We start from the raw sequence: 243793 nt of genomic DNA, 5'->3' as shown, positions 1-243793 counted from the left end.
TTGGGGGTGAAACAGAACAACATGTGATTATTGTAATTCGTATTATTTATATATGACATATTGCAAAGCCCTTAACGGGCTCTTATAGGTGTGGTAGAGCACGATGTCAGGCCTGTAATGTGATGAATCCGTCAAAATCTTTTGTTTCTAGGAATAATTCACATAAACATGGCATTAGATTTTATGCCAACTGTGGAACGAAAGATGTGGTGTACCTGGCCACCTGTGTTTGCGGTTTGCAGTACGTAGGTAAAACGATTAGACCAGTTCGGAAACGCATTTCTGAGCATTTGAATGGAGTAACTAAGGGTGACAAGAGTTCGGCTATAGCCAAACATTTGATAGAACAACATGGAGGTAGGAGATGTGTATCGTTTCAGGTTATTGATAGAGTCATTCTGGGGACCAGAAAAGGAGATATAGAGAAAGGTCTTCTGAAGAAAGAAGCCTATTGGATTTTTTCTCTTGATACGGTGACACCTAGAGGTCTTAATAGAGAATGGGAACTTAATTGTTTTATAGATTAGACATTTCATATCCCTTATTCCCCCTCTTCTTCCTCTCTTTTTTATTATATGCTTCTTTTTCGTTCACATTAGTTTTATGTTTCGTCCCCCTTTTCTGTCTATTTTTGCTATTCCTTTTTGTTTATTTCCTGTTCATTTCTTGTTTATTTCTTTTTTTGTTCTCTTTTTTCTTCTTTTTTGTTCATTTTTGTTTATTTTGTTTACCTTGTTTATATTTATTTATATTTTTATTTATTTTTATTTTCATTTTGTTCCCCTTTTTCTTCTTGTTTTTTCTCTTCGCTTATTCATTCATATCGACATTGCATTGATATTATTCTCTTTGAGTGCTCTAGACTGTTCTGTTCTATATTTATAAATAACCCTATTTTTGATATTTGATTATACATATTTATACATAATAATACTTATTTGATAATTTATTTATATGATATATTTCTATATATATGGGTAAATTTCACTATATATATATAATCTGAGATTTATGCAATTTGTGACTATCATGCTTTTAACTAGATTGATACTCATCATCTGGTGTTTTTACTTATTGAATTAATGAATATGCATAAGTATGTCATCAGCAGGGGGCGCTGTTGGCTTCTGATGAAGTGACCTAGCAGTCACGAAACGCGTAGAGCCTTGCACTCCCCTGCCTTGCACTTTTGGATTTTGTGATTTTAACGAGTTTCAATAAAGGATTATATTTTATACAGTCACTTTCATATGTCTATCCAAAGGAGTTCACCAACGTGTGCGCACTTACTCTTGAATCTGATATATATCCACGTGGCCAGAGTGGAGTGTTTGGGAACCTGGATAGCATGCTCACCTGACCTCAATTGGGACTCCGTTCGTGTACTATTCAGAGCTGCAAAGCCCTTAACACTTTCACTGCTGGCCAGTTCGTTCACTTTTATTGTCAGAACATTTTAGTGATCTTTCACCTTTCCTGGAGGGGACTTAAGGTTTACCCAGAAAATCGATATTCAATATCATTTTTAAGAACAACCTAAACTTTCAAAATATGCTAGTGGGTTTACCCTAAAAAACAATATATTTTTGGAAAGAACAGATTCAAAATAAGTATAGTAAATATGCCTTTCTATGTTTAAACTACTCAGCCACAATGCTTTTCTAAAATTACCATTTTTTTAATAACATTTCTGACATTCCATTAGGTATCAAGACAAATCACCCTAAATATGATGTCTAATATGCATAGGTTTACCTAAGTATGTGGCCTCAAGGGGCCCCAAAAGGAAGACACCCTATATAATCATCTATATGATCATTCCAGCTACTGCAGAAGCAACACATTTACTGCATTTTACGTGGGGCATACTACAATAAAGTGTGGTAACCCCAGAAAGTCATATATTTTTGGAAAGTACAAATTCTCTCGAATCCAAAATGGGTAAATACGTCTTTCTACTCCAAAGTACCAAACCACAAAGCCTTCATAAAGCTGGCAATTTTGATGATATTTCAGAAATTCTCCTCAAAGCTTCTACATTGCAGTATCCTATCTGCAGTATACATTGTGACTACTTACATGCTTACATTAACACTCATTCAAAAATACATCTCCAGTTTTATGTGTGATCAAAGCTGCAAAAAAGTACAGTGAAACCCAAGAAAACCATATGTTTTTGGAAAGTGCACATTCTGAAAAATCTAACAAGGGTAAAGAAGGCTTTCTACACCAAACTACCAAACTGCAAATCCTTCCTAAACTTAGTGGCTTTTATGACATTTCTGAAAATTGCCTAAAAATGTTGCAGTTTGTCGCATTAATCTCGCACAATGTTTAATGTTTCACCATAAATATGGTCTACTGAACAGTTTGATGTACAATATGCTTAGATTTATCAAAGTATTTGGTATTTGTGGACCCCAAATCAAAATAGTGTATATAAATTTTCTTGCCTTCCAACTTTGCCTTTTTTTGACTGCACATTATGTGCCACAAGACCCCCTAACTGTATAAAGACCCCCAGAAAACCATATATTTTACTCTCCATTGATTGGGAAAAATAAACCATTATTGATGGCCCATTTTATCTTAGCTAATTATAATGAAAAAAGTTATTCAAACATATTCAAAGCATAGGATGTTTTGAAAAGAACAGAAATGTTACAGTTCGCTTAAAATGTGCCATTAATCCTTTCTAAGTGGCTAATTAAATGAGATAGAAAAGTACCTTAAGAGCCAAATAATGACGAGATGCCGACAGTTCGGCTTGACAAATTGTGTCTTTAACTGATCACCTTGTCTCCCAGAGCATGAGAAAGTGCTTTTAATCATCAGAACAATTCGGATGACTTTTTACAGTCTGAAGTCTTGAAGTAAACACAGACAAGGTGATTTTTAGTTGGTACAAAGATACAATAGTACAAGTAGGAGAAATGTGGAAATATGAGGATGCTGCTTTTAAAAGCTTAAAAGTGGTCACAATTTCATATTAGTTAGGGTAGGGCAGAGAGAGTATTTTACCTGGGACCCCATTATCAAAAGGCCCTTGGAAGCACAGAAAGAAGATGGAAAAAAGTACAGATATTCTGTAACAGTTTGCAATACTTTTAGTGCAGTACAGTCACAGATGTATTGTACTTTCTGGGGGAAGAGTTAGAAGGAAAAAATGTACATTCCCCAGAATTTTCAAGATAACTGCATCCAGGCTGAAAAAGCAGTACTATTTTTCAGTTTTGATTGCATGGATAATAATTTGCATGGACTAACTTCAGTGAAAGTTTGTGGGACCCTTGGTCGAAAGTGATTTGAAAGTCCGAACTGGATGAATATTATCCCAGGCACATCAAGCATCACTAAAAATGACTGCAGAGAAATTTGATCACACTGCAGTATCTCAGATTTGAAAACTACGACTAGTACCAGTGAATTGTTGCCGAAATTTCTCGAATTAATTCTTTTGAGGCAAAATGGGGAAATGCTCAGTGAATTCATGTCTGGCTAATTTATTAGCCCATCACTACTTTCAGTTGCTGATAAAATTCATGGTGATAAATGAGACATAATTCTGATGCAATGCTCATGTTACGTAGGACAATTAGAAGCTGTTTCACTTTATTATCAAATACAGTGGCTTGTCCAATATTTCATTGCCAAATCAAAGATGTTAATATGAAACTGGCTGTTCATTTGCTATTATAACAGCTTTTGCTGTTCTAGCAAGGCTTCCTAATAGCATCTTGTACACTCTACAAGCAAAGGGGCAAATTCACTAACCTCCGGAAATTCGCGGGCTTCGCTCACATTGGCACACTTCGCCAGGTGAAAATTCGCCAGGACAACGCTAATTCATTAAATGCGAAGTTACGTCCAGGGCGCCAAATGATGGCAAAGTTTTGCTATTGTTAATTCGGCAAGCAAAGCGAAGTTGCACTAGCGTTGGCTAATTTGCATACGGCGGGAAGTTAAATTTCAATGGACGTAGATGTTGCTGCAAATACATTACATTACACAAGTCCAGGGAATCTTAATAAAAGAAAATAGGGCTGTTATATTGCCCTACACATGTGCCCAGTGTATAGTTTATGTGCCATATGTTAGGAAATGTAGGGGGGAAGCTGGATACCCTAAAAAAAATTTATGATCTTTTGTAGCCTATCACCCTGAAAAACTGAAAAGTCGCCAGCGTTTTTTGGGATTAAGGGTAAGGCCACACTTTGCGTTTTGGGGAGATTTGGTTGCCTGGAGACTAATTGCCTTGAATTTGCAGTGACCAATCTCCCCAAACTCCTTCCCTCACGCTGCGCAGGCTAAAAATGAAGAAACACCGGCGCTAATCACACACGGCAATTCGTTTTCCGAAGTCACCCAAAGTTTTCTTGCGAGGCAACTTCGCACGACTGTGGAAAATGAACCGCCACATGTGATTAGCGCCGGCTTTTTCATTTTAGCCGGCACAGAGTGAGGGAAGGCGTTTGGGGAGATTGGTCGCCGCAAAGACGAGGTGATTACTTGCCAGGTGACCAAATCTCCCCAAAACGCCCAGTGTGGCCTAAACCTTAGAAAAATTTTCAACTATTTTTTGAGGAAGTCCCATCTACTCTATTGCACTTCACCTGGTCTGAGGTGGCGAAGGCAAATCTAGTGCAAGAGGTAACATTCATTAAAATCCACATCTTAGTGAATTTGTGAAGTAATGCTCTTTCGTCAGATCGAAACTTCGCCTGGTGTAAGAGTATGAAGTAGGGCTAGAGTCTATCTCCTTCGCTAGTGAAGTTATGCCAGCAACCGTTAGTAAACTGACGAAGTACCGAAATGACGTCACGCCGGCGAATTTTCGCCAGCTGAAGTCACTTCGCCCTTTAGTAAATTTGCCTCAAAGAGTGAATGAAGTGGTAAGGTGACTGCTCTAGTGATGGGCGAATTTATTCGCCAGGCGCCAATTCGCGGTGAATTTGCGCGTTTCGCCGCCAGCGAATAAATTTGCGAAAAAAAAATTCCGAAAAAAAACGGCCGCTGGCGCAGTTTCGCAAATTCGCAAATTCGCCCATCACTAGACTGCTCCAATAATCAACATGAACAAAATATACTCAGACTAAGCTAACAAAAATATATGTGCTGCCTACCCCTGTGGTATCATAGAAAAGTGCAGTTTAACATTTTAGAGAGTCTACTGGCATGTGAACTTACTATAGTAAATGCATTAAAAACATTGGTGCAATTAAGTGTCAATTACAGGACATTAGTAATCATGTCTGGGTTGGTATGAACTGGTTAACTCCTGCAATCTAATCTGGCCCTACTTTCTGTTGGGTACAGTGTGCGCTACCTGGCCTCATGCTGATTTTTATAAAACAAATTATAAACCAAAAAACTACTTCATACTGGGTTTTTATAAGAACATCAGGCAATATCATACAACTTCACTTAACAATGAATGACATATAGAAAGAAATGCCTCTCTATTTTGCCCCCAGTTTGGCTATAGTTAAAACACCACAGGGGTATATAAAGAGGTTCATACACGGGCTGATAAAAGCAGCTGAAAATCCCAGCATTGGCTCGCTGATTGATATTCTGAGAGAATACAAGTGGTGTTATTGTTATATTTTGTAGTGGTTTTGAATCCTTGCCTTTTCCTTTCCCCTTTTTTAAAACAATATTGCTTTACACAGTGCTACACACAGCTTTAAGCAAAAAGTGTACCCTTCATTTTAAAATATATGTATCCCTTTCAAATGTCAGTGACAGATTTGCCTGGCAAACAGAAGCAGGTTCATTCTGAGGCTAGATTTCCATTGCTGTTATTATTTTTTATTTCTTTCATATTATTTTGGCCCTTGATATTCCATCTGTCATTCACTGCCAGCTTGCTAGTCCCTAATCGATAACTAAATAATAGTTTACATTTCTTACCGGAGAATTGCAGAAATTATCAACTCAAAGTCAATTACCAAATAAATACGGATGGCCGAATTTGACACATTTCGTTTCGCCAAAAATTCGACGCCGGCGAAATGTCGCAGACGCCCATTAAAGTCTATGGGCGTCAAAATATTTTTTTTTGACGCACGTCTTTTTTTTTTGACGCACACCGCCATACAAGTCTATGGGCGTTATTTTTTCGGCGAAAAAATTCGCCCATCCCTACAAATAAAAAACGAAAGGCCTATTGCATTGTCTGTAGCATACTTAGCATACTAGATGACCATAAGGAGCCATACTTCTGTGAACTTTCTATGACAGAATTTGCCGCGAATTCGCCCATCGCTAAAAATGAGCAGTGGGACAGTGTATCAGATTCATTTTGTTGAGAAAAACTAATCTTCTAATTAATGTCTAGATTAGTGTATGGACCGAACAAAAGATCCGGTTTTTCTTGTAGAACTGAATTGTTTGATTTAAAGTTGAAGCCAAAATAAATATATAAATGTCAATCCTGTGACTGATATATATGGTTTCTGTAATTTTCCCTTTCTAAGAAATATGCTTGGGCCACCTGCAAAAGAAAAGGTTGAATTTCGAATTTAAAAAACTTCGAAATTCGAATCAAAAAGACCGACCGAAATTAAATCGAAGGTTTTTTTTGGCCAAATAGGTCCGTCTTCGACCAAATAGGTCCGTATTCTTACGAATCGAAGTAATAGCGCATTTGATCGAATTCGAATCAAAGTTTTTCCCAAAAGAAACATTGATTTCAAAGTCCACCAATTTTCTCCAGCGTTAGTCACTTCGCCCTTTAGTAAATTTGCCTCAAAGAGTGAAAGAAGTGATAAGGTGACAACATGAACAAAATGTACCCAGACTGAGCTAACAAAAATATATGTGCTGCCTACCCCTGTGGTGTCATAGAAAAGTGCAGTTTAACATTTTAGAGCGTCTACCAGCATGTGAACTTACTATAGTAAATGCATTGGTGCAATTAAGTGTCAATTACAGGGCATTAGTAATCATGTCATCATAGAAGGTTGGGAATCATACACTAGGCAGATAATTAACTGCGATTAAGATTTAATTTTTGTCCACACGACATGTTTCGGGCGTCAAAGGCCCTTTCTCAAGTAATCATGTAATCAAGTAAAACATAATTGCTTCCAACAGTTGTATGAATGCAGTAAACAATAGGGACGAATTTACCTTTAATCCCAGTGGATTACACCAGTTTTGAGGATGTGTAAAATAAGAGGGTGCATTTAAAGATAGTTTTCAACTATATTTTACACTGCTCAATATCTCAAATCTTGGTATTTGGGGCATTTTTATAAAAGTGTAAAATGTTCTACACCAAGAAATGGTGCCAGGCTTGTCTGCTCAACTATTATTTCCAACTGCCCCCCCCCAGCCCACACACACACATACATTTTGCACTGGTTGGTGGAAGCACTAGGTTTTGGTACTTCCCAGTGAGAAATTCCTAGATGTTCCTAGAACAGACAATCATAAAAAATGGATAATGTTTTTCCTGCTTTATGTTTTTGTGTGCACTATTTAATATGCACATGAAGGCATGAGACTGCTCTGAATGGATCATAGAAATAAGATCAAATGCGTGAAATCAATTGCAGACCTGCTGAGCGGTCACAAAGAGTGCTTTCACATTTGGTGCGATGTGTAAAACAAAAAAACCCACAACAGTCCATAAATCGCCAATATGAATGAATGCATGTTTTGGATGTTCAATTGATCAATATTCACTCTTTATCCTGCATTGCAATAAATAAATTATAATGTATATTTTGACAACACTATAAAAGAAATATAATATGTATTCTATACCTTTAGCTTTCTAGCATCATTCATATATAATCCATGTCAACAATTCCCCTATGGGAGAAAGCCAGAGGGACAGATTTACTAAAGGGAGAAAGAGGTAACGTTCAGTAAAATCCATATCTTAGTGAATTTGAAGAGTATCATCCATTCGCCAGAGCGAAAATTCGCCTGGCGATAGAGTGCAAATCACCACTAGCATCTATTGCCTTCGCTAGTGAAGTGACGCCTGAGCCTGTTAGTAAATCTGCAAAGTCCCTGAAAACTGTAACACTCTGCAAATTCACTAAGATGTGGATTTTACTGAATGTTAACTCTTTCGCCAGACTTGCCTTCGCCAGCTCAGACCAGGCGAAGTGCATTGGAGTGCATAGCTATTCCTCAGTCTTCTGTTACTTAAATTAGTGGAAAAAGTTTTTAAGTCCAAAGTTTCAGAGTGATAGCCTGCAAAAGTCCTTAAATTTTTTTTTGGGTAACCGTGTTTCATGTGTAGGGCATTATAACAACTCTATTTTCTTTATTAAAGGGATACTGTCATGGGAAAAACATTTTTTTTCAAAATGAATCTGTTAATAGTGCTGCTCCAGCAGAATTCTGCACTGAAATCCATTTCTCAAAAGAGCAAACAGATTTTTTTATATTCAATTTTGAAATCTAACATGGGGCTAGACATTTTGTCAATTTCCCAGCTGCCCAAGTCATGTGACTTGTGCCTGCACTTTAGGAGAGAAATGCATTCTGGCAGGCTGCTGTTTTCCCTTCTCAATGTAACTGAATGTGTCTCAGTGGGACATGGGTTTTTACTATTGAGTGTTGTTCTTAGATCTACCAGGCAGCTGTTATCTTGTGTTAGGGAGCTGCTATCTGGTTACCTTCCCATTGTTCTTTTGTTTGGCTGCTGTGGGGGAAAAGGGAGGGGGTGATATCACTCCAACTTGCAGTACAGCAGTAAAGAGTGATTGAAGTTTATCAGAGCACAAGTCACATGACTTGGGGCAGCTGGGAAATTGACAAAATGTCTAGCCCTATGTCAGATTTCAAAATTGAATATAAAAAAATCTGTTTGCTCTTTTGAGAAATGGATTTCAGTGGAGAATTCTGCTGGAGCAGCACTATTAACTGATTCATTTTGAAAAAAAAATTTTTTCCCATGACAGTATCCCTTTAAGGTTCCGTAGACTTGTATAATGTAATGTATTTGCTGCAACATGTATGCATCCATTAAACTTTTAATTTCCTCGTATACAAATTAGCCTGAGCGAAGACCACTATTGAAGTTGCGCTAGGCAGAATTGAACACTAGCACATCTTCGCTTTGATTTGTTCACATTGCCAAAGTAACAATAGCGAAAATCTGCCAGCGTTTAGCGCCCTGGACGCAACCTTGCATTTTAGTAAACTAGCGTTGTCTGAGCAAATTTTGGCCTGGCGAAGAGTTGCAATGGCTGCGAAGCTGTCGTTGGCAAATTTTCGCTGCTTAGTAAATTTACCCCAGAATATCTGTGCATTAAGACACTGGGGTATATTTATCAAAGAGTGAAATTAGAGATCACCACAGTCCTCTAGAGTGAAATACCGCCACTCTTCATTCATTTCTATGGGATTTGTAAATGAGTTTTAATCAAAGGGTGAAAGTGAAAGTTCACCATTTGATAAACACACCTTTAAAAATCCCATAGAAATGAATGGAGAGAGGAAGTATTTCACTCTAGAGGAATGTGGCGACCTCTAACTTCACTCTTTGATAAATATACCCCACTGTCTTTGGACAAACAAAAACATGTCTAATTGCTTGGAGATGATAGGAATAGAGGAAATGCATGTAGAAACAATTATCATGCTGTAAAGGCGGCCATCACTGTCACACATTTGCACATAATGTCTAATAACCAAGATGAAAATGGGAGGATAGAAACTTTAGCAGCCTATAGGTTTAAGACAATTTGGAAAGGGCATGTTAATAAAACACTTTTCATTATAAATGATCATTCTGACAAATGGATAAAGCCCCCCACACACATCGACACACACACACGCACAGAGAAAACAAATGGACAGAGAATATCCTAAACAGCTGCTAAAAATGGTCTTGACACAGAACAACTGGTGCCGGTTAAAATAATCTTGATTAAGAAGTCAGGAGTCAAGTCATTTTTGGCTAAAATATAAGGTCTACAGTTTAGATTCCACACGCCCCCTTTCCCTGCAACTTAATGCAATCAAGCAGCCAATCTTACTTTGCTTCCATCCGAACCCCATCGCTAAGCTATTAACAGACAAGACTGTGAACACCGCAGTGCTGCAGCAGAGGCAGCAGCAAAGCACCTCTGATCTGACAGAATGCACACCAGTTGTAGACATCTATTCCCAATGATGTAGGATTAAGGGCTGTGCATATTAAAATATACTACAGAAGCACGTGCAGTGACTATGGTTCAAGACACAGACGGCTCCGGTAACTTCAGCAAGAAGGTGAAAATGAATTGAAAGCCTCAGTATCCTGGCATGTAAACTGCACTAAATTATGCATGGCAAGGTGAACCGGATACCTGATAGAGGGATCTAAATAATGCACATTTATACACAAGAGTTCTAACAGAGGAGAATGCAGAACACTGTACCAAAGCTTCCTTTTGAGGTTAAAGAATGTCTCACTATCATTTTATCAAATGCTGTAAGTACCAAGTCTTTTCCTTTTTTTCAGTGAATGTTTTCGATTCTCAGCATCCCTTGTATTGTAATGGGAACTTGTTTAGCTTGAATGCTGGATTTTCAGGAGCAAGAGCTTTTTTTGTCTGTAACTGCAGTGTATGGAATATTTGTGCAATGCTAAAATGTGCTGCGCCTATCTACTCTAGTAAGGAACATGTGTGCATGGATGCTTGTCACTGAAATACATATCTGATTGTCGCCTCCAGCATTGCTTAACATACGTGCACGTTGGCAGCACACAAAACAGTGTAATCAATATAAATATATGTCTATACAGATATATATTCAGAAACAATAAAGCAAATGACTGAACAAATTATCTTTTAGGAATGTGATTAATATGTGACTCAGTTTGTCCTTATTTACTGATTTCAAGGTCATTCATAATAATCTCCCACTGCAAATGATCATTCAGGTAGATATTTGCTGAAAACAAAACCGAAGACTGGGGTGAATGATGTGAATAATGTGCAGAGCCCCTGCGGCTCACAGAATGGTGATACCTTTAGCTCTCCAATGCATCTTTTTTAATTTCATTTTAAAGTTTTCTTCTGATTGCATTAACATCTTGTAATTTTTGCATATGAACACAGTTTCAGTTATTTGTAAAAAGAGGGGAGAAAGGGGTATTGAAAATACATGACTAAAGGGTAGCAGACCACATTAATATGGGATAGATGTGATGGTAAAGCACATATTATGGCATGTATATAGTAGTAAGTGGCTGACTACATTATATTCAAGTGGGTAATCCAAGGCAAAAACCCATAATACCCCCAAGCACCGATACATCTGGGGAGGGTTGATTGTGGTCAGCACTTGGCCCCTTCTCCTCCTGGCACCCCACTACAGCAGTGGGGTCCACCCTCCCATGATTATACAACTAATAGCATTAATACTTGTATTCTGTATGTCTTGAACATCAGATCACATCACATAATATGATTTCACTAAAATACCTTAATTGTACTGCATGCAAAACATCTGTAGATCAGTTTGTACTTAAAATGAAAACGTAGGGCAATTTTGGTGGCTTATTGACTGTAAAACTTGAAGCAATACTAATAATTGTCACCTTATGCCAAGCTTTGGATCCTAAAATACCTATAGCTTGTATATTTAATTATAGCCTCCTATGAAGTGTGTGCTTACTACCCAGTATTGTGGTAGCAGGTGGATCACCTACTGTTGCTCAAATTGTGTTCTGTGCTTGGATCCTATTGTCCACTGCATTCTTCCATCTGCTCATAATAACATGTGCAGCAAAGAAGCTTTTACCTTCCAGACACCCATACAGAAAACACGCACTGCCTGCACAACCTATGGGTATTTTTGGCCAGCAATTCAGCCTTGCTTTAGAAAATTCAGGAAAAACAATGTATGCCTGTTAATTGAAGATCATTTTTGATCCGTTAATAGGGTTTTTTTACCTTAAAATAAACTTTTAGTAGGATGGCACAGTGATGTTCAAAAGATGCAATGGGTCTTAAATTTCTAATTATGTGCCTTTCATTTTAACGGTTGATTTTTACTATCATAAGGTTTGTTAAGGAATGAGTTAAACCAAAGGTGAATTTACTAATACATACTTTAATTCTAATCCAGTGGATTGGAACCTACAGTATTTCGTATTACGTGGTTGAGGCTCATAGGGTACAGGTTACATTTTCACCTACATGGTGCACACTATGGGACATATTTATTAACATTGGAGACAAACAGACCATGCAGGATAGTCAATCTGACATGCTATTTGGTGCAACCTAAACACAACCAGAAAAGCATGGCAGTAATTTACCTGCAATTTTAAGAGGTGCAACCACACACACTTTTTTTTATAAAAGCCTGCCTTAATATAACATTCTAATAATGTTTTCAGCATTTTTTTTGTAGTAGTTTGCTTTGCCTAAGGCCAATATCAAACAAGAAGCTTTTTTTTGTGTGTGATTTTCTCCCATGGGTTCTCTTGTATAGGAAATGCTCAGAAATGCAGACTTAAGCAGTTTTTCTTATTCCAGTAAAGTCATTGGGGTTGCAGGACATGATCAGGGCTGCCTTTTAGCCAACTGAAGTACATCAGCTAGAAGGTGCTCAGTTCAAGTGAAGAGAAGCTGTGGAAGGCAATCAACGGGAATTTCAATCCTGATTAAATGGATGGCTCAAAGGGATGCCATTTGACATTTCAATTTTTATATTTGCGGTTCTTAAGTATAAACATACATTTATCTGACAGCTTCATAGATACATGTGGTATTTTTCACCCTAGCCTATTTCATATGGCTAAAAGGTACCCAAACTCCTTCTGCAGCCCCACACTCAAAAACACTTTCAGCCTGAAAAGTTCCTTTGCTGCAGCTTTCAGCATTTCCCATTTGAGTTAACAGGGAATGATGGAGGTGTGCTATTGGCTGTCTATGTTTTACATACTTTACATACTGCTAAAATGAACACAAAACCCAATATACATCATAGTATAATTTTTTTTTACATAAGGAGTGGGTGAATGGATATTATTTTTTCTTATTTAAAATAGTAGTCATTGAATGACTTGGTGGGAAGTTAATTACAAAGTATTTTATGGAGTGGTGCTATATGTTTCTTGTTGTCCATGAAAATATATCAATTGCAAAGAGGGCATGCTGCCATGGCCACAAATAAGGCTGCAAGGTATATGACAGCAACACATGGCAAATCCATCCTTTTAAGCTTATATTAAACTATTGGTATGTTTTTTCCAGCCATGTGCATGTTATCATTTCTAGCTCTTTATTGTAAAAAAAAATCTTTCCTGAGTCCCTAGGTCAATCGCTACTTATTTTATTTATTAATGATAACGACAAATTGTTTGTAGGGATCTCGATATCATGAGTGTAAAGAAGGCCTTACAATGCTGAGGGTAAATTGTGCTTAAATAAAAAATTCATTAGCAAAGTTGTTCTTGAATATTTTATTACTTGTCGAGCAGAGAAAATAAAAGGAAATTCATACCTACACCTTTTTTATTATACCAGAAATCTTTTCTACCCTTCTAGTGAGTAAACTGAAAGTTTATCATCCTAATTAAAAGCTAAAGTTCGTTTTGGTTGATTGTTTCTTTTATTTTCAACAGGGATTCAACTCAAAATGTAGGGTAAGGCTGAGTTATTGAACTATCATTTAATAACAATATTTTCAAACATTTATTATTTATTCTAATAATTATTTACTAAACCTCAAATTTATCTGGTCAGTGTATTAGATCACTGACGAAGGGGGCAGGAGGCCTCTGAAACAATTGATTTTGTACTCCGCACAATAAATATTTGGAGATACTTCTGGTTCTTTATAATGCTCATGCTGAGTCACATGACTATAAGAAGTTTGCACCGACAAGGAATCCTGGAAAGTGTTTCATCTAACCGTGAATGTATTGAATCCTGCTATTTGGTCAGCATACAATATGACTGATTTCCAAACTTAACTTGAACAGTCTATTACAAGTTTTAAAATTAGTGAAAAAACTTGATGCTACAGGCCATGACAATTGTGCAAGTTAGTGCCAGTATGCTATTAGTTACATAGTTAAGTTGGGTTGTAAAAATACAAAAGTCCGTCAAGTTCAACCCCTCCAAATGAACCCAGCGCATATACATACATACACTCATATCAAACCCTCCACACACTAAAAGCTAAATTTTATGTTCATCCCTTGAGTTTTTGCCTTTTTTCTGCAACACAGTACTTTAGTAGCCACAGAATGACACTGCCTAGAAGTAGGCAACCTGTTATCTACAAAAATCCCTAAATCCTTCTCAATTAAGGAAACCCGCACCAATAAGAAATCGACTTTTCAGATCAATTGAAACAAACACTGATCTGGTGCTCCAAGGCGCATTATTAATCACAGTACCTTAATAAAAAAACTAGGTTGTCTATGATATAAATTGATTATGAACAGGGATCCAGCACTTGACTGGAAAAATTGTAGAGAGAAGGCATATCTTTTCACAGGATACCTTTGAAAACTGTCTTATGCTGTGAAAACCCTGCTGTGAATGAAACACAGATGCACATCTGCAAAATATTGCATTGTGTCTTCTTGTTTTATATATATATATATATATATATATATATATATATATATATATATATATATATATATATATATATATATATATATATATATATATATATATATATATATATATATATATATATATATATATACATACATACATACATACAGTCTTCACCTATAGCCACACTCTATTTTTTCAAGTGAATCAAATAATATTTATTTGTATAAGTCTGTGTTCCAACGTTTCGGCCTTTTTCAAGGATATATACACACACACACACATACTGGAAATGTATCAACACTAGGATTCTTCCAAAAGTAGTTGGGCGTTATGGACTTACACAAGTGTCATACATTCATCTTCTTGGAAGCAGATCTTGATGTTCCAACATTTTTCCAGTCTCAAAAATACTTCAGTATAAAAAAATCTAGTATTGACAGTTTTGTCTGTTTAAAATTCATAGTTTATAAACTGTAAGAAGCAGTATTTGAGGACACGTATATCCAGGACCGCCATCAGAAATCGCAGGGCCCCATACGACAAAATTTCCTGGGCCCCCTGGGCTGAACCCACCGCAAGCCCCACCTACAGGTCCACCCTCCCCACAGGTCCGCCCCCCACCACACAGTAAAAAAACAAAAAAAATATTGGTGGCTAGGGTTCCCACTTGTTAATAAAAAATAAAAAGATATTGGTGGTCAGGGCCCCCCATAAAAAAACATTTGTGGCCAGAGCCCCATTTAAAAATATTTGTGGCTAGGACCCCACATGAGAAAAATATAATTGGTGGCCAGGGGGCCCTCCCACGTTATTAGAAAATTAAATGTCCATGCCTTCCCGAAGTCAGCAGCTCTCAGAAAGATGGGGGGTCCGGCTAATCAAGTAAACGTGGCGTGGCCGGGCCCCCCTTACCCTCGGGCCCCCTATAACTATAACTATAACTGTCCCCCCCTGATGGCTGCCCTGCATATATCAATGTGTTATTGATTCTTTCTGAGATGCTGTACGTAGTCATTTAGCCATGAGCTTTAGAGACACAGACTTCAAGACTGTAACAAAAAAAAATCAGAAAAAGCAAGTTGTACAAGGAATCATCACTAATCAAGCACCATTCTAAAGATTCATTAACACAGAATACACCCAACCAAGTTTTATAATGTGCTCTAAACATCTGTTTTTAGTATTTGTTAGATTCCACATTCCACTGCAAATAATTCTTGCAAAAAAATGTTTTCTGTTTAGTTGGGGAGTTCTTAAATTAAATTCCTATGTAAAACTTGCATTGTAATATTCCAGCTTATTAAACATTTAATTATAATTCAAAAGGAATGTAGTCTGACTTTACTCAAATACATGGCTTTATTTGAAGTTCTGGTGTGTGACAATTTTATAGGGGTTATGGCTAACAATCTAATTGTGTAGCTAGCGCATGAGTATGAGCATAAGGTGCCCCATTCTGGTGTATAAACAAGATTTTGGCATGATGCAAAGCTTAATTGAAAGGAATACCATACCCCCAAAATGAATACTTAAGCAACAGATAGTTTATATCATATTATGTTGCCTGTTAAAGAATCTTACCTAACTGGAATACAGATATTAGTAAATATTGCCCTTTTATATCTTTTACCTTGAGTCCTCATTTTGTGATGGTCTGAGGTGTGCTGCCTCAGAGATCACCTGATCAATATTAATCCAGCTCTAACTTCTTAAAATGGCAATTTTCTATCTTGGATTTCCCAGGAACACATACTACTAAAAAAGTATATTATTATGAAAATGATTTAGATGAAACAGGGTTTTACATATCAACTTTTATGCAATATATTTTTATAGAGACCTCCGGTACATTATTTGAGGGTATAGTTTTCCTTTAATGAAAGTGTCTTCAAAATGGCAGCTGAAATAATTTGTATAATGTAAGAGAAGTTTATTTTGCTTGACTAACTTTATAAAATAGGATTTGGAATGGAATTATTTCTTAGGGTGAAAGGTCCCCTTTAACTTTTTACATTTCTACCAGTATTTTAGGGCACTCATTTTTTTCCCTTAAACAATGAACTATGGATCATTCTATTGTCACTGACAGGCTGTCATCATACTTGCTGATGAAGTGGCTACAGTGCTGTTGTCAGGGAAATGGTTAAATTAATACTTTTTCATTTGCAATTAACCTTAAAAACATTTCACTTTGTCTCCATTTTGGAAACATTACCAGTTTTATTATGCTTCTTTCCAGCCTGCAACAGAAAATCCCTGGCCCCTCACTGAGAGACAGTTTTGCTGTTAGCCATACTTTTATGGCTTATCTTCGAGTTATACCCTCTAATATTCACATTGCAATCTGGCAGTCCTACCGCTTCTTGGTTGCTAAGGCTATTCAGTCCTAAGGTAATTTCAAGTCTGAGAGATTCAGAGGGAAAAAAAACAATTAATTGCAAATCATCTTTGGATTTTGCGGTTTACTTAATAACAAAAAATAATTTCAAGATGAGTTATTTACTCCAGTGTTAGTTCTTGTTATTTTATTTGTTTTGTGAAAAAAACAAAATAAAGGCACAATGCTTGAGAATACATATGCTATATATCGTGATATTATTTTGGCTAGCAATAGGGAGGAATTACAATTTACAATTATTAACCGGCATTTCACTACAAAAGTATACATGAAGGAAACCACTTGGTCTGATACTGGAATCTAAGATGCTCTATGATACTCTTAAATGTATATACAGATTGAATACTGTCCAGTGAAGTAATAAGTATGCCTTAGATTGGGTAAAACACATCAGTCATCAGTGCTCAGTGAAGTGAATTGCCCTCATCAATATAGTATCAGGCAGCAATTGTGCAGGTGTGCCAGTTGAGGCAATTCCCATGGTTCACAATGGCTTTTGATTGAAGACTCTCAGACACATTTTTGTCCCCGCTATTTTTCTAGAGAAAGGTTGTGGGTAGTGAAATATAATCTAGTGTGACATTAACCTAAGGCAGCAACTGTAAATGTGATATATTTGGAAGCATGTGAAATGGTTGTTACAGGGGAGAATTTGTGGTGGTAAGCTGAAGCAGTTATAGGATTCAGTGGACTAGACATACTACAGCTAGGAGAATGTACTTACTGATACAATAAATAGTATATTGTATTAAAATATAATAATATAATTATATATCATACTTATTAGAATAAAATATTTTTTAGAATACCCTTTGATATTTTTGCAAGTGTTTCTCCATTTTAGCAGTATTGATTATAAACTGCGCTTTTTACTAGTCGGTGGAATGTAAATGAACTTGTCACCCTACATTCTTGAATTATAATTGACCTGCAGATGATACAAATCTATTCATCTTTGCTGTTTATAAGCAACAGAGACCTTTGCTTATTTGAAAAGCATTTTCATTGCAATTATAAAGCATTAAGGCACTCATTTCAATGCCCCTTGACTGTGATTTATATTGAAATAAGAAAGCTGTTTCTGTCCTTAGCCATTTTTAAAATACATTTACTATGCAGTGCAGAAATTCAGCAAACTGATCTCAAGTTTCCCAATGGGTTTGTACTTATAGGAATGGAGATCAGCACTGAACACAATCAAATCTGAGAAATAGCAGCTTTTATTGCCCTCTGCTTTGATCTCGGTTTCTGAGAATTTAAATCCACAACGAAATATAAGAACATTTAACTCTGGTCTTGCTGTGCAAAGAAGCACCTTTGAAACACTTCATGTGACTGCCATGTAGATATTTATATCCTTATTCTGAGTGAACATTTTCACCATGTGGCCAGTTACAATTTGCTCATTGCCTGACTTTGTGCCTTACAGATTCAAACCAAGATCATATTCTCAATTGAATTTCCTTTCAAACTCCAAACTCTATTTTTCAACCTAAACAAGATTAGTTAAATAAATATGTGTCAGTCTGCATTTCAAAGTGTCAGACAATGACTTGCAAAAGTGCCATTATGGGCATTGGAGGACAATATTACTTAATTTGTTGATATCTCCTAAGCTATAACAAAATATGCAAAAGCTCCCAAAATTGTCCCATGTACATATTCCCTTAAGATTAACATGATACATTAAATTCAACATGCAACAAATTTGCAGGGTTTATAGTTATATTTAATAATTGTTTTTATATTGGTATAATTATACATCAATTGATAGTCAGTAATCTGGAAATATGCAAATATTATTTTTTTACTATTAATATTTAATGGAGGGTAAGTTTGTTGGCAGGCTCATTTTTAGTAAGGTGTCTTGCTCTTTTTCTCCTTAGTGTCTTCTTAAAATCCTATACTATAGATTTGTTTTATTAATATTAGATCATGTACCTTATGCATAAATGTATGACTCCCTCAAGTTCATCTGAAAAATGCATTGGTTGTATAAGGTTGAATGGCTTCAATCTTTTAGATTTTGCTTAATATCTTGAACAATTTCACAGCAATGTGTTCTAAAGAGGCAGAATGGTGACTGACTTTAGTCTATATTGTTGATGTTGTGCTGGAGACAGGTGCAAAGTGTCATGCAGGAATTCATGGGCCAGCTTTTAGACAAAGATGGAAGGAGCTGTAAGTCAGTGGGGTACAGGACGGATACCACTAATGTAACCAGTAAGAAAATATAAAAAGTATTACACAAATTAATAACATTTTACAAATACACGTTTGGTCTAGAGATTTACATTGAATCATTTGGGTCCCATGGAGACTGAGCTTTCTCAGCCAATAAAACAATATATTGCAACAGCACCCAGTATAGACAGCTGGAGCAGTCTACTCTTCTGTAAATCAGGAGAACCTTTGCCAACATTAGTCTTTACCAACACCCTTTTGGGGCCCCAGAACCTTTTGCATCAGGGCTGGCAGGGAACCTACTTTCTTCAGAAATAAGAGATGTACAGACAGAGATGAGGCAAAAGATGAGGCAAAACTAAAGTTACAGAACAGGTCAAAAGGTCAAGGCGGGTAGCAAGGATCATGGAAACAAAACAGATAAAGGTTGAAACCAGAACAACAGGCTTTTGCAAGAACTAAGGGATACATAGCCAGCTTTGGCAAGGATACAAGCAGCACTTGGGACTGGTGCAAATCAAGGCAACAGATCATGCTGGTCCCTCGCTGGGCATTACTGTAACCTCTCCAAACATGCTAAACTAAACCAATTGGCAGAGGACTTCATGGTTCCATGGGTTGATTCATTGCTTTGGAGTCATTTATGGTCCAAAGGCTGCCATCTGGGTCAACAGTAACTAAACCTGTTTATGGTCAGGTTATTTATGTTATTTTCTGATGTCAGTATCTCTTTAAAAACCCAAAAAACAAATGTGCTTATTCAATTAATTTACTCAAAGTATAAAAAGGATGGGTCAGAGTTACAAGACTAACACTAAAGGTAAACATGGCTCAGTTCAAAAGTTGGAAGTGGCTGACACAGGATATGGTACTTAAATGCTTAAGCTAAATTGAACAGTATATTGTGTAGAATGGTATTTTAGGTAGTAATCAACATGCCTTTATGAAAAATGTAATTGCTTTTTATGATGTAGTAGGTAGGAATTTGGATAATGGGGTTACAGTTGTGATGGATGATTCTGTGAATGCTTTTAAGAGGGACTTGCATGATTTATTGGACAAGCATAATATCATTTGCTTGTGATACTTAAATCTACAATTAATATAGATATTGGTATATATAGTTTCAGTGTGTGTATGTGTAGGTATGTGCACTGCGTTTCATTTGGAGGGGTTGAACTTGATGGACTTTGGACTTTTTTCAACCGAACTTAACTGAATAACAGTAATGTGATCTAGTTGGATTTTAACAAAGCTTTTGATACATTTCTGCATTAACATTTGCTTTTTACGCAAAGTCTTTTGTAATTGATAATGATGTTTGCACCTACTGAAAACTGTCTAAAAGATCATGTACAGGTGGTGGTTAATAGTACATTCTTTACTAAGATAAGAAGTGTTCTTAGTGGGGTGACATGGGGATCTGTACTGAATTTTTCATTAGTCACTTGGGTGGTGACATTGTAAGCAATACTATATATCTGTATTTGCTGATGGCTTAAAACAATGCAGGTCAAATATTATAGCCAGAATGTGTCATATTTGCATGAGAGTGTAGACAGCAAAGTGTCAGGTGAGGTACAATGTTGATTGTAGCAAGCAAGCAATGCCAGTCAGGAGCAAAAAGGGCCAGCATGTTATTTTGCTGTATTACAAGGGGTATTAAATAACACAGGGGAAGAAGGTTATTCGTCCCCATTACAAAGCACTAGCAATGTTCGGTCTAAAATATTGATACAGAGAGAATCTAAAGAAGAGTGATTAAGCTGATAAAAATGTTGCAATGACTTGATTATTTTGAAAGCTTGGGCAAGCTGGTTTTGTTTACACTTGAGAAGAGGAGCTTAATGGGAGGGGTAAGATAACTGAAATAAACTATTTGATGATAATTCACCAGTAGATCGTTCCACAGAACAAAAGGGCATCCATTCAGAAAAGATGAAAGAATGTTTCTTAAAGCGACACTAGAAATTAAAGGGATTGTTTTTACATCTATTATAACATTGTCTTTGTATGTGATTTACAATTTTGCTTTAAAGTAATGCCTAATCCTTTGATATTACCTATCTGCCCCCTTATGTTCTTCTTTTAGAGGGCTGCCATATTTGTGCTGCAGTAGTAGATTTTTTGTTGAAAATGGGCAGTCAGGTTGGTAAAATACTTAGGAATTTCAATTTTATTAATATTTTAGTTGTTTTTTTAGTGTCAGTATTACTTTAAGATGCTTAAAGGGTTTTTCTTTACAGCAAGAACTGCGAAGTTGTGGAATTCTCTCCTTGAATCGGTTGTCATGGCAGCTACATTAGACATCTTTAAGAAGGGGTTGGATGGCTTTTAAAAAGTCAGAAAATACATAGTTACTAAAATGTATTTTTAGTACAAAGTTGTTTGAGGGACTAGTACTACTGAATATTTTCTGTTTCTGAGGCAAAGTAGAGAAGTCTCAAATTTAGGGAAGTTTCTCCTTCCTCTGAATCAATTAGCAGTTACGCAGGGTTTAGGTAGACAAAAAGGTTGAACTTGATGGATACATTTTTTCAAACTCATCTACTTAGTAATTATGTGACTGTGTAATATTATCTCCTACTGATCTTGGATAATAAGCAGTTACTCTGTATGAAAAACATGGCAATATAAACCTTTATCCACTAAGCTTACTAATGAAACATGAATCTGTTTAGCCGTGCAATTAATTCAGTATGTCACAGATGCCACATTTCATGGTAGGATCTAAACCCTCAAAAGGAAGCTGCCACTGAGGCTACTCTAATTCTACTGGATAGAAATAAAAAAAAAGTAAACATGTTAGTTTTGAATTCAAAATATTTATGTTACCGAATACTACAGTATGTGACATATGAATGTATGTAACATGGACTTAAGCTATCGATTTGAATAGGTTTTAATGAAGAAATAACTAACACATTTCCATTTTTATGACAATTAAAATAGCTCATTATAAAATGTAAGCCTCTTATCCCCATGATCACTTCCCCTCTAACATTTCAAATACAATTATACCCTGTAATTGTTCAGTATGTAGGGCAACTGCGTTCAATAAGTAGAAAAAAATTCAGTGTACCACAATGACATACAATTAAAGAAAACAACTAATTATCTCGGTTTTCAAGGACAGTATCTTCCAAAGATATGAATTAATCTATTTTAAAATGTATCACATATTAGCAATAGTGATGGGCGAATTTGGGGCATTTCGCTGCACCGAAAAATTAGCGAATTTTGCTAAACAGCGAAAAACAGCGAAAATTTTTTTGATGCTGGCATCCGTTTTTTACGCCAGCGTCTGTTTTTTTTTAGGCTGGCATCTGTTTTATGGTGAAATTGGGCCAGGGTCCACAAAAAACACTGGCAAATTTTCGCGGCGGTTTCGCAAATTTATTCGCTGGCAGCGAATTGCGGGAATTTGCAGCAAATTTGCGCCTGGCGAATAAATTCGCCCATCATTAATTAGCAAGCATTGTTGATTAGTGCAGTGTGTATAGTCAGTAGATTCCATTCATTAAGGGAGGAATAGGCTTGCTTTGGCTTTTGCTGCTATTCCCAATCATCTGATAATTGGGAGTAGAGGGTTGGTTCTGGGGCATTCAATAATGTGTGTATGTGATCTTTTGTCCAGAATGTTTGAGACCTGTGGTTTCTGGATAATGGGGCTATTCTGCTATATACTGTATACTGTTGAACACAATTATCTTTTTACCTAACTTTAATGACAGATTCACCCATCGTTATATATTCTTTCACAGGTATTACACTGTTTAGACAAACCACACCAGTTGTTATTTTGAGTAGTGTCTTTGTATTGTCAGGGATTCGGGTTTGCATCAAACATCTATTCTATTTTAAATAATATTTGTGTATTTCCAGGGATTAAGGTTTGCACTGATGGGGAGAAGACATGTCATGGAAAGTGTGACCTAATTTTGGGGCCAATTTAGGTGTTCATTTTTTTGTGGTTTAAATGGCTGTGCGCTCTGTAACATTGTAACTCTGACAAAGGCTCACAAGTGGTGCTGAAACATTGGTTCGTATGCACTAAATATAAATAAACTTTGTCTTTATCTGCTAAGTCCTGTGTTGTGTCAATCTTACAGTCAGTTGTGCCAAGAATCCCTTTTAAGAATCCACATGATGGATGGAATCACAGTTAACACATAGTTGAGGGAGTTTAACAATTACATAGAATATAGTTTAACATATACATAGAATAGGTAGAAGTATGTTATGCATTTTGCATTCAAGCATTGTTTTTCGCAGAAGTGTGACCAAGTTATTATTCCTTGGAAGTTCATAAACAATTTGCTAATTATACCTAATGTTTTCTGAAATAATACCTGTTTAAGTGCCTGGCCATGTACTCTATTACTTCAGAAATCAGAGGGGTATTTATTGATTTCCAATGTTTTTCTATAGTAAACTGGGCAGTACTTTTCTACGCTCAAACTAAGAAGCGCTAAAGTAGGAGTGGTAAAGAATTGTACTGGGAGTTAAGAGATAAGTAAGAAAAACACATCTTGCTAGATGGTACTCAGTTCTGGGCAAAGCAACCATATATGAAACATCAACATTCTTAAGGAAGGACCAAGCCCAAGCCCATTTACTGCAAAGTGCTTTTATTCACAAGACATGTTTTGGGTGTAGAACCCTTTTTCAACTTGAAAAAGGGTTCTACACCGAAACATATTGTCTGAATAAAAGCACTTTGCAGTAAATTGCTGCTTGGGCTTGGTCCTTCCTTAAGAATCTTGTAGTTGCACTATTAACGGCTGGACGGGACATGGAAGGAAAAGCCGAACATAAAGGTATAATTGCCTATGGGCAAAGTTTTGTGATAGTTACAATTACTGATTTCTATTCTATTCTAGAGTAGTTGATTTATTTTGCCATCTTAGTGCTACAACTAATTGTTGGGCATTTAGATCTTTTCAAGCATTTAAGCATGGTGCTAGATCTTAGATTTAGAATCTGAATACTTTAGAGATATCCTTTGTGGCTGTAGTGGGGTTATTAGATACTACAGGTCTTTTCAACTACTTACAAATAAGGCAACAATAACTCCTGTTTAGGAACATCAAACTTCTGTGCTCTAAAGACATTACATGACCTTCCTTATATCATCTACTTTAATTATTTTTTAAAACTTGTTTATTACAAGAAACAACTCTTGTTTTTAAGTTAGGGGCCTATTTATTAAACCTCATATTTTTCTGGTCGAGTTTTTAAAGGGGAAATATCAAAGTTTTCGAGAAAATTTTTTTTTTTATTATATTATATATATTATACCCAAAAGCTGCTAAAAATCCAAATCCAAAAATACTCCTGCTAAAACCTAACCAGGTCATGTAAAAGCCAATGGCAGATGTTCCTGAAGATGTTTCTTGACATCATGATCAAAATGGGTTTTCATATGATAATCTTAAAAATTGAGTTGTCATGCAACAATTCGAGTTTTTGGAGTGTCTATATAATAAAAATGATAGATCTGTGATATTAGGGTCTCCAAAAGTAAAGTGATTACTCACCATATAGGCTATGATTGAGTGTTTATGACACAAAACGCGTAAGGCTGTGGACACAATAAACTCTCTTCACTTTGAACTATTTGCCTGGTGGACGTTTGCTTTCATTGAGTGCCTGCTTCTTATTGGTTTTTATGACTATATAATAAAGTCATGTTTTTGGAGTATCGAAAAAATTGCACGATACAAATTGATGCATAAATTTGTGATTTTTTTTTTCTAGAAGAATTATTAATAAGGGAGTTAGGCCAACTTTGTTGTAATAAAAAAATCAGATAAATGCCAGCTTTAGTAAATACTCCCCTTAAAAGCTGATGATCACCCAGCAAGAATAGACATGACTTTGCTTAACTCCAGTTTACTTTCTGCTTGATAGAATGATAAAGAAAAAAACAGAGAATTGCACAAATAAAATTTAAAGCAATTGTAATTTTGCCTCAGAAAGTAGGAATTTTTCTTTTTGGCTCCAAAACAACAAATAGGTGAGCATGATGCTGTCATTTAATAACTTTGTATTTCCAATTTTCCACAACAACACCCAAGATTTTCCTGAAACCCATATCTATCTGTAATATTTCTTGATGGGAAGAGTTCCTAATTTTTCCCTTATTGTAAACCCAAGTCAACTCTAATTTCAAGGGATTCCCATATGTTTACAACACAGAAGTTAATTCATTTTAGTTTGCTCCATTAAGTTACTACTCTACAGTGACAACATACTCAACTTGGGAACCCTGTGATAGTAATTGAGACTCTCTAGTTTCATGAACTGCTATAGTAAAATATGAAAGGTTTCTTCTTCACTTTATTAGCCTTACTGTAATTCATAGTTGGTCATTTGGACAAAAGACTAGTAGGGTTTGAGAGGTCAAAGCTTAGGCAATCAAAGGTTAAACTGATCCTCACGTGTCTATGATATTTTGTGTTATTGCAGAGCATAGTATTGCATTCCTCTCTTTGTCTAGAGATGTGATTTTGTGTGCTACTCAGCATATTATGCAAAAACAGTGATGTTGATGATTCAGGTTATTGTAAAAAGGATAGTCTTACACCTACCTGACATGCCTGCAGGGATTATTTTCATTTAGCAAGCATTAAGTGTCATTTTATTAATAGTAAGATGCGTAAGCTTTACACAATCTTTTAGTGGTTGAACTGGAGAATTTAACAAGTGTAACAGATATGAGCATATTGAACATTTAGAAGTGCCATTTCAATTCTAATATGAGTTTTTTTGGTGTGCTTGGTTTTATATAAACTCTGATGATGAAAAATGAGTATAGGAAAGAATTTTATGAAAACTAAAATGTATGCATCATTATAAAACAAACATATAACAAAAACATATAGTGCCAATATAAATATAGATCATAAATATATAGATGATAGCTAGACATATTATAGAAATATAGATTTAAAGATAGATAAACACTACACACAATTGTATTTTTAAAAACCTTTCTTGAACACATTGGTGAAAGATTCATTGGGGTTGTATGTAATGTATTTCTCCTGTTCTGTTCTCTTATTGTTTGAATGAAGGTTACTCAAGGCTGAGACCTTAATAACTTGCTTAAACAGTTATTTTTGTCATAGAGAGTCCAGTAATGGATTCCTGACTTTGCTGTCTTTACTTCATGTGCCCCTCACAGAGCATCCTCCCACTTACTTGAATAGTATTGGATTTACAAATGTGCTAAGTTTTTATAGATCCATGTCCTCTCGCTTATTTTACATGCCCTGTATTTTGGTTACAGGTGGTACCTCTCTTAGAAATAATAATTTGTACCAAATATAATCTGTACAGTTTGCTGAAATCATTTGTTGGCTTAAAGGACAAGGAAAAACTAAAGAAGTAGCTAGAAATGTTGTACATTATGTTTTGGGCTTCTGTACCAGCCCAAGGCAACCACAGCCCTTTAGCAGTAAAAATCTTTGTCTCCAAAGATGCCCAGTAGCTCCCCATCTTCTTTTCTGTCGATTCACTGTACAGGCTCTGTGCTGCTGTCACATACTGAGCTTAGGGACCGATTCAAAATATATAGTATACATAGAATATAAATGTACAATATAAGGCTGATTAGTAATTAATACAGATATTTACTGCATGTCAGCACAGAAACCAGTGCAACTAGCATCAGAATTTAATAATCCGTAGCATTCGTTTATATTACAGGCCAACCTCATTTTCTGCTTGATAATTTGCGACAGACCCTAAGCTCAGCTGTTCAGAGCCCACTGAGCATGTGAGTGCAGTGTTGGACTGGGCCCCGCCGGCCCAGATCCACTTCTTAATGCTGGCGCCGCTGATAATCTTGCGCATGCGTGCTTGATTAAAAAGAAGCAGAGAGTGAGTGGAAAAGGCGGGGGAAGAGGAAAGCAGAGAGGCGCTGGGCCAGGAGCAGACACTATTGCACAGAGCAGGCCAAGCCTTCCCAGCTCATTAGAAACTTTCAGAGGCGATGAGCACAATGGAGTGAGTTCCATTGTAAGCGGGTTTTCTGCAATGTTTCATTGTTTGCGCCGCGTGCATGTGCACATATCCGGCTCCACACGAACAAATGAATCGCGCCGGAGCGGCGGGGTGGAGAGGGGCCCTGGGGCAGCATCCCCGGTGGGCCCCAAGCCCCCCAGTCCAGTGGGCCCCAAGCCCCCCAGTCTGACCCTATGTGAGTGTTGCAGACACTTTCCAAGATGGTGACTCCCTGTGACAAGTGAAATCCTGGATCATTGCTGCTATTGAGAAGCTGAAACTTTCGGCTGGAGCAATAAATTCAGTATATAAAACATGGCATTTTTAGCCCTATTTATTTTTAGGGTTTAGTTCTCCTTTAAGGATACCACACATGATCTCTATTCATGCTGCATTTCATCCGGGCTAAGGTCCGTACCTGACCGCCTCAAATGCAAAATTATTTTGTTGCTTCAGGCCATTTTGTTAATACTTATGACTTTAGGCAGGTCATTGTATAACCTTTATTCTGTTATTAACAAAAAGATGTACACACATTGCTTACAGAGTAGCCAATGGCGCCTTACAGCAAAACAAGTTGATAAAAATGGTGTTTTCACTTGGACTAATCAAATGGGATGTGTCTTATCCTGTGTCATTGATGAAATTCTCTGTGAGAGGCTGGTACATAGAAAAAAAACAGATCTTAAGGAAAAAGGTGTTACAGCACTATCAAGTAATATAAAAGAAAACATATGCACCAGGAGGTAAACACTTCTCCAGCTGTAACTGTGTGGAAATATCATCTCTACAGAACTTGCCATGGGAAAAATTAAAGTAATGAATATAAAGAATTTGTAGACCAACAGATGATCACTTTCATTTAAAACAGATAAAGACAAACAATATACCACTATAGGGGATATAAAGCAGTATTGAAAAAATATATAAAGTATATATTTATTTATAATTATGATGTACATTCACTGCCTGTATATGCCTATTACTAATAAATGGGTTTTGTTAGCTTATAGATCCCAATATAATTGTTCTATAGACACAAAACTGAGCTGCTTCTTTATATATGTTTGGGATGGGGGAGATATAATATATTTTTACAATATTTTTTAAGCTAACCACAAATATCTTATCACCTTTATGAAATCTTATTATATCAAGACCTTATCATCAGTTTGCAGGCACCATGATTTTATATAGTTATTGCTTATTGCCAAGATGTAATCTTATCAAATGTAAATCTAAATTCCCTTGGCTGTGCAGAAGAACAGTTGCTGAGCAGAATCTGAATTCTGCAGCTCATGTCCATATAGGTGAACCCACTCTTACCGGATTAAATGAAAGTGGGTGCGTTGGTCAAAAGATTAATGATACATCATGATAAATGGACCCGCACTGCAAGGTTTTTTGTGAAACTCATGATATATATATATATATATATATATATATATATATATATATATATATATATATGCTCCTGCTGATCATAGAATGAATGTCTAACTCCAATAACCATAATCCAAGTGGCACTGACATAAACAACAACATGCAGTGGTTCTGATGCTTTTTATTCAGATCTCAGCAGACTTTTCAGGGAAACCCTCCATCTTCAAGAGCACTTTTTAGCAGGGTAGGGGGGTTTCCCCTGAATCATCTGCTGAGATCTGAACATAAAGCATCAAAACTACTGCACATTGCTGTTTATGTCAGTGCCACTTGGATTATGGTTTATTGGAGCTTGTCACAAAATCAATTTGACCACTGCAAAATTGGGACATTCCTCTTCCTATTCCTATTGATCACCCTATACATGTGCTGATGAGAATCATTTATAACCCTATTTTTGTTTTTGGGGATTTAACCACAGTATGATCTTACAAAATGCTCAATCAGATATCACTTGTAGGTGCCAAGGGCCATGCAATTTAGCAGGAAGTAAGCAAATAAAGGATAGATCCATGTGTGGGTAGACCGCATTAAGACTAACAAGTTTATACACCCATAACATACAAGTGAATAAAGAGTGGCGGAATTTCAATCACTGATAAATATGCCCCATCATTTGGAGGGAGAATCTGACTAGCAGCCTTTCCTCTTCTAAAACTTGAACTGCAGAACGATATTAGTGTGGCTTTGCATGAAGTAAGTGTAAAAAGCAATCGGGTAAAATAAATCAACACAATAGAAGTGCTATATTCATTCACACAGTAAATACATTTCTTTGTACAAGTCATCTTTTTGGGCATCTGAAGCACCAAAACTGTCCACCACAATTGCCTAGACCATTATATAGTAAAAAAAAAAAAAGCTACCCCAATAGGTTTTACTGTACACATCAGTTGAATTAAGTCAACCTTTTGCCTTGAACATAGAAAATGTTAATCTACTTGAATCTATTATATAATCAACAGTTTCATTTTAGTTTTTATCACTTGTTTCTGATCTCTTGTTTTAGGCTGCTTTCAGCTTTGTAATGTTTTCCGATCACATGACATGGAAATTGACCAGTGTTTGCTGGAGTCCCTTCCTTTGGGGCAGCGTCAGCGACTGGTAAGGCGGATGCGTTGTGATCAAATTAAGGCATATTATGAGCGAGAAAAGGCTCTACAAAAACAAGATGGATACAAAAGAAGAAGCAAGCAACGAAAGAATTACAAAGTGCACTTTCCATTGTCTGAGAAAATACAAGATGCAATCATTCACCATAACGACAAAGAAGGTACATCCTCTAACTTTCATTTATTCAGCCAGGCCAGTTCTTGAGCAGTTAAAATTTGTCCTTCACGGTACATTTTTGCACACACATTGCATTAGCCTTAAGATTTATTGACAGGTCTTTTTAATATACTATGACAGTATACAGTATACAAAGACATAGTATTTGAGATTATTTCAGTTTCTAGCTGGTATCCACTTGCAAGCTTTGCTCTAATGTTAACACTGGCACATATAAATTATTCGTACTTCTGGACATTGCTGAGGTACTTCCTTTTGAAGTATTATATCTATGCAGCATTTTACATGTAGATAATCGATTAAGGTGTCTGCATATGTGTATATATTGGTCAATGCAACTATCATTAATCAAACATGATGACTGCACCATGAGACTAAAATGATTGCTTCCTGATTCATATCCATACACATTCATTCAGTTATTAATTGGGCCAGGTGGAAACTGGCCTTTGCATTCATTCAGTTGCTGATCCCCCTGCTCATGCCCTCTGTGTGATCTAATAGTTGGCCTGAGAGCTGAAAAAGATCGTTAGGCTGATTGAAAGCAAAACATTGATAGCTGAATAAGCCAATCATTTTCTCATTCAATAACCAGCTCATATATGTTTACATCAGTCATCTTTACTAATCCCTCTGTTTCACCCTTCCAGCAATGTGCCCTATTGTATAATATAAGGAAATTATAAGTGACCAAGGAGTTTTATGACCATATAAAAAGGCCATGGAACTCCAAGGTGACTTATAGCATCCTCATATTTTACAACTGGGGTTATTTTATTTATTATAATGTACAAGAAATTACAGACAGAAATTGCATCAACAAACACCGTTTATAGAGTATAGTTTACTGGGCATTTGTGGCACCTATGTGCCTCCTATTGATGTATATCTACCCTCGTCCGCCCCTTCCCCCATCTCTGACATCATGGAGGGGTGCATAGCAGGGGCGCATCTATATTTAGACTGCTGGATGTGGAAGTAGGATACAGTTAGGTTGCTGGCTGTAAGGGAAGCAAGGGCAGTAGGAAGAGCTCCACCTGAATACCTCACTAGTGCCTCCCCCTGCCTGCCCCTTATGAATACAGTGTTGCCAAGTGCAGAAAGTGATGTTTTTATGGGGGGGGAGAACTTGTGTCCAGAGCTACTGACAATGGGGCTGCATGCAACGTGCAAAAACAAAAGCTTTCCCCTTCTTAAAGGGCAAATTAAATCTAAAATAGAATAATGTTAGAAATGCTGTATTTTGTATACTAAATATAAACGTGAACTTACTGCACCAGAAGCCTAATAAGATAAATGATTCATGCTTTCAAAGTTGGCACAGGGGGCTGTCATCTTGTAACTTTGTTAAACATCTTTGCAATACCAAGACTACGCACATGCTCAGTGTGGTCTGGGCTTCAGTTGGGAGTTTAAGCTTAGGGATCGAAACAATCAAAACAGCACAAGTCAAGTAAAGTAATACTGTATCTGCTATAGGAGCCAATACAGCAAGACTAAATAATAATCAGAATATACAGACTGCACTGGGTCTGTGGATACAAATCTCTACACAGTCGCTGGCTGCTCTACATGAAATCAAACAACTGCTCAAGTTCTGGGAAGTAAGGTAAGGTATGATCATTTCCCTGCAGAGCAGTTAGGGACTGTCTGAAGTTTCCTATCTGCAGCTGTCAGAGCAAGTTAAACGAAGGGGGAATTTTACTGCATACAGTCAGGTTTATTATACAAACAGTAGACATTTTTTAATTAAAGTATATAGGAGATAGATTTCTTTTTCATTAAAGAAAGTAAAAATAGGATTTTATTTTTTTGCCTTTACATCCCCTTTAATATATTACATGTGGTGCAGTCCACATGTTGTATTCATACAGTCGAAGATAGTCATAGGGTCCAAATCAAAATAAAAGCTATAAATAGGCTGAATAATTTAACATTGTCAAAGTGCAAATAAACCCAAATAGGAATAGAATTCCAACAAAGGTGATACACCAGTGGCTTCCCATTTCCTTGAACACATCAAGTAAGGGGAGGTGATCTCCATAATTGAACTGAAATGGATACATAGTTTTGACACTCTGAGCCCCTGATGGTTAAATGAATTGATTCCATATGCACCATTTTATTATTTGAAATTGTTATGTATAGTATATTTAAAGGATTACTGACAAATTGTATATATACTAGAAAAACCTTGAGGTAGAGCACAATAAGTGCTTGAAACATTTTTCGAAATCAATTATTTGTTATCAAATTTTGGAGTGTGCTATCTTCTCTCCATTCTATATAAATATTACCTACACCTGAGACAACTGCTATATCACTGATATATGGGATCTGGGGTTTTCTGGATAAGGGATATTTCTGTAATTTGGATCTCCATATTTTAAGTCTACTTAAAAATGTAAACATTTAATAAGCCCAATAGGATTATGTTGCCACCAATATGGATTCATGCAGCTTAGGTAGGACTAAGTACAAGGCACTGTTTTATTATTACAATGAACAAGAAAATATTTTTTTTAAAAATAGAAATTTATTATTTGGAGCTTTTTTAATAACCAGAAATATATGTATATTTCTTATAATATAATCCCATAACTACTTTAATTTACTGCAAAATGAATAGCATATATTAGTGTATTAAATTCAGCTCTTAACAAATCTTGCAGCTCTTGCCCTTTATGGTTCAAAAGCAACCAGTCTAAAAGCATAAAGGGCAAACTGTGGCTAAATTACAGGTCCTGTATGAAAGAGCATCTGGTAGCATTCATAAGTGTTTCTGTCAAGGATTTCATGCTTAAGCAGAGTTGGAAACATCTGAAATTGATGTGCTGTTTTTAAAGGTGGAAAGGTGTCATAGTCCGTGGCAATTTCATTATTTCCAGTAGAAATGTTCAGAATTTTTTCAATGCTTGGACAAAATCAAATCTATTTGGCAAAACAATTAAACAAAGATTTTTTCCACATTTACATTTGCCTTGTACTAGGATTTCCTTAAAATGTCTCCACTATAAAATTGCAATGAAACTGTAGATGGCTTGTGAATGTGTATATATCCGTACTTTAACACATGTGTATATAAATGGTCCTTAGGTACCAGATTCTTACGATGCCACTGTTGTGTTGATGAAGTCCATTGCCTCACTGTGTTTCTGTATTTTGGGGTCAGAATATCTTGCAATAAGGGTCTTTAATTTTTAATAAGAAACACAACCCCTGCACGATGTTGTGGTCTACATGTGTCTCTGGGATGCAGTTCAGTGGCATTTTCTGAATATGGAACCTCTCTCTGTCACAATCATTCTCCTCACCCCTTTCTCCTTACAACAGATCATGGCAAGTGTAGGACAGAGATTTGCCTGCTTGGTACCTAATTACGAAATGAAACCTTGCAATCCTGGCAAAACATGGCTGTTTCAATGCTCTCAACTTTTATCTGTATTTAGCTAGACAAGTGAGTTGTTGTTTGTGGCTTTAAATGATCATCATGTTGAGACTAGGGCAAGTAGATCTAGTTTGAATTAACTGTAATAATTGGGTTGTACTCAAAGGGACTAAAACTCTGGCTGGGGTAAGCAATAGCTCTACCACTGGTATGCAGAATATGTCCCTATTATCTTTATAAGCAAAAATGAGAACAGTCACCCCTTCTTTAGTTGATAAAACATGCTTCAGTTGTGGTTGTTTCCATAGAGCAACTGATAATGTCATCCAGATAGATCAGTATTGTTTTAAACTTCTGGCCACCTAAGTCTATGAAGATTATCATTTATCAGGTCATTATATACAGTATGTAGTAGAAGTCAAAGGCAATTGGACATTTGGGGGCAGATTTATCAAGGGTCGAATTTCGAAGTGAAAAAAACTTCGAAAATCGACCATCGAATAGGCTATTTCGACATTCGAAGTCATTCGAACACGACATGTTTCGGGTCTTATATACCCTTTTTCAAGTGTACACTTGACTTGACGAAACATGTTGTGTAGTAGTCTTTAAATAAACACAATCACAGCATTTGCTACTTTGGAGTGCTCTCCTCTTACTATATGAATTGATTGAATGAAGCTGGGATAGCGGTAACCGAGAAGAGGATTTGATGCATTCACAGTGAATAAAGGCAGTGCGGAGAACATTTCTGCATAATTCAAATACTCATGCACCACTTACCATCTCACTTACAATGTGACATGCAGCCTCCCTCTCATGGTACAGTAACTGCACACACTAGAGCTAGTCTTCCATTATATGGGCCTTCTTATGAGCATGTTACAATGGACATCTTATAGTACAGTGTGATCTGTTAACGAGGCAACATTGTGCAGACTCTCAATGGCTCTTTAATATATGATTACAAAGAGGTCAAGGACTATAGCACCACCTGCATTTATTATCAAGATACCTGCTTCCCATGTTAAATTACTGAGCATATCATACTCTTCAGTAGAACGCTCTGATGCACATGTTACATTGAATATACATATATAATGTTCCTCTTATTGCTAAATATAACGATATAAGTAAGCTAGCAGTTCCATGACCATGTTGAATGCTAAGCACTTTTATACTCATATCCCCTTTACTCTCAGCCAACTATACACTGTAATGCCAATTTTAATGTTGCATTTCCTGAATGCTGTTATAATGAACACCACCCCTCCATAACTGTGAAGTGAGTATATCCTAAGTATATAGTGGCTTTACATAACCCATATAATATGGCTTCATTAAATACCCATATTTTTATACACTTTTTTAGTTCACTATATCTTGGTTACATTTCACCACAAATCTTCTAACCATTTGTATATTGTAAAATATTTTGCCTTCCTTGCAAGCCTTATAGGATGCTTCATATAAGTGCCTTTTCCAGTATGCACCTACTAACCCACTCATGTTCTCTGCGCTGGAAATGATCCCCATCCCCAAAACTTCACTTTTCCCCTCCTAGCAGCCCATTAGCAGAACAATGGCAATGGCTATGGTAATAAGAGAACAGTACCCAGACACCTGCATTGCTAAAAATGCTCCTTAGTGGTAGGTATTGGAATAACACTCACTAATCTGGACATAACTTCCTCAGTTACATTGTGTAAGAGATACAACAGCTTATCAGAAGGCAGTTTCATTGTGAAGTGCTGGTTCCTTCTGAAAGCTCAGGATCAGGCACTATGACATGAGATGACTGCCTAGACATCAGTATTTTGACTAAAAAATACATTTATTGGTTCAAGAATACAATTTTAATTGGTAGAATTAATTATTTGCAATGTACAAAGTGTACGTTAGTAATAACAATTACACCATAAAAATCATGACAGAACCCTCCTTTGATTAATCAATTTCATTTAAAGAAGAAGGAAAGCTACCAATACAGTTTATAGCCAATAGATTAGCCACGATAGTGCAAGCTAGAATTCTATCAGGGGAATGTAATAAAAGTCGCAAAGAGCAAAACAATTCGCACCAATAAGACTAAAAATCCACATCTCGCAATGTAATATTGTTCCTTAAACTGTTATTGCATTGCGAATTTTAATTGCGCACTCATAAGAAGTGCTTGAAGGTGTCGTAATCTTTTGGAGCAAACATAACGACTTTTTCAGTAAGAAGTTTTATTACATTGACTGCGAATTGGCGCAAACTATAAAATTCGCAAACGGTCTTTCACTGTCGGAAGTGGTCGCTAAACAGTTTCCGGGCTCGCAAAAGCTATATTAAATTCGCACAAAGCAAAATTTGTTCGCACAAAGGCATAACTTTTCGCATTGCGAATAGTTTTTTCGCTAGCGATTTTTATTACATTCCCCCGTATATGTGTTCTGTAGCATGCTTTCAATACCTAAACAGCGCTAGAAGCTCTCTCTGTTTGTTTAGGATAGCAGCTTGGTGTGACATAACTTCCTCCCATAGTAACTTCCTGCTCATTCATCACTCTGTGCTCAGACAACAATAGGTAGGGGAAGAAGGAAAAGGGAAGGGGAGAGAGGAGCAAACTGAGCATGCTCAAGCACGTGCCCTAGCCTGGAGGTTTAGGGTGAAGTCACATATGGCAATTCATTGCTGTGACTTTTTAAACTAATCGCTGCAAATAATCTTCATACCAAAAGTGACCAGTGATTTATCCTGTCAGCATGCCAGGTTTTAAAAAAGTTGCGATGTATTGCCACCGGTGTCTTCGCCCTTTAAAGGAATTGTTCCGTAAAAAAAATTTCAATATAGTTAGTTCCACTCACTCCAGCTTTTGCAGATTACATTTTTGCCTAACTAACTACATTAGTAACATTTAATATTTTGCACAGGCTATCTATTTACCCAGTTTTTATTTGTACACGGAACTGTTCCTTTAAGCTGAAAACAGGAAGTCTGATACAGAAGCCCATGTGTACACAATAGAAGGAAAGAAATGCTGTGTTTGTTTTGACAGAGGAATCAGAGCAGCATTACTTTAAGGGTTTACTGGTGTATTTACACAGACCTTTCTGATAAAGCTTACTTCATTTTAACCTTTCCTTCTCCTTGAATATTTTTTATGCTGGAGGCTGTACTTTCCTTCAGTTTGCCTTAACCTAAGTTGTTTTACTGCCTTGGGGAATTATTATGCTTTTCAGAAAATACTATGTTACTATGCAGGTATGTTTGTATGTTACTATGTTAAAGGAGAACTAAAGCTTAACTAAAGATGTAGGGTGGAAATGTTGTACATTAAGTTTTGGGCTTCTGTATGAACTCAAGGTAACCACAGCTCTTTAGCAGTAAAGATCTGTGCCACTGAAGATGCCCCATTAGCCCCCCATCTTCTTTTCTGCTGATTCACTGCACATGCTCTGTGCTGATGTCACTTACTGAGCTTAGGGACCCACTCACAATATACAGTATAAGGCTGATTAGTAATTAATACAGATAATTACTATATGTCCGCTCAGAAACCAGTGCAAGTAGCATCAGAATTTAATAATCAGCCCTGTAGCATCAGCTTATATTACAGACCAACCTCATTTTCTACTGGATAATTTGCAACGACCCCTAAACTTAGCTTCTCAACAGCTGCTCAGAGCCCACTGAGCATGTGAGTGTCGCAGACACTTTCCAAGACAGTGACCCCCTGTGACAAGTTTGAAGTTCTGGATCATTGCGGCTATTGACAAGCTGGAACTTTAGGCTGGTACAATAAGTTCATTGTGTAAAATATGGCAATATTAACCATATTCAGGGTTTAGTTCTCCTTTAATGGAGCTTTTCTTCAGCTTAGTGCTAAGGTCCTTAAGCCTTTGTCTTTGGATCCATTTCCATTCAGCATTGTTATTTGTCACCAAGACATATGGATCATGACCAGCTCTTAAAATTTGGCTTATGTTTACTTTTGCTTTGTGGCAAAAACAGCTTTGATGTAAAATGCATTTCAGTTATAATGCAAATAAAAAAAAATTAATAAAAAGTATTTCACCTTTTTGTTTAACACCACAGTTTTACAGTTATTAAAGGATGGGGCTGACCCTCATATTCTAGTTACTTCTGGAGGATGTCTGCTACATCTGGTGAGTATGTTTAATACAAATATCTGTGTGTGTGTGTGTGTCAGTGTTTTTAAATCAAGGCATTGTGATCTTTGCTCAATATAAAGGAGATAAGTATGTTTGTAATTCAAAAATATGATGGATTTGCTTTATTTAATCATAGTAGACTAAGATGGAATAAACACACACTCTAGTTTAGTTTTGCTTTGTTTTTTTTGGAGGCAATTGATGCTTTAGTTTTCCTTTTTTTTTTTTTGCACTGCCGATGTAGCAAATGTAGCAAATGAACTTCATCAAGAAAACACAATAACAAAAGAAAGAAAAAGATAATGTCCCTGGCTCATGGATAAGAAACCACTGTGCTGTGTTCTGTTGATTATCTTTGTTTGCTGGCACGTTCACTCGCTTGTTCTATTTCAAGCTTCTGGGATTTATAATTGGGTTAATTTTCTAGTGATATTCAGCAAACTAAAAAAGAATTCACACCAGAAACAGTTTCCAATTTACACCATTCCTTTTTTTGCAAATTTTCACAGTGCCTGTTAAACATATTCAAAAATGTATCTGCAGAGGAGGTTTTGTTAGATATACAGAAATATTTAAACATTTTCTTTTTAGTTTTATACAAATGTAAATTGTGTATACAATACAGATACATTATGATTTTTTTTGTATTCATAGTAAGTTTTATTGTGGTTATAATAGTTAAATTACATGGGAAGAACAAAAGTATAATCAAGTAATAATGGTTTTGGTTAGGGAAACTATTTAGATGCAACATATGGGTATATTTGGTAACAAGGGTGGGCAGGGAAGAAAAAGGAGAGGGAGGCACAAAAGGGGTGGGAAAATGGTGACATTTGACAGGGGGTAGCTTTAGGGGTATTTTTCTCTGTCTACCATGTGAGGTCCATATTGCTTTAACATATATTACTGGTTGACCATAAGATATTTACTTAGGGAGTATACCAAGATGAGGGTCTTTAACCTTGCATACATTTAATCCACTAGGATTGTGTTACAAGAAACTCCTTTTGCCTGTTGTGTAGGTAGGATGCCTGTTCTCTTATTGTCTTTATATCAGTGTTCATATTCATTCAATTGTTCCTACAAAGGAAGGGTGACATCTCTCCAGTGTTTAGAAATGAAGTATTTAGCTTGGGAAATACAAGATTTTTAAGGGGTTATTTATCAAAGGTAGAGTTTTATAGGTTTGTGAGGTTTTTTATACCTCGAAAAAAACTGGAATTGATCGAGTTTTCTGCAAAAAAAACCTTGAATAATTTGAATTAATCAAGTTTTCAAGTGAAACCCACAGAAAAACATCATGAAGGCTACAAAACATCTACATGACATGACTTCTACATGGCTTCTACAGGTTTTATCTTGGAGTATTTTCGAATTTGAGCTTTGGGGTATAATAAATCTCGAAAAATTCTAGTTTATTTTTACCTGAAAATTAGAGTTTTGACTGACTCCACACAGGAATCTTCGTCACCCTGACGAAGATTCCTGTGTGGAATCGAAACGTTGGTCCACCTAAATAAACCGATTATGATTTGAATTGACTGACTTAAGTTTGACTGATTTTGGAGTGCCGTCATTGAAGGGATAATATATATATATATATATATATATATATAACATTTATATATATATATATATATATATATATATATATATATATATATATATATATATATGTATATATATATATAAATATATATATATATATATATATATATATATATATATATATATATATATAGGTATATAGACCTATTTCAATCTCCTGTCTACAGCAGGAGTTAACCTATCAATTTTTGGATTTACAAAGAGCTCACTTCTGCTCAGTTCTGAGCACAACCAAATTGACATAATTGGATTTTTGTAGACATCGGGGATATAAATCAGTAAATTTTTAAAAATGTTTTCTATCTATAAATCAATGAATGACCAGACCAAGGAAAAGGATATAGGGGCATAATATAACAGCTAGTTGTTGTTGCCATTAGGCAGCAATAGGAAATAAACATATAATCTAGTCTAGTATATTTATTATGTGGAAGCACATAAAAGGTGTAATATATATATTTATATACACTGTATATATATATATATATATATATATATATATATATATATATATATATATATATATATATATATATATATATATATATATGCGTTATTTTAAGGCATCAGTTCAGAAAGATGCCCTTTACTGGAAACTGGCTAGATGAAAATGGACAAAAATGATAATGGAAAGTATAAAGTATATGACTGCCCCAACTCCTGTCTGACATTTATTTGGACAACTGCAAAATGACTAAACCAATGCCTGTAATGGCCAGTGTATTTAACTATATTTATTTAATCAGGTATATTTACTTTATCTGGTTAACTCAGCTTTAGATTTATTTGCCCCATCCGAGAAATTCACCCTGATCTACCCACACAGAGTTTACATTCACGCCCTCACATTTAGCATCTGATTTGTGATATTGGCACATTCTCTAACATACTGAGATTATGAATGCTGATGTTAATTAAGTGCAGCCTGAAAACAAGAATCTAATTCAGAGGTTTGACAACTGCAACTGCATTTAGTTTGCTCCAAGCATAAGCTGAAGTGTTGTGAGATGTCAGACATGTCTTTATATTTGTGTGAACAGCAAATCCCACAGTATGTCAAGATTCACGCCACAAATGTAGATGCAAAATGAGATGATGTACTGCTACAGCTGGGATTGCCCTGCCGACTTTGGACCTGGAAGAAGAATAAATCACCCTGGTTAAATAAAACTTTTCTGATCCCTTCTAAGATCTGATTTCTCTCTCGATTAATAATTTTTAGAACCTACAAAAGGAAAAAAATCATAAGAATTATTGTGTGTATCTACAAAGTAAATCATGGTATTCCCCAAAAATCAGTAATTTCCAAACTTGCTCACAGACAGAATCTCTTCCTATGTTTGAAAAACAAATACAGTACTAAAAATATTTGTGTGAAAAAAAGTGAAAAAAATAAATACATTCCTATTCCTATTACAATGTTATGGGACAATCATATTTTAAAGGAGAACTAAACTTAACTAAGGAACTAGGGCAGAATATTGTACATTATATTTTGGGCTGCTGCACCAGCCTAGTACAACCACAGCCCTTCAGCACAGAATATCTATGCATCTGAAGATGCCCCAGTAGCTCCTCATCTTCTTTTCTGCTGATTCCCTGCACATGCTCTGTGCTGCTGTCACTTACTGAGTTTAGGGACTGACACACTATATAAGGTATCTATATAATATAAATGTCACATTATAAGGCTGATTAATAAATCGTTCAGATTCACATTACATGTAGCTCTAAAACCAATGCAATTCTAAATAGTTAGAATTTAATACACAGAGCACACTGAGCATGTGCATGTCACTGACATGCAAAATCCAAGATGATGAGTTCCTGTCCACAAATTTGAAGGCCTTGATCATTACTACTATAGAGATGCTGAACCTTTAGGCTGGTGCAATATGTTCAGTATATAAAATACTTCTGGACATATTTATTGTTAGGGCTTATTTCTCCCTTAACTTAATCACATGTTTTTGAAGTACCCTGCAGCAATACTGACTGTCATAGTACTGTCATAGTGTCATAATGTGCTTGTCTTTCAGTCTTCTAAAGCAAACTGGGGATTGGTATACGCCACATACAGTAATTTATATTGCATGAACACAAATTAGAGTTTCACCAACTCAGCACCAAAAATTCCTTGAATTTGAAAATTCAACATCTAAAAACTGTCGCGTTCATGAAGAAGTCACTGGGAGTTGTCCTAAGCATTCAAGTTTTTTTCCTAGTTTTAGAGGATTGGTAAAATTTTAAATTAAAAATAAAAACTCTAAAATTCACAACATTTGAATTTTGATATATAGGCCTCCCAATGTATTATAGCCACACTTTCCATCTATCAGCAAATTAACCCATTGTTGGGTTCAATGGAACCTAGCATATCTAAGCAAATAGTACAGTCGCACTCCATTTCCCCCATCACACTAAATTACAACCATTACATGTAGGTTTGTAGGCTTGGGCGAATTTGACCTGTTTCGTTTCGCCAAAAATTCACCACCAGTGAAATGTTGCCTATGCCCATTAAAGTCAATGGGCGTCAACATTTTTTTGACCCGCGTAATTTTTTTTTTGACGCACGACTCCATAAAAGTCTATTTCCGTGGCGAAACAAGGCTCATCCCTAGTTACATGACAAGCAAGGTATTTCAGTCCGGTGTCAGTGAAGGTATGTAGGTCACATTTTCTTCCCTTCAGTTTTATCCTGTGACCCTAGCATTCTTTCATTACATAGTTCTTTTGGAATAGGACCAGATTACTGCCTTTAGATTCAGCAGTATAATATAACTACTAATAGAAGTGCCGACTCACTTTTTTTCAAGGTTTTTTTTAACCATTCACACCTTACATGTACTCAAAGTTTAATTTACAGCAATCACCCATCTCAGTCCCTACAAGTTCAACAACAGATATTTATCTTTGCTCAAACCTTGTCATGGGTAGTGCTTCATCTTCATGCAACTGTCACAACACTCATTACCTATGATACCCAACTTTATGGAAAATGTTAAAATAAAATCTATCTTTATGCTCAGGATCATACAACTGCACCAAAACTCTTTCAGGGGAATGTAATAAAAGTCGCAAAGAGCAAAACAATTCGCACCAATAAGACTAAAAATCCACATCTCGCAATGTAATATTGTTCCTTAAACTGTTACTGCATTGCGAATTTTAATTGCGCATTGCGAATTTTAATTGCGCACTCATAAGAAGAGCTTGAAGGTGTCGTAATCTTTTGGAGCAAACATAACGACTTTTTTACATAACATTGACTGCGCATTGGCGCAAACTATAAAATTCGCAAACGGTCTTTCACTGTCGGAAGTGGTCGCTAAACAGTTTCCGGGCTCGCAAAAGCTTTAATAAATTCGCACAAAGCAAAATTTGTTCTCGCAAAGGCATACCTTTTCGCATTGCGAATAGTTTTTCTATTAGCGACTTTTATTACATTCCCCCATTTGGCTCTTCTTCACTTTCTTCTGTTCAAGCTGTCAGCCGAATGAATGAGCTCTACTCCTTGTTTTCTTATATAAAGAAGCCTTTACTTTTTTACTATTTCATAAAATTTTATACTCTAAAGTTGGTGCCATTTGTTGTTTACTGTTCTATAAACACATTTTCATGTGACAGACAGCTTTAAAATATCATAGCTTCAAAATATACTATGGTTACTGTTTAATACTTACTCTGCTTACCCTCCAAGGGGTTGAGAAGTTATAAGCAAACATGGTTTCACTCCACACACAGAAGCATTTTTCCTAAAGCTAAATCATTATATAGGTATCTAACCTACAGTATGCACAGGTTTCCAAAGCACACTTTATATTCGTTACATTTAGTATAATAGCTTCCTTTACTTTTAAGACCTATATGCTATCTATCTGATAAACATAAAGGTACTTTTTAGAACAAATGCAGAAATGAACAACATCATCTATATACTAGAGCATTCTGCTATTGCTAAAATACTCATTGCAATTAACTCCTGCAATATTTTATTAATAATTCAGGATCTGAATCTCAAATCACTGGTCACGGTTATAAAAGAATCCTTAGCTTTCTGCACTGCGGCGAAAGACTAGCCCTTGAAATTGGTTATGCAAATCTAATGTTTCATTCCTTTGAGAGCGTATCACTTTATTGTCTTCCAGTGTGCACGATATGATAATGCTTTTGCTGCAGAAATTTTAATTGACAGAGGAGTTCATGTAAATCACCAAGATGAGGAGCACTGGACCCCAATGCATGTTGCTTGTGCATGTGATAATCCTGATATTGTTCTTCTGCTTCTTCTAGTAAGTAAAGTGCTTCTGTTGAAACACTAATGTTTTGTTTAAACAATCATTGTATTGAATAATTAGAATGGTAAGACCTGTTTTACAATTAAAAATATAGAGAAACTATCATCTCAATCATTATCTATTTAAATTAAATGCCTAATGTATTTTTCTGCATGAGTGCACTGTCTGTAACTACTATTTAAAATATGGAAATATGTCTGTGACCATGTCTAGCAATGTAGGTTTCCTGTTTCCAATTAAGAGCTTTCCCCCAGGATATTAGGTTTGCTTTTCAGCAATAAGTAAAAGCATATGAAAAATATGAACATTTTGGTGAAACACAGTTATGAGGTTTACCCCCTTACCTTTTGTTCTTGATAAATATCTTTAAAGGACAAGGAAAGTCTAAAATAGAATGAGGCTAGAAATGCTGTATTTTGTATAATAAACATAAGCATGAACTTACTGCACCACAAAGTCTAATCAAACAAATAATTTATGCTTTCAAAGTTGGCCACAGGGGGCTGTCATCTTGTAACTTTGTTATACATCTTTGCCTGACCCTGACCCTGCACATGCTCAGTGTGGTCTGGGCTGCTTAGGGATCGTCATAAACAAAGCTGTTTGAGTTCTGCATGGCTGGTAAGTAAGGCAGGGGCTCCCCCTGCTGTTCATAAGTATGATTGTTTTCCTGCTCAGCAGCTAGGGACCGTCTGACAATTCCTATCCACAGCAGTAAATTAAGGGATAATTTCACTGCATAAGTATAATCATACACATAGCTATTCTAAAATCAGTATTGAAATATATATTCTTAGGGAAAGTTAATCTAAGCATGTAAAGTTCAACAAACTTTTTACTCCTTATGTACATCTTCAAATGAGACATTCAATAATATTAGAAACCCTGTGCTGGGGGCATTTGCATGTTGTTTATTACATGAATTAGACCACTTACTTTCATAAGGGATTTAATCAGCCAGACAGTAAAAATGTAAAAAACTGCACCCATTTAAAACCATTCTACAAACACTTGTGCCACACCCTTAGGTAGGTGCAAGCTGCACTATGTTTGAAAAATCTATTTTTTTCTGGTTAAAAAAACCCTAACATTTTTTTAAAAAAATTTAAAAACTCAAATTTTTCGAGATTTATCATACTCTGAGACTGATATAGTTTGAATCCAAAAATACTCCTAAAACTTGTTGAGGTCATGTAGACGTCAATGGCAGAGGTCCCTTGAACCGTTTGAAGATTTTAATAGACTCCATAATGTTCGAGGTTTTTTTTTGGAGGGTTTTGCTCGAAAACTCGATCAATTTGAGCTATTCCAGTTGTTAACCCCAAAATTGCTGATTCAAGTTTTTTCCCATTCCAGTTTTTACTTACATTAGAAACCATACAAGTTGTGAGTTCATTTGAGTTCATTCAAGGTTTAAAAAAACTCACATAGCTCAAAAATTCAACCTCTGACAAATAACCCCCTAAGGGTGTAATATACTAAAATCCAATTTCATCACATTTTTGAAATAAAAAAAAACTTGACTAAACTTCCATCAATGATTTTGCCTTATTTATCATTAAAATAACTCAAATAAATCAGATTCGGGAAAAAACTCGATAAAGTCTAGCAAAAACCTGAATTGTACTATTTTTTTGGGACTTTACTCCCGAATTGCTCGATTTTTTTCGGGTTATTGCCACAAACCCTTAATTTTTCGGATTATCAGGCTAAACCCAGCACAGACCATGATATCTTTAAATTGGGGTAGGAACAGCTGCCACTGACTTATAAATAACCTCGACAGGTTTAAGATGAGGAGTTTTCAGGTTCGGGCTTTTGCAGCATCAGGGTATAATAAATCTTGAAAAAGTTTTTTGTGCCACAAAAAAATTAGATTTTTTTCCCAAAAAGCCGGATTGGAAAATATTGAGTTTTAGTAAATAACCCCCTAAGTACAGGGTTCCAGAGTCCCTTTCATCACTGGTGCTGCTTAATGCACCTCCTAAATAGCATGAAAGAAAGGGTTGTGCCAGTGCTTTCCTTCATCCCTCATCCCACCTATGAGCAGTCCCTCTGTAGCACTAAAAAACCATAGATAGCACTGCATACAGATATAATGTAATACACTCTTTGCTCTCTCTCACATAAAGTTAAGTTGGGTTGAAAAAAGAGCATCAAGTTCAACCTCTCCAATAAAATTAGTATCAGTGCCAAACCTGATAGTTTGCTCATCTTTAGTCATGCACATGGGAAATGCTCATATCACTGAAGTACAATAGTGACATTTTTGTTTTGCTTGCCAATATCACATTATTATGCTTTCTTTAATCGCTCTCTGTAAAAGAAGAGATAACTTTATCAATGTCATGCCTCTGTGGAAAGTGTTTATATGAGTGGAATTGACTTCTCCTCTCTTATTCTAAACCATTTTCTGTTTAAGTTTATATCTCTTATCAGTAATTACTTGCCTTATGGCCACGATGGTTTCTGCAGCTTCATTAATAGATAATACAAAATTGGCAGTGTTAAGGCATTCAGTTGGCAACATTTATTTTTACAGCAAAGTTTTATGAAAGTAAGAAGATATTCAAACCACCAGAAATACCTGACCGTGATGGCCAGTCAAGGAGAACTGAACTTACATTTTACCAGGAAACAAAATTAATAATGATCTTTAGTTCTCTTTCATAGTTCTGCTGCTAGTGATGAGCAAAACTGGACTGTTTCACTTTGTTGAAAAATGTGCGAAATAATAAACAAATTATATAAAAATGCACTGGAGTCAAGGGGAAGGTGAAACTACATTATAAGTTTGATACTGATGTTACTTTTCTTCCAATACATTCTTTTAAGTGAGAGAATATAGTTTATTGTGTGGTTATTATAACAAAGAATTGAAAATGCATACTAATATTTTGAAATATTGAAAATGAAATCTAATGTTAAGCACAAACATAATAACTATACAATTATTCCATTATGGACCAAGGCCATTTGCAAATGGACTATTGTGCAAAATATGCATTGAATGTATGTGTATTCATAGCAAAGTGCTTTTTACATTTCAGTGATTACAATTGAAAAAAATAACTAAAATAGGATTCCCCAACATTTCAGTAAAAATCCTGTTACTGTAGCAAGAAAAGTTTGCATTTTTGTGAGCTTCTAGCAAGTAGATATTACTGTATGTACTTAGCACTGCTGTTACAATGCAGTAAGGAAATGACCAGGGCAGCGTCAAGACACATGGCCATCCAAACCCCCACTGAACAGCTGCAATTTACCATTTCCTTGTTCAACCCAAGGAAGTATACACAACACTTTAAGGTGCATGTGAAACACCACAGCTTTATTTATACAGTATCAATGATCTAAATGATCAATACTTCACATGAATGAGAGAGAATTGGCCACCTGCCATACTGGCAAGTGAAAGCTCATGCTCATGGATGCTTTTAATATGCTGAAATAAAGATTTACTTCTTTTAATCCAACGAGTGAATGGAGTGCTCCTCAAATCTTTTCTACTGAAAGTGAAAGCTCACACCAAACTCCTACCTCCTGGAACCATCACCCAAGGAGGTTGAACCAAACACAATTACACCAGGGTTACTAGACAGACTCACTCTAGAATTCCCCTGCAAACTCCAAACTGTGACTTACCTGGAAACACCCCACCAAGGGAAATCAGAACTCCAAAAAAAAACACAGGTCCCCCCTTTCCTTTGCCAAACCATTACAGGGTGGGTGGTATGGGTGCAGTTCTCCACACTGCCAAACAGTCACTGAGCCTGTTCAAGCTGCAGTTTCTGGCAACCTACAGGTATTCCTACCTCTTCTTTCTCCCTATGACCTGTGTCTGAACACTCCTGCCTCATTTGCCTTCCTAGCTCTGTCATGGCTCCCCTCCTTAAAGCCTACAGATCTGAGTAGCTCCATTCCCTTTTTTATATATGTTAGAAACTGAAAAAGGAAAGTGTAATCAGTAGAAACCTACTAATCTTGCCTTTTTTCATCTTTTTAGTCAGGGGCTAACATTTTACTGCAGGATGTTAATGGCAACATTGCTCTTGACTATGCTGTTGAAGGAACAGAATCCAGAAATATACTTTTGTCTTATTTGGAAGAAAATGGTATGTATTCTCAAATTATATGTTAAACACGTTTTCACTTATTTCAGTGAAGTTTATTGTAAATGTCATGGAAAACAAGAATAACAAAAAAGGCAAACATCTGCTGCAATCATAGTTTTGCTTATAAGTAACAGAAATTAAACCAATCCATATGACGTTATTGCTTAGTGGTGTATTTCAATAGCAGTTCAACAACATTCAAAAACATTTGTGTAGATGTTTCTGCCAACTATAAAGGTCATTTATAAAGGCCTGAGGAACAACTGCATGGTGTGCCAGATAAGAAATTTGACACAAGATGCACAGTGCAGCATCAGGGGGCATAGGCCATCCCTCATCCTCTGATGCTATTTAATTTGTATAGGGCACAGCAGCCCCTCTTAAATAGTGTGTTGCTGAACTTGGCAGTCACAGGTCTTCTGTAGAAGACCCATGGCAATTGAGGAAAGCAACATGCAGAGTATAAAAAAGGCAGATTGTGGCTGTTTATTGGACTTTGCATATTGCCTTCCTTATTGTAAATGACCCTTTATGTCTATCAAATTAAAATCTTTGATCTACATATTTATTTTTATATCCAAATTGTTGATTTTACTGAAGGACTCAAGGACTGAAGGAAGTAACCACTAACCATCTCTCAATATAGTTCATAACAATGAGCTGTAATTTGCAGTAAGATAGATAACAAGGAAGGTTATGTAGAAATGCGAATGTTCAAAAAGTATTTGCATAGTTTACCTATACATTCTAATTCTGCTATTTATAATGACATACAGTAGTATCTGTTCACTGGAAGATGTCATTTCTCGCACAGAGAACTCTGACCTATGACTATTGTTGACTCTTTAGTATGTCTCAAGATGAACAAACGTGCATCTAATATTAATATCAATGGGTGCAACTTTATAGAGAAGGAGTTTTTTGTTTAAGCTGCTAAACCATCTCTAGGCACTATCCACCTTTGGCTCTTATGAATTTGCTTATTGATTAATTTATAAATGAATTAAGGAGTTTGAATTGGTTTTTAAGTATTTATGCATTTTAAAGTGATACCGACACTAAAAATTAACTTTTCAAAATACTAATTTACATTAAGGGACAGATTTATCAACGGTTGAGCTAAATTTTAGAATTAAAAAAATTTAAATTCCGAGCTATTTATTGTGTACTTTGACTAGGAAATAGTCCAAATTCGATTTGAATTTGAAAAAAATTCTAAAATTTGAATATCAAAATTTATCATGTACTGTCTCTTTAAAAATTTGACTTTGGCCATTCGCCATCCAAAACCTGCTGAATTGCTGTTTTAGCCTATGGTGGACCTCCTAGAACCTATTTGGAGTCAATTGGTGGACTTTGAAAAATCGAAGGTTTTTTTGTTTTTTGGGGAAAAACTTTGAATCGAATTCGATCAAATGCGCCCTAAAGAGCATCAGGCAAATACTTTTTATGGCAATATTATAAATAATATTCAATGATATTGTTATGATGGATATTAAATAGATTATTTTCTGGTGTCTGTATCTCTTTAAGCAGACTGGCCAGTCACTTATGAATTGTATGTTATCTATTAATTCCTTAATTATTTCGTTCAAATGTACAAAAACAAACAGCTAGTTCAGATTGGGACTCAAAAGTACAGATGTGGCTGTGGCTCATTTATATGTTTTCTATTCGAGCAGGTCAATTGACACAGGAAATATCTTACACTTTTCATCCATCCACCTACAACAGCATGTATTTCATTATATAGTGAATAAAGTACCCCCTCTTGTAAAATATAAGGATATTATAAGTTACCGAGGAGTTTCATGTCCTTATAAAAACACGAGGCCGACACAAATTTTAGTGAGTCATGTGACAGAAATTACATCACTACTCACCGTTTATAACTGATGACATCACTACTCACCGTTTATAAGGATATAATTTACAAGATATTCATGGCTTTTGTGTATTATATATATATATATATATATATATATATATATATATATATATATATATATATATATATATATATATATATATATATATATATATATATATATATACAATAATTGCAAATAGTTTTGGCATACCATCATTACAGAAATTTTCGTTTTATGCAGGTATTGATCTTTCATCACTACGTCAGATGAGGATGCAGAAAGCAACTGTCATGTTATCAGATATTAAGCAATTGTTAGCTACAGGTGGAAGTGTCAGTGAGAAAAATGATGAAGGTGTAACTCTTGTAAGTAATATGATTTGAAGATTTTATTTAATTCTGGGACCTGAAGAGTGTCACAGAAAAGATCTCGAGCATGTTAAATAAAGATAATGTTGAAAGTTATATGTTGATAAATGCATGGCTATACACTATATTGTAGTGAGTGGATCTCCTTAATTGAGAAGGATCTGGGGATTTTTGTGGATAACAAGCTGTGTAACTCTAGGCAGTGTCACTCAGTGGCTACTAAAGTAAATAAAGTACTGCATGAAAACTTGATTGATGAAAGCATGGTTTTACTTATTCTTCATAATGATGGTAGTAAGGTTGTGGAATGCCCCGCAGAAAATTGTTGTGATGGCTGATTCTATCTATGCAAAGAATGTTTTGTATGTATGTGTGTACTGGGGGTTGACCTTGATGGACTGTTGTATTTTTTTAAACTAAATTAACTATGTAACTCTTTTTCAGGAGGTTTTTTATGTAAAAAATAATAATTCTGTCCATTTAAAAATATTCTGTTTCTTACTGCAACTCCGCCCTTTGTATACTTCAAGGGTACACAAACCCCTGTATTAATTATTTTTCCTTCTCCACACTTTTATAAATTTCCTAATTTATCCTTATTTGCTTTGTATAAAGCTACATATAGCGTGTGCTTGTGGCTACAAAGATGTTGCATGCCTGCTGCTAGAAAATGGTGCTGATCCAGATTCTGCTGATGATCATTACTGGACTCCACTTCATTTGGCTGCAAAATATGGACAGGTAAGATAATTTGGTTACTAAGTGATGACTGCACACATATTATTTACTTGAAAATGATAATATTATAAAGGGGAACTGGCTGGAAGTGATTTTTTTATCATGGCATTGTTTTCAGTTAATTAAATTGGTACTGATGCATCCTATTAATGATAGTATCCTATCCATCACTACCAAGAACTCCTACAGTGTTAAATATCCATCCAGGCCAGCATCACCTCAGCAATCTAGTATTCCATCATACTTAACGGTTCATAGAGAACACTAATGGGCCTATTTATCATGCTATGCAAAAAGTGGAGTGAAGCATTATCAGTGATGTTGCCCAGAGCAACCAATCAGCAATTACATTTCAACAGTTAGAAAACGAATGCAAATATCTGATTGGTTGCTATGAGCAATTTCACTCCACTTTTTACACAGCATTATAATAAATCCCTACTTGTTAATGCAACTAAGATCCTTTGATAATGATACTGGCATAATCCATATCGCTGATAGTCACTCAGTATAATTTTAAACAAGGATCTGACTCTAATGTGTTATGAAAAATTACTTTGACCTCCTTCTGCAACTTTCCAACTCCTATTGTGAATTGAAATATTATTCTATGTGTTACTTGTTGGACAGAACCAAAAAAAAAGCTCTTCATTATAGTATCTGCAGTCAGGATACATAGAATGCATATAATGTAATGCTATATCAGTGGGCAAGGATGAAGCTTGTCAGTCCGACCTTTTGAACGCTGACATTGGAATGGCAAAAAAAGAGAAATAGCTTGGAATAAGGTACTTGAAAATATAATATACAAATAATAAAGGTCACAGATGAATTTCATAACCATATGAAGGCATGAGACATATTCTACTGTATCTTGAAACCAGAACACATTTTGCCTGAGGTATTCAAGACAGACATAACTTTTACAATATTTCAAATAAATGCTTTGATTGTTCAAAGGGTAGTACACAGGTATAGCAGCTGTTTGTTTTCCTTTGAGAATCACTGGAGTTGATCCTCCAAGCCAAGTCATGCTGAAAGCTGCAGTTCTAGCAGCAGCGGCTGTGTAATGGCTGCTGGCTACCAGATCATGCAGTATCATTATGATGAAGATTCTTGTAAGAATGTGATTAATTACCAGTGCTGATTGTGAGCTGACTGGATTAAAAACAAGTTCTTAGAAACCAATAATAATAGGGTTTAATTTAGGGACATTATGGAAAATGTATAAGAGCATTCTTTTAAAAGTGACATCTAAACATAGATTTGCTTCATGTTTGATGCAGTCTAGAACATAGACTGCCAAACTGTGGGTCTGCCCCCCTTATGAGAACTTTGCTTAAATGGGTTGTTCACCTTCCAAATACTTCAAATGTCTTCAAATTGTTCACTAGAAATACAGACTTTTTTTCTCTTGCGTCCCATTTTTTATTTTTTTACCGTTTTTCCAAAGTTTATTGTTCCTGTCCTGTATTTATTTCTGGTGAAAAAAAAGTGAAAAAAGTGAAAACTGAAAAAAAATGTTGTAAGGTGAACAACCCCTTTACATTCCAGTTAGGATCAGAATAAAACATGAATTCTTATTTGGTAGCATAGCCTGAAGGCAAATTATGGTATGGTGGAATTTGGACAGAAAACTTGCAGTATTAACTATATTACTGGAACCCTAGGAAGATAAATTAATTAATGGTTTTATATACAGATTTTTTTTTACTCTGTTAGGCACTAAGGGGCCCCTGACAAAGTGCTGGACCACAAAGTCCCTTAAAACCACTGATGAGGAACAGCCCCACAATGACTTCCCATAAAGTTTAGGATTTTAATAGAATCCCTTAAAAGGAGCAAGTGTTAAATATTTTAAAAAATATATACATTTTCCCCATAAGCATTGGAGTTGGGGGGCCAAGAGGGCCATGGAACCCATCACAAGCAGAAGACTGATTACAATATCTCTACTACTCCCTACAGATCCAATTCATAAAAAAGCTGTCCAAAGAATGCTATTTACATTTAAAACAAGTTAAGTATATCTTATCTACTAGAATGGAAACCTCCACTCATATAGTGCTGTGTGTGCTTGTGGAGCAACTGGACAGTTTTCAGATCATTAACTTTGAACCTCTGCACTCACCGTCCAAATGCAAAACACTTTTTTCTGCAAAAGATTAAAGGAGAAAGATAAATAAAGAGGGGGTGGTGGGGAAGGTGAGCAGGAGAAAAATTGTTAAGAGGAAAGGAAGAAAAGAAAAGCACAAAATACTTAGAAAATGAAAGAATACCACAAAAGGAGAGATTAAAACCAGAAAACTAGAAGAGATCAAAATAGGTAGGGAACGTATAGAAAACAGAAAATGTAAGTATGAAACTACAAGGGGAGCATAAAGATGAAGAAAAGCATAAAATATAAAAAAAGTGACAGAAAATACCAATTGCAATTTAGAACCTCATTAATAAATGACCCCGGTGGAATAATAGAGGAAAAAGATGAAATTAAAAAAAGACAGAGCATGTAACTACAAAAGAAAAGACAAGTAAGATGCAGCCATTTAATCTGTATTGTTTCTTGTTGTGCCCTGTGGTACTGTACCTTCTTTTATAACATGACAACACTCTGCTGACTAACAAGCAAGAAGGAGAGAGGTACAGTGACAGAAGATTACATTTCCCACCTGGTGCAGTTCTCCCTACTACTAGTTAAAAAGCAGCAGTAGTTTAGCTCCAGATACGTTGCTTCTTGGGATGGGGGGCAAGGAATTCACAATGCTTTTTATTGGGGCTTTCTTTTCAAAACTGAGAAAATTAGCACCTTTGCAGCAACCAAATTGTTGTTATTACTATTCAACCTGCAGCTAATTGAATGAAAGCTAATCTCTAACTGGTTTCTATGGGATACTGCCTGGGTGCATATTTGCCCTCTATCTCTAACTGTAAATAGTGCACATAAGGTATGAGTAACCACTGTGTTTAATGTGCTTGGGACACTAGAATCTCTCACTGTATAATGTGCGTGGGGTACTATTACTGCCTACAGCATAGAAAAATGATACTCAGTTATTTTAGCAAATTTTGAAGTGCCAGAATGCAAAGGCCTGACTGTCATAAAAAGAAAGTATAAAAAAACGTCTTTTTACTGAGGACTTGGGGTGGTTAATCTACAGATTAAAATATTGACAGTGTATATAGGTCTTATATATCGGTCAAAGTACTTGAGTGTTGGGGATGTTATGGTTGATGCAGTGTTGGTTATATATATAGATATTTTTCCATTACACTTATAATTATTTAAATATATTGTTGCAGTTTGTTTTTAAACAAAATTTGGTCCTGCTAGAATATTTCTCTTAAAACCTTGTGAAGACATGCTTCAATATTGGTAGGCATTTAAAGGAACAGTAACAAAAAATGAAATAGTTTTAAAGTAATACAAATATAATTCAGTGTTGCCCTGCACTGTTAAAACTACTGTGTTTGCTTCAGAAACACTACTATTGTTTATATAAATAAGCTGCTGTGTAGCAATGGGGGCAGCCATTCAAAGGAGAACAGGTTTAGGTCACACAGCAGATAACACATATGGTAAACTCTGTAGAACATAATGGTGTTATCTGTTATCCACTATTTAATCTGTGCCATATAGCCTTTTTTCAATTTCAGCCATTGCTACACAGCAGCTTGTTTATATGAACTATAGTAGTGTTTCTGAAGCAAACAGATCAGTTTTAGCAGTTCAGGGCAACAGTACATGATATTTTCATTACTTTAAAACACTTTAATTTTTTGCTTTTACTGTTCCTTTAAAAGGTGTCTTCATAAAAGTAGGTGTAACACTAAAATGTAGGCATGGCTTAATTTTGTAGCGGCTATGCACACCGCATACTCCCCTCCCATTGCCCCCCCCCAAGGCAAAACACCTTCTATTGCCAATGTTTTTCCTATTGTTTATATAGTCTCAATTGCTACAATTGGATTATGTCACCCCAACTCCTATCCTCTACAAATCAAAGCAGGTGACTGTCTTCTCTCTTCAGCCTTTTCTTACCCCTTGGTGCCATGAGTACTCATTACTTACAGTAAGTCTTCCCACTAGAGAGAGAGGACAGCTCTGTGGGGGATGGGGTAATGGCTGCAAAATGTACTAGAGGACTTTGAGGCTTATTTAATCCCAATATGAGCAACAGGGCAAAGCAACTCTAAAATTTTGGGGGAGGGTCCCCTATGACCCCATTTGCAAACATGGTGTCTTTAAAGACATCATTGCTCTGCATTGGGCTGTCATGGTCTTTCACAGTCGATATCCAGCACACTTCAATACACTTCAAGTCATTAACTCTTCAGGGTGCACGCAACAAACGTACTGTATGTTCACCTCCACATACCTCCAATTCAAGTGTATATAAATTGCAGCACTCCAGGTTTTTCCATTAAAACCGCTTTTATTTCAATATAGCATAGCGACGTTTCGGATACAAATGATCCTTTATCAAGCTAACAAAAACATCACCATAACTTCCTTATATACCCAAAACCTCTAGTGGCCATCACCCAGAATTACACATATTTGGCAGAACAGTATCTAACCCACATTACATTGAGCAGGGTTGTATTTTACATACATTGTATCACATCAAGAGTTTAAACAATGTTATTAAAAATTGTATCATATCACTTATCTATCTTGTTTCATGTCTTGTTCATTATCTCCCCTCAGTAGATCCTGCTGATGTTCTATAGAAGGTAAAGGGTACACAGTAATTATGAGCAATTAAAAACAGAGAATAAAAACTTTTTGTTATTTTTAAATATATAATAAAAACTTATTAAAAACAACTATCAAATCTATATCACTGCACTTAATTCATATTCCTTGTTCATGCCTCTAGGGGTCATAGTATCCAATCTACGGATCCAGCCTGCTTCACATTTAAGTAGTAGTTTAACTCTATCTCCCCCTCTTCTAGGTCTAGGGATATGTTGTAAAACCTGAAAGCGTAATTGGGAGACAGAATGACCAGCTTCAACAAAGTGTTCTGCTACAGGGCTTTGTCGTACCCCTCTCCTAATATCAGATTTATGTTCACCCACTCTGTCCTTAAGTTGTCTGGTCGTCTGTCCCACATACATAAGTCCACAAGGACATTTTAAAGCATACACCACATATGTGGAAAGACAGGTATGATACCCCTTTATCTTAATAGCCGTACCTCTATGTGGATGATAAATCGTATCCCCTTTTAGACAACTATTACAGTGTTTGCATGACAAACACGGAAATGTACCGTTTTTTTGGGCCCCAATAGTATCCTGTCGCATAGTTTTTTCTGGACCTACATCAGCTTTGACCAGCCTATCCCTTATTGATTGGGCCTTTTTATACGCAATACTTGGCGGCCTATCGAAGGGGCTCAGACCTGAAAATTCCACTCCCAATATTCTCCAGTGATTACAGACAATTTTACCAATCTGTCTAGATAGACTGTTATAGCCACTAATAAAAGTTAGCCTATCATCCTTCTTTGTTTTCTTATTTTTCTTATTTTTATTCACCTGTCCGGACATCACATCCCTCTTATATTTATCAAGGGTTTTTCTAGGGTAACCTCGGGCCACAAATTTATTCTCCATTTCATCCAACCTCTCTGTTACCTTTGATTTCTCTGATACAATTCGTTTAACTCGCGAAAATTGCGATTTTGGTACCGATCGTTTGATATGGGGTGGATGAAATGAAGAATAAAGTAACAAGGTGTTTTTGTCGGTTGGTTTTACATATAGGTCTGTTGCTAGTCCCCCCTCCTGCTTATAAATCAGGACATCCAAAAAATTTATACTTAAAAAATCCGACTGTATGGTAAATTTCAAGGCTGGTAAATAGCTATTCAATTCATCATAAAAATCCATGAGGATCGAATGTGGCCCTTCCCACAGCATAAATATATCGTCTATATAGCGATACCATACTTTACAGTATCGCTGAAATATTGAATTTTTATAGACAAAAGTTTCCTCAAATAAATTGACAAATATATTAGCATATGTGGGGGCCACATTCGATCCCATCGCGGTACCGCATCGTTGTTCGTAGAAAGTGTCCTGAAATAGAAAATAATTCCTTTCGAGTATAATACTAAGCATATTAATGATAAACCTTCTTTGTGCACCATCCCAACATGGATCATTCTCAATACAATATTTTACAGCCTCCAAGCCTCCTTCGTGAGGTATATTAGTATAGAGGCTCTCTATATCTAGTGTAACCAGATATCTCTCCTCACCTATCTTTCCCAAGCTCCTCAGCTTATTCAAAAAGTCAGAAGTATCTAGGATAAAAGATGTTTGTTTTTCCACATAAGGGCGTAAAATCCTATCTAGAAATATAGCTATAGGATTAAACACCGATTGTACACCTGCCACAATCGGGCGTCCCGGTGGACGCTGTACATTTTTGTGGATTTTTGGCAAAGTGTACAACACCGGAGTCACCGGATTGGATTGCTTTAAAAATTTTGCCAATTTCGGTTCTATTACCCTATTGTCCAGTGCTTCTCCTAATAAACGTTGAATCACCTTTTGAATACAAGGGAGGGGATCAGAGTGTAATGGAATATATGTGCTGTCGTCAGCTAACATGCCTTTAATAGTATCAATATAATACATTTTATCCATTACCACTACTGCCCCTCCCTTATCTGCTGGCTTGATTATAATATTTTTGTTTTCCTGTAATTTTCTTAGGGCTAGATTCTCACTTTTAGTTAAATTCAAGGTATTGCATTTGAAACCCCCTTGTTCATATTGTAATTTCAGATTATTAATATCACTTTTCACCATATTTATATAAGTATCAATGCCTTTAGAGTTCTTATTAGGTGTAAAATCACTTTTCAAGTGTAAATCCACCATAGATAGAGTAAAGGTGTTTTCATAGGTATTCTCATTGTCCACCAATTCCTGTGTATTTTGTATACTTGGTTGGGTCCCAAAGAAGGCTTTTAGCTTAATCAGCCTAAAAAACCGTGCCAGCTCTAAGTCAATTTCAAGGAAATTTGGGTAAGCATCAGGACAAAAGGATAAACCCTTTTGTAATAATTGAAGTTCATCCATAGTTAGGCCTACGGCCGTCGCACGCGACGCAGAGGTGATGTGAGAAATTTGGAGAATTCTGCAAGGGATTCTGATACCGACTCCTTGGTGTCTTCATTTGCGTCGGCGGATTTTCTAGGTGGCTCACAGACAACCATTCCACCAGACGGAGAAGGAGGGGCGGCCGCAAACATCGGAGGCACAAGACAACATCGACCGCAGAGAACAAAGAAGGGACCGACGCGCTGGTGGTAAATATATCTACCTATACACTAACTATGGATGAACTTCAATTATTACAAAAGGGTTTATCCTTTTGTCCTGATGCTTACCCAAATTTCCTTGAAATTGACTTAGAGCTGGCACGGTTTTTTAGGCTGATTAAGCTAAAAGCCTTCTTTGGGACCCAACCAAGTATACAAAATACACAGGAATTGGTGGACAATGAGAATACCTATGAAAACACCTTTACTCTATCTATGGTGGATTTACACTTGAAAAGTGATTTTACACCTAATAAGAACTCTAAAGGCATTGATACTTATATAAATATGGTGAAAAGTGATATTAATAATCTGAAATTACAATATGAACAAGGGGGTTTCAAATGCAATACCTTGAATTTAACTAAAAGTGAGAATCTAGCCCTAAGAAAATTACAGGAAAACAAAAATATTATAATCAAGCCAGCAGATAAGGGAGGGGCAGTAGTGGTAATGGATAAAATGTATTATATTGATACTATTAAAGGCATGTTAGCTGACGACAGCACATATATTCCATTACACTCTGATCCCCTCCCTTGTATTCAAAAGGTGATTCAACGTTTATTAGGAGAAGCACTGGACAATAGGGTAATAGAACCGAAATTGGCAAAATTTTTAAAGCAATCCAATCCGGTGACTCCGGTGTTGTACACTTTGCCAAAAATCCACAAAAATGTACAGCGTCCACCGGGACGCCCGATTGTGGCAGGTGTACAATCGGTGTTTAATCCTATAGCTATATTTCTAGATAGGATTTTACGCCCTTATGTGGAAAAACAAACATCTTTTATCCTAGATACTTCTGACTTTTTGAATAAGCTGAGGAGCTTGGGAAAGATAGGTGAGGAGAGATATCTGGTTACACTAGATATAGAGAGCCTCTATACTAATATACCTCACGAAGGAGGCTTGGAGGCTGTAAAATATTGTATTGAGAATGATCCATGTTGGGATGGTGCACAAAGAAGGTTTATCATTAATATGCTTAGTATTATACTCGAAAGGAATTATTTTCTATTTCAGGACACTTTCTACGAACAACGATGCGGTACCGCGATGGGATCGAATGTGGCCCCCACATATGCTAATATATTTGTCAATTTATTTGAGGAAACTTTTGTCTATAAAAATTCAATATTTCAGCGATACTGTAAAGTATGGTATCGCTATATAGACGATATATTTATGCTGTGGGAAGGGCCACATTCGATCCTCATGGATTTTTATGATGAATTGAATAGCTATTTACCAGCCTTGAAATTTACCATACAGTCGGATTTTTTAAGTATAAATTTTTTGGATGTCCTGATTTATAAGCAGGAGGGGGGACTAGCAACAGACCTATATGTAAAACCAACCGACAAAAACACCTTGTTACTTTATTCTTCATTTCATCCACCCCATATCAAACGATCGGTACCAAAATCGCAATTTTCGCGAGTTAAACGAATTGTATCAGAGAAATCAAAGGTAACAGAGAGGTTGGATGAAATGGAGAATAAATTTGTGGCCCGAGGTTACCCTAGAAAAACCCTTGATAAATATAAGAGGGATGTGATGTCCGGACAGGTGAATAAAAATAAGAAAAATAAGAAAACAAAGAAGGATGATAGGCTAACTTTTATTAGTGGCTATAACAGTCTATCTAGACAGATTGGTAAAATTGTCTGTAATCACTGGAGAATATTGGGAGTGGAATTTTCAGGTCTGAGCCCCTTCGATAGGCCGCCAAGTATTGCGTATAAAAAGGCCCAATCAATAAGGGATAGGCTGGTCAAAGCTGATGTAGGTCCAGAAAAAACTATGCGACAGGATACTATTGGGGCCCAAAAAACGGTACATTTCCGTGTTTGTCATGCAAACACTGTAATAGTTGTCTAAAAGGGGATACGATTTATCATCCACATAGAGGTACGGCTATTAAGATAAAGGGGTATCATACCTGTCTTTCCACATATGTGGTGTATGCTTTAAAATGTCCTTGTGGACTTATGTATGTGGGACAGACGACCAGACAACTTAAGGACAGAGTGGGTGAACATAAATCTGATATTAGGAGAGGGGTACGACAAAGCCCTGTAGCAGAACACTTTGTTGAAGCTGGTCATTCTGTCTCCCAATTACGCTTTCAGGTTTTACAACATATCCCTAGACCTAGAAGAGGGGAGATAGAGTTAAACTACTACTTAAATGTGAAGCAGGCTGGATCCGTAGATTGGATACTATGACCCCTAGAGGCATGAACAAGGAATATGAATTAAGTGCAGTGATATAGATTTGATAGTTGTTTTTAATAAGTTTTTATTATATATTTAAAAATAACAAAAAGTTTTTATTCTCTGTTTTTAATTGCTCATAATTACTGTGTACCCTTTACCTTCTATAGAACATCAGCAGGATCTACTGAGGGGAGATAATGAACAAGACATGAAACAAGATAGATAAGTGATATGATACAATTTTTAATAACATTGTTTAAACTCTTGATGTGATACAATGTATGTAAAATACAACCCTGCTCAATGTAATGTGGGTTAGATACTGTTCTGCCAAATATGTGTAATTCTGGGTGATGGCCACTAGAGGTTTTGGGTATATAAGGAAGTTATGGTGATGTTTTTGTTAGCTTGATAAAGGATCATTTGTATCCGAAACGTCGCTATGCTATATTGAAATAAAAGCGGTTTTAATGGAAAAACCTGGAGTGCTGCAATTTATATACACTTGAATTGGGCTGTCATGGTGCCATCTTGGCAGTTGTCCCTGTGTTTACATGGTGCCAGCACAGCGCCTGCAAAAACATCTGAGCATCTTTTCTTCCATTTCCCCTTTTATCTTTTTAATACACAAAGTACCTGATGTTTTTCAGTGACTAAATAGTGTAGTGGGGATGATATTTTTCAGAGGAGAGGGATGGTTTGTCCTGTTTAATGTTTTGCAATTGGTTTATGGTTACAATCAATCCTATTTCAAGCAGATAATTAAATAACCTGTGATTTCCCTTATCTCACATACATGATTTACACGTATTTCTTAATTTGTTTTTCACAGACAAGCCTTGTAAAAATCCTTCTGGCTCATCAAGCAAATCCTAACATGCTAAACTGCAATGAAGATAAGCCATCAGGTTTGTTTATTGTTTGTAATTGAAAAACACATTTACATCTGCTTTCAAAAAAGAAAACCAGAAAAGAGCTGCTTCCTGCATTGTAATTTTTTATGTGTAATTTATATAATTATTGACAATCTTTGGTAGGTTATATGTAGTTATGTGCAAAACTGTCTTATTTTGCTTCACCGAATAATTATTGAAACTGTGGAAAAATGAGAGAAACACAAATGGAATACAGAGCAGATAATTTTTTTTAGCTCTGCAATAGCATATACATTGCTCTACCTTGTTAGAGAAGCTCCTTTCATCTATGTTTCAACTATTCTTCATAGAAAAGGCTCCCATTGAATATACAGCAGTGGGAGTCTAGAGAGAGCCAAACCACAGTCCAGGCAGCATGTAGCTCTGACATGAACAGGCTACTGTTATCTAACACATTCATTTAGAAGAAATACCATAAAGTCAGAGACTCAAGTTGTGGGACAGAATGGAACTCTGTGATGGTTATTCACAAAGAGAGTTGCAGATACATTTTGAATGGTGTATAAACTGCATAATGTTTTGGACCATCAGCCCACTACTTGTTAACATTTTAATGAATAATGTTTATGAACTATCGATAAATTGTGTAAATAAAGTAAATCTCACTCATTTATCAACAGGGCAACTGTAATTATGGCCAATCAATTATCTGTTATTAAATATTTCCACTCTATTTGACCTGTTATCAAAGAAGTCATTTAAACATTTAAGTTTCATTCTTCTCCAGCTGGACTAACTCATTTTTACAGACCATGTTTAAACTTGACATCACATCTAACCCACTAAACAATTTCTAGCGATATTTTAGACCCCACTCTGTAGGTGGTGTTCATCTAGGCACAATAATACAGCTCTAGACTTTAGAAAACCGAGGGAAACAGCTCACATAGCATGCATATGAAAAAAGGCAATGCCCTCTATTCGCCTCGCTTGGATGCCCACATTCTTCTGTTTAGCTGTGTTTCGTGTTTTGGCACCCGCGTCCTTTTATTCGGCGCACCGTGTCTGATGTTATTGAGCTTGGCACAAATTCAAGTATTTAAAGGCTCCTCGTCCATTTTTTCATTGCCCAATGTAGGGCTATTTTGAGATAGTTTCTGGGTGTGCTTATTGTCTGGTTTCCTGTTCCTTGACTCTTGCCTGTCCCTGGCCTCTGCTGATTCGCTGCCTGTACTGACCATAGCCTGTTACTGACTATTTTTTTGGATCCTGCTTTGTACTGTGTTCATTGATTGGTTTAAACCTGGCCTGTGTCCTTGACTAACCTTCTGGTTCCTGATTCCATGCTACAACTGTCTGATTAGTATTGCACCCTTTTGTATTGGTATTACACAACTACACTTACTATTTCTCTGTCATTCCTGACACACGTTTCAGTTCTCTTACCTGCCTAAAACCCTTGCCTTGGTTCTCTCATTATAATACCTGATGGCATTCAAGTAGTGAAGGTTTCTCCCAATGTGAAAGGTGACTGTTATAGGCAATGTGAGCACTGACTGGAACCTTGGTGCTCATTCTGAGTTTAGGATACTAGCAACTTCCTTTGTACAACACTAAGGGGAACATTTACTTAGGGTCGAATATCAAGGGTTAATTAACCCTCCATATTCAACCGTCAAAGTAAAATTTTTTACCGCATTTCCTACGATCGTAATGTACCCCCAAATATATTATTTACATTTAACCACTCTTACCATGGTACTTTCTTTAGTGAAAACTACAATTTTAGTGGCAATTTACTTGTCATTTATAAGATTTATAGGTGACATTTCGGGGCACATTCACTTAGCTCGAGTGAAGGATTAGAAGAAAAAATACTTCGAATTTCGAACGTTTTTTTTGGCTACCTTCGACTACGACTACGAATCAAACGATTCGAACTAAAAATCGCTCGACTACTCGATAGTCGAAGTACTGTCTCTTTAAAAAAAACTTTGACCAAGTACTTTGCCACCTAAAACCTACAGAACATCAATGTTAGCCTATGCGGAAGGTCCCCATATGCTTCCTAACAATTTTCTGATTGAAGGAAAATCCTTAGATCGATGGATTAAAATCCTTCGAAACGATTTTAATCCATCGTACGATCGTAGGAAATGCGGTAAATCCTTCTACTTTGATATTCAAAGTCGAAGGATTTTACTTCGATGGTCGAATATCGAGGGTTAATTAATTAACCCTCGTTATTTAACCCTAAGTAAATGTGCCCCTTTGTCTCTTCCTTTTACCCAAAAAAAATTATTTATTACAAGCCCAATATTCTTATTGATTGGGATTATCTTGTGGTGTAGTGTACTTCACTAGTCATTGTAGATAAATGTGATCATACATTTTAGTTGTTTATGTGCCCTTAGGCTCAAAAATTGTCTGGCTCAAAGTGTTCAGTATATATTGACTATGAAGATTTTCATTCATCCAGGTCATGGTATATCTAGTATAGGTAAATCTTAAACAACTGGACTTGCTGAGTAATCATTGAAGACATTTCAGATGTCACCTCTTTGAAGAGTTACAATGTGCCATTGTGATTGGATTAGTGGAAGAGTTTATATGCCAAGAACTTCCCACACCAGTCAGTTGAACTGAAGAAGCTGCTCGGATGAGTAGTGAAATGTCTTCAATGATTACTCTGCAAGTCCAGTTGTTTTAAATTTACTTATACTAGATTCAGGATATATTATTATATATGGAAAGATTTATTACAGATGTACTTGTAAGTTAAAAGCAACTGATCCCCTCCATTATTCTTCTGTAGATGTTGCTGTTACAGAAGGCATTCAAGACATGCTGCTCAAAGCTGAAGATCTTGCAGTAGAAAGAAAGAAGAATGGAACATCATTATGCACAGAATTCCAAGAAGAGCCATATGAGGAAATTGCAAATGATATTCCTCTTGCTGCTAATAAACTGTATGTTGGCTTTTATTTTGTAAGAAAATAAATTACTTATACAGAAATAATTTAAATACTTGTTCATTGTTGTGATGAGGAGAATAACTGTTATTTCACATGTGAAATATGTCATCAAAAATGTATAGGATTACAAATAAATGTAGCTATATTAGGGGTGGAAGTTTTAAAGATCTACCAGGTCCTTTTGTTTGTCTATTGCCTTGATTGCACAGATATAACTATTGCTTTGGTATCTTTTAGAATTAAATAGTGATGGGCAAATTTATTCGCCAGGCGCGAATTTGCGGCGAATTTGCGCGTTTCGCCGCCAACGAATAATTTTTTTTTTCGAAAAAACGGACGCTGGCGCCGAAAACGGGCGCCGGCGTCAAAAACGGGCGCCGGCGCAGTTTCGTGAATTTTTCGCCGTTTCGCAAATTTCGGGCGAAATTCACGATTTTTTCGGCGAAGTGAAACGCCGCAAATTCGCCCATCACTAGAATTAAACTAAATATTTATACTGTGATTTTTAGCAAATAACCAAATTTATCAAAATCCCCATGAAACAGATTCCTCAGTTTAATTATTTATGTCCTACTGAGATTGATGTTTTTCTTTATTAATTAGTGTTACTTAATGTTACCTTTTTATTACTTTTTTCTTTTTTGCAGACGTCCTTTGGCTTTACCAATTTCAAAACAAGATAGTTTGTTGGAAAAAGACACAATGTTCAAAGATTCGGGGAAAACTTTAACCAAAATCCCACAAGAAACTGCATCGGAAAAAATTACAGCCAGTAGTACTACTAAACTGGAACAGGTATGGTAACATAGGAAATTACAGCATTAAAACAGCAAATATAATACGGACACAGAAACAAAATATAATAGAAAATGTTTGGCTTGCACACCCTACTGCTAAATTTATTCTCTTAACAATATTTTTCATTGAATATATAAAAAAGTCCATATGTTTGCCGGAAGATCTACGTACGTATTAACTCCATGTATTTATTTATTTTCATAGTATATGTTTTGTTTTTCCGTTTTCTGATAAACGTGGGAGGGAAGTATTTAGTAAAATAGAGAGACAGAATATTTGCTACAGATTTTTCTAGGAAAAATAACGGTTTGATTTACATATCCATAGATTTCTAAAAATAACCATTATAAAATAGTGTCATTCTGTTTAAATCTTCAATTAACACATTAATGTTAATTAACCTTGCCTTGTCTCATTCACACTAATCTAAAAGAGAGAATATGTAGTGATATAGCACTGGCAGCACCCATTCAGTAGGTTCTTTAAAATCCACATGAAAAAATTCTGTCATGTTATAAGAAAGTGCAGGTGAGTTGTGAAAAAGCCTCTTGTAACTTTGGTTTTGGTAGAACTCACTGAAATTATTATAAACATGGTAATGAATATTCAAGAATTTTCAAGATCTGTATTCTGAAAAAATGGACAGTCCGGCTTTTTTACAGTTCCAGCAATAAATTAGAGTATAATGAAGTGTAGAACCAAGCTAACAAAGTGATGGCCATCTACAGGGTTCAATGAGCAATTGTTTAGAGTTTCCACAATAACCTTTCCCTCCCTTTTAGTACTTTTGTGCCTCCAGTTTCACCTAAAATCCAGAGAAAAGAGAAGCTTTAAAAGAATGTTGTTCAGATGCTAGATGCAGTTTATCTAGTTATCGCTCACAGGAGACAACACTGTGAATAGTGTTTTTAGTGAAAAAATAATACAGGGGATAGTTGCTCAGAATTAGGGTTAAGAGGAGGCAACACATTTATAAATCTGAGAAGGTCTTTTAAATTGCAGTTATTTCACAGAAGGGTTTCACAGAAGACCATGGAAAGATACACATACAGTATGTGTGATTACCAGCTTTCAAAATGTTTGCATTGAGCTAAACGCATTATAATATTATCAGTTATGGTTTCTAATATTCAGTTTGTCCAAATACTGTGAAATTTCTTAAAGTCATGTAATTTAATATCCAATATGATGGAGGAAGGTGGTATACCATAAGTTAGATGAATTTTGAGTCATTACTCCAGATGGCTGATTAACAGCCAGAGAATTCAGCAGGTGCCCTCCTAGAGACTCATTATACATGGGTTTTTAAGACTCTCTAAGAAGCAAGAACATTCTGTGTAATTATCATTTCCACAGAAAGACGTTTTGTTGACCTTCTCATTTCTACAAAAGGCCTTGAAAAGTAGTTAAGGTGGACAAATCATTTTGGGTCTGGGTCCAGGAAGTGGTTTCAGCAGATTACCATCTCCAAGAAACTAAGGGGCAAATTCACTAAGCGCTGAAGTGCCTAACGCTAGCGTGAATTCGCTAGCGTTGAGCATTTTTGTTACTTCGCAAATTCACTAACTACCTTTTACTCCAGACTTCCTTCGCCACCTGAGACCAGGCGAAGCGCAATAGAGTAGATAGGGATTGCTTCAAAAAAAGTAAAAAAAATTTCTAAGTCCCAAAAAACGCTGGCGTTTTTTCTTTATTATGGGTGATAGGCTGAAAAAGATCGAAAAATTTTTTGGGGCTCCCCTCCTTCCCCCTTACATTTCCTAACTCATGGAAACTTAACTATACAGTGGGCACATGTGTAGGGCAAAATAAAAATTTTATTTGATGTTTTGAAGGTTTCCCAGGCTTGTGTAGTGAATTTGCGGAGCACTGTCAAAAAAGGCCTGGCGAAGTGTGGCGAAGCGGACTCCAGCGCAACTACGATTCTTAGTGAATGTCCCACTATATGTTCAGAAAAGTGCAGAAAACTTTAGACTGGTTATCCTTTGGTTGGACAGAGAGTTGAGATGTATATAAATGTCTCAGGAAAAGTTTTTGATGCATCTTGTAGAAATTGCAGAGAGGTCTTTGGTAATGTGATTGGAAAGAAATGCTATTCAGTGTCCTTAAACCAAAAACAATATATCAAATGATGCTAGACTTCACCCCTTAAATTTAAAATCAATTTTTAAACTCCGTCAATATCTCAGCAGTAGTTTTTGACACATTTTCCACATTTATTGCAGCAGTTTTGCCTGATAGCGATAGCTGATTTGATGGTGGTGTACTTTCCTTATAATAAGGGGTCTATTTATCATTCTGCGTAAAAAAGTGGAGTTAAACATTACCAGTGATGTTGCTCATAGCAACCAATGAGATCGTTGCTTTTGTTTTCTAACTGTTGAAATCTAATTGCTGATTGGTTGCTCTGGGCAACATCTTCAGTAATCCTTCACTCCACTTTTTATACAGAATATAGAAATAGACCCCTAAATGTACTGGCTGAGTTATGGATATATTTTCTTAGGATTTGGTCCACTGGTCTACTGTATGTTATTCCTCTGTGGTCACTGTTGTTACTAGAATTATATCAAAGAAAAGGTCACTAAAGTCCTTCCAGCACAGGTCTTGGCAGAGAAAAGCAATTTAACCTCATGGATGACAATTGGGGTGTTTTATGTTCCAAGCTAAGGTCATCTTTCAAACAAGCAGTAGATGAAGAGAGAACAAGCAGTAGATGAAGGGAGAGCTGTACTTTGTATATAGTATTTAAAAGTGTTAATGGGCAATCACTGTATAATCACTGCTAACTTTGTAAAGGTTCTTTCATATCTTTTTATTTCATACACATTTTTTGTGATGATAACTCTGAAAAGAAGAACCTGTGAGTTTCTCGCTTTTTCCTAAACCTGTCTCAGTGGGGGAAAAAATGGCTTAATCCATAATAAATATGATGTCATCATGTATAGCCAGGGAAGAAAAACTCTTGAAAGTATTAAGTTTTTGCTATCCGAATGTCTACATGGCAATAAACAGCACAGCAAATGAGAGTGCCACCAAAACAAAAAAGGTTAAAGGTAAATAGATGAGAGTAAGTTTTACTATGCTGTTATGTGCAAATGTATATAAATAAGGGACATCTAAGCCATGCTTAGATTACAACTAAACTTTGTATTCATAACATTTAATTAATCATGCTTATAATTAGAAGGCTAATGTTGCATGTCTTTGCTTGCAATAAAACAAATATTCTTAATTCCTTCATGTGTTTGTTATGTTTATAGATTAAATTAATGCCTCCAGCCCCAAATGATGACCTGGCAACACTGAGTGAGCTCACAGACAGCAGTCTGTTGTATGAAATTCAAAAGAGGTTCAACAATAATCAAATATACGTAGGTATTTTAAAATATATTTGTTTTACGTTAACTCCATGGTTAAATAATACTAATTTGCATAATGGAATTTGAAGTTTTGCAACCTTCAGAGTACCACCAATCTAAGTGCATTATTACAATCTAAATATGTGCCAGTATGTAATGGATTTCTGCTTAAACATACTTGTGTCCCTACCTGATGAGGGACATGCCCCAAAACATTGTGGGAATTGTTTGACAAATAAATCACACAAGCTAGTCCCCAATTGGAACTGGCATTTGAGTGGCAGTACCTTTTATTTATCAAGTATTTCTAAGGGAGTGCTGGTTCCTAGATCAATGGGAATTGGGTGCTAATTGCAGGTGATGCCTTTATTTGCCTATGAAAATACTTCTGTTTGATAATACTTTACTATAAACATATCCTTCAAAATGTACACTTTTCACAGGCATTAAGTACAGGGCTACCTCAGTTTTTTTTCTAATCTAGGTACAAGCACAAGTGCTCTATGTAGGGGCCCTAAGAGAAGCTGTACCCATGTTAAACAACACCGACACAGTTTTCCGTTTTTAAGGTCTTCATGCTCCAACTCAAAGAGCACCATGGTGTTCAACTGCTCAATGTAGTCAAAAACATTCTGCTGAATTACACATCTATCTGTTTTGATATTAAAACATATTTAAAATATTTCAATTGTAAAAACATTTAATCCATTTTGACATTTTTTTTGAAACATACTAAACTATATTATGCACACTTCCACTGGCAACAACTGGATAACATTATGTATTTCCTGAGATGACTTTTAGGTAATAGGGTTGCATAATTTATTTGAGCTGGCTTTTTTTTTGTTCCATTAGTCTAAACATATACAAGATTATTCTGTGTTTGACTGCTTGCCATTTTTCTCTACTGTTTCTGCCTGTCTTTTCTTAACCATCTATATGTTTGTCTTGGGGAGTCATGTTTAGCACAAAAAAAACTTGAAAATTCAACAAACTGGAACGAGTGCTTATTTATTAGAAACTTAAATCTCAAAAAACCTTGAATGCAGAAAATCACGTTCTACTCATTAGAATGATGGTGTCCACCAAAATATTAGAAAAAACAAAAAAATTGCATTTATTTTACCTAGGAAAACTCCCATTGACTTCTACATGAGCATTTGAATAGGAGCCCCGGCAGGCATGAAATACATTAGGCTTGGTTTGCCATGTCCTAGAAGATATATTTTTCCTTTTTATTCACTGTGAATGTGTATTTATATGAGGCTCACAAATATATGATGAAGCTGCAAGTTTCTACCCTCCAACAAGGGTAATACAGACGGTGGTAAAAAACTTTCCCAGCTTATTTGCTTATCCCTTTCTCATTGCCTTAGTTTAATCTACCAAATCTGTCTGGCTAAACAACAGGAAGGCTGAGATTCCTAAGCATGGTAACAATCCTAAGAGCTCCATTTACAGTATATTTGAAAATGATGTGGTCATTTCTACTCAACTGCATTGACTGCTTCAGCCACACAAATAAATAAATCACAAGAGATCAAGGAAGTTTAGTATTTAAAAAGGCTTCTTTACTAAATTATTACTAATTCATCCTTCCGCTAATGCTATACATTGAAAAGCATAATGAGGATTGGTTTTATGATGGAATGGGCAGTTTTTGTCACTTGTGTCATGAATATGGACATTCCATAGATGACTGCTAGCAAGTGTGCAGATGCCGAAATTGTGACACATTCAAACACACGACAATATGAGTCCCCAAGGCTAAATGCTGCAATTCCTGCCTTGGGGTAGGTCATGTGTATTATACCTGTCCACACTGTGCAAAAGGCTGCCCCTGGTGGGGAGCGGGTGAAGTCTGTACCCAAACCTGTGGAGAAAGCTCATTGTGTTCCTGTAGAAGGCTGTCCTAACCAACAGTTCCAGAGGTGGTTCCTGATGTTCCAGATGAGAGAGGTCCTGGTGATAAAATGGAGTTTTCTCCGCTGGCTCTGGTTCCTGCCCTGAGGGAGGAGTCCACTATTTCAGAAGAGAAGGAGGAGTCTTCACCTGCTGCTTCGAGACCGAAGGAATATAATTGGTGATTTAAAGTGCAAAGATGCTTTTATGTGTTTACATAAAGATGCGCCCATGGAAAAGTAACACTTTTGGCTTCAGACTTCATTATGTTTTCATTTCCAAATATTTTACACAGTTAAAATGCATAGATGAGAAAAAAATAATTTCAGATCACAAAGTGGTACTTTTTAATATTTTAAGTCTAGCTGAGCAAAAGGTAGGAAGGGGTTTCTGGAAATCACCTTGCTCAATAATAAGAATATTTATGATGTTTTTAAGACTGGAAGAAGGAAAATGTGCACAATACTGATGTTCTGGGAAATAGTTAAAGAAAGGGTTAAATCAAGCGTTATTTTATCAAACTTGGGGTACAGAATGCAAAAGAAACGAAAGAGTACTATGAGACTTAACACTCAATTACAGACGCCCTATAAGTTTAAAGATATTTTTTGCGATGTTGAAAATTCTCTGGTGGAAAAGGCAAAGAATGTGATTTTTAAGACCAGCATGTTGTTTAAAAGTCCAGAATGATAAGAGAATGTAAAAGGTACCAGGTATTTTTTTTTTTTTACAAAAGTTGAGTCCTCCAGAGAATTAATCACTGAAAAAGAGGATGAGAGGTCGCATTCAAAAAAAGGTTTTAACGTTTTATCAAAATTGATATGCCACTAAGATTATTCATAATAGTTTTATGAAAGATGCTCTTAATGATATTATTCTTGTTTTATATCATGATGTGGCAGCTATCCTTAATGAATGTATTACAGAGAAAGAGCTCTTTGACACCATACAAAGAAATACACATTGGGATGGGATACACATTGAATTTTATGTGAGGGATATTTTAAGGGATGATCTTTTATGTCTTTTTAACAAGTGTTTTTATGCTAAAAAAACTGCCAGCTTCCTGGAAAAAAGGAGTAATTTCTCTACTACCCAAGGAAGGCAACAAGTCTGACCCTAAAAACTGGAGGAGTATAACCTTGCTGAACACTGATTATACAATTCTTGCCAAAGTGTATGCAAATAGACTGAAGTAAGTTTTAGGCCAGGTTATATATCAAGTGTATGGTATCCATGGGCGCACAATCCACCAAATAACTAATCTTAGGAGAGACAGCATATGGACTGGTAAGTAAAAGACCATAGGAAGCGTCTGGCAATTTTATTACTTGATTTTGAAAAGGCTTTTGACTGCATATCCCATGTGTATCTTTTCAATGTTTAAAGAAAATGGGTATACCTGAAGGTTTTTTTTATCATTCTTAAGAGACTTTTATGCCAACTGCACTAGCCAGGTTTTAGTAAATGTTTTTATGACTGAATGTTTTAATTTAAACTGTGGTATCAAACAAGGATGTCCCTTATCCCCACTGCTTTTTATTTGTGCCATTGAATTACTTTTATGTTCTATAAGGTGAGACAAGAAGATCCGCATAGTTCATGTACCAAGTGGTGGAGGGCTGCAGGCAAAAGTGGCAGGGTACAAGGACAATATTGCAATATTATGTTCAGATGCGTTGCCCATAAAAAGAGTGTTTCAAAGGACAGGACATTTCCAACTTACAAACTATGGTGAAGAAACTTGTAATATGGTAATGAAAAAAATAAATGGATTAATTATTTAATGGACAACGAGGCACCTTACTATGGTTTTAATGGCCATTTTATTATATTCTGCTCTTATCTATCCCCCATCAGTGCTGATTTTACAAACAAATTATAAGAACATGTTTTATTTTTATATGGGGATCCAAAATGGAAAGATTAAAAATAATTTTTATGATGAAACCCGCTATAAATGGTTTTTATATACAAAATATTTTGTTTTATGCCTTAAGAATTATCATTCTGATAACTACTGGTCCTTTATTATGAAATACTCTGCAGGATTTATTTTTAAGAAATATTCATGGTGTGTTTTATCTCTAAAAAAAACCAGTTTGATTTAGCTGTTCCTTATTTTATGAGATTTTAAGAGACGCCATAAGTGATTTTAACCTGGAAAATGTATCTCTGGAGGACCTTTTAAAAAAGCTAAAAATAAAACAATTCTTTTATGTATCAGAAATTGTGAAACCTAAATGAGATAGAGACTGAATGTGTATAGGCCAGGGTATGTCACAAAGAGCTGTTTAATAGCCAAAAGGACTTGGCTTGGGCCTGTGTGCATCAACATCTCCCTACCAGGGCTTTCCAATATTAGAGAGGTGTGGATTGCACTGCCGAAATGCCCAGAAATATAATGCATTATAGTTCAGAAAATATTTTATTATGTGATCGCATAGCCCTGGCCCTCAGCATGATGCATTAGTATTTCTTAATTGATAAAAAGAAAGGAACAAAACAAAGTGAATGGTCACACATTTTAAAATAATATTGTACTTTTATGTAAACTAACTTGGATTTTTTTGTGTGATCTGTATCTTTTAACAAACACTGTATTCTGTGATTTTCTGTGATTATATATTTCAATGATATGTTATTTCTGTTACTATGATTTTGCTTTCAATAAAGCTCTCTGAACTTGTTAACTGCTCGACTCCTGGCTGGTTTCTTGTTTGTTCCTGCCCTGACTCCTGTTCCTGAGGTCCTAATTCATGCCTAGTTCCTTTGCCCCTGTTCCTGATCAGGGGCGTAACTATAGAGGAAGCAGACCCTGCGGCTGCAGGGGGGCCCAGGAGGTATAGGGGCCCCATGAGGCCCTAATTCATATACAATTTCAATAAATATTGGAGAAACAAGTCAACCTCTAAACATTTTGGGGGCCTGAAAAATAATTTGCTTTGGGGCCCAGTAATATCTAGTTACGCCACTGTTCCTGATTACTGTTAACCTCCTGGTACTTACCTTGGCCTGTTTTCCGGACTACTCCCTCACTCCAGCCTGTCCCTGAACTCAACCTGCCTATTGGACTCTCTTTGTCAGCTGCCTGCACAGACCTTCTGCGATTTATCAGACTCTTCCAGTTTGCCACCTGCCTCTGACCATTGGCCTGGTAAAGGACTTTTGTATTTCTTTAAGCCTGCATCAAATCTATATTGTTTCCTTTAATAAATCACCATATCCATATACCATGTCATCTGCCTTTCATCAAGTTCAGGTTTTGTATTACCCACATTACATAGCACATAAGCTCCACCCTACCAGCCACTCACCTGTAGCAAAACCTGACGCGCTACTATTTTCCCCTGGAGTCCCAAGTGTGACATGAAGTGCGTCCAACACGAGTTGCTTACATAGAGCCAGCGAGGTGGGGGTAGTTGGGAGTAGTATGAAGTTACACTCCTGTCCTGCACCTATTTTTCATAAATGAGTACAGATTTATACAGTATACACAATTTCTTTGTATTATATGTATAATGAATAAAGTACTTCCTCTTGTAAAATATAAGCATATTATAGCATATTATTACTGAGGAGTTCCATGACCATATAAAAACACGAAGCCGATTTTTTTAGACAGTTTAACTCCAAGGTGACTTCAAATTTCCTTATATTTTGCAACAGGGGATACTTTATTTATTATAATACACAGAATTAAATTCTGTGACAGAATTTAGATCACTAAGATCTGATTATAACCAATGATCACTAAGCACCGTTTACAAGGATATAATTTACATGATATTGGCTCTTGTGCATTATATATATATATATATATATATATATATATATATATATATATATATATATATATATATATATATATATATATATATATATATATATATAGTTTCTAATTAACATAAAACTACATATAAATATAGCTTTGAGATGTAAAATAATTGTAAACTAAACAGAACTAAAAGTCAGGAAAGTGTTAATGAATTGACACATTCATTAATAAATGTAACCATAATTATTTATATTATAGGTGATTTGCACACTAGAAAGTATAATTCAGCATAGAGACTTAACTTTTAATGCTAAAACTATTTCCCAAGTACTATGCATCAGTACTTTACACTGCTGTTTAATTGTTGTAAACTAGAACAATTCTGACTTTTTTCATGACTTGTTCAGAACCAGTAACATTTTTATTTTAGGGAGAATTCACTTTCTATCGAGAATTATTCTTAATAATTCTTGGTTGGTGCATCTGCTAGCTATTCTACACTCCCTTGCCAGTGGCTCATTGTAATCATGAATCATTGTCAGTCCACATTTTCGTTGCTGCTAACACAGTTGATTGCCCTGCTTACAGCTACAGTTTTAAATGCGCACCTGAATTCTCTGTTCAAGGGTGACTTAGCACAAGGCATTATTTCCGAGCTGCCATAGACACCCTTACTAATGGATTATTTGACTCCTTCTGTGCCAGAACCACCATATCTGAACACTGGAACACAGTTGAACCACAACATTTTGTAATCCTTTACTCTGTGAGATATTGCATACTCCATTTTCTTCATATCATGAGTAGGTTGAATTGAGAAAATACTGTGCAAGAGATCATGCCTTAAGTAAGTATATTACTTCTGCATTTGGTGATAAACTGGCGACTGGATGAGTTATATAGTATATATATATATATATATATATATATATATATATATATATATATATATATATATATATATATATATATATATATATATATATATATATATATATATATGTATACTGTATATATCAAGAGCATGTGGTGTGACAAATCCATGAGTAAGAAGGTCAGCTGGTATGTGTATGGACATGACCATTTAGAGGCTTTTATGAGTTGATGCATGTGTCCTGTGCATCTATTTCTTGCAAGTATTCAAGTTAATTTGATTTTTTTTCTCTCTGTCCCAGGCTATGGAACATAATACTGTTGCTAAAGGCTGGAGATCCATCTTTTGGAGCCAGAAACCACAGCTAACAAAAGAGTAATTATTATGAGTGGGCTGAATTAACTTACTGTGCTAAAACCTTATTTTGTAGACAACCCTTACTTTATTCATTGTGTTCATACCAGACTACATTGGATAATCTGATTTTTGTTACTTTCCTTACAGCATGGTGATTTGTTGCCATACACTTGCCTTATGACTCTCAAAACATCTGTATTTACGCTGTCCTAATGGAAACACAGAAGGATAAAAACAGGGACATCACTCAGTTTCACACCATGCCTAAACAGCAAAAGCTTCACTCATTTATTATTCCAGGCAACAGAAAAAGGAGATCTTTCAAAGGAAACAGATACCAGCACCGAGAATGGAGAACAAGACAGTAAAAACACACATTTGCAGTAGTGGTTATGTATCCAATGCAAAAAGATCTGTTTTTTAATCACATTTTTTGTTAGATTTCTTGAAAACTTAATTATAAAAAACTCTAAAATAAATGTGTAATCTTTAAATTATACATTTACTCAAACTGATTGGCGCATGGGTATGGTCTATACATTCTAGTTATAGGAATTGTAAATTGTTCTGGGCTGAAGCCTTTATTTTGGCAAGCATAGGACAGATTATGTTATTGATACATTGGCTATGCTTATAAAATGCTGTTAGAAGCACTATTGAGCATGTACTTGAGCACATGTCATACTCCTGTATATAAGGAGGGTTGTAATATATTTTAAACAATGAAAAAGTCCAGTAAGATGAATTGCTTTGGAGTTATACATTTACAAGAGTGTTGAATAGAGGGGCACTATGGCATATAGTGGTTTAAGATAACATAATCATGGGTTATTAACTTTGAAAAGCATTTGTGTGTTGCTTTTGTCAAGGTGTAAGTTATTTGCGCTGTATACGTTATATTATAATGTTTAAAAGCAATTCTGTTCATGTGTAAAATAAAAAACTGTAACCATTTTCATCCATGGAGTGATTTTCTGTGTTCTGCAGGGCTATAAAAGGGATTGTCTGAGATGGGGGGCTGCTAGAGCCAACACTATAAATGTTTTGCAGGTAGGAGACATGGCCTTCTCTGCACTCAGCCCTCCTTGCCCTAAAGCAGGGGTAATCTCTTGTATAGTTGTAGGTGAAGACTACAAGGTAGAAATATTTATATTTAGGCATCCATAATTAAAAAATTAGATGCTAGATAAGGAAATACTTAAAACTAGCAGGTTTAGGGGCTCTTTTTTGATCATAAACATTAAGTTGATGTTAACCTGCAATAAAAACTTCCTTTTTCTAAGATTATGCAAAATAAAAACCTGATAACATATTTGTATAGTTGAAAAATATATAATGTATAAAATATAAATATTATGCACTTTACCTATATGTATTATGTTATTTACTTTTAGACCTACATCGGGAATATTCTTCTGCTTGTTAATCCATACAAGAACCTCCCAATATACTCAGCACTGGTAAGACATTTTAAATTTTCTGATATATTTAAAGGGATACTGTCATGGGAAAACGTGTTTTTTTCAAAAGCATCAGTTAATAGTGCTGCTCCAGCAGACTTCTGCACTGAAATCCATTTCTCAAAAGAGCAAACAGATTTTTTTATATTTAATTTTGAAATATGACATGGGGCTAGACATATTGTCAGTTTCCCAGCTGCTCCCAGTCATGTGACTTGTGCTCTGATAAACTTCAGTCTCTCTTTACTGCTGTACTGCAAGTTGGAGTTATATCAAACCCCCCCCCCCCAGCAGCCTTACAACAGAACAATGGGAAGGTAACCAGATAACAGTTCCCGTGACACAGGATAACAGCTCCCTGGTAGATATACAAACAGCACCCAATAGTATTAACCCAGGTGACACATTCAGTTACATTAAGTAGGAGAAACAACAGCCTGTCAGAAAGCTGTTCCATCCTAAAGTGCTGGCTCTTTCTGAAAAAAGGACATGACCAGGCAAAATGACCTGAAATGGCTGCCTACACGTCAATATTATAAATTAAAAAAAATACACTTGCTGGTTCAGGAATTACATTTTATATGGTAGAGTGAATTATTTGCAGTATAAACAGTGTAATTTAGAAGTAAAAACAACACCATAAAACTCGTGAGAAAATCGTGACAGAATCCCTTTAATTTTCAGCAGAAAAAAACATATAAATAAAAATGAAATAAATGATCAGTTATTTTCACAATGTGAAAATATGTGTGTCTAGGTTTGATTCTGGGTAAACTCTAGAGAAGCTCATTGTAGCCATGGACATTTAATTTAGTTCTAGGCATTGGTACATAGGAAGGAAATTAATGATCTGGAAAAAGCACAGAGAATTGAAAAGTACAGCAATTGAAAAGGACACAATTTTAATCTTGACAAAATGACTACTTTACAGGTATTAAGGATGTGGAATGCTCTACCTGGTGATGCTGTGATGGCAGAGACCCTTGATGCCTTTAAAGGAGAACTAAACCCTAAAAATGAATATGGCTAATAATTCCATGTTTTATATACTGAACTTATTGCACCAGCCTAAAGTTTCAGCTTGTCAATAGCAGCAGGACTTCAAACTTGTCACAGGGGGTCACCATTTTGGAAAGTCTGTGACACTCACATGCTCAGTGGGGTCTGAGCAGCTGTTGAGAAGCTAAGCTTAGGAGTTGTTGCAAATTATCAAGCAGAAAATTAGGTTGGTCTGTAATATAAGTTGATGCTTTAGTTAAGCTTTAGTTTTCCTTTAAGATGGGTCTGCAAGTCTTCTTGGACAAATATAATGTCCATAAACACCTTCCTTCTCATAGGGGTTAGGGACAGAGGGGGTAGGGCACAGTCCAGGCCTGAGGGAAGAATTAATCCTCCCCTTGGTACACTTGGTATCTGATTCCTCACCCAAGTTATGGACAGACAAGGAGGGGCACAGTCCAGGACTGTGGAGACAATTAATCCCCCAAAAAGTTTCAGTACGTCACTGTAAAATTTTATATATCTATTAATTATTTTGTGTACCGTATATACTCGAGTATAAGCCGAGTTTTTCAGCCCCCAAAATATGCTGAAAAACTATACCTCGGTTTATACTCGGGTCAAACGCAAAATCGGTCGCCGGCGTCTAAGAATAGTCACCCTCGATATTCGACTAGGAATTAAAATCCTTCGACTACGAATATCGAAGTCGAAGGATTTAGCGCAGAAAATTCGATCGAACGATCGAAGGATTATTCCTTCGATCGAACGATTAAATCCTTCGAATCGAATGATTCGAAGGATTTTAATCCAACGATCGAAGGAATATCCTTCGATCAAAAAAACTTAGGCAAGCCTATGGGGACCTTCCCCATAGGCTAACATTGACTTCGGTAGCTTTTATCTGCCGAACTAGGGGGTCGAAGTTTTTTTTAAAGAGACAGTACTTCTACTATCGAATGGTCGAATAGTCGAATGATTTTTAGTTCGAATCCTTCGATTCAAAGTCGTAGTCGAAGGTCGAAGTAGCCCATTCGATGGTCAAAGTAGCCCAAAAAATGCTTCGAAATTCGAAGTTTTTTTACTTCGAATCCTTCACTCGAATTTAGTGAATCAGCCCCTAAATGTTATTCCCTAAGCACAGCTTATAAGGCTATATTGTACAAGATATTCATGGCTCTTGTGTATTAATTATATATATATATATATATATATATATATATATATATATATATATATATATATATATATATATATATATATATATATATATATATATATATATATATATATATATATATATATTACATGTATGTCATTGCTTTTACAATCCCAGCCAATTGTATACTATTACTGTTGAACTAGCCTTTCTCCAGTCATACTTACCTACTGTTAAAATGGGTATGGGTAAAGGAAGCTGGAAATAACTCATTAAATGTTGCTTTCTTTTCAGGTTACCCAATTATACAACAATAGCTCTGGAAGCTTATGCTCCTCTCTTCCCCCACACATTTTTGCTTGTTCTGAGAGAGCTTATCATATGCTTTTCCAAGAGAGAAGACCCCAGTGTTTTATCTTAAGGTACAGACTGTCTAGCATTTACATAATTAATTTCTTTGTGGTCCAAGATTGCCACTTCAATTTCACAGAAAATCCCTTGAAGCAATTATGAAAATGATTGTTACAGCATGGAATGAGTAACAAAACATTTTCAGAATTTGGTCTCAGGCATATATGATGACATGTCACATGAATTATTTTTTTTTAATTCCAATAGACTTTTATGTTTGCTTTCTTATTGTAAGAACAAATAAGCACAACTCACATGTTTCAGAAAACTTCCGCCACTAAACAATAGCAGATTTCATTTTGTGATTATTTTATATACAGGTATGAAATCCGTTATCCGGAAACCCATTATCCAGAATGCTCAGAATTATGGAAAAGCCATCTCCCATAGACTCCATTTTCTCCAAATAATCCACATTTTTAAAAATGATTTCACTTTTCTCTGTAAGTAATAATAAAACAGTACCTTGTACTTGACCCTAAGATACAATTCATCCGTATTGAATACAAATTCAGCCTATTGGGTTTAATATTTATATATATTTACATATCTTCTAGTAGACTTAAGGAATGAAGATCCAAATTATGGAAAGATCTATTAACCGGAAAACAGTAGGTCCCGAGCATTCTGGATAATAGGTGCCATGCCTGTATTTTATTTTTACATTTACTGTTAACGGCCAAAATATTCTAACCAGTAACTATGAAATCAGAGCTGTGATAAGTGCTCTTAATATTGTGTTCTATTGGTCAATCTATATGGCAATTGCCAAATTAAAAATGAAGAGTATTAGAGCTCAAAAAGCATTTGGGGGTAATAGACATCATGTGTGGGTTTATGTTCACATCCACAATGAAAGTTCCTCACACTAGCAGCAGATTGCACCCAACTTTCAGGGTAGCAAAATGTGAACAGTCCTTTCTACCAGGGAATCCTGCATCTCTGTGGACACTGTTTGTCTAACAAAACAGACCTTTTACCCAAACAACTCACTGTTTTATGCAGTATTTTCTCAGTTCCCCAAAAAAACTCTTTTCTCTCTAGTGTGTTTTACTCATCTTTATTCTGGTAAACTCTTTGCTTTACAATTGAGGCTCACTATACTAGTGGCACAGACTATGCTGTGTGTAGGGGAACCCCATATAGGGGCAAATTCACTAAGCGCCGAAGCGCCTAACACTAGCGTCAATTCGCTAGCGTTGGGCATTTTCGTTACTTCGCAAATTCACTAACGAACGCTGGCGTAAATTCGCTAGTGTTACTTCGAACCCTTACGCCTGGTGAATTTTCGCTACGGACGTAACTACGCAAATTCACTAACGCGCGCAGTGTACTGAACGCTACCTTTTACGCTAGACTTCCTTCGCCACCTCAGACCAGGCTAAGCGCAATAGAGTAGATAGGGATTGCTTCAAAAAAAGTTCAAATTTTTTTCTAAGTCCCAAAAAACGCTGCCGTTTTTTCTATATTATGGGTGATAGGCTGAAAAAGATCGAAATTTTTTTTGGGCCTCCCCTCCTTCCTCCCCTACATTTCCTAACTCATGGCAACTTAACTATACAGTGGGCACATGTGTAGGGCAAAAAAAAAAAAATTATTTGATGTTTTGAAGGTTTCCCAGGCATTTGTAGTGATTCTACGTATTCCTCCATTGAAATTTGAATTTGGCGCCGTATGCAAATTAACCATCGCTAGCGTAACTTCGCTTCGCTTAGCGAATCAACGCTAGGGAAACTTTGCAACCTTACACTACCCGTGTGCAACTTTGGATTTTAGTGGATTTGCAGAGCGCTGGCGAAACTACGCCTGGCGAAGTGTGGCGAAGTGCGGCGAAGTGCGGCGAAGTTGCGCCTGGCGCAACTACGAATCTTAGTGAATTTGCCCCATAGCCTCTAAAGAAGTAGATTATCCAGATCCTGCAAATTTTGTCTGCTGTATGACACATATGTGCAGTATGTAATTGGAGCTATTTATTTATCTATATCTCATCTCAGTGATGAAAGACTTAGAGAGAAAAAGAAAGGACGAGTAGTGAAAAATTGTTCTCTGTGTGCTTGGGTTTTGTTTTTATTAGATGAATGAACTAGCAGGATCCAGCAAACCATATGATCTTAAATTCTAAATGTTTATTGCTTTCAGGAAATGAATGCTCTCATTATACTTTGAATGCAGAAAGGTCACATTGACAACTCCATGAGCATTCCAAATTAATTAGCTACACTTTGATCTATTGCAAAAATGTAATTGAGTCATTTAGCCACAAATCCCCACTTCAATTATCTTTTTTAGTTGATTTGCAGAGAAGCAAATATCAGGTTCAACTATACACACACACATATGTGTATATATGAACTCCTCTGATATGTGTAGTTGAAATGTATGAAATCTTTTCATTTTTTTATAGTTATTTATGTGTTTGTCAACATTGTTCTTCACCTGCAGTAAGTGTTTTTTTTTTAGTATCTTTTGAGCATCAGTGCTGTGGTACTAGTCTTCGTTGCTCTTGAAAGAATGAATTATTAGTCTGAATGGATTGTGTTTTATTACTGTTTCTGTGGCAATTTCAAGGATTTCGGACAGGGACTAAAATTAGAGTTTAGGAAACTCATCAAATCTTCAAGCTTTTATTAAGCTCAAAAAACTCAAATGTAAAAATGCACAGGAGGTGCCGTAAACTATGTAAACTATTTCTTCACAGTTTTTTTTTTAAAAGTTGGTAGACACATTGAAAATGATAAGTGGAATGCAAATTTGCAATATATTTAGCATGTTTCCCCCTAAACAGTCTTTCATCTGAATTGTTTACATTTTGCTGCTCCTATTAAAAAGCCCAACTACAGTATGTTGATTCTTTTCTAGGAAGAGTGCAGCTACAGTAACTACATTCGCCAACTATAGAAGGTAACTATAGAGGAAGCAGACTCTGCAGTCACAGGGGGACCCATTGGACAATGGGACCCAGGTCTGCTTCCTCTGTAGTTTTAGAAATCCCCACCTCCCCAGCTGCTTTCTCCTCTGACCCACACAAGCAAGCAGGGAGCGAGGGACGCAAGCTGGCAGGTGGGTGAAGGAGGGTCCATTATGGATTTTTGGTGTGCCAGGCCCCAACAAACAATTTTTGAAGGGATGGATCTGAAGCGCCATTTATTTATGCCACTGACTACGTTTTATGCTTTTATTTAATTATAAAAATGATTGTAAAAATATGTTGTCCTTAATATTGATCTAGTTTATGCTATTTCATTTTAGTGGAGAAAGTGGTTCTGGGAAGACAGAATCTTGCAAGCACATAGTTAAACATTTGGCCTTTAGGTGTGGAGCCAGCAAAAATTCACTGTATTCTAAGATTAAACACGTAAGTTGCTGATATTTATTTACAACACTGGCTAATATTTTTGGTTTTTCAAATTACATTTGACATTCAACCAATAACTTTATATTACTACAATCAGCAATGGGATACCCCGGGCACAAAACTCAAATTTAAGGTATAGGCCAGATGTATAACTACAGAGAGAGCAAGGGGAGCAAATATCCTCTCTGCAATATAAGTGGCCAATCCACAATTGCACACACAAGGATTGAGGATGAAAGGATAGAAGCCCTGGGAATAAGAGGCGTGGGAACCTATTTATGCCAGCAGTGCTCTTTTTATAACAATCTTGGTGGGCAGGGGCCCAACTGCAAAATTTGTGCTGGGTTTTTTGCAACACCACTGAACATGGTCTAACATAGGCACTAATTTTCAATTAATCTGCCAACTGCACTGGTACAATTTAGCTCCTATGTTTCTAAACAAGCTTATGCTGACCACTAATGTAAAAAGAAGATATCCTTATAGTGGTTTCAGTAATACCATAGATACTTAATTATGGAAAAAAAGCTCATAATCACTGAGGATGTAGTGACACAATAAATACACATCAGTAGTGGTACTCTTCAGGTCCTAGGTGTCTGTGATCTGGACGAATAAAGTCTGCCCAAAAATGCCTTACTACCACAGTTCCACAAAGGAATATTTGTTTTGTAAGTGAAAGAAAAAAATATCATTCTAACCCTGTGTGCCCTTATATGTGAAAAAATATGTATGTAAATATGTATGTATTTTTGTGGTGAAAAAGTGAGTAAAAATGAGCATGTATTACAAATGTGCATTGTTATAGAACTCACATGTTATTATACAATTTTACACTTTTTTTTTAAAAAAAAAGAAAAAAACTGATTCTTCCTTTGTATCTGTATAAATAAATAAAACCACTGGACTTTCTGTGTTTTTCTTGAAGATGTTTTACCAGTCATCCAACTGGCTTTCACAATTCTGCATTGAGAAAGCCAGTTGGATGACTGGTGAAACTTTTTCAAGAAAAACACAGCAAGTCCAGTTGATTGGATTTGGTTTCTACAGATACAGGTATACATGACTTGGATGAATGAGCATGTTCACAAAAAGATTCTTCCTTTGATTTTACTGGACTTCTCCAGGTCTATACCATATATATTTGGCATATCCTGTTATACTGATTCATATGATGGTTACATTCAGCGGAAGTTCAACTCAACTGAGAGTTAAAAATACATATCTATTTAATGTTTCTCCTGCTGTTTTTGTCGTCACTGCATTTTTATAAAAGGGCCCTATAATCCCTACGTGTTAGATGGGGCACTCCGTGAAGGAGTTACTGAAATACTCCTTAGGAAACATGGTTAGAGTGTTATCATTCTAAATTTAGGGCATTGGGCTGACATACTGTAAGGAGAAGGACAACCACTTTTTGGTGGAAACCAACTAACTCTCTTAATAATAATCAAGTTCCATATGGAAAAAAATATATAGATATATATATACAGTATATATGTGTGTTTAGGCAATATTTAGTTTGGCCAGCAGGTGGTCCCCTATAGGACCTTCTAAAGCAGGGAAGTCCTAGTTCAGGAAGTCTGTATCCTCTTTGGCCTGATAATATCTGAAGGCAGGGCAGCCTTTGGAAGCCAGTCCAGAAGGGAAACTGTGCCTTGCTAGGATAAGGTAGGGGATACCGTAGATGAGAATTTAAGAGCTAACCTCAGAGGTGAGAGGCAGCTTAGGGTAGTTAGAAAGGGCAGCACGTGGACATGGTTGAATAGGTGTCAATGGTAAAACCATCTCTAAAGTTTTATTGGTTGCCTGTGTTTTAGGATTTAGGGTTACCACTACTACTTTGTTTATTTTTTACAATTCAAATGCTTTATTCATAGGCCTTTAATAAGTGCACCGTAACAAAATATAAAATATACAGTAAACCATTTTCTGTAAGACATTTATGGGAAGTCTTTATTTGTCCAGATCACAGACACCAAGACTGGTAGGACCTGCAGAGTACCACTCCTGATGTGTATTTATTGTGTCGGTACATCCTCAGTGATTATGATTGTTTTTTTTCCATAATTAAATATCTATTTTATTACTGAAACAAATATAAGGATATCTGCATTTAACACCTGCCATCAGTGGTCAGCATAAGCTTGTTTAGTAACATAGGAGCAAAACTGTACCAGTGCAGTTTGCAGATTAATTGAAAATGAGTGCCTATGTTAGGCCATGTTCAGTAGTGTTGCAAAAAACCTATAGGCCCCAGCAAAAATTGTGCAGTTGGGCCCCTGCCCACCAAGATTGTTATAAAAAGAGCACTGCTGCCATAAATAGGTCCCCACGCCTCTTAATCCCAATGCTTCTATCCTTTCATCCTCAACCCCTGTGTGTATAATTGTGGACTGGCCACTTATTATATTGCAGAGAGGCAATTTGCTTCCCCTACTCTCTCTCTGTAGTTATAAATTTCGCCTATACCTGAAATTTGAGTTTTGTGCGCAGGGTATCCCATCGCTGATTGTAGTAATTTTAATACCACTTAAAGAGAAGTTGTTAAGGATTGTATATATTAAAGGGATGGGAACTCGGCCTGGACAGGGCAGAAAAGTATAGCATAAATGATAAACCAATCACTTTTGGTACATTTCTTTGTTTAAGAAATCTTTCACAAATGATTTTCTGGTTTTTATTTCTATTGTCTATGTTTTTATTTCTTTTATCTATTTTGGCATTGCAGGTAAATTGCATTTTAGAGGCTTTTGGACATGCCAGAACATCAATTAATAATTTCTCTAGTCGTTTCATTAAATTCCTTGAGCTACAATTTTGTGAAAAGAAACAAACTCTATCAGGAGGTAAGATCAAACACAGTTTTTCAATTGCTCCTCATATATGTTTGAACATTTTCAGTACAGGTATGGGATCCGTTATCCGGAAACCCGTTATCCAGAAAGCTCCAAATTGAGGAATGGCCATCTCCCATACTCAATTTTATCCAAATAATCCACAATTTTAAAAATGCTTTCCTTTTTCTCTGTAATAATAAAACAGTAGCTTGTACAGGATCCAAACTAAGATATAATTAATCCTTATTGAAAGCAAAACCAGCCTATTGGGTTTATGTAATGTTTACATAATTTTCTAGTAGACTTAAGGTATGAAGATACAAATTATGGAATAATCCGGAAAGCCCCATGTCCCGAGCATTCTGGATAACAGGTCCTATACCTGTACAAACATTTAGCAAAAAATCTTTTAAGGTAAATTTGCTCATTATTTTAATTTATTCCTGCGACAGCATTTTCAGTGTTGCATAATTTTTTTTTATCTTTTGTGCAATTATGAAGAACAGGCACATCTTAATGCTATTGATATATCAGAAACATTCAGTATCCTGGTATGCCCTTTGCATTCAAGCAATAGAAAGAGATATACAATTACCAACCACAGGATGGCAGACAAACACACATAATGTCATACACAGTCTATGATTGCAAAGTCTCTCTGCATTGCTTGTCTGTCAAGTATTTTTCAGATACAACACTAAAACAAGGGGCTTATTTACTAAAACACAAATTTATCTAATTTTTTTTTTTATGAAAACAAAGCATACCATTCCTTCCATGAATTGAACTCATTTATCAGTAAACAAAAGAGGTTCATTTCATATCGTACAACTGACGCTCCGAAAACTTGATCTTATTGAATTTTTGCTGCAAAAACACATTTCGATTTCGATTATCAGATAAAACTCCCAACTTTTTCAGAATATACAGTGCAGATCACGATATCAAGAAACAACTTCAGGGACATCTGACATTGACTTCTACATGACCGTGACAGTTTTTTTCGGATTTGGATTTTTAGCAGTTTTGGGGTAGGATAAATCTCTACAAATCGCAGTTTTTTCTCCCTAAAAACCTTGACCAAAAATTGAGGTTGAATAAATAGGCCCCTTAGTATTGTATTTTCAGATTGCTGACTTCACCAGAACATTTAAATCACATGATTCACATCTGTGCAGTTTAAAAAGACATAAAAATCAGAGGAATCAATCACCATTTAATAATCTGCTTCCTCTGTTTTCTTGTGTCTGCTATGGATATCAAATTCAAAATCATCACAACAGTGGATAATATATAAGATGACCCTATCAATGTTTGCACAGTACAAAGAGCGGTCACATATTCAGATAACCTTTTTAGCAGCTTGGTTTTCTGCTCCTCAAATTTCATGTAATAACCCTTTGTTTAAGAAGATCTGGCAAAATGCACATTACTCAACTGCTATGAAGGATCCTAATTTATGACGCTAGCAGGATAACAGCATGGTCTACATATCAACTCTCAATTCCATGAGCCATCACAATCTATAGTAAGCAACAGAGGAAATAAAAAGTCATGTTTCATATGTCTACATTATTAACAATATAACCATCAGTGGATATAGAAGATAACACCAATGACTTTCCCTTTTCACCTTTGTTCCAGCATTGACGGGGCAAGCACCTACTTAACCTGCTTTGGAGTTCTAAGACAAAAAAAATCCTCATAGATTCCATATCTGCATTACTATAGGTGCTACTAGATCTTGCTCCTCATAATACATAAAATATAACCCTCTGCAGTCACTCTAAAATCCCAGAGGGATCTCTGGTCTGGCTTTACTATCTGAGAAGGAGGATGTCATCCTACTCATATACCTCAGCAACCGCTCCTCCTCTGCCTCGCCATTTTGTCAATCCCTGCACTGGCTTCCGTTACCTTTCAGAATCAAATTCAAATTAATGACACTGACTTTCAAAGCACTTCATAACTCTGCCCCACCCTACATCTCTGAACTCATCTCTATATACTCACCCAATCGCTTACTACGCTCCTCTACTGACCTGCTACTCAACTCTTCTCTCATTAACTCCTCACATGCTCGCATTCAAGACTTTGCAAGGGCTGCACCCCTCCTCTGGAACTCTCTCCCACGGTCTGTCCGACATCTCCCAACCTTTCTGCTTTCAAGAAATCTCTTAAAACGCACTTCTTTCGAGAAGCCTACCCTCACTCTGGTTAACTACCAAACGCAACACCACATACAGTACCACATTTCTCACCCACTTAATTCGATCTTGTCCACTCCCACACCTTGTGTATTACTCCCTTCCCTTTAGAGTGTATGCCTATGCATAGGGCCTTTCTCACCTTTTTGTACCTGTATTGATTGTGATGTTTGTTACTAAATATGTTCTATGTATATAATTCATGTGATTTATTTGTATAATCACATTTACTTTACAGTGCTACGCAATATGTTGGCGCTATATAAATACATGTTAATAATAATAATAATAATAATAATAATACTGTACATTATTCTCCTCTAAGCTGGAGGGTGACCACATGAAACTGTGGTGGCTGGCACTATACCTGACCTGCAGAGGAATAGAAGCAATCTGCATCTATAAAAACAACTCTTAAGCTATTCAAACAGTTCCTTTTTTTGCAAGATGTTCTGTATAGCAGATAAAACATCCAGTGTACACCCAGAAAATCCACGTTGAAGATGTTTCTAAAAGCAGAATTTACACAGGGCGAATTAGTCACTGGTGTGGAGCTGTAATAGTTATTCAGGGAGGCATGGCTTATGGCAGGAAGATAAATGATCACATTTCATGTGTAATAATCCAATAGCTGAAGCAGTTACAGAATGCTTCTCTACTGCTCCATTCAGATATTTTGTTGTTTCTCCTGAAAAGTATTGTCTTTATTTTGTTCGGTTTTCTGAACTGATTGCATTTTTCAGTGTGCACTGCTCCTAGTACATAACATATTATAGTTTTGTGCTTTCCTGAGTGTATGTGCCAACTATAATTTCTGTAGGTACAGTAAATGAAAGCAAAACAGCCAGAACAGACTTCTGCAGTTATGTCCACCTTCACACTGATGCTATATTTCTCCCTAAAATACATTTTTGCTCAGACAGCCGCTCTTTTGCCTGTATTTAGTCTAGTGAATTATGGATTAATTATTGAAACCATTGGACCATGTATAACATTCTGTTTTTTTATAAATGTTTCATGCAACCCATCAAAAATATTTTTTAGCAGAATAGCTATATCAGCATGGGGAATAACAGTAGATGATGTTGGGTATCATGTGATGTATAGTTTTTATTGTATTCATTTTTATTCCAGCCAGAGTGTACACATATATGCTGGAGAAGTCCCGTCTCCTCAGTTACCCACCAGGACAAAGCAATTTCCTTATTTTCTATTTTATGATGGATGGATTATCTGATGAAGAAAAGTTCAACTTATACCTCAAGAGTTTGTCTGCACATAGGTAACTCAAAGCCCCTTACTATTATTTAATGTAGATATATGTAAAATACATTTATGTCCATGCATACTTTAAAAAAGGGGTTATTCTATTTTTCCATGGGCATCGAATATGGCAGTTTCCTGCAAAGGCCATACTGACTACCTTAATGTCAAACTCATACTAATCACCAATGCATTTTTCTCGAAAACAGAAAGTATCTAATCAGAATTATCCTTAATTTATTGTTATAGGACCTACCTTTGTAGATGATCAGTGTAAATAATACGCTTATGTGCTTAACATAGTCATATTTTCCACTTAGATATGTTCCATTTAGAGTGTGTGAGCACACTCCATTGTTACATTGGCTCCCAAAAAAAAGTAATATTTATTGACATATTTAAACTGTAGCTAATAATATTTTGTCTCAGATCTTAATAGTTTATATAACAGCAGCATATACAACAAGTATACTGTAGGTTCTTATATGCATTGTTGCCTGATTCTCCTCTGAACATGTTCCCAATCTCAACCTAACTGGCATTCACACTTCCCTTGCAGTAATACACAATATATCAAGTAAGTTTAAGCAGCCCTGTAATTTGGGAACGTATGCAAATATTTAGTAAACGTAAAAAGTATTCTTCTAAGTACAGAGAAACCTGAATTTTACATCCCCGACTTTGTTTCCTGTCATTTTACACAGATTTTTTTGTGGTCCCACCAATATGTAATTCATAATATATAAACCTGATTTTATATTTTTCCGTGCGTTACACCATTTTTTTCTGGTCCGTTGCAAAATGTAAAATGGGGCAACACAGCTGTTCCTCTGCCTTTTATATCACTATAATGATAAGGAGACACCACTTGACACTAACAGGAACATGCTCACTGCCCTCGGTAATACCTATATCAAGTTGGGGCTACAACTTTTTCCCACATACTAGTTGCCATCATAGTGAGAGTGAAATGTGCACGCAATTATTTTGCTGGATTGGAGGTGGCGGTAGCGCCAGGGTTACCCTGTAGATTTTAAGTTTGCCCTGGGCTGCTGTAAGTGCTTACTGGGCATGTACATGTTTAGTATAAAAAGGATGTAAAAAAAGACTCAATGTGACATGGAACTGCAGAGAAAGTACAGATGGAGCACAGTTTTTTTAATATCAACCATTCACACCATTCACCTACCGAAAAAATTATGTAATAGTCTGGCCAAAAGTCTACAATAAATTAGCTTCATCTGTGTTTCAATGTACAGAGCATTTTTCACATTAGCGGATTTACAATCATTTGCCCTAGCGAAGTGTGTTTCTCATCTTCTTGTAAATATGAAAATTGTCTATTTAGCGAAAATTCCCCAGAAAAACACAATTTGTTCTTTAGTTAATATGCCCCTATGTATATAATTCATAATTACATTATCTGCCTATTTATCAGGGAATCACACTATTTTGGTAGCACTATAATACTACTGTTCCTGTGGTTTGGTATTATTTTTTCTAAATAAAAAATAAATCTTTTGTCATTGTGTGTTTTATTGTCCAATTTTGTCCACAGCAAACTTGCACATGCTTTGTTTGTTTAAATATATTTCTAAGACACACTGTAACTAATGTATTTTCAGGTAAACATTTACTATGTCCAGTTAAGCCCTTAAAGGACATTAGAGTGCTTACTGTACTGTATCGTAGCCTTAGTAATGTTGACTGTGGGCCATTTAGGCAGATGGCCACAAATTTAGTGGAAAATTGTTAATAATTAGAACCGCACAAACTGGAACAAGAGAACTAATAGAAAACATCAGTTGCTGACTGTGGCAAATTTGCATTAATTTTTCTATTACTGTATAGTAGCAACAGGTCATCCCAACTCAAACAGAAGTTACATTTTATGATACAAAGCAAAAAAGAGGAACTATAACAAAAATGAAAATTAAAAATGAAAATTAAATATCAGCTTAATCTATGGAAAATCTAAATATAATCAATTAAAAGGTTGTACCATTCTGTAATAATCAAGCTGTTTTTTTAGTATCCCCCCTTTCAGCAATCTGTATCTAGTGATGAGCAAATCTGTCCCGTTTCGCTTTGTCGAAAAATTTGCAAAATGCACTAAAGTCAAGGGGCTTCAAAAATTTTTTACACATGACAATCTTTTACATGTGCGACAATTTTTCTTGCTCCAAATGCATTAAAGTCAATGGGAGTTTTTTCTGATGGCAAAATTTTTTGTCTCTGTGACTTTTTTGTCCAAATGCATTAAAGTCAATGGGCATTTTTCATATGGCGACTTTTTTGTCCAAATGAATTATACAATAGCCATTTTACTTATGGGGAAATTTTTGTCTCTGCAACTTTTTTTTAGTGCAAGTTTTTCCATGGCCAATGAAAGAATTTGTTCGTCACTATCTGTATCTCTTCATGCAGAAGGTCAGTCAAATTTTGATCAACAGTTAAGCCTAATACATGCTTTAGCGGGACTCCCTTTGCCTAGAATATGTACGAGAACTCTTGCTTTCAAAATAATTGACAGGAATCCCGTCTCTCTACATGCAGAATTTGTGCCAGTGTTATTATGTTACATTTTGTTCGAGATGGAGTCACTTATTTGAGTGAGCCGTAATACATTTGCTAAGCAAAGGGAACACCCCCAAAAGATGTTTGGACCTAACTCTGACTCAAAATCTAACTCTGGCTCCTACGTGTAGAGAGACAGATTGCTAGAAAGGGTCAGTGAATAACATCTTGATTATTACAGAAGTACAGATTTTTCAACTGATTAATTAATTTCTATGAGATAAAGCTTATATTAATTATATTAATTAATTTCTATGAGATAAAGCTTATATTAAACTGTCACTCTAGTTCCCCTTTAATATAATGTAAATGCAATCAATTAATCATACGGTAAGCAACTTTGCTTCATGCTTCTCCAGCCATGGTTTTTAGAATTTTACTTTAATTTTCGTTTCTGTATTAGGATGTGCATTATAGAAATTAAAACTCAGCCAAAAATGTTTGCTGGGCTATAAGACATAATACATGCATTATTTTTCTTATTAAGTTGAGTTGTGGGTGAAAAAATATTAACTAGTATTCACATTATATAGATAACGGGGTTGTTTAGTGAGTGGACAATAAATGACTTTTGTGTTTGCTAAGGGTTTTCTGTGTCTATAAAATTGTGTGCTGAAAGTGTGAATCTATATTGACCCAACTGTTTACTTAAGCATTGCTCACAAATTATATTTGACTCATGGGGCCTTAACCAATCAGAGTAAGTAAAAATGAATAACAGTGATCATATGGAAAATGTGTACAATTTTCAACACCGAGTACAAGAAACAGAGATGCTACAAAAGTATTTGATGCAAAAGTTTGTCATGTAACCTTATTCTTTATATTAAAATGTAAGTTAAATTGTGGTAAACTAAGACGATTCTAGAGAGGTGTTCCTATCATAATGAAAATGAATATACTGAAGGTGTATATTTTTAAATCTATTTTTACTATGATACTAATAAATAATTATAGCATAACGGTATTTGACAGCAGCTTTCTTTTTTTCACTGCACAGGTATCTGAACCAGAATGTACCGGAGGATACAACATCATTATTAGCAAGTACTCAGAATAGAGAGAAATTTGATAACCTGAAACAAGCCCTAATTGCTCTGGGATATAACAACCTTGTAAGTCATGTACAAATACTGAACACAGTTATCAAAGATTACTTTATTTTCTTATAACATTTTGCATGTAAAACAGAACAGTTTCCCAACTGAGCTACTGTAATTGTATAGAGTAATGTTTCTCATATAAATTAAATTATTAGGCATACATTTATTTAACGCCATTATTCTGGTTATAACACCTGTTATTACTAGTGGTGTAACTACATCATGCTGGACACTATGCAAAAACCCTTCTGATGGGCTTGGAGCATATGGAACCACTAACACCCCAAACAATCATATATTTGCTTCTATTTTCTAACTGTTGAAATCTAATTGCTGATTGGTTGTTATGGACAATTACCAGTAATGTTTTTATCCATTTTTTATACGGCATGATAAATAGGCCCCTAAATGTCCCCCGCTTGCTCTCAGGTAGAAGAGCAGCTTCCTCTATTGATATGCCATTACCTGTTATGGAGGCTACATAAAAATATATAAATAAAAGTTTTTTGCAGACAAAATAATCCTACACTTCAAAATATTAAAAAACAGAAAAGTTTTATTCACATCATAAAAAGCTTTAAAGCGTTTTTGCAAGGAAGGAATGAAACGCACAAGGCTGTTGGAGTGTGTGGTTAGAAATGTTTTTTATATTTATGATACAGTGAATAAAGCTTTTCTATTTGTATAAATACTTTGAATACTTTTTATAAATAGTTATCTTGTCTGTATGGTTAAGGCCTTTATCACTGCTGCCTTTTATTGCACTCATATTCAATTTTTTTTCAAAATGCAAGGGACTTCTGCCATTTAAAATTTGTAATTGAAATTTTTTTGCAGACATTAGTAATCCTGAATGTAATTTTGGTAGGAATTGTTCACACAGGTGAAGCCTGAAGTAGTCTGGAGACAACACATTGAAACCATATGCACAATGCACTTTATCTAGTATGGTATTTAAAGGACCAGTAACAACAAAGAATGAAAGGGTTTTGTATAATCTAAATAGAATGTACTTTTACCCTACACTGGTAAATATTGTGCTTGCTTCAGCAACATCACTTTAGGTTGCATAAATTAGGGACTGTGTTTCTATGGGGCACAAATTCAAGCTGAATAGGACAAAAATGTTCATGTTTATGCAGCAGATATGCTCTGTAGAATACAATGGGTTAGTTTTTAAACAGAAAGAATCAGATTCCTTTTTCATATAAGATAGGACATTTCTTACCAGAAATAGTTTATTTTATGTGCTGAATTGAGAGATACAAACTTTAAACGCAAACAAAAAAAGAATGTTTAAATTTATAATACTACTGGTCCTTTAAAGCCCTTCATAGAGCTTTCTCTTCCTGATAGACTAATTCTCTTTTTATGTCAGTTATGGTGTGTTGTATTAGTTTTCATATAGTTTTTTGTAACCCTAATTCCATAAGCAAGTATGAAGACCTTAGTAAGCTAGATTTATATTATAATAATTACTCTGTCCACAAATGGCGATTCTAGGGGCAGATTTATCAAAGGTCGAGGTGAATTTTCGAATGAAAAAATTTGAATTTTGAGCTATTTTTTGTGTACTTAAACTAGGAATAGTCCAAATCCGATTCGAATTTGAAAAAAATTAGAAAATTTATCATGTACTGTCTCTTTAAAAATTCCACTTCGACCATCTGCCATCTAAAGCCTGCCGAATTGCTGTTTTAGCCTATGGGGGACCTCCTAGAACCTATTTGGAGTCAATTTTTTTAAAAAAAATCAAAGTTGTTTTGGGGAATTCGCTTGAAAGCGCTATTCCTTCAATTCATATGATTCGATTTGAAAACTGACTTATTCAACCAAAAAAAAATTTAGACTCAATTTCAGTGGGTCTTAGGAATTCAACCCTTGATAAATATGCCCCTAAATGTCAAAGGCATGTTGTATGTTGGAACATACATGTACAGGTGGCCTGTAATGCCATACATGTTCATTAAAATGTAAATTTTCCAACTATGTGAAGCCGTAGAAACAGGTTTGTAAATGATGTGTTATGCAGTGTGTTTTTCCTGGTTAAACCTCACAATAAAATAATTGACAGAAACCCAACACCCAAAGCCACAGTTAAAATAACTGAGCTGAAACAATTAAAAACACAAATATAGATTATAATTCTAAGGGTAAATGGGATACAGTATTCATTATTATACTCCAAAACTCAGATCACAGGATCCCTACTTTTAAGTATGTAACTGTTCCCAAAAGCTTTAACTGCCCTGCTATATTGTCCTCTCACCAAAATGCTTTGTAATCTGCAATTGCCAGTGTGCCATGATTTACCTTCCCAGTAAATAAGAGCACCCATGGACAAGTGCACAAGTACTTCAACTCTGCACATTCCCAGCAAACACCATACTTGGGACATAGATTACTTATGAAATGTAGGGTTAACCATAGGTAACATTTTCTCTCTCGTTTATCTTTACCATAGTTTAATATAGTAACTTCCTCTTTTGCCTCCATCTGCTGACCAGGGTGGATGTGTTCTGAGGAGCCTGAGACAACAAGAAAGAGCAGTACTGAGCTCCAACCTAGGATTGATAGAGTGGAAGTAGTTCTCCCTGGGTATTACTGTTCTTATAGTGAGAGAACCACAGTTTGGAAACTGACTTAGGTTGAACTTATGCTGTGGGGTTACCTCCAGGAAATGATCCAGACAACTAACTGGTATTCCATAATGGCATATCTTAAACCTACCAAATATTTCTCCACAATGGTGCCAGTGTATTCTTTGAAACACAGTTAGATACTAGGACTTGTTTACTTTAAGCTATTGCTTCAGTGCTATACCTTAAAGTCTGTCCCTGTCCCCCAGCCTGCTGAAAAGTTTACTTGGCATGCTTGGATGAAGTGGAGCAGGAGCCATGGATTTTGCATATGTCATAAGTGAATCCTGCTCAATCTAGATCTAGAATCTAGCTAGAGTAAATGTCCAGCTTACACTGGGGATGTTGACCAGGTGAAAAAATAATGGATAGAAGCACTCAAAGCGTAGCTGGATTCAGAATAGGATGAGGTACTCTGGTACAACTAGTACTGGTAAAAAATTCAATTTTATTAAATATACGTTAAAAACATCATTGTTATTTGGAGTGGATGTTTAGAGCAGGGAGATGCATGGCTCTACGCATTTCGTGACTGCATGGTCACTTCATCAGAAGCCAAAAGTGCCCCCTACTGGCAAGATACTTATACAAAAGTTAAAACGCACACGGGATTTAATCAATCTAAATTTAAATTTAAAAACTAAACAGTCACTATGGCGTAAATAAATTGATAATCAAATATGTAATATATAGTATAATGAATCAATTAATAAATAGTATACTATAAGTCCAATAAATAATTAAGTTAGACAATTTAGATCATTCACCAATTAATACAATATTGCAGATAGCTATATCTAAATATGTTGCCAGCAAAGAATTAAACAAGTTGTTCCTGAAAAATATATGAAAAATGAAATATAAATGCAAATACAAATGAAAACTTAAACAAAAAAAGAGATCAAGCAAAAGAAAAAGCGACATGCAGTATAAAAAGTATAAAAATTAAGAATGAATGAGTGAATGTATGAATGAGAAAACATTCAAAAATTGATTGAATTGAAATGGTTTAAAGTGGGTTTACATTTGGAATAACTAATCAGTCAATGAAACAATTAAGTTCCCATTCCCTATTTAAACCCCTAGGTGTCACCATACCCATAGTAAAAATCCAAAAAGCCTCTTAGAAGGGATTTTTCTATATCACCTTTCCTAACCCCTGGGACCACTCTATCTATAATTTTAAAGGAGACACATTTCCTACTCGCATGTTCTTCAATCAGATGTTTGGCAACAGCAGTACTTTTATCACCTCGAGAGACCTCATTGATGTGTTCCGATATCCGTTTCCTAACTGGTCTGTTTTTTTTGTTTTTCCAACATATTGTTTACCACAGACACAAGTAATCAAATATATTACACATTTTGAGCCCACATTGGCATAAAATGTGATTTTGTGTCTGCAAGAATGATGCCTTGATGTAAAAACCTTGGAAGGGTTCATGAGAGCACACGCATGGCATCGAGACCCACCACATTTATAGCAGCCCTTGACATTAAGCCAATTTGAAACACCCAACGGTTTTTGTTCCAAAAACAAACTGGGAAATAAGAAAGAACAAATGCTCTGACCCCTTCTAAAAACAAAATTGGGTTTAGAAGGTAACATTGTTTTCAAAATGGGATCCTGTGTAAGTATATCCCAATGTTTACGTATAACCCTCTGTAGAACCGGAGTATCTCTGGAGAAAGTATTGATAACACAGGGAAAGTCAGAGATAGTCCCTGAACGTTGTAATGTGTCACAATTCCGACTAACTGGACAGTCATTCCTGGCAGCATATCTTTTATTACTGTGTCTGGTGTTATTATTTTTTGTTGTGGATATACCTCTTAGAAGGTCACAGCGATTTGCGCCCACCCCTCTATCGTAGGCCCTTTTAATGTCACAGGTGGCGTAACCCCTATCTTTAAAGCGGTCCCACAAAGCCATGGCTTGAGAATTAAATGAATCCCATGTGGTACAAATTCTGCGCAGCCTTAAAAATTGACCAAAAGGTACACCCAGTAAAGTATGTTCTGTTAGCATGCAATAATGTGTTACGAGTGATAGGTTTGCGGAATAAATCTGTGTCAATCACACTTCCATTTGAAGAAAAACGGATGTCTAGGTATGCGACTTCTCAAGAATTTGTTTCACTGGTGAAGGAGATACCCCACCCCGTGGCATTACAGTAGCATACAAATTCATCAACTGAAGTGGACTCCCCATCCCAAATAAAGATCAAGTCATCGATATACCTAAAATAACTAATTATGTGACTGCGAAAGGGATTAAGGTCACTAAAAATAAAATTACGCTCCCAAAGCCCCATGAAGAGGTTAGCATATGAGGGCGCGAAACGCGCCCCCATTGCAGCCCCCTTAATCTGAAGGTAAAAGGTCCCATTAAACATAAAGTAATTAGTACTAAGGAGGTAATGTAGAGCCTCAATCAGAAATTCATTTTGTACATCCGAATATAATCCATTGTGCGCCAACCAAAAACAGATGAAGAGTATTCCCTTATCATGGTCTATGGAGGAAAATAAAGCATAAACATCGAGGGTAACCCATCTATAAGACGGCTTCCAAACGACTTTCTGAATTTTATTGATACAGTCGGTGCTGTCTCTCAGATAGCTCGGCATACTAAAAACCATTGGTAACTGTAAACGATCAACATATTCAGATAGCGGTTCATTTAAAGAGCCAATGCCTGATACTATTGGCCTACCTCTTACTTCGGTCAGACTTTTATGGATCTTGGGGAGCCAATGAAAAATGGGAGTATGTGCATTTGTTAACCAGGTGTTCTCTGTGATGAATGCCTCACAGGTCTGTTCTGCACCATCTCGATTAATGCCCTCTTTACCTGCACATCACAACTTGCAACTATCAGCTGAAAATGGCTAGTAGTAGTTACTGCGTTGTGTGTTACTGTGCTAACCCTGGTGGTTGGGGTGCAATTTACCAAGCGCCTTCTATTGCAGTCATTTCTAAATCTAGATACAAGTACAGGACTGAACATTCCCTGTACGCTGAGTGACTAGAATTTGCACGCCTCCACACATGTACACAAACACTATATATAAAACAGTGCTTAAGATAGCATAACTTGTTTACTTGTGTATTATATAACCAAGAAAAAACATCCATCTAAAGCACTTAGATTCTAATTTGATATAATTACAATTGAACCATTTACTTAATGCTGAATGATACGATCTTCTGTATAACAGGAGATTGAGAACCTGTTTGTGATCCTCTCAGCCATTTTGCACATTGGAGATATACGGTTTACAGTCCTGACAGATGCTGAAACAGCTTTTGTATCTGACCTGCAACTCCTTGAGCAAGGTTAGTGGCACTTCAATTATTCCCTAGGTTCTCAAGATTGTTAATGGATTTTGGAAGATGTTTTTCAGGTTTTCCAAGTTGAATCCAATAGAGGGAGCCCTCTTACTACTAGAAAGAAACTGTTCCTACCGTACATAGTATTCTGTATGTATCTAATATGCCTCCTAAAAATATCATTACTTTGTGGCATATAGATCACTAGGACCAACATTTTCGTTGTGTTTTGAAATGTGGTCAATTTGCCAATAAAGATGTATAAACACAAAGTATTCAATCAATTCCTCTTTGTTCACTCTATCAAATCATATAAAACAGTAAGCGATAGGAATGCATATCAGCTCCTTGTAGTGTCACTTTTATACACTAAAGGGTAATTTCACTGAATACCTCTAAAAATTATACTAATAAAGTGTTAAGAAAAAAAGTAGGTTAGGAAATCTGGAAAATTCTTGTGTTTGTAGAATGGTTAGCAAGGCATTAGAGAAATTAAATAATATTTTGGAAAGACCTCATGCTTGATATTAGGATTTTGTCTGAGAAATCTCTAGTTGCATCTGACTTTGTGCAATAATTCAGTTGCAGGAATGCTGCAGGTGTCGTCCGATGAGCTGTCTGCTGCCTTAACAACGGAAGTTCAGTATTTCAGAGGTAGGTAATAGCTGATCTCATATTTTTCTGGCTGCAGAGGCACTGGATACTGGATAGATAGAATTAACTAATTAGTGTCAAAAATGATCAGGATTTACCTATTGCCTCCTGTTTTTATCAAATCATTCTTGAGTTTTGATTAATTTGCTTTTTGCCTATAATGCTACAAAATAAAAAATCTATGTCTATGCCAAAGTAATACTCCAGCGTTTTTCATTAAATAAGCACTGAGCAGACTTATTGTATGTGCCTTCAAATTATGAAAAGAGCTCACATCCCTAACACCCCAGCATTCCACTAAATAGATCCCATTATTGCATAACTCAAAATATCTGTCATTGTGATTCAACACAGATTTGTTGACTGATTGCCTCAAAAAGTGTGACAGTTTGTTTGGTCCTTTAATCATAGTGTGGCCCAAAATTATTTTGCCAAATGATGGTATTGTTATTCATGTACTTCATCATTTTTCTATTAATCTCATTATAGGCTCTTCCTCAACAAACTATGTGTAACAAAATCTCACCCTGGTGGTCTAGTGGTGGTGCGGCGGGGACGCCCGCCGCGTCATCCTGCTCCTTTCTACCGTCTTTTTAGTGCGCGCACTTCCGCAATTTATAGGCGCATGCACGCTGGCGTGATTACATCAGCGTGCAATGGCGCGAAATTCAAATAGTATTTAAAGGGACATTTTTTCCTATGTCATTGCCCGTGATAGGATTTGTTTCCTGGTGCTGTTAGCTGTTGCTATTCTGTTTGAACCTGATTATCTGTTTTGACCCCGCCTGGCTGTTTGACTACTCTGATCTCTGGAACCTGACCCTTGCCTGAAACCGACCTTGATTCTGCTTAACCCTCGTGTTTGACATTCTGGTTTGACCTCTGCCTGATATTTGACTGATTCTGCCTCATCCCATCTGATTGATTACCCGGTTTTGACCCTTGCCTGCCTGACGATTCTAGCTATCTGCCTGCCTCGACCTGGCCAGTCTGACCACGACTCTGTCTTACGTTGTTGTACCGCGACCTTCAGCCTAACTGACTTTAAAGGACAAGGAAAGGCAAAAAAATAAAATCCCATTTTTACTTTCTTTAATGAAGAAGAAACCTACTGCCAATATACTTTATTTAAAAAATGTGTACCATTTTTATAAGAAACCTGACTGTATGTGAAAATTCTCCCTTCATTTACTGCTGTGGATAGGAATTGTCAGACATTCCCTAATTGCTCTGCAGGGAAAGAATCATACTTATGAACAGCAGGGGGAGCCCCCGCCTTACATTCCAGCCATGCAGAATTCAAGCAGCTTTGTTTATGATGATCCCTAAGCAGCCCAGACCACACTGAGCATGTGCAGGGTTAGGGTCAGGCAAATATGTTTAACAAAGTTACAAGATGACAGCCCCCTGTTGCCAACTTTGAAAGCATAAATCATTTGTTTGATTAGGCTTTGTGGTGCAGTAAGTTCATGCTTATGTTTAGCATACAAAATACAGCATTTCTAGCCTTATTCTATTTTAGACTTTCCTTGTCCTTTAACAACTTTCGTGCCCCTTTGCTTGCCAGAACTCCTCGCCTTGCTCCTCTCGAAAAGTCCAGGTGGCATCTGAGTACACTGAGGGCTCCTCCAAAAGCCAAAGGCGGTCACACTACTGGTGAAGCCGAGCCGAGACCAGGGAGCTTGGCACTAGTTCTGGTTTAGGGTTCCGACCGTGACACTATGGTCCAAACATCCAACACTCATATGATTTTCAGTTGACTGAAAATAATAGGCATGATTAGTCTGGTGTTCTGTTAAAACTCAGTTTACTATAACAAAATGTGTCATTGCTTTCAACATCTACATGTTTGGCAAAAGTGTAATTTTGATCTTATAAATTAACCTTCAGCTATAGATCTGGCACCATTATCAGCCACAGGTAGACCAAATACTGCTACAGGTATGGGAACTCTTATCCACAATTATCAGGATATGGAGGTTTCCAGATATGGGATCTTTCCAGAATGTCAATCACAATCCAAGTCTACTAAAAAATCATGAATTAAACCCAATAGGATTGTCTTGCCTCCAGTAAGGGTTAATTCTGATTTAGATGGGATTAAGTAAAAGCTACAGTTTTATTAACACGGAAAGAAAATACGTTTTAACATTTTTAATTATTGAATAAAATGCAGTTTATGGGATATGGTCTTCCCATAATTCAAAGCCTTCTGGATAACAGATATCCAGATAATGATATCCAGATAAGTGATTATATTAATTACCTCAAACAGTTGCTAGCTATTGCATTTTAAGTTGTGAAGGATTTCAAAGCAAATGTTACACATATTGGACACTTTTTCCAGATAATGTTGTATCTTCAGTGATATGATTTGTTTTTGTATTTGAAACCTAGGAGACATGATAACCCGCAGACATTCTGTGCATACAGCTGAATTTTACCGAGACCTTCTAGCGAAGTCAATGTATTGTCGTTTATTTAGTTTTCTAGTGAACAACATCAACTACTACCTCCAACATCAAAGTGATCAAACCAGGTAAGATTGACATTGAAACATCCAAGCCAAACAAATATGAAATCCTGAAATATCTAAGTCATCTATAAATAAAAGATTGCCATCAGTTAATCCTCCAGTGTCAGGTCTTGTCACAGGTGAGTGACTAGAAAGTTGGAGGCTATGTGTTGTGTAACCAGGGTAATACATATTCTTTAAAAGGCTAAAGTCCATTAATTGTTCACATGTTCAGACTCTGTAAGCAAACAGGTACAAAACAAAAGTTTGGGAGCCAAACACTGGTGAATTATCGCTAGCGTTACTTTGCCATTGCAAGCAAATCAAAGCAAAGATGCGCTAGCGTTTAATTCTGCCTATCGCAACTTGGTTAGTAGTCTTTGCTCATGCTAATTTGCATATGGTGGGAAATTTAAAGTGGAATGGACGCATATATGTTGCAGCAAATACATTACATTACACAAATCCAGGGAACCTTAATAAAGAAAATAGAGTTTTTATAATGCCCTACATATGAGCACACTGTATAGTTAATGTTCCATATGTTAGAAAATGAATGGGGGAACCCAGTTACCCAAAAAAAATAAGTATTCCCCAGTTTAGACGTCCCACTCAGGACTGCTGTACATATGGGAGTAAGAGATCTAGGGAAAATATATCTCCTTTCAAACTGTTCTCCAGTTACCAGCTCACAATATATTTAACTTGATGCAAGGCAGGTAACATGTTGAAATGAAGAAAGGTGATTTAATAATGATAAACAAGGTGAAAGCAAAACAGATACAATGCAAGTGAAATGAAATACTCAAGTACTTATACCTGGCCAGTGGTCAGAGGAAGCGGCAAATAATAAAAAGTACATAAATTTGGCAGACGGTCTGGGAAGGCAGTTGACAAGGAGAAGTCTAATAAACAGGCCGAGTTTAGGGGCAGGCTGAAGATAGAGGAAAATACATTAAAAAGGCAGAGGCCAGGAAGCAGGCTAATTAAGCCTCTTAATTGTAGATTTGAACCACATGGAATTAACGTGGGAGGAGGAGATGAGTGTGGACATTGGATAGCAAATAGCAATACCTATTAACATTGTGAGGCTGGAGCCCTACATGTCTCCATGGGTTCAATGAGGTAATGCACTGCCACGTTACCACATAGCCTTGCTATAGTCCAAGATGCTGCCGCCAAAACACGCATAATCACTTTTTTTTATTAAATTTATGTTATGTTGAGGAGACATCCAGGGGCTTTTCACATGGTCAGCAAAGAGCTTAATAGGCTGGTCAACAAACATAAACATCGTGGCTACTGTATACTGTGCTGGCAACCCTCCCTTCCCTTTTAGGCTAAAGTGTGGTAGCTCATTACCGGATATAGGTAGGGCCCTCACAAGTCGCAGCATGGTTTGCCTGACTACCGCCAATGACCCATAACTTTACTATGACTTTACTCTACTGCTATCTGGCTTACTGTGACCTGAGAATAGGGATGTAGCGAACGTCGGAAAAAAAGTTCGCGAACTTGCGCAAAAATGCGAGCGGTTCGCGAACGGTTCGCGAACCCCATAGACTTCAATGGGAAGGCGAACTTTAACATCTAGAAAAGACATTTCTGGCCAGAAAAATGATTTTAAAGTTGTTTAAAGGGTGCAACGACCTGGACAGTGGCATGCCAGAGGGGGATCAAGGGCAAAAATGTATCTGAAAAATCTGCCTGTGTGTGCTTGGAAGAGATAGTGTAGGGGGAGAGCTGTTAGTGATTTCAGGGACAGATGATAGTAAGCTTGCTGGCTAGTAATCTGCTTGATACTGCTCTGTATTGGAGGGACAGAAGTCTGCAGGGATTTGAGGGACATTTTAGCTTAGGTAGCTTTGCTGGCTAGTAATCTACTGTTCTCTTTAAACAACTGCCATACGTTGACCTTGTAGACATTGTTTGCCCAGTTTTTTTGGACGCAGCCACTGAAGCACAGTTGCCAGAAAAATTATGCCATATAAATGCTGAAAATATAAATTTTTTTGGTTGCAGCCACTGAAGCACAGAGGCCAGAAAAATTATGCCATATAAATGCAGAAAATATGCATTTTTTTGGTCGCAGCCACTGAAGCACAGTTGCCAGAAAAATTATGCCATATAAATGCTGAAAATATAAATTTTTTTGGTTGCAGCCACTGAAGCACAGAGGCCAGAAAAATTATGCCATATAAATGCAGAAAATATGCATTTTTTTGGTCGCAGCCACTGAAGCACAGTTGCCAGAAAAAATATGCCATATAAATGCTGAAAATAGTCATTTTTTGCCATATACGTTGAGTCAACGTATGGCAAAAAATGACTATTTTCAGCATTTATATGGCATATTTTTTCTGGCCTCTGTGCTTCAGTGGCTGCGGCCAAAAAAACTGGGCAAACAATGCCTACAAGGTCAACGTCGTTGACCTTGTAGGCATTGTTTGCCCAGTTTTTTTGGCCGCAGCCACTGAAGCACAGAGGCCAGAAAAAATATGCCATATAAATGCTGAAAATAGTCATTTTTTTGGTCGCAGCCACTGAAGCACAGTTGCCAGAAAAATTATGCCATATAAATGCTGAAAATATGCATTTTTTGGTTGCAGCCACTGAAGCACAGAGGCCAGAAAAATTATGCCATATAAATGCTGAAAATATAAATTTTTTGGTTGCAGCCACTGAAGCACAGAGGCCAGAAAAATTATGCCATATAAATGCTGAAAATATGCATTTTTTTGGTTGCAGCCACTGAAGCACAGAGGCCAGAAAAATTATGCCATATAAATGCAGAAAATATGCATTTTTTTGGACGCAGCCACTGAAGCACAGTTGCCAGAAAAAATATGCCATATAAATGCTGAAAATAGTCATTTTTTGCCATACGTTGACCTTGTAGACATTGTTTGCCCAGTTTTTTTGGTTGCAGCCACTGAAGCACAGAGGCCAGAAAAAATTAAACCAGTAGGGTTTGCACCCTAGTTTGTAACGGTGGCGGAGGGAGGAGGAGGACGCTAAAGGACAGCTGTGTGTGGAGTCATGAGGCTTGAAGAGAAGGACAGCTGCATAGAAGTCAGAACAAGTCTTCCGGCGTGCAGTAACCCTCCGAGATCCACCCCTCATTCATTTTAATAAAGGTCAGGTAATCGACACTTTTGTGACCTAGGCGAGTTCTCTTCTCAGTTACAATCCCTCCTGCTGCACTGAAGGTCCTTTCTGAGAGCACACTTGAGGCTGGGCAAGACAAGAGGTTCATGGCAAATTGTGACAGCTCTGGCCACAGATCAAGCCTGCGCACCCAGTAGTCCAGGGGTTCATCGCTCCTCAGAGTGTCGATATCTGCAGTTAATGCCAGGTAGTCCGCTACCTGCCGGTCGAGGCGTTCTTTGAGGGTGGATCCAGAAGGGTTGTGGCGCTGCCTTGGACAGAAAAACATTTGCATGTCTGACGTTACAGACTGGCCAAAGGGCTTTGTCCTTGCAGGTGTGCTCGTGGCAGGATTACTGGCACCTCTGCCCCTGGAATGTTGATGAGTTCCTGAAGTGACATCACCCTTAAAAGCATTGTACAACATGTTTTGCAGGCTGGTTTGTAAATGCCGCATCTTTTCGGACTTGTGGTATGTTGGTAACATTTCTGACACTTTATGCTTGTACCGAGGGTCTAGTAGCGTTGCGACCCAGTACAGGTCCTTCTCCTTAAGCCTCTTGATACGGGGGTCCTTCAACAGGCATGACAGCATGAAAGACCCCATTCTCACAAGGTTGGATGCAGAGCTATCCATCTCCGCTTCCTCATTATCAAGGACTGCATCATCCACGGTCTCCTCCCCCCAGCCACGTACAAGACCAGGGGTCCCCAAAAGGTCACCACTAGCCCCCTGGGAAGCCTGCTCCTGTTGGTCCTCCTCCTCCTCCTCCACAAAGCCACCTTCCTCCTCTGACTCCACTTCTGGCACCTCTCCCTGCGTTGCAGCAGGTGCCTGGGTTCGTTCTGGTGATTCCGACCAGAAATCGTGCGCTTCCAGCTCCTCGTCACGCTGGTCTACAGCCTCATCTGTCACTCGTCGCACGGCACGCTCCAGGAATAAAGCGAAGGGTATTAGGTCGCTGATGGTGCCTTCGGTGCGACTGACCATATTTGTCACCTCTTCAAAAGGTCGCATGAGCCTGCAGGCATCGCGCATAAGCACCCAGTAACGGGGGAAAAAAATCCCCAGCTGTGCAGATCCAGTCCTACCACCCAGTTCAAAAAGGTACTCGTTGACGGCCCTTTGTTGTTGCAGCAGACGTTCCAACATAAGGAGCGTTGAATTCCAGCGAGTCTGGCTGTCAGAAATCAAACGCCTGACTGGCATGTTGAAGCGCTGCTGAATGTCAGCAAGGCGTGCCATGGCTGTGTAGGAACGTCTGAAATGGGCCGACACCTTTCTGGACTGGGTGAGAACGTCCTGGAATCCTGGGTACTTGGAGACAAAACGTTGGACTATTAAATTTAACACATGTGCCATGCAGGGCACATGTGTTAAATTGCCTAGTCTCAACGCTGCCAACAGATTGCTTCCATTGTCACACACCACTTTTCCGATCTGCAGTTGGTGTGGGGTCAGCCACCGATCGGCCTGTGACTGCAGAGATGACAGGAGTACAGATCCGGTATGGTTTTTGCTTTCCAGGCACGTCATCCCCAAGACAGCGTGACAACGGCGTACCTGGCACGTCGAATAGCCTAGGGGGAGCTGGGGGTGCACAGGTGTGGAGGAGGAGAAGGAGGACCCAGCAGCAGAGTAAGAAGAAGAAGAAGACGAGGTAGAGAGCGATGGAGGAGTAGAGGTGGTGGCAGAACCGCGTGCAATCCGTGGCGGTGACACCAACTCCACTGTTGTTGTTGAGCTACCCATTCCCTGCTTCCCAGCCATTACCAAGTTCACCCAGTGGGCAGTGTAGGTGACATACCTGCCCTGACCATGCTTGGAGGACCATGCGTCAGTAGTCATATGGACCTTTGGCCCAACACTAAGTGACAGAGATGCGGTAACTTGGCTCTGCACATGTTGGTACAGGTGTGGTATTCCCTTTTTAGAAAAAAAATTGCGGCTGGGTACCTTCCACTGCGGTGTCCCAATTGCTACAAATTTGCGGAAGGCCTCAGAGTCCACCAGCTGGTATGGTAAAAGCTGGCGGGCTAAGAGTGCAGACAAGCCAGCTGTCAGACGCCGGGCAAGGGGGTGACAGTCAGACATTGGCTTCTTACGCTCAAACATGGCCTTCACAGAAACTTGGCTGGTGCAGATGACTGGGAATGGGAACAGGTGGTCAAGGTGGAAGGCGGAGTGGAGGGTGGTTCAGACGGGTCAAGGAGAGCAGAGGTAGAGCAGTAAGATGCTGGACCAGAAGGAGTGTGGCTTTTAGTTTGCCTGTTGCCTTTGAGGTGTTGCTCCCAAAGTGCTTTGTGCTTGCCGCTCATGTGCCTTCGCATAGAAGTTGTACCTATGTGGCTGTTGGGCTTACCAAGGCTCAGTTTCTGACTGCACTCATTGCAAATTACAATGCTTTTGTCAGAGGCACACACATTAAAAAAATCCCACACTGCTGACTTTTTGGAAGTGTGCGATCTGGCGGTAACAGTAGAAGTTGGCGGAGTTGGCGGTATTGGCGGCAATGGCGGGTGCGTTGGCCGGCTGAACACAGGTGCCGATACATGTTGTTGCCCTACTGATCCCTGCGGGCTGTCCTCCCTGCTTCTTCTAAGTCTTATTCTCCTACTGCCTCTCTGACTCTCCGTCTCTCCATCTGAACTACCCTCCTCTTGCTCTCTTCTACTAGGCACCCACAAAACATCAATCTCCTCATCATCATTCTCCTCAGATGCATCAATTTCTTCTGACACATCACAGAAGGAAGCAGCAGCGGGGACCTCCTCCTCATCACTCATTATGTCCATCTCTATCGTGTTCTCTGCCAGAATTAAATCTGGTGTAAGGTCCTCATCTCCTTCATCTTCTTCTGGCAATAATGGTTGCGCATTACTCAGTTCAAGAAACTCATGGGAAAATAACTCCTCTGACCCCAGTGAAGAAGGGGCACCGGTGGTGGAGGAAGTGTTACGTGGGGTGGCCATAGCAGTGGAGGATGAGGAGGATGTTGTGGTAAAGTTAGAAACGGTAGAGGATGGGGTGTGCTGTGTAAGCCAGTCAACTACCTCTTCAGCATTTTGGGAGTTCAGGGTCATTGGCTTTTTAAAACTGGGCAATTTGCTAGGGCCACAGGATTGCATAGCAGCACGGCCCCTAGCACGGCCTCTGCGTGGCGGCCTGCCTTTGCCTGGCATTATTTTTAAAAAAACAACAACAACAACAAAAACTCAGTTGGTTTTTCTGGAAACGATAATACACACAGCTAGATGGCGGGTTGAAGAAAACAGTGTGCAAATAATGCCTACAAGGTCAACGTATACACTACTACAGCGGTGGATACGGATTACGTAAAATATATTATGGCTGCTTGAAAAAAGTCACTCCGGTGTTTTTTCTGGAGACGGTAATATTATGGATATTTAGACAGAATGTGAACAAGGTCACACAGCTAGATGGCGGGTTGAAGAAAACAGTGTGCAAATAATGCCTACAAGGTCAACGTATACACTACTACAGCGGTGGATACGGATTACGTAAAATATATGAATGCTGCTTGAAAAAAAGTAACTCAAGTGGTTTTTCTAGAGACGATAATATTATGGATATTTAGACAGAATGTGAACAAGGTCACACAGCTAGATGGCGGGTTGAAGAAAACAGTGTGCAAATAATGCCTACAAGGTCAACGTATACACTACTACAGCGGTGGATACGGATTACGTAAAATATATGAATGCTGCTTGAAAAAAAGTAACTCAAGTGGTTTTTCTAGAGACAATAATATTATGGATATTTAGACAGAATGTGAACAAGGTCACACAGCTAGATGGCGGGTTGAAGAAAACAGTGTGCAAATAATGCCTACAAGGTCAACGTATACACTACTACAGCGGTGGATACGGATTACGTAAAATATATGAATGCTGCTTGAAAAAAAGTAACTCAAGTGGTTTTTCTAGAGACGATAATATTATGGATATTTAGACAGAATGTGAACAAGGTCACATAGCTAGATGGCGGGTTGAAGAAAACAGTGTGCAAATAATGCCTACAAGGTCAACGTATACACTACTACAGCGGTGGATACGGATTACGTAAAATATATGAATGCTGCTTGAAAAAAAGTAACTCAAGTGGTTTTTCTAGAGACGGTAATATTATGGATATTTAGACAGAATGTGAACAATGTCACACAGCTAGATGGCGGGTTGAAGAAAACAGTGTGCAAATAATGCCTACAAGGTCAACGTATACACTACTACAGCGGTGGATACGGATTACGTAAAATATATGAATGCTGCTTGAAAAAAAGTAACTCAAGTGGTTTTTCTAGAGACGATAATATTATGGATATTTAGACAGAATGTGAACAAGGTCACACAGCTAGATGGCGGGTTGAAGAAAACAGTGTGCAAATAATGCCTACAAGGTCAACGTATACACTACTACAGCGGTGGATACGGATTACGTAAAATATATTATGGCTGCTTGAAAAATGTCACTCCGGTGTTTTTTCTGGAGACGGTAATATTATGGATATTTAGACAGAATGTGAACAAGGTCACACAGCTAGATGGCGGGTTGAAGAAAACAGTGTGCAAATAATGCCTACAAGGTCAACGTATACACTACTACAGCGGTGGATACGGATTACGTAAAATATATTATGGCTGCTTGAAAAAAGTCACTCCGGTGTTTTTTCTGGAGACGGTAATATTATGGATATTTAGACAGAATGTGAACAAGGTCACACAGCTAGATGGCGGGTTGAAGAAAACAGTGTGCAAATAATGCCTACAGGGCAAATAATGCCTAAAAGGTCAACTTATACACTACTACAGCGGTAGTAAAATAAAAAAAAGTAAAATAAAAAAAAATGAATATTAAAAAAAAAAATTAAAGTTGGTGCTGCTGAACTACTAGGAGCAGCAGATTAGCACACCAGTCCCACTCCCCAACACTGCTAGACTAATAGCACTGGGCTCTTATAGTAGTAGTAGTAGTAGTAGTAAAACAACAAAAAAATAAATAAAAGCAGTCCTTACAAGGACTACTGTTATTGCAGCAGTCAGCAGATGAGATCAGAAGCAGGACAGCTGCCCACTGCAGCTACATACAGAGCACTGCAGTAGAAGGTAGATTACTAGCCAGCAAAGCTACCTAAGCTTAAATGTCCCTCAAACCCCTGCAGACTTCTGTCCCTCCAATAACAGAGCAGTATCAAAACGATTACTAGCCAGCAAACTTTCAACTGTCCCTGAAATCACTAACAGGCAGCAGCTCTCTCCCTACACTATCTCTTCAGCACACACAGGCAGAGTGAAAAAACGCTGCAGGGCTTCGGTTTTTATAGGGAAGGGGAGTGGTCCAGGGGAGAGCTTCCTGGTTGGCTGCCATGTACCTGCTGGTCTGGGGTGAGAGGGCAAAAAAAAGCGCCAACAATGGCGAACCCAAAATGGCGAACGTCGCGCGACGTTCGTGAATTTCCGGCGAGCGCGAACACCCGATGTTCGCGCGAACAAGTTCGCCGGCGAACAGTTCGCGACATCTCTACCTGAGAATCTCTGTCCAGTTGACAGTTTTAATGTGGTGAATCTCACAGGGCTGCATTACTGTTTTAGATCAGGATAGCATAGTTTAACCTGAGAGATTTTACAGCTACTGCCAAACTTTTGTCTACCACCTGTACCCTTTCAAGCCCATTCGATTTCCATTGTAAAATGTAAGGTAAAGACCTTACATTTTACATTAGTTTATATAAAACTTAATTGATATTGTTTTCACGTTACCACATAGTCAAAGTTCAATAACTGGCATGTCCAGACACCCAAAACTGCTGTCTTTGAAAATGTATTGTTGATTGGAACCTTTGATTTACTTTAGAGAAGCCATATTAATCTAGCATGTTTGCCTTGCATGCCAGTAAGGTACATCTTACCTATGTTTGAAATTACCCGCTAACTTAGGGGCACATTTACTTATCTTGAGTGAAGGAATAGAATAAAAAATACTTTGAATTTTGAAGTATTTTTTTGGCTACTTCGACCATTGAATTAGCTACTTCGACCTTCGACTACGACTTCGACTTTGAATCGAACGATTCAAACTAAAAATCGTTCGTCTATTCGACCATTCAATAGTCGAAGCACTGTCTCTTTAAAAAAAACTTCGACCACCTACTTCGCCACCTAAAACCTACAGAGCATCAATGTTAGCCTATGGGGAAGGTCCCCATAGGCTTTCTAGCCAATTTCTGATCGAAGGAAAATCGTTTGATCGATGGATTAAAATATTCTTTAGATCGAATGAATAGCGCTAAATCCTTCGACTTCGATATTCGGCGGTCGAATATCGAGGGTTAATTAACCCTCGATATTCGACCCTAAGTAAATGTGCCCCCAAGTGTCTCCCCTAATCTGTGATCAATTAACAACACGGGTTGAAACCTGATAGAAATCTTGAAAGGTTTTTAAGTGCACAAACTTAAAGGGCACCATTTATATCCTTTATATGCTATATAAAATTGAATCTTAAGTTTGGTCATTAACATCCAGGGCTCTGATATGACTGCATTCTTAGCCATTATTTCTCATGCTAATGTGAATCTGCGAATATTATGGCATTCCAAATGCTCCTTCTCTTTTATGCCTGTCCCTTACATATAATTGGTCTGTATCCCCACAGCAAATAGAGGTTTCTAGACATAAACGATACCGTTTCACAGCTTCTCACATATGATATCAACCATAAATTAGTTATAAAACATTTGTTTTGGGCAACATTCAGATTGTGCCCAACCTGGTGTTCCTGACAGAAAAGCTAATCAGTAATAAACAAATATGATTTTAATACAAATCACAATTATAGGATACTGAATACAGTACTATTAGTATTGCAAATATATTATTCTGCTTTTTAACATACACAATTATTGCCTGAAAATAGTCATCACTGTTGCTTTTTTGTACCTCATTTCCTTAACAATAAAAGTTTCTAGATCATTTTCTAACAATAGACTAAAGGCTTCACTGAACTGTGCTTAGCTCTGCTGCCCCCTCCTCAAGTTCCAAATGTACAAAGTGCTTATTAGGAAAGCTTGCAGCATGTACTGTACATTCTCATTGCATTGTAAATGATGGGTACACTGAGTGATCATTACCAGCAACTCTATCTGTGAGTTCTTAAATATAATAAATAAATATGAAAACAAAAACAGCCCAGCAGGGATTTAATGCATTTCTAATCTCCATCTTTTTTTACCATGTAACAAAATAGTATGACCTTGAAGGAAATCTTCACCCTTTATGGTCTATTGCTAATAAAATCTATGAGAACCAACCTGGGGTTTATGTGAATTTGCAGTGTCTACAAAAAGGATTTGTGTGTCATTAAAGTGTTTAACAAATATAATGCCTATTAAAATGGAGACAAAATAATAATATAAAAGACCAGACATGTTTGGTACAAATGGAAAAGAAACAAGTGGGACACACAAGATAAGGAAAATGCTTCCAGTGCAACTATTGTAGTCTTCTCTCACTTGAGAACTGTAGCAGATCCCACAATGTGGCCAGTATTATCTCTCACTCTCCTTAACACCTTGGTCATACAATGTTCAAATGTAACACCTTAAAGGGAATTCTTATTGACTTGTTAGGGATTCTGAAAATATAGTTCATTGTAAAAGCACCTATATTTATGCTGTGTTTTATTTTGATGTTAGAAAGCAATGGTGCAATGCCTACTTATATTAATAAACACTAAACTATAACAATATAAGGATCCCTATACAGAATAAACTCCCCAAATATGTCAAACTGAGCATATCTAAAAAAGATCAAGATAAAAGGTGATCCTTGTAGAACGATATTATGTTGAAATCAAATACCGGTTTAAGACAGCAGATTATAGTTTCTTCTGTGCATAATTCTGCTTTTATATCTGAGAAACTATTATCATGTATTTTTTCATTTGATGAAAGGACTGCAGCCTATCATGTTGCTTATCAAGTCAACAAGAAAGTCTAAAGTGATGAGGATAATGATGATGAAAAAAATGTGTTATTTGTTTAGAACTTATTCTGATTTAACAGGTGGGCAATTTGAGTCTTCTACCTCTGTAATAACTCCTGCCCCAAGTTACTACTTGCATACATCAGTTTTTAACTAGAACATACAAATATGCAGAATGGTACTTACTTTGTCATGTATGAACAAGCAGTCCCTGAGGACGAGGGCCAATAAAACCAGGATTAGTGTAGATTTCAGCAATAGATCCATACAAGTTAAGATTTCTTAATGACCTTTTATTCTTGTTGTGTTTTTTTTTCTTGATATAAATATTGACTTTCAGTCTTTGACATCTCATACTGAACTGCTACAACAATGTTCAGATGATATTTATCAGTTTCCATATTTTTAAATGTATTTTCTAAATATCAGTAAAGGAAAAATTACCCAGTTTCACCTCAATTGTTGTGCAAAACCAAATCTGTTTACGGAAGTGGGTTTTGCAGGCCCATTAGCTTTTTCTTCTACAGCCATTTAACTGCTAAGAAAATTACTAAATACCATTGCTTTAAATTCATTTAATAAATGTATTTTAAACCATTTATTTTAAGTATTTGTTTTTTATAGGTACCTTTTATAATTTCAGTTGTTCAAAAGTCTTCTTATAACACTGTAGTAAACACGATCACTTAACACCATATTAAACAGGATTGCATGTCACACACTTAACATTTTCTAACTGCTGAAACTAGATTTATACAGTACCTTTATGTATTCATTCATTTGTATGTTTGCCCTGAAGGTACTGGAGAGTAAAACCTAATTAAAGCTAGCATCATGGCAACACACACATATTAATATAAATTGAATTACCTCTCGTGATTTTGTGATAGTTTTATATTATTTCTTATGGTGACTTAACTAAATATTTAGTGGTGTAATATACAGGCAAAGCACGTTTCATATAACAAAGAGAAGAAATTACTTTCATAAGGGAAAAAAAACTTAATGTGCACCATAATATCGCTATATAATATACATTATGTTATTGTTCACCAAGGTCACCCTTAGCTCCCAAGCCTTATCTACGTACATTATATACTGCACATTAATCCCATTATTTCATGTCTCCCAGGCATAATGTATAGTTCCATGCAGATTATCAATTCACACTACCCGCAACCACTGCTAAACTGAAATGTACTTTATCTAAATAAACATAGATTGTGGTATAAATTCACACTTTCTCTATATTGAATTTTGTCTTGAGTATTCCTTCAACTATTTTTTGTTTTGTTTAAGAACATCCATGGCATTAAGAAACTGTATAGATATGGTATCTGTTATCAGTGTTTCGGACTTGGAGTGTTCCAGAAATAGGTTTTTTCCATCATTTAGAGCACCTTGGTTAGCTATGGGTATGGCCCTAGCTTATTTAGCCTCAAGTATAACCTACTGTTCCATTTTTCATAGAAAATATAAAACCTTAAAAATTAAGAATTGCTTGTCTATATAAGACCCTATAGGAAATTTTGTCATTGTATGGAAAATTAATTTCCAGATAATTGATACCAGAAAAAAACAATAGTCCGCACTTACCTTAATAATGTTATTTTCATCATTAAACAAATAATGCAAGGTTGGACATGTTGTTGTTTACATGTTAATCTTTCATGTTGTTGTTATTTGTATTATATTACACAAAAGCCATGAATTTCTTGTAAATTATATCCTTATAAACGGTGAGTACTGATGTCATCAGTTATAAACGGTGAGTAGTGATGTCATTTCTGTCACATGACTCATTAAAACTTGTGTATTATAATAAATAAAGTACCCCTGTTGCAAAATATGAGGATATTAGAAGTAACCTAGGAGTTCCATGACCTGTATAAAAACACTCCACCTTCGGCCTCGTGTTTTTATATTGTCATGAAACTCCTCGGTAACTTATAATATCCTTATATTTTACAAGAGGGGGTACTTTATTCACTATATTATAATTTGTGTTTTTATATTAGCATTAAATTAGGACACAAACATTTATTTTCATAGTGTAGCTTAATGTTTACTATGATACAATAAATCAAGTGGCTTTTTATTTCCTTTGGTTTTCTATAGCTAATCATTTCCAAAATGTATAACCTACTCTGTGCTACTATTTCAGTGACACACCACTGACTGTTGGAATATTGGATATATTTGGCTTTGAAGATTTTCAGAAAAATTCCTTTGAACAGGTATTGTGTTTATTATTTAATGAATGCTTCTGGCTTGCTGAGCTGGGGTCCTGTTATCAAATCCAATCAGGTCACAGTAGGTTAAATGAACTCTAGTATGATGTTGAGAGTGATATTTTTACAATTTACAATTTGATTTTCATTTTGTAGTCCTACAGTTTGCAAACTCAGCAATCTGGCTGCTAGGGTCCAAATTACCCTAGGATCCATGCATTGATTTGAATAAGTGACTGGAATATAAATAGGAACGGACCTGAATAGAAAAAATAGTAATAAGAAGTAGCAATAACAATACATTTGTAACCTTACATAGCATTTTTAGAGGGCGTCGGTGACCCCCATTTGAAAGCTGGAAAGAGTCAAAAGAAAAAGGCAAATAATTCAAAAATTATGAAAAATAAATAATGAAGGCCAATTGATATGAATTATGAACAATCTCTGTTCGGTGTATGGTGGTGCTATATAAAAACATGTATCTGTTTTTAGTTAAAAGGTAACTTGCATAGGTCCAAACTGTAATACAGAAAAGGCTCTGCCATTTCAAGTACACAGATATCCAAACAACCTAGCTAAAGGCTTAATAAACAGTGATTTTCTATAGCACCTTTTAGCAGCCCCCCTGGCATTTGTCAGAATTTACAGGTTGTCAGTTCATGCCTGCTTGTATTGGACATTTGTTTTAATACATTGCTATCTGTTAAACAGTATTGTTTAATTCTGCCTGAGCTTGTCTCAGACTTTGTGAAATGTTGAGCAATTTTGGGCTTTTACTGTCCCATTTCCTTAAATCTCTACTGCCAATTTACATAATATCAAGGTGCTTCTGGGTTTAAATGCAGTGTTTCTATTTGTGCTGTCCTTTCCTAATTATTTTACTCCAATAAGGCCAATATATCAGATACATACTAATTAAAGTGTTCTGGTTTAGGGTCTAATTCCATTATTGTGTCATTGGCTTTCTAATCAAATATGCCAATATCTCAGCAAAGCGTTCAAAGTTCCCTACTCCTTAACATTTGGAAATTATTTATAAAAATTATGCACTATCTAAAAAATGGATAATCCCATACTTTTGGAAATCATATTTTTTTTCCATTATCTAAAGTATCTTTCCTGAATTTTGGATGCAGCTATTTTAAATGTTGGCTATATGCACTTTTTATCCCTAGCATAAAATGTAGTTGTATCTCTGTATCTCTGACCACCACCTACAGATCAATAAAGCATATAGTGAATGCGAAAAAAAGTTCATTATGAAATCGACATTTCGGTCTAAGCCATGACTTTTATCACAACAAGGTCTTGACCGAAACATTGATTTCCTGATAAACTTTTTCCTATTTACTATTTACTTTAAATTACTCATAATTCCAGATGGAATTTTGTTATTCTGCCATATTCTTTTTAAATGTTGTATTTTTGTTATTTGCTTTGTAAGACGTTGTTTTCACATTTTCCTTACCATCGCTTTTCTGTCATTTTACTCAATATTGTGTCTCCCTTAACATTCTACAGCTGTCAGTAGTAGCCTGGGAGAATCATAGGGCCTGGAGGAGAAAAACAACAAGAATGTGGCCACTCAGAATTGTTAACTGTTTCGCCCCTCTGCCTTAGGTTTTGTAGTCTTTGAGAATTTCTCAAATTTCATATTTTTCACTTTCCCCCTGGTCACATTCATACAAAGTAACATTCAAAGCCAATTAGAGTAGTGATACTCCCTGATTTCACTGAGCCTGATAAAGGTCCACCAAACTAGACAAGCTAGATCTTTTCCCTTTTCTGAACGTAAAGCTATACATGGATGTTCATTTGCATCCTCGTAGTGTTTTTGTCTATATCTTTAGGAATTGTTATTAATTGCTACCTATATTGTAACCTGTGGGATTCAGCAGTATGTATATTGCCCAAAAACATTTTCTTTTGATAATCAGCTCGAGTAACATACTCACAGGCATTTCTTAAAAGGGGGAATCTACAAAAAAACAACTGGTAACTTTTTTGCTCTTGTTGATATAAAATCACAATTTCTCAATTTGCAACATTCCTCTGTGCACTTTCTTAGGGTACCTTGTGACGGCTACTCTATTCTCAGCAGTCTAATTTAGTAATTTCTTAAATTGGATCCTGAGTTGCTAAAAGCAGCCATACATTGGCTGACTTGGCTGATATCTGTAAGTGGGCATCTATGCAGACGGCTGTGTGATTTTGTTTGTCTGGACAGATGGCAGAGCTAAAGAGAATTCTTTGCAGTTAGCAAGGAAATAGATTGCTAGGGACACTACTACTTTATTGGCAACTTACAAGTATCGTCTTCCATACAGAGAAAGCTAAGTAGCCTAAAGAATTAAAATGTTCAGTGAGTTCCTAGGTTTTCCGTTTTATTTTTTATCCATAATAAATGTATTTTTCTAGATCCATGCATTTTAAACTTGGTTTTCACATATGCATGCATTTTATCTCAACAGTTGTGCATTAATCTGACCAACGAAAAGATCCACCAGCATATATCTGAAGTGTTATTTTTCCATGAGCAAACAGAATGTGCACAAGAGGGGATTTCCATGGAAACCATATATTGCCTTGGCAACAATACAACAGTGCTGGATTTTTTTTTCCAGGTACTTTTTCTGCTGGGTATACAAATGTAAATATATGCAAGCTAATGTTTGTTTTTTCATTAAGACTTCCTAATTCGTGATTCAAATAAAATACCTGTATTTTTTTTTTTTTTTTTTTTATCAAGGCGTAGGTGTGCCAGCAGTCTCATTTGTAATAAACTATGATGAATGTTTTCTTTATTTACATATGATTACTGCTATGTGGATTCAGTGGCGATCCTAGAGGGGGTGGGCCCTGGTGCGTGACGCACAGCTGGGCCACGTCCCCCTCTGTACGGCCGCATATGCCGGCATTCTCAGCAGCGAACGGACTGCCGGGGGGCACTGAGGGGGTGCGGGCCCTGGCCCGCTCGCACCCCCTGCTCCCCCGGTAGTTCCGCCACTGTGTGGATTCATTAAAAATAAAAGGCTACTATAATAAATACATTATTTTTGGCAGTTAATAAATCAATTACACTTGCATATCTGTTTGAGAAAAAATGGCTCCTATTTTAAAGTAACCTGTCTCTTTTGTCCCTTTCCTTATTGTCAGGATAAAAAATTGCATGGTCAGCCTATTCAAACTCCTATTTTGAACTGACATGCAGGTTTCATTGATCTTCTGAATAGGACATGTCTTGTGCAATAAAGGCACAACTGGATAAAGGGAAGCAATGTGTCTGCCAGCATAATATTGCCAGTAATTCTCTATACATATTCATAGTGATAACTCTCTGATCAAATGAACTTATCTTGGTCTTGTAGCTCCCTGTAGCCTGCATATTAAAAATATTGCTTCTTTCTTACTCCAATCATATGCTGCTCTAATACAAGAAAGGGAAAAGAGGAAGACCATGATTAAATAATGAAAGGATTTAATAACCTTAGCTACAGCAGGACCAATGGGGGATTAGAATGACCAGTTTCATACAGTATATTCCCTATTTTTGTAGATTTGAAGTAAAGCAGCAAACATTTTAGTTCCAATTTAGAAAACCATCTGTTTGGCATTGGAAGGCTGATTTTAACACAGACTGCTGCATCAGCATAGTATTTCCAGCCCTTGTTATATGCAGAAGATTTCTTTTCAACCATTTTGCTGCTTGTTACAATCCCACTGGGTATACGACGGCAGAGTTTCCTTTTGTACATAAATAATGGATCTAAAAACTTCAATGTATCTATGTATATATATATATATATATATATATATATATGCATACACCAATGTTTTACACTATAGGGCGAAATTTTTTTTTTACACTTTTTTGACTTCCGCCAGAAACAATGGCTGCAAATCTGGAGTTCGCATGATGTAAAATGAAGCACACCTTAAAAATTCGACATTTATTTTAGACAGCTTTTTACATCATTTTTTTTTTTGACTAATTTTGTTTTACACAGCATGATAAATATGGTCCTATCTTACACTGTAAATATACCCAAGCATTTGCATTTCCTGTTGTTACTGGTCCTTGAAGGTAAAAGCTTTTTTAATAATAATAATGATAATAATAATGACGCCTTTACTGGTGTGTTTCAGAAACCAATGGGATTCATGTCGGTGCTAGATGAAGAAAGCCAGTCTATTCACACAATGGAGCACAGTCTCTCCAAGCGTCTCCAGTCACTTTTAGAAACATCAAATACAAATGCGGTGTATTTCTCTTCAAAAGATGGAAATGGCAATGTCACACCCAAGGACCATGGTCCTACTTTTGCAGTTATGCATTATGCAGGAAGGGTAAGTTTTTTTTTAATTTTTTTAAAACAAGAGGTTCTTGCATAGGTAGAATAGTGCAACATACAATGTTGCTGCAATAATACAAATAATCAAAAGTTTATTTTTTTAATAAAATGTTTATTAATAATAATAATAATAATAATAAGGTATTAGAATGACTGAAAAAGGTAACATCCAGACTGATAAACGGCCACACAACAAAAACAAAGTGAGTAAAGTAAGATGAACCCTGGAAAACTGTGTATTGTAAAATGTAGTGAATAAAGAATGACTATTTTTGTGCACAAATCAATTATTGAACAAAACAAGTAGTACAGGTCTAGGATCTGTTATCTGGAAACCCCTTATCCAGAAAGCTCCAAATTGTTTAAATCAATTCAATTAAGTACAAGATCCTCACTAAGATATAATTAATTCTTATTGGAAGCAAAACAAAAATATTGGGTTTATTCAATGTCTAAATGATTTTTTAGTAGACAATGTTTGGATTCCAATTATAGAAAGATCCCTTATCCGGAAAAATCCAGGTCCTTCTCAACAGTTTCTACATCTGTAATAGCAAAAGATCTGAGGGAATAATGTCAGTCTAAAACATTGTGCTGTTTTGTGTTTCTAAATTGGAATTGTATCTTGGACTGTTTCCATTTATTTTTTTCATTTATTGTGCCAGTAAGGTTCTAAGAAGATGATCTGATTTTTAGGGATCTGGGCTTCTGATAACGAAATATCACACATATGTTAGGACAGATGTACTAACACTGTTGCTCATATTCCAGAGTGCCAGTGGCCATAGGGAATCCTACTTAAAGACACATAATGATAACAAAAGCTAATTCCCAAATGAACCCTTTTTATATTATTATACTTTACCCCTCCACTTAGATTTTATTGTCATGTTATAATCATGTTAAAATGGTTAATCCCTCATAATTTATAAATCTGCGAAGGGGCTGTATAATCTCTTGTTCAATGAAAAGGACTTGTGCTGAACACACTTTCAACTATTGTTTTAATCATAAAAATCATGATAAAAATTATAAAAGCTATACCGGTCACACAGGGAAGCTGAAGTTACTCCGTGTTTGGTCCTTGCGAGGTTGATAATTAAATTACCAGTATACAACCAGATGTTTTGAGTGTTTTTTCTGCATTTATTCTGCATTGGTAATCTAATTAATTAATCTAACAAAGCTTGTTCAGCACAAATCCTTTCCATTGAACCCAGCTTGAAAAGGGGATATACTGTCCGTTTAGCTCTTCAGAATTCTGATGCATCTGCTTTACACCACAGAATTGCTTTAATTCTCTGCTTTCTCATCTTACCCTAGAAAACAGAGGCTTTAGAAAGCTGATGACGTGTTTAGTGGTGAGAAATGACAACACCTTTACAGAAAGTTTGTATAGTATAGAACAGTAGTCCCCAACCAGTGACTCATGAGCAATATTTTGCTCACCAATCCCTTGGATGTTGCTCCCAGTGGCTGTAAAACAGGTGCTTATTTTTCAATTCTAGGCTTGTAGGCAAGTTTTGGTTGTATAAAACCAGGTGTTCTGCCAAACAGAGCGTCCTGTAAGCTGCCAGTCCACATAGGGACTACCAAATAGCCAATCAAAGCTCTTATTTGGCATCTCAGTGGCTCCGTGGTAATAAAGTATGGAGACCCCTGTCTAGATGAATGCTTCAATGTATTGACAATGAAAGTGAAATAAAAGTTTATGATATACCTCCAAGAGGTGAATGAAGAATAAGCGTACTGACAACAAGATGACAACAAGGAATGCAACATATAGGGTTATATTTATAGTTAAAGCAGCAAAAAAAAGTAAAGACCAAAAATATAGTTAAAAAATATGGGGACCTCCTAGAACCTATAAGTCAAAGGTTTTTGTTTTTTTGAAAATCGTTCGATTAAATTGTTCAAATCGTTCGATTCGAATGATTTCTACTTTGATCTAACGATTTGAATTTGATCGAAAATGGCTAAATTCACAAAAAAAATCTTCGACTATCGAATTTCTACAATCCGATGGTCGAATTTCAAAGTTTTACCACTTCGAAATTTGACCCTTAGCGAATGTGCCCCTAAGTGTCAGAGGATGGTTTATATTTATAGTTAGTTATATTTTCAAAAAGTATAATATTTGGTATTTATTAAGCACAACAAAATTCAAATATAAAACTTTGGTACACTGTATCTAAAAGCTTTTCAAGGCATTTTTTTAATTCAAGATTTTCCAGTTTTTTAGTTTCCAGTTTTTCTAAGCATGTTATCTAACAAATTAGATTTTTTTTTGAGCTTGTAAACTTACAAATTTGAGTTTTTTCTGAGCTGAGCAACTTACTTCAAGTTATTCAAGTTTTTTCCATGATTGTATTCAGTTGAGTTACTGTATTTCTATTCAGATTTTTTTAATAAATAAGCAAAGATTCGATTTTTTTAAATTGTGAGTTTATTCAAAGTAGAAAAAAGAAGATTTTTGATAAATAAGCCCAATAAAGAAGACTATGCTGAAGTTGTTAAGGAGATCAGAGCTCTAGAAAAAAGTTAGTAACACGTGTAGAAGAGATCAAAAAAAAAATTACATAAATAAATAAAATTAAAGGGTAAAAATGTGTGGAAATAATTCAAACAAATTATTCTAAAGTTATTAACATTTTTCGGAATTTTTTTTCCGGACAATCTGGAATGTGTTTAGAATTCAACATTTATTAAAGGAGATCAATGGGCCAGTTAATCAATGCAGTAAATCTACTGCATTGAACAGTCAAATGAAATTCTTTCCTAAACAAAAAAGCAAAAGAATAAGCATTGAATTCATTTAGTTCAAATGATAAAGTGGTGTTTGGCTTGAAACATGTAGGTTGCTTCACATAACAGCTTCACCCTCAGCTTGTTCCTGGTTTAATGGAGAAAATAAAGGTGAGGTTTTTGAATATTGATGGACTATGACGTCAGTGAGCTTCTTTATATGCATGATTTTCAGTGATTACATGGACTAGACGTGTGTATAGCTGCACCAAATGCCAGTATTTCAGGTTAAAAAGGTTGCATATATTAGTTTTGAAAGGCAATCATCATAAATTAGACCCAATGTAAAACTCATGAGCATATTTTAAAAGCTGTGTAAAATGTGTCTATAGAGCACACAACTCTAATGCCTCTATATAAGAATAAATTCTGCTGTAAGAAAGAGATGTTAGCTTCAAAAAGCCACATAAGAAATACTGTTGATTGGAACAACTTTGTATGACGATTTTTAATCCACAGTTGCTGCCTCAATTTATTTTGACTTCACTGCAGTGTAAATTAAAGGCATCATTTTGGCATTAGTTTAATAAGAAAAACATCAGCACCATCAGATCTGTTTGATAGACAATTACTGATCAAGAAGCATTGAACTATTTAAAAACAGCAGAGCTTATTGCATTTTCTTTTTTACACTATAAACAATACTTTGGGGCAGATTTATCAAAGGTCGAAGTTCGAAGTTAAAAAAAGTTCGAACTTCGAATTCAAAAAGACCAAATGAATGGTGGTTGAAGTTTTTTGGGGTCATAGTGGGCCTACTTTGAATTGTAGGATTCCAAGTAGCACTACTTTGATCTATTTCGATTCAAAGTTTTTTTAACTTCGACCTTTGAACTCCCAAACTCCCCCAATTGCCTCCATACAGGTACTAGGAGGTCCCCCATAGGCTTATGCAGAACTTCAGCAGCTTTTATGTAGTGAATGGTTGAAGTCGAAGTTTTAAAGAGACAGTACATGATAAATTTCAATATTCGAATTTCAACGTTTTTTTCAACTTCAAATCGAAATTCGACTATTCGATGGTCGAAGTACCTAAAATGACTTCGAAATTCGAAGTTTTTAACTTCGAACCTTCACTTCGACCTTTGATAAATCTGCCCCTTTGTGTTTACAGTATGGGACCTGATATCCAGAATACTAGCAGCGAATCTCAATGTTTCACAGCTGGTGTATAAATTTGCAAAACTCCCGCGAAAGTTCAGTGATTTAAAAAAATTTTGGAGGCGAGTACGAAAAGTTGCTGGCGTCAAAATCGCCGCGCATCAACACTATTCGGACGCCCATTGACTTTAATGCCAATGTCAAAATTGATGCAGGAGGCAATTTTCGAGATTCGCAAATTTTTCACCATTTCGCGAATTTCATGGGAAATTCTCAAATTTTGCAGCAAAGCGAAACGGGAGAAATTCGCCCATCACTAGATCCGATTCCTATACACATGACTCTTTAATCACATGCATTCCTCTTCAAACAAGCAAATAACTTGCTGCTCTCCACTTAGTGCCCTTTAAACAGGAATATTTTCATCTATGTTTCTTGGGACTGTGAGAATTGCTTTAACTACCATCACATTAATTGTAAATTACTGACAGGCTAATTAGGCCAAGCTAATACTTAACCGTCATAAAGCAGCTTTCTAGAACTTCTATTGACAATGTAAATTACCTACCGTATATACTCGTGTATAAGCCGACCCGTGTATAAGCCGAGGTACCTAATTTACCTAAGAAAACTGGAAAAATGTATTGACTCGTGTATAAGCCTAGGGGCCCCATGTCAGATTTCAAAATGTGAATGTGTAAATGTGTAATCATGTTTTATGGCATAGAAATCTATCTAAAACTATTTAAAAGAGCCTCCCCATAATTCCATCAGCAGGAACATGACACTACAAAAATATGCTTACCCTGAGAAGGATCAGTGTGGGCCAGGTTATAAATAGCCATTGAACCTCACATACTGGCACCCAGTACATTTGAATGTTGGAGTTCCCTGTGACTCCCACCATAAGTCACAAGCTTGGCATGTTTCTATCTGACAACAGCAAGAACTTGCCAGGCAGCATTGTTCTCCGCCCTATGTACCTGGCGTAATGATGACAGAATGAAAGGGGAGTGACAAGGCAATTTATATGTACATGTACAGCTCCACAGATAGCACTCTGCTGCTGGCAAACTTGGAATCAAGCTTTAGGACCTTTTAACAATGGCCGCCAGGGGCCCTGTGAAAGAGCTGCAGGACGGTTCACTGTGTCCACTCTCCGGGCGGCGCGTCCTTCCCTGCCGGCGTAGATACCGTAGATATGCCCAGCAGTGCGACCCCCTGTGACCCGGCCCCAGCAGGACTGTCTGTGACGCCGCCCGGAGCAGGTCCAGGAGCTCCGGGCGGCGCGTCCTTCCCTGCCGGCGTTCGCTCCCAAAATGGCGGCGCCCATGGCCGCCACGTGGGTAGCGGCCGGCGCCGCTACCCACGTGGCGGCCATGGGCGCCGCCATTTTGGGAGCGAACGCCGGCAGGGAAGGACGCGCCGCCCGGAGCTCCTGGACCTGCTCCGGGCGGCGTCACAGACAGTCCTGCTGGGGCCGGGTCACAGGGGGTCGCACTGCTGGGCATATCTACGGTATGACCCGTGTATAAGCCGAGGTTGAGTTTTTCAGCACATTTTGGGTGCTGAAAAACTCGGCTTATACGCGAGTATATACGGTAATAGCTGCCACTTGTGACAATCACTAGTCGGTTTCACATTTTTGAGACAGGATATATTCTAAATCATCATTGAACTGCACTTTGAAATCTATTAAAGGGGAATGCTATTTAGTATTATGAAGGTAGCAATAGTCTCAGACAATCTACAATTAGTTCTTATTTTTTGGATCTGTATATTCAAGCTATGTATTTGAAGGTAAAAGTGAGAGGTATAGTAGATTTTCAATCCAGCATATATATTCATATTATAACATTACTTACGTATGCTGTTTCCTACTTTTTTTAAAAAAATTAAGGTAGATGGATACTGGAATTTATGCATTTAGGATGCAATTTTTAAGCAAAGAAGTGGATTCCAATCACTGCTTATTACAATGCCAGCCCCCTTTCACCAATTAATTGCAGCATTTCAAACTCTGCAATAAAAGCTTTATGATGAGAATAAAAAAAAGTTTGCATAACATCAATATGATCAAAGCTGCTTAGCAAGTTACAGTGCAGAATTACCTACATTACTGAATGCAGTGAACTGGGAAAATAAAGGGTGAGGGTTAACGCTCTCCTTTCAACCATAGATGTCAAGTCCTTGAACAGCCAACTTTCAGCCCCACCCATCTAAATTACTCTGTGTACTGAGTTGTGTAGAAATAGCAGTGCTAAGCAGTACTTTTTATTATCAGTGGTGTAAATATAAAGGAAGCAAACCCCATGGTCGTGAGGGGGGCCAGACCCAAAGATTTTTTGTGGGGGGACCCAGAGTTTTACAAGGAACCCAGGCACCTCCCTGCCCCTCAGCCACTCGAGTGCATTTGTACCTTTAGGTAGGGTGACTATAGATGAAGCTGACCCCCCAGTCCAGTCCCCTGGGCCCAACAGGTTGTTGTGCAACTATTTCTTATCATTATCATTTTCAAGTGGCTTCCTTTTGTTTTGTTTTTAAACTTTGTATTTAAACTTTGTATTTATTAAAGCTTTACAAAAACATGTGATAGAATGTGTGTCTCACATTTGTCCAATAAGACAAGAATAAAGAACATTTTGACATACATTCTCAGCTTGGTTATTTTATGCTGTTAGATACTGTAAATATTATTAGAACTATAATGGCTTTAAATAAATTGAAACACATTGAAATCAATAGGCAACCAATTTTTTTTACGTGCAACCATTTTCTACGCGTGCAATTATTTTTCTCATTCCAAATGCATTAAAGTCAGTGGGCGTTTTTTCTTGCTGTAGTTTTTTTGTCTCTGCGACTTTTCTGTTGCATGATGGCGAAATGCCCAAATTCGCTGTGAATCCATGCCTGGTGAAAAATTCTCTCATCACTAGTCACTGGTGCAGAATGATCATTGGTTATATATGCCTTATTGAATGTTTAGCAATGTTCAGCATTACAATGTACTTGAACATGCCTCAAAATGTGTACCATTGCTGCTACAACATGATGAGTGATGCAAAATATCCAGACATTTTATAAACAAGGCACTAATTGCATTGTTGTTGATGTGAGTGTTTAGTGCAGCCTTGCTAACTGTATTGGTGCATCAACTTGCCTGCAACACACATGTTGTCAAGCTCAGAGATTACTTGTACTTAAATAAGCTGCACTTTGGAACGAATGCATCACAGCAGGCTAGTAAAGGAATGAGTATAGGAGCTAGTATAGAGGTGTGCATGTATATGCACCAGCACACTTTTAAGATATGGGATTTATTGGAAGTCATTCTGCAACCATATTGGATCTAGTGCTGTGCCTGGCGATTGAAATCAGCCTTATAAACCTAAAGTAGACACTACTTAGTTTAAATATACCGAGTTTTTACATATTTTTCTTAGAGAGAAGCTCACAAGAAGATACTGTGAAAAAAAAACAAGATATGTATTTTTTTAATGGGTTTTCCTTAACAATTCCGATATATGATGTAATAATTGTTGTTCATTCTACAAAACAGGATACTATTGCATGGAAAATGGCAATCTTGTTCTATGTTCTTTGGTGACTCTTCAAATGTTCCCATTACTAATAATTAATGCTAGCAAATGTTTTTCTTTTGTCCAGGTAAATTACAATATATCTGGAGCAACTGAGAGAAACAGAGATGTGCTGTCTCAAAATCTTCTTTTCGTTATGAAAAGTAAGCTGTATCACAATTATATAATACATTTAGTATTCTCATATGGCACAGATGTTTTTTTTAGCATCCTCAAATTGGATACAGCACCATGTTTTGCCACAATGTATCTTGTGCGCTCATGGGCAGAAGTGGCACCCACCAATAAAAGGGCAGAATAGAGATTTAGTGAGGGCTTTCCCTTGGACACTCTGTACTTTTGCTGCATTTTAAAACCACACTAAATATAAGCCTCTAGGCAAGCATTAAGTATGGGGATCCTTGCTGACGAGCTCTGCACTTTGTTCTGGGTGTTAGAGGAGCCCCCAGTGCAAGTGCAGAGCGCAGGAGCTGTACTGACCACAAAAAATATACAGTCTTGTGCTAATCAACATCCTGTTATAGTAAATTATACCTTTGATATACTGTATATAAATCTGCCTGGGGGGTGTTCCTCACTATTTATTAATATTTTTTACAGCCAGTGAAAACCTAGTCATCAATCAAATGTTCCAGTCCAAACTGACCCAGACAGGGTCATTGATTCCTCCTTATCCTCCACTCAAACTTAGAGGACCAAAAGCAGCCTTACTTTTAACAAAAAAATCCACTTCTAGTGGTGAAACAAAAAAGATCCTGGAACTTGGTAAGGTAAGGACTAAAAAGAAAAAAATCTTATATATATATATATATATATATATATATATATATATATATATTATATTTATATATATTTATATACTATGTGTGAATCCACTTCAGAAGAGAAGCAGCAATACCGAGTGTAACTTTAAGCAGTCATTCACCAGTGTTTTATTCATGCCTGGGTTTTCCACAAATAGGCTCTTCTCAATGTATACAACAAAGGAAAATAAACAATGTAAAATTCATCTCACTAGCAGCCTGAATATCCCAGTCACTGAATATCCAATCACTGTGCCACAATATATAGTATACTAAAAAAACAACTTCTGAAGTTTACAATTAGTGCTACTGTAACACCCTCTTGGCCACCCCCCTGGTGCCAAGGTTGTACCTTCTTACCAATTCTGGTCCTGAGTCCCCTTTGCAAGGTGGAAGGGTATTGGGAAAGTCTTCTCCTGGCAGCGCCTCCACTTAATGGGATCCGGGAATACACCTGCGGGTGGCCCCATTAGGAAACCATTCAAGACACACATTATTGTGTAACAAATATCAACTTTATGCAAGATTAAAGGCAAAAGTAAATATGCATTTACATCCAAATAAATGACCCACTAACCTGGGGATAGCTGCAGTTCCTTCCTGGCACCTCCTTGCAAGGTAAAGTCCCCACTCCTGGTCCCTTTTTCCACCAAGAGCTCCATTGTTCCCAGGTATCACTACCTGCCCAAATACCTTTCCCGATGGACAAGGTATTTTCTCCCACGTGGCAGGCACACACAAAGCCTGTATCACAACAGGAGACATGCTGGATCCTTTCCTTCTCTCTACTCTCTCACAGGCAGACACACCCGGGGGCTCACACAGAGCTGGAACAGGTTCACACAGAGCTGGCATCCACGTTATGACATCCTCAAAGGCTCTAAGCTTGCCTAGCCGAGCGCACAACTTGCTTTATCCTCCGCAGCTGAACTATAGCTCACAGCACTGTCCAGGTTTTGCATTCAGGATCTTCAGACCCTCCTGGTCCAGCTCCCAAACTTGGGACTGCCACACTCCAGCAGTCATGGGGCTCCTGCCCCTACATCTTTGCAGAAGTCTCTGTCCACCCTCTGTCAGTGAAAGTGAAGCAGGAATGGCTGTTAGCACATGGCTCTCCTATATATTCAAAGGTGGTGCAGCAACGACACCTTGTGACACTCTCTGGTATCTGCCAGACATGCTGCACTTTGACAAGGCTCCAGCCCCTCCCGAAGCTCTAGGTAGACCCTGTAGCTGCACGGAAAGATGAGTTACACCATGCGGTTCAGACCGTCGGGTAATTGACCCTAAGGAGCCCTACACTACTACCCATATTCAAGCACTTGATGTAAATGAAAATTATCAGTGATAAACAGGTCATTAGTGAAATGTGTGGACCTTCCACTCTGCAGCCAGTCAGTATGTAATATGTAAAATGTTAATAGTTTAATATTAATGTTTAAGTAATGGTTAATACATATTTTCAGGTTGGCAACTAGGGGGGCTAGATTATATCAGATGTAAGGGAAAGGCCCCAGTGGGCGGAGAATATTAAATTATGTAAGGGAAGGTTTCAGGAAGTGAGATTAGAGATGCACCATGGGAAGAGAAATGAGCAGCAGGCTCTCCCCCTCAGGGGGAGGTTATCCTGTTACCTTCCCATTGTTCTGTTCATAGGCTGCCGGGGGGAGGGAGGGGGGTTGATATAATTTGCAATGCAGCAGTAAACTGAGTGACTGAAGTTTATCAGAGCACAAGTCACATGACTGAGGTCACCCAGGAAACTACCAACATGTCTATCCCTACGTCAGAATTCAAAATTAAATATAAAAAAAATCTATTTGCTCTTTTTAAAAATGGATTCAGAGCAGAATTCTACTGGAGCAGCACTATTAACTGAAAAAAAAAACCATGACAGAATTCCTTTATAATAACACATTACTTGAAGTATTCCTAAAATATTTCCTTTATCACAAGTCTGAGATTCTCTTAATGGTTATTTTTTTTATTTGAAATATTTTTTTCAAAACCACCCATATCACAATATAAACAGAATTGATAATTGTGACTAAGATGAAACAATATAGGCTTATATTTCATGTAGAAGTATTTTGGACAGTTTCACAGAGAAGCAGTGGGACTTTATTCAATTCTTTTTGTATACAGTTAATAAAAAAGAAAGGATCCTATTCATTTCTGCAGAAGCTAGAAAGAGGCGGACCAACCACTGTGAGCACACAACTCAGGGTAAGTACCTTTATCTTTGTAAAAAAAAAAAAATTCATAATGTGCCAGAAATGTTATTTCTCAAGTCTATGTTTATTAAATATAAAGAAACCGCTAAATAATTCATGATTTGAACATATGAGATGCTAACCACTATACTGCAGATGTAATTAATATACAAAATTGTATGCCTAATCTGTACATTTTCTTTGCAGAAATCTTTTACAGAGATCATTGCCAAGGTTCAGAGCAGCACACCACATCTTATGCATTGTATCAAACCTAACAGTTCTAAGCTTGCTGAAACATTTGATAACTTCTATGTGTCTGCACAACTACAATATATTGGAGTACTGGAAATGGTCAAAATAACTCGTCATGGTTATCCAATACGCCTTGCCTTTTCAGACTTCTTGTCCAGGTATTTTTTCATTCAGTTGTCATGTTTTCAGCTTTTATTGCATGTTATGTAGTGTGTGGGGGTATTTGACAATTAATAAGCAGATGTGCCAGTAGATGGTACAGATTCACTCTTAATATCAAAATAATGGCACTTTTCATAATCACTGACATTGACTAGACTGATGGAATGCACCCTGCAATAAAAGTGATTATTAGCCCCTAATGTTGAATTTAAAATATCTCCCACTGCATGAAGCTACTTTACTAAATCAAGTCAAATGTGCAAAGTCCAAAAACATAAACATAACCTATTACTTGCAGTGATTTGGATTGCGAAGGGAGGCAACTTGAACAGTGTTAATTGACTGGTTCCTACACACTGAATGCGATGGATAGATGGTGGTGCAGATGCCCCCTAGATACCTAGCAGGGTATCAAGTCAGCAATAGAAAGAGATCCGAGCTGCACACATGTTACATCAAAAAGGTGTTCTACTCATTTTTTTATAGCCACAGACTGTAAAAGCAGGATAATGTTTTGAGTGGCTAAACCTCCCTACAGTGATAAAATGATGGGGGGGCGGATCTCAAATAGAGTGGAGATTTTACTCATTTGGGAAGTGGCCCAGGTGCACCGCCCAGAGCCCTCAGCACTGGGAGCGGACCACCATGAAAAAATCTGGAGCAAAGTTTTTTTGTGTCCTCTGCCTTACGGATTTCGTGTTTGTAACATGAAATGCGTAAGGCAGAAGTCACAATAAAACTTTTCTACTTGATTTCATCTATCTGATGGAAGATTGCCTTTATTTGAGTGCCTGATCCAGATTTTTTCACAATAAACCTCCCTACCCCTTATGAAGGGAGGTTTATCCACCCAAAACCTTATCCTTGATGTTATGTTGCTATAATAAATGAGTAGAACCTTTTTGAAGGGAGGCAATTTCCCACAATTAAGCCTATTTCAATTAATAATTAACCTATTACTTGTGGCAATCTTAATGTTATACTAGGTAAGTTATTTTTGGGAGATCTGTGCCATCACCCTTAAAGAATGTAGCAGAGGAAGGTCGGTTTGGCCATATGACAGTAGGCTTTAATGGAAAACTCCAGGCGTACAAATGAAAGGAACAACCTTTTTGGCTCTCCAGAGAGATACTATATCATAAGCCAGTCATAGGTATTTTTTATTAAGCACAAAGATCTTATTTTGCTTTTGCTATAGATATAGGGATATATCAGAGCTTCAGGTAAAGCACAACTTAAAGGCTACTGTCATGGGAAAAACATTTTTTTCAAAATGAACCAGTTAATAGTGCTGCTCCAGCAGAATTCTGCACTGAAATCCATTTCTCAAAAGAACGAATAGATTTTTTTATATTAAATTTTGAAATCTGACATGGGGCTAGACATTTTGTCAATTTCCCAGCTGCCCCTGGTCATGTGACTTGTGCCTGAACTTTAGGAGAGAAATGCTTTCTGGCAGGCTGCTGTTTTTCCATCTCAATGTAACTGAATATGTCTCAGTGGGACATGGGTTTTTACTATTGAGTGCTGTTCTTATATCTATCTTGTGTTAGGGAGCTGTTATCTGGTTACCTTCCCATTGTTCTTTTGTTTGGCTGCTGGGGGGAAATGGGAGGGGGGGTGATATCACTCCAACTTGCAGTACAGCAGTAAAGATTGATTGAAGTTTATCAGAGCACAAGTCACATGACTTGGGGCAGCTGGGAAATTGACAATATGTCTAGCCCGATGTCAGATTTCAAAATTGAATATAAAAGAATCTGTTTGCTCATTTGAGAAATGGATTTCAGTGCAGAATTCTGTTGGAACAGCACTATTAACTGATTCATTTTGAAAAAAAATAAATTTTCCAATGACAGTATCCCTTTAAGTCAGGGTAATTTTTGACCAAACAGCAACGATTTTAGGGCCTCCAATAAATCTCTATGTCCATTTCTATAACTCGTTTGTTTTGGGGCTAAAAAAAGTCCCTTTATAAGAAAATATGAATATGTTTCTCTATCTAAAATATATTATAGTATGAACCCAAGTGGTTAAATTATAGTCTGGCTGTGCTACAAAAATATGAATCTAACAGTTCTTTATTATGTCATCAGTGTATGACCCTGCTCATGATTTAAATATTTCTCCACAAAAAGGTCAGCAAAAATATTTTACAAGACCTTTCACAGAGCCAAATGTTTAATCTCACATTGAAACTGTCAAGACATTTTACATATTTCTTGGCTTTTTAAATATTACATAAAAGATTGCTAGGATTTGGTGCCAGACGCTTAGGTCCACCTGAGGTAAGGAAACATTTACAGCAGAGTATAAATGACTGATTCTTTTTATCAAACAATTACATGGTAAATTTAGTTCTTCTCATTGGAACTGCATTTTTATTAAAGATAAACATTTTAAAGTCCATTCCTGTGAAATTGCCTCAGCAATATCCTTAATAAGGACACAGCTTTTTTAAATTTGGCCTCCACCAATCATTAAAATAACTGCAAGATTTTAAGGCTACAAATCTTACAGGTAATGGTTCATTATTTAGGGTGAAAATATGAAAGACCGCTACGAAAACAATGACCAACACCCTAAAGAAATTTAATAATACAAACACAGCAGTACAGTGGGTACTTACTGTGTTTCCTTACTGTGCTGTGGTTCTAGGTTCAATTCCAGGGAGGGCACTATCTGTAAACAGTTTGCATGCCTTATGTCTGCATGGATTTTTATCTGGTTACAGCAGTTTCATCCCAATCTTCAAAAACAGACAGGCTAGTTAATTGGTTAATGATTAAACTGACCATTGTGTATGTTTGTCAACGTGATGGACACCTTAGACTGTAAGCTCCACTGGGGCAGGTCAATAGAATAATTTCAAGGATTTGAAGGGAAAGGGTTTTCACAGACTGTACAAAAGACATCACAGAAATCCTTGTAAGCAGCAGTGAGTTGGCTGGAAGGTAAAAACAACCATTATAATCCCATGGTGAATAGAAAAGAAGAATGAGAACCACAACAAATAAAAAGATATTAAGATGAGATGTGATGAGAGGTCTTGTCTTTCTTTTCTTATTCTTTTTATTTTTTGGGATCAAAATACAGAATTTAATTACAGAATAACCCATGGTACAATAGTTTTACCTCCCACAGGAGAATTTAGAGCTTTGAATTCATATGTGAATAAGGTGACAATTAAATTGCTTAAGCTCAACCAAGATACTGTCCTCCAGAACATTGCACTGGTTTCTCCTGCAGGCAAGGGGTTTACCTCTGTAGTGCTGAAGAGGCAGAATACTGGGTTCTTAAATCTTGCGATAAAAAGAGGGAAGAAAAAAAGGGAAACCTAGCATTTTTTCTCAGTGACCATAAAGGCTAGAATAAGATTACCCTAAATAAACAGCTGGTAAGCCTTTCAGGAATTCAGCAGATGCTTAGACCTATATATGGACATATACCTAAGAATGAACTGGCCCTTAAAATTCATTTAACACTACGCATCATTAGTACACCATTGTGCTCCCTACATAGTAATAATTTCACTGTATCCTGATATAATGTAACAATTGCTACATGTATCAGACTGGCAGCTAGTCAGCGTTATGTTAGATAAGGCACCAGGCTAGGCTTTGACTTCTCAGTTGGATTTTCTTTTATATCACTTGCACCTGAATAATAATGCTTTTCGTGTTACTGCAAGAATTATAATCCTTTTCTTAGGTATGCCTCCATATCACACATGGATATTAGTGGCTAGAAAAATGGTCAATAGTTTTCTATTTAGCAATTATTTTATAATTACCTCAGACAAAACAATAAAACTTGCTTCTAGGTAGAAGCTACAAATCTCCTTGTCTAACATAGGCCTTAACATGACCATAAAAGCTATCAACAGGGCCCTTCCAGACTGAGTCAGTAGCTTAACAGTCCCTTTATGGTGCCTTCCAATTGGCAAGCTCAAGAAAATCAGGCAAACAGATCATAAAGTTTTTAAAGTCCAGTCAGTAAATGAACCATCATAGGCCACACTTATAATCCAGTCATTAGCCTGCGGGACAGTGCTCTAGTGATCAGATCAACAATTGATCATAATTTGGCCTACCATACATGTGAATATTTTTTGAAACCTCAAATAGTCCAGATTTATTCAAGGGAACAAAACACAAGAAGTCACAAGAAAAAAACTCAGCAAGTAATAGATGTCAATGGGAATTGCCTCTGCAACTTTATTTACCCAGTTTATTAAAACATTCAAGATTTTCAGCCTCATTGAAGATCAATGGAACAAAGTGATTCTCACAAACTTCCTGAAATTCAGCTTATAAACTGAAGGCTTCATACTTGGTTGCAAAGATTTCAGGGAATGGAATATTAATCATATTCTATAATTTTATCCAGAAGATGTTTACTACTGAATAAAAATAAAGAGGTCAAGAATTTAAGGGAACCTGTGGGGTATATTTATCAAAGAGTGAAGTTAGGGATCACTACAGTCCTCTAGAGTGAAATTCCGCCAGTCTCCATTAATTTCTATGGGATTTTTAAAAGACTATTTATCAATGGGTGAAAGTGAAAGTTCATCCTTTGATAAATATCCCTTAACAATAGGATATACAGTGCAATTGTATAAAAGCTTAGTGATAAACCAAAATTGTATTTCTGGTTAGTGGTTTTCTATACACTTACTAAATTAATTTCAGGTATAAGAACTTGGTTGAAATTGTAGCATGGGAGAAACAGAAGACATCAGCTGAAGAAAAATGCCGCCATGTTCTTCTACAATGCAAGCAACAAGGGTGGCAGGTCAGTATATGCAATTGTAGGAAAAATAGCATGAACTTGTGTACAATTGTGCTCATATACTGAATCTTGACATCTATTGCTAATATAATCATATATGTTATGGTATGTTTATGGGAAAATGTCCTGCTGTCCATACTTCATAGGGTAACATGTTAGTAAAAAAAAATATGTCTTTCTGGCCTACTCCAAATTTTGATACTTTTACTTTGGATGTTGATTTATATTCATTTTACCAACACTTGGGGGCAGATTTACATAGGGTCGAATATCGAGGGTTAATTAACCCTCGATATTCGACTGCCGAATGTAAATCCTTTGACTTCGAATATTGAAGTCGAAGGATTTAGCGCTATTCCTACGTTCGAAAGATCAAAGGAATAATCGTTCGATCAAGCGATTAAATCCTTCAAATCGAATGATTCAAAGGATTTTAATCCATCGATCAAAGGATTTTCCTTCAATCAGAAAATTGTTAGGAAGCCTATGGGGACCTTCCCCATAGGCTAACATTGGCCTCGGTAGGTTTTAGGTGGCGAACTAGGGGGTTGAAGTATTTTTTAAAGAGACAGTACTTCGACTATCGAATGGTCGAATAGTCGAACGATTTTTAGTTTGAATTGTTCGATTGAAGTCGAAGTCGTTGTCGAAGGTCGAAGTAGCCTATTCGATGGTCGAAGTAGCCAGTAGTATTTTTTTCTTCTATTCCTTCACTCGAGCTAAGTAAATGGGCCCCTTGGTTTAAAAGCACATTTTTCAAAGCTGTCAGATCCAACGTTTCGGATCCTTGATAAAGGTCCCCAGGTGGCACCGAAACGTTGGACAATGCTGTGTTACAAATAAAAACACTGTAATAACCTTTACTAGAGTGTGCTGATCCCTGCATCGATTGTATATTTAAAATCTAACCCCTTGTCTACTGTACAAGCTAAATTAAGTGAAGAACTAATTCAGTACTCACAACTAGGTGTGATTGCATTGGACTTTTTATTATTAATATTACTTAATTATTTGGTTCTGGAAAGCACCTCTTTTGTCTGCCAGGGCATACCAGTGTTGCCTTTAACAATTTTGAAGTGATTAGTCTACTCTCATACTTAATTCCAACATACCATCAGAGATTGTTGCTTATGTCGATAAATTTGTCACATAGGGGGTGGTCATTATAGACTCCTTAACACAGTTCAAATAATATCTTGTCTTTTGTTTTCCCAGTATTTCTTTAATTTTAAAGTATAGTCATAAAGAGATTTGGGTACTACAGTTCCCATTAATCGGGAAACTGGATTTGCTGGATTTGAAACTGGATTTGAAACTGGATAGTTGTACTGTATCTACAGTACACATGCTTTCATCTGTGTTCCCTATAATGGTTGCCCCTTAAAGTCTCTTCAATACTGTATTCTCTTCTTATATACTATAACTGAATGTTAACCAGTAGAGCATCATGCACACCCCTTTATATATCTCATCCATACCATAGCCCAAAGGCAGGTGGTCAGAAGTCTCTAGTGACAATTTTATTCTGCCTACCTCAAACAGAATTATATCATGACATTAAAGCTACAAATTTATGAATTACATATCTTTTGTGCTTCTTTTTCAGATGGGTACTCGGAAAGTATTTCTGAAATACTGGCAAGCTGACCAACTCACTGACATGTGTCTTCAGTTAGAAAAAAAGATTAAACTTTGCCAGAAAGGTATATTTTTTATTGGGAAGACTAGTGTCAATGAAGCTAAAAAAAAAGTTCAGCTACTGTTTTCGTTCTTATTACCCTTTAAGGAAGGCTTAAAAGGACTTATAGTGTCCCCAAAAAGAAAAAGACTGCCATTGTACACAGTTAAAAGTTCTTGAGAAAGCAGCCTGTTATTAAAGGAATTGTTCAGTGTAACATGATAGGCTGTGCAAAATAAAATAATATTTCTAATATAGTTAGTTAGCCAAAAATGTAATCTATAAAGGCTGGAGTGACTGGATGTTTATCTTATTAAGAAAGTATTAACTTATGCAAAGCCAAGAACAGATAGAGTAACTTGAAAAGAGCCCACAAATTAGGTGGGGTATGAGAATACCTATAGCTTTACTGCAGAACTAAGCCAGGAAATTGCAATTCAGACGATACAGTATGTGTATCGGGTAAAAATAAAATACATTTACACCATAGGCTAAACTAAAAGGAGTTCACCTTGAGCTGGAATGCAAAAGTCCCTCCTATACAGGGTCATATGGCTGACAAGTCTTTAGCGACATCAGTCGTGTGTCAGTTTAGGAGATAAACATGTTGCAATAAAGAAATGCAACACAAGATGGCTCTGCACTAAATCATGTAAAATCAAACATTTGTGAATGGAAGGCTGTAAGTTTCTATATAAATGTAAAAAAAAAAACACATATGCCAAGTGGGGAGGCACATTGGCCAGTGCAGAAGGTAGGTGTGCACAGCCGGAAGACAAAAAGGCAGACATTTGGTGCCAGATAGTCAAGTGACTGTTAAGACCATATTTCTAAAATGTGATAGACTATTTGTTTTAATAAATGGAACATATTCTGTGTCAGTGTATACTAGGGTGTAGCATGGTTAAGAAATTGTCCCATAATGGAGGATTCCTTTGTCTTCAAAGGGACAACGTTTCACCCTTGCTTGTGTTTCAGTTGTACTGGCTATTTGCAACTCCTGATAGCTGTCAAATAGTTACTTTGTGGTTGGAAAAATGCCTTGTGCCAGTAGCCATCCCTGAGTTGGGTAATGCATCTATATTATAACACCACTATAATAATTGTATCCTACTGGAAGAATTATAATATATATAAGTACAAGACTATAATAAAAATATAAATAAAGGAATAAGTAAATAAAACACAGTATTGAATGCTTTTGCAAAGTTTTCAAACATGTTAGAAAATTGTACTTCTGTACAGTTACTTTCTGAAATATAATCATTAATGGAATAACAGAAGGTTCATAGCTGAATTATTGAAATGCCAAGTGATGGCAATTGCGTCACTCGTACATTAATCATGAGTTTGCTGATTTGGAAAATCTGATCAGTTTTCCCCTCTCCATAATTTGCTCTTTGTGTCAATATACTTATGATATGTACAAATGCTCCGCTCTGACGGAAAAAAAGGAAACCTCATATCATCTCTTACACCACTATATACTGTAGTTAGCGTTATCTGAACTAAAGCTAGAGTCATGCATAAATACAGCTAATATTTACTCAGTCGTTTTGCCTTTTTAAAAGGTTATATCCTACAGCCTGCATCTATTACTCTAAGGGGTTTATTTATTAAAGGTCAAGTTGAAAACCCAAAAAAGTAGAGTTTTCAAGGGTATTTTTCAGTAAAAAAAACTGAATGTTTTTATTTATTATACCCCGAAGCTGAAAATAGCTTGAATCCAAAAAAAACTCCAGCTAAAACCTGTTGTGGTCATGTAGAAGTCAGTGGCAGAGGTCCCTTGAATTATTTGAAGATTTCTGTGGCTTTCGTGATGTTCGAGTTTTTTTCGGTGGGTTTCGCTCAAAAACTCAATTAATTCGAGCAATTATAGGTTTCTGTAACCAAAAATGTGATCAATTTGAGTATATGGGGTATATTTATCAAAGAGTGAAGTTAATAGTGAAGTTCCGCCACTAGAGTGAAATTCCGCCACTCTCCATTCATTTCTATGGGATTTTTATAGCCGTATTTATCAAAGGGTGAACTTTCACTTTTACCCATTGATAAATATGCCTTTCAAAATCCCATAGAAATGAATTGAGAGCTGAGGAATTTCACTCTAGTGGCAGAACTTCACTCTTTGATAAATTTACCCCTATGAGTTTTTCACCCTGAATTTACTGATTCAAGTTTTTTCATCAGAAAACATTTGAGTTGGGAGTTTATTCGAGATATAAAAAAAAACTCACAAAATTCGACCTTTGATAAATAGCCCCCTAAATGTCAATAAACTTCTGCTTACATTTTTAATATGCAGTACCATTCCTGTATGTCTTTCTTGCCTTAGTTAGACAATAATAACTTGCTAAAGACATGTCTACTTGACAATGCTACCAAACTGCCATTCTGCCATGGTCATGTGCTTTCAGAAAGAATGAGCACTTCACAATGGAACTACTTTCAGATAAGCTATTGTTTCTCCAGCGCAATCTAACTGAAGGAGTTGTTACTTGGGTTAGTTTGGGATTTTTACTATTGCATGTTGTCCTCATATCTGGGGGAGGGGAGCATTTTTAGCAACGCAGGTGCTAGGGAGCTATTATCTGGTTACCTTCCCATTGTTCTGTTGATGGGCTGCTGGTAGTAAAGGGAGGGGATAATTTCACTCCAACTTGCAGTGGAGCAGTAAAGAGTGACTGAAGTTTATTAGAGTACAAGTCACATGACTGAGGGCACTTGGTTAACTGACAACATGTGTAGTCCCATGTCAGATTTCAAAAATAAATATAAAAAATATTTTCCTCTTTTGAAAAACAGATTTCAATGCAGGATTCTGCTGGAGGACTGCTATTAATTAATGCATTTTGTAAAAAACATGTTTTCCCAAAACGGAATCCCTTTCAAGACTCTGTTTGTCAGAAGTCTCCACTAGCTGCTACTGACACCACTACAGCACTGCCACTTGACACATACACACACATAAATATAAAGTTACCAAAAAGAAAAATCCAGCACTGAGCTATTCACAGTTACATAGCAGATATGATTTCACAGACTGCAGCCACATCTAGAGAGAACCAACCTACCTCTGCTTTACATGCAACAAAGAAACCAAAGGAGAAAACCATGTGCTGTGTTGATAGTATTTCAAAGCTTTTGACTTATGGGCTCATATTGCTTTGCTGTTGTAAGTAAAGAAACCACCAGTGTCTCGGATACAAACAAATGTAGAAATAGAGAATACCCCTTTGTAAGGTACAAACACAGAATAGCATATCCCTTCTGTGCCAAATGTTTCCTTTTTATACACCCTTTTAATGTCCTTATAGTGAAGGAATTTTCAAGATCTAGTATTTGTTGGGTTACTTAGGTATCAGTCTTGGTAGTAGGTGAACCTGTTAAGATGATAACAATTCATGGTTTATCCTTCTAACCACAACCTGGGTGACTGGTTTTCTTCTCATATTTTAATGAAAACGTATGGGACTTTTAAAGCTCTCTGGGAGTATACATGTCTAGAGTTTGCATTTATGGCTCCAGTTTTATGGACCCAGAATATATCTGTTATACCATAACATTAAAGTCAATGTAATTTCCCTACATTTAGATACTGTACATGCAAAGAATTTCACGCCATTGAATAATGTTTAAATATTGCATTATAGTACAATGTATGTTTTTGTTCCGTAAACTAGATGTAGATTATTTTTTCACTATAGATCTACCATGTAATTAATTTTAATTAAACCCAATAACAGAGTTCAATTTTGTTCCCTGATTTATATATTTATTTCACTATTTTATTTTTTACTGTTTATTTTTTGTCTTTTTATTAAAACCTCTTCTTAATTAATAGTTATAAGAAGATTTCTAGCTCAGCAGCAGTTGCAGAAGAAAATGGACACTAAACAGAATGAGGATACCTTCATTAAAGACTTCATGCAAACCATAGAAAACATGGGCCAACAGTCTTACCATGCTTTGGTAATCCAGAATGCATCTGACATTGCTCGAGAGAAAGACAGACTTCGGACTGAAGTGAACACTGCCTATGGTGCTGCAGAATCAATTTGTAATAAAGAAGAGATATTAAAGAGGTACAGTGTATTCTTTTTTCTTCATTCTTGCCAACATTGCCATTAACAGAATACATCTCTTTTGATGTTGATGTTATTCCTGATGTGTTCTCAATTTGTTGCTAAATACACAATATATCAATGTATTCTATGAATTATGCTTAAAACATAAATCATTCAACTAGCCTGCAAATAATCATCTTAGTTAAAAAATTAGGGTTCATGGGTACTTCCCCAGAAGGTGAGGAATTTAGGAGTTTGTTGCCAACATTGTGCCTACATCTACATATCAGGCAGGCGTCATCAGTAAAAATCTAAAGTTAAGCGCACTAGTAAATCAATATAAATAGGGGCATCACTAGTGGTCACAAAGTCATCTTACAAAATACCTGCGTAATAGAGGATGCTCCATACAAGTCATGGCAGGCTGTAAGGCGCACAACTACAGTAGGAACCAGAAGGGAGCCTTATAAAGCATAGCCATTGGCACATTGAGACTGGGTGCTTTTACATTGGAAAATAATGTTACAATATAACCGTTATTAGTAGGTGCTCAGTACAAGTCAGGTCCCTTTTCATTCAGTTTTTCCACACTTTGCACTAATATGGGTTCTGGATAATGACGTGCACTGACGTCACTCACAGCACCTTTTCCGCTGGGGTGTGTTTATTAGACACTTCTGTTGAGTTTGTTTTCACTTTAATAAAGGCTAGATGCTAGCCACAATGTTGGTCTCTATTAATAAATCACCTTGCGGTTTTCATCAGAACTGCTAGTGTGGACCTTTCTGTCTTCTATATCCACACATATACATAAGGTACAAGAGCCATGAATATTCTGTAAATGATTTCCTTATAAACAGTGATTAGTTATGTCATAAGATACAATTGGGTCATAGTGATGTCATTTCTTTTACATTAATCTTGGAAATGTGTATTATAATAAATAATCTACCCTCTGTTGTAAAATATAAGGATATTAAAGGTTACTACAGTCCATAAAATATAAATAGGCATCTTCTACTAAATTGGTGAAATTGGCATACTTTATCCATTAAACGTGTTCCATTTTTTTGCTTTCTATCAAGAAAAAAAAAGAGAAATATATGTGCAGGGTAGTTTGATGGGACAGTTTCTTTAATTTCACATTCCAAAACTAACTAAGTGCTGTTATATAAGGGATAACTGTGTATGGGTCCTGTTATCCAGAATGCTCAGGACCTGGAATTTTCTGTAATTTGGATCACAATACCTTAAGTCTTCTAAAACAAAATTAACATCAAATAAACCCAATAGAATTATTTTGCCTCCAATAAGGATTCATTATATTTTAGTTGGGCTGAAGTACAAGCTACTGTTTTATTATTATAGAGAAAAAGGAAATCAGTTTTTAAAATACTAATTATTTGATTAAAGTGTAGTCTATGGAAAATGGCCTTTCCTCATTCAGAGCTTTCTGAATAACTGTTTTTTGGTTTATGGATTATGGATCCCATACCTGTACTAAAAATTGGTAGTAACTTGAAAGATTTGTAGATATGAAATGTTTATTCTTGTTTACAAGCAATAACAAAGGTGCACATCAATCTAATTATCCTAGGCATAGAAAGACATACATATCTAATATAGTCACATTACATAGTTACATAGTTAAATCGGGTTGAAAAAAGACAAAGTCCATCAAGTTCAACCCCTCCAAATGAAAACCCAGCATCCATACACACACCCCTCCCTACTTTCACATAAATTCTATATACCCATACCTATACTAACTATAGAGTTTAGTATCACAATAGCCTTTGATATTATGTCTGTCCAAAAAATCATCCAAGCCATTCTTAAAGGCATTAACTGAATCAGCCATCACAACATCACCCGGCAGTGCATTCCACAACCTCACTGTCCTGACTGTGAAGAACCCCCTACGTTGCTTCAAATGAAAGTTCTTTTCTTCTAGTCTAAAGGGGTGGCCTCTGGTACGGTGATCCTCTTTATGGGTAAAAAGGTCCCCTGCCATTTGTCTATAATGTCCTCTAATGTACTTGTAAAGTGTAATCATGTCCCCTCACAAGCGCCTTTTTTCCAGAGAAAATAACCCCAACCTTGACAGTCTACCCTCATAATTTAAGTCTTCCATCCCTCTAACCAATTTAGTTGCACGTCTCTGCACTCTCTCCAGCTCATTTATATCCCTCTTAAGGACTGGAGTCCAAAACTGCACTGCATACTCCAGATGAGGCCTTACCAGGGACCTATAAAGAGGCATAATTATGTTTTCATTCCTTGAGTTAATGCCTTTTTTATGCAAGACAGAACTTTATTTGCTTTAGTAGCCACAGAATGACTCTGACCAGAATTAGACAACTTGTTATCTACAAAGACCCCTAGATCCTTCTCATTTAAGGAAACTCCCAATACACTGCCATTTAGTGTATAACTTGCATTTATATTATTTAAAATGCTTTTATTGCAAAAAGGGTCATGATTCCCAACAATTACAATGTTTCAGGCCATCCTGAGTCCTTTTTTCAAGCTACTGAAAATAGCCAATTCATGTATAGGGTAGCCCACAATGGCATCTATTAGTTTGTTTTGAAAACATATGAATGGCTCATAACTCTACTGCTGAAAAGCAAGATTATTTTTGTAAAATTGTGTCTTTTTTTCTTTCAGCATGGAAGACAGTGATTTAAAGCCAACTGAAAACATTTTTGTTGGTTGTCGTTTTTCAACTCTCTGCCAGCCTGGTTCTGTTATGGTCCCCATAAATCCTGTGTCTTCCTCAGCTATTAGATCTCTTTCACTGCACTCTGTCTTGAGCATGGATGACGGCAACAGCCTCCAGTCTCCTCGTAAACAGCCTCCTCCAAAGCCAAAAAGAAATCCCACTACCAGACTAAGTGCTTCTTATGAAGCAGTGAGTGCGTGCCTTTTTGCAGCTTCAATGGACATAGATGATGAAGGTTAGATATAAAGTATATTCCAAACAGTGCCTGTATTTCTCCTGTGTTAGGACAGTTTCCACATCTAAAGCATTTTTAAAATTACTTTGAGAATATTTCTGAAGAGATGTATTTTTTTTATTTCTTCTACAAAGCTTGCATTCGTATATATACTGTATTACTTTTTCTGAACTTTGGTTTACATGGTTACACTCTACTACAAATTGTGAATTACAATTGTCAGTTACTTACTGAATCGGTAAAAGCAAGAACATTACTGTCTCTTACAGTGCAGGAAACACCCTCAAGAACAATGTTTGGTGTGTCCCCCCCACCTTTCTACTTGCTGAAATTTGTTCTTTATTAGGGTCACTTGAAATAACAAATATACTTGTGTTGGAGCCTTTAAGAGACCCTTAAAATTCGAAATAAAAAAATTCAAATATTGAGCTATTTTTGTGAACTTCGGCTATCGAATAGGCCAAAATTTGATTTGAATTTGAAAAAAAATTAGACTATTCAAATATCATGTACTGTCTCTTTAAAACTTCGACTTTGACCATTCGCCATCTAAAACCTGCCAAATTGCTGTTTTAGCCTATAGAACCAAATTGCATTCATTTGGTGAACTTTGAATACGATCTTACTTTGATTGGAACAATTCGAATACAGCCTATTCACCCGCAGAAAAAAACTTTTCGGTTGGTCTTTTTTTTTTCTTCGAAATTCGAAGTTATGGGAGTTCAAAAAAACTCCCATTACTTTGAAATTCGATCCTTGATAAATCTGCCCCTTAAAGTTATTTAATATGATGACGTGTTAGTGGGTATTAATCTGGGTGTCTGGAAGTGTGGTTGGGTGTTTCACTGTATTTTACTAAATTATGTTATAGGTCTTACAAAGTATGTATGTATAGACTACATTAATATTATTTCCTATATTTTAAAGTTTGGTTGTCCCCTATGGTTTCAGTACATATATGATTATTTTCTTTTTAATTAATATGTGTTTTCCAAAGTGACTGACTTCTAAATTAAATATATACTGCATTTGTGTTGAAGATTATGATGTATAGCTAGTGTTTTCTTCTTTTCTTTTAAGCTCTTTCTCGACCTAGACCTCACAGTGATGATTACAGCACAATGAAAAAGATTCCACCACCTAAGCCACAAAGAAGTCCTAACACGAAGCTTAGTGGCTCCTATGAGGAGATATCAGCTCATAACTCAGGAGAAATGAATACTTTCAGTACCATTGTCAGGAAGGTGCATCGTGATATTGGTACTATACAAAGGGCAGCCTCTGCAGATTGTACTCACCGTGGGATTTTGACTTTGTGTATGTCAGAAGAAGAGGATGATACTGAGCCAGTGTACATTGAAATGGCTGGCAATGCTGGAAGATGTTACTTCAAAGAAAGAAGCAGCCCAGAACAAGTGGAAGTTGTGTATGAAGAAATGAAATACAATCTTCCTGATCTGATTAATATAAATAATTTAGCAACAGGTAGTTCATTGTTGCAGAACATGAACCTAGCAACATTTGAAAACCTAGATTCTGATATAAAAAATGAACAATGTTCTAAAGAAAGTTGCGATATTCCTGCTCCATTTCCCAATCTCCTTCCTCATCGTCCTCCTCTTCTGGTTTTTCCACCAGCTACAGTCACTTCCTCTCCTGCCTCTGATGAATCTCCATTAACACCACTTGAAATGATAAAACTCCCTGTGCTTGAAACCAATATAAACTACTCTATACAATCAGATGTGTCAAGTCCCATCTCATCTCAGTGTCTGAAGCACCAAAAAGACAATGAAAGACCATCATCACCTGCATTATCTATATTTAGTGTTTCAAGCAAAGTTTCTCCGCCTTGCACTCCACCTCTTCCTCAGACCCCTTCTTCTTTCCAGTTCCCAACACATTTTAGTTTTCCTATGGAGAGTTCTTATGCGATGCTTGTAGGGAAGAACTTAAAAACAACCAATACAGATCCTGCAAAGATTCCTTCAAAACCAAACCCAGATTTAACAGAAGAATCTTGTGGTTCATTGACTAAACTGCCTTTCTGTTCTCCAGTAAAAAATGCAAGGACAATGCTGAACAAATCCAATTTAGGTTCTCCTGCATTAGCAACAAGTCTTAATAGTAGCCATATAACAAGTCCACTTGATGAATTAACTACTTTATTCAGCTCAGGAAGAAGTCTCCTGAGAAAATCTGCTGCTGGTAGACGAATACGAGAGCAAGAAGGTATAGATAAAGGTTTTAAGCTATTTCTCATTAAATTATTTGAATTAATTTACCATAGTATTGATTTTTGTGGCATAAAATAAAATTTTTCATGTATATGACGAAGTAGCCCATCTGTTATAATGATGAGAATTGTTAAAAATTTTTAATTAATATTTTATTATTTTTAAATTAGTTCATGTTAGAGCTACAAAATATAAAGTGAAAATAGAACCACAATTAATATATTTTTTCAACACAGCATGTATATGTATGTGTAAATGTATATATTTAAAGTTCTACATGTGTAAGCATTAAATAGGTAAATGATCTTGAAATGCCACACCTAATTTTTGTACATTCTTCACAAAATATATTTAATAAAGCAGCTGAAATCTTCAGCTGACATGCTATGCAGCCACTGGCAGTCACTGTCAGTGGTGTGACACTGTAAAATTTTAAATAAAACGACACCAAGGACGTAGGTTCAATGCCACTTTACCTTGGTAAATTGGTAGGAAAAAAGAAATTGCCAAGGAAGGTTACTTTTTCAACCTCAAAGACACATTTGTTATGCTTGGCAAACAGAATAGAATATACTTTATGTACCTGGAGTTGGTGGTTGGATTAGTCTTTAGAGAATATCAAGAAATCATTTAAAACATGATGCCTGACTGTTCCCCCCTGAATATATCACTGGCAAAGCATTAAACAACAACTAAGACATTAGCTGGTATTCACAATATCCATCCATGAAGTTGGAGGCTGTCTTACATTCATCACCCAGTCATTGTAAGCCCTATGGAGGTCAAAATTGGTAAACATTCTAGCCTCTTATAGTTGGTCACAGCGTTCAGAAATACGAGGTAAGGGGTAGCAGTTTTATCTTCATTTTATTGATGCCTTTATAATCAATACTGAGAAAAAGAACACCATCTTTTTTCTCCATAAAGAAAAAAAGTCTGTCTGGCTGGAAAGGAAGTAGGCTGAGAAAACAGACACTGGATATTTCTGGATATTATCATTCATTGCTAAAGCTTTAGGGTTAAAAACAGAACAAAAATGGGAAGTCCTTAAAATGCTGCTTAATAAATATACGTTAGTATATTCCTCTTGTAAGCAAGGAACATCGTTGCAAAGCAAAACCTTTTTGGTTCAATAGAAGCGTTGGTGTTGAGGTGGGTAGGAAAAGACATGCTTTTAAGGCTTTCAAGTTAGCTGGTACAGCCAAAACATTTATAAGGTACGAGGAGGCCAATAAATCATGCATAAAAGCTAACAGGCAAGCTAAAATTTATATGGAAAAGGGTATTGCAGCAAGCAGTAAAAAAATTCAAAATATTTTTTTAAATATGTAAATAGAGATTCAATAGTACCCATATGTTCTTCCTTTACCAGACCTATGGTTTCCCTTACTTCTGTGGACAGCTGTTGGCAAAGTATAAATTACCACCACAGTAAAGACACAATCTAGGCTGCAGTGCTTGTTTTGTTCATAGAGTTGCCTTTCAAAGGTTCCTCCAGAAAAGCAGGTGGATAAGAGCAGGGAAGCAACTCATTTTGGTGTGGCTACATTTTTGTTTTAATTTTGCATCCATGATTTACACTTGAAAAAGGATCCATGTGATCTGAAACATGTTGTGATAGAATTAAAGTTTGTGCAGCAGAGCCTGCATTTGGAGTGCTAGGTCCTGTGCCCCCCCCCTTTAGGGGGTATTTTAAGGTCTCGCTGAACCTTAGGTCATCACTAACTGATGTTATCATGCCAAGAGCATACAGTACTGTATTTAGGTCCTTGTACAACCCTAGACACCAGACCTTAGCATGCCCCCAGTTTGACCCCAGTTTGCGTTGTGCTGCTGCATTTGACATCACTTCCAGTGACGTATGATGTAATTTCCACCAGCGATGCACAAAATGAGCTCCTAACCCTTACCCCCCCCCCCCTTATTTACTCTGGTGGCAGTTGGGGACATTCACAAAAGCTGCTGCTGTAGGTACAGGCCCAAGGGTGCTTATATACTGTGTAAATATGCCCCTGCTTGTCTATATCTCACAATCCAACTTGCTGTAGTAAGTGTACTGTAGTGCAGTAAGAACCACATATTTATACAGAATAGTGTTGATCACAGTTTTTTGTTACCTAGGCCTACAGCCATATTTCCTGTTCAGATAATTACAAACTATTCAAATGCTGAAAATATGGTCTCTATACAGTATTAATAGAAAATAATTACTAGGAGTAGCAAAGGAAATCGAGATTATTAATTATCTTCATGCTTCTGATCAGGGAACTAATGAGCACAAATCTCCTACTTTATCTAAGTGATAATCCTTGGCCACTTTCCAAAAATGGGATATTCTGTATCATGAAAACAGCTAATCTTGGTTTCAGGGTATGTTAACAGGTCTTCCTTAACATAAAACTAAGGCTTTTTATGCCAACATTTTCCTTTTCATCTAATCAAATTTGTTGATCTGAGCAGAGTAACTATGTGGCATGATAAAAAAATGCTTGCTTGCAGAATCATAAAAATATTCATATATGTATAACAAATACTGTATTTAATTTCCAGAATTGCAGCAATATACAAGAAGGTATTTGGTAGCTTCATAGAATGCACTTTTCCCCAGTAATGCACACTGTATACTTCCCGTCAACTATACAAATATACTGTACAATAACCAATTTTTAAGTGACCAGGACCCAAGTTACCAGCTTTTAATTACAACCACTTAAGGGGTTTTTATTGGCCAAATTAATGTTCCTATTAAGCTTAATTTATTTGTCACATCAATATAGCATGCCATTTATTTGCTGAATTGTACAATCCTATTTAAATGATCTACCCATTTGGCTAAGTTGATAGTAAGGCTCATTTATATACCACGGCCATATTTTTGTCAAAATGATTGATATGGTTTACTTTGAGTAAAATTTGCCCACTGTTAGCATATAACCACCAATATGAGTAAGGTATTACAGTGTAGCACCTTCCCGATAACCTGGAAATTTATTGGGTTTTAATGTTTCATACCCATAAATAGACACTATAAATGACAGTAAACACTACCCTGTTGGGTAATGTAAGGCAGTAACATAGGCCAATTTTGGGGAGCCTTCAAATGCTCCCCATCAAAATTTCCCAGCTTGTCTCCTGCCATACATGCACTTAATATCATACAAAATGAAGTTTCATACAATATTAACAGTGTGTCTATGGACACCTTAAGTGCTGTAGAATACAATACCCTCTGCCATCAAGGAGGGGCACAGCACCCAAGTAAAAGTCCCTCATACATGGGCAGATTATTTGGCAGTGTATGGGGCCGTCTGATGAGCTTCCCCGATCGATATCAGGCTTAAAGTTGGCTAGATGTCGATCAGGCAGGTTTACTAATACTGTTGGATTGAGTATAGAATCAGTTAGTTGATGTGGTTCTCGATCCAACCTCCTGTATATCGCCCACCTCAAGGTGGCTCTCTATAAGTATGGCCAGCTTTAGTGTTTTACAGGATCAAACACATGATAATCATATGAAAGCTATGCAGTACAACATTTTCAGTTAAATTAATTTTTTTTGTCACTGGTCAATCACTGCATTTTAGGGTCCACACAATGTTTTATCAAGAGTATTATTGCTCAAAAGAAATCTTTTTGTCAGCTGCTTTTCTTTATCTGAACATGTAAGATGGAAATGGCCAGTTATGAATTATCTCAATCACATGCACTAGCTATATTCATTATTCATGGGTATATTCATTTGAATCTGCAAATTAATTAATTTATAAAAAGATACACAAGGCCAAACAAAGGGTGTCCTTGTGTACTTTATCCTTTTTATGAATGCAAATGAATATGCGTTTAGCAAATATGTGTATAACGTTTACATTAAATGGAATTACTTCCTCTATAGTTATTGTGTTCGCTGTTTTATGTTTGAAGGTGTTAAAATGAATATGAATGAATGTAGTGGTGAGGATGCTGCAATGGTCGACACTCAAGATAATAATGCAAATAATCAAGATAATCGTGGCCCAAATTCAAGGTCTACTTGTGCAGCTTTTGAGAATGGAAACTCTGTTACTAATGGTAAGTATTTTGCTTTAGCATTTAAATTTCATATTGTTTCAACTTGATTTTTTCTTAACACTTAACAATACTTAACTTCATTGATTGTTTCGGTTTTCAACACATACGGGGGAATTTATCACATTTTTTTTATTAAAACAAAGTCAACCTAACTCCTATCCACTAATTTATCAAAAGATCAGACTTAAAAATTTGGTGCAGGAAAGGTCTCAAATTGGGTGACAATTCGAATTGTACGATTTTTTCCAGTTGTTGGAAACCCAGACTTTTTCAGATTATCATACAAAAACCAGCGTAGATTACACCATCTTCAAATTGTGCCATTGACTTCTACATGAAGGTTTTAGCTGGAGCATTTTTGTATTAGGGTTTTTAGCAGCTTTGGTGTAAAATAAATCTCTAAATGTATTTTTTCCTCTAAAAATTCGAGAATTCCTATTAAAAACTTGATCAAGGTTTAATAAATAGGCCCCCTAATAAGAAAGATCTGTTATTAACAACAATAAGGGAGAGCAGGAACAGAGACACTAATTTGGGATCACCATGCCAACATAAACATACCAATAAGTGTACAACAACTTCATACAATATAATAGGTACACGTATGGCCAGGGTCACCATCAGAAATCATAGAACCCCATGCCACAAAATTTTCTGGGCCCGAGGCCCCGCCTGCCCCATTCAGGCCATACCCACCCTCATTCCACAGCAAATAGGCCACAAAGACATGAGCACTAAAACAGTAAAAACACATTTGGCCAAAGGGTTATTAAGCCTGCCACCAGGTCAAGGTAGACTCTCTAAGCAGGTACCTACTCTAACCTTTATTGCACTTTCTAATGTACAAATTAGAGCCATTTGGTTTAATCCCTTGGTCAAAAAATAACCATTGATGGTCAGTACAAGTAAAAAAACATTGCAGGGCCCACTACACAAGTAAAAACTAGTGGAGTCCAATGTCCCCTATACAAGTTATACAAGTAAAAAATTGCAGGGACCCCTACACAAGTAAAAAAAAAAAACATTGCTGGCCAGGGTCCATTACACAACTATTGGTGGCCAGTATCCCCTATACAAGTTATACAAGTAAAAATAAAAATTGCAGGGCCCCCTACACAAGTAAAAAAAAAAAACCATTGCTGGCCAGGTTCCATTACACAAGTTAAGAAAAACTATTGGTGCCCAGTGTCCCCTATACAAGTTAAAAATATAACGACTGGTCAGGGCACCCAATAAAAGTAAAAACCAAAAAGCACATTGGTGGTCAGGGCCCATCATAAAAAAAAACATTGGTGGCACCTGCTTATAATAGTTTTTTAAAAGCATTGGTGACCACCCCCCCCAGTTAAAAAAAAAACATTAGTGGCCAGGAACCCATTTAAAAAAACATTGGTGGGCAGGGTCCCAAATAAAAGTTGAAAAAAATACATTGATGTTCAGTGGAACTTTCCTTTAAAGTTAGCCGGGCGGTCTTCTTCGTTCTCCTCAGCTTTTTTGGCTTAGGCTTTCTTCTGTGGTTCAGACTTCCTTCGGTAAATTTGGCTCCCTTCGGCTTTGTGCTCAAGGGGGGGCCTGGCTAATCCAGGGAGTGCAGCTCTGTCGAGCCCCCTTTAAGCTTAAAATCAACCAGGCCCTTTATTTGGCCAGCTTTAACACTATACAGTATATAATGCTTTCACTTTGAGATTCCCTAAAGCAGCATTTTAAGTGCTGTGTGAAAGCTTAACATACAAACTTTCCTGAGATGCTGAAGAAAAGAAAATTCAGAAGTGAAAGAATAAATGTAGGATAAACAGAACATACTGTGGTGCCTGAATGATCATTGTTATGTGATTAAAAGTAATAAAACCATATAGGATCTTGCATTCACTGTAGTTTAAGTAAACGTTACACTATGTGCAGTGCACAGTTGTGATATCCCATTGTTTATACAACTGCATGCAAAGGAAACTTTCAGAAGTAATCATCAACTTCATTTATCTTTCCAAACTGCTCTGGCTCTCATTAAAAGTCATTTATCTGTGCTGACGTACTTCAATGAACTTCTGAGCACATGGAAACTTTACTTATATGATAAGGAATCTTATCTGTATGCTGTTAATAGAAAAAGAAAGATGAATCACTGATGCCATGAGCCAAGATCAAGGCTTTTCATTGATAGTAGCCCTTGTATTGTAATCAGGGCAAATGTTTTTTTGTCCAGTTAAAATACCGTGATTACACACTGTGAAGAATGTTTGAAAAGTGTCACTTTCTATAGAGTAAACTGACATGTTCAAGGTACTAAAGTTAATTGGATTTTTCCCAGTTCATGGTGCCTACAGTGCATGGTGGGGAATTTTGAAATTTCTAGATGAGTTGCAAAATATTCAAGGGCAATGGGACAGTTATTGAAGATTCAGAGGTACAAGTTATATAAGTAAATAGGGCAAACAGGGAAATTTAAGCTACTCCATGGTCCTTGCAAAGTGGATATTTAGATTACCAGGGCACAGAAAATCCCCTTGTATAATGGGTGTCAGCTTACAAAACAGTCACAACAAAGGGGGAAGACTTGTATACTGCGTATACTTGTATACACTTAGCAGATTTCGGCACAAAAAATCAAGCTCTAGCATTTCCACACCTAAATCCATTATGTGTCTCTGCACGCAGGTTAATGCAATGCGGCCTGTAGGTAAGTATGCTGATGTGAGTAGATCGACTATTTCTCAGAAACAGCTACACGTGACTATAGTCTAAATGTGCTCCTGCAGTGATAAACACTATAACATTTTTTGTAGGGATGCACCGAATCCAGGATTCGGTTCGGGATTTGGCCAGGATGCGGTCTTTTTCAGCAGGATTCAGATCCAGCCGAATCCTTGTGCCTGGCCGAATCCGAATTTGCATAGGTAAATTAGGGGTGGGTAGGGAAATCACAAAAGAAGATTTTTTTCCACTTTTTCCTTTCCTGCCCCTAATTTGCATATGCAAATTAGGATTCAGATTTGGTTCGGTATTCGGCCGAATCTTTCACCAAGGATTCAGGGATTCGGCTGATTTTCCCAACCTATGTCTCTTACTCCAGTGGGCAAATATTTAAGGACATGCAACTTGTGCGGGCCGTGCAGCCGGGCCCCGCCCCCCACCCTCATTCGTGCGGCGCTGCAGCCGACTCCAGCCAGTGTGACTGCCGGCACCCCCTGCTCCCCCGGTAGTTACGCCAGTGTGCAACTTCCAAAGCCTCTGAATGACTGTACCTCATTATATAATGATTATAGTTAAGACATACAATCCAGTGGCCTCCTACACACCCTTATGTACAAAGATCTCTCAGGATGATCCTCCATACATGATCAGCCAAAATAGAAAACCTAAAAGACCAGTCTACACCATGTGTAAAAGTTGTAAAAAAAAATCAAGAGATCAGGCCTACTTGTGAGCTCTGTAGGGTTGCATCTGTAAATCCAATTTAAACAAAATATGGTTGGTCTCTTGTAACCTGTTTTGTTTATAAGGACCTACCTCCTTGGTAAAGGTCCCCATACATGGATAGATCCGCTCGTTTGGCGATGTCGCCAAATGAGCGGATCTCCCTCCGATATGCCCACCTTGAGGTGGGCAATATCGGGCAGATCCGATCGTGGGCCCTAGGGCCCAACGATCGGATCCTAGCATTCTCAAACGGGCGGTCGGATCGCGGGACCGCATCAACAAACAGATGCGGCCGCGATCCGACGGGATTTTTAAACCCATCCGATCGAGATCTGGCCGACTTTCGGCCAGATCTCGATCGGGGAAGCCCGTCGGGGGCCCCCATACACGGGCCAATAAGCTGCCGACACAGTCTGTCGGCAGCTTTTATCGGCCCGTGTATGGCCACCTTAATTTGTAATAGTTTTAAGGGATCATCTCTACTGATTTGAACATTTCCATGTAGGTGTCACTTACCTTCTCACACCTTGAGAAGTAGCAAGTTGGGAATTCTAAAGGTCACCCACAGTGCATGGTATCTTAGCTCCACTAAATACATAACAAAATTATGGAATGCCCTTCTAATTTACAAGGATATGTAGAGAATACCCTGCTCTGTGTTTTCACCTTGTTTATCCATGTAAACTAGAGTGCATATCATTCTTCGGTATGGAAAGCATAGACCCCTCCCCCCCCCATGTATGAATAATTCCTAAACACAATAAACTTGAAGGGACAGTAACATCAAAAAATGAAAGTGTAATGAATAAATAATGTAGTGTTGTCCTGCACTGGTAAAACTGGTGTGTTTGCTTCAGAAAGATTATTATAGTTTATATAAACAAGTTGCTTTGTAGCCATGTGGGCAGCCACGTATAAGACAAGTAGTAGCTAACAGATAAGCTACATAGCTTCACATTATATACTACATATACTATATAGAATTGCATTATATACTACAGGGCTTATCTGTTATCTGCAGTGTATATCCTGTGCCTTTTCTCCTTTTTTTGGCTTTAAATGGCTGCCCCCATGGCTACACAGCAGCTTGTTTATATGTAAACTATAGTAGTCTTTCTGAAGCAAACACACCAGTTTTCCAGTGCAGGCCAACAGTGCATTGTATTTTCATTAATTCAATACACTTTCATTTGTTGATGTTACTGTTCCTTTAAATAGGATTTTCCAAGCTTGCATAAACTATCTGAAGGAAATATATGTTTTTTATTAAAGGTTTTTGAGCTCGTTGATGGCATAATAACATAAGTGTTCTAGAAAAACATTTGTGATTCTAAAGTTAGCATAGACTTGCATGTAGATTAAACATTTACAGCCTATTTTACACTTCCCATACATTACAAAAGGTCATGCCTCTAGATCACTTAAATCAGGGGGAAAGTTTATGAAGTGGTTTCTTGGAACTCTTTTCCCGTGTCTTGGAAACTCATAACCTTTGTCATCAAATAACATCAAACTATTTATTTATACATATATTAAGACAGATGCTTGTTAGAATATGTATCTTACTTATGGAAATGAATAGGGTCTTTCTCTGAATTCTCTGAACATATTTACAGAATGTTAGTAATCACACTTTACTTTAACTACATTTTCAAAATAATATACCATGAAATAAGCCTTTCTGTGCTAGGGGCTCCAAATATAAAGTCTGGCTTGAATTAAGTTGAAAGACATTCCTTGCTTAAATTAATTTTACTATCTTATCATCACTGTTTCTTTATGTAGCCCCAGTGAGCGATACAGTGCTTTAAAATTACATAATATAAAACAGGGATGTTAAAATACATAAATAAATTAGGTTTATTGAATAAGCACAGGGTTAGAGGAGCCTGACTGCAAGAGCTTACAATATGAAGGGATAAGGGAACATTTGGTACAAAAGGTTGATGAAATTTGTATATAAAATAAATACTTTATCAGTCAAAATACAGTATATGTTCATCTCCATAAAAAATAAAGCCTGTATTTTCATTTTTATAACTTGAACAATACAGATTTACTTCAGCAAAAGGAATAGGAATTACTACATTTAATTTACAATCTACAATCTATATTCTGATGTAAATAATTACATGATAAATACTTTACATACTAGAGAGGCCAGGCTGAAAGAAAAATATATTTTTACATTTAAAGGAACAGTTCAGTGTAAAAGTTAAACTGGGTAAATAGGCTGTGCAAAATAAAAAAAGTGTTTTAATATAGTTAAAAATTAAATCTATAAAGGCTGGAGTGAACATATCAAAAAATATATCCCAACACCAATTCTGAGGTTCTGAATTAGTATAAGTAATTTCTATCCGCTTGATCCTCTATAACACAAAGATTTATAGCGGTTGAAGTCCGCTCACCGTTGGTAGTAATTGGCCCGGGTGCACCTGCCCCGAGCCCTGCGTTTATTACACAATCCTTCCCACGTTATTTCCAACGGTTATTTGTACTCATAGATAAATATAAGGATCAGCTTACCCTCTCCACGGGGTGACCCGGGTGCTGCCCCCCCCCGAATCTGTCGCTAAGGGAGACGTTTTCACAATACACAGCCAAGTCGTTGCAGTGCACTCCAAAGTCAAAAAGATCGCTCAGATAGATTATCAGTTAAAAGATCATCCTTTATTGATTTACATCAGGTTAAAAAAGAAATGCTAGCTCATGGTCTGACGCGTTTCGTAACTATGTACTTCATCAGAGACCTGGGCATGCTCAGTTCCATACCACCACTTATACCCACATGAGGACCTCCCCTTCCCCTTACAAAAAGGTGAACTAATTAAAATAATGCACTAATTGGCACCACATACAAGTATTTGTATTTGGGTATAAGTGGTGGTATGGAACTGAGCATGCCCAGGTCTCTGATTAAGTACATAGTTACGAAACGCGTCAGACCATGAGCTAGCATTTCTTTTTTAACCTGATGTAAATCAATAAAGGATGAACTTTTAACTGTTAATCTATCTGAGCGATCTTTTTGACTTTGGAGTGTGCTGCAACGACTTGGATGTGGAGTGAACATATGTCTAACATAATAACCAACTTCCTCATTTGCAACTCTTTTGGGACATAACTGTTCAGTTAGTTTGCTTTTGAATCTGACCTGCATGCTGAGAATCCAAAAAAAAAACGGAACAGTTATGTCCCTTGTGGCCCTTCTTCAAGTCGCTGACTAACTAAGATGCTAGAGAGCTGCAAAGGAGGAAGTTGTGTTCTGGCATTTATCCGTTTGCTCCAGCCAGGGTTGGACTGGGCTGGCAGAACACCGGGAAAAAAACCTGTGGGCCCGGACCTCATTGGCCCCCGTCAGCCCAGACCTGGTCCCCCAGCTGCCCCAAAAAGAAAGTTAGCGGCTCATCTTATGCACGTTGCTTCTTTTGCGCGTGCGTGCAGTCGGTTCGTGTAGGCTGCCCCAGAAAAGAAAGTTAATGCCGTGGTTCAGCGCGTCACATTTTTTTGTGCACGCGCACAGTGCGTTCTTGGAGGCAACCATGATGCTGCAGTTCAGGAGGGGGCCCGGGGACTGCCAGGAGGACAGCAGTTCGACCCTGGCTCCAGCCTTTATATATTACAATTACCCAGTCTATTTACCCAGTTCTTTTCCCACTGAATAGTTCCTTTAAGTCACCACCAGTATCTGGATTTTTATAAAATTTGACTATTAACAAAAATATTTTGAGAATGATAGGTATGGGATCCTTTATCTGGAAACCTGTTATCCAAAAAGTTCCATATTACAGGAAGGCCACCTCCCGTAGAGTACATTTTAAGCAAATAATTGTCATTTTTAAAAATAATTTCCTTTTTCTTTGTAATAATAAAACAGTACCTTGCACTTGTTGGTAACGTAGCTGCATGAGTCCATATTGGTGGCATATCAATCCTGTTGGGTTCATTTAATGTTTAAATTATTGAATATTAGTTCCAAATAATAACTCAGCTGTCTGATAAACCCAGGAATTTCTTACCAAAATTGTCCTTACTAGTAATTCGGTATAATACTACAGTAGTCATCTGTACAAGATAATTAAATATTTATATATTTAAATATATTTGATAATTGTAAAGAAACTGCACAAAAGGGGCTGGGGGGAGGTCACTTGCTACCAATTACTGCTATACCAGGAAGTGTAAAATGGTAATTACATACATTCTTAAATAGGAAACGCTGCAGCAGGAAATGCTTTCATAGAAGCAGTGCTCTAAAGCATTCATGCTTAATAGGCACACTTTGTAATATAACAAGTCTTCTATAAAAATGTTGTACTACTTGTTCCTCAAACCAAAATGTTCCCATCAGCAACATGATAGCAATTCTAAGGTCAGAATAGAAAAAACTGGATTATACTTATCTTACAGTTAAAAAGCAAGAATCAACTTCAGACTTTATTTTTAATAATGTCATATTCAGAAGGTAGAATCAACAGCAATATGTTTTAGGGCCCCCCCCCCCACATGCACAAAGTTTGGGAAGGAGCTGGACAGGCGGGTAATCAAAGACTCATTCTAACATCTTCATGGAATGTAACAGCAGTTTTTTTAGGCAAGTTATAGACCTACCTTGTAAGATTATGGACACTGATAAAAATAAAACAAAAGTTATTGTAGTTTTATTGATTTTGCTTGTTTTTTTGCATGCACTAGGTATATCTGACGAAGACCTGAACTGCAAATTCCAAAACACCTTAACTACAAGTTCTTCAACAAAAAATAAGGAGCACAGCAATCAGGTACGTATATGATACTAATATTAAGGAGCCAATTAAAGATTACACATGCTTTTTGGCACAAGCAATCTTAAATGGGCCACCAGTGACCAATATTTTAAATGAGTTGTACTAAACTCTATGGGGCATATTTATCAAGGATTTAAATTCGAATTAGAAAAACTTTCGAAATTCGAATTCAAAAAGACAAACCGAAAATATATTGAAGGTTTTTTTTGGCTGAATAGGTCTGTTTTCAATGGAATTGGCCCATATTCTTTCCAATATGAATCAAAGTAATATCGCATTCGATCAAATTTGAATCAACATTTTTCCAAAAAAACCCTTTGATTTTTCCAATTGGCTCCAAATAGGTTCTAGGAAGTCCCCCATAAGCTAAAACAGCAATTCGGAAGCTTTTAGATGGTGAATGGCTGAAGTCAAATTTTTTAGAAGACAGTACATGATAAAATTTGAAATTTGAATCAAATTTGGACTATTCCCTAGTCAAAGAACACAAAAATTAACTTGAAATTTTAATTTTTTAATTTCGAATTTTCACTTCGACTTTTGATAAATTTGCCCCTATGTGTGTGTATTTTAAGCACAGAGTCCACCATGAAACCTTTAACGGAATCTATAACTTAGAACTGAAGCTTCCCCCAGAAACTGAAGTCTCCTCATTTTTAAGAAGAATTAAATTTATATGTTAAACTACTGACAGTCTATTTATAGTTGTCATGCCCCACTTTTACATGATTCTATCCTTTGCTAGATATCACTACCCAACTTCTAATCTGCAAACATTGCAGTTCCCATGTTTACTAGCTGTGATATAACTTCCCCCCATGCACACGTTATTTATTAGCCACATTAAACCAACCCACCTATTTACCTTGGAAGATTTGCTCACCTGTTGTTTGCTATGGTCTGGATTGTGAACAGAATGGCGATGACAAGGAAACTGGCATTGACATGGAAACTTGATTTTATGTTTCCAGTAAGTACTGAGAGGAACATGGGGCCTTCCATAGTCAGCAAAGGCATGCAGCCATTTTTTTGTACTATGAAACTCATATTGTCAGTAGAGAATATCTTAGGGTTGTGGGGGGCATCAATGAGTTATTTGCCCTGGGACCATTAGTACCTTAAAGTGCCTCTAATAATTTATTCAATTACTATTCAAAGACCCTTTTATAAATCAGATTTGCAATATTATACTGCTGTAAATCTAGAAGCTAAATGGTTCAGATGCACTGACATATTTCTTATATGCACCCCTAAAACTTGCTGGAATATCTTTTATCTTTGAATGGTGAAGCAGTTCAGAGTGAAAACCTTAGACACATTGGTTCTTGGGAGTTTAGTTATGGGGGATTAGTTAAAGACATTAACTCATTAAAAAAAAGTAGTACGGACTGCAAGAAACTAGTGTTTATTTGTACCCCTGGCCCCATTAGTTCTACTACTGAATATATACCCTAAAGGATCTATAAAATAGAAGGTGCTATCTTGTGCCTCTCTCTTCAAATCTAATATGGCAGTGCTCAGAGCGTGCTGCTTAGATCTGTTGAACATTCAGAGAAGTTCACTGAAGGAAAGAACATGCCCCTCTATGCCTGCCAAGTGTAGAATGCTGTGGAAACCAGCAAAAGTAAATAATATCCATGATATATAGGGAGCTTCAACAAAATCAAGTCCAAAATCAACAGCGTGACTGGGCAATCCTAGCATCCTGAATAGTCAATTCATGTCTTAAAAGGGTTTGTTCATTGTAACACCTTTTGAAGAACAGAGACGCCATATAGAACATAAACTGTATAATTTCATAACTGTCCAGTATCATTTACACAGTAAGAGATTCTTTACTGTGCATTGCTAAAGATGCTTCTCCTTTGAGCCTCATAGCTATATTTGGTTGTAAATAGTTTTAGGATTGAAATGTTCCTTCCTATTTTTATCACTGTCATACAGTGACTCCATTGTTTTTAGTAAATGTGAATGGGTATTTGCCATTCTTTTCCTTTTCTGCTGCAAACTCAGTAGGTTATCCCCAGTGGTGTCAGTGAAAATCTGTCAATAGATAAAGGAGTTATGTAATAAAAGGCACTAAGTCTGCCCACGGGCAGTAAACCATAGCAACCAATCAGCAGGTAACATTTATTTGTCACCTTTTTTAAAGCAACCATCTTATTGGTTGCTATTAGTTCCTGCTCCCAGGCTAGGAAGGAAGGTCAGTTGTAATGATACCGGATTCAATTATTAGAATAAGATAGGGTAATCTGTTATCTGAACCCCACATGCCAACTGTTTGCATATGCTAAGGTTTGCCATCTGGTGGAGCAGGTTGAAACATATTTGGAAGGGCTAGTGAAGATTGATTGGACATGGTACATTTGTATCAAAGACAAATTTAAAATTTTACCTGTGCCACATGCTATGTTAAGAAGGCAGTGGGAGTTTAGGAAGGGCAAACATGGCTAAGTAATTGGTGTAGCACACAAGGCTTTGGGTTTTGTAGCGAACATTGCTCATTTTTCCATTGGCTCTTTGGCATGAATTGGCTGTACCTTATGATGATGCAGCTGTCATGAGGAGATGATGACTAAAATGTTGAAGAAGATTTTAAACAGACTTTAGACATGCTGGGGTAAGGGAGAAATCCTGTGGAATATAGATACAGTAAAATCAGGCTTTGAGCATAGTGAGGGGAAAAAGGGGCGGAGAGGAGGAGGATGGGAATATTTATGGCACCAAAGACCAGTAGTGTATATATATATTTTTTTTTTTCAGGGGGTTATATATTGAGAGTGCTGGGGCTAACTTGTTGGGGGTTTTACTTTGAAAGCAGCTAGTAAGTTGCAGGTAAAACTTAGTCCCTTTGTAAAATGTATAATGAAGCAATAGAATTCTTAATGAATCAGATGAAAATTAAGCGTAGGACTGGCCAGATATGGGATGACTTTGACGTAGTTGGCCAGCTTAAATATATTGCAATATATGGACAAACAATCCCATTTTTTAGTAGCAGTATGCACAAAATGAGTCTGTCTTAAATATATTGATAATGGGTTGAGTGCAGAGGACTCTTGTATTTGTCTTTATGTATTTTGTGGTCACAGCCTCATTGCACCCCCGCCTAATGGTTTTAAAAATTAGTGATGAGCACAACTTTCCCTTGTTTGTTCTCTCGTTTTTTTTTGCATTATACACAAATTATGTGTCCAAACAGGCCAACCCCTGGATTAACATATTATTATAATTTCTTGTTTGTTACAAATGGATAAATTCAGCACTAGTGTTACTAATACTCAGGGCGGGGCCAGGGCAGCAGGACACCCGAGGCAACCCAGCCAGCTGCGTCGCCCCCCATCCATGGGGCACATACATGAGCGTACATGCACAAACGACCACAAACAGGAACACATCCATGCACGCATTGAAGTTGGAGAGTGGAACTCACTTAGCTAAACTAGGGGTAGGCAACAGGGAAAGTACGTGCCTGACACCCCCAAGCTTTGCGCCTTATGCAAGTGACTCTTTTGGCCACCCCGGACCCTGCTAATACTGAATGTGGCTTCATAAATGTTTATAAATATTCACTGCAATTATAATCAGTATAGATTAAATTAATGACAAGACTGCAAGTAGGATGGTGAGTTCTTATGTGGTCGAAAAAGCTACTATCCATAAATATATGTCCTGTGTTATGGTAGAGCTATTAAAGCAAATACTATTTACAATGCTAATGGGGCTTGGAAGATTACTTGTATATCTTAAGGCACCTGTTTTAGTGCATTAATGGCTCTCAGTGGAGCATCTGTCTCATATTTATTTTATACCTGCTTAATTAACAAAACAGAATGTGCTCTAATTATATTATCGTACCATGACTATGAACATATGGTTCCTTTATATTTCAATGTCTCAAGCATGATGAATTGGGCTTTTGTGCGATCATTGTTTGTAATTTGTTTCTCAAAGTATTTTTGCAACCAAAGGTAAATGGAAAACTAAATTCTACGAAAGTGTTCAATTTTTAGGAATGCAATTAGCATGGAGTGTATTCACTCCAGACCAACTGAATCGGCCAAAATGCAATGGCACAATCACTTCTAACTTCTATTAAAGACAGATGAGGGTAAAAAAAGTATGTGATCCAGAAAGATATAATTTGGCCAGTCACACTAGAGTTGCACAATCCTGACTGAACATGCTATTTACCCAGGACATTCATCTTTAACAGAAATCAATGCATGCAATCTGTTATAACACAGTGCCAGATTCAGAACACTCAGTAAACCGTATCTTCAAATTTATTTTAAAATTTCGCTGTGGACAACAACAGAGTATTTAATGTAGTGATCCCCAAACAGTGGCTCACGAGTAACAGTTTGCTCACAAACCCATTGGCTGTTGATCCCAGTGGTTTCAAAGCAGGTGTTTATCTTCAAATCAATGGGTTGACAGTCCATATGTGGCACCATTTGGCACCACCCAGAAAAATTTTTCATGCATGCGTTGCTCCCCAACTCTTTTTACATATGAATGTTGTTACAGTTAAAAAAAAGGTTGGGGACCTCCAATTTAATGGAATAAATCATAAGAAAATCAATTATATTCAAAATATGTTTATAATTTACATATTATTCTATTATATAGTATATCAGGCTTTCATTCTTTGTGGGGTTTTTATTTCTGGTATTCAGTTCTTTAGTTTAGAATGTAAACTATTGTATCTTTATTGACCCACTTCAACAACCAAGCAGTGAATTGAAGAACAGACTAGAAGCAGGGTCAGACTGGGCTGGCAGGACACCGGGAAATAACCCAGTGGGACCCAGGCCAGACCAACTCCCCACAGCTGACTGTGCACTACTCCCTAACCCAAAGGCATGGATGCCGGCCCCTGATGCAGCACCCTCGGTGGGCCCGGACCCTCCTCAGTCAGACAGAACCATAAAAAAACCTATTCAGAATCTACTTAACAGGTGTCGCTGATCCTGAAAACCAGATTTTACCTTTTACATAAGAGACACGAAAAGCACAAAAACATCCATATATTGACTCATTCTCAATATCTATCATATTAAGAGTTCATTCTAAGATTAATTCCTCTATAATTGCACACAGTCCTGTTAGGCATGTTATGCTCACTATTCCTAAATGCTCACCCTTATGAAAACTGGAAATCATTGATAATGATTATAGAAACTGCAGATTTTCCAGCTAGTTCCTGATATACCAAGGACAAAAAGAAAACAAATAGCACTTTCAAAGTGTTTGTTTTTTTCCAGATTGTTACCACAGTTTTTCTAATTTCGTTACATTGATTACAGTCAATTTGTAGATAGTTGGATAAGTTTATAGTTGTATAATTTAATTTGTAATAGTAACAATAATACATCCAATTTTTATACATCTCAATGTTTTTAATAACTGCAGTTAATTTGTTTATCTTAATGATCAATCAATACAATCAAATAAAATAATCTACCAGTGTATAAGGTTTAAAACTGTCACCCATAGAATGAATAGTGATTTCTTTTGTGAAATTGCCATTTTATAGGAATTCTCTCAGGTTCTCCCACATTGTTGCTCTTTTATACAAATAACTGAATTTGTACCAAGCAGCTGACACAAATGGAAACTCCTAAACATGATATATGATCTGCATTTCTAGGTTGCCAACATGTAACCAGGAGGGAAAACACACCACATAGGAGCACATTGATTAACATTAGAGGCAAATATCACCAGTGATGATGCCCATAGTAACATCAGATCTTTGCTTTTGTTTTCTAACTTGTAGGGACTGTTAAAATCTAATTGCTGATTGGTTGCTCTGGGCAACATCCCCAGTGATGTTTGTCACCAAAGTCCACAGTATTCGTGTTTATAGTCAAGGGTTCCCCAAATCCAGCAAATTTCTTCTTTGTGATTTTAGTGAAGAAGAACCCCCTATTAATGAGATTTTGTCTTATAAACATACATCATATTGTGCATGTCACTGTATTCAATACAATTCAATACAAAATAAGATATAAATATAAGTCTGAAATACAAAAAAAAAGATATAAATATAGGATATAAAATGTAAAAAAAGAACCTCCTGCATTTAAGCAGCTGCATGTCTCTGACATCTTCATTTTCTCTCTCTTTTCTTTTATTTGTTTTTCCTAATAGGGTACAATGTGTTTAAATATGGGGAAATAGGCACAGAACTTAAATCTCAGCTAGATACTTGGCATTTTTTTTCTGCTAACATTGCTTAATGCATTTCTCCAAGCTCTACAGTTGCTGCTTTTATTAAATTTCATATACTGTAAATTATGTATTTGTTTGGAGATTGATGGTGACCATTTACCGTATTTAATAATTTGTTTGAGAAGAATTCATGTTGCATGTATTGGATGAGTTCAAAAGTCCTGTGATCCCAATGTATTTCAATTATTCTGCCCAAACAGACAATGAAGTCTGCCAATGCCACCAACATCTCACGAGGGCTCCACTTCCACAGAAGGAAGTGACAAAGGCTACAACACCTCAATTTTAGATTTATTTGTTCAGGCAATCATCATCTACATTAGTGCTATACAAGTTGATGAGTACATCATGTGTCCTTTCATCCAGTGAGATGATACAATGAAAAAGTTGAACAGCCCATGGATAGCTGTTAAGATCACTTTATATGCATAGGAAAATGACTTTCCAAAAATGGCATCTGTAAAATAAAATAAAAGAAAAAAAAAACATTTTTTTTCAGGTAATTCATCAGTTACGCTTATCGAAGAATGAAAGTGCTGCATTACAAGAACTAATGGACTGGAGAAGAAAACTTTGTGAAGGGAATGGGGAGTGGCAAACTGAACAGAGAAATTCTACTCCTAGCCACTCATCTTAGAATAATATCATCTTTAACCAAGCATTTAAACACTGTAAATGTGTCCAGCTGTTCCATTAATAGCCATCAATGCAAGAGAAACTCGGTTATGGGTTTCTCTACATCTTGTAATGTCTGTTTGTTTTCATACGATGTCAGAAAACAGAAAGCATGAGTAACTAGATTATTGTCTACTGTATGTGATAATATGTATGTGCAATTTATGTTTTTAATAGACTGTGCAGACATTTATTGTATGTTCCATTATTCGGGTATGACCCCTGCTTCCCCTGAAATTATAATATGAACAGGGGTTAATGGTTCTGTTGTCAAAAATGTATTGCAAGTACGTATTTAGCTCTTTTTATAATCATCTCTTTATGGTTACAGTGCACAGTGAGCAAAAAAAACCCTTCCTTATGTACATTCCAAATAGTGCCAAGAATATACATTATTTTGATATTACCAAATGAATCTATGAATTGTGATTATTTTAGTGACCATCATTGTAAATGAATAAATAATGCCAGCTAGAGTAGCAATAGATAACGTTTAGTTTCAATTGTAAAAGAAAATGGTATGAAATTGTTTTATAAAGAAAATTGATTGGTCAAAAAAGACCTTCAGCCCCTTGTAAGTAAAATAAACTAGATTTATTCCTTGACTTCAGAAAGGACTCCTATGTATTAAAGGTAAAAGCACAAAATATTATCAACCACAGGAGGTAACTTAGAGGAGAAACTACAGAGCCGAGCTTTCTGGGAGGAGAAGAAGTAGATTACATCTGTTTGCTAACTACTTCTTCAAGAATCTGATGGAATTGATAATGGAATATTCTTACATAGATTTCACTATATAATTATGTGATTTTAAGGGAAACAGACATGTATTACTTAAAGGACAAGGACATGCTGTTTTTAGCATTACTACTTTTAAACTCTATGTATAAATAAGGTATATTTCTGTTGTGGAATTGTGTAAGACAGTTACATACATTAGAGGGCCAACCTAATATATGAATATCTCACAATTATTTGGTGCTAAAATGCATGGTTGATTGAGTGGCACAATTGGGGTAACAAGGTAACATTCAGGCAACATTTTACAAACACATGTCTTGTGGAATCAACAAGAGATTTACTTTTCACTATGTAATGGGAATACGAGTAATATGTCATACAGATGCTAAATACAAAATCCCAGACTATGGCAACATTAATTCAAACATTTTAAGAAGAGAATAAAATCTGAATATCTTGAACTACAAGGTTTATGTATCTTCTGTTTTCTTCAATAATCCTGATTTCCTTGTTCTGGCACACTGATAAAACCCCAGACTTAATAAAGTTAATTTTAAGTTGAAGATTGTCAATAATCCAATTGTGCATGGATGGATCAGTGCATCAGGCTGGGTATAGTAGCAAGCCACTATGGATCCTCTTTGCTGTGAAGATTTTGAGGCCATTGGACTGAGCTTCTACTATTTAGACCTGGGATGTCCCCAAAACAATATTTTAATAAAAATATGTCGATGCAGATCACTTTTTTGTCAATATGAAACTATGTTCACATTGTCCTCAATGTTCTCTGTAAATGTTTACACAACCCTTATATATTTATGTGCATACAGAATTATACAAGCATGATTTTTTAACTGATACAATGTATGAATATTTGATGGAAAATGTCAGAAAGTGTTATTACAAAATATAAAAAAATAATTTTATGTTAAAATACACATTTCTATAAATTATTTAGTTGGTACTTTTAAACCCTCAAAGATGTGAATATTGGGTAAAAGTGGTGTTCTCATGCAAACTGCAACAAATTACTTACAGTATTCACTAGAACAGTTCAATCTTCCTTGATAGAAATCAAAAGAAATCCAGAAAGTACAAGTGAGACCATGTGATATCACCCAGATAGAGCAACTCTAACATATATGAGTGAAATAAGCATTACAATTAGGGATGGGCGAATTTATTCGCCAGGCGCGAATTCGCGGCGAATTTGCGCGATTCGCCGCCAGCGAATAAATTCGCGAAACTCCCGCGAAAATTCGCGGAAAAAATTCAAAAACGGGCGCCGGCGTCGGAAAAACAGGGCCGGCGTCAAAAACGGGCGCCGGCGTCAAAAACGAGACGCTGGCGCCGTTTCGCGAATTTTTCGCCGTTTCGCGAATTTCGCGCGAAATGCGCGAATTTTTCGGCGAAGCGAAACGGCGCAAATTCGCCCATCACTAATTACAATGAAAAGTTTATGTATTAAACTAAAACATTTATGTTGCATGAAAGTATTAAGAATATCAAGTATCGCCCCGTGATACTTAGATACTGGAGGGCAATCGTGAACTTCATGGCTACCGAACTGGAACTTCCCCAGATACTTAACCCGGCTACCTGTCTTTTGGGTCTTCTTGACTCCGTGGTTCCTAGGGTAAGCACTAGATGTCTGATGCGGTTGCTTTTCTTTTACGCAAAAAAAGTTGTTGCCCTCCACTAGATGGGCCCTTCGCCACCGACTCTGAATAGATGGATTGGACTGATTAATTTGCAATTGGAACTGTACAAGCTCACATACTTAGCACGTGGATGTCCTAAGAAATTCGAGAATATTTGGAACCCATGGCTTGAGTCACCAGCCACCTCGACCGACCACTGATTTCAGCCACATCTCTTTTCCCCTCTCCTTTCTTTTTCCCTTCTTTTCTACCTAGCTTTCTTTCCTTCTAATTTTTTTTTGTTCTGTTGTAAAATGCAATAAAAATCAACCTTTAAAAAAAAAAAAAGAATATCAAGTATCAATAGTATGATCATTTTAAACTGGAGAAAACTGTTCCAAATAATCTCATTATGGTTTTATATAGATTCAAGAGTCCGATGACAAAATTGTCCCAAAATATCTGCTTTATATGGTATTGTTTTGCATATATTTTTAGATATTTCTTAAAGCAGAAGCAACTCTTTTTAAAATATAATATATAATAAGGACTTCAACATATGTCTGTTTAAGTGCTTCTCTAGCATTTATGTGTTACCAATTCTCTTTAACCTTTTGACCAACACATACAGCATTCCTATAGAATAAAAAGGAGACTAGAAATGTATACACTATGGCTTTTGGCAGTCAAATACTTGGCTACAAGCTCTGTAGATTCTACCTTTTTCATCATTGTTTATTGTTCCTCTTGTTTGTCTCCAAAAGCCCAACTGGCAAGGACATCCATGTGAAGGTCCATCACCTCCGAGTAGATCTTAACATAAATGTTATAAATTACTGGCAGGTGATGGATCAAGAGAAGCTAAACATTGGTCTAGTAATAAGGTCATTCCGACAATCCATGCAGTTAGGTTGTTGATGGACCACACACACAATTATTGCCAGATGTAGTCCCCCATAAAATGCATCTGTGTCTTGGTCTCTTGGTCTCTTTTTGGTTCCATAAATGAATGAATAGGTCGCCAATTTGGCCAACTAAGATTAGTCAGCATCTAATATCTGCCTGTGTACAGTACAGATTACTATTTACTTGTACTTGGGTTTTTGCAGTGTTTCATTTCTTTGGATTTTTTTTGAGGTGGTGGGACTTTACAGGCATCTTTGCTGGAATATCATATACTTTATGGACATTATTATGGCCTGCTAAATGCTATGAACATAATGCATTAGGGGAAAGGTCACTCTATAGTTTAACATGCAGCTTTCATGTATGCTTACCAGACTTCATGATGGTCTCTGGTTGAAACATGTTTTGTAACTTACCCAACATTATGTTGGTGCCTGCTGAGGTGCCTGCACCTTAATTTGTCACAGTTCTGTTAAGCAAATATACCTTTGCTATGTTTACCTATAACCTGTGTAGAGATTTATTTCACTGTAATAAGCACAAATAAGAAAGAACATTTTGAAGTTTCAGTTGGAGAAGCATCTGGGGGAGGATTAAATAAACATTCATACAACTGTTCTCTTTTCATATTGTTAAAGATCCTTTGTAACATTTTATTGTAAGCCAAGGAAAAGTTTGAATGTGCTCAAACAACAGTTTACTGTACCAGACAATTTACTATGGATTCGTATAAGGTATTGCATTCTTTTGTTTATACAGATACCTGGAAAATGCAGGGCTATATTATTGTTGTGCTATGCATGCACACACTATGACTATTAAAGACTAAAGCCATCTACTCCTTAAATAAAACAACGTTTTCTTTTCAATGTGCAAAAGCTTATTTCTTCTTATTTCACAAAACATAAAGGCAGAACTTGTCATCGGTCAAAAATTAACTGCTTATTTAAAGGGGAAGTAAAGTCTAAAATAGAATAAGGCTAGAAATGCTGTATTTTGTATACTAAACATAAACATGAACTTACTACACCAGAAGCCCAATCAAATAAATGATTTATGCTTTCAAAGTTGGCCACAGGGGGTCACCATCTTGTTAAACATCTTTGCAAGACCAAGACTGTGCACATGCTCAGTGTGGTCTGGGCTGCTTAGGGATCATCATGAATTATCAAAACAGCATGTGTCAAATAATATCTACCAGAAGTCGATACAGCAAGACTGATTAATAATCAGAATAGGCAGACTGCACTGGTTCCTGTGTTGTCATGTAATATAATGTGAATTTTATAGATTTTGTATTTTTTAATACAAACTTTCTCCAACTCTGCAGAACCAGTGGCTGCTGCAAAATAATCCTCCAAATAGAATCCCAGTTTATTTGTAAACAATAAGGAGATTTTATTAACAAAAAATAAAATTGAAGAAGATCGATCTTCCTTTGATGACCAGTTCTGCAAACCAAGGGCATTTGTATATGTTATGAGTTATGTAAGTTTGTTATTGTATAACATACACAGTTTAGAAAAGAACGGGGGTTTCAAATGTTATAATATTATGCAGTAATGGTAGTGCTCACAGGGCAACAGTACAGTGTCGGACTTGAGTATTGGGGGCCTCAGATCGTGGTAAGGCAAGGGTCCACCGGGTTTTATCCCACCACTATGAACCAGATTCCATTGTAGACATGTTCTTTCCACTATCATGTGACAAAGTTTAAAATAACAGAATTGGACTGTAGGGACCTGTAGGGTTAATAGCCATTGAGTGTTAAATCTCTACACTAAGGAATGTATCTAGTTTGGTTATTAGCATAATGTGTAAAGTGTATCATTGGCCCAGAGGCTGATGACCACTTCCTGTCACATTTTGGTAGGGGTTGGAACTTCCTCTTTTGCTTTCTACCTTGGTGAAGTCTGGGGACAGGCATCCAGTGAATGATGTGTATTTGGAACAGGGTAGTTCTCTGTAACAGCAGTGTCTATGAATATGAGGCAGTGAACTGCGCTCCAACTAAAGGGCAGATTCACTTAAGGGCAAACTTTCGCCATTGACTGCTTGGCCACACTCCGTGCCACTTCAGACGCATATTCGATTTCTCCCTGTAGCTCTTTTACCGTTGAAAGTTCAATTAATATCTAGATTCAGCTACAAACTCATATTACTATAGAACTGAAAAAAAAGTTACTGAAACTACTAAAACTGCATATAAAAAAAGTCATTTGCGCACAGTTTGAAAACATCTTCAAATATATCAAAGATCTTAGTCATACTTTGCAGTTCAAAGTGAATATTAAAGCATCTTCAAGTAAGTCTCAGTTCTGCCTAATTACTTTTTCTTGGTTCTGGCTTCATGAGATTGCTCTTTGCTAACAATTTTAACAATAGTTAAATAACATTCCATTAAAATACAAAAAAATGAATTTTTACAGCTGATGCTCTCCCTCAGCAAACCCTGTGCTGCTTCTGGGTAAAATCTTTGTGCATATATACTTTGCTAATGCCTATGTACCATATTATACCAAACTGATGTACTGACTCCAACCCAAACATCCTTGATTCCTGCTCCTTTTCCAGTGGCACTGTTGACTCGTCTCTGTATTAGAAGCACAAGATGATGGATGAGTATTTTTATTTTATTAATAATAATAATAAAACTGACATATTTAAGATAGTGTTTTCAGATTATTCATTACCACAAACGAGACATGGAACTAGAAAGAGTCCAGAGAATGGTAGCTAAGTTAATAGAGGGAATGGAGAATCTGAGATGTATCTGAATTAGAATTGTTTATAATGGAGAAGAGGTAACAACGATAGAGGATACATGAGCCTCCTCTAAAATTACAGAAGAGATAGCTGCATTATAAGGTGCAGAAGGGAGCAGTGAGATGATAAATCATGTGCTGTTCTCTCCCTTAGGCAGCTGCACTTGGAGATAAAATATATTTTTATGACTAGGTATTAAAACATATAGGAAAATGGTAAAGGGGTTGTTCACCTTTAAATTAACTGTTATTATGATGAATAGCGTGATATTCTGAGACAATTTCCAATTGTTTTTAATTTTTCACTATTTATTGTTTTTGAGTTATTTAGCTTTTTATTCAGCATCTCTCCAGTTAGGAATTTCCGCAATTTGGTTGCCCTAGCAACCATGTACTGATTTGAATAGGAGAGGGCCAGAATAGATAGATGCATAATAGAAAGTAGCGATAACAAAAAATTTGTAGCCTAAGGGTAGTGATACATGCTAAGATTCAGGGGAGATATAATCGCCCAGTGACAAATCTCCTCTTCTTCGGGCGACTAATCTCCCTGAAAAGCCTTTCCACCAGCTAGAATCAAAATCGCCGGCGGGATGGCACTCAGAGCGATTCATTTTCCCAAGTCGCCTGAAGTTGCCTCACTGAAAACGAAGTCCTCTGAAGTCCTCGTTTATAACTGATTACATCACTAGTCACCGTTTATAAGGATATCATTTACAAGATATTCATGGCTAAAAAGCATATATAATATGGTTTTTCCTAAATGCTCTATAATTAGTTTTTTCTATAGTGTGATGGAGAATAGTCCTACTGAACCAACTGGCAAACACAGGGGGCGATGTATAACTGACCAATATTTTTACTGAGTGCTAACCATCACTGCATTACTAAAGCACAATTTGTGGCTATCCCTTCTGTTTTTACTACTTATTCCGTATCTTGGAGGGTTTAGAAACGAATTTGCCAGTGTTATATTTTACTATATTTATGTATTTTCTTTGTATGTTTTAGATGAACAGAGCATTAGTTGTCTTGTGTACCTTTATTATTAGGTCTGTAGGGAACATGATTCAATTTGTGTTTGGTTTATATTCCATACTAATTCATATTTTGTTATATTATATTACATTAAACTGTATTACACGCAGATTAAGAAAACTGGCCAAGGTCACAATCCAGAAACCAGGCCTCCTTTAGTTCAGGGGTTTGATGTCTAAGCAACTCTGACCCAGTATATACTAATGCAGTTATTCCCAGTATATACTAATGCAGTTATTCCCAGGCTGAAGCTATTAGACTGGACATATTTGGAGAATGCATCACATAATCAAGGCGGCCTGAAGTTTTACAATATGTTCTTTATGCCAGAAGAAAATAGTAACATAACATAGTGTTTTGTCACTTTTTTCTATTATGATGTTGGAAATTTTCCATGAGCATATGAGTACAAGAAAATATTTTGTTCCTAACAATCACAAAAAGGGTTGTATTTTGTTTTTAATTCTAGTGTAGCAAAAGAGTTCAGAACTTTCCATCCCTTTTAAGAACATGTTTATTGCATTCAACTGCTGAGATAAAACAATAAACGATGGTATTTGTTTTCATTTTAGCAGATGCTTTACAGAGGATGGATTTAAAAAAAAGCTCAGATTTAACACACTGCTACTATTTTTATCACTAAATTTTAATCAAAACCAAATGTAAGCATTTTATTGTACATTTTAGCCACATTCAATTAATCGTGTGACCTAGAAAATTCAATTACCAAGATGTTTGGAGATATGGAAATGCATTAGGCAGCATGTGCAGTTTACTATCAAAATATTACTGTACAAGTAGATAATCGTTGGTAATATATTTAAATTTTATTCACTGACCTAGAATACAGGAGTGACCCACAGCAGAGGCTTCTACAAGCAGGATTTCCTGGCTGCCTAACTGTTCTTTTGTACATTCAGGGACCTCATTTTACCTGACATATCTGGTTTGATCCTGGATTAAACTCACATTGCCAATATGGTTAGTGTAAGAGCCCAACATTGAATATCCTTAAATGAGATATGTTCTGAGGTCTATCAATAGGGTGTGAATAGTTTATTTATAATATCTGCCTTTTTCTGAGTGTATGGCAACTAATATTGGTAATGATTAGACAGTGTGGTCATAAGCTTCCAGGTTGCATTAAGGAAGAGAATCATTTATATAGCACGGCGAAGTGTGCGCCCTTTAGTGAATCTGCCCCTATACATAGCACTCAGGTTGCCCAATGTTGATGTGTAAGTATACGCAATGCATTTCATGTGTAAATAAAGCAAGAAATTTCATGCTACGGCCTCCTCTGCAGACCATATGATTGTGATAGCTACAGCAGTGCAGACTATGTTTGGGTTGTTTTGGAGGTAAAAAACAAAAATAAAGCATAGTAGAAAAGCAGTCCTCCATAACTATTCTACTTTTAATAAAATAACTCATAAAAGTGGTATAACAGTATTATGGAGGAATCCCACTATCTTTTCTACAATCCTTGTCAAATCTTAGCATGTTCCATGATCTTCAAATACTGTCGTACTCACAGTTTACTCCCTGCCAGCATTTCCATTCATCTAACACTATTCCTATTCCCTTTAGCCATATTCTCATATTAGGTCAAGGGGATATGGAGCGTTGGCTCCGCTGCTCTCAGCCTGAGTATTTTTATCTGGCTGAGAGAAGCAGATCAGCTCCATGCCTCATCTCCTTTGAATAAGATTCCCTTGTGTGAAAATGCCTGCTTTTGCGTATTTGGCCTAACCTCCGCTGTGTGTGACTGCATGCTTTATTATGATATTATTATGATATTATTCAAATTAATAGAGATGGGGCACTGAGCAGTTCTCTCAGCCTGAAAAAATACACAGCCTGAGAGAAGCAGAGCCAATGCTCCATCTGCACTTGGACTTAGTTTTCCATTCTCCTACCTCCTCTGTCTACTGATACATAGCAGACATTTTATATATTATGAAATGCCAAGCTATATTAGACAGTCAGAGATCTACAGTAGCATCTATATTAAACAGAAATAAAGCCAAACAAAACTAAAGAAAATAAGTGCAAGTTTTTTTTCTAAAATAATTTGTTTTTTGTCCCATGTTGTTATATGGCCAGACTAGTTGTTTTTGTGTCTATTTTCCATACTGTCTTCAGATATTAAGATTTGGCTTTTCAGTGCTTTCTGACTATTAAAGTGGAAAGAAAAGGCACAGTCATGAGAAATGACATTTCTATAAGACCTATTTAAAAAAGCTTTAGCACAAGGAATTATTTTAGAAGGCATAAAGTATATTATCCAATGATGTCATTTCATCCACAAGCCAATGCACACCCATTTAAATGTTAATACTGCTAACACATAATGAATGTTCTTTTTCTTGAAATTAAGTTATTTAAGTGGAAACTTTTAGGCAATGCTGTTTAACATATCAAGTGTCTAACATACTAAGCCCTTTTGTTTGTGGGAAGGCACTGTACATTGTGTCTTAGGTAAAAAAAAAGAAATAATGTTGAGCTATACCACATACCCTTGAAAACTTAAACTGAGCAAACACACATTACAAAACACAGGATAGGTATATCTCTTATCCAGAAACCTAATATCCAGAAAACATCCAAACTAAGGGGGCAGCCATCTCCCATAATGTCCATTTTCAGCAAATAATTCAAAGCTATCATAAAACATTTTTGGAAGTTAAACATTTCTTTTGGGTTTATTTCATTTTAACTAATGATTTGGAACAAGAACAAGGCATCAACTAAATAGAAGTCCAATGAGTGCTTGTTGACAGAAGTATCTTTAATTAATGGGAATCGTTACAAATGACTGTGGGAAATGTTTGTGCCTGCAACTGCGGTGTGGTAAGATAATGACCCCTGTAGTGTCCTTTTAAAATGGACAATTAATTTTTGTTTTACTATGTACTCTATCCAATGTTCAATACAAGGTTGGAATATCTGTATTTTAAATAAAAATGATAAAAAGAAATGAGCATACCTGAAATACCTTAAAAAGCTATTTTTTAAAATGTTATTTAATGGCTTTAACAGATGGAGCTCCACATTATGGAGGTTCAGTTTCAAGCATTGCAGATAATATTTCATACAGTTACAATTTATAACTTGATTCCAATGGTATTGTGTGGGGAAAAAATACTATTGTCTACTGAACTTCATGAAACTGGAAATAGATTATAGGGGATTCAGAATAAGGGATTAGAATGTATTCCCTTGGTTGAAATCATATCCTATTGACTGAAGAAACTTTACAGGTGATTTATGTTTACATTATTAAACACTTGCTAGGAATCTTAACATATTATGTAGATTTATAAATAGAGATTCTGCAAATGTATTAACTGTGGCTCATTTATTATTCAGACAGAAAGAAAAATCATGTTCATTAATTAGCTCAGCAAGGTTTCATTAATTAAGTCTTGAACACTGTATTGCGTTTCTCAGACTGCCAGAGAAGAACACAGTTATACGATGAGAAAGATGCTAGACGTTTTATTGCATCGACACATTTGAATTTCAGACTAATCGAATTGCAGTAATGTATTGTCATAAATACTGACGTTAGAAACCATTAAGAAGAGAAATGCAATGCCTACAAATTGTTAACTGGCAAGGTCTAATAACAGTTTAAAATGTTACACAACATTTAGGGTCAGGGCACACACTCAAATTTGGGGAGATTAATCGCCCGGTAAAAAATCTCCTCCCGGCAGCTAGAATGTAAATCACCAGTAAATCTTTTTCCCGAAGTTGCCACTCAAGGACTAATCTCCCCGAATCTGAGTGTGTGCCCTGACCCTAACACCACATAATGGATGTGGACTTTCTGTCATCATCTAAAACTTACTGAAAATCCTAAATACCCATGCCTCCTCTACATTTAAGACATTCTTATTCTTGATTTTCCTCAATTACAAATTTGTATATTTAAAAAACGTTTTATAACCTATTACAGCATCATTTTCAATAAAGCTCTTAAGGTCAACATTCCTGCAACATTTATAGGGTTCTGTTTATGAAGTGGGTGCCACTACTATAAAAATAAAAATGTCTCTGCTAGTGTCATTGTCCAATATACAAGGTCCAGGTTGGCACATTATAGTCAGTCTGTTCCTGACCCAGTCTGATGTCATGTCTCTTACTGGCTATCCAGTCACCTAACAAGTGTTTAATGTGGCTGATGAAAATATCTGATTCTGTAATAACTGAGGGTATTCTTCAATAAAGTATAGGGATGGAACATGTTAATATTAATTTGAAGGAATATGGAAAAATAAATTCCCATAACTGCCTCACTGTTTGGATTGATCTATGTCTAACAGCTTTCTTGATTCCACAGCAATTCTCTGTTTACAGGGAGGCTTTTGTTATTGGGCAGAGTCAGAAATGCAAAGTAAAAAGAATGAGTGAATGTAAAATAAAATGACAAACACACAGAGGGAAAAAACCTTTAGCTTCGTAGACATGCAATAAAAGCCATACACCAGCAAATAAAGAGAGTCCAGTGCAGGCCATTTTCTTACATAAATATTTCTGCCACATGATCCAGACAGACTAACCCTTCTCTACATAATCCTGCCAACAATGACAGTTGCGATGAGGCAGCTATATATTATTAATGCTAACATGATGATATGTCTTTGCCTCTGTCTGCCAAGTGAATATTACAGAATCTGAGAATTTTCCAATCTAATTCCCACCACTACCTCTCTTTCTTCGAAGCATACATGCAAAAATAGGCATATTCATTTTGTATAATACTGATGTTATATAGAGTCAATTTAGTCTCATATATTATTATTCATCACCTGGTTTCCCCATAGATTGCAGTTGAGTCTATACAAACTAATATCTGAGATATGGTTTTTCTTATCATAAAGGCAGCATGGTGGCATAGTGGTTAGCATTGTTGCCTTGCAGCATTGCGGTTTTGAGCTTGATTGAAGTCAGGGCATTATCTGCAAGGAGTTTGTACATTCTCTCCTTGGGGCAAATTCACTAAGCCGCGAAGCGCAGAACGCTAGCGTTAATTCGCTAGCGTTTGGCATTTTCGCTACTGCGCAAATTCACTAACGAACGCTGGCGTAGTTTCGCTAGTGTTACTTCGCTACCTTACGCCAGGCGAATTTTCGCTAGCGACGAAACTACGCAAATTCACTAATTTGCGCAGTGTACTGAACGCTACCTTTTACGCTAGACTTCCTTCGCCACCTCAGACCTGGCGAAGCGAAATAGAGTAGATAGGGATTGTTTAAAAAAAAGTAAAAAAAAAAAGTCCCAAAAAACACTGGCGTGTTTTCTACATGATGGCTGATAGGCTGAAAAAGATCGAATTTTTTTTGGGGCTCCCCTTCCTCCCCCCTACATTTCCTGACTCATGGCAACTTACCTAGACAGTGGGCACATGTGTAGGGCAAAATAAAATTTTTATTTGCTGATTTGAAGGTTTTCTAGGCATTTGTAGTGCAGATACGTGTTCCTCCATTGAAATTTGAATTTCGCGCCGTATGCAAATAAGCCTTCGCTAGCGTAACTTCGCTTTATATAGCGAATCAACGCTAGCGCAACTTCGCAACCTTACGCTACCCCTGTGCGCAACTTCGGATTTTAGTGAATTTGCGGAGCCCTGGCGAAACTACGCCTGGCGAAGTGCGGCGAAGTTGCGCCTGGCGCAACTTCGCATCTTAGTGAATTTGCCCCCTTGTGTGGGTTTCTTGACTCCAAAATGGAATTGGACTAGTCCCCATGATCAACTTGTACTTTGAGCTATCTCCCATAACCCTGTATTCCCTCACTTGCTAAAAAGTTATCCAACCCCTTCTTAAAGCTATCTAATGTATCAGCCTGTACAACTAATTCAGGGAGAGAATTCCACATCTTCACAGCTCTCACTGTAAAAAACCCCTTCCAAATATTTAGGCGGAACCTCTTTTCTTCTAAACGGAATTGGTGACCTTGTGTCAGCTGGAAAGATCTACTGGTAAATAAAGCATTAGAGTAATTATTATATGATCCCCTTATATATTTATACATAGTTATCAGATCACCCCTTAATCGCTGCTTCTCCAGCATGAACATCCCCACTTTGGCCAGTCTTTCCTGGATTTGGTGCATCCCTATGAAAAACTGAATATATGTATTCCCATTATTGATTGTTTTGGGGGGGGAAAAGTATATGATCAATAATCAATGTGTGAGTCCCCAATAACTGGCTTATCAAATTCTGATGTGATTTTACCAGAATAGAGCAGTAAAAAAAGGAAAACTACGGTAAGCAAGGATATGAGTCCTGCTGGTGTCTGCACTTGGAGACATCAACCAACACAAAACTGCGTGATCTGCCACATCTGTCTTATATTGAGCATTAATTGTGCATTGCCCACTTTTAAGAAGTTTTATTACATTCATTGCGCACTGGTGCAAACTATAAAATTCGCAAACCTTCTTCCACTGTCGGAAGTGGTCGGTAAACAGTTTCCGGGTTCGCAAAAGCTATATTAAATTGACACAAAGGCAAATTTGTTCGCACAGAGGTACAACTTTTCGCATTGTGAATCATTTTTCCGTTACCAACTTTTATTACATTCCCCCATAACAATCCACAATGGGAGGGTATATATACAGTAAGAGTTTGCTTTTGCCTTACTCCTCTTGATTTCTCAATAAAATTCCACAAGCATTTAAACTATCTATTTGTAGATAGAAACCTTTATTGTTAATAAAAAAAAACATATATATATATATATATATATATATATATATATATATATATATATATATATATATATATATATATATATATATATATTTATATTAGGTGAAGCAGAGATAGGAAATAAAATGTCACATCTCATGGGATATGCAAGATTTATGAGCTACACTTCTATCAAGATTTGGTGCTAAGATTAGAAAAAGCTTTTGACACCATAAAGATCTTAAGCATCATTTTAATCAAACTGTTAGGTACTTTCCATTTAGTGTTAGTAGAGTACAGTCCATTCAGTCTGGGAAATGCTCACTCTGTGCTTAGGAAAGCTTAATATGAATTATCAACAACATCTGTGTTTAAAGGGCATTGAAGAATAAAAAATGAAATTTGTGGCTCTGATTTATTAGGCTGCATCTTGGCTATTATACCAGGAGTTCTGGATGCACAGTTGGCCACAGGGACATCAATAAGTAATGTGCATGTCTCCTCCCATTACTCCTGAGTGAAGGTTTAGGCCTCTCATTTCTATTTTTTTGTGGCAGTACTACACAGGTAGCATCAGGCATGTGAATACCATCTATTTTTTGAAAAATGTGTTGCATTTCCTGAATTTCAGTTCATTTTGGCCTATTATTTAAAAAAAAAAAACATTATCTAAATTGTATCCCATTTCAATGTACTATTTAGCACCAGGCAACAGTTTCCATATTCACAACCTGGGATACAGAGGCAGCAAAGGAGAGCAAAGGAATGTCCACTGAAGTCTGACACCACATGAACCTCAGCATTCAGAATGGGTTTTGGCAAGTTTCCCTAGAAAACTGGTGAACTTTTTTTTGGCTTCATACTGTATGTGAGTCAAACAAGTCCTAGAATTTATATTTGTCAAATAATTGTCCTCATCTTTACCTAGTATGCATCAAGTAGCTATCTAATGTGTCTGTAAGTGTTCTTTAAGGCAATAAGTAAATAATATGTATTTCAGACGGGACACAATTGGGCTCATTTATGTCTGCAGAGAGCAAAGTACAAATTTGAGCCCATGTTTTTCCCATAATGCAGCGTTTTTTCTCTAAATCACAGCATCAATGCGTGTGCAAAGGGGCACCTGTACCAGATTTGCAAAAATAAATGCAATTGCACCTGCGCTTCATCGCAAATTCGGTGCAGTTTTTCCGAATATTTCTGATGTTTGGTGTGCAAGTGACATGTGTAACATATGCTTTTGGTGCAGCTGCACTGCAGCGACTGATGCAGAAAACTGTAGGAACCCTGGAGATACCACCTGATCAGGAGGTGATGGTAGCTACAGGTATAAGGGTTTCCCTGTGTCAATAGCAGCAGCATTTATGTACAACTCCCTGCAGGGAAAAATGCTAGTTGTCAACCGAGCTTGAGGTCGTAAATAAGCCGTATTGTGTTTGGTTTAGATGGATGCTGATGAAGAGCATGCAAGGGCTGTAATCATGTCATCCAGTGGCAAATTATAATGAAGAATAATATGATAACTTTAAGCTATACAGGTGTGGGATCTGTTATCCAGAATGTTCTGGATCTGGGGTTTTCCGGATAATGGATCTTTTCGTAATTTCGATCTTCATACCTAAAGTCTACTAGAAAATCATATAAACATTACATAAACCCAATAGGCTGGTTTTGCTTCCAGTAAGTATTACTTATATCTTTGTTTATTATTACAGATTAAAAAAAAGAAACCTTTTTTAAAAATTTGGGTTATTTGGATAAATGGAGTCTATGGCAGACGGCTTTTCCCTAATTTGGAGTTTTCTGGATAACGGGGTTCCGGATAACGGATCCCATACCACAGTCTCTCAGCATGGAAAGCCATGCAAAATGTTTACGATTCACTAAATATATAACAGGTCAAGATGAAGTATTTTAAGATATTAGATGATTGAATTCAAAATTGACTACAAACAAATGAATTAAATACAAACGGTCTTGTGAATGAGAATTATTACTTTAGTAATTTTGCCAAATAAGTCAGCAATTAACAGGCAAGAATGGAAATTGTGTAACAATGACTGAATCAAATCTGGCAGACTCATATAAGGATGCCTTATCCTTTCACACAAATTCATTGCTATTAGTATTTCAATAGTATCAAATAAAACACATCTGAAGGTCACATTGTAAATGTGTTATTCAGAAATAAAGATAAGTATCACATGAGCATATTTTAGTTTGGTTTTTTTTTTAATAACACTGCACAAAAGAAAAAAAATAGCCTTAAGCCTGTGTAAGAGATATTATTTCATCATTTTCCTTATTTTCGTAAAATAGAAATATGTAAATACAGTATAAATACAGAATGACGTAAATAACTAAATCTTATATGTTGTTTATACAGATATTAATCTGCCAGCAACGATCATTTTCCCAACAGCTGGTAATAGCATGTGACTTCCTGTTATTGAAGTCTTACTGAAACGGCATAGGAATTTTAGAATATTATAGGATTTATTTAATCATTTGTGTCAGGGTGAACAAGAACAAGAACTGGTGCAAAGTGCCTAATTAGCCCACATTGCACCTGGCCCCAACTTTACTGTGCCCACTGCTGACAGGCACAAATCATTGCACCATCAAAAGCAATAGTATGGTTTTAGGATGCAAAAACTAGTTCTGACTGTGAGTGGAGTATGGGCAGGTGCATAGAAGCCTATCTATGGTGCAGCATGTGGCAGGTATTAAGTGCAGAGTTCCCTTTCACCCAGTGTACTAGGCTCTGTGATATCTAAGAGTAATGTGCACAGAATGCAATTATGTGGCTAGACCAGGTGCTAGTGTTATGGTTTTTAGTTGTTCCATTATGGAGTGTTATTTAAAGGAGAAGGAAAGGTTAAAACTAAGTAAGTTAAAATTAGATGGACTAAGGTCCATCTAAATATACCAGTAAACCCTCAAAGTAATGCTGCTTTGAGCCCTCTGTAAAAAGAAACACAGCATTTCTTTCCTTTTATTGTGTACACAGGCATCTGTATCAGACTTCCTGCCTTCAGCTAAAACCTCCTTGCCCTGGGCAAGAGCATGCTCAGTTTGTTCCTCTTTCCCCCCCCCCTCCCTTCTCCGCTGTAATCTGAGCCCAGAGCTATAAGTGAGCAGGGAGAGACTCAGGCAGGAAGTGATATCACATCAAGCTAAAACTGCAGCTGCTATCCTAAACAAACAGAGAGCTTCTAGAGCTTTTTATTCAGGTATGGTAAAACATTCTACAGAATAAATATAGCATTCTAGCTTGCACTATTGCAGCTAATCTATTGGCAATAAAATGCCTCCATAGCTTTCCTTCTCCTTTATTAAAACTTCTTACTAAAACAATAGGGGGCCCACTTACTTAGCTCGAGTGACGGAATAGAGGAAAAAAACTTCGAATTTCAAATGTTTTTTTTTTTGGCTACTTCAACCATCGAATGGGCTACTTTGACTTCGAATCGAACGATTCGAACTAGAAATCGTTCGACTATTCGACCATTCGATAGTCGAAGTACTGTCTCTTTAAAAAAAAAACTTTGACCCCCTAATTCGGCAAGTAAAACCTACCGAGGCCAATGTTAGCCTATGGGGAAGATCCCCATAGGCTTCCTAACAATTTTCTGATCGAAGGAAAATCCTTCGATCGATAGATTAAAATCCTTCGAATCGTTTGATTCGAAGGATTTAATCGTTCGATCGAACGATTTTTCCTTCGATCGTAGGAAATGCGCTAAATCCTTCAACTTCGATATTCGAAGTCAAAGGATTTCAATTCGGCAGTCAAATATCGAGGGTTAATTAACCCTCGGTATTCGACCATAAGTAAATTTGCCCCTAAATGTGAGATATTTATTGAATTCCTCTACCAATGGGAAGAAGAGTTCTACTTTACAATTTCTAAGCAGAGACACAGATCATAAATCCATTGCTAACATACTTGGACCTGTATGAAAACCACCGAAAAAATGTAAAACTGTGAAAATACATTGAAGTTATTGGGCATTTTTTTGCTCAAAATGCATAGGAGTCAATGGGCTTTTTTTTTTTGCGGCTTTTCTTTTTTTCATGCAAATGCATTTAAAGGGATTTTTCACCTATAGATTATCTTTTGGTATGATGTAGAGAATGGTATTCTGAGAAGATTTGCAATTGGTTTTCATTTTTTATTATTTGTGGTGTTTGAGTTATTTAGCTTTTTTATTCAGCAGCTCTCCAGTTTGCAGTTTTTAGCTATCTGGTTGCTAGGGTCCACATTACCATAGCAACTAAACTTTAATTTGTATAAGAGACTGGAATATGAATAGGAGAGGCCTCTGAGTAATAAAAAGTAGCAATAACAATACATTTGTAGCCTTACATAGCATTTTTTTAGATGGGGTTAGGGACCCCCAATTGAAAGCTTGAAAGTGTCAGACGAAGGCGGCAAATAATTCCAAAAATAAAAAGTTTAATAAATCAAAAAAGACATGCCGCGGAAAAATAAGATTGTGTACAGCAAAAGGGAAACTATCTATTCCTTTCAATCAAAAATATGGCCATTCCAAAAGCAAAAAGGAGAAATAAAAATAACGTTTTATTAATTATTGTATACAGGTATAGGATCCATTATCCAGAAATTTTAATCAAATAATTAAATTTTTTACAATTGGTTTCCTTTTTCTCTGTGATAATAAAACAGTATCTTGTACTTGATCCCAACCAATATATAATGCATCCTTTTCTGAAGCAAAACTATCCTAATCTTGGTTTTAACAAATATTTAAAAAATTTTTAGTAGACTATACAGCACTATAAAGATCCAAATTATGGAAAGCTCACTTATCGAAAAAACCCAGATCCGGAGCATTCTGGATAACAAGTCCCATACCTTTATAATAACCAGGTGGAGCAGTGCACTAGCAAAAAATGATGACAGTCACTCATGAAATACAACTGATGAAATACTGTTACTGGTCCTATTTAAAGGGATAGTTTACTCTAAAATTAACCTTTAGTATTTAGCATTTTGTTCAGCAGATTTTCAGTCTAGATTTTCATGTCCAATTTACCCTATGAACCAGGTATTGGTTCTAATGAGAGATTGGAAGTTGAATAGGAGAGGGCCTGAATAGAAAAGTAACAATAATAATATAAATATAGCCTCACACAACAATAGATCTTTGCTGACGGCATCAGTGACACCATAAATAACTCAAAAACTATAAAAAAAAAATGAAGACAAATTAAACTGTTGCTAAGTATATCTCATACTAAATGTTAACTGAAAGCTAAGCTTCTGGGACAACAGTGCATGTCTTAAAACATTAAAGGAGAAAACACCCTGGTCTTCCTCATTTACATCGTTGTTAAAAAAGAAGAAAATGTATGTCTGTATGTAAGTATTAGCTCATTAATAAAGTGCTATAATGATACACAGCACTGTACAATCTTACAATACTGTATATAAAAGTACACACAGGTAGGACAAGTAAAATAATATATAAAATAAATGTCGTAAGAGGGAAAGTAGGAAGGGGGTATCTGCTCCATAGAGCTTACAGTCTAAGGGGCAAATTCACTAACCTCCGAAAATCCGCCAGCGATGGCTCCGCTCCCATCGCAACTAGGCGTAGATTCGCCAGGACAACACTAATTCACGAAAATCCGAAGTTGCATCCAGGGTACCGAAAGCTAGCAAAGTTGCGCTAGCAATAATGCGATAAGCAGTTTGAAGTTATGCTAACGATGCCTAATTAGCATACGGCGTGACGTTGAAGTGCAATGGACGTATATGCTAAAGCAAATACATTACACTACACAAGGGCAGGGAACCTTAATAAATAAAATAGAGTTGTTATATTGCCCTACACATGTGCCCACTGTATAGTTTATGTGCCATATGTTAGGAAATGTAGTGGGGAAGCCGGTTACCCCAAAAAAATTTACAATATTTTTCAGCCTATCACCCTGTAAAAAGTAAAAGATGCCAGTGTTTTTTGGGAACCATTGCACTTCGGCTGGTCTGAGCTAGCGATGTTCAGAAAAATCCGCATCTTAGTGAATAAGCGTGGTTACGTCCCTTTGCCAGAGTGCAACTTTGCCTGTTGTTAGGGAGTGAAGTACCGCTAGAGTCTATCTACTTCGCTAGCGAATTTACGCCAGGGACACTTAGTAAATCGGCCAAAGTGGCAAAATGACGCCACGCTGGTGAATTTTCGCCAGCGATAGCCACTTTGCACTTTAGTTAATTTCCCCCTAAGTACCTTACAGCTAAGGAGTATTTGTTTTTGCTTAATTGCTTGATAAAGTTACAATGGTTGGTAAGTGATGAAATTGAATCTATTTGAATAGACTGAAAATGCTAGGTCTCTAGTGAAGACTCAGCTTGGTTGTCTCTGAGAAAAGGTATTCCTATAGGGTGCACCCGTAATAGCCAAGGGTTTAGCATAGAATTTTCATCTTAACACTTGGCCTCAGTCTTGTACAAACAAGTGCCAAATGGCATTCACTGCTCTATGGAAATAATGAACTATAATATTTGCTTGGAGCACATTTATAATTAAAACATATTTATAAAGCTCCAGTTTGTAAATAATGCTGGTTTTCCTTTGGCATACGTTGTAAGGGTTCTAGTTCCAGTACTATCTATAAAAGTGCATATGTTAGAGTTATGTCAGAATTTAAACTATTATTTTTATATCAATTGGCAAACATACCTGTATGTAGAAGATTTGTGTGAAATCCAGAGGAGACAGTAAAACTGAGCCACACAAGTTTCTTAAAGGTGAACCAAACCCATTATTTTAAAATCCCCTACACCCCTACCCTACATAGACCCCCCTTCCCTGCTCCCCCCCCAGCCTAGGTGTAAATGCCCCTAACTCTTTACTTACCTCTCCTTGCAGATTCAGCCGATCGGGTGCCATCTTCTTCTCATAGGTAATCTTCGTTAAGTAAGCTCTGTATAGGCACATGTGCAGTTAGTGCAGTCTTCCGGTTCTTGACAACTGTGCATGCGCCGAAAGTGACGGAAATTGCAGAAGCACCGGAAGAAGAAACAAAGATGTGCGTCAATTTTGACGCCTGCAACAATTTTTATACGAGCACCTATTTTGTCCAAATGCATTAAAGTTAGTGAGCATCCGAATAATATTGACGTGCGACAATTTTCAAGCGCGCAACTATTCTGACGCACGCCCCATATTTTTTGTAATGATTTTTCGCCAAATTTATTCACTGGTGGCAAAACACTGAAATTCCCCATGAATTTGCGCCTGGCGCATTTATTTTGCGCCTGGCGCGTTTATTCAACCCATCACCCAAGGACACTCGTTATTTTAAAATAATTAGGCCATCGTCTCCATTTATAATGAATAATTTTGTATTTTTCTTACATAAAAAGTAACAGCACAGTGCTGCTAAAGAACACAGTGTACCTGTATAAGCTCCTTAGCTGTTTGTCTAGGGAATGATCAAACGTCGGGTGTTGGAAATGTTTGTGCAATATTAGGTTTAATCCATTGTGAAAGCTTTCTACATCTCTATATTGCATATAAAAAGTAACCCTACCCTTGCAAGTTTTCATGTTTCATTGCCATTGATATTGAATTTCAATGGATTTACATTTTTGGGTTTAAAAATATTTTTTTTAGTAATTAAAATTAATTACAATGAAAAAATAAAATAGGTTCCCAAAGTCTCCTTATTAGTTAAATGGAGGTAAAAATATATCTTGCATCTACTTAAATCTATCATCTATCCATCTATCTCCAGTGCCTTCCATTGCATTATATGAATTAATACATTCTAGCAAACATGTTACAGCTATTGTCAAGAAATTCTTATTATTAAGATCTGTGTTTGGAGATTGTTGTAGAACGGTACATCTTTATTTGGTCTTTAAATTATAATATTGGGTGATATCTCAGCTGAAGCAAGGAAGGCTCCCATTCACTATTCTGCAACATTCATTGCAGATGACAAACTATGCTTTAACTCCCTTATTTTTCACTGTGTGTTTAAAAGAAGAAAAAAAACATAAGATAAGTGAGCCAAAATATTCATGAAATGTAAGAGCCAACTGTCTTGCTGGAAAGCACCTTACTCTTTATTGTTGCTAAAGCATGGTGTTATTTGCAGAGGTCAACGAGTTCTGCAAATTAAAGAAGGCGTTTGCTAAAATAAGACTGCTGTAAATGATCTCCAAGAACAAGAGGAAAATAGTAAGTAGTAAGCAGGGAACTCAGAATAAGTAAGGCAGATAAATAGGGCAATGTTGAAATACAGGAGGTGTGGTTGCAAAGAAGAAGAATAAAGTGCATTGCAGGTACTTGGTCTTTTAACCATCAACAGAGTAACATAGTAAATTAGGTTGAAAAAAAGACCCATGTCCATCAAGTTCAACATTTTATGTCTATATATAACCTGCCTAACTGATAGTTGATCCAGAGGAAGGCAAAAACCCCATTGGGGGGGAAAATGCCTTCCTGACTCCAAGATGGCAATCAGGCCAGTCCCTGAATCAATTGTACTAAGAGCTATTTGCAATAATACTGTACTTTCTCACTTGCTAAAAAGCCATCCAATCCCTTCTTGAAGCTATCTAATGTATCTGCCATGATAAATTTTGGAAGAGAACAACTTCACTTTCTTCTAATCGGAATGGGTGCCCACAAGTCTGCTGGAAGGACCTACTGGTAAATAAAGCATTAGAGAGATTATTATATGATCCCCTTATATATTTATAGTTATAATATCCCCTCTTAAGGCTGATGACAGACCAGGAGATTAGCCACTCTTGATAAATCTCGTCTTCCTTGGGGCAACCAATCTCCTGGAAACTTCAGAAAGTGACTGCAGCACCAGACATAAATGACACCTGATCCTAATCTGGTTTTGAAAAATCCAATTGTTTCGATTTAACAAATTAAATTTATGATAAATAGATTTTAAAAAATACCTGGTTCTGACCTTTAAAGAATGAAACTCTTTAAACTGGATAAATGTGTTGTGGAAGTTGAATCAGGTAGAAATCTGATATTTATATGTATGTATGTATGTATATTTTTATTTGTAAAGCACTCCATGCGGGCAAAGCACTGTACAGCAAAACAATAAATTGGTAGTAACAAACAAGGGGTCATTGGAATAAAAAGTAACAATAAGTGCATTATTAGAAATACAATTCACATAAATATAAAAAATACAATTGCAATACAGATTAAGTGCTCAGTGTCAAGGAAACATTGAAGGAGGATTCTCTCCTGAGAGATTCAGGAATGGCATTCCAAATATAAGGAGTCGCAAGAGAGAAGGGTTTGATACGGGAAACAGCAGTAGTTTAGGGGGGGGTACAACCAAGCGGTTGCTCTGAGAGGAGCGGAGGTTTCGGGCAGGAACATATAGAGAGATAAGAGATGAGATGTAGTTAGATGAAGGTTATGAGGAGGAGTTTATAAGTTATCCTTTGTTTTATAGGAAGCCATGATAAGGACTTCAGTAGTGGAGGGGCCTGTACCCTTTTGGATGACAGGAGGATAATTCTGGCAGCAGTGTTTAATACAGACTGTAGAGGGGAGAGATGGGAGTTAGGGAGGCCAGTTAGTAGAAGGTTACAGTAATCTAGTCTGGATAGGATGAGAGCATGCATGAGCGTCTTGGATGTATCAGGTGAAAGGAAGGGACGGATTTTGGCAATATTGCATAAGAAAAAGTGACAGAATTTGTCAGTGGTGTTAATATGATCAGAGAAGGAGAGAGAGGAATCAAAGATTACCCCAAGACAATGATTAGAGCACACTCAAAAGTCAGGTACAGTAATTGCTGTGCAAAAGAGGGGAGACTGGAAGTTCAATGTTACATGTAGATCATTTCCTACTTGTGAGTGAGTAGACAGAACAATAGCACTTGTTAGTAAGTTGATAAGATGTATGCATATAATGCAACATGTATGCATTATCATTTTTTACATTGAGAACTACCAGGGATAGAATATACATAGTAAAGATAACAAAACTACAATCTTGAATACTAACCATGTGTGACTTGTAACATAGGTTATTGTGTTATATAATAAAAAGAATATTATACCTTTGTACAGCCCACAATAAAGCATTCCTTAAGCTTGTTAAATATTTTTTCCTGTTGAGATCTTCCAGGGATAGAATATGCATAGAAATGCTACTATTAATACCAAGAGATATTCTAAACTGAAAAGAATGACTTGGTTTGTAGCCTCATCATAAAGTTTCATATATTTAAGCCAGAATTCTATGGGCTCTATACCCAAATGATATTCATAACATCCACAGTCACATATATATCCAGTTTTCCACCTCTCATGTTGAACTATTTATAAATAATGGGCAGTATCAAGTATATCAGAGGGCAATGCTAACACTAATGGCTGCAAAAAATAATGGAAGACACATTCTCAATTAAGCTATTAATGCCCGAAATAATAGGTCTGCCTTTTACATTATCTAAACCCTTATGAAACTTGGGTAATATGTGAAAAATAGGTAAAACAGGGGAAATGGTGTTCAAGTTTTCAAATTGTTCATTTGTCATAACCCTATAGGTGACACCGAAATAGAGTATCTCCCTCAGTAGGGACTGATGTTCCACTGTGGGGTCACCCCTTAAAGGTTCATATACCTACACATCACTCAATTGCTTTACAAATTCAATGAAATAATCTATTCAATTCATGACAACTATGGGCCTTCTTTTATCTGAATTTTGTTATGATGGTTTCACGTTTATGTACTCCTGTAAAGCTCTTTATTTTATTAGTCATATTATTACTACCTGATTTCACAGGTTGTTTTTTAACTTTTTGTTCAGGCGTCTCAAGATCATTCTCTGCATATTTGTGAAATAAATCAATATATTGTCCCCTAGATTGTACAGAATAAAAGGAGGATGGCGTCCACTTCAACCCCAGGTCTAATTTCTGATTACAATGAAGTCTCCTGTTTCCCAAAAGATCTCAAAATCTCTATTTTTAAATTATATTCTCCTGATATCTTATGTTGTATCTCTTACAGGTAGGATCAGGGTGATGCTAAAAAGTTAATGACTATGGACATCAAGTTTGAGTTATTGATAGGCTCAAGTTCAAGTTTGAGTTATTGATAGGCTTTCTTAGTTCAGTTTCGACTTGCCACCTACCCCAATTACCAGAGATAAGACATAGGGGCAAATTCACTAAGATGCGAAGTTGCGCCAGGCGCAACTTCGCCGCACTTCGCCGCACTTCGCCAGGCGTAGTTTCGCCAGGGCTCCGCAAATTCACTAAAATCCGAAGTTGCGCACAGGGGTAGCGTAAGGTTGCGAAGTTGCGCTAGCGTTGATTCGCTATATAAAGCAAAGTTACGCTAGCGAAGGCTAATTTGCATACGCTGCGAAATTAAAATTTCAATGGAGGAACACATATCTGCACTACAAATGCCTAGAAAACCTTCAAATCAGCAAATAAAATTTTTATTTTGCCCTACACATGTGCCCACTGTCTAGGTAAGTTGCCATGAGTCAGGAAATGTAGGGGGGAGGAAGGGGAGCCCCAAAAAATTTTCGATCTTTTTCAGCCTATCAGCCATCATGTAGAAAACACGCCAGCGTTTTTTTGGGACTTAGAAAAAAAATTGACTTTTTTTTAAACAATCCCTATCTACTCTATTGCGCTTCGCCAGGTCTGAGGTGGCGAAGGAAGTCTAGTGTAAAAGGTAGTGTTCAGTACACTGCGCAAGTTAGTGAATTTGCGTAGTTTCGTCGCTAGCCAAGATTCGCCTGGCGTAAGGTTGCGAAGTAACACTAGCGAAACTACGCCAGCGTTCGTTAGTGAATTTGCGCAGTAGCGAAAATGCCAAACGCTAGCGAATTAACGCTAGCGTTCGGCGCTTCGCAGCTTAGTGAATTTGCCCCATAGAATCCATCAAACCTGTAGGTTTCAGGTCAACAAATTCCTCACTATACAGCAATACACTAACCACTCTACTAGCCTCTGATTAACCATTTGGAAAAAAGTTTATTAATGCTTCTTAGAGTAACAGGTGTTGAATACAGGAGTTTTAGCATGAGGTTTCCATGAATTTCCATAAATACATTTATTAACAATGTTTTAATGTGTTTCTGCTTTCTCTGACTTTAGTAACTTATAGCTTTCCTGCTGTGTTCTTATTATGCACCCTATCTTTGTGCAATAAAAGCTTAAGCACACATTATGGGGCACATTAACCTAGGGTCGAATATTCGAAGGATTTTAATCCATCGATTGAAGGCTATTCCTTCGATCAGAAAATTGTTAGGAATCCTATGGGGACCTTCCCCATAGGCTAACATTGGCCTCGGTAGGTTTTAGGTGGCGAACTAGGGGGTCGAAGAATTTTTTAAAGAGACAGTACTTCGACTATCAAATGGTCGAATAGTCGAATGATTTTTAGTTCGAATCGTTCGATTCGAAGTCGAAGGTCGTAGTCGAAGGTCGAAGTAGCCCATTCGATGGTCGAAGTAGCCATGTTCGACCATTAGAAATTCGAACTATTTTTCCTCTATTCCTTCACTCGAACTCAAAGTAAATGGGCCCCTAAGTGTTGGCAAAGCATCTAGCTCACAGAGTTATAGTCATGCCTTGTTTTGTACATTTAGGGGGTTATTTACTAAACTCCAAATGCAAAAATCACAAATTTGTGATTTTTTTTTCTAAAATTGGACTATTAAAAAAATCACAAATTTTTCAGTATTTATTAAACCCAGAGAATGGAAAAGCCCGAATCTGAAAATCCGGCATCTCAAGTCCCAATGATTTTTTGATGTGCGCTGAGTTTTTGGCAATACCCCAAAGTTTTCTGAGTTTTCTGGCACCCGAGTTTTCGGGGGTGAAAAATCCAAAAAAATCGTGAAAATCGGATAAAAGATCCAAAACAAATAGTGAAGATCGGATTTTTTGGATTTTTCCCGCAAACAAAATTTTCAGGAAAGTGTATTAATAAATAAGCCCAAAAAACCTGTGCGGATTTGGTCTGAGTTTTTTTCAGGAAATATTGAGATAAATTCGGACTAAATAATCCCCTAAGAGTTTAGCACATGCGATTTTCAGTTATCCTTTGATGTGTAACTTGGGGCTTGTAAAGACAGAAGAATTCACAGTATCTGTATCATCTCATGATTAATACAATAAAGCAACTTTAAAATCAATACAACAAGGGTGCCTATAGAGAACCCTCCTTTTATGTATAGACATGGCCACTAGTATAGAGCATCCATCCCTCTAGCATCCCAAATGTCTCCTATAAGCACTTCTTAACTCCTCTATTATATTCACCACCTGCACAATCTTTATGTATGTGGTTTTATTATTCTGAAAAGAATTCCTTAAGATTAAGAGAGTCCCAATAGCTCAACATTGCTTGAAATAAAATAAGTCAAGCAAAACGATTCCATAGAGTGACTAATAACAGAGTACTTAAAGACCTTTATTTAGAAGTGCATTTAGGACAGCTAAATGATAAGTTCAGCGGCATCAATGTTTGTGAGTTAAAGGTCGTGTCAAATTACTTTTGTTGATTTCTAGGAAAAAATAAAATACAAAAGTAGGTCAAGGTGACGCAGTGGTCTATTTCTGCTATATCATGTGCACTGAAATTACATGGAACCCATTAACCCTCTTCGGCCCTGGTAACTAAGGCAGGCTTAAGTTATCTAAAATCTTAAAATGGGTTAGATATGGTACTGGTATAGGATCCATTATCCAGAAACCTCTGAATTACAGGAGGGCCATCTCCCATAGATTCAATTTGAATTAAATAATTCAGATTTTTAAAATTGGTTTCCTTTTTCTCTGTAATAATAAAACAGTACCTCGTACTTGATCCCAAACAAGATATAATGAATCTTTATTTGAGGCAAAACAAAACTATTGGGTTTGACTACTATTTGACCTTTCTTTTTAGTAAACTTATTCCATACCTGTCACTACTGAGTTATTTATATACAGAATAAAATTGATTGTTTTAACAATCTGAGTGCCCAACTTGAGTGTCCAAGGACAACTTTTCTTCCTGGTTACATATTCAGATTAATGGGGCTAAGAAATCCTTAAAGGAACAGTTCAGTATAAAAATAAAAACTGGGTAAACAGATGGCTGTACAGAATAAAAAATGGATCTAATATAGCTAGTAGTAGTTAGCCAGGATTCTGCCTTTTTCAGCAGGATTCGGATTCAGCCGAATCCATGTGCCTGGCCGAATCCTAATTTGCATATGTAAATTTGGGGTGGAGAGAAAAATCACGTGACTTTTCATCACAAAAGAAGATTTGTTTCCACTTTTTCCTTTCCTGCCCCTAATTTACATATGCAATTAAGGATTCAGATTCGGTTCGGTATTCGGCCGAATCTTTCACCAAGGGTTCGGGGATTCGGCTGAATCCCAAATAGTAATGTCAGAAATGTTGTCAGTCTGGATTCAACAAAACTATTCTCTAACAGAAATAAAATGCTGAAATATGATTAATCTGCAGCCATGGATTTCAGCATAAGCTTACTTCTACAAACCACTGTCTCAGGAGCATTTTATTAGAAGTGTCCTAAATGAAAAATTACACAGCTTATGCTGAAATCCATGGCTGCAGATTAATCATATTTCAGCATTTTATTTCTGTTAGAGAATAGTTTTGTTGAATCCAGACTGACAACATTTCTGACATTACTATTTGGGATTCAGCCGAATCCCCGAACCCTTGGTGAAAGATTCGGCCGAATACCGAACCGAATCTGAATCCTTAATTGCATATGTAAATTAGGGGCAGGAAAGGAAAAAGTGGAAACAAATCTTCTTTTGTGATGAAAAGTCACGTGATTTTTCTCTCCACCCCAAATTTACATATGCAAATTAGGATTCGGCCAGGCACAAGGATTCGGCTGAATCCGAATCCTGCTGAAAAAGGCAGAATCCTGGCTAACTACTACTAGCTATATTAGATCCATTCTTGGAAAGTGAATAAAGAAGAGAGTAGACTTTTGCCCCTGTCCCTATGACGCCATTCACAATTACAGTGTAACTTAAATGTGATTTACCAAGTAGATGCTAATTTGACACTGCATGCCGAACTGTGTTTAAGTTGCAGCACAGGTTTATGATGGAATTCTGGGGAAAATGCTGCATTGTGGCTGAAACCATGACCATCAATTACTTGCACACTGGTATTAGCATTTCTAAAGGAACCTTTTAGGGTATTAAATACATGCAATTAAAAATAGTGTTAAGACTATTAAAATAGCTCTGAAACTATCAGGACAATTAGTATAATGCAATGGGGCCTGCACAGAAAGTCTTAAAGGACACGTAAAGCCTACATTTTCCTACCATGTATATAAGTTCATATACAAGGTCATATCTTCCTCACTCAAGCCACGTCAATTGTACTGCATACAGCCCCTCCATTTGCCAGCACTACAACATTTTCCTGATACAAATAGCAGCTTTTATCTGGCAGCCATTTTTCCTCTGACACATCATCAGTAACATTGACATCTGCAAACAGGACATGAATGCTGTAAAGTTCAAGCAATAAAGAATGCAGGTTTACAGACGCACAACATACTTAAATAAAAAGTTCTGCTGGGGTTGAGCACTGTAATGGTTAAGCTGAGCTCAGGAGAGTTGGCTAGGGGAAAAAAATAGGATCTCACAGCTCGAGTTTCTATGGGGACCAGCAATGCTATCTCTTCATTGGCTGTTAGACTGGAGGGTGTGTTTAGTAATCTGAGCTGAGAAGAACTGAGCATGCTCACAAGCCAAAGTAAATTCCTAAGAGAGGGGGCAGAGTCAGTTAGAGGAGGAGAAGGAATTCTAAGTGATTAAGGGGATGCTGCAGCCTTACTGTTAACCTTTTAACAACTAGAGTGGCAGGTATCTAAAGATTTCAAAAAGCTGTTCACTGATTACATTTTTGTGGGGAGGGTTTACATGTCCTTTAAGGGAAAACAAACGTAATATTCCAAGAGGAGTGCCCATTTATTATGCATGCCCCAGCAACTTGCTAACCTGTTACCCTAGGTCAATGCTCTGTTTATTTAAGGTTAGTGATTAGACCACATATTGGCACCCTAGTGATTATTACTTTCATGCTCCTTAAATTCTAAAAAATGTATTGCTACTGTAGTTAACATCATTTATCGCTTGATGAATCACCATGCAGGAAAATACTAGTATCTTTCACTGGATGAATCACATTAAAAGGAAGATCTTATTTTAATGCCAAAAGACAGATTTAAGCGTTTGATGACAGCACATATCAATTAATCCATGTAAGTGGGAGGGAAACTTAACTTAATAAAAACAGGGCTTCTAAAAGTAAAATCAGTAATCTTTGAAGAAGTTTTAATTGACTGAGCATTGGCATACAGCATTAGGCTCAAGAGACTCATACTTTAATGAGCACATCTTTAAACATGTTCTTACAAGAAAGAATAATTAGATTTCTATAATCTTATAAGAGAAGTATAAAGACTTACAGGCAGTTTACAGGAAGCCTGAAATTGTCTTTTGCATTTATACTTGACTGTGGGCATTTAATAGTTGATATCTATTTGCTAATAAAAGAGAAAAAAAATGTATATCCAGTCTCGCATTGATTAAGCAACAAAAAAATAACATTTATATTTAAGTAGTTGATATTTTACAGTCAATATTCTCTTTAATACTTCAGTAGACATCCAGGCATCCTCTTCGAAATTTTCCATATGCACACAGCCCTAAAAAATGTATTACAGTTATGGGACCTGTTATCCAGAATGCTCGAGATGTGGTTTTCTGGATAACAGATCTTTAAATAATTTAGATTTTCAGGCCTTAAATCTACTAAAAAATCATTTAAACATAAAAAAAAACTATATTGGCTTGTTTTGTCTCCAATAACAATTAATTATATCTTAGTTGGAATCAAGCACAAGGTACTGTTTTATTATTACAGAGAAAAAGGAAATAATTTTTAAAAATGTGTATTAGCTATGGGATCCATTAACCCAGAAACTCATTATCCATAAAGCTCCAAATTACTGAAAGGCTGTCTTCTATAAACTCCATTTTATCCAAAAGAATCCAAATTTTTAAAAAGTATTTATTTTTCTCTGTAATAATAAAATAGTACCCTGTACTTGAGCCCAACTAAAATATAATCAATCCTTATTGGAAGCACAACCAGCCTATTGGGTTTATTTAATGTTTACATGATTTTCCAGTAGACTTAAGGTATAAAGATCCAAATTACGGAAAGATCCGTTACTCGCAAAACAACCATTCTGGATAACAAGTCCTATACCTATATTTTGATAAAATGGAATCTATGGGCGACAACCATCTCTAAATTTGGAGCTTTCTGGATAATGGGTTTCCACATAACGGATCCCAAACCTGCACACACACTGTCATGGACACTCTATCAAATCAGTAGAAAAATTAGGAAACTCTGTGCCATGGAAATCTGTTATTATAGCATTTGCTTGTTTGTATTTCAATAAGTGTATTAAATACATGGAGTATAGTTACAGAAAAGTACTCATTTATTCTATCCATTCTTCATAATTGCCAAAAGGGCTTCAATGAGATCTGTCCTTTTTCTCATGGTTAGATGTTAAGATGTCATGTTAAAAGTTGTGCAAACATCTTTTCTTGGATACAATGCCATGAATGTGGCAGTAATACAAGTAAAAACTTGGTTTCCTATGGACAAAGTACCATTTTAAATTTGGGAACCAAATCACATAGAGTAAATGGTGCCACCATTCTTAAATTACCAATGAAGAAAAAGAGACAAATTACCCCTGGGGACCACAAATTAACCCCCTTTTCTTATTGCAGCCTCCATCATTAATGGGGGGGTTAGTTATCAAGTCTGAATTTATCTCAATATTTTCTGAAAAATACTCCGTCTATTTATTAATCCACTAACCCGAACATTTTGTTTGCGGAGAAAAAATGAAAAAAAAACTTGAAAAATATGAATCGTCCACATTTTTCAGATGTGCCACCCGAAAACTCAAATTTTTTCAGATTTTTGCCTGAAAACATTGAAATCTTCGGATTATTGCACGAAACCCAGCGCAGATTCATAAATCTTTGGGACTTCTCCCATTGACTTATATACAACCTCGGCAGGTCTGAGATGCTGGATTTTCTAATTCAGACTTTTTCCATCCTCAGGGTTTAATAAATTTCTATTTTTTTTTGTAAAAATTCGGTTTTATGCTTAAACAAAAACACAAATTTTTTGGATTTCTGGCAACCAGAGTTTAGTAAATAACCCCCTATGTATTTTTATTAGCTCCAGTAGATTAGGCAACACATAGGCGGTTATTTATCAAAGGTCGAGTTGAGTTTTTGAGGGTATTTTTCTTGAATTTTCAGGTTAAAAAAAAAAAATACTTTTTAGAGATTTATTATACCCAAAGCTGGAAATAGCTCAAATCCCAATATACTCCAGCTAAAACCTGTTGAGGTAATGTAGAAGTCAATGGCAGAGGTCCCTTGAGCCATTTGAAGATGTTTGTAGCCTTCATGAGGCTTTTTTTCGGTGGGTTTTGCTCGAAAACCCGATTAATTTGAGTGATTCAAATTTTATTTTCGCCTAGTTTTTTCGTAAATCAGAGACCATTCGAGTTGTGAGTTTGTGCGAGGTAAAAAAAACTCACAAACCTCTAAAACTTGACCTTTGATAAATAACCCCCTTAATGATTATGTTAATAATAAACAGGGGTTTTGCATTAAACTGAGCAGGTCCCTTTAGCAAATGAACTTAATGAGCATTAAAACACAGACATGGGAATGCTGCAGGGTTTTTGGTAAAAGATTCCACTTAAAGTCAACAAGCCCCTTTGATGGATATATGCAGTAAATAATTTCTTCACAATTACAGTGAAACATTCTATACCATGCTTCCAGCATTTATAGTGAACTGGAAGTACAAGATTCAATTAAAGGAAAACAGTGTGCAGCATTTTACTGTGCTGCTGGGTGTATCTATTTATATTCGTAAAGTAACCTTCACTGTGATTTTTACAACTCACCTCTAAATTCCCTTCTTTGTGGGCTGTTGAAAAGTCTGTCTTATATTCTACGATCTGGGCAGAGCACCCCTATGTAGTTCCAGCGCAACGCTTCTTTTAAATTAGAAATCGTAAAATAAAATGCCTATAAGCAAAACACACATGAGCACATGTATTTGTTTAAAATGATTTAGGCTTTCATAAACAATATTTGTATTATAATTATTAAGTTGCATAAAACAGCTCATATGTAAAACCCTGCTTCATGTAAATAAACCATTTTCATAATAATATACTTTTCTAGTAGAATCCCCCCTGGGGTCATACCATTCACTGTGCACACAAACATACTAACAAACCATACATGTTGGCTCACATGAGCCAATTAAACGACAGAGTTCTGTCTTTTGCTTCCACACTTCTTCCTGTTACAGTTAGAGTTGTAGTATTTCTGGTCAGGTGATCTCTGAGGCAGCACCCAGACCATCACAAAATGGTGGCTCAAGGCAAGAGATGTAGAAGGGCAATATTTACTTAAATATATAGACCAGTTTGGTAAGATTCTTTAATATGCCACTTAATATGATGTAAACTATCTGTTGATTAAGTGTTCATATTGGGGGTATAGTTTTCCTTTAACTGTTGTAGAGTTTACAAAAGAAGCATACTCCCCTGAGGAGAAAACTTTGAGTTGCCATAATGATCATTACGATCATAATGAGCAGGTAGGACTAAAGACATATATATCTGAAGCTGTTTACTCAGGTATGGTAAAGCTTGTAGCTTTCCTTCTCCTTTAAATGGTGTAAATGGCATCATGAGAGCACTTGTCACTCTGAAAAATGTAATAAATTGTTTACATTTTGCCTAGGACAGCACCCATTGACTTCTATATGGCCTCCCAAGCTTTTAGATGCCAACGTTTTACATTGAAGTATTTTGAGTATTTTTAGCTTAATAAATGCTTGATTTGATGTTATAATGCGAGTTTTAGCTAAAAAAAAAAAAACTTACTTAACTTTAACAAATCAGCCCCTTAAAGGAAAACTATACCCCCAAAATGAATACTTAAGCAACAGATAGTTCATATTATATTAAGTGGCATATTAAAGAATCTTACCAAACTGGAATATTTATTTACATAAATATTGCCCTTTTACATCTCATGCCTTGAACCACCATTTCGTGACTCTATCCGTGCTGCCTCAGAGATCAAGAAGAATTTCACCGGCACACAGGAGTTGCAGTAGCAGGGCAAGCATTTGCTTGACAAAGGGGCGTGACCCCGAAACGTTGCACTACTGCATAATAAAATTGCAAGGGCTTGCCCTGCTACTGCAACTCCTGTGTGCCGGTGAAATTCTTCTTACCCTTGTTTTGAGGCGGCCGATTCCTCTATCACTGGGCTCCAGGATAAGAATCTTTGGGAGTGTGTGGTGTGCGGCTTCTCCAAAGTTAACTTGGACTGCCTCAGAGATCACCTGACCAGAAATACTACAACACTAACTGTAACAGGAAGAAGTGAGGAAGCAAAAGGCAGAACTCTGTCTGTTAATTGGCTCATGTGACCTTACATGTGGTTTGTATGTGTTTACAGTGAATCTTACGATCTCAGGGGGCGGCCCTTATTTTTTAAAATGGCAATTTTCTATTTATGATTGCCCAATGGCACATACTACTAAAAAAGTATATTATTATGATAATGGTTCATTTACATGAAGCAGGGTTTTGCACATGACCTGTTTTACTCAGTATCTTTTAATAGAGACCTACATTGTTTGGGGGGTATAGTTTTCCTTTAATGCCATACATGACAACCTACTTGGTCCATATTTCTGACCATACTGTATGTGCCTACTTGTCTGTAAAACTGAGATTTTTATGATATTAGAGTATCTGACAATAGACTTTAGATCTAGGAAGCAGATGTTTAGCATTCTCCATTTTCCTGAATGATATTAGTGAGCCATAACATCTCTATTTGCCATTAGATCAAGTTAGATGGTAATAGATTTGTTTTAGCATTTTATGTGACAGGCGTCTCCAAGTGTCACTTCTGTATGTGCACCGTGCCAGCCACTGCATTCAAAAGAAGAATCTCCCTGCAAACAGCTTTGTACGTCTACACAAGAGGTATTTATTCTTTTAGGGATGCATCGAATCCAGGATATGGTTTGAAATTCGGACAATATTTAGCATTTTTCAGCAAGATTTGGTTCGATAACCAAGTGCCTGGCCGAACTGAAACCATATTTTCACTTTTATATACTATGCTCCAGACCAAATTTTGGAGCTCAAATGTGGGCCTTATGTAAGACTATTGGAGCACGACTCTTGTTATTAATGTTTACAGTTGATTATATTATTGCAAAATGCTATATAATTTACAGGTGCTCCATAGATAAAACTTGCTGATAATTTTTCTATACTGCCTTCTATGTATAGTGCACGAAGTCTATACATCTATATCATAGTTAAGTAACGCTATAATTCCCAATTGACATTCTCTCTCCCAATTGTGAGCCCTCGCTTTTATTGGAGGTAGGGTGCTGCTAAATTGTGATTATCTAGTATTACACAGAAATGGGTCAGTGGTTCTTGCAACTTAACTAGAACTCATGTAGTGAGAAAAATCTACAAATGAGATCACAGGAATACATAGGCGGGCATAAATTGTAAATTAGCATATACTCACAAGCCTGCCCTGTGAGAATAGCATTCACCTCTATAGAACAATCAAAGGGAAACAAATCAATCCACTTAAGATCCTCACCCTTTCCTTTGGAACTCTTCTCTATACACTGGTTCCCTCTCTGAGCAACAATGCTATTGGGAAACCAGTCCCTCTAACATTCCTTGGTGGAGCCCAAACTGCTCAGATAAATAGCCATAAGTTTAACTATCTCTTATAGAGAGGCCTATAACAGGAGATAGCTTACCACTCACTAGATCTTGACTTGTTTTGAGGCTCTACTCCTGACTCCCATCCCCGTATCAGGGAGTCTCTGGCAAAAAAGCCCTGAACCCTTATGGGCTCCAACATAAATATATCATACAACACTGCCACCTTGTGACTAAACTAGGGAACTCTAAGGTGATGAGTTGACCAGGAATTGGAGATTATATTCTTTATAAACAAATAGTGGCAAACTCTAGGGGACTGCACAATGAAAGGAGAAACTATTTCCCCGTCCCCTACTGTTATACTGTATCCAAGTCACAGTTGCTGTATTTATTATCCATGTCTATGTAGTGGAAGAACAAGATTTTGCATGGCCATAGTTTAAACGTATCTACATCTAAAAGTTTACATAGTTTCCTTAGATCATAGAACACTAAAATCCATATGTGTAGGGAGTGAGCATCTTAGGGCAGGGGCACACAAAGCTACTGGGGGAGATTAGTCACCCATTGACAAATCGATTCTTCTTCGGACGACTAATCTCCCCGAACTGCCTCCCCGCCGACTAGAATCTAAATCGCCGGCGGGATGGCACTTGGAGCGCTTTGTTTTCCAAAGTCGCCCGAAGTTGCCTCATGAGGAAATTTTGGGTGACTTCAGAAAACGAAGTGCTCCGAGTGCCATCTCACCGGCGATTTCGATTCTAGTTTGGGGAGATTAGTGGCCCGAAGAAGATGTGATTTATCACTGGGCGACTAATCTCCCCCAATATCTTTGTGTGCCCCTGCCCTTAAAGTTATTTTTACTAGAGGAATAGGACATAAGACTGCAGTTTATTATCTGCATCACTTACCCCACCTCCTGTGCTGCTACAGTATGTTGTCTTTTTAAGCTAACTTGCATTACTCCATTAGGGGCAGTAGCTCTTTGTGTTTAAATTTTTCATTCTTTTTGAATCACTAACATGAGAAATTACTCTTTTGAGAAAGCACCAAGGAAGCCATGAGTGAAGGAGCATGACAAATGGAACATTCGTCTTTTGAATGGAAGCAATAATATCTATATTATACACTTTGCACAATGTTACCAAATCATAAGTTCATTATTTCAGTTTTGAAAAGCCATAACACTGTAGTTCCCCACATCAGTACATTTGAATTACTGTAGAAATGACATTGCCAACAGAATGAGGGCAGTTTTTGCCTGCTTGTGAGACGGCATGTTTATGTTTATATGTGCCAGGGAAAGTGCGTAAGTGTGTTTGGGTTAGGATAACTCATCTACAATACAAACTGCAGGTGTGAGAGACAGCACTGCAGGGAATGCCTATGGATTTGCCATTTTTTAATGTTATGATTAATATGTTTTGTAAATATTAATTGCCAAGCAACGGAATGTTTTGTTCTGCCAACTTTAAATGGATGACCTTATTCTTTTATTTTTAATTTACATACCAATATTTGACTTTATATTGTTAAGAAACCATATAACAGGAACATATTGTGAAATATGTATATATTATAATATATACCAGTGTACATTACACCTGTCACATAAATTGTAAGCTGGTTTCATTTTCAGGGGCTGCAAAGTACTAAATGTGGCACATCTTTGTACGCTGGTGAGATTTTCCATTTAAGAAGTAGGGTAAACATTCACAGTATTTCTAACTCTGTTTAAAGTGGCAGTAAACTCCCTTGCTCAACATTTCACTTCTGAGCATCTGTGAGATAAGGAAAATACATTTTATAAGACTGTCAGTGCCCAGTATTTATATTTGCAACACAGAGGATTGTAAGTGGTAAATATGCTGTTCCTTTCCATCCCGAGCAGCAACAGCCATAAAGCTTTCCCCAGCATAAGAAATAAAGACAGTCAGATATGCTTTAGCTGTCCCTTGTAAAACCCATCCTGCTCATACAGTATATCACCATTATTTTGAGAGCTGTGACTTTCTGTAAGGAATGGGCCAGTGTGCCAAGTACTGACAGGGATCAGTAGGCTAATAGAATCCTGCCTTATCTCCTAGATGCAATAAAGCACTAAATCTACTGGCCAATCTACTGCCAAGGTGCCATTCATGGCCCTCTTTTTTGTCAGATATTGTCAGTTTAGGTGAATGTGCATAATGTATGACACAGAAGTTACATCAGGTTAACACCTGGGTATCTGTGGTTTTTGAAGTTTAGAGGGAAAAAACTGGATACGTGGGGGTCGATTTAATAAAGGGGAAAGTGTCTAACTCTAGCGACAATTCACCAGCGTTACTGCCCGCAGGGACATTGCCAATTTACTAACGGGTGCAGGTGCCAATTAGCTAGTGAAAGAGACAGGGGCTAGCGGTCATTCTGACTCTATTGCCAGGCGATAATTCGCTCTGGCGAATGGACGTTACTCCACAAATTCACTAAAATGCAGACTTTACTAATGTTACCTCTATCACCAGACTTGCCTTCGCCAGCTCAAACCAGCGAAGTGCAATGGAGTACATAGATCTTCTGTTACTTACATCATATTCTGAGGGGAAAATGCATCAAAGTTCAAAAAATGCTGGTGATAGCCTGCAAAAGTCCTTAAAATTTTTTTTTTGTAACCGGGTTTCTCCATATCTTTTTTTAAAATATGGAACACTAACTTTACAGTGGGCTCATGTGTAGGGCATTATAACTAATGTCTTTATTAAGGTTCCCTGGACATGTGTAATAAACAGTGTAAATGTAAAGTATTTGCTGCAACATATAACATAAAGAAGTCCATACAACTTTAAATTTCCCACCATATGCAAATTAACCCGAGCGCAAGATCTCTAGCGACTTTTTGCTAGGCAGAAATGATTGCTGACGTATCTTTGCTTGGAAATGCTCGCATTACTGAAGTACCTCTAGCGAAAGGTTGCCCACGTTTGACACCCGGGACGAAACTCCACATTTTAGTGAATTAGCATTGTCTGAGCGAATTTTTGGCTGGCGAAGTGTTGCAAAGTGGATGCTGGCGACTTTTCACGGGTTAGTAAATCTGCCCCTGGAGTGGACATAAATGGGCATAAGTGATTTAAAACAGGGATCGAACAGGGGATTTGGGTTGGTGCATCATACGTTGCAATCGGCAGAGGGGGGATACACTGGCGCTTATACATAGTTACCCAAAAATACTATTTCTGCTTCAACTTAAATATTAATATTCAGCAGCAATTCTGACGCACACCCATGTGCCCCAAACAGCTTCAAACTTCTGTTGACATCCTCTAGCAAGATATGTCAGTTTCTAGTTGGACATTGACCAGGTTTCCCCAGAAGGGGAGAGATAGAGGGGCTGTTGATTTCCAATGCAAAATGATGGCTTTTTTGCATAATAAAAAGGAGCTGAAGGTAGAACAGTCTGGTGTGGTTATTAAGTTCCAAGTCTTCTGCTACTCCCAGTAGACAGGTCAGGGGTGATAATATTCATGGGAAGCCTAAGGCATCAGAAAAGTAGTACACAAAAGTAGAACATGCAGAATACATGCATGTATGAACAATGTCACATTCACACTTTATACATATATCAGAAGCCTGGGGGAATATTTTAGAGATTCTGTAAGGTGTGAGGTACACCCGATTCAGGAACTTCATTTGTATATACCTATGTCTGATGGATATACAGTAGTTATGTCTAGAGATGTCGCGAACTGTTCGCCGGCGAACTTGTTCGCGCGAACATCGGGTGTTCGCGCTCGCCGGAAGTTCGCGAACGTCGCGCGACGTTCGCCATTTTGGGTTCGCCATTGTTGGCGCTTTTTTTTGCCCTCTCACCCCAGACCAGCAGGTACATGGCAGCCAATCAGGAAGCTCTCCCCTGGACCACTCCCCTTCCCTATAAAAACCGAAGCCCTGCAGCGTTTTTTCACTCTGCCTGTGTGTGCTGAAGAGATAGTGTAGGGAGAGAGCTGCTGCCTGTTAGTGATTTCAGGGACAGTTGAAAGTTTGCTGGCTAGTAATCGTTTTGATACTGCTCTGTTATTGGAGGGACAGAAGTCTGCAGGGGTTTGAGGGACATTTTAGCTTAGGTAGCTTTGCTGGCTAGTAATCTACCTTCTACTGCAGTGCTCTGTATGTAGCTGCAGTGGGCAGCTGTCCTGCTTCTGATCTCATCTGCTGACTGCTGCAATAACAGTAGTCCTTGTAAGGACTGCTTTTATTTATTTTTTGTTGTTTTACTACTACTACTACTACTACTATAAGAGCCCAGTGCTATTAGTCTAGCAGTGTTGGGGAGTGGGACTGGTGTGCTAATCTGCTGCTCCTAGTAGTTCAGCAGCACCAACTTTAATTTTTTTTTTTTAATATTCATTTTTTTTTTATTTTACTTTTTTTTATTTTACTACCGCTGTAGTAGTGTATAAGTTGACCTTTTAGGCATTATTTGCCCTGTAGGCATTATTTGCACACTGTTTTCTTCAACCCGCCATCTAGCTGTGTGACCTTGTTCACATTCTGTCTAAATATCCATAATATTACCGTCTCCAGAAAAAACACCGGAGTGACTTTTTTCAAGCAGCCATAATATATTTTACGTAATCCGTATCCACCGCTGTAGTAGTGTATACGTTGACCTTGTAGGCATTATTTGCACACTGTTTTCTTCAACCCGCCATCTAGCTGTGTGAGCTTGTTCACATTTTGTCTAAATATTGATAATATTATCGTCTCTAGAAAAACCACTTGAGTTACTTTTTTTCAAGCAGCATTCATATATTTTACGTAATCCGTATCCACCGCTGTAGTAGTGTATACGTTGACCTTGTAGGCATTATTTGCACACTGTTTTCTTCAACCCGCCATCTAGCTGTGTGACCTTGTTCACATTCTGTCTAAATATCCATAATATTACCGTCTCCAGAAAAAACACCGGAGTGATTTTTTCAAGCAGCCATAATATATTTTACGTAATCCGTATCCACCGCTGTAGTAGTGTATACGTTGACCTTGTAGGCATTATTTGCACACTGTTTTCTTCAACCCGCCATCTAGCTGTGTGACCTTGTTCACATTCTGTCTAAATATCCATAATATTACCGTCTCCAGAAAAAACACCGGAGTGACTTTTTTCAAGCAGCCATAATATATTTTATGTAATCCGTATCCACCGCTGTAGTAGTGTATACGTTGACCTTGTAGGCATTATTTGCACACTGTTTTCTTCAACCCGCCATCTAGCTGTGTGAGCTTGTTCACATTTTGTCTAAATATTGATAATATTATCGTCTCTAGAAAAACCACTTGAGTTACTTTTTTTCAAGCAGCATTCATATATTTTACGTAATCCGTATCCACCGCTGTAGTAGTGTATACGTTGACCTTGTAGGCATTATTTGCACAGTGTTTTCTTCAACCCGCCATCTAGCTGTGTGACCTTGTTCACATTCTGTCTAAATATCCATAATATTACCGTCTCCAGAAAAAACACCGGAGTGACTTTTTTCAAGCAGCCATAATATATTTTACGTAATCCGTATCCACCGCTGTAGTAGTGTATACGTTGACCTTGTAGGCATTATTTGCACACTGTTTTCTTCAACCCGCCATCTAGCTGTGTGAGCTTGTTCACATTTTGTCTAAATATTGATAATATTATCGTCTCTAGAAAAACCACTTGAGTTACTTTTTTTCAAGCAGCATTCATATATTTTACGTAATCCGTATCCACCGCTGTAGTAGTGTATACGTTGACCTTGTAGGCATTATTTGCACACTGTTTTCTTCAACCCGCCATCTAGCTGTGTGTATTATCGTTTCCAGAAAAACCAACTGAGTTTTTGTTGTTGTTGTTGTTTTTTTAAAAATAATGCCAGGCAAAGGCAGGCCGCCACGCAGAGGCCGTGCTAGGGGCCGTGCTGCTATGCAATCCTGTGGCCCTAGCAAATTGCCCAGTTTTAAAAAGCCAATGACCCTGAACTCCCAAAATGCTGAAGAGGTAGTTGACTGGCTTACACAGCACACCCCATCCTCTACCGTTTCTAACTTTACCACAACATCCTCCTCATCCTCCACTGCTATGGCCACCCCACGTAACACTTCCTCCACCACCGGTGCCCCTTCTTCACTGGGGTCAGAGGAGTTATTTTCCCATGAGTTTCTTGAACTGAGTAATGCGCAACCATTATTGCCAGAAGAAGATGAAGGAGATGAGGACCTTACACCAGATTTAATTCTGGCAGAGAACACGATAGAGATGGACATAATGAGTGATGAGGAGGAGGTCCCCGCTGCTGCTTCCTTCTGTGATGTGTCAGAAGAAATTGATGCATCTGAGGAGAATGATGATGAGGAGATTGATGTTTTGTGGGTGCCTAGTAGAAGAGAGCAAGAGGAGGGTAGTTCAGATGGAGAGACGGAGAGTCAGAGAGGCAGTAGGAGAATAAGACTTAGAAGAAGCAGGGAGGACAGCCCGCAGGGATCAGTAGGGCAACAACATGTATCGGCACCTGTGTTCAGCCGGCCAACGCACCCGCCATTGCCGCCAATGCCGCCAACTTCTACTGTTACCGCCAGATCGCACACTTCCAAAAAGTCAGCAGTGTGGGATTTTTTTAATGTGTGTGCCTCTGACAAAAGCATTGTAATTTGCAATGAGTGCAGTCAGAAACTGAGCCTTGGTAAGCCCAACAGCCACATAGGTACAACTTCTATGCGAAGGCACATGAGCGGCAAGCACAAAGCACTTTGGGAGCAACACCTCAAAGGCAACAGGCAAACTAAAAGCCACACTCCTTCTGGTCCAGCATCTTACTGCTCTACCTCTGCTCTCCTTGACCCGTCTGAACCACCCTCCACTCCGCCTTCCACCTTGACCACCTGTTCCCATTCCCAGTCATCTGCCACCAGCCAAGTTTCTGTGAAGGCCATGTTTGAGCGTAAGAAGCCAATGTCTGACTGTCACCCCCTTGCCCGGCGTCTGACAGCTGGCTTGTCTGCACTCTTAGCCCGCCAGCTTTTACCATACCAGCTGGTGGACTCTGAGGCCTTCCGCAAATTTGTAGCAATTGGGACACCGCAGTGGAAGGTACCCAGCCGCAATTTTTTTGCTAAAAAGGGAATACCACACCTGTACCAACATGTGCAGAGCCAAGTTACCGCATCTCTGTCACTTAGTGTTGGGCCAAAGGTCCATATGACTACTGACGCATGGTCCTCCAAGCATGGTCAGGGCAGGTATGTCACCTACACTGCCCACTGGGTGAACTTGGTAATGGCTGGGAAGCAGGGAATGGGTAGCTCAACAACAACAGTGGAGTTGGTGTCACCGCCACGGATTGCACGCGGTTCTGCCACCACCTCTACTCCTCCATCGCTCTCTACCTCGTCTTCTTCTTCTTCTTACTCTGCTGCTGGGTCCTCCTTCTCCTCCTCCACAGCTGTGCACCCCCAGCTCCCCCTAGGCTATTCGACGTGCCAGGTACGCCGTTGTCATGCTGTCTTGGGGATGACGTGCCTGGAAAGCAAAAACCATACCGGATCTGTACTCCTGTCATCTCTGCAGTCACAGGCCGATCGGTGGCTGACCCCACACCAACTGCAGATCGGAAAAGTGGTGTGTGACAATGGAAGCAATCTGTTGGCAGCGTTGAGACTAGGCAATTTAACACATGTGCCCTGCATGGCACATGTGTTAAATTTAATAGTCCAACGTTTTGTCTCCAAGTACCCAGGATTCTAGGACGTTCTCACCCAGTCCAGAAAGGTGTCGGCCCATTTCAGACGTTCCTACACAGCCATGGCACGCCTTGCTGACATTCAGCAGCGCTACAACATGCCAGTCAGGCGTTTGATTTCTGACAGCCAGACTCGCTGGAATTCAACGCTCCTTATGTTGGAACGTCTGCTGCAACAACAAAGGGCCGTCAACGAGTACCTTTTTGAACTGGGTGGTAGGACTGGATCTGCACAGCTGGGGATTTTTTTCCCCCATTACTGGGTGCTTATGCGCGATGCCTGCAGGCTCATGCGACCTTTTGAAGAGGTGACAAATATGGTCAGTCGCACCGAAGGCACCATCAGCGACCTAATACCCTTCGCTTTATTCCTGGAGCGTGCCGTGCGACGAGTGACAGATGAGGCTGTAGACCAGCGTGACGAGGAGCTGGAAGCGCACGATTTCTGGTCGGAATCACCAGAACGAACCCAGGCACCTGCTGCAACGCAGGGAGAGGTGCCAGAAGTGGAGTCAGAGGAGGAAGGTGGCTTTGTGGAGGAGGAGGAGGAGGACCAACAGGAGCAGGCTTCCCAGGGGGCTAGTGGTGACCTTTTGGGGACCCCTGGTCTTGTACGTGGCTGGGGGGAGGAGACCGTGGATGATGCAGTCCTTGATAATGAGGAAGCGGAGATGGATAGCTCTGCATCCAACCTTGTGAGAATGGGGTCTTTCATGCTGTCATGCCTGTTGAAGGACCCCCGTATCAAGAGGCTTAAGGAGAAGGACCTGTACTGGGTCGCAACGCTACTAGACCCTCGGTACAAGCATAAAGTGTCAGAAATGTTACCAACATACCACAAGTCCGAAAAGATGCGGCATTTACAAACCAGCCTGCAAAACATGTTGTACAATGCTTTTAAGGGTGATGTCACTTCAGGAACTCATCAACATTCCAGGGGCAGAGGTGCCAGTAATCCTGCCACGAGCACACCTGCAAGGACAAAGCCCTTTGGCCAGTCTGTAACGTCAGACATGCAAATGTTTTTCTGTCCAAGGCAGCGCCACAACCCTTCTGGATCCACCCTCAAAGAACGCCTCGACCGGCAGGTAGCGGACTACCTGGCATTAACTGCAGATATCGACACTCTGAGGAGCGATGAACCCCTGGACTACTGGGTGCGCAGGCTTGATCTGTGGCCAGAGCTGTCACAATTTGCCATGAACCTCTTGTCTTGCCCAGCCTCAAGTGTGCTCTCAGAAAGGACCTTCAGTGCAGCAGGAGGGATTGTAACTGAGAAGAGAACTCGCCTAGGTCACAAAAGTGTCGATTACCTGACCTTTATTAAAATGAATGAGGGGTGGATCTCGGAGGGTTACTGCACGCCGGAAGACTTGTTCTGACTTCTATGCAGCTGTCCTTCTCTTCAAGCCTCATGACTCCACACACAGCTGTCCTTTAGCGTCCTCCTCCTCCCTCCGCCACCGTTACAAACTAGGGTGCAAACCCTACTGGTTTAATTTTTTCTGGCCTCTGTGCTTCAGTGGCTGCAACCAAAAAAACTGGGCAAACAATGTCTACAAGGTCAACGTATGGCAAAAAATGACTATTTTCAGCATTTATATGGCATATTTTTTCTGGCAACTGTGCTTCAGTGGCTGCGTCCAAAAAAATGCATATTTTCTGCATTTATATGGCATAATTTTTCTGGCCTCTGTGCTTCAGTGGCTGCAACCAAAAAAATGCATATTTTCAGCATTTATATGGCATAATTTTTCTGGCCTCTGTGCTTCAGTGGCTGCAACCAAAAAAATTTATATTTTCAGCATTTATATGGCATAATTTTTCTGGCCTCTGTGCTTCAGTGGCTGCAACCAAAAAAATGCATATTTTCAGCATTTATATGGCATAATTTTTCTGGCAACTGTGCTTCAGTGGCTGCGACCAAAAAAATGACTATTTTCAGCATTTATATGGCATATTTTTTCTGGCCTCTGTGCTTCAGTGGCTGCGGCCAAAAAAACTGGGCAAACAATGCCTACAAGGTCAACGACGTTGACCTTGTAGGCATTGTTTGCCCAGTTTTTTTGGCCGCAGCCACTGAAGCACAGAGGCCAGAAAAAATATGCCATATAAATGCTGAAAATAGTCATTTTTTGCCATACGTTGACTCAACGTATATGGCAAAAAATGACTATTTTCAGCATTTATATGGCATATTTTTTCTGGCAACTGTGCTTCAGTGGCTGCGACCAAAAAAACTGGGCAAACAATGCCTACAAGGTCAACGTATGGCAAAAAATGACTATTTTCAGCATTTATATGGCATATTTTTTCTGGCAACTGTGCTTCAGTGGCTGCAACCAAAAAAACTGGGCAAACAATGTCTACAAGGTCAACGTATGGCGAAAAATTACTATTTTCAGCATTTATATGGCATATTTTTTATGGCAACTGTGCTTCAGTGGCTGCGTCCAAAAAAACTGGGCAAACAATGCCTACAAGGTCAACGTATGGCAGTTGTTTAAAGAGAACAGTAGATTACTAGCCAGCAAAGCTACCTAAGCTAAAATGTCCCTCAAATCCCTGCAGACTTCTGTTCCTCCAATACAGAGCAGTATCAAGCAGATTACTAGCCAGCAAACTTACTATCATCTGTCCCTGAAATCACTAACAGCTCTCCCCCTACACTATCTCTTCCAAGCACACACAGGCAGATTTTTCAGATACATTTTTGCCCTTGATCCCCCTCTGGCATGCCACTGTCCAGGTCGTTGCACCCTTTAAACAACTTTAAAATCATTTTTCTGGCCAGAAATGTCTTTTCTAGATGTTAAAGTTCGCCTTCCCATTGAAGTCTATGGGGTTCGCGAACCGTTCGCGAACCGCTCGCGTTTTTGCGCAAGTTCGCGAATATGTTCGCGAACTTTTTTTCCGACGTTCGCTACATCCCTAGTTATGTCTGGTATCTGTTTTAAAGTGTCCTCCCACATGTCATCAGTAAGATCTAGTACATCCCTTTTCCATTTCCCTAAGACTTTAGCAAATGGGGGATCTTTTCTATATTACAATAAATATAACATTTTAAAGGCAGCCTCTCAGGAGTCCAATCCCAAAATAAAACCATGCTTATAATAACATTACTGGTGTGCGGTGTTGGAAATTGAGGCACCCTTTTAAATAATTCAGAGCTTGTATGTGTATTTATTTCACTCTCAAGCATAAAAGTAAACAGATACAGACAGGAAACAGGAGATAGATGTTACAAACAAGGGCACTCTAAAAGAACAACAGATATTATTTTCTTCATAATATGCCTGTGTGGGTGTATGTTGTCTGCAGTCAGACAGTCCCACTGGAGATCTGAAAACATTTCAGAAGTAAGCCAACATATGCACCCTGTAAGGCTTCAAATAAGGCAAACATGTAGAAAACTCAAATTTATGCGAATGAAATGATTGGGTTTGTTCCAACACCTGTCATTTGTGGAGGTATTTCTATTTAGGGAATAATCTGGAGTGAAGTAAGGATAAATGTTCAAAGTGGATAGATACTGTATGTGCGTTGATTCTAGACCTTATGACAGACAACTTAAAAACAAAACAGATGAAAGAATGTTCACTCACAGATATAAATATACATATTTTCTTTTATTTACCAAGTGCCAACATATTCAGCCTTATTTTTGCAATGCTAAGGTGTGCTTAATAGTCTAAATAAACTGTCACTACAAAATAACATTATGTATATTAGAAATGAACTGTATTTATAGAACAAATAGCTCTTTATCTCCAGCGGGGTTATCCACTATGTTTATGCACAGCCTCCTTTAATGTGACACCTTTATTTAACTGCCACTTAAATGCTCTTGGCAAAGGTCTATAGACTTTCTAAAGCCAATTAAATGGCATATCCAGGGAGCACAGCAAGTTCAGCACTTTTTACATGACACATGTGAAACAAAATTTATCAGCTCTGTACAAAAATGTACACCTATTGGTTGTTAACAAGGTGTAAAAATCATTGGTAAAATAATTAATTCACTCCATGCTATGATAAAATGGAAACACAGCGGGGCTCATTTAAAAAACACTGGGCAAATTTGTACCTGGACAGTAAGTCATAGCAACCAATCAGTGATTAGATTTTTTTCAGCCAGCTGCAAGCTGTGAGGCGTAATGACGTCAGCGCGCAATGGCGCCAAATTCAAACTATTAAAAGGGGACTTGGGATCTGTTTCATTGCCCGTTAAAGGTTCATCTTGTGAAAGTTCCTGGTGCTATTTCTGAGTAAATCCTGTGTTCTGATACCTGTTTGGGCCTGTCTGACTCCGTTTGATTTCTGCCTGCCCCGACCTGGCCTGATTTGACTACGCTTTCTGTCTACGCTTTGTACTGCCCAAAAGACTTTGCTTTACCGTCGTGCCCCTTTTCTTGTCCAGAACCCTTCGCTTTGCACCTCTCTTAATAAGACCTGGCGGCATCCGATTAGCCGAGGGCTCCTCCCGAGGTGAAAGCAAGAGCCGAGAACAGGGTGCTTAGCATAGGTTCTGGATTTAGGGTGCTAACCCTAATGAAAGCAAACATGTGATTGGTTGCCATGGGTAACTGCCCAGATACAAATTTGCCCAGTGTTTATAAATGATCCCCTTATATTTATATATATATTTTTTTCTGTTTTTTCAGAAGAAATCTTGTCCATAGGTCGATGTCATCAGACTTTACAAAAAACAAGTAAATATTTCTGAAGTTTCCTTTAAATAAGTAGTTCCTCCCCAATTAGAGCAGTGACCCTAACATTTGGCAACAAAAAAAATCATAGGCTTTGTTATTTTTCACTCAAATACTTTATTGAGATAGCTTGGTCATTACATCATTACACAGGCAGACATTTAGGGGGTTATTTACTAAACTCCGAATGCAAAAATCAAAAAAAATGTGTGATTGTTTTAAATAAAATCTGACTTTTAAAAAATTACAATTTTTTTTGGAATTTATTAAACCCGAGGATGGAAAAGTCTGAATCTGAAAATCCAGCATCTCAGACCGGTTGAGGTTGCATGTAAGTCAATGGGAGAAGCTCCAATGATTTTTTGATGTGCGCTGGGTTTCGGGCAATACCTCAGGTAAAAATTGCGTTAAAAAAAAAACGTTAAAATTGTGAAAATCGGATGAAAAAGTCAGAAAAATTAGTGAAAATCTGATTTTTTCCCGCAAAGCAAATTTTCTGGAAAATGTAATAATAAATAAGCGTTAAAAGCCCGAGCGGATTTGATTGGAGTTTGCAGCAGAAAATATTGAGATAAATTCAGACATTGATAAATAACCCCCTTAGTGATTACAGTAAAGATTTAAAGGGGTTGTTCACCTTCAAAACACTTTTTTCAGTTCAGTTGTTTTTTGTTCCCCAGAAATAAAGATTTTTTTCAATTACTTTCCATTATTTAATTTTTTTTTACTGTTTTTCCAAAATCTAATTCCAAAGTTGAATGTACTGGTGAACACTCTGGTGTTTGAGTCTGACAGCTCAGTGATCCAGGAGCAGATTCTGAGCTGTTACAATTTTGCAACATTTAGTTGATTCAATTAGTTGATTAGCAGCATCTCTGGAGAATTAGCAACTATTGTATTCTAACAGCTGCCCATGGATTCTGCTCAGCATGGACAACGATAAGAAATTTATCAACCGAATATATCTATTTAGAACAGTTTACAGGGTCGTCGACCCCCCTCCCAGAATTTGTAGAATTCTGATTTGTAGAGACCAAATTCAGATTGTACTTTTTCAAAGGATTTCAACTGGTTGTCCTCATATAATGTTTTTAGTGTTGTAATTTCCCCATGTTTTAAGACTGATTGAGGTTGAAAGCGCTAGGGCCTTTATTGGGGCATTGAATGAGGGAAATGGCATTTTGCTTTTGATCCCTGTGAATGTTGTTTGCAGTCCAGCTTTAACCGTATCCATGCATACCTGTTTGATGATTTGTCTTTGGTTTTGTGCCCACAAGAATTGTTTAAGAGAGAGTGGAGCTATGCAATGATTTTCAATTTTCAGCCATCTCTTATTTTGCATGGGCAAATGCAACATACAAGCTTGGGCTAAGATGTTGGCCTTGTAATAGCGTTCAATGTCTGGTAGTGCTAGCCCTCCTTTATTGCTAGCGATAGTCATTAGTCGGTGTGCAATCTTGGGTTTTTTTGTTCCCAGATAAAGTTATTGATTCATTGTTGTACTTCCTGGAAGAAAGTCCTTGGAACTGGTATTGGAATAGTTCAAAACGTATTTAGAATAATTGGCAATATCGTCATTTTTACAATCGTTAAGTGGCCAAACCAGGAGACCATAGAAATTTCATAGGCTTTTTTTTCCACATGGAGAGAGACTTGGTGATTAAGGGGCAGATTTATTGATGGTCAAATTATAAATTTGAATTTTCAAAAAAAAATGTATGGTCAAAACACTCAAATTTGAATTGTGAATTATCTAAATTTTTATTCAAATTTTGAGTTTTATCAAACATTAGCCCTTTAAAAATTCGAATTTGACTATTTGTCTGCTAAAACCTGCCAAGTTCATTTATAAGTCAATGGGAGAGGTCCAGTGACCATTTTTATGCTGTTAGTAGAGTTCCTGAAAAGAGAGAAAAGACTCGATTCGAGTTTAGTAAAATTAGATTCAAATTCAATTAGAGTTTCCGGGTGAGTAATATTTCAGATATTGGTATGTTTATTAAGTAACCCCCCAGTATATTCAAATTTAATAAAGTTAAAAAAACTCACATGAATTCGAAATTCGACCTTTGATAAATGTGCCTCCCCGTATGAAAGTTTTTCCTCATCATAAATAACTTAGATAATGTTTACATTAAGAGAATAAAACACAGTCTGCTGGGAAGTCTATAAATAGAGTTCTAAAAATAATGTCTTGTAGATGATTTTTGGAAAGGTATTTTGCACTTACAAAGTAATCAAACTTAACACTTCTTTCCGAAGGAGAGACAATTGTAATTCCAAGATGCCAGTGATAGTGATCATAAATTCCAGAGCAGATACTGACGCAGGCAGAGCCTGTTTATGGTCTGAGGGGCACCAACTATGGAAGGAAAAGCTTGTAGTTTAGAGAATAGTAACAAATTACATTACATCTATTTTTATCCTGCTGTGCAAAAACACCTTTTATGACAATGTTAACTCCCCATGCTTGGCATTAATAATATACAAATCTGAACCATTAATTATTTTTACATTAATTACATTAATTCTCATCCAACATGCTAAACTTCTCATATTTTTTCCTAGAGACACAGTGCAGTGAAACCAGACAAATATTCTATGTAATGTATGCACAGTCTTAATTGTATTCACAATCAACGTGGACTACACATTGCACTGTACGGAGGCAAGCGTTTTTTTTTGTTTCATTAAGGGCTCTTACACATGAGCGTTCTGACCTGCGCTCCCCTGCGTTCCGTTTTTTGGCGTTCAGCCGCAGGGGAGCGCAGGAATAGACGCAAGTCATTATTTGAAATGGGGCTGTACTCACTCAGGCGCGTGTAGGCGCCGAACGCAGGTTCAGACGCAACATGCTGCATTTTTCCTGCGTTCGGCACCTACACGTGCCTGAGTGAGTACAGCCCCATTTCAAATAATGACTTGCGCCTATTCCTGCGCTCCCCTGCGGCTGAACGCCAAAAAACGGAACGCAGGGGAGCGCAGGTCAGAACGCTCATGTGTAAGAGCCCTAAGGCCTATTTAAAGGAGAAGGAAAGTGTAAATTCCAAGGGGTTTAGGCACCCCCACTAGTGATGAGAGAAATTTACCCCAGGTTTCGTGAGAAAAACTTCATATAGACTCCAATGTATTTTGCACAAAAACAAGTCACATGAATTATCACCCATTGGCTTTAATTTGTTTTGCAAATTTCGCTGTTTCACAAATGTTTGGCAAAGTGAAACAGGGGACAGATTCAATCTTTACTAACCCCATGTGATTGTAATCACTTACCTGATATCCAGGCTCCTGTTAGCAATAAACTGCACTGAACCGGGGTATTTCTTAGTGACCACCATGGAGTGATCCTAGTAATGGGCGAACCTGACCCATTTCGGTTCAACAAAAATTGTCATAACGGCAAGAAATTCTCCAAACACATTGTAGTCAATGGGCGTTTTTTCAATAACATTTTTTTATCCACTCAAAATTTTGTCTATGGGCATTTTTTTATGGTGAAATATTTCGTTCTTCCCTACTCCTAAAAGGGGCACTGGTCTGGGGTATCCCGTAAATGATTACTATTGTTGGAGTGTACCTAAGAGTGTCTCCAAAAAAGTAAATCACAAAGTATGTACTTTTTATTACTTTATGATTTATTTTTTTTGGTTTTCTTATGGATATGCACCCATGGACTGGGGTGAACTGTAAGTATATCCTCCTCTCCATATTGCATTGTCTTTTATACACTATTGATATTCTATCTACAGTGGTAGTGCTCATACTGGCTTTAGGCAACCTTTGTTATAGGTACCTAACATTTGGCACCCCAAATGATTTACACCTTCCTTCTCATTTAACTTAGTAGGCAGAGTCCTTAACGACTGGTAAATTCAATTAAAATTTTACTTCATTAGGCTAATTATGCTCAGATTTTTTTGAGTGCCAGCTTCTTTCTGTTAATATGGTTTCACCAATCACTGCCAGAGTGGGCAGGGTTTCAATGTAGATTCACTTTGGGTGGGGGAGGCTGAGAGAGAGCAATAATATTGTTGTTAAAAAAAACTGTTGCCTAAGAATATTTATTAAAATACATGCAGTTGCATGCATGCTTTGACCTTCGGATGTCATCATTTACAGGGCTCAGCGTCAAAATGGCATTTGCGCCTGATACTTCAGCTGAAAGTTCACTGTGTCAACCCTGGAACTACCACCACCTTCACAGCTTTTTGGTTCTTTTGTGTCAACAGGCAATGGGGCCTAAGCACAACTATGTGAAAGTGCAAGGAGGGGTTTTAGACGCAAGTGCCTTTAATGAATGGCATTTATTCGCTTGACTGTGCCAGTACATTCTACAATAGGTATCCTGTTATAAATTGGATATTTAGCAATCCTATATTATGCATATAAGCTAGCATTCCACTACATTGAACACATATATTATAGAAATTCCACCATCCAACTTGATTATTGATGTAGGCCAGGCTACATTCCTGAAGTGCTATTGCTAAGTTCTGAGAGCTACATACTTGGCCCAAAGTTATGTCTCCAGAGCTCATGGAAAAACAACACAACTAACAAATGTAATGGGTTTCTTTTCTCTTTCTTTTTTTAAGCATGACCGTTACAATAGCAAATATAGTACCAAGCTTCCTTCCTGCATAAGAGAATCCAATAAAAAAAAAATACATCACGTACGTAACCACGTACTCCCTGATGGCTGTTATATTCTGACCAGACTTAACATGAGAAATGTGGGTTACACTGCTTGTTAGTAGAAAGTAGTAGAAAGTATGTTGGTGCAGAAGACCTTTATTTCATCAGGGCACTGCTGATGTCTTAGGATGATATCTCAGAGTGTGATGCAAGTCTGGCACTTGGTAACATTAAAGTAGGATCAAGGATTCGGTTCGGGATTCGGCCAGGATTCGGCCTTTTTCAGCAGGATTCGACCAAATCTTTCTGCCCGGCCGAACCGAATCCGAATCATAATTTGCATATGAAAATGAGGGGCGGGGAGGGAAATTGCATGACTTTTTGTCACAAAACAAGGAAGTAAAAAATGTTTTCCCCTTTCCACCCTTAATTTGCATATGCAAATTAGGGTTCAGATTCGGTTTGGAATTCGGCTGAATCTTTCGCGAAGGATTCAAGGGGTTCAGCCTAATCCAAAATAGTGGATTCGGTGCATCCCTACATTAAAGGAACAGTTCAGTGTGAAAATAAAAACTGTATAATTAGATAGCCTGTCCTCATATAGTTGGTTAGCCAAAACTGTAATGTATAAAGGCTGGAGTGACTGGAAGTGTAACATAATAGCCAGAACACTACTTCCTGCTTTTCAGCTCTATAACTCTGAGTCAGTAAGTGACTTGAAGGGGGCCACATGGTACATATCTGCTCAGTGAGTTTGTAATTGATGCTTAGCATGCAGCTCAGATTCAAAAGCAACAGTTATGACCCATGTAGCCCCCCTCAAGTCTCTGATTGGTTGCTGCCTGGTAACCAGGTTAACCAGTCAGTGGAAACCAAGAGAGCTGAAAAGCAGGAAGTAGTGTTCTGTTATGTTACACATCCAGTCACTCCAGCCCTTTTACATTACATTTTTGCCTAACCAACTAAAGTGGAGTTTCTAGAAAAAAGGTTGACCTTTGAGACTGCACCACCCCATTTGATATTCAATGATTCCCTCGACCAAAATCAAAATAAAACATTACTTTTAATGAAATGATATTTAAAATTAAGTCCAGAATACCAGTGAAATTTAAAATTACATGTGGGATTATAAAAGTTAGGAGAAGCAAAAGTGCAGACGCACTTCCTAATGTGCCTAGGACATAGTAATTCCACCATATCCCCATAAATGCCGGTTATGCCACGTTTTCTACCCCATACTGGCCCAAACCACCCGCGAGTTACCCCCGCATTGCATCGGTATCGGCTAAGAAGAGAACACCTCGCCTAATTGAACTAAAAGAGATCAAGCGTCTGACACGTGTTTCGCTCGAGCTTTGTCAAAGCGAGCAAGCGGAACGCGCGTCAGGTACTCAATTAGGCAGGGTGTTCTCAAACCAACTTTTTTGCATGCCTAACTAACTATATTAGAAATATTTTGGACAGGCTATCTATTTATCCATTTTTCATTTTTATACTGAACAATTCCTTTAAAGCACCTATGGGTACAGAGCCACAATTGTACTTAAGTCCATTTTATGAAAGGAAGGGCCAATAAATCCACAAGACTGACACATGTATGTTAAAAAAATTAAAAAAAATAAAAACACAATCAGGGGATAACAATCCATTCCATAATGCTGCTTTTATATTAATATTCCAGATATCAAATGTAGTTTTTTTTATAAAAATCCTTAAATAAAATCTTCTTTACTAAACTCTATATGGGAATGGCTATATAATATTAGTTTTATGGGTCATTTCAAAGGAAAAACTTTATTTGTGCATACTTTAAGGTCACATAGCCTCTAAACTCCTATTTAGCTATTTTTGTTAGTTTATGATTCACTTTTAGACTTTGTTCCCTTAATGAACTTGTTTGTGTTCTCTGCGCTTTAGAAAAACAAGCAATTTCACAAATTGCACAAACACTGCTATCTCTGCATACATGGCTTGTTCACATGACTGTCCTGTTGTGTTTTTTTTTTTTCTTCCCCGGTTACATTTGTCACATTTGGCAGATTTGGCAGCATATGCAGACATGAGCACTTTGTGATCCGCAGATAACTAGAATGGTGAGCTTATAAAAGTGCTGGGTTTTTTCAATAGGTTGATCATTATACTTGATAGAGGGCCATTTTTGTGACGGTGCATTTAGGGCAGTTGTGTTGGTTTGGTCTCATTTTCTGGATGGTCCCTTTGAAAATAAAATATAATGCATTATAATGAAGTTAATAAATATATAATATACAAGAGCCATTAATATCCTGTAAATAATTTCTTTATAAACAGGGCTTAGTGATGTCATCAGTTGTAATCAGTGATCAGTAAAATTATTTGTGTCACATGACAAAGTGAAACTTGTGTAAAATAAAAAATAATGTACCCCCTGATGTAAAATATAAAACCTTTGGCCTTGTGCTTTTATATGGTCATAGAATTCGTTGTATCCTTATATTTTACAATAGTGGTTACATCATTCATGCAGTGTCCAGTTTTTGGAATTCCAACAGCGACATGTCAGTGTATAAAGGATTTATACATACATAAATGTCAATATCCCAAATGTTTGCCGTTCCGTTTATTGAATCATCTCAATCTAGAAAATATATAGGACATTTGGAAATGCCTGTATGTTAGCTACTGGGATATAACCTTTCCATTATGATTGCTGTGATATTCCCTTTCTATGGGACACTAGGGACCTGACCTTTCTTATAATGCTTTTTATGACATGCCAAAGGTGGTCACTAACAGACTTCAGCAGAGAATTATTATTATACAGGATGAAAACATTTGCAGATAATGATTATCTTTGAACACTGCATCTGGCATCATATAGTTAAGCCTCTGATTGCCTTCAACAAAACACTAAAGCATTTAATCTTATTATATAATATTGTGGCTCTCATTGCGCTCACATTGGGATTTACACCAAATGGGGAAGTGAAGCCTAATAGGTTAAAAAAGTAATAACGGACCAATTTGTAAATAATTTTTGTGTATATAATGGTATAACTGGTTTTGGTGTCTTACATAAGTTTAAAATAAAACAAATCAAGCTAACTTTTAGCAATGTTCCTATAAAGATTTAATATCTTAGTTTGATGGTCTGGTGAAGAGCAATGTTTTTATTGGATATTATATATCTGTGTCTCATACCATCATTGTGCTTATCTTCTCAGACATAAAGCTATTTAATGGGTTATTTATAAGTAGTAGTTTGAACTCATCAGAAATCTAAGAATGATAGCCTACATGTAAAAAAAATGAAGCTGTTCATACAACCTACTTACTAACGCCCCAGATAGAAATGCAAAAACATTAAGGGGTTTTAAAATGATGCTCCTTACTGCTAATGTACTGAACGCCTGGGGCATTTGCTACTCATTGCATTTTGTAAGTTCATAACATAATCTGATGTTCCTCTTTATCCCTTGTTAAAGGACTAGCAACAACAAAAATGAAAGCATTTATCTCTGATGTATTGTTTAACACTTCTTTGGTACAAGCGGTTTATTTGTTTCAGATGCTAGAATATAGTTACAGTTATTGTTGTGTAGCTATGGGCCAGTCATTCCAGTTAAATTGGGCAATAAGGCACATACAGTATTTACAGTAGATAACAAGATACAGACAAGAATACAATAGTTTTAGTATGTGACCAGTGAAAAAAAACAGGGGTCTCACTACAAAAACAATGAACCCCTTAGAGCTCTGCCACTTGTTCCTGTACTACTAGTAGGCATGGTATCTTGTAACTTTTCTGCTTATTGGGGCAACAATGTGATACTGCAAAAACATTTTATGCTTGCTGTAAGAAATGTAGTCCATGAAATGTGTCTGTTCTGAGAAATATGTTAATTTGGGGCAATACAGAAGGGAACTGCACCTGCCCGAAGGCCTCTAAGTTAATAAAAAAAAAACATTTGAAGAGAGCTATGTTGTCATTTGTATAATTATGATGAATAGAAGCTGGAGAGAGAAAAGAGCCACAGTTTGAAAAAATTATTTGATTCATGAAAAACTTATAGCATGTGTATTCATTTTGGTGCCAGAAAAATAGCAGTGAGTCCCAGAACATACAGAGCACTGTGCTGATGCACATCGAGCAACATAGAGTTCTTTGTTATGATTATATTTTAATCTCTTGCTGCCTCAATACTGAAAGTGCTTTTGTAATAGACAGCGCAGGGTTTTGTTTTATCTTGTTACGAACTTCCTCCTGGATTTACTGTCACAAATATAGCAGGAGGCACTAAGAGTGTTTTACATGCAAAATCATGGGTGGCAATTTGTATTAACCATTACAGGCAATTTAATGACATTTTTCTTCTAAAAATGTATACACTGGGGGAAAGAACAATAACGGGGCAAGAGCATTGGGGGTCAAAGAATTAGAATATTATTTTTAGACCTCTTGTACCTGTTTGCTTCCTTGCTCCTGTTATAAAGGAAATAAACCAAGCAGAGCAGCATTCTCAATTTAAAACACATATGATTAAATATTTCTTTACATTTCTCCAACTTATGACATGCCAGCCACTTCGACCCTGTCTCATGTAGCCTACTCAGAGTTTATTGGGTTTATTTAATGTTTATATGGTTTTCTAGTAGATTTAAGGTACGAAGGTCCAAGTTATGGAAAGTTCCATTATATGGCAAACCCCAGGTCCCGAGCATTCTGGAAACAAGTCCCATACCTGTATTTACACACACACACAGGTATGGTATCCATTATCCAGAAAAAACATGCAAATAGGCGCCTATCCAGAAAGGCCATTTCCCATAGACTGCTTTTGAATTTCCTTTTCGCTGTAATAATAAAACAGTACCTCGTACTTGACCCTAACTAAGATATAAATCATCCTTATTGGACGAAAACCAGCCTATTAGGTTTATTAAATGTTTAAATTATTTTGTAGTAGACTTAAGGTATGAAGATTCAAACTACCAAAAAGATCCATTGAAAACCTCCCTAGCATTCTGGATAACAGGTCCCATACCTCTCTCTCTATAAAGTATATGTACAATTCAAAGTATTTACCCTCAGCCCAAGAGTCAACTTCCATGTCCCTTGATAAAGGCCCACAACAATAAAAAAATTATATATATATATATATATATATATATATATATAAAATATACAGCTTAATTTCATTCACATATTTACTAAAATATGATCATAAACTAGCAATCCCTTACTCCTGTAGGTAGTAATGACCCAGACCCTTTTGCTGTAGCTTTGAGGGACTTCAGTTTTCCACATGTTTTTGATTCAAGTGTGGCTTTCAAGGAATGTGGTCTGAATGGCCATATAGAGTCACATATGTGAGGTACAGTTTATACAACCAGTTTGTTTTCACTACCAATTAATCTGCAAATTTAAGTGGTAACTTAAGAGTAAGGGGACACGCTAAGATTCGGGGAGATCTAGTCTGCCGGCGACAAATCGCCTCTTCTTTAGGCGACTAATCTTCCCGCCGGCTAGAATCTAAATCACCAGCGGGATGGCACTTGGAGCCCTTTGTTTTCTGAAGTCGCTAGAAGTTTATTTCATCAGGCAACTTCAGACGACTTTGGAAAACAAAGCGCTCTGAGTGCCATCCCACCAGTGATTTAGGTTCTAGCCTGCGGGAAGGCCTTTCGGTGAGATTCCGATGAAGAGGCCAGGCGACTAAATCTTCCTGAATCTTAGCGTGTGCCCTTACCCTAAAAGGGTTTTGGAACAGATTGTTATGCCTGAGTAGAGAGCCTCAGAGAGACAGACATCACCCACACTGGATACAGATCTATCAGGCTTACCACACCAGCAAACATTCAGAAGGCAGTGACAGCTTCTCTGAGTAGGCCAGTGTGGAACCCCATCAAACACATACTGTAAAAGAAAAGCAAAATACACAGGTTTAGCAATAGATTCCCACAGCATTATGAAATGGTACAAGCAAATGAAACAGAACACCAAAATATAATTTAAACTGCTGGCATCTTTACTAACTTGCCATACTAATTCTGCAGTTTATTACTGCGCAGCTCTGTGCTCCATTCCTGCTCAATGGAATTTGCTTGTTTACAACTATGTAACTTGTTCCATGGAAGAAATATACGAAGCAGACAACTTGAGAATTCAGCAAACTCTGAAGTTTTTTCATATAACCAAACCCTTAGCTATAGTAAGCAATAACAATATCCAATAACACTGTGCAAGAACCTTGCAAATTTCTAGAAACTACCCAGAAATCCTGGGGTATAGTAAATCCCTATGGGAGCATTCTTCCCTGAAGATGGAATGGAAATGTGATTATTTATTGGCTCACAGTCTGCCTGCAAGTGTTCTCATTTTATCCCTTGCATAGCAAAACTGTAGACTGGCAGCTCTTGGCTAGTTTTCAATTCGCTCTATCCCAGTGGAATACAAAACATACAAAATAAAGATATAAATATTTAAAATGTATGATTCCTTCGGGCAGTAATGAGTTTGGAAGTCATTTATGTGACAAAATGGATGAGCTTATTTGCATTTAGGTTAATGAGGAAGACAGTAATTAGTGCTGATTCATTAGCTTCTGTCATCCATTCATGACTAATCTTGATAGTTTTTATCATGCATTCTTCCTTAGGAGACTTGTCAATCTCAGGAATATATACATATCAAGATACAATTCAAGTTATTTTAGAGCAAAACAAAGACATCCTATATGGTATGAGGAAATGACCTATTATTATATGTTTTCCAGTACAGATACTGCAATTTATTTGTACAGGACTGGAATAACATTTCCATGACATTGATTTTTACATTTCCTTTCCTTCTACTGTAATTCTTTTTACATACAGAGCTTTCTAGCCTTTCATCCATGGTTGCATAAGGGATTTTTCTATTTTAGGAGGAATGCTAACTCTTTCTTTATTGTATAAGTGTGGAATCTATTAATCAGAATACTTGGGACCTGACATTTTCTGGAAAATGGCTCTCTTACTTTGGAAATTCAGTACACCGTGCTATAGGTACAAAATCTCATTTTAATATGAAAGTAAATACAATGGGTTTGTTACCAACATGTATTTCTGCTGTGCTAATTAACATAATTAAAATACATTACCTATTTTAATAATGGGGCTTAAGTGCAAATATTGTATGCAATGTGTCATGCTTATATCACTGAGTTTCGATCATTTTACTGTACCCAGCTTAAGTTGCTGCAAAATTCTGAGCCAGAGGCTAAGCCCAAATATTGTTGTCATGTCTGTGTGTTGATGTCACACAGAAGCACCCTGCAGGTAAAGCATGGGTGTTCCACTTGTGAAAGCAAAAGTATCCTGCACTGATCAATATAAATACAAGCTACCCTTACTCCTAAATATATTGTTCTCATTGACTAAAGGCAGTGCAGCATTCTGGGTTACAGACTTCTGTGTAATAGATTCAATATCCGTACAGACAGAGTGAACTTTAGGGGTCATTTATTTGGTAGAACACAAAGGGACACATAGGGGCAGATTCCCTAAAGAGCGAAGTGACTAACGCTAGTGAAAATTCGCCAACGTGACGTCATTTTGGAACTTTGCCGATTTCCTAGCGGGCGCAGGAGTCACTTTTCTAGCGAAGGAGATAGACGTTATTGTTGCTTCATAATTGTGAAATTTCGCTCTGGAGAACGGGCGTAACTCCGCTAATTCTCTAAGATGTGGATTTTACTGAACATTACCTCATTCGCCAGACCTGCCTTCGCCAGCTCAGACCAGGCGTAGTGCAATGGAGTGCATAGGACTTCCTCAATTTTTAGTGGAAAAAAAACACTGGCGTCTTTTCTTTTTTTAGCCTGCAAAGGTCCGTAAAATTTTTTTGGGTAACCGGGTTCCCCCCTCCATTTTCTAATATATGGAACATTTATTTATTAAGGTTCCCTGAACTTGTGTAATGTAATGTATTTGCTTCAACATATACGGCCATGTAACTTTATCATTTCACGGCGTATGCAAATTAGGCAAAGACAGCGCAACTTCGATTCGAATGCTGAAGGAATGGTAGCGAAAATTTACCAGCGCACTGGACGCAACTTCGCACTTTAGGGAATCATCATTGTCCAAGCGAATTCACGCCTGGCGAAGTGTTTTTCCGCCGGTTAGGGAATTTGCCCCACTATGTAGAGAACTCTTGTGTTTAAGGAAATAGCTGCCCACTGCTTGACGCTCCAGATTAAAAACCTGGCACAAGGTGCAGAGAGAAGCACTGCCATACTAAAGGTAGTCCTGCCTACTGCCTACCACTCACCCCCTGTGAATACAGCATTGCCAAATGCAGACGCACTGCATTCAGATGCCAGAGGCACATTTCTATATAGACACTGGAGGGCACAAGCCCCCCTACGGCGGGAGCTTTAGGTTAGCATCCCTCAAGTGCCTATAAAGAAAACACTTAAAAAGTAAATCTCCCCAATCCACTGCCAGACACTTGAGGTTAAGGGGGGAATGTAATTTAAGTCGCAAAGAGCAAAACAATTCGCACCAATAAGAATAAAAATCCACATCTCACAATATAATAATGTTTCTTAAACTGTTATTGCATTGCAAATTTTAATTGCGTATTGCGAATATTATTTGAGCACAAGAAGTGCTTGAAGTTGTCGTAATCTTTTGGAGCAAACATAACTACTTTTTCAGTAAGACATTTTATTACATTTACTGCGCATTGGCGCAAACTATAAAATTCGCAAACGGTCTTCCCCTGTCGGAATCATTTGCGCAAAGCAAAATTTGTTCGCACAAAGGCATAACTTTCCACATTGCAAATAGTTTTTCCGTTACCGACTTTTATTACATTCCCCTGTAAATCCAGTAAAGGAGCTGATGTGGAGGGGGTGGGTTAAGGTCCATTACATTAGGCAACACCAAACTTTAATACAGCACTGAAAGTAAAAGCAATGTTCTTAGGTCTCCATTTTTGAAGCATCTCTTCCACAGTCTTGGAAATGAGCTCCCTTATCGACACATTTGGTTTACTCCTTTTTCCAATAAATAAAATGCAGTTATATAAAGAGAAGGAGAAAGATTGGCGACAATGAAGTGCCTTGTTTATTATGGCCCTGGTAGGTGCAAGAACAAGGGGTGCATAGTCATGGGGCAAGTGGGCATCACTGACAGAGGTGTAACTGTAGAGGAAGCAGATCCTGCGGCTGCAGGGGGACCAGGAGATATAGGGGTCACATTTTAATAAACATTGGTATCATGTGATCAAAAAGCTGTTCGCTGCTGCAAATGCTTCCCAGATAGGTCCAATAGATTTAATAGCAATAATAAGTAATGCGATTTTTATAGAAATCAAATAAAGTGCTTATGGTGCAAATATATTTCTAGTTAGAAACAATTTTATTTTGAACAGTTTTATTCTGTTTTGAATAAGTCATGCAATTCACATTGTAAAGCATTATGACATATACATATGTAAATATAATACTACAGGAATTATAAGAGAGGACTTCTGGGGTATTCAGGATGTCATCTAAATGTACAACTGTGTGTAGGAGTATGGGGAGTTATCACTTGGCAGGTGCTCAGTATCCCCTTCTTCTGGTGGATTTATGGTGCTAACTAAATCCTTCTTACGAGTCATGAGAAGAGATGTAATTCCAGTTACATATTACACAACATTGAGATGGCATTCTAGAATATGTACATTCTAACTGTATGAAGTGCAAACTCAGTATAATCTAAATATTTTAAAACAAATTAACACTGGACTATTTTTGCTAATCTCACTGAAACTAAATTTTATATGATAGCGTCCAGCATATCATCATAAATGAACCAAGGACTTATAATTATTTATATATATTTATTTATATATATATTGGACTTATCCCCCCCACTTTCCCCACATATAATTATTGTTTATTTCCCCTAATCTCTTGCTGTACCTGTATCAAGCATTATATTACCGTAAGTGTTACATTAATTGAATAGCCATTAATTTAATGCATAATAAGATTTTGGAGGTAGCCATCAGTATTCATAGCATTTGTATATCTGTTACTGTAATGATACATTAAATGTTATAATGCTCGGTTGGCTGTCATCCCAGATTTCGATTACTGGATATGATTAGTGACATGTTTAACTATATCCCCATAGGAATCTTCCAGGATCTTTAAGTACCTGAGCCAAGCAAGTTCTAAAATATACTGTATAGTGTAAATCCTTTACCATAGTGTTCGAGCTGGCTCAGAACCAGCAAGCTGAAGGGCTAAAACACTATTTAATTCCCTAGAGATTTAGAAAACCAAAACACATTTCAGTGCAATAAAAAGGGTAATTAAATTCAGGCTGCCTTTATGTCCTTAGTTCAACTTTGACTGCATTCTTCGCATGTGCAGCTATTACATCTTATACAGGATTTCATTCAAGTAAATCACATGCAATGTATGGGTTGGTATACCATCTCTCTTTTTTTCTTCACTCTTTCTCTGTGACCTAGTTGAATTTGTGGCTACAGCCTAAAGCAGTTACTGTTAATAAAAATCATCGTGCAATGGTTCTTTATTAAGCAAAGTCAATACTGCAGTCCAAGCTCTGGGTTCAGACCAATACAGGAAACCAAACTGCTCCAAAAACAACTAAAAATGCTTCTCTGGTGCATACCATTTACCTAAAACCAGAAAATAAATCTATCAGATAAGACTGAATAGTTTAAAGGGCCATTTTGCACTCCAATATTTCAGCAAAGTTGTTCTTAGTATAGTTGAACAGTTATGTTTGCATAGATTTTATATCTCAGCACCACTGTACTGCATAAAAACCAGGCAATTGTGCTATGAAAAGTGCTATTTACAGCCACACTCCAAATAATTCCATGCCAGACCCTTTCTGATGACTTGAAATTGGATTATAAACAAAATAGGAACCATTTGGGATAAAATAAAGTGCTTGAGGTCATTCTGCTTGAGAGACTCAGTTTCATGCCTTTTACAACACTGAAGTTGTTGTTAAAGGGGTAGTTCACCTTCAAGTTAACTTTTAGTATGCTATAGAAGGGCCAATTCTAAGCAACTTTTCAAGTGGTCTTCATTATTTTTATTTTTATAGTTTTATAATTATTTGCCTTTTTCTTGACTCTTTCCAGCTTTCAAATGGGCGTCACTGACCCCATCTAAAAAGCAAATGCTCTGTAAGGCTACAAATGTATTGTTATTGCTACTTTTTATTTATCATATTTCTAGTAAGGTCCTCTCCTATTCATATTTCAGTCTCTTATATATAACAATGCATGGTTGCTAATTTGGACCCTAGCTACCAGATTGCTTAAAATGCAATTTGAAGAGCTGCTGAATAAAAAGCAAAATATCTCAAACACCTTAAATAATAAAAAATGAAAACCAATTGCAAATTGTCTCAGAATATCATTCTCTACATCATACTTAGGGGCACATTTACTTAGCTCGAGTGAAGGAATAGAATAAAAAAAACTTCGAATTTTGAATGTTTTTTTGGCTAATTCGACCATCGAATTGGCTACTTCGACCTTTGACTACGACTTCGACTTCAAATCTAACGATTCAAACTAAAAATCGTTCGAATATTAGACCATTCGATAGTCGAAGTACTGTCTCTTTAAAAAAAACTTTGACCCCCTACTTCACCACCTAAAACCTACCGAGGTGCAATGTTAGCCTATGGGGAAGGTCCCCATAGGCTTTCTAACAATTCTTTTGATCGAAGAAAAATTAACCTTCAATATTCGACCATATGTAAATCTGCTCCTAAGACTTAATTTAAAGGTGAACAACCCCTTTAAGCAGTCAGTGGAGGTTTTCCAGGGTAAAACAAGGTGCTGCAAACACAAATGGAATGCATGATTGAAGAACAATGTACATTTATGAACATAGAAACCATGGCTAAGGGGGTTATTTATCAAAGGTAACGTTTTGAAGGTTTGTGAGTTTTTTTTTATACCTAGAATAAACTCACAACTCAAATGGTTTCTGAGTTTTCTGCAAAAAAACCTCGAGTTAATCGAGTTCTCTAGCAAAACCGCACCGAAAAAAACTCGAACATCATAAAGGCTACAAACATCTTCATATGATTTAAGGGACCTCTGCCTATGACTTCTACATGAGGGGCAGGTTTTAGCTGGAGTATTTTCATATTCAAGCTATTTGTAGCTTCCGGGCATAGTAAATCTTGAAAAATTCTATTTTTTTTACCCGAAAATTCAAGTTTTTGACTGAAAAACACCCTCGAAAATGGGTAAAAGTCAACTCAACCTTTGATAAATAACCCCTTAAGTGTGATATTAGGACTCAACATGGCACTAGAATAGCACCATATGGCAAACTATCAAATTGAATTTTGAAGTCTTCCTGCAGATGTCTGCACAATGCAAATCAATGATTGGTCTCGGTTACTCATATACAGCCCAGATATTGATTTAGCAAGGTTTAGTAAATTAACACATATGTAATGTTTTAGTGAATATTCTGGTAGTTGCTTTTACAAAATACTTCAAAGTTTTAAGATAAAGTCACTGTACTTTAATTACTATTAAAGTGATACTGACACTAGAAATGTTCTTTTCAAAATATTAATCTACATAAAAAAAAGGTATTATTAGATAATAAAAAAGGTTATCTTCTGATGTCAGTATCTCTTTAAATTGGGTATAATATTAAATTGGATATGATATACAAAAATAAATCTATGTTGCTTCTTTAGTAAGATGTAGTATTGAATAGTTTTGTAACATTTTATAATAACATATTAAAGAGTTGGAAAGATTCAGAGGTGGCCAACCCAAAGAATGAGTGCATGGAAAATTTCTACTAAAAACCAATGTTTATTGTGAAGATTGCTTACCCGAAAAATTATAAGATTTATAGAAAGTAAGAACACGGATCGTGGAAAGGTAGTTTAAATAATGCTTAATGTACTTAGGCATATTAAAAGCTCAATGGACATTTAGGTTCCTTTATTATTTTACTATGTAAATATGGTATTCAAAAAGTATAAGGTAGCTGTGAGTGTGGTCTGTTTTGTACAATGATCCAGTATATTAATAAACATATGTACTGTATTAGTATTCAAAGACAGGGGCCAGACTTACAAAACTGAATCAGCAGACAAAGAACAAGATCTACAGCTGTCACTAAACTTGACAATAATGTCCATCGAGTCATGTCAATGGATACCTGACCTCTGATCCAAACAGAGGATGGAGGTGGACAGGTCTATAAAAGCATAAAAAAAACGCTACAAGCTTCATGCAGTATTTAGACAAACTCTATGAACAGAAGGTCAGGAAGGACAGATGACAGATAAAGTAAATGAAAAGATCAAAGGTTACTGATGGCAAAAGACAGAATAATACGATGAACATGCCCAGTAGCTGGTACTAATAAAAGCATAATCAACAGACATGAAAATGTTAGACACAAGCAATATGGGACTGTAAAGAACTGACTGTAATGACACCAGCTGCATGTATAAAAATATGTTTCCCTAAAAGAGTTATGAACTGAGGGCAAATCTATAGGAAAAGTATGACTGCAAGTACTTCAGAACAGAACAGCCAGTTCTTGTGCCCAAAAACATCACATGACACAGGATTATCCTATTAAATACTGTAGTTAATAAACATGGAACAAGTCTGATGCAAACTAATTGTATTAACGGTATGAAACACACCAGCTTGGTTAAAGTCATTAGCTTAAGATAGCAAGGACTTCATTTCTTGATTTCCATTAACACATCTCTACAGGGTGCTCTTCGTTTAAGCCACTATCCTCTGACCCTGGATGACCCACACTCAATTCCACACACATGTCAATTACTCTATCGTCCTTATAGCCTTGGCTATCCTTGCACCCAACATAGACTGTCTATGTCTATGGATACTCTGAGTAAAAAATGTTTTGCATATTTCTGCTTATACTTAATTGCACTATACGAATAAAATATAAAACACTTTATAGGATACCCTCTACATCAGTGAAGAAAAGCCAAAAGCTCCATTGCTCACTCCGGACTCCAGCCACAGCCAACTTCGGCAGCAAGGACAGGGAGCGGGTATGTACCAATGGGGCCCACAAGAGCCAGGGCCCACCGGGTGCAGGGTGAAGGGGGTCACTAACTGGACCTTTGTATATAGGAGATGATATGAATAAAAAGTAAAAATACATAAAACAGAACAACCATAACATTTTAGCATTTTAGCATTTTAGCCTTAATATCTCACTGCTTTCTGTACTTGGTGCAGTCACTGATCGAAACAGCTTTACAATTTTACATCTGGTTGGAGAGGGTAAATTTGCTTGGATCCTCAGTCTAGATAAATATAAATTTACTGTTTCGGCAAAGTCCTCCACTTTGGTCATGGAAATTGATACAGTATGGCTATGAAAACAACTCCTAGTAAGGGAATAGTCCTGTTGCTTGTACTGTGCAAGAAGAAAATAAATTTATGATGCTACACTACATGACCAAAAATACATGGACATCCCCTGTTCAACAACTCTTTCCCAGATTAATATAAGGTTGGTCCTCCCCTTGTATAAGATTCTCTACTGATCTGGGACGAATTTGCCCTAGCTTTTGGAACAGTGTCAATGCTTCCATTCAGCCACATGATACTTAGTAAGTTTGGCCATTGATGTTGGCGATGAAGCCTGACTCGCAGCTGGCATTCCAATTTATTCAACATATGTTCAGTTGAATTGAGGTCAGGGTTTGTACAGGCCAGTCAAATCCTTCCTCTCCCATCTCTGCAAACCAATTCTGTATGGACCTTATTTTGTGCATGGCTCAATAGTTGTGCATAAACAGAAAAATGGTATCCACACACTTTTGCTACAAAGTAAGAAGTACAGAAACATACAGCATTTCACTGTATGATGTAGTGGCAATTGTGTCAATAACAAAGACTGCGGCTTTAATATTTTTCCATGCTATCCATTATCTCAAATATACTTATGGTGTAGGAAAAGAGTAAAAAGAGAAAGTGAAAAAGCATAGGAAGTTGGTGCAAGGGCAATGTAACTTTAAAACAGCTTCACTCCCTTTCAGTCAAATTTAATTTTGAAACAAAATCATTTGGAAGATGTTTTTGTAGGAGGCTAGCTTTGTCTACTGAGAGTAGTTAAAATCCTAACCAACTGATACAGGTATTTGGGGTGTGTTTACAAAGTGCAAATGGGCAAAAGATATTTGCAGGGATGTGCGACAGATTTTTAGATTCATAGTGTCAAATTTACTTCCTCCGAAATTGCGCCATCAACAGCTTCGCTGACATCGCAACACTTCGCCTTGCATAGATTCGCCAGGACAACACTAATTGACGAAAATCCGAAGTTGCGCTAGGGATAATACGATAAGCAGTTCGAAGTTATGCTAGCGATGCGTAATTAGCATACGGCGTGAAGTTAATGTAAAGTACAATGGATGTATATGTTGCAGCAAGTACATTACACTACACCCGCCTGGGAACCAATAGAGGTGTTATATTGCCCTACACATGTGCCCAGTGTATAGTTTAGGTGCCATATGTTAGGAAAACATATTTACTTTCAACTTTTTTTTGAGGAACTCCTATTTACTCTATTGCACTTTGCCTGGTCTGAGGTGGCGAAGCCAAGTCTGGCGCAAGGGGTAACGTACTTTAAAATCCGCATATTAGTGAATTCGCCAGAGCGAAAATTCGCCTGGCGTTATAGTGCGAAGTAGCACTAGAGTCTATCTCATTCACTAGCCAATTACGCCAGAGTTAGTCACTTCACCCTTTAGTAAATTTGCCCCATAGTCTCTACCTAAACTGCCCGACTAGTTATACAATTAAGTTTGTCAATAAATTGATTTCCTACAAACGTATCACTTAGTTATTGTGTACAGGTTTAATTTAGTCTAGAAAAACAGGATGGTTTTGGTGACTTTAACCACCCCCCCAAAAAAAATTTGCTGTGGACACCCATGAGATTAGGTGATGGAAAAATTAGCATTCTGTATTAAACACAGCTTTCTTTATAAACTGAAGAACAATGGTTAGTGGTCAATAAACTGTAAATACAAGGGAATTATTACAACATAATATTTTTTGTATTTTTTGTGTAGGGCATCCCTAGACCAAAATGCAGCTCTGCCCACAGTTTGGGAACACTGTTGCAAATGGATCTTTCCATAGCAGGAACAATTATTTTGGTTTTTGTATAGCCTCTACATAAAGATACCATTAAACAATTCCAATGTCCCCCCCCCCTGTAACTAGCACCGGTCTGGCATGTCATGGTATAGAGGCCCTTTAAAGTCACACACTTAAGGTTTTATCCCCTGTGGGTAGGTACAAACCACTGCAATAGATATGTTGCAAGTGTTTTAGCATAATAGTTTAACAAGTTGCAATATTCTTAACATTATGACCTATATTTAAACTTGCTATATGTTAACTGGACAAGAAAAAAAATTATTGAACACAAAACAAAACTATCACTGCAGAACAAGCTTTGCTGTCCTTACATACTTTTTTTTTTTTTTTTAAACTATAACGCAAATCTATACTTTAAATGGTCTTATTCTTTGAACTTCCCCTGAAAGGATCTAGAGTAGATGGTTGTAATGTGATCATTGCATTATTGATCTGTTAATGCAGGTTTGCTGTGACCTGAAATTACCTCCTTACTATCAAGCTGTAATTTAATATCTGCTTCTTTCACATGTAGGCTTCTTTGGAACTCTGCTGCTATTTCTTCAAATTTCCTGTATTTACATGACAATTTACAGATAATTAGAGATATTCACTTTATAGGAGCTAATGCCCTTTTTTCATCAGAGCATTATTTTCCATAAACTTCTATTCATTGGGAACATACACCCAATCTACACATATGTTTTATCTTCCCCTTTAAAGCTTGATAGCAATTATTGTAAACCAGTCCTCCCTGTCACTGATGTAGATCGTGTTTCTCACAGGGAAAACAAAAAACATCTTCACAAAAGTCTCCTACAATACAAAACCATTTATCAGTTGTTCTTTGAAGTATAACCAGGGATGTGTTTTAAAGGTTTTTATTTTATTGGGCAGTATTGTGGATGAGGATGGTTTAGCAGTGCTGCCTTACAGTGCTGGTGTCCTAGGGGCAAATTTACTAAAGGGCGAAGTGGCTAACGCTAGCGAAAATTCACCAGCGTGATGGTGACTGCCTAGTAATCTGCCCTACAGCATGGTGATTTGAAGTGCTCAAACACTTAACCACAAGTGAAGGGTTTAAGCAGAAAACAAAACAGATGGTTCTTGGGATATCGGTAAACATCACATTGGGTTGCTATACTTTTGTTTTTTTATTATTAATAACACAGAACCATACCTTTCATGTGGCGAGGTTCAATTCCATGCCCATTCAGCTTTTCATGAACAAGCAACATACTGTAGTGTTACTATAATTGCAAGAGCCATTAACGTGGAAGAGGAAAAAAGAATATTTAGTGCAATATAACATTGCTTGATTTCAAATAAAAAACTATGGAAGCTATTTGTTTATTTTGCATCTTTGTTGCACATACACATTTTTACTAAGAAACCATTTGCCTTAATTCTGCAACAGGATACAACAGGCATATTCAAGTATAACTAATATATTACTATAGTTTTCAATATATTTTCCACTATTTCATCTGCTAGCACACTTTTAATATGGATGATCTCTTGCCTCTAACACTTCTCAGCTAGTGAAACAATCGTGTTAAGCTGTTAAAATTAGTCATTAATGATGTTTATTTTAAATCGCCACATATTGTAATGTTTAATTCTTTTAATCAGATGTAAGTATTAAGTATGTGTAGCTTTGAAACCCTATCTGTAAAGAGTAAAGATCATATAGTATGGCTGTAATATACCTTTAGTAGATTTCTGGTGCATACATTTCTTTAAGTGCAATGGTAGGAGTGTTTAGCACTGTATAGCACTGCATAGCATATATATACTGTATACTACGTTATATATATGTCTCTCTGAGCAGGGCACAGAACAGAAAGTTGACATGTCTGTGTTAGGAACTCCCAGAGGGGCTGGGGTGCTGCCTGCCACTACAAGGAGCAAAGGAAGATGTGACCAGGTGACAGAGAGTCAAAAGTGATTGAGGAAAGATGGAAGGTGAGAAAGGCCAGAGGCTGGTGAGCTGGAATCCCAGGAGATGAAAGTCAGCAGGGCTTAGTGAGAAGCTCAAGGGGCACGTTTACTAAAGGGTGAAGTGGCCGTCGATAGAGAAGATTCACCAGAAATCCAATCCTCAGGGACATTGCTAACAGGCATAAAGGACAATTCGCTAGTGAAAATATAACAGTGTGTCTGATATTTGGCCCTACTGTTGCCAGCACCCACAGCACCATTGAGTGGGTGTAGGGAGCCTTGTACATCATCAAGTGTGAATCTACTTTGTTGGACGTTACATTTTCGCTGTTATGATGAGCACTGTACAGATTTCATATATTATCACCAGGGCGGGAACTAGGGGTAGGCAGAAGAGGCACCTGCCTAGGGCGCAAAGCTGTGGGGGTGCTGGGCAGGTGCCTGTTCAAAAGTTTTCTACCTACCCCTAGTCCAGGCTGTTCGCTCCCCTGCTCTGCTCCTTCCCTCCCCTCTTCACTCCACCCCACCTTCTCGTCACTTCCTCCCCTGTCACTCTCCACGTCATGACCTTGCCCTTTCCTTAATCTCCCCTATGGCGCCTGCACACTGCCGCGAGCGTGCGCACACGCGGCTACAAGGGGGAGGGGCGGGGGTAGCCGACCAAGCGCCTAGGGCACCCTGTCAGCTTGTTCCGGCCCTGATTATCACCATGACAAAAAGCCAATGCCAGATGAAGATGCATATTCAAATCATTGCAAACTTATGTCATTTAAATCTCCTTTATCCATACAGAGCCCTTCCAGAACTGAACTTTTTGTTATAGAATAAAAGGTCTGCAGTGTTAACAGGAGGGAAAAGATGAGCCATAATAAGGGTACATTGTGAGCAAGTCACAAGTAGTGCGAGCTGAAAAAGAGTCAGAACTTCCAGTCACTTCAGAAAGAACAAGTTACATAGGGATAAAAATCATATCAGAAGGAAACGAAATGTTTAAAGTAAGAAAAATAAAGTAGGGCAAGAAAAAAAGCAATACAGATACTTTTTACAGATCCTTACATAGTCCATCTGAAACTTCTGCCTAAGCAGCTTAATCTTTTCCTGTAAGCTTGTAAAGTGTACAATCATGCAGAAATTAACTGTTTGTTGGTTTGTTAAGAAATAGGTATGTTGAAAGGAATACATCAGCACCTAGTCAGACAAGTATAGTTACATATAGTTCCTGAAAATCTCATTTCCTTGAGCCATTGCACTTTCTCTCCAGAAACAAGCAGACATGCAGTTCCTTTGGAGACGGAGAGTGGACATTTAAATGTATGATTTAGGGAGGATGATTTTGGAGCGATACAACGCGATGTGCAGAAACGCAGGCGTCAAATCGGATGTGACGGAAATAAGGTAAATGAATGCATTGTCGAATGGTGTCGCAGTGTTGATCCGACGCAACATGACTGTCGAATGGAGATGCTGCGCGCTTTATCCGACATTTCAATTATTTACTTTATTTCTGTCGCATCCAATTTGACGCCTGTGTTTTTGCGCAGCGCGTCGGATCGTTTCAAAATCGTCTGTGGAGTTCCTCCCTTATAGCTAACATCAGACTAAATGTGGAAAACATGCACACACAGGCAACTTTTAAAGACCTGATGGGGAAAATTTGTGTGCATATGTCAGTGCTCCTTTAAGGACAAATGTTATCAGCCAAATGAATCAATCCATATTGACATCACTAATGCAGCAAGGGTACTGAAATGACCCTGATCATTTAATGGGCACATTTATTCCCCAATAAAAACTACCAATAAGGTTCTTAAATCAGTTATTTATTGACGTCCAGAGAGGATATTTTTATTATCGGATTATTAATATTTAACATTCCCTTTTTATTCTTGGCAGTTCTGCAGTGACTCTAGTTTGCAATCTTAGAAAAAAGTCCTTAGAGAGACGGCTTCTTAGTAGGATCAATTATTATTTTTCGCTTTTAATTTAAAACGCTGTTCTGTAAGGTATAAAGGAGCCAAACGAGGACATAATTACATTGTCAATGTCAATAACAGCAAACAGCCTGTATCATTTTAGCTGTGCTTAGCACACTTACACAGGAACTGCTGTGAAACCCTTCCGCCACGAAATCCATTTGGCTTCATTTAGAAGCAGAGTACCGGAAGGCAGTTATTGTACAAGATTGGCTTCCTGTATGCAGTAAATTGGCAGACGAGGAAAAATACAAGATAGATTTATTAGCTTGCAAGGTCAGCTCATAAAAGCCTTGTAACTAGCTCTGATATTTGCAGATCGTACAATCATGTATTACATGCTCTTGCAGAATGAAGATACCGTTTAACTTGTTATTGGTATTTCAAAGACCTGTATATATATCACATCAGATATTATTTTACAACACTAATGAGGAATGTTTTCCCTATAAAAAACAATGAGTGCATTTCAGGCATTTAAAGTGATACCATCATTTCAAAATGATTTGCCATTTTTTATAACACTTTTTAAATTTTCATAACTGTTGAGTTATTTTTTGACACATCAGAAGCTTGGATTTCATATATTTATACATTTTACAAGTTTAGTGCCTTTGCTAACCTTTTTCATCTCTATCCATGACTGTAAAATCAGGCAAAGACATTCCAAACAGCAGTGCAATAGATGTTAATTAACCTTAGGATCAAGGGCAACTGATCCTGTTTGTTTTTCTTCTTCAATAGTAATTCCATTCCTGAATGTATATGTGGAATCCCGGGCATAAAGCAAGACAGGACTGTTGTTTGCAAGAAAGGAAACGAAAATAGTTACGAAATAATGAAAATATGTGCCATTTAAGCAAATGACAATAGTTTTTTCTGATGTAAACGTTAAAGGAATTGTTCACCTTTTTTAACCATTAAAAAAAGGCCGACTTGTAGGGGCTAGCATGCACCACGGAATCAGGAGGTTGCCAACCTTCCGTCCACTATTCTTGCAGTACTGTGTCCAGCAAGGACCAGGGCAGCACAATAATCTATTGCATCTGCCCATGCCCTAACCCTCCTGTCCTCATTTGCATAATATTGAAAATATTGCCAGCCAATAGGATGAATGCTATGCTAATTAATTGAGGCATGCACAATAGGGGAAGATAACGCCGATTAAATCTTCCTGGAAGCACAGGCTTTGAGATCACTTCCCCTAAGGAGTATAAATAATAATATTTAAAAAATTTTTTCAAGGAAAACATTTTTGTAAATTGTCCTTATTGCCAAAATGCTTATTTGGCCAATTAGTAAACTTTGAATATGGTAAAAATAAAAGAATTTCTAATGATGATACAGAAGTATCACAAGACTATTTTAATTCATAAGAATACAAGTATGGGACCTGTTATCCAGAATGCTTGGGACCTGGGGTTTTCTGGATAAGGGATCATTCCGTAATTGGGATCTCCATGCTTTTAAACATGAAATAAACCCAATAGGGTTCTTTTGCCTCCAATAGTGATTATATCTTAGTTGGGATCAAGTAGAAGTTACTGTTTTATTATTAGAGAAAAAGGAAATTATTTTTAAAAAAAATGTTTGATTTGATTATGGGAGATGGGATTCCCATGATTCAGAGCTTTCTGGATAATGGATCCTATACCTGTATAATGATACAATAAGCAGTGTTTTCTAGCTCCATGTAGATGAGGATGATTACTTTTAGATATGTCAGGCTGAGTCAATGACTTGTTCTTCTGCCAGCATTTAGACCACTAGCCATGCTAAATGATATATGTTACTCGTATTAACACATACAGTAGCAACTAGAAAAAGAATGTGTAACTCTGTTATGTGTGTCCTACACACTTTGCATTTGATCTTCATTTTTTTTTAACTATTTGACTTTTTGTTCCCTGGACCTCCAGTTGGGAATTTCAGCAGCCATCAGGTTGCTAGGGTAACCAGGCAGTGGAGAACGAATACCGAAGTGCTTGAATTGAAAGATAAGCAATACAATATAAAAATAATAGCCTCACAGAGCAACAGATTTTGGCTGATGTGGTTGTTGACCAAAAAAAAAAAAACAGATAACATTTTAAACTGCAAGCAGGTAAAAGGCAGAACAAAGGGGAAACAAATTCAAAAACTATTAAAAATAAAAATGTATTGCCAAGTGAATATGCAGTTCTATAATATACTATAGGTTAACTTGGGGAACCTTCTAAAACAAGAGTGAAATCAAAATGGTTAGCAAATTAACAACAAGCACTATTAATCATTGTTTTATTAAAACCATACAACTAAGTTATTGTTAGCAAGGACAGAATATATCATTTACAAGGGGATCACAATATGATAGTTCACATGCACAGATAACAACCCAGAATATTTGTGTAAATCCCTTAGAGACTTTTAATTATACCTTATGGCTATAGCTCATCAGTTTATACTCTAGGACAGCTTTACTTAAAGGAAAACCAAACCCTTTATATTAAAATCCCCTACCCTACATAGACCCTCCTCCCTGCTCCCCCCAGCTTAGGTGCTACCCTCGGTAAATGCCCCTAACTCTTTACTTACCCCTCATTGCAGATTCAGCGCATCAGAGTTCACGGGCGCCATCTTCTTCTCTTCAGTAATCTTCGGTTCTTCTTCCGTCGCTTCAGCAATTTCCTTCACTTTCAGCGAATGCGCAGTTGTCAAAAACCAGAATACATTCTTACTTTAGGGATAAAGGGGCTCACAAACCTAAAGGCTACAGAATGCAAAAAATTAAAGGGTACAAAACAGTACATTCACTTTGTACCTCGTACATATTTACAAGTGCAAAATTCCTATTTGCTATGGTCTCTCTAATGATACTTTCTGCCTCAAACACTCCTACACTGTGCCGCAAAGTTTGGATGAATAATGTAAACATATTTTTACAAGCATAATAATAAATACCAGAACATCAGAGCAGATGCAAGCGGGGACGACCCCCCGTGTGTTTACTTCAGTGTAAATTCGTGGATATGCCCCTTCAGCAGATATTACTTAGTGGGGACTATGTTGAGGGTGCCCATCCCTTATATTATGCACAGGACATTAATACTGAGGGATGCCAGGGTGTGTAGATGACTTTCTCTATCATGCTAGAAATCATTGCAGAACGCACAGGCCCACCATATATTGCTTGCCAAATAAACAATATAACCAAAGTTCTACTTTGATTTACACCCATTTTCGATTACTGCAGCTTAGAGAGGGAGCAGGCACTTTTAATTGATTTCTGCTTGCAGGAACATTAAAATCCATGGGCTAAAATGGATTATCACTGAAGACAGCTGGCAACCATGTATGTGTGACATTAATTATGCAGAACTGTACATGACTACTTCTCCATTAATATTAATTTCATTACTATGTTTCATTAATATTAATACTGTGCTTGATAACCAGCAATGCTTCCCAGATTTATTCTATTAAAAAGTTGATTTATTAACACTGAGACACAGAAAAAAAGATCATTTTTGAAATCCATAAATCTACACTTTAAAACAGGCTTCTTCAATCTACATTTCGCTAGATCACTTTGAAGGACAACTACCAGCATCTTCCAAGAGCTTTGATGGGAGCACTATTTCCAGTAAACAAAAAGCTGTCTGGAAATATTCACTAGTACTGCCCACTTCCGTTTTTGTCAACACATTTAATAATTTTCGTAAACACAAACATCAGTCAATAAGAGGTCTCTGTGCAGCTGAAACCCGGGTTATACAGAACGTCAAGATGTTGTATAGCACTTATTTCTAGTAATCCTTTTGAACCTGACCTTCCTGCTTCTCTTGGGACTATCAAGCAAAGCCAAAATCATCCCCAGCAATAAATATAACTAGTGTTATGTCTTTTATTTAAAAGAGGATTAGGCCCACAATATTAGCTGGCCTATCAATATATTGTGAAAGACAACATAAAAGCCACCTAATCTGTTGAGAGATTACAAGACAATAAAGTATATCAATGCCCTATTATGAAATATAGACACCTTTCCATGACAAGGGGACTCCTCAATTTGACCCTTCGCCTTGAGATATCCCACTGAACCCCATTATTATATACCTTAATGAAACCAGGAGACAGAGGTGGGTGTAAAATGGCCACAGCATTTATTCACATTTTATCAAATAAATAGGAACAAGCAGTAGTAGCGTGTGTATTGATCAATCCACCGTGCAGTCACAGGAGAGAACCTCCTTTCTCCCTCTTCTAAACTTACTTGTGCAGTACTCTGGCAAGGTCCTACCGCTGCTGTGACAAATAAAATGTAAAATATAATATCATATGTGCACTGTTTTGATCCAGAGGAAGGCAAAAAACCCAGCCTGAAGCCAGTGCCAATTATGCTTCAATAGGGAAAAAAATCCTTCCTGACCCCAATGGCGATTGGAAACATTCCCTGGATCAATCATTTGACATCATTCATTTAATATAAATCAATACAATTCAGACTTTCACAATTAAACTGTATAAAGATACAGAAACTACAAAGTAACAGCACATTCAGGAAACACATCCATATTCTATTATTAATAGATAATATGAAAATATAAAGAAAAAACTCCTGACATTTCGCAAAATATGCAAAATGAGGGAGGTTTCTACCTGCTCAGATGATGAGGAAGTGAACTACATCTTCCCCTGACATCACGTTCCTCGCTGACTCCACCCCTGGGCCAGGCCATCTCCTGCTTTAATTAATTCTTTCTTACCTAAACACAGCTACATGTGATTCTGCCCATATCTAACCTATACCAGTATAATTTGGCTGCTGGTCATTTGGATAGATGGATCCCTGATCTGGAAATCTTCACGCCCCAACATTCTGGATAATATATATATAATCCTATACCTGTATTACCTACTAACTACTAACCACACAGAATCCCCATGATTCTACAGAACACCCATAACTTCTTTGTGATCACTAGGAAGCACTACAATACACAGACAGGGTGTATCCTGCCTGACTAATGAGGTCTAGAGAATCACTTGATTTCTTACCAAAATAGGGGTATCTGTGAGGCGACAAGCACCAAAATTTGCACTTGATCTGGAAATCTCTTATACCTTAAAGGGGAAGGAAACCTAGTCGGCGCAAAACGCCCACCCCCCCTCCCATTTGTTGCCCACCCTCCCTCCTCCCCCCTGGCCTACCCGTCCCGCTGAGCAAATGCCCCTAACTTGTTACTTACCCTTCTGTGCAGGTCCAGTCCAGGGAGTTCACCGACGACATCTTCTTCCACGCGATCTTCTTCCTGCTTTGAACGGCGCATGCGCAGTAGGATCATTTGCCGGTACGATCTACTGCGCATGCGCCTGACTTTTGGCGCATGCGCAGTAGATCCGTACCGGCGAAATGATCCTACTGCGCATGCGCCAAAACGCCGTTCACAGCAGGAAGAAGATCGCGTGGAAGACGATGTCGTCTGTGAACTCCCTGGACTGGACCTGCGCAGAAGGGTAAGTAACAAGTTAGGGGCATTTGCCCAGCGGGACAGGTAGGCCAGGGGGGAGGAGGGAGGGTGGGCAACAAACGGGAGGGGGGTGGGGGGTTTGCGCCTACTAGGTTTCCTTCCCCTTTAAAAATTTATTTTCATAAATAAATCATCTATGTGACAAATAGTTTAACCTAGCAGTAGGTGTGGCAGAAAATGTAAGGACATAGAGTGAGAGTAATATTATAGCAACTGCTTGGCAGTGTCATGTTAAAAGATTATGTTTTGTGTTTCACCTGTTGGTTTGACGTAGAATTCATGATATTAATTAAAGGTCACAGGGGAGGCTTCAGTGAATTAAGCATTGTTTGGTAGCCTGGCTTTAAAGTTTTAAGCTACTTATCCTGAATATTAAGAGCACATTTGCATTTATGTCTGAAAACAACGTGCATGGAAAATGA

The 243793-nt window shown here is 37.1% G+C and overlaps 1 protein-coding gene across 1 annotated transcript; it reads left to right on the top strand.

Annotated features, from left to right (window-relative positions):
• The first annotated feature begins 10114 nt into the window (after positions 1-10114).
• myo16.L (myosin XVI L homeolog) lies at positions 10115-166206 on the top strand. The gene is made up of 35 exons (XM_041582398.1): positions 10115-10441; positions 29582-29845; positions 37331-37401; positions 43167-43310; positions 47323-47431; positions 49543-49667; positions 50286-50411; positions 60806-60881; positions 63664-63817; positions 64471-64618; positions 67885-67995; positions 76289-76354; positions 78807-78934; positions 82173-82278; positions 85010-85127; positions 88460-88607; positions 92166-92280; positions 98129-98246; positions 98823-98894; positions 101292-101433; positions 114722-114794; positions 117260-117412; positions 118935-119135; positions 126713-126788; positions 127246-127415; positions 129594-129674; positions 129869-130074; positions 134770-134872; positions 136476-136572; positions 140392-140632; positions 143285-143574; positions 144655-145806; positions 149733-149879; positions 157995-158080; positions 164823-166206. The coding sequence occupies exons 1-35, from the start codon at positions 10414-10416 to the stop codon at positions 164958-164960; spliced, it is 5583 nt and encodes a 1860-aa protein (XP_041438332.1). The 5' UTR covers positions 10115-10413; the 3' UTR covers positions 164961-166206.
• The last annotated feature ends 77587 nt before the right edge of the window (positions 166207-243793 follow it).

Source organism: Xenopus laevis, chromosome 2L (assembly GCF_017654675.1).
Source record: "Xenopus laevis strain J_2021 chromosome 2L, Xenopus_laevis_v10.1, whole genome shotgun sequence".
Classification (NCBI taxonomy): Eukaryota; Metazoa; Chordata; class Amphibia; order Anura; family Pipidae; genus Xenopus; species Xenopus laevis.
Note: the sequence above shows the minus strand (reverse complement) of the source record. Positions and strands in the feature narration are given on the sequence as shown.

What these genes read in the sequence shown, in the direction of transcription:
- myo16.L (XM_041582398.1), top strand. Translation starts at nt 10,414, where the DNA reads ATGTCTCACTATCATTTTATCAAATGCT. An exon ending in TGTATTCTAAGATTAAACAC is followed by an intron (nt 82,279 to 85,009) that starts GTAAGTTGCTGA and finishes TTGGCATTGCAG; the next exon opens with GTAAATTGCATTTTAGAGGC. An exon ending in AGATCCTGGAACTTGGTAAG is followed by an intron (nt 127,416 to 129,593) that starts GTAAGGACTAAA and finishes TTTTGTATACAG; the next exon opens with TTAATAAAAAAGAAAGGATC.